Source organism: Schistocerca cancellata, chromosome 6 (genome assembly GCF_023864275.1).
Source record: "Schistocerca cancellata isolate TAMUIC-IGC-003103 chromosome 6, iqSchCanc2.1, whole genome shotgun sequence".
Taxonomy (NCBI): Eukaryota; Metazoa; Arthropoda; class Insecta; order Orthoptera; family Acrididae; genus Schistocerca; species Schistocerca cancellata.
Genome location: NC_064631.1, coordinates 488,545,383 through 488,833,740, shown reverse-complemented (window position 1 = coordinate 488,833,740; position 288,358 = coordinate 488,545,383). Strand labels below are relative to the sequence as shown.

Here is a 288,358-nt window from a genome sequence, read left to right as displayed (position 1 = left end):
TCCCGTAAGTTTAATCAACAGAACAGACACTGTTACCTGAGAACAGAGACTGTTACCTGAAATGCTCCTCCATGATACTGACAAGAGGGAGATTGAGTTAATAATTAAATCACTAAAGACCAAGAACTCTCATGGATATGACGGGGTATCTAGCAGAATACTGAAGTATTGTTCTATGTATGTTAGCCCAGTACTTAGCCATATCTGTAACTTTTCCTTTAGGAGTGGTCGGTTTCCTGACCGATTAAAGTACTCGGTAGTGAAGCCACTTTATAAAAAAGGAGACATTGATAATGTTGACAATTTTAGACCTATTTCTATGCCATCGGTGTTTGCTAAAGTTATCGAGAAGGTTGTATATACAAGGTTACTGGAGCATTTAAATTCACATAATTTGCTGTCAAATGCACAGTTTGGTTTTAGAAATGGTTTAACAACTGAAAATGCTATATTCTCTTTTCTCTGTGAGGTTTTGGACGGATTAAATAAAAGGTTGCGAACGCTAGGTGTTTTCTTTGATTTAACGAAGGCTTTTGACTGTGCTGACCACAAAATATTACTGCAGAAGTTGGACCATTATGGAGCAAGGGGAGTAGCTTACAATTGGTTCGCCTCTTACTTTAAGAACAGAAAGCAGAAGGTAGTTCTCCGCAATATTGAGAGTGGTAGTGATGTTCAGTCCCAATGGGGCACTGCTAAGTGGGGCGTTCCCCAAGAGTCGGTGCTGGGGCCACTGCTGTTTCTTATTTATATAAATGATATGCCTTCTAGTATTACAGGTGATTCAAAAATATTTCTGTTTGCTCATGACACCAGCTTGATAGTGAAGGATCTTGTGCGTAATATTGAAACAGTATCAAATAATGTAGTTCATGAAATAAGTTCGTGGCTTGTGGAAAATAATTTGATGCTAAATCACAATAAGACTCAGTTTTTACAGTTTCTAACTCACAATTCAACAAGAACCGATATTTTGATCAGACAGAATGGGCATATTATAAGCGAGACGGAACAGTTCAAGTTCCTAGGCGTTCGGATAGATAGTAAGCTGTTGTGCAAAGCCCATGTCCAGGATCTTGTTCAGAAACTAAATGCTGCTTTATTTACCATTAGAACAGTATCTGAAATAAGTGACACTTCAACACGAAAAGTAGTCTACTTCGCATATTTTCATACGCTTATGCCGTATGGTATTATTTTTTGGGGTAATTCTTCAGATTCAAAAAGGGTATTTTTGGCTCAAAAACGGGCTGTTCGAGCTATATGTGGTGTAAGTTCGAGAACCTCTTCTCGACACCTATTCAATAGTCTGGGAATTCTGACATTGCCCTCACAGTATATATTTTCTATAATGTCGTTTGTTGTTAGCAATATTAGCCTATTCCCAAGAGTTAGCAGCTTTCACTCAGTTAATACTAGGCAGAAATCCAATCTGCATGTGGAATGCACTTCCTTGACTCTTGTGCAGAAAGGAGTGCAGTATTCTACTGCATCCATTTTCAATAAGCTACCACAAGAACTCAAAAATCTTAGCAGTAGCCCAAACTCTTTTAAGTCTAAACTGAAGAGTTTCCTCATGGCTCACTCCTTCTATTCTGTCGAGGAGCTCCTGGAAGAGCTAAAAAATTAAGCAAATTCCAGTGTTACATTGTTGGTTTTCTTTATTTAAACTTACGACTTGTCACCTCTACATGTTTTTTTTATATTTCATTTTATCTGTTTCTAATATCGTGTTATGATTTCATGTACTGACTCGTTCCATGACCATGGAGACTTCTCCTTAATTTGGTCCCACGGAACAATAAATAAATAAATCACAGAGACTTTAGTCATCAGTGATATATTCTCCTTCACTTTTGACAACAGTCCGCCAACGCTAGGGCAACTTTTTGATTCGGCAGCTGTAGAAATCACGTAGTTTTGAGGCGAAGAACTCGTCGAGCCATGTTCGGGGCGTATTTTCATCCGGAAGGGAAGTTTCTTGAAGGTTGTTCAGTGGAGAGCGTAGAAGGTGAAAATGTAGGGTGCAAGATCAGGTGAATAAGATGGGTGTGGAATGACTTCCCAATCTAACTCCTGTATAGTGCTTTTTGTCAGTCTGGCAGAATGCAGACGGGTGGTATCGTGGAGCAACATCACTTTACGCAATCTTCCTGGTTATCATTCTTGGACTGCGTTTGCAATAAATGGTTGCACCTGCGGAAGGCAATTCGTAGAAACTGACGTAAAGTCATCGAGTAAAACAGAAGTGATTTCTGGCGTTCCCCAAGGTAGTGTTATATGCCCTTTGCTGTTCCTTATCTATATAAACGATTTTGGAGACTATCTGAGCTGCCGTCTGCATTTACATCTACATCTACATGACTACTCTGCAATTCACATTTAAGTGCTTGGCAGAGGGTTCATCGAACCACAATCATACTACCTGTCTACCATTCCACTCCCGAACAGCGCGCGGGAAAAACGAACACCTAAACCTTTCTGTTCGAGCTCTGATTTCTCTTATTTTATTTTGATGATCATTGCTACCTATGTAGGTTGGGCTCAACAAAATATTTTCGCATTCGGAAGAGAAAGTTGGTGACTGAAATTTCGTAAATAGATCTCGCCGCGACGAAAAACGTCTTTGCTTCAATGACTTCCATCCCAACTCGCGTATCATATCTGCCACACTCTCTCCCCTATTACGTGATAATACAAAAAACGAGCTGCCCTTTTTTGCACCCTTTCGATGTCCTCCGTCAATCCCACCTGGTAAGGATTCCACACCGCGCAGCAATATTCCAACAGAGGTCGAACGAGTGTAGTGTAAGCTGTCTCTTTAGTGGACTTGTTGCATCTTCTAAGTGTCCTGCCAATGAAACGAAACCTTTGGCTCGCCTTCCCCACAATATTATCTATGTGGTCTTTCCAACTGAAGTTGTTCGTGATTTTGACACCCAGGTACTTAGTTGACTTGACAGCCTTGAGAATTGTACTATTTATCGAGTAATCGAATTCCAACGGATTTCTTTTGGAACTCATGTCGATCACCTCACACTTTTCGTTATTTAGCGTCAACTACCACCTGCCACACCATATAGCAATCTTTTTTAAATCGCTTTGCAACTGATACTGGTCTTCGGATGACCTTACTAGACGGCAAATTACAGCATCATCTGCGAACAACCTAGGAGAACTGCTCAGATTGTCACCCAGGTCATTTATATAGATCAGGAACAGCAGAGGTCCCAGGACGCTTCCCTGGGGAACACCTGATATCACTTCAGTTTTACTCGATGATTTGCCGTCTATTACTACGAACTGCGACCTTCCTGACAGGAAATCACGAATCCAGTAGCACAACTGAGACGGTACCCCATAGCCCCGCAGCTTGATTAGAAGTCGCTTGTGAGGAACGGTGTCAAAAGCTTTCCGGAAATCCAGAAATACGGAATCAACCTGAGATCCCCTGTCGATAGCGGCCATTACTTCGTTCGAAAAAAGAGCTACCTGCGTTGCACAAGAACGATGTTTTCTGAAACCATGCTGATTACGTATCAATAGATCGTTCCCTTCGAGGTGATTCATAATGTTTGAATGCAGTATATGCTCCAAAACCCTACTGCAAACCGATGTCAATTATATAGGTCTGTAGTTCGATGGATTACTCCTACTACCCTTCTTAAACACAAGTGCGACCTGCGCAGTTTTCCAATCTGTAGGTACAGATCTATCGGTGAGCGAGCGGTTGTATATGATTGCTAAGTAGGGAGCTATTGTATCAGCTTAATCTGAAAGGAACCTAATCGGTATACAATCTGGACCTGAAGACTTGCCCGTATCAAGCGATTTGAGTTGCTTCGCAACTCCTAAGGTATCCACTTCTAAGAAACTCATGCTACCAGCTGTTCGTGTTTCAAATTCTGGAATATTCCATTCGTCTTCCCTGGTGAAGGAATTTCTGAAAACTGCGTTCAATAACTCCGCTTTAGCGGCACAGTCGTCGGTAACAGTACCATCGGCACTGTGCAGCGAAGGTATTGACTGCGTCTTGCCGCTTGTGTACTTTACATACGACCAGAATTTCTTCGGATTTTCTACCAAATTTCGAGACAATGTTTTGTTGTGGAACCTATTAAAGGCATCTCGCATTGAAGTCCGTGCCAAATTTCGCGCGTCTGTAAATTTTAGCCAATCTTCGGGATTTCGCATTCTTCTGAACTTCGCATGCTTTTTCCGTTGCCTCTGCAACAGCGTTCGGACCTGTTTTGTGTACCATGGGGGATCAGTTCCATCTCTTACCAATTTATGAGGTATGAATCTCTCAATTGCTGTTGCTACTATATCTTTGAATTTGAGCCACATCTCGTCTATATTTGCATAGTTAGTTCGGAAGGAATCGAGATTGTCTCTTAGGAAGGCTTCTAGTGACACTTTATCCGCTTTTTTAAATAAAATTATTTTCGTTTGTTTCTGGTGGATTTGGAAGAAACGGTATTGAGCCTAGCTACAACGACCTTGTGATCACTAATCCCTGTATCAGTCATGATGATGTCTATTAGCTCCGGATTGTTTGTGGCTAAGAGGTCAAGTGTGTTTTCGCAACCATTTACAATTCGCGTGTGTTCGTGGACTAACTGCTCGAAATAATTTTCGGAGAAAGCATTTAGGACAATCTCGGAAGATGTTTTCTGCTTACCACCGATTTTGAACAAGTATTTTTGCCAACATATCGAGGGAAGGTTGAAGTCCCCACCAACTATAACCGTATGAGTGGGGTATTTATTTGTAACGAGACTCAAATTTTCTCTGAACTGTTCAGCAACTATAGCATCGGAGTCTGGGGGTCGGTAGAAGGAGCCAATTATTAACTTAGTTCGGCTGTTAAGTATAACCTCCACTCATACCAGTTCGCACTGAGTATCTACTTCGACTTCACTACAAGATAAACCACTACTGACAGACACAAACACTCCACCACCAATTCTGCCTAATCTATCTTTCCTGAACACCGTCTGAGACTTCGTAAAAATTTCTGCAGAACTTATTTCAGGCTTTAGCCAGCTTTCTGTACCTATAACGATTTCAGCTTCTGTGCTTTCTATTAGCGCTTGTAGCTCAGGGACTTTCCCAGCACAACTACAACAATTTACAACTACAATTCCGACTGTTCCTTGATCCAAGCACGTCCTGTATTTACCATGCACCCTTTGAGATTGCAGTCCACCCCGTACTTTCCCGAGGCCTTCTAACCTTTGGTTATCTGCAGATGACGCTGTCGTTTATCGACTAATAAAGTCATCAGAAGATCAAAACAAACTGCAAAACGATTTAGAAAAGATATCTGAATGGTGCGAAAAGTGGTAGTTGACCCTGAATAACGAAAAGTGTGACGTCATCCACGAGTGGTAAAAGTAACTCGTTAAACTTCGGTTACACGATAAATCAGTCTAAATTAAAAGCCGTAAATTCAACTAAATACCTGGGTATTACAATTACGAACAACTTAAATTGGAAGGAACAGATAGAAAATGTTGAGTGGAAGGCTAACCAAAGACTGCGTTTTATTGGCAGGACACTTAGAAAATGTAACAGACCTACTAAGGAGACTGCCTACACTACGCTTGTCCGTCCTCCTTTAAAATACTGCTGCGCGATGTGGGATCCTTACCAGATAGGGCTGACGGAGTACATCGAAAAAGTTCAAAGAAAGGCAGCACGTTTGTATTATCGCGAAATATGGGAGAGAGTGTCACAGAAATGATACAGGATTTGGGCTGGAAATCATTAAAAGAAAGGCGTTTTTCGTTGCGACGGAATCTTCTCACGAAATTCCAATCACCAACTTCCTCCTCCGAATGCGAAAATATTTTGTTGACACCCACCTACATAGGGAGGAAAGATCACCACAATAAAATAAGGAAAATCAGAGCTCGTACAGAAAGATATAGGTGTTCCTTCTTTCCCCGCGCTATACGTGTTTGGAATAATAGAGAATTGTGAAGGTGGTTCGATGAACTCCCTGCCAGGCACTTGAATGTGGTTTTTCAGAGTATCCATGTAGATGTCATGTACCACACTGTCGCTGTTACACCAGATGCATAACTTTATCTTTTGTGGATGTACGCAGGTCTTTGTACAAAAGGACACAGCCGCTTTGTTTGGCCTCCCCAATTCCTTTATTTCCCTTATATTAGCATAAAGACACCATTTCTCGTCACTAGGGCCGATACAGGATAAGAATGGTCTGAGTTGTTCACGAGACAGTTGATGACGAGCAAGCAGAGATGCACATATGGCCGCCCACTGATTCGAACATTTACTGTATCCAGAAAGGGCCGTGCAGGACCTGCAACAAGCGGTCGTGCATTATCCTGCTGAAATGTAGGATTTCACAGGGATCGAATGAAGGGTAGAGCCATGGGTCGTAACACGCCTGAAATGTAATGTCCACTGTTCAAAGTGCCGTGTATGCGAACAAGAGGTGACCTAGACGTGTAACCAATGACACCCTATACCATCACGCCGGGTGATACGCCCAGTACGGCAATGACGGATACATGCTTCCAATGTGCATTCACCGCGATGTCGCCAAACACGGACGAGACCATCATGATGCTGTAAACAGAACCTGGATTCATCCGAAAAAATGACGTTTTGCCATTCGTGCACCCAGGTTCGTCTTTGAGTACACCATCGCAGGCGCTCCTGTCTGTGATGCAGCGTCAAGGGTAACCGCAGCCATGGTCTCCGAGCTGACTGTCCATGCTGCTGCAAACGTCGTCGAACTGTTCGTGCAAACGTCCCCATCTGTTGACTCAGGGATCGAAACGAGGCTGCACGATCCGTTACAGCCATGCAGATACGACGCCTGTCATCTCGACTGCTAGTGATACGAGGCCGTTGGGATCGAGCACGGCGTTCCGTATTACCCTCCTGAACCCACCGATTCCATATTCTGCTAACAGTCACTGGACCTCGACCAACGCGAGCAGCAATGTCGCGATACGATAAACCGCAATTGCGATAGGCTACAATCCGATCTTTATCAAAGTCGGAAACGTTGTGGTACGCATTTCTCCTCCTTGCCCACGAGGCATCCCAACAACGTTTCACCAGGCAACGCCGGTCAACTACTGTTTGTATAGGAGAAATCCGTTGGAAACTTTCCTCATGTCAGTATGTTGTAGGTGTCGCCACCGATGCCAACTTTGTGTGAATGGTCTGAAAAGCTAATCATTTGCATATCACAGCATCTTCTTCCTGTCGGTTAAATTTCGCGTCTGTAGCACGTCATCTTCGTGGTGTAGCAATTTTAATGGCCAGTAGTGTATTATTGTGTACCCGAAAATAACCAATAAATTAATTAAGTAGTTTTATTTTTTCTGCGTGATAAGTAAGACTGTGTGATTTCTTCTCGTATTTTGAATGCTCGTTTCCCATCTTTGAAGTGTTCCGCCCTCCTAACTGCTGAGAAGAGAGGAAGACGTGGCCCGTGTGTCCGCAGTGTAGTGACGGTGGACGCGTGGGCGCTGTGGGGGCGGCTGCCGGTGGCGATGGACGTGGTGTCCGGCGAGAGGGACTACCGCGCCTCGCTGCGCCTGTGCGAGACCCTGGACGGCGGCCTGCTGTGGGACGTGTGGCACGGCGGCCGCCGCGACCGCCCCCTGCACGCCGCCTTCCTGCGCCGCGCCAACCTCAGCCTCGGCGACGGCGACAAGCGGAACTGGGAGTGGGCCAAGGTACGCCCTGCACCCATCTGCCGATTACCTAGAGCACTCCAGCCGCATCCCCGAGCCACGCGCTCTTCACTCGGGTGCGGTACGAGACGGAGAAAGGGCAAATCAGCTTCGTGCAGGTCGGCAGAAGTTGCCCGAGATGCCGTGTACTACCTCGCCTCGGTGGGCTGTGAATAGTTTCCGACGTCAGTGTGTGGTAAACGCACTTGTGCAGCTGGGTGTATACGCCCCGAGAAAAGCACGAGAACTTTTTCACCTGGAAAAATCCTGGGAATTTTTTTAGACTTCCAGTAATTTTTCATTGTTTTAGTTTTCGTTTAAATTTTTGTAATTTTGTCTGCTAAGAGCTGATAAGGCCTATTCTAACAAACAATTTTACTTTACCCCGCTACTGCAGAAGAATATCACAGTCTAACGTAACAGTCGCGACACTCACTGCTGTAAAAGTTGTTACCGTTTGACAGATGGAGCGACACTAGCGCTCCAAGCGGCGAGTAAGGTGAACATTAGACGCTTCGTAAGCATAATGTTTGTTTTGCATCCATTTCCGACGTAATTTACGAAATATTTGAGTTATTTTCTTGCCTCCAAGGGTTTGTGTAGTATCAGAAGGCATAAATATTTTTAAAAATGATTCTAAAATAAGCGCAAGTATGGACAGAAACCATGAATCGAGTGGCAAGCTACAACACACTCGTGAAGAAATACTTGTGACGTTGGTTAGAATATCAGCTTACCTCGTTGATATCAAAAGAATATAAACACACGCTATTACATTACATTTCACACAGAACCAAATATTTGAATAATTTGCAAACAATCTGTCAGTGAACAAGGTGCTAACAAAACAATGTCATCACACGAAGGAAGGAAGGAAGGAAAATTAAGTGACTAAGAACAGAATTGAATTAAATAATACCAAACATTACGACTTTGTAAGACACGAATAACTGCACTTAATCTAACCACTTCATCGTCAAAGCAGATCTGTGTTGACGATCCACACGAATCTGGCACTGATACATCGAGAGCTGAACTGGCTGCTTAGGAAACCTAAAAAAAGAGAGCTGTGGAGTCTTTATCCTGTTGTTGCTGCAATTTATTGCGCTACAAACGCTCCCGCTTGTAAAAACCATTGTAGAAATCAAAATAAACAACCACTATTCGCTTTCACGATCGTGCCGAACTCACAGTTGAAGTTACTGGCCGCTTGGGGCGCTGCTAGCGCGGTAGGCAACAAAATCGAGGCGAAGTGTCGCGACTGTTATGTTAGACTGTGATAACACTGAAGCAATAAAACAAAAAACAGAGAATTGTACGAGTAAAAATTTAGTTACAAAGAAAATACGCCGTTTATAACAACAAAAACAGTGCATACACCAGAATAAACTGTGGCACACACAAGCGTCTGCCGATAGGAAAACGTGTCAAAGGCTTTTAGGACGGAGGTTATGCTGTTCTACATACCATAAAACTGCTTTCGATTAGCATGACGTCACAACTATTTCATTTCTAACAGAACGTGGGAAAATATTATGAATGGTGTTTTGAGAAACGTTACTTTCAAAGTAAATATCCTTTTACGCAAGTTGAATTATGTTACATGTGAAAATATGCGAAGAATTTCTTAAATCACGGACCGTTTGACTCTCATTCAAAACTTAATACTGAGCACCAGCCAGAAAAATTCTGCCATTAGTTAAAATTTTACTGGCTCGTTGGTATATGGTATTTCTTAAAGGATAACGCTAAAAAGACCAATATTATATGTGGCATCTTAGCTTTTCCTGTGGCTATGCTGCATGCATGTTAATTTAAACCATTAACTTTTCCTATTAGTGTGTCCACACTACTTAAGTTGTGCTCTGAATATGTGCTGCTACCGGTATTATCTAGCGAGGTCACTTGAGCTGTGATTGACTGGCAAAAGCGCATCACAATCACAATTCCAGTACTTCTTTTTTTGTCTCTCTCTGTCTCTCATTTCAACTGATCCGTAGTGAAGAGGTCCTCCAGGATGTAGAACATGTCAGAAAATTTCCATTTTGGGAAAGTGAAAATCTGGTTTACACTTGCCGTTTTGAGAACCTATGTGTTGGTCAAGCATGTCAGCTGTAGTCATCAATAGCCACTTGAGCATGATGCAGTCACATATGATCATGTCACAGTACATGCACTGTATGAGCAAAATGGATCATTTCTGGGTATTCAGCAACAGGATGGAAACCAGGTATACTGCACATCCTGTACTCATCAATTCATCGTTTCCTTCCAATGTGCTCTGCAGTTTATGTAGCTAACCACCATATTTCCTTAGCTACATGTTAGAGTCACACTCCTGTTGGCATTTTCTTGCCCATGTGAAAGTGCTTTTGGATACTGCTGTGTATTTGAAGTTGAGTCACGGGAAAAGTGAATGATGGGGAATGAGAATTACTCACACGGCCTTACCAAATTGATGTAGTGCTCTAGGTTAGACCACATCCTGCACAAGAGACAGTGTTCAGTTTGTGGATGTTTGATTTAATGGCTATTAGCTGCAGCATTGTGCAACATTCCTTGATGTGAGTAACAAACACCTGCTGCAAGCTGGTCAGCACACCGATAAAGGTGCCGAGAGAATTATTAGCATTGGTTAGGAAAGTTGACTGAAAAAGGAGGCTATACATGAATTATACCATTGGAGGCCCCATCACAGAATATTTCACTATTTACATCTAGAGCTTAAGAGACACCTATCAATATTCTTCAATCCACAAGAATGGCTACAAACACATTTGAATACCTGATAAGTGGTTAACAGCACCTTATTTTTTATGTGACCACAAACTTTCAGCTACCAATATGCACCGTACTTCTCTCTCTCTCTCTCTCTCTCTCTCTCTCTCTCTCTCTCTCCCTCTCTCTCTCTCTGCAATCTCAGCAGCGATATAATGGCTTCAGATGAGTGACCTATCATTAAAATTAATTTAAAGATGAGCTTAAAGGTTAAAACCTGACTTTCACCTCATTCAGGAATAACTTTGATAACAGTGCCAATACTTACAAAGAAACAAAGAAAATAAAGATAATACTTACCTGTGGGGGACACTGTATTTGTTGTACATTCAGGTCTGTACTGTTAAGGATACAGCAGGTTGCTTTAGATATGAGCCATTGTGAAGCCCAGTATTTTCAGTGAAGTACAATGCATCTGGTAATGGGCTAATTAGGATCCCAGTTGGGAATATTTGGAAGAGGACCTCAGTCCAGCATTTGCCTTACAACTGTAAGAAACTTCACAAAAACCTCAGTCAGGACCAAAGGAATCAGTAGACACCCTCAGAAAATTAAACCAATCTGCTAGAAATACTACCACATCAAAACAGTACGTAAAAGTTTACAGGATATCATATAAGAAAGTTAGGCGGGATTGGGGCACTCTGAACCACGGGGCACAATGAATCAGGTAGCATAATTTCAGTATAAGGTGGTAAATTATTCTTTCCTCTGTGCATATGTTGTCAGTACTGCTCTACCGACTGCCATTTGTTTTCTGCAGGAACTAGTTCCCACCATTAGTGCTGTACTGGTGATATGTTAGTTTCGCGACAGTGAAGTAATTTTTGGGGATGTAGATAGATTAAATTTTTTTCAGTTCTTTGTCACCAAATTTTAGAGAAAGTAAGTCATTGTAACAATATCAATACTGTATTTTAATGATATAGATCTCCAAATATTAACAGTGTTCATACATAACCTCACATGAGCCTTGTTTGAAATATGCACTGTTGGGGCACATTGAACCAAGCTCTCCTGGGGCACAATGAGCCATGGTTCATTGTGCCCCAGGGTGGTCCATTGTGCCACAGGAATCTTTTAATTGTCCAATAACAGCACTCTGTACTTTGTTTCCTTAGCATGGATAAAACCATATGTGTAGGTATTTGAGGCTTTTAAATTACAGACGTTCAGCAGTCCTGTTTTATATTATTAGGTTTGAAGATGGTTCATTAATACCACAGGAACATGGACAGAGGTAAAACTGACCATCATGTTATGCAGGAAGCTGTGCAGGATGTTCTTAATAAGGGCATGGCAGTTCTCCAAGCAGCTAAAACTTATTTAATACCTTACCATACTCTTCGTTGATATGTTCAAAACATTAAGTGTGGTTCCAGTGAAAGATTGATACCAAAGTATGACAATCGTAAGGTATTTTCTGTGGTTCAGGAGTAAGAATTAGTGGAGTATTAGTTGCATTCTTCTAAGATATGCTTTGGTGTTGTCACTAAAACATGCAGGCGCTTAGCAAGTGCGCTTGCTTTGAAAAATGGTCTGAAATGTCCTGAGAACTGGACGGAGGGAATGGCTGATGTAGACTGTTTCTGTGGGTTCATGAAACGAAATCCCAGTTTAAGTATCCGAGCCCCAGAGGGCTGCAGCTTACCAAGAGTAACGCCCTTTAATCGGTATACTGTTTCGAATTATTTTCAAAAACGTGGAAGGCCTTTACCGAAGATACCCTACTTTCACTGATGGTACAAGGGTTTTCAATCTGGATGAAAACAGTACCTCAACTGTACCAGATTGGATTCCAAAGGTAGTGGCACAAAAGGGAAGTAAACAGATTTCTCAAGCTACTAGTGGAGAACGTGGTATCTTAGTGACCACTTGTTGCATAATCAGTGCAAATGGTACTTTCCTGCCCCCAGCAATGGTTTTACCTCGAGTACATTTTAAACAATATATAATAAGTAATGCACCAACAGGCACCCTGGGGTTAGCAACAAAGACTGGCTGGATGAATAGCGAACTTTTTGTGTATGTCATGAAACATATCATCCACTAGTAGCAAAGACAATCCTGCGCTTCTAATTTTAGACAATCATGAAAACCATCTGTCAATTGAGGTAATAGATGCAGCAAAACCCAATGAGGTGGTTTGCTAACTATACCTCCACATACCTCAAACAAACTGCAGCCTCTAGACGTAGGAGTGTTCTCTTCATTCAAGGGAACTTATTACTCAGCATTAAATACAAAACTCCTACACAGGAAAGGCACTCCTCTCACTATTTATGATATAGCTGCATGTGTCAAAATTGCTCATGACAGATCAATGATCCCACTAACATATGTTCTGCTTTCAAGAAATGTGGAATATTTCCATTTAATGAAGACATCTTCACTGACGAAGACTTTATGGTCAGCAAAGTAACAGACAGGGTCATGGAGGCAAACAGAACAACTTCAGATGTTAATTCTCTCCATCATATCAAGGATGCACAATCTGCAGGACAAGCCTCAGTCGATGTCAGCCAGCCACAAGATCTGCAGCAAGCAGGACCATATGCAGTGCTTAACACCCAAACAGCTTTCCCTAATGGAGTTTCTTCTGAAATAATTCGAGGATATCCAAAACCAGAGAACAGAAAGAAGAGCAATAAATATAAGAGAGGACGAAGTTTAATTGCAACTGATACATCAGAGAAAGATCTGTTGCAAGCCACAAAACATCCCAATAAAAAGGTCAACTGGAAGCTTTATGAGCAGGAATCAGATGATGACATTAGTGAGGCGCATTATGAAGAGAGCGATGCCAATGTGGATGTGTCTGGTAAATCTGAATACAACTTTGAAGACTTGGACAAATTACCAGAAACGGATGATTTCGTTTTGACCGAATATGAACTGAAAAACAAAACACTGGTTTACTATATGGGGAAGATTTTGAAACTGAAGGATGACGCAGGAGACTGTCAGGTATCATTTTTGAGAAAAAGTGAAAAATGGGAGGGAACTTTCTTTTCCTCAGGTAAAGGATGAAGCAATCATACTTCGAATTTGGAATCAGCTTTGAGTTCATTGAAGTTTGGCAATTCCAAAATATGTAACATGATTGTGTGCCTACAGATTTAATTATATGATTCACACATGGAATATATGTAAACATTGTGTTTAAAGTATATTTACACTGACTTTGTATACTAAATAGGTTCTTTCGATGAACAAGTATAAGTGGTTCATTGTATCTCATGTGTGGGGCACAATGAACCATTTACGAAGTTTTCTTCAAAGGTATGCAGCTAAGAAACAATTAATGACAATGCAATCATATAATGCCATTTGATACTTGAATGATTAAGCTGTAACATCTGTAAATCACAACTCTGTAATAAAATTATTCGATGAGTAACATGGAGAAATATTTTTTATGGTTCAATGTGCCCCACTCTACCCTATTATAGCAACTATGGTACTTAATGACAACCTGTATGAGGTGTGACAATAAAGTAATGAGACTGATGGGAAAAAAATTTTGCTTACCGTTTTAGTCAAGTTTAGTGTTGTCTCCTTCAAACTAGTTCCCTTCTGATTGCACACACTTTTTCCAGCGCATATCTGTAACTCATCTTCTGTAATATCCTCCAAGACCCTTTTTGGACATCTTGTGTTGTTTGAAAATGGTGTCCCTTGACCACCGTTTTGACTCCTGGAAATAGAAAAAAGTCGCATGGAGCGATATCTGGTGAATAAGGTGGCTGTGGTATTACTGAAATTTGTTTTGAGGTTAAAAATTGCTGTACTGACAGAGCATTATGGGGTGGCACATTATTGTGATGCAGAATCCAATTATCAGCAATGTTGGCATGGACACAAAGAACGCTTTTACGAATTCTTTCTAAAATGTCTTTGTAGTAATATTAGTTAACTGTTGGTCCAGGAGGCACCCACTCTTTATGAACAATTCCCTTGGAATCAAAGAAGCACATAAGCATGCATTTCACTTTTGAATTTGACATGCGATTGGATTGTACTGAAAAAAACAACTTTCATCACCACTGATAACATGGCCCAACAATTCTGGATTGATTTCTGTTTGCTTTAACAGATCGGCTGCTACATTTTTCTGTATTTCTCGCTGTTGTGGTGTGAGATTTTTGGAGACCATTTTTGGACAAATCTTTCTCATACCAAGATCTTCAGTTATTGTTAGATGAGCCGTTTCTCAATTGATGTTCGATTCTTCTGCAATCATTTTCACAGATAATCTTCGATCAGATCGTATGAGTTCATGCACCCTGGCCAAGTTGACATCCATCCGTGAGGTTGATGGTCGTCCACTGCGGTCTTCATCTTCAACATTCGTTCTGCCTTCACTAAACATTTTATGCCAACAAAAAACTTGAGCTCTTGACATAACCTCCTCTCCAAAAGCCTTCTGAAGCTTACCATAATTTGTCATCGCATTTTCAACTAATTTAAAGTAAAATGAAATGGCGTACCTTTGCGTAATATTATGTGGTTCCACTTCTGTGCCGAGAGACACAAACACGTTTTAACTTATTACAGCACAACTCACACCTGAGCAGTTGCATCGATGTGCTGCTTCGGAATAGAAGCAGCTTATAAACCAAGGTCAAAGATATTGTGCCTACACAAGCCTGCAGGATTGCCACGTCTTGCAAAGTCTCATAACTTTATTGTTGCACATCATATATCAGGAAAGGTAACAATCAAATAATATTACTCTCTAGGCAGACAGACACAAACACACACACTCATGCAAATCAACTCACATACATAACTGCAGTCTCCGGCAGTTTGTCTTTCTGTTATGCCTATCTGCGATTCGGCATCTCCACTATATGGTGAGTAGCAACTTTCGTTTTCGTAATATTGTTACATTTCATCCTGGATTTTCCATTGTTTAAATAGGTCTATAGGTAAACAAAAAAGAAAAAAACAACAATTTATAATCGAAAGTTAATGGAAGACTGTTGAGGATCCACTGCAGATAGCTAACATTTTCAACAAACATTATATAAATACAGCAGCAAAATTAATTCAAAGAAAATGTAATTTCAGCTCAATGTTGCAGCTCCCCTTGAATGATAAAACCATGTTTCTGTATCATTTTACTGCATTAGAGGTATGAAATCTTATAAATATGTTAAAAAATAAAATGTGATATAGCAGGGTTGGGTTTCTAGACAAAGTAATAAAGCACAGTGCAAGATACATAAGATTCCCAACTTGCTGACATCGTTAATGTGTCATTCAACCCAGGAGTCTTCCCAGAGAAACTAAAATATTCTGTTGTCAAAACAACTACAAGAAGAGTGACCAGTCTGATGTCACCAATTACTGATCTATATCACTGTTATCAGGAGTTTCAAAAGTAATTGAAAGGGCATGCATGAATGAAAGACTTCCTCATTTTCTCAATAAAAGTCACATATTAGTTGACAGACAGAAATGTTTTTAGGAAAAACATATCAACTGACCCAGCAACCTATAACTTTTTAAAACTTATCATACATTCCATAGACAACAATGAATAAAATTGTGGTCTGTTTTTTATCTATGTCATAAACCATAATTTATTGCTCAGAAAACTACACTCCTGGAAATGGAAAAAAGAACACATTGACACCGGTGTGTCAGACCCACCATACTTGCTCCGGACACTGTGAGAGGGCTGTACAAGCAATGATCACACGCACGGCACAGCGGACACACCAGGAACTGCGGTGTTGGCCGTCGAATGGCGCTAGCTGCGCAGCATTTGTGCACCGCCGCCGTCAGTGTCAGCCAGTTTGCCATGGCATACGGAGCTCCATCGCAGTCTTTAACACTGGTAGCATGCCGCAACAGCGTGGACGTGAACCGTATGTGCAGTTGACGGACTTTGAGCAAGGGCGTATAGTGGGCATGCGGGAGGCTGGGTGGACGTACCGCCGAATTGCTCAACACGTGGGGCGTGAGGTCTCCACAGTACATCGATGTTGTCGCCAGTGGTCGGTGGAAGGTGCACGTGCCCGTCGACCTGGGACCGGACCGCAGCAACGCACGGATGCACGCCAAGACCGTAGGATCCTATGCAGTGCTGTAGGGGACCGCACCGCCACTTCCCAGCAAATTAGGGACACTGTTGCTCCTGGGGTATCGGCGAGGACCATTCGCAACCGTCTCCATGAAGCTGGGCTACGGTCCGCACACCGTTAGGCCGTCTTCCGCTCACGCCCCAACATCGTGCAGCCCGCCTCCAGTGGTGTCGCGACAGGCGTGAATGGAGGGACGAATGGAGACGTGTCGTCTTCAGCGATGAGAGTCGCTTCTGCCTTGGTGCCAATGATGGTCGTATGCGTGTTTGGCGCCGTGCAGGTGAGCGCCACAATCAGGACTGCATACGACCGAGGCACACAGGGCCAACACCCGGCATCATGGTGTGGGGAGCGATCTCCTGCACTGGCCGTACACCACTGGTGATCGTCGAGGGGACACTGAATAGTGCACGGTACATCCAAACCATCATCGAACCCATCGTTCTACCATTCCTAGACCGGCAAGGGAACTTGCTGTTCCAACAGGACAATGCACGTCCGCATGTATCCCGTGCCACCCAACGTGCTCTAGAAGGTGTAAGTCAACTACCCTGGCCAGCAAGATCTCTGGATCTGTCCCCCATTGAGCATGTTTGGGACTGGATGAAGCGTCGTCTCACGCGGTCTGCATGTCCAGCACGAACGCTGGTCCAACTGAGGCGCCAGGTGGAAATGGCATGGCAAGCCGTTCCACAGGACTACATCCAGCATCTCTACAATCGTCTCCATGGGAGAATAGCAGCCTGCATTGCTGCGAAAGGTGGATATTCACTGTACTAGTGCCGACATTGTGCATGCTCTGTTGCCTGTGTCTATGTGCCTGTGGTTCTGTCAGTGTGATCATGTGATGTATCTGACCCCAGGAATGTGTCAATAAAGTTTCCTCTTCCTGGGACAATCAATTCACGGTGTTCTTATTTCAATTTCCAGGAGTGTATATTGCTACAGGGTTCATGGAGCAACATATGATTGGTTCATATTATATCTTCCTAACAGATACCAATTGGTAGAGATACAACAAGTTTACCACTCATCTGTATACCAAAGAACTAAGCATGGGGTGCCACAGGATTCTATACTGGGGCCATTGCTATCCTTAATATTCCTAAATGGCATGCCAAACCATATATCAACAGCAGATACAGTGTTGTTTGCTGATGACATCAGTCTGTTTGTTAAAGCTATGTACAAAGCTGACCTACAGGAGAGAGACACAGCAGCTGCATAAGAAGCAGACATATGATTGATTGATTGATTGATCTGTTTCATAATTTTTGTACATAGTTACAAATAGATTTTGGACAGGTCTATTTTTTTTAAATTACCAGTACCAGTCATAAACATTGTCAACTATTGTATTATGTATTTATTTAGCGACATGTTCTGAGGGCTAAACCTCATCTTCAGGTTAATCAGCATTACAAAAACAACTTTACAATAAGGTCATACTGATGTTACATGGTCTTTTCGTAAATGCTGTGGTCATCCTGTGGAAAAAGAGAAAACCTAGTAAGAGGCGTTATCACTTTGGAGACTGGACTGAAGTTTGCACGAAAACGGTTTGTAATGGTCACTCACTTTGTTCTTCTGGTATGGCAGTCTCGTTGTGATACGCTATGGTGTTTCCGTTTCCGTGGCTCTCTTGTTCACTGTACACAAATTGTCACTAACATAGCAGTAACTTGGAAACACGATCACAAACAGTTCTGTAGTACAGTGGACAAGATGGCGGTCGAAATACAGTTGGTTTCGATTTGGCTATCGATTTGTCGATCTATGTGGTGTCAGATGTTTACATGTGTTCTGCACATCTTGTTATCGTATTACACATGTAGATTGACGAAATATATAACAATTTGAGCACCTGTTATAATGTTATTGAACACATCATGATATAAACTATTTATTTTACATATTTCAGAGCTATTGCTGGGGCTAAAGTCAAACAACCGTCATGTTATGTATCTATTATTCTAGGAGTACTGTAGTGAAATTGTAAAAGAAATGTAGCCCATAATGTGTTGGCATCCCTGCACACGTCTGTGTTTAATATATAACTGCTGGAAGTTTCATTGTTGTACATCTGTTTGTTATTGTTCAGTGCTATATTCAGTAGAATGTTGTGTCACAAAGTTTGCAAATTTCTATATGGCAGGCTTAGAGGAGCAATGCATCTGCATTAAATTTTGCTTGAAACTCATGAAAATCTTTACAGAGGCGCACCAAATGATGCAGGAAGTCTATGATGATGCCGTACTCAGTGTAACGAACAGTTCACACAATTTAAAAATGGCTGAACAGAAGTTAAAGATGTTTCTCGCTCATGGTGCTCTTCAATATGTACTGACGATACTCATGTCAGGAACATCAATGAAACTGTGGGTGCCAATTGAAAACTGACTGTCAAAGAGACTGCAGAAGAGTGTAACATTTCAGTTGGATCAGGTCATGAAATCCTGATACAGCATCTTGGAATGCATCATGTTGCTGCCAAGTTCACCCCATGGCTCATAAGTCAATACCAGAAAGACCTTCACCTCATACAATGTGAAGAGCTTTTGGATCACGCAAATAAGAAGATTATGTTTCTTAATACAATCATAACTGGTGATAAGCTTTCAGTCTATGGTTATGATGTTGAGACCAAGGTTTAAACTTCACAATAGATCAGGAAAGATTCTCCAAGACTAATGAAAGCTCACCAGGTCATGTCAAATGCCAAAGCCATGTCGATAGGTTTCTTTGACTGTGAAGGATTAGTTCATCATCATTTCATGCCACAGGGTTGAACTGTTAATTGATGGTACTGTCAGGACCTGTTGCAACACCTGCAAGGAAATGTGAGAAGGAAACGGCCTGAAATGTGGCGAGACAACTCATAGCTCTTGCATCACAATAGTACACCCACAACATCCCTGTTGGCGCATGACTATCGCACAAAAAACAAAATCACTGTGCTGCCTCACTCTCCGTACTCTGGAGACCTGGTACCTGCAGATTTTTTTTTATTTCCGAAGTTGAAAACCCCATTGAAAGGCTGAAAATTTGCAATGATAGATGAGATAAAAGAAAATTTGCAGATGGCACTTTGTGCAATCCAGCGAGAGAGATACCAAGACTCCTTCCACAAGTGGAAACAGTGTTGTGAGTGGTATACCAACTGAGGAGGAGAGTATTTCAAAGGATAGCATGCACAATAAATAAAAAGTAAGTGTAGAAAAATTTTGTGGACAAAGTTCTGGAATTTTTTGAACATATCTCATTTTTTTTTATCATTTGTTGTTTCATGCAGCCAGTAAGAATTTTCATGACTAGAATCACAGCTAACTCTATAAGTCTAATTGACAACATCTTCTTAGACAGCAGTAGAATTCTAAACACAACTGTAAAAAGTATATTGAATGGTCTCTCAGACCATCATGGTCAACTACTTTCAATTGATAATGTTAGCCCTCTTTGTAAGAACAATTCCTGCAGTAAAACTTTCAGAGTAATTAACATACAGTCTATCAGTAGCTTCTGTAATTCCATACAAGAAGTAGACAGGGACCAGATTGAGCTCTTTGACAATGTTAATGACAAGTACAATGCTTTTCTAAATGAATTTATCTGCCTATTCGAAGCGGCCTTTCCTAAGACGACTGTCAAATCCAAACGCGAGACCTACTCTAATAAAAACTGGCTAACTCTGGGCATTAAAACGTCTTGCGAGAATGAAAAGGAATCTGTATACCTCACTCAAATCCAGTTATAGTGTAGAAAAGGAAAAACATTACAAACTATACTGCTCTATCCTTAAAAAAGTTCTAAGAAAGACAAAGAGTATTTCTATAAAATCAGAAATTGATGTCTCTAATAACAAAATTAAAACCATATGGGGCATAATAAAAAGGGAAACAAGTAAAATCTCTGCTGCAGAAAACACAAAAGAAATTAAAACAAATGATACCACTCATGACACTGTTGAAATAATCACTGACATTTTTGACAAACACTTTCTGGCATCGTCCGCTGCTCGTGGTCTCGCGGTAGCGTTCTCGCTTCCCGAGCACGGGGTCCCGGGTTCGATTCCCGGCGAGGTCAGGGATTTTCACCTGCCTCGAGATGACTGGGTGTTTGTGTTGTCCTCATCATTTCATCATCATCCAGGAAAGTGGCGAAATTGGACTGAGCAAAGATTGGATAATTGTACGGGCGCTGATAACCACGCAGTTGAGCGCCCCACAAAACCAAACATCATCATCATCACTTTCTGGCATCAGCAGTACAAACTGGAAAAACATGTTCTGCTAATGAAGCCATGTTATCCCTTCAAAAAGCTGTTAATAAAAAAAAACAAGCAGATTAAAGTGACTCCTATCACAGTACATGAAATTGAGAATTTAATTAGAGAGATGAAGAGCAAGAATTCTGTTGGCATAGATGGTATCTCTTCAAGTTTACTGAATAAGTGCTATAAGCTGATAAGCAAAATACTGTGCCACATATTCAATGAATCCATCCAGCATGGGATTGTTCCTGAGAGACTAAAATATGCTATTGTCAAACCTCTCTTTAAAAAAGGTGATAAAGCTGACGTTACCAACTATCGGCCTATCTCCCTTTTAACAACCTTTTCTAAAATTCTTAAGAAATTGCTTCAGAAAAGACTTATTGAACACCTCGTGCATTATAAGGTATTAAACAGTAGCCAGTTCGGATTTCAACAGGGTGTATCAACAGAACAAGCTTTTTTTCCCTTCAGCCATCAAATCTTAGAGTCTTTTAATAATAAATTATCTCCTGTTTGTATCTTTCTAAGGCCTTTGATAGTGTTAATCATGAAATCCTCTTAGCAAAGGCTGAATATTATGGTATAAGTGGCTCAGCTGGCTCATGGATTAAATCCTACCTAGCTGGAAGAAAGCAGAAGGTCATGTTGAACGACTCTGAGGGGTACTCTGTGTCATCTAGCTGGGGCTCTATTGGCTGTGGTGTTCCTCAGGGCTCTGTACTTGGCCCCCTTCTCTTCCTCATCTTTATAAATGACCTTCCCTTGTATACTAGCTTTAAAACTCACTTTACTCTTTTTGCTGATGACAGCTCTATCCTCATCAACAAAACTCCCAACCTCAATCTTGAGGAATTGGCCAATATAGTCTTTAGTGAAGTATGTAATTGGTTTGTAAATAATGGGTTATCACTAAATGTTAATAAGACCCAGTTTGTGCATTTCCAAGTAAGGAAAGAAGTTGAGGATCAATGAAGTATTACATTGAATGGTAGTGAGTTACTACAAGTTGAGTCAACCAAGTTTCTGGGTGTATACATTCACACTAGTCTACAATGATCTGAACATACAGTATTTTGCACCTCCACAAAAAACTCAGCTCACCAACATTCACTGTTCGTATTATTTCCACTGTATATGACCGATACACCACAAAAACTGCTTATTTTAGTTATTTCCATGCATTATTGCTGTACGGCATAGTTTTGTGGGGTAATCAGCGACTATCCAAAAAAATATTCATTGCCCAAAAGAGAATTATTAGGATAATGAGCGGAGTCCAGCCTAGACATTCTTGTAGGAAACTTTTCAGAAAATTAGGGATACTGACAACTGCATACCAATATATCTACTCCCTGTTATGTTTCATAGGTAAAAATGGACAATCGTACAAAACCAATGATTCATATCATACCCACAATACCGGGAGGAAGATGGACCTCCATTATGAATCAAAAAACTTTACTATTGTACAGAAAGGAGTCCATTACATGAGCTGCAAGGTGTTCAATGCTCTCCTGCCATCACTGAAATTACTTATCCACGAGCTTCCCAAATTTAAACAACAGCTCAAACAGTATTTATTAGATAATTCCTTCTATTCGGTAGAAGAATATTTCACTAGAGTTACTGTGCCTTTCGTTTACCTATTAAGATCTACCATATTTTCCAACGTAATTTTTTCTATACCTATTAATGTGTATTTTGTCTTATACCAAATATCCTCTTGCAAGAGGTACTTTTATGTATTCCTTTTGTATTATTTGTAATAATTCTGACACGTCCTACATCCATGCGAATGCCTCAGAGTATTGGATTTATGGGATGTAAATAAATAAATAAATGCAGTAGCAGATGGTACTAAGTTTCTTATTGATGCTTACATGCTTATCCCATTTTAGGTTTTCTTGGATCCATTTCCAGAAATTTAGCGTTGTTCACAGTTTCTAATTGTTTGCAGATAATACTATGGTAGGGCTTGAAGGGTATATCTTTTGTGCACTATGTAAATTCATAGTTACTGTCTTTTCTGCATTTATGATAAAACTGTTTCTGGAGAACCGATCAGTTGTGTGTAACATGCATACTTTGATTTCAATCTCCAGTTCATCCACAGTCTTCCCTTTTATCAGAATGTTGGTGTTGTCTACAAATTTTATACATGTCTTCGAAGGAGTTGCTGACTTAAAGTCGTTTATAAACAGCAGAAACAAGAATGGAACTTTGGGACACACCATGTTTAACATTCCGTTTCTCTGACTAATACATATGTAAATTGTTTCCTTCTTGATATTTAAGTTTTACTATTTGTTGTCTGTTCTTCAGGTATGATTGTACCCATTTGTGTTCAAGACCCCTGACATAATGAGCGGAGAACACTGACATCTACATGTTCCAATTTTCAGAGTGGTAATTTATTGTTTATGACATCAAAAGCATTGATGATGTCCAAAAATATAGCAGATAAGTGCTGCTTATTGTCTGCTAAGGTCAGTGCTTCATTTACAAAATTAAAGATGGCAGGAAACCATGCTGTCATTTTAAGAACAGGTTATTTTCTTCTATAAAATGAACCAGCCTATTATAAAGTATTTTTTTCCAATATTTTAGAAAAGCCAGACAATAAAGAGAATTTTTTACCTCTGTCCCTTGATGCTTTTAAATAGTGGCCTCACTCTTGCTATTTTCAACTTTTCAGGAAAAAGCCCAGCAGCCAGCGAGGAATTATAAACGTTTGCAAAGGGTTTTGCTATTACTGTTGAGCATTTCTTTAAAATACCATCAGGGATGTTATCAATCCCAGATGAGAATTTTGATGTTAGCCCTCTAACAACTTTTGATACTTCTTTCTCATCCACTGTATATAAAAAAAGACACTTATTTAAACTTTTGGAACTTATTCTTTCCTAGCATTTGGTGAATGCATTTTGATAAGATTTTCTCCTACTTGTGTAAAGCAGGAGTTAAATTGCAACTTTTTTTTGAGTCTGATACTTTGGCTGAATTTTCAAGTAGGTCGGTATTGTGGTGCTCATGTTTCTTTTCTTACTATGTCCCATACAGTCTTCATTTTGTTTGGGACACTTTTTACAAAATTCTCATTTGTCAGTTTCTTAGACATTTTAATGACTTTGTTTAGGATATGCTTATATCTTGTAAAATAAGCATAAAAATCTGTCTGTTTTTATGTTTGTTTTGATAACATGTATAGAAATCTCTTTTTCTAAGTGATATCAGTATGGTCTTGGCCAATTACCTTTCTTATTTTTTTGCATTATTTTCTGTATTTTGGGCAGGGTGAGGGAACATAGTTGAAAGTAATAGCAGATGTTACTGAAACCATGAGACATTTCATTTGTGGAATGAGATTTTCACTCTGCAGTGGAGTGTGCGCTGATATGAAACTTCCTGGCAGATTAAAACTGTGTGCCCGACCAAGACTCGAACTCAGGACCTTTGCCTTTCGTGGGCAAGTGCTCTACCAGTGATCTCCCAGGAAGTTTCATATCAGTGCACACTCTGCTGCAGAGTGAAAATCTCGTTCTGGAAACATCCCCCCGGCTGTGGCTAAGCCATGTCTCCTCAATATCCTTTCTTTCAGGAGTGCTAGTTCTGCAAGGTTCACAGGAGAGCTTCTGTAAAGTTTGGAAGGTAGGAGATGAGGTACTGGCAGAAGTAAAGCTGTGAGTACCAGGTGTGAGTCGTGCTTCGGTAGCTCAGTTGGTAGAGCACTTGCCCGCGAAAGGCAAAGGTCCCGAGTTCGAGTCTTGGTCGGGCACACAGTTTTAATCTACCAGGAAGTTTCATTTCATTTGTGGCTGCAAAGTTGTAAATTTCTTGTCATTTTTCCATAGTTGAAAATACAGAAAGAAATTTATATTTTGTTCATTGTGGCTCCTAAAAGCAGTGATACTGACTGTTTCAAAAGCAGATAATGATATGTTAGTTGAACAGAAATTATTTATGTATTGTGATCCCCAGAGCCTATATTGAAAGTCTGTGTATTATATTTACATAATGTATTTGAAAATATTTGCTCAATGGTTGACACCGATGTTGCTGTTATCGGTGTTTCTGCTTCTATTTTATGCTTTAAATTAAAAATTAAAACAAGGTTCAAAAGATCAATTTTCTGTTTTGATTCTTTCTGAAAGTTAATATTAAAATCCCCACATATAATGAGATTTTTGCACATTTTTGTTAAGATGTGGAATTATGATTCAAAATTTCGTGACTGGTTAGGTACTCATTTATAGCATGTTGGAGCTCTATAAAAACAAATAATAGCAACATTTTCAGCTAACAATTCAACTCCAGGTATCTCTAAAACTCTTTCTTTAGGCATATCCTTTGGAAAAAGGATAGGTGCAAATTATATAGACACACACACACACACACACACACACACACACACACACACACACACACATGCGTACACACACACTACTTACATAGGTCTGTATAGTTCTACAGAAATAGTTGCCTAACACAAAATTTTGAAACTCAACATCTTAAAGCCAATGTTCTGTTATGCAAAGTATAGTAACAAATTTTAGTTCAGTCTCTAGAAGAACTTGAAATTCACTTACTCCATTTGTGAGTTACTGCATATTTTGATGTGCACTGAGAAATTTGCAAATAACTTTGGGATATGAAACTAACTTGTTACATAGTGTGATGGTTTTGCTTCTAGATTGATCATTTTCAAGTTACAGGAGGTGCCATGACCTTTTCTTGCATCTGTTAACTCCTTGTTTGGTTCAAATAGAGGTGGTGGAATGGTTTTCCTGGTGCTATTCTTAATGAAACGTTGCTCTGAACCTGATGGATGTGCTGCTCTTTTCCAGATAGTTGTCACTTATCTGTAAGTTTTTCAGCTGGTTTGTCCCAGTCTTTCCCCTTTCTTTGCTTTGGAGCAATAAAAAAAGCTTCATTAAATGATGTAGATGTGCCTTGCCTTTGGCTCCTCCTTAAGCTTAAGCAATGTTGTGCTGTTGCAACTGCTACTGCTGTTGCAAGTACTGGTGGTTTTGATCTGCAGCTCATAATGACAGAGCCTCTGCTGTGGGTGGCTGTTGTTGTTGTTGTTGTCATTGTTGATGTTATTGTTATGATCATCATTGTTGTTCTTATACTGTGATTCCAATGATGGTGGTTCTACGGTTTCAGATAATTCTTGTTATGGTGGAATTGAGATTGCAGTCTTCACTTTATGGATGGCTCATTTATAAATTTAATTATTTCAAAACTCATATTTTTTCCCTCTTATGTTCATGTGGGATAACAAATTAATCATGAATGACAAAAAACAGCTTGGATAAACTTCATACATGCAACAAACAAACTAGGACCCAAACTAACAGCAAAACATGGGCTGTGTAAGATGGAGTAAACCCCTGTACTAAATTTTTATGGGTATGGCTAGAAGAAAATTTAATGTGGGAGAAACATACAGCAATATTAAACAAAAAAATTGAGTCAGTTTTGTTATGTTCTTAGAATGTTAAAAATTTCCTGTAGTACTGATGCGTTATTATGATCATACTTTGCACTCATATGTAGCACAGTAAGATATGACACCATATTTTTGGTGGGATAACAGTGTGGGTAAACACACATTTATGCTTCAAAAGAGAGCGATGGGAGAGAATAATGAAAGGGGTGATGCATAGAGAAACACACAAATTTTTTCAACAAAGAAAAAAAATCATGACCCTACCATGTATCAGTGCTCATGAAAGTATATATTTTCTGAATACACATCAGGAATATTCTGTATTAAGCAATCAAGTACACAGCTAGAGAATGAGAAATAGAGACAATTTTCCTAGAGAAATTCGCCCAATATCCACATGTCAAAAAAGGGCTCTTTATCAGCCTAAAATCCTGTTTAGTGTACTACCTAAGGAATTTAAAAGAATATGAAAATTCCACATATTAAAAAAAGAACTAAAAATGGTAACTAGAAAGAGCTTTTAAAGTGTCAAGGAATACTTGAGTCATCAGCACTTAAAATAGAACAGCTTATTTCCTTAATCATAGAGACCCAAAATGCTGATTTGAAACATAAATTGTATTCATTTATTATTATGATTGCTGTTACATGTATGGTTTCATGTTACATCTAAGAATATTTTTTCTCCAACATAGAATTCTACATGTTTCATGTCATGTTATCTATCTAAGATCGCATAAGACATATCCTATATCATTCTATAATGATGAGGCACAAGAATGCTAAATAAATAAATATCATGCAGTTATAATTTTGTGCAAGTTGTAAGAATTTGCTGCTATTAAAGCTCTAAAATTAGTTGTGCTCCACACACACATCTTGAATTTCCATAAGAAAGCTTGTCAAATTATGCATTTCTATGTTTTTTCTGTAGCTTATGCTAAAACTAACTGTCAGCTTACAGAAACTGTGATGAAGGTTGCCCACATACTGAAGAACAATAAACAAATGCCTGTAGGGACTCAAATGTCAATCTCACGCCCCAACAACCACCACCACCACCCCAATCAAGAAACTAATAATAAAACATATTTTGAAAATCAGCCTAAAATGTGTTCAGACTCTGACCCCTCCAAAACCAAATACTACCTCTGCAACTGAATCTACTTCTTCATTTTCAATAGTTAAAAAGTGGAACAGGAGTGAGGGACCAAATAAAAATGTGAGGAGTATCCCAAATATGCAACCACAAACAAAAATGATATAGAGAGTCCATGATGTGGTTTTTAATAATCTGTGATTAGAGATGTGTGAATACCTGCTGCCTTAATGTATCAAAAGAAACAGTGTTGCACATCTTATATGAGAAAGCTGTTTGTAAGATGCCACACATGTTAGAAGCTGACCAAAATTGAGTGAAAATACAAAATTCTCATTAAAGTGACTCTGTTTTACAAATAGTCCAAAGTACATAATTTTGTTTGCCAATTTGTTACTGTGGATGCGAAGTATGTCAAACACTTCATGTGAGAAATAATATAGCAATCAAAAGCAAGGGTGGAAACATGTGGCTCTGAACCAAAAATTCTTCTGAAATTAATTTTCACTGATATGAATTCACCAGGAGTTTGCACACTGTGTGCCAGACTGGGACTCAAACTAAGGACCTTTGCCTTTTGGAGACAAGTATTCTACAAACTGAGCTAACCAAGTGTGACTCACAACTTTCCCTCACAGCTTCAATTCATCAGCACCTTCTCTCCTATCTTGGAGACTTGAAACTGTCCCTACACACCTTGTGGGACCAGCAGTCCTGAAAGAAATGATCTTTCCATCAGCCCACTAAAGGCAAAGATACTAGGGTCAAATCCCTGTTTGATACATAGCTTTAATCTGCTGGGTGGTTTCTATTTTATCTGTTAGAACATTCATATCCAGTATTCTCTGGAATGCAAGATGGATTCTTCTCAGTAATTATAGCACATTTTTTGCATGCAGTTGACACTCCCATTGTTCTATTCATTAATGACTTTTCTTGTGACATATCTGCAATTTATTCTGGAGTTATTACTAAACGCATTTAAATGCCTTGTGATCTGAAAAACCAGTGTTTATCACTGCAACATCATAATCATATATCTCTTTACCAATAAATATCTGGTATTCTGGTCAGCTGTTGTTTCGCTTCACTGACATCAGGTGGTCTCTTGGACTGTTGATGAATGGCTATAAGAGACTGATAAGGTCATCAGTTGTCCCTTTTTATACTTGTAGTTCTGAAGATTGTACCTAAGTCATCTAGCAAAACGTGCATATTGTCTGAATCTGAATTTCATTTCTAAGGACTTCCAGATTTTTTAAAAACAAAGAAAAATTACCCTTTGTTCATCTTTGTATAATATAATAATAGGCCCCTTTTCTGTTAGTACCAAAATGTAGTACACAAATTCTTTTTCAGTGCACTTCACGTGTTTCAGTTATACAATTTACAGCACTTACTAACACACACTCCACTGCATATTCAAGTTTTCCTGCAGAAGTAGCTTATCATTCCAAGATCTGTAATTGTAGCAGTGCATGTCTGTATTGCCCTCCATATCTGCCTTTTTTAGATTTATGTGGTGATTGGCAGTGCAGTCACTGAGTTACTGATTAGATAATTTTGATCTGCTTGTTGACTCTGCATAACATCAAAATTTCCTATGGAACTTGGTCACACCAGTTGGCAGACTATTTCTTTTGAATTTGTTAGATGCTTCTCAGAGTTATCTCCTAATCTCCATTTTGGCTTTGTTCAGCTTTTGTTTGTCAGTAAGATTTTGACATTGCTGAAGCCGGTGATGAAGATCTCTATACCTTTGTATCAGCTTTCTAACACAATTATTAAACTTTGGTGGGTCTTCCCTCCCCCTTCCCCCCTCCTTACAACTTTGCTTGTCCTATACTGAACTAAGGTGTATTGTACAGTTCCTTTGAGGTTAATCCACTTAAACTCTGTATCTTCATCCCCAGAGCTGAATATTTGATGTTAACTACTCAGTTACTCTACAGTTTGTTTCCTATCACTCTTTTCAAGCAAAACTAATTTCCTGTGTTTCATTTATTCCTTGTAACATCAGTACTCTTTGATTTTATGACAGCCATATGACTACTGATGCACTCCTCCAAATTAACTGATTCATGAAGTTCAGCTGGGTAAGTTACTGAGAGGTTTAAGACACTATCCTAATTAGTCTATTGTCTAACTAGCTGCTTCAAGTATTTTTCAGAAAAAAAGCTCATAACAGTTTCACATGAATTCCTTCTCTGGCAACAGCAATCCCCCATTCTGTACCAGCCAAGTTCAAGTCTCCCTCTATTACATAACATGATGTGGTAACATCCTTGCAGTGTTCCCCAAGTTTTATTGGAAGCACTCTTCCTCCACCACACCAGTAGCAGATGGTCTGTAAAAGCACCTGTTAACCACGTATGACCTTTCTTAGATTCCTGCTTCCATGTTTTCATATTCAGAAGCTGTAGTAACTTCTCTATACATTATCAAGTTGTTCATGGCTACAAATTTCCTTCCATGATGGGTGTCTATCCTTTGCTGCTGCTCACTTCCCATTTTGGACAGCTTTCTGTTCCTGAAGCTAGACATGTTTTATTACTCGTAATAAGTAAGACTAATGGTGGGAACTTAATGTGGATGCTCCTGCTGTTTGTTAGTGCCATTTAAATCCTTTGAGCTTGTCTGGCCTTCATAGTGAAATTGACCACTAGTCCAACAGGCAAGATGTCACATGCTACTTCATATGTATTATCAACACTGGTCAGCACCCCATACAGCTGCAAATGTATTAGCAGATAGCTGTGCTTCCTGGTACTGCATTCACCTTCTGTCTATAAATCCATCACTCACCATTGAGAAAGTACAAATCAGTCAGATATTGTGCACAGGAGGCTCAGTGACAGCAGGGTTTCCAGAGGATTCCAGTAGCATCAGATGTCTCACAGCTTTTGCCACAGGTGCCCCAGTATTGGTGCAGCTTAGCTTGAAACCATGTCATCCATGGCAAACACAGTCTCCCTTGATGATTCTGAAAAGCAGCTAACTCTCCTTATGACCACACACAACAAACCCAGTCCTTATCTATTTCCTACTGTGCAAAACTATATAATATAACAAAAATGTATTGGTCAGGAATACAGACATACTGATCACTTAGTAATGAAAGAAATAGGAAATGCAGGAAATCTCAGGTGAAATGGCTACATGAAAAATGAAGAAACTGAAAAAGAAAAAGAAATGACTCAGCACATGGAGAAACCAAAACAACCCTAGGTAAAGTTAATAGCAAGGGTGGTAACATTAAGAGTTCAGTGGAAATTCCACTGTTGAATGCAGAGGAGAGAGTGAATAGGTGGAAAGAGTACAGTTCTTGTGCAGAAAGGTGCACAGTATACTGCTGCATCCATTTTCAATAAGCTGACACAGGAATTCAAAAGTCTTAGCAATAATCCACATACTTTCAAATCAAAACTGAAGAGTTTCCTCATGAGTCACTCCTTCTATTCTACTGAGAAGTTCATTGAAAAATTAAGCTGATTTCTATGTTATATTGTTGATTGTGTCTACTTAAACTGATGGCTTGACTTTTTTTGGGTTCACAAACATTTTATTTTAAAAAGTAAATTGAGGGCCTTTATGAGAAGGACATATCTGATGACATGGTAGAGGAAGAAACAGGAGTTGATAGGAAGAGATATTGTATTTAGTATTAGAATTGGAATTTAGAAGAGCTTTGTAATTGTAATTGTAATTTTATGTATCCTGTAGATCATACATTGTGTGCAGAGAAGCACATGATGATATTGGGCAAGATTTGGATTTGGAAGACTTACAATCAAATAACGCTGAAGGGATGGATAACATTCCATCAGAATTTCTAAAACTAGTGGGGAAGTAGCAAAAAACAATTACACCATCAAAAAAAGTTTTGCATCACCTCGATTCTGAGATTTCCAGAACCTGTACAGAAAACTGGAATAGAGATCAACACAAACATCATTTCTGCCCTTTTTATTGCTCATGAAAATCACAAATATCATGTTGTACCACTATAGAGTGAGACCTTCAGAGGTGGTGGTCCAGATTGCTGTACACTCCGGTACCTCTAATACCCAGTAGTATGTCCTCTTGCATCGATGCATTCCTCTATTCATCATGGCATACTATCCACAAGTTCATCAAGGCACTGTTGGTGCAGATTGTCCCACTCCTTAACAGTGATTTGGCATAGGTCCCTCAGAGTGGTTGGCAGATCACATTGTCCATAAACAGCCCTTTTCAATCTATCCCAGGCATGTCCAATAGGGTTCATGTCTGGAGAACATACTGCCACTCTAGTCAAGCAATGTTGTTATTCTGAAGGAAGTCATTCACAAGATGCGCATGATGGGGGTATGAATTGTTGTCCATGGAGACGAATGCCTCGCCATTATGCTGCCAATGTGATTGCACTATCGGTTGGAGGATGGCATTCACATATCGTACAGCCTTTATGGTGCCTTCCATGATCACCAGTGGTGTACGTTGGCCCCATATAATGCCACTCCAAAACAGCAGGGAACCTCCACCTTGCTGAACTTACTGAACAGTGTGTCAAAGTCATTCAGCCTAACCGGGTTGCCTCCAGACACTTCTCCAAGGATTGTCTGGTTGAAGGCATATGCAACACTCATTGGTGAATAGAACATGATGCCAGTCCTGAACGTTCCATTCAGCATATTGTTGGACCCATCTGTACCGCTCCGCATGGTGTTATGGTTACAAAGATGGACCTCGCCATGGACGTTGGGAATGAAATTGTGCATCATGCAACCCATTGTGCAGTTTTAGTGATAACATGATGTCCTGTGGCTGCACAAAAAGCATTATTCAACATTGTATCAGGGTTCCTCTGAGCCATAATCCATAGGTAGAGGTCACCCACTGCAGTAGTAGCCCTTGTGTGGCCTGAGCGAGGCCTGTCATCAACAGTTCCTGTCTCACTGTATCTCCTACACGCTCGAACAACATTGCTATGTTTCACTCTGAGATGACTGGACACTTTCCTTGTTGAGAGCCCTTTCTGGCACAAAGGAACAATGTGGACATGATCAAACCACAGTATTGACCATCTAGACATGGTTGAACTACAGACAACACGAGCTGTGTACCTCCTTCCTGGTGGAATGACTGGAACTGATTTGCTGTCAGACCCCCTACGTCTACTAGGCACTGCCCATGCATAGTTGTATACATCTTTGAGCATGTTTAGTGACATCTCTGAACAGTCAAAGGGACTGTGTCTTTGATAAACATCCACAGTCAATGTCTACCTTTAGGATTTCTGGGAACTGTGGTGATGCCAAACTTTTTTTGATGTGTGCATTTACATTGGTCTGTAGAATGTATGACACTGGTGATATACCAGCAGACTTTTTGAGAAACATCATCCACACAATTCCCAAAGTCGCAAGACCTGACAAGTGTGAGAATTATTGCACAATCAGCTTGACAGTTCTCGCATCCAAGTTGCTGTCAAGGATAGTATACAGAAGAAAGGAAAAGAAAATTGAGGATCTGTTAGTTGATGATCAGTTTGGCTTAGTTAAGGTAAAGGAACCAAAAAGGCAATTCTGATGTTGTAGTTGATAACAGAAGCAAGACTGAAGAAAAATTAAGACTTTTCATATTTTCTGTCAACGTGGAGAAAGCGTTTAACAGTGTAAAATGGTGCAAGGTGTTTGAAATCCAGAGAAAAATAGGGGTAACTATAGGGGAAGATGGATAATACAATGTGGACAACAAAAAATAGGGATAAGCTATAGGTAAGGATGGATAATGCACAATTGTTAATGCGTCAGGATTGGCCAGGAGGGGAAAGTAGTAGACACCCATTGAGGTGAAAAATCAAACATATTTTTAACTGCATGGATTTTTAATGTCATAAAAAGGAAAGGCAGGCCTAGAGAAGGTGCTGAGATTGAATGGGCTGCCGCCCAAGAGAGCAGGAGAAGAAAACATCTGATCGGGCCGGAAGCTACCAGCAGAAGAGAGCGGACGCCGTGTCTGCTCCCGGCGGCTGGCCACGGTTCCATTCCCACATGACTGCCTCCAACCCTCCCTATTGGACAGCCAAGTTGTAGTTTGGTAGGGTTACCTCATCAGCAGCATGTGAGTTTAGCTGCTGATGGTTCGACACGTGAGTTTCAAAGTGGTTCTGTCTGGTTTTGTGCAATCTGACTGATATGCTGCAACTAGCCGCCAGGCAGAAGGCACTGGCGAACATCAAGTGAAAAATAAAAATCAAATTTTATATTATTAAATCCATTTAGCAATGACCCCCACTGTACACCCTTCTCCCCCCCCCCCCCTCAGGCGCAGGAGTGAAACATGGGGGAGGGGGGGGGGACAAAGTGACAGTTACTATGGGGCTCCTGCGAAGGATGGCCTTACATAATTTTAACAATAAATTTTGGATTTTTTTTTAATTTGCATTGAAAAATTGAGAATAATGTAGAAATGAAATCTTGCGTGACAAAATTTGGGCAACGGAGGATGGTGCGGTGGTGGTCTGAGGCGCTGTGAATGGCGGCGCAAGGTGCGGCAATCAGCTGTTGGTGCTGGCAGCAGCGAAGGTTGCTGGCCGTGGTGGGCACTGCAACTTCTGCTGGAGCATATAAGTGGGGTGTTCCAGAAGGGGCAATGCACAGATCACAAGGGGGTAAAGGGGTTTAACATTTTGCATCACTTCACACGCACAAGCACTGTATCACTTACTTCTAGAGGAGGGCCAGGCTCCCTTTTTTCTATTTTTTTTTTTTTTTTTTTTTGGTGGGGTTGGGGGAAGGGGGGGGATTTTAATTATATTTTAAGTATTTACCTTTTTCTACATTATGGGGCAACAATGAACATTCCTGATCCCATTACAAGACTTAAGTGTGATATTCCCCATGAGGTTGCTGTCCAGGGACAGCAGGAAGGGGCAACCAAAGTTGCACAGAAAGTCATTTTCTAAAGGCTACCCATAGGGATAAACCAATTAGGATAATTATTAAAGGGGTACATACAAAACTGGGAATAACTATATGACTGAGGTACTGGTGGTGGTGCCAATCTGTGATATGTGAGGTGGCAAGGGCTAGCATAATTTGCCCTGATTCTTTGTTTACCAGATCAGTTAAAGACTGGACCAGCTGGTAATGAGAGTGATTGGGGAGAGACGGCTAATTGTCAGGTGACAGTAGTACCATTGGTTGCTCTGGTAAATGCCACAGGAGAGGGGCTACCATTAAGTAACACACGGTAGGGCTGGGTTGCTCGAAAGTATTTGTAACACACGATAGTGGCTGTTACTGGGTGGGTTACGGTGTATAAAATACTGTTGCCTATAGCAATGAACTAATCTTGTAAGCTCCAGCTGGTAATTATGTTACAAATGGGAAGTATTACAGTGGATGAAAAAATAGTAAGTAATTACCTGAGGTGGTAGCGACAGATAAAAAGTCGATGGTTAACTTAAATGCCTAATGTGCACTATGTCACTGGGCAGTCCAAACTGGCAATTCCAAAGAACAGCAGGGGTATAAGTTAGTGGAGACAGCCTAGTGGGGGAAGGAGGAGGCTATGGTCGTGCTGAAAAGAGGCTTACTCATCATGAGTGCAGAAATGTGGGGTTGCATAAATCAATGCCTGCACTTGATGCGTAGGTGGAATTCATGGTATTTAGTGTTTTTGTAAGTGATTTGCTGAATTGAAAGCTTTAGTAATGGGTGTTGTGGTTTAGGCGGAAAAGGGATTTGGTCAACGGGAAAAATCATATTACGTTTAGCGCAGTTTTTTCTAGGTATATTCGTGGACAGCTGTCTGGAATCGCAACGCCAGGGTAGCCTATCATATTGACCATTTATGCCAAGTGGCCCAACTGCGGCAAATCGGAAGGGAGCTCATGTTAAAGAATAAGGAATTGGGTACATTCAGAAACAAGTTCAGGTAACGGGATTCAGAATAAGATTGATTTAGTGGTGATATATCCACTAATCGCAGGGTAGAGAGATATGAGATCGGACACACACGTCTACTGGGTGATCAGACACTTGCTCAGGAGACTAGCCAAGAAACAGGTTTTCCCCAATGGTAATACCTCAGAAAGTAGCTAATGGGCCACTCCAAGCATGGGAGGAGTGATGCCTCTATAAAATGGCTGGAAAAGCATGTCTAATATACAGTGTTATATTAGCTTTTGTGGTCCTGCTGGAAGGCAGTACTAAGTTACCCTTCCCTGACAAAAGAAAGGAAGAAAAACAGAATAGGGACATTGACCCAGCAGGAGGGTAAGAGAAAGAGGGGAGGACAAAAGAGAGTATCTGCAGCGACTGATACGACAGTAGGGCACACTGTCCACAGGGACTTCCACAGCAGAATCGGTCGCCTACCACCGGCCTAGCAGGAGAGTAAGGAACCGAGTCAACGAAATTTGGCCACTACTAAACTGAGTTGACCATGCGTCAAAACAGGTCTGGTCTTAGTTAACTGGCAGTGAATCAACTACATAGCACCTTGGGGGGGGGGGGGGGGGGTGATTTCCTTAGAAACAGAAACAAGATAGATGGGCACAGGTGTGAATCACTTGTGATGTAACCATCATATAGCAAATTTGCTCATAGGTTCAAGTAATTACTAATACTAAATGAAGATGGGTGGTGGAATTTTTGAGAAAACTTCTCTGGCAGCTTGTGAGTCATACAGTAAAATCAGTGACAAACCACGTGCTAGCTGGTTTGGAGGTGGGGCATCTCATTGCCCAAGACTATGAAAGTTGCATAGCCTTGACAGTAGGAAGTGTTAATATGGGAGGACAGTGACAAATACTCGGGGCTGCTAGTGTGTGAATGTATGTTTGTGTTGATGGTTGAAAAACTGCTCTGCTTAACTCCAATGCCAGGGAAAAGTAGAGGGAAGCAGTGCTGTAAAACAGCTCTGCTTAGCCCTCATGCCAGAGAAAAGTAGGGGGGGGGAAGGGGGGAAGGAAGCCATATTGCTGCAATTGTATCATCACTGAGCAAGTGTGTAACTAGATGGTACAGACAAGTTTCCATACAAGGGCCCTGGATTGGAATGGGTGGATAGCCTAAGGGCAGGCAGGGCGCAGGATGAGTGCTGCTAGAGGAGCCCAGTCACCAGCTGAAGTGATGACAACAGAGAGCTTCTGACTTTATTAGCCACATTGGAATATAAAAGGCATCCTTCCTCCTGCCTTTGGGGGGAGGGAGTGATGCATAGATAAAGAGATAGGTGGGCGATCGGTTTACAAAAGCAAAAACTGAAAGAATAAACCGATTAGCTGTGCACTCTGTGGGCACTAACCGCAACATGTAAGGCACATGGCCCTGGAGGAGGGAGGTACAAAGTAATGATTGAGGCTGGAACAAATAAACGAGTGACTCAAAGCAATGGTAGTAATCCAGTGCAATGCATGGGTGAGGAAGGCACTGTGCTCTGTCTCCATAGGGCAATTACGTCTCGTGGGAGTTAACTACTACAAAATTCCCAAAATCCCTGAAGTAACAGGGTGAGCTACAAAAAAGGGGGCGTGAACTACTGCGACATTTTACAATAAAGCTTTTATTGATTTGGGTGGAAATCTCTTGTTAACTAATTTTTCAACAAGATAACGCGTAACTGCTCTTCGGAGATTACATCACATCATGTGTGCTAATCATCAGCAATCTAGTGCTTATTTCAGTGGGTGCTTCAATCATATTATGTCATGGGTGTGTTTGTTTGAACAAACAAAGGAGTGTCTTTCACTTTCTAAACACACGTCGGGTCACGGTACCCGAATGCTACCAGTGTCGGTTTCTGTGCTCCCTCGTAACAGCTTCACTTCATCAATAAATTACTTTGTAAGAAGTAGGGTGAACAACAATGAAACCTGTATTCGTCTGGGTGAACTCTTAAATGTGCAACATGCACATGGAGTGCTAACTACTATTCTTCATTTACTTGGGTGAAACTTAATTACTTCTATTCTACCACAAAATCTGTCTCACTTACTGCTCTACAGTGAGAAGGTAGCACACTTCTTCTCAACTTCAGGGGTGCATTCACCTCTTCTCTATTGGGTATTTTATATAACTTGGGTGCTTCATTCTCTTCTAAACATACCAGTCCGGCTCTGAAAATGAACATGGTGCATAATAGGATTCCTGAATCGCTAACTCATTAAGTCATGTATCAAGACTGAAGGGGAATCTTACGTAATTTGAATGTAGCTGTAGTGCAAAATATCTACAATCCAGGGCTGTGGTGGGTCTTTACATACTGAAGTCATAAATATAAAATAAAAGTGCATATTATGCAACACCAATGACATACATTATAAAAATACATGCATGAAATAACATATATGATATAGCAAGGGCGTTACTGTGCAGAAAAATGACTATGAAATGCTTAAACCTAACATGAAACCATAAGGGGAGAAAAATACAAGTTACTGGGTATCAATTATTAATCAGCTAACAACTGGCAACTCATAGTGGGTCGGACATCGCTCAACACTTCTAATCATACAAAATGCACATAATACTGAGCCTCTGATATGTATCTGGGTGGGGAAGAAGAGGTTAGGTCTCTTATTGGTGGAGACGCACGTATGGTAAGTATTTTTAGGGTTCTGCCAAAACTGAGTGGTAAAACAATTTATCAAACCCAGTACATGGAGAAGCAGGTAGTGATATAAAACTGGTGAGTGACACAGGCAGATGTGCTGCAACAGAGGCAGGTTTCAAGTTAACGCTGAGGTTGTGGAGCAGTGGCACAGTGAGTGTAGCACTGAGAGAGCAGAACAGCTCTGGCGTGTTCTAAGTGAATGACTCCTTTGTGTGTTTGAATTAACCATTTACAAAATGCAGTTCACATAAATTAGTAATATTAGTGTGGATTTAGTGATTGTTGCAAATAGTATTCTAACTCCTTTCTCAAATAAATATATATATATGGGCTGAATAGGCTGTGATGGGCACATAATGGTGAAGCCATTTATGAATTTGGAAAAGGAGCAGGTAGTCGGTTCTTAAGATGCATCAAACTAGATGGAAGGTGGTAAGGTGGGACTATACTTCATAGGAGGCCACCAAACTAAATGATGGTGCACTGGAAGACACCCCATAATGGCGCACTTCATTATTGCAATGTTTTTTCCGCTTCTTGTCCATCAGCTGGAAGTCGCTTGCTTCCAAACTCCCCTCAGAGTTATAGTCTGGTCAGTAGACATGTTAAGGGCTTAGGTGTGCAAATAAGTCTGCATGTGGGATCTCAAGTTTTTGAAGTTAGCCAATTATTGAGATGGAAGGATGGAAGAAATCACGTTTGAAATAGGTATTACATAAGAAGATGGTAACTTTCTGTGATAAGTTGCTATTAATTGGTTGATAGCAGTGATAGTATGTTTTAATATGCATAAGATCCCTTTAAAGGTGGCAGACAGATGCGCGGTCAGTGCGCGGAGAGAGGGGCAGGGGGGAGGGGGGGGATCAGGCAGCGACAGCCGGCACGACTAGTGGGATGGTGCAGGTTGGGGAGGGGCGGAGAAGTAGCAGTAGTGTTAGGTGTTTGAATGATTCCGCCCTGCACAAAATGGCTGCTGTACGCACGACTCCCGGTTGACAACTGACTCTGACAGGCAGAGGGCATGTGTTTACCAGTATCAGCGTTCATACGGAAAAATTACTTAACACAATCACTTCTTTATACAATATTCTTATTTAGAATTAACTGTATTGGTACTGTCCGACCATTAGGTGGGTCATAACACATAAATAACATAAATAAAAATAACATAAGTAAAATACTGGTTAGAACTAGGAATTAATTAGGCTAGGCCAGCACTGCAGAACAGGCTGGGTGGGTAAATCTCTGATAATCTCTTTCAGAGAGGGAGGCTAGGATGACATCTTAGTTATGGGAGCATAAAATACATATTGTATGGCTAGAATGTTCATCTGCAAATGAAAATAATAAGGTGGTTACTTGAGCCTTGTTACTTTTTATTTTGGTTGATAAAACTGGTAATAAAATTATAAATAATGTAGCAACCAATCATGGAAACATAAGTTATTTATCTTGTTGCAAATTGATTTTGTCTGATATCAGTCATCATCGTTGCATTTTTCTAGCTGATACAAGCCATAAGTAGAAGTACTGTCCTTGGCAGATTTCTATCATGAACAGTGTTAAGATTCACTGATGGAAATGGAAATGAGCGTTTGGCATCATTGGCCAAGAGGCCCCTTGTGGGGCAGGTCCGGCCACCTTGGTGCAGGTCTTATTACATTTGACACCACATTGGGCAACCTGGATTAAATGATGGTGAAGACAGCACAACACCCAGTCCTGAGCAGAGAAAAACCCTGACCCAGATGGGAATCGAATCCGGGCCAGTAGGAATGCAATCTGTCATGCTGACCACACAGAAAAAAAAAAGTGCACATTCTCAAATGAGCATTAACTTCCTGAACACAAATGCAAAGCACACAGACAGACTAGAGCTCATAAGTGTTGTTTGTTGACACTATAATGAATGAAAACATTAACCTCATATGAGAATGCACTCCTTACATACTCTGTCAAGCTTTTGAATCAGCTCATGTTGTATATTTCCTCACAAATTTAGATTCAGCATCATTCTGAAAGGTTTTATTATTATTATTATTATTTTGCACCAGCTGCAATTTACCTTCTTTTATTTTTTTATTCACAAGATAAATAAATTAAATTGTAGCTACTTTGGAATACAAGATGTCTCTTTCCAAATTTATTAACCTCAACATAGAGAATTTATTCATTCTGATAACTGATGATTTTGACATAGACTGGTATCCTCTTTAACAAAAGAAATGAAATTTTGTAATGAAGTTAAACACATTACATTACTGTAAGTTTTTCTATGTGTTAGATTAATGTACTGTATGACTGAGATAGCAGTAACATCTTAGTTCTTCACATCTTCTGATTCTTATTAACAGCTAAGCAGAAATGAAAATTTATTTCATTACTATATTTCATTTTTTACAGGTTGAAGTACCATGCAATATGCCACTTAATACATTTATTTTAGTTGATGGCACTAGCAGTGAAGTAAAAGCATTTCCATTGTTGCATGAGACTGATACAAGATCTGAACTCTACAAACTATCTGCTGATGAACCAACTAGCCAGCAATTACCACATAATCTTATGGCTTACATCAGATGCCAGTGCTCAGATTTCCTTGTGCCTTTTTTCCCTTTGCCATATGTGAATGATTCATTTCATCCAGAAGCTTCAATTGGAGAAAATTTTCAGGAAGATATTCCTGCTATAACATACAGAATCATAGATTTCATCAAACTACAAGCTGGATTGCAAGAAACTTCAGGCATTCGAAGAAAGAAGCAGAGGTAAACCACACAATTCATTGCTCATAATGTACTGTACTTAAGTTATTGGTACTTTTTATAAAATTAGAGACATAGTTTATAAATGTGCTGCTAAAAGTGATACGACCTCTTAACAATCATGACCAAGTGAAACTCAGCTAAAACCAACACAGAACTGTTAAATGTGGACATCAGTGTTACCATGTCAAACTGAAGGTTTCTCTATCAAAATCTGAACAAAAGAGAAAAATAATAGAAAACAGGTCACTCAGAAAGATGGAAAAATAAGCCATAACTTTGATTGAATTTCTTTGTGGAGAGTAATTATTTTTAGTGTCAGTGTCTGGTCCCTAGTGCAAACATCATCTAAATACCACCACATTTCAGTTTTCAGTTCTTGCTTTCATGTCTTTTTATCTTTTAGTTCAAGTTCTTAATAGTACAGATTTGCACTGGGAACAATGTTTCTCATGACTACATCCCCTTTTAATGTTTTCTTGCCACATCAGATTAGAGTACAAGATTAATATTTCTACAGTAATCTCCACTGTCTTTATCAGGAACAACTGACTGCCACAACTGTTTCTTTGTTGGCATCACATAATGAATAAGCAGCCTATAGTCGGTTGACATACATCTTGCTGCAGGAGGCTGTTTCAGTGTCAGTGATGATTACTGCTCTCATTGGAACATAAAATGCTCATTGAATTTGTATGTGGTCTCTCAGTTTAGAAAGCCCACTTCCATGTCTTATTCAGATTAAAGCAGTTGTCCCAGTTGTAATTATTATTGTATCTTCTCATGATCACTTGCTCTCTGTGCTCAGCAGCTGCTGATTTTTCTGTATCTTAACTTTCTGTGTGCTCTTGGTGTTCGGTATAATATTCAGAAACTGTACAGAATGATTGATTGATATAATTTCTTGTACACTGACAAAGGTTGTTACAAATGCCAGGGACCCTAAGGCCAAGACTGTCTTTCATTTGCCACAACATCTCTCTTATTTTCATGGGTGGAAAATGGTGTCATACCATGGTTAGGTAGTTGGACATCGTAGACTTGAGTGTCGTTACTTAAATTTGTCTGCCTTTGTACAGTGCAGTAGTACATGTGGCTGTTTTGTCTGCCTTTGTACAGTGCAGTAGTACATGTGGCTGTGCCTGCTTAGAAGCTTGCATTTGTAGTTGTTTGGAAGAATCTCTATTGTTTATAGTTAATATTTTCATTGGTGTAGCTTTGCTCCACCTGCAGAAACTAAATCATGTAGTTCAACCTCTTGTTACAGTTGTATCCCTGTTGGCTCCAGTTCATCCCTATTGCTTCCGTTCTTACTTTTCTATTATTAGATAACTGTATTTGGCAAAAGATGGATGGGGGACAGTGCTACAATGCTTACTGTGTGTTTGTTGTAGTTGTTTTTGTTGTTGTTGTTGTGGTCTTCAGTCCTGAGACTGGTTTGATGCAGCTCTCCATGCTACTCTATCCTGTGCAAGCTTCTCCCAGTAACTATTGCAACCCACATCCTTCTGAATCTGTATAGTGTATTCATCTCTTGGTCTCCATCTAAGATTTTTACCCTCCACTCTGCCCTTGAGTATTAAATTGGTGATCCCTTGATGCCTCAGAACATGTCCTACCAACCGATCCCTTCTTCTAGTCAAGTTGTGCCACAAATTCCTCTTTTCCCCAATTCTGTTCTGAACCTCCTCCTTAGTTATGTGATCCACCCATCTAATCTTCAGCATTCTTCTGTAGCACCACATTAGGAAAGCTTCTTTCTCTTCTTGTCTAAACTATTTATCGTCCATGTTTCACTTCCATACATGGCTACACCCCATACAAATAGTTTAATAAATGACTTCCTGACACTTAAATCTATACTCGATGTTAACAAATTTATCTTCTTCAGAAACGCTTTCCTTTCCATTGCCAGTCTACATTTTATATCCTCTCTACTTTAACCATCATCAATTATTTTGCTCCCCAAATAGCAAAACTCCTTTACTACTTTAAGTGTCTCATTTCCTAATCTAATTCCCTCAGCATCACCCGACTTAATTTGACTACATTCCATTATCCTAGTTTTGCTTTTGTTGATGTTCATCTTTTATCCTCCTTTCAAGACGATGTCCATTCCGTTCAACTGCTCTTCCAAATCCTTTGCTGTCGCTGACGTAATTACAATGTCATCAGTGAACCTCAAAGTTTTTATTTCTTCTCCATGGATTTTAATACCTACTCCAAATTTTTCTTTTGTTTCCTTACTGCTTGCTCAATATACAGATTGAATAACATCGGGAATAGGCTACAAGCCTGTCTCACTCCCTTCCCAACCACTGCTTTCCTTTCATGCCCCTTGACTCTTATAACTGCCATCTGGTTTCTGTACAAATTGTAAATAGCCTTTCGCTCTCTGTATTTTACCCCTGCCCCCTTCAGAATTTGAAAGAGAGTATTCCAGTCAACATTGTCAAAAGCTTTCTCTAAGTCTACAAATGCTAGAAACATAGATTTACCTTTCCTTAATCCATTTTCTAAAATAAGTCTTATGGTCAGTATTGTCTCACGTGTTCCAACATTTCTACGGAATCCAAACTTATCTTCACCGAGGTCAGTTTCTACCAGTTTTTCCATTCATCTGTAAAGAATTCGTGTTAGTATTTTGCAGCTGTGACTTATTAAACTGATAGTTCGGTAATTTTCACATCTGTCAACACCTGCTTTCTTTGGGATTGGAATTATTATATTCTTCTTGAAGTCTGAGGGTATTTCGCCTGTCTCATACATCTTGTTCACCAGGTGCTAGGGTTTTGTCAGGACTGGCTCTCCCAAGGCTGTCAGTAGTTCTAATGGAATGTTGTCTACTCCCGGGGCCTTGTTTTGACTCAGGTCTTCCAGTGCTGTGTCAAACTCTTCACGCAGTATCATATCTCCCATTTCATCTTCATCTACATCCTCTTCCATTTCCGTTATACTGTCCTCAAGTATGTCACCCTTGTATAGACCCTCTATATACTCCTTCCACCTTTCTGCAATCCCTTCTTTGCTTAGAACTGGGTTCCCATCTGAGGTATTGATATTCATACAAGTGTTTCTCTTTTCTCCAAAGGTCTCTTCAATTTTCCTGTAAGCAGTTTCTATCTTACCCCCACTGAGATAAGCCTCTACATCCTTATATTTGTCCTCTAGCCATCCCTGCTTAGCCAGTTTGCACTTCCTGTCAATCTCATTTTTGAGACATTTGTATTTCTTTTTGCCTGCTTCATTTACTGCATTTTTATATTTTCTCCTTTCATCAATTAAATTCAATATTTCTTCTGTTACCCAAGGATTTCTACTAGCCCTCATCTTTTTACCTACTTGATCCTCTGCTGCCTTCACTACTTCATCCCCCAAAGCTACCCATTCTTTTTGTAGTGTATTTCTTTCCCCCATTCCTGTCAATTTTTCCCTTATGCTATCTCTGAAACTCTGTACAACCTCTGGTTTAGTCAGTTTATTCAGGTCCCACCTCCTTAAATTATCACCTTTTTGCACTTTCTTCAGTTTTAAGCTACAGTTCATAACCAATAGATTGTGGTCAGAGTCCACATCTGGCCCTGGAAATGTCTTACAATTTAAGACATGGTTCCTAAATATCTGTCTTATCATTATATAATCTATCTGATACCTTCTAGTATCTCCAGGCTTCTTTCATGTATACAACCTTCTTTCATGATTCTTGAACCAAGTGTTAGCTACGATTAAGTTATGATCTGTGCAAAATTCTACCAGGGGCCTTCCTCTTTCATTTCTTCCCCCCCCCCCCCCCCCCCCCAAACCATATTCACCTACTACATTTCCTTCTCTCCCTTTTCCTACTATCGAATTCCAGTCACACATGACTATTAAATTTTCGTCTCCCTTCACTATCTGAATAACTTCTTTTATCTCATCATACATTTCATCAATTTCTTCATCACCTGCAGAGCTAGTTGGCATATAAACTTGTACTACTGTAGTAGCCATGGGCTTCGTGTCTATCTTGGCCACAATAATGAGTTCACTATGCTGTCTGTAGTAGCTTACCTACACTCCTATTTTTTTATTCATTATTAAACCTACTCCTGCATTACCCCTATTTGATTTTGTATTTATAACCCTGTATTCACCTGATCAGAAGTCTTGTTCCTCCTGCCACCAAACTTCACTAATTCCCACTATAACTAACTTTAATGTATCCATTTCCCTTTTTAAATCTTCTAACCTACCTGCCCGATTAAGAGATCTGACATTCCACGCTCCAATCCATAGAAAACCAGTTTTCTTTCTCCTGATAACAACATCCTACTTAGTAGTCCCCACCTGGAGATCTAAATGGGGAACTATTTTACCCCCAGAATATTTTACTCAAGAGGACGCCATCATCACTTAACCATACAGTTCAGCTGCATGCCCTCGAGAAAAATTACGGCTGTAGATTCCCCTTGCTTTCAGCCGTTCGCAGTACCAGCACAGCAAGGCCATTTTGGCTAGTGTTACAAGGCCACATCAGTCAATCACCCAGACTGTTGTCCCTGCAACTACTGAAAAGGCTGCTGCCCCTCTTCAGGAACCACACGTTTGTCTGGCCTCTTGACAGATAACCCTCTGTTGTGGTTCCACCTATTGTACGGCTATCTGCATCGCTGAGGCATGCAAGCCTCCCCACCAACAGCATGGTCCATGGTTCATGGGAGGGACTGTGTGTTTATGCAGGAGAAATTGGGCACTGTCTGGAACAGCTATAAAAGCTGCATTGGCTATGGTCATGAATCTACAAACAGAAAACACATGTGAGTACTGGCTGCATGGCTGCCCCCTTGTACCTTAGCAACTGATACAATTTTTGCCCAATGATGATAATATATCTCAGCCAGCAAGTGATGCCTCTACTGTTGGTACAGTTGATGTTCTTCTGAAAAAACCAAACAAATGCAAGAAGAGTGTGTGCTGCTGATAATTGGGAGCTCCTGTATTAAGTGCTTAATAGACTTTCCAGGAAACAGCTTGCAGCCAAGAAAGTCAAGTTAGTTTGACTTCTTACTCAGTAATGTTGATACCATTCACATAGTACCAAAAACATTCCAGGACATTTTTGTTTCTATTGCTGTCGATCAAGTCACTGGTTTTATTTCCAGTATGTTAATTTCACTTATTTTTGATCTTATTACACTTGAATTTCAGACTTATTTTCAAAATTTTCCTATTTAGATCTTCTATTAGCTGTAGACATTTATCTGCACTAGAGGCAAACAGTACAGTGTCTTTAGCAAAATGCAGGTGGTTCAGATAGCTTCTGTTAGCACATATTCTTTCTTCCATATTCTATTTTGCAGCTTAAGGATCTGAAAATTTCCTTGGTGGCTGCTCAGAATAGTTTTGATGATAAAGCATTTCCTTGCATGATTGCCATCTGTTAATTTCTTGTTATGCTGGTGAAGTTTAATGGAAACTGTAGCACTGACGTAGGTATACTTCTGTAAACTAACGTAGTAGAATCAGTGCCTGTTTCCTAGTAGTAGTAGTAGCAGCAGTAATTTTATACATACATGAATCACTTTTACAGTCATATTGGACTTATTGAGCATTACAGTCTTAAGAACAGGAAACATAATTCACATACACCCCAGCACTCCTACAGAGGTATTTTTATACTTACAGCTCTATTTTTTATGGAACACATTGTCAGCCATGGCCTTACAGTAAGAAGCAACATTATGGTTTGAAACTTCCTGATAGTTTGAAACTTTTTGCTGAACCAGGACTCAAACCTAGGACCTTTGCATTTCATGGGCAAGTACTAACTAATTGACCTATCCAAGAATGACTCACAACCCACACTCACAACTCTACTTCTATCACTACCTCTTCTCCTACCTTTTGATCTTCACAGAAGTTTTCCTGCACACTTTGTAGGGTTAGCACTTCTTGGAGAAGAGAGTTGGTGGAAGAAGGAAGTTGGAAGGTAGGAGAAGAGGTATTGGTCAAAATGAAGATGTGAAGTTGGGTGTGGATTGTACTTACATTCCTCAGGTGATGAGCACTTACCCACAAAAGAGTTAGCCCAACACACATTTTTTAATCTGTTAGGAATTTCAAATCAGTGCACAGACTGCATAGAGTGAAACTTAATTTAGATTCCTACATTTTTGATTAATTTGGGGAAACCACAAAGAACCTATAACAGAATGGCAGGATGGAGAAAACAGCCTCCCTCCTCTTAAATATAAGGTCAGTCTGATTAAAGCACTGCAACTTCATTTGATTTATCCCTTATGTACAGTACTGTTTTATTTGGTCAGGAAGAGGATAATCTATTAGTATTATCCATTTCATAGTTTTGGTGTGAAGTTTTCCAAAAACAAAGAAATAGTAGTGTGAAATGACAAAAGCATTTTATTGTTATTTTCTTGTAATGCATTTTTTTTCCCAAACCCTGCTCCGTGTTCCCTAAGATATCATTCACTGTATATAATCCATCACTGTATTCAATGTACTGCTGAAAATGTACTTTTCAACTGCCTTTTCAAATAAGTTTGTTTTAGTATTTTCTTTAATGTCTTTATGCAGTTCATTGCATAATTTTGCTCCTTGGTAGAAATATTGTTTTCAGTTTGACATTCATTCTTTCTTTGGAAATGTAAATGAGTCTACATATTGGTCCATGGGCATATACAGAGATGTTTGTGCTGTAATTATCAAAGTTATTTTTATGTGCATTTTTGATTAGGTAATATACACAGAGGGGTGATAATTATTTCCATTGTTGGAGCAGATCTTAACAGTATGCTGGATTGCTATTTTTGGTTAATTTTCTTATGACCATTTGCTGTAGTTTAAAGACTGTGTTCATTATTTGTTTCCAAGGAAAAAAATCAATTGCAAAAAAACTGAGTGAATTTATGGATCATATAAAACTAAAATGCACTTGTTGTAACACACTGTAGACAGGACTATAAGGTCATAACATAATGATGTCATACTGTTTGCATGACCCTTATTGTAAACTTGTTTAAGGGTTTCATATCATTTTCGGCATGGAATTCAGTTGTTTTTTCAGTGACTGTAGTGCCATCATCGACAAAGAGAAATTTTTCCCCATGAGCTGTTTGTGGGCCATTTAGAGGAATCCTTTTTAGCCATCCAGAATCGCAAACTCTTCACTGGGCTCAGATCTTTATGATCTGAACTGAGGATGAGGATTCCCCATCCACATTTCTTCATAACCTCAAAGCTTTCTCACCCATTTGCTTCACTTTGTCTTCCTCAGCCCAACAAACCACCTTCCTCAGGATTGATCTCCATGTCATGGATGGCACCATGAGCATCCCTGCCTCATCAAACCTAAAAGGTGCCAACATTACCATCATTTTGATAGCTACCACCAATTCCATACCAAGAAGTTCCTTGCATACAGACTAGCCACCTGTAGTTGTGGCATCTGTAGTGATGAGCAGTCCCTCTCCAAATATGCCAAGGGTCTCACTAAGGCCTTTTCAGACTAAAGTTACCCTCCCAACTTAGTTCAGAAACAGATCTCCTATGCCTTGTTTACCAGTCATCTACCACCTCCCACATACCCACTGTCTTGCCACAAAGGAGCACTCCTTCTCATGATTCACTGCTACCAGGACTGAAGCAACTGAATCACATTCTCTGCCAAGATATTGACTACCTCTTGTCATGCCCTGAAATGATGAATATCTTAAGAACTATCCTCCCCACCCCTCCCACATTGGTATTGCATTGCCCACTGAGCCTAAGCAATATCTTTGTCGATCTCTACCCCAACCCTGCTCCTCACCAATTGTCCCATGACTCACATCCCTGTAAAAGACCTATATCAATCAATGGAAAATCTAGGCTGTAATAATGACAATACTACGGAAAGGATAGATCACTGCTCACAATATAGAGGAGATGATGTTCCTATCTGTGACTCAATATCTCCTCTAATATTAACTAGCAATCTGTCCTTTTCATAAAAGACCTATATTCATGAACTGTCCCACACATCCTCCCCCTACCATATACTCTAGCCCTGCCAGACATTTCCTACCCCACAAAAGGCAGGGCCACCTGTGAAAGCAGCCATGTGGTGTATTAAGTTAGCTGTAACCACTGTACAGCATTATATGTGGGCATGACCACTAATAAGTTGTCTGTCCACAAGAATGGCTAGTGTCAAACTGTGACTGAGTGATAGCTGGACTACCCAGTTGCTGAGTGAACTGCACAACATGGTAGGCTTGACTTCAACCACTGCTTCACTGGTCGGGTGGGAACTCTTCCTGCAACATATCCTTCGCTCCTGTCTCACTTTCAGCCCTTCACCAGTCTTTAACTTCTACCTGCCTCTGTGCCCTTCCCTGATCCCATCTCAGCCTCAAACGTGTCTTCTATCCCCTCCCTACAGGACTGCTGATAATGGTACATGCTGTAGTTCACCATCCTCCCTCCTCCCACCATGTTCTACACACACCCACAGAGAGCACTACAACATACTCTCCCACTACTACCCTGCTATCTATCACCCTTCCTGTGCCTCACCTCTTCTGTAGCCCACAACACATACCAGCCAAGATATCACATTTGGGAATCAGTGCCCATAGATACATTTTAGTCTTCTTTTAAACATGCCTGTCTGCTGCTCAACAGCCCCCCCCCCCCCCCTATGTGGTGAATAGCAATCTATTCTCATTCATATTGTTGTTATTCCATCTTTGATTTTTCATTGTTTGACTTTTGGGAAAGTCATTGATGAATATCAGGAACAGTACTAGACTAATGTGTTACATTGAGGAACTCTCAGTTCCAAGTATTTTGGTTCCACTGGGCATTTCTTGGGATTTGTGTCATCTCTACTGATTTTACCCTGCCTGCTTGATGTGACCAAACTAGTCATTAGCTAAAGCTTTCTTTCCTAATGATTGTTGCTAATTTAGTAGAATCTTATGGCCAGGGGTGTCAAAAGCCTCATACAGGTTTAACAAAATTCCTGCAACATAGTCACCCTTGTCAAGTTCATCATCTACTATTTTAGAAAATTCTTTTATGGCAGACTGTACTTTTACCTCTTTGGAATTCAAACTGTCATGGGAGATCTGAATGCACATGTACAGAGTGAAAGACAATGGTAAGAAAATGTACTGGGAGCAGCAAGATGGGGAAGTAGAAGTGAAGAAGGAAAGAGATTGCTGGAATTCTGTAAGAGAAATGGTTTTGTGATAAGTAACTCATGGTTTCAGAAGAAAGAGAGCCACAAAATAATGTGGTACAGCAGGAATCTAGTGCAGACATCTTTGGTGAGTTACTACATGTTCTATGATGGGGAACCAAAGAGTATTGTAACTGATATAAAGGCACTAACATTTGAGACATTGTATAGTGGCTACCAGCTACTGGTTATGAGCCTGAGAATCATGAAGGAATGGAAGAAGGCAGAGAACCAGGAAAGGAGTATTAGAGTAGGGATACTGAAGAAATGGAAGTCAAAGAAGAATATCAGGAGATTATAAGGGAAAGGTTACCAAAAAATGAACCAAAAACTGGGGAAGAGGAATGAGGACAATTTAAAAATGTTATGGTAGTAGTTATATGTCGAAGGACAAGTGGCAGATAATGGTGTAAGCAGACACTATGGTGGAATGAAAGAGTCTACAGGTAGTGCAAATGAAATAACAAGGCCTTCAGACCGTGGTTCTGAGAAAGGACCTAACTAGCAAGAGAAAAGTATAAGAAAAAGAAGACAGGCAAGCAAGAAAGACAAAAATGAGAATGATGTTAATGACAAAGACACACCAAAGATAGTGTGTAAGGAGTACCTTGAGCATTTGCTAAATCCAAACACACTTAGAGATGATGATAATAGGCCAAAGGAGGTACAGGGAAATAGGGTAGGAAAGTACTTGACATGGAAAAGAGTGGAAATGGTGTTGTACAGGATAAAAGGAGGAAGGGTGCCAGATATGGATGAACTCTTGTAACTACGTGTGGCCATCTTATGCAGCAGCTGTTAACATCTATTATTATAGGTTATCTGTCTTGAGCTGACTGCAATGTAATTAAAAAGAATTACACCAGACGCATTTTGCTTTTATTTACAAAGCATCTTCTGTGGTATACTGTAAACTGAATACACACGTTTGTACATTAATTTTTTGATCCTTTATGGAGTTGGCCTACAAGCTACTTACAGTGTTTCTTTACATAGTCTACACCTTCCCCTCTTGCTAGCAGTGGCTGGTGTCGACAGGCTTCATTTCACATCTGCAGTTTTTGGCAATCTGCATTATTTCCTGTGCTGCACTATTTATAATTGACTCTTAAGTGTTTGTGAGTGTTTCCAACCAATGAAACAATTTGTGTGTGTGTGTGTGTGTGTGTGTGTGTGTGTGTGTGTGTGTGTGTGTATGAGAGAGAGTGAAAGAGAGGTGAAACTGTCTTGTATGTAGATAGAAACATGAGAGGGGTGTTTGTTTTCCCTCCAAAGGAGGGGGGGGGGGGGAGGAGAACGACAGGGATGGCCTGGACAGTGAATATGGGACAGATCTGGGAGGAAATGGTAGTGGTAAATAGAGCCTGTGGTTATATTTGTACTTTTAATGTTATATTAAGTGGTCAGTTGGTTTGAAGTGTGTGCAGCTTGCCAAGTTGATCTGATCATTTATGAGTTGTTTCTTTTCTGTTATGGTTTTTTGGATGTGGTAGTTTTCTTGTAAGGTGAGTAGATTTTTTTTTTCGTTTATTATTATGATTTCCATGTCTGTGTCTCTGGTTGTAATTTTATGTTGGAGTTGGTGTAAGTGTTCTGCAAAAGTTGAATGATTTGTCCTACTTCCATGTTCTTACATGTTCTTTGTATCTGGTGTCAAATGTCCTCCTGGTTTGACCAATGTATCTTCCATCACATGTATTGCATTTTAGTTGGTGTATTCCTGATTTCTGATACAGATCAGTTTTTCCTATTGCTTTCGGGAAGTATTTCTGAATTGAGTTGTTAGTTTTTTTTTTTTATTTGTTTTTAAATATTGTATGGTGTTCTGTGTGTGTATTTGTAGTTGTATGTCATTGTGTACCATCTTTTACTTTCTGTTGTTTCTTTCACACTTTGTGTTGTTTCTATTCTTGTATTTTGTGCATTTGTTTGTGTGTGATTTTATCCTTGTGTTGGTGACAGTTGGGTGATTGTTCATTTCAGCTTCTTGATTTTCTTATTCAGCTTTGTTACTAAGTTTCCTTTGTATCCATTGTTTGTGGCTATTTGTATTACTATTCATTTCTTTTTTGTGTAATTATCTGTACCTAATGGCACTGTGTTTAGTCTGTGGAGCATGTATCTAAGTGCTGCCTGCTTTTGGGAATTTGGGTGTTGTGATGTCTCATATGTAATTGTGTCTGTTGTTGTCAGTTTTCGGTATATGGCAGATGTGTGTTGGTTGTTTTGAATATTTATGGTGATGCCCAAGAAGTTTGTCTATTTTGCTCATTCTCTATTGTAAAATGTATCTTATCATGAACAGAATTTATATCTGTGTGTAACTGGTCAATTTTATTGTTTGGTTCATCTATCACACACAAAATATCATATATCTAATCCAGTATAGGATGTTGTACCTATTTGGCACTATTTTGTTAAATATAATCTGTTCTACATGGTTCATACATATATTTGCTATGGTTCTAGACACTGGAGACCCCATTGGTAATCCTTCACTTTGTAAATAGAATTCATTATCGAACTGAAAATAATTCAGTTCTGTTATTAGCTCTAGAAGCCTGATTTTTTTTTTTTTTTATGTGGAAGTGTACTGAGTGTCTTAAGATTTTGTTCTATAATGTTTATTGTTTCAGTTATTGGTATATTGGAATACATATTCTCTACATCAAATTAGAGGAGGGTGTCTGTGTCTGGAAATTGTATGTCTTTTATGTACTGAATCAATTGTGTGGTGTTTCTTATAGTACTGTTTTCTTGTAATTTGTAGTTTTCTGATAAGATTTTGAACATGTATCTTGCTAGTGGGTAAGTGGGAGCGGTTCTATAATTCACAATAGCTCTGATGGGAAGATCTTTCTTGTGTAGCTTCCCTCTCTAGACTTTTCTCATCCCTTTCTATTTCTCTTTTCTTCTTTCCATCTCATCTACTAATCTTACCCTATTTTTTCTCACTCTTTGTCTGAGGAGTCAGCAACTTCATCTTCACACTGATTCCTTCTATACTGTTGTCATATGTTTCTGTTTGATGTGTCTACTCACATTTGACAAGAATAAAATGAGAAAATGGTTTGATGTTAATAAGATTGACTATTTCTTAAAAATCCACAACTTCATTACTATAGATTATTATTATTATTATTATTATTATTCTTTCTTTTCTCAGACGTTATGTCTGGTCAAAAATGGAAAGTGACACAGACCTTGATCACGCGTGACTTCCTTTTAACTGTATGGTATATGTTACATTGCATTTAGGAACTTTTGGGTAATTGAACATGTATCAATAATTACAGATTTCTATAGTTAAATATATAAGTTTAGATGTAGCTGTATTTCGTTGATGTACTGATGGATATTGTGTGGTATGACTCCTGTAGTTGATAGTATAATTTGTATAATGTCAACTTTATCCTGATGCCACATGTCCTTGACTTCCTCAGCCAGTTGGGTGTATTTTTCAATTTTTTCTCCTGCTTTCTTTTGTATAATTGTTGTATTGGGTAAGGATATTTCGATTAGTTGTGTTAATTTCTTCTTTTTATTGGTGAGTAAGATGTCATGTTTGTTATGTGGTGTTGTTTTATCTGTTATAATGGTTCTGTTTGAGTATAATTTGTATTCATCATACTCCAGTACATTTTGTGGTGCATACTTGTACGTGGGAACGTCTTGTTTTATAAGTTTATGTTGTAAGGCAAGCTGTTGATGTATTATTTTTGCTACATTGTCATGTCTTCTGGGGTATTCTGTATTTGCTAGTATTGTACATCCGCTTATGATGTGATCTACTGTTTCTATTTGTTGTTTGCAAAGTCTGCATTTATCTGTTGTGGTATTGGGATCTTTAATAATATGCTTGCTGTAATATCTGGTGTTTATTGTTTGATCCTGTATCCTGTATCCTGTATCCTGTATCCTTCCATCTCACTGTATATATAGCCTTTTCTTAGCCATGTGTTGGATGAGTCTTGATCGATGTGTGGCTGTGTTAGATGATACGGGTGCTTGCCATGTAGTGTTTTCTTTTTCCAATTTACTTTCTTCGTATCTGTTGATGTTATGTGATCTAGAGGGTTGTAGAAGTGGTTATGAAATTGCAGTGGTGTAGCCGATGTATTTATATGAGTGATTGCTTTGTGTATTTTGCTAGTTTCTGCTTGCTCTAGAAAGAATAATAATAATAATTATTATTATTATTTCTTTCTATTCTCAGACGTTATGTCTGGTCAAAAATAGACAGTGACGCGGACCTTGATCAAGCGTGACTTCCTTTTAACTGTACGGTATATGTTATATTGCATTTAGGAACTTTCGGGTCATTATTATTATTATTATTATTATTATTACTATTATTATTATAGTATATTGATTGTGTACAGATTGTAATGTTTATGTACAGAATAAGTCTCATTAGATGTAAAGGATGAGCTGAAGGCCTAAACTTTCCAGGTGAAATAAATGCATAAATAAATACAAGTAGAAGTAATCAAGGTTATACGTATATAATAGAAAGAAACATTCCACATGGGAAAAATATATTAAAAAAGATGCTGTGACTTACCAAATGGGAAAGCGCTGGTAGATAGACACAATAAAAAACACACAAACACACACACAAATATCAAGCTTTCGTAACCCATGGTTGCGTTGTCAGGAAAGAGGGAAGGAGAGGGAAAGACGAAAGGATGTGGGTTTTACGGGAGAGGATAAGGAGTCATTCCAATCCCACGAGCAGAAAGACTTACCTTAGGGGGAAAAAGGGACAGGTATACACTCGCGCACACACACACACACACACACACACACACACACACGCATATCTATCCGCACATATACAGACACAAGCAGACATATGTAAAGGCAAAGAGTTTGGGGATGTTGTTGAGTGACAAGTGATGTACGAGGGGCAACTTGAAATTAGCGCAGGTTGAGGCCAGGTGGGTAACGGGAAGGTTATATGTAGGCGTACATACTGCAAATTACAGAAATTACCAGTTTTGTATGTTGAAGTTCATGTATTCACTAGCTGAATAGAAATAGTGGTACTTTAGGTATTCTTTAATAGATTTTCAAAATGCATTTTTATTTAGTGTGTATTTTAAATCATGTGGAAACTTTTTTAAAGGATTTCATCTTGCTTTCAGCTTTAAAAAAAATTGTAGAAGCTGTAGACCCATATTACAAGAAAACAATCTTGAAACTTGTTGAAAAGTTTTACTCCCACATAGCACATGTCTTTGTATCACAAACTTGCATTAGCGGGGATTAAATTTAAGTTTCCTGTAATTCCAGGCTGCTTTGCTTCTTTCTCTTCATAGCATGTCATTAGATTGATTTAAAGACTTTCTCAATATATATGAAACCCAAAACAGCAGTTATTCATTCCCTTTGCCCCGTTCTATAATTTTGTTAGTGGCTCATTGATTGCACTGCATCTGCAGCTAATGCCGGTTTGCTGATTAAAATCCAAGGTTTTCTCATTTGAAATTGGCAATAATTTTAATGTATATCATGTAAATCACGGAAAGAAGCCTAATAAATTTATTTTTCCTCTCCTTTCAGTTGAGGTTGAATAATTCAGCATTGATTCAATCTGGGAATCATTTTCCTCCACAGCTGTCTTACAAACAAGTTAGCAAATTTCTCTCAATTGCTTTGCCATTTCTGTTTAAACATGATCATCTCTTATCACATTTATTTTTCTTACATATCAACTACCTGTATACATCACTTCTGGCACTTTCATCCAGAACTCCATTGTTATCTGAGTTTCTGTTTCATCTCATTAACATTATAAAGATTTATAGAAATCTTCATAGTTTTCTCTTCACTGTTAGTTACTAGAAAATGGTGTAGTCAGTTTTTTACATGCTTGTAAGTGGTTGCTAACAGTTTATCTATTTCCTGTTTTTAGTAGTGCTTTTTCAGTTCTCTTTTGTGTATTTATCTTTCTAGTAGTAATACAGTTTTATCTGGCTTTAAAGCATAGTTTCATAAAGTAAGTATCACAGCTATACAACTAAATTAAATTAGTTGCTATTGATAGTAGAATTCCAGTCCCATAACTGATTGTGGACAAGGGGCCACTAGCATTACCTGAGATCACTGATGTAGCACTTTCCAACACCTCTGACCAAGTTGGTTCAGCCTCACCTGAGGGTGAATGGCAAACAGTGATGGGCATGTGAATCTCTTTGCAGAAGATGGAAGTGGTCATTTGGAGCTCTAGTGTTAGGCAAGTGAGCCCATCAAAGATGCATAACTAGAAGGAAGGCCAGTGTCTGTTCAGTAAAGCCAGTGTCTGTTCAGTATGTTTGCCAAGGAGTTTCATAGAAGTTGTGAAGAAGATTCTGCTGGTTGCTAGTGGGGCATCTGGCCACAGCTGGCTGTAAATTCTGGCACATTTTGGCATGAGTGGCATCTGGTACTTGAGTTCAGAGGCCATTCATAGTTCCTACAGCTGACAGGCTGAACTGGTGAAGACAGTTAGCTTCACATGCAGGGTGGAAGCTGTACTAGCATTTTACAATGTTCATCCCAGAACAAGCAACACGGCTTAAACTGGTTGAATTGGTGAAAACAGTTAGCTTCACATGCAGGATGGAAGCTGTACTAGCATTTTATTTATTTATTTATTTATTCCATGTGATCTCATGGTACACAGTGTGTTGCAGATGTCGGAAAATATCAGTTAACATTGTTAACATATATTAACATAGGCCTATAGTATCCTAATGTATTATATTGCTCAATGTTTTCAATTTAACACAGATAACAAGATTACTGTTCTAAGTATTCATTTACAGAGTAAAAACAGTGACACAACAAATATGACTTTACGGCTTTGCTAAATTTTATGTTGTCTTTGATGGACTTAATACTAGTGGGAAGATTGTTGAACAGTTGGGGGCCCATGTGGAAAGCTCCCTTCTTACACAGTTGAGTGTTTGTACGTATAACATGTAGATTTGCGTTTTTCCTGGTGTTTTGTTCATGTATTTCATTATTTTTTATGACTCTGGGGTCAGTTGGCATTATGTGGTTTCGAGTAGAGGCAAGGCAGTGTAAGGATTTCCAACTTTCTGAAGATGCATTTGCAGGAGTCTCTGGGTTTGCTCCCAGTAATAATCCTCATTGCTCTCTTCTGGATTCTGAATGTGCTCAGAGCAGTTGGAGAATTTCCCCAGAATATTACACCATATTTTAAGTGGGCTTGTATGTAAGCATAGTATGGGCTGGTTAATGTTTTCAGGCTCGCACATGTTTTCAGTACACTCAATGCATAACAGCCAGTACAAATCCTGGCATTTACCTTTCCTGTATGTGTATTCCATTTCAGGTTATCTTGAACCCACAGACCCAGGAATTTGAAAACAGTGTCAGTATCTATTGGCTGGTTATTTACAGTGACAAATGGCTGAGAGGAAATTGCATTTTGTGTTGTGTGAAAGTTCATGGAAGCTGTCTTTTTGGTGTTGATAGTTAATCTGTTGATTTTAGCCCAGTTGCTGAGTTGTTCAGTGGCCACGTTCACAGCTTTTTGCACAGCCTCTGTATTCTCCCCTTTGAGGAGTACAGTTCTATCATCAGCAAATATTATTGTTTTGTGTGCATCAACATTCAGGCTCAAGTCATTAATATACAGGAGGAAAAGTAGGGGTCCCAATACTGAGCCCTGTGAAACACCTTGCTTTACAGTTTTATTACGTGATAGTATTTCAGTTATTGAGTTGCTTTGTCTATTAGTGTATTTCATGCTGACTCTCTGTGTTAAGTCCATCATTTTTTTGTACATTATTTTTTCAAAAACTTTAGAAAAGCAGGATGAGATTGAGATAGGCCTGTAGTTATTCATATCTTTATTATCACCTTTTTTGAAGACTGGAATTACTTTAGAAAGTTTCAGAGCTTCAGGGAAGATACCTGCCTGGAAATAACAGTCACAGAGGTGAGTTAATGGTTCAGCAATTGTGTGTTCGCAATTTTTTATTACAGCTGCTGGGATACCATCAATTCCAGCTGAATATGAATTTTTTAACGCTCTGAGGGCTTTTACAACATCGTTTTCAGTGACTTTGGTAATGAAAATTGATTCTGCACATGTGTGATATTTTTGGTTTGCTGGTTGGTAATTTGTGTTAGGATTATTTTTGACCAATTTTTCAGCTATTCCCATAAAGAAACTGTTGAAAGAGTTCATCACAACTTCGGGATTAGATATAGATTCATTGTTGAGTTTGATTTCTATGTTCATGTGTGAAGCTTTCATTTCCCCTCTTTCCCTTTTTATGATATTCCACATTGCTTTTACTTTATTGCTGGATTTGTCAATGTACTCATCATTTTGCATCCTTTTTGCTTGTCTTATCACTCTTCTTAGGATACATGTGTAGTTTTTATAATATTCTGTTAGTTGGGGGGAGTCACTACTTTGTTTACATAACATATGGAGTATTCTTTTATGTTTGCAAGAGATTTTTATAGCTGGTGTAATCTAACTCTTGTTTCTATTATTATTATTATTATTATTATTTATTCTTATTCGTTTTTGTGGAAAGGCCTCTTCAAAGTGGTGGATCACATTTTGCAATGTTCATCCCAGAACAAGCAACAGGGCTTAAACTGGAGGTTCAAATGATTATATGGTTATTTTGGATACAGAGTGCTTGACATACACTGCTGGTTGAGAGTAATATGACTTCCCTTACAGACAGGTGTAAAACATAGTAAATTGTTATGAGAGGGTCAGAGGTTGGCATAGTGAGTATTTCATGAACATATTACAGTTTTTAGTGTAGCTAAATGCCTACACAGACCCAAAAAGGAAAAAAAAATTCTTAGTTTTGAAAGCATAGAATATCAGCTTCATTAATGACAGATGGTATCATTCTTGATTAAAATGTTGATATATGAGGTGTTTTCAAATAGTAAATACTAAAAAAATATATTATTGTTGTGATCCTTGGTCTGAAGACTGGTTTTATGCAGCACTCCATGGTAAGCTATCCTGTTCAAGTTTCTCCATCTCTGCAATACCTATTGTAACTAACTGTTTGAACTTGTTTACATCCTCCATCCCATTACAGGTAGGCCCTCTCATCATGGGGTCTGAGTGAACTGCCCTTCCTTTCTAACCTTCCCCAACGCATCCCCCTCTCTTCCCTGAGGAAGGATCTAACAGTTCCAAAAGCTAGAATTGTGTTGTCACTTTTACTTTTGTATGTGCCTATTGGCAGTACTACATATTTTGCCTCCTGAACTAAGTATTTGCTTGCAGATCATTACATTCTTCTGGAAGTCTGATGGTATTTTGCTGGCCTCATATTCCTGCATACCTTTTGGAATGGTTTTCTCATAATTGGATCACGCAAAGATCTCAGTTCTGAGGGAATGTCTTCTACTCCCGGTTCCTTGTTTTGACTTATGTTTATCAATGTTCTGCCAAATTCCTCTTGTGGTGTCACATTGGCCATTTTATCTTTGTATGCCTCCTCTTATCTTTCCCTAATACTGTCTTCAAGTTCATGTCGTTTCTATAGCCATTCTACATATATTCTTTTCAGCTTATCCTTTGCTTCCTACTGGCTTGCCAACTGAGTTCTTGATAATCATACAGTTGCTTCTCTTTCCACAGAGTCTCCCCACCTCCATACATGCAGCGTCTTTCCCACAGTCATGCATGATTCTACAACTTTGTATTTCTACTCTAACCAGTTTTGCTTTGTTCCTTTTCTCATAATTTCTTTAATACCATGTCCCTTCAGTCTTCAAACATAAACACCATGTCCTTCAAAAGTTGCCACCACTTTTAAGCTACCTGCCCTTCAGACTTAGCAAATACAAGAAATCTATTCTACAGTAACATTAAAAGGATATATTGCTGCTCAACACATAGTGGAGACATTAAGTCACAGTAGTTGTGTAGTCTGCGACTCAATGCCTCCTCTATGTGGTTGGTAGCAATCTGTGTTTTTCACATTCTACATCTACAGTTACATCTATACTCTGCAAACCACTGTGAGGTGCATGGCACAGGGTGCATCCCATTGTACCAGTCACTAGGTTTTCTTCCTGTTTCATTCACATATGGAGTGCAGGAGAAATGATTGTTTGAATGGCTCTGTGTGTGCAGCAATTATTCTAATCTTATCCTGACAATCACTATGTGAGTGATACATTGGGAATTATTGTATTTTGCTGGAGTAATCATTTAAAGCCAGTTCTTGAAACCTTAGTAATAGACTTCCTTGGGAAATTTTATGTCTACCTTCAAGAGTCTTCCAGTTCAGTTTCTTCAGTACCTCTGTGACACTCTCCCACAGAGTAAACAAACCTGTGACCATTCATACTGCCCTTCTTAGTAAATGTTCAATATCCCCTGTCAGATCTATCTGGTACAGGGCCCACACACTTGATCAATATTTGAGAAATGGCCACATGAGTGATTTGTAAGCAATCTCCTCTATAGATTGATTGCACTTCCACAGTATTCTACCAATAAACCAAAGTCTAGCACCTGCTTTACTCATAACTGAATGTATGTGATCATTCCATTTCATATTCCTGCAGAGTGTTACACCCAGGTATTTGTTCGAGTTGGCTGATTCCATCAGTTATGCATTGATACTATAGTCAAAGGATACTGCATTTTTTTCATTTTGTGAATTGCAAAATTTTACATTTCTGAACATTTAAAGCAAGTTGCCAATCTCTGCACCACTTTGAAGTCTTATCAAGATCTGACTGAATATTTATACAGCTTCTTTCAGATAGTACTTCATTATAGATAACTGCATCATCTGCAAAAAGCCTGATTTTGCTACTAATATTGTCTGCAAGATTATTAACACACACCATGAACATCAAGAATCCAAAAATCCCTGGGGTGCAACTGAAGTTATTTCTACGTCTGATGATGACCCTCCATCCAAGATGATATGTTGCTTTCTTGCTACCAAAAAATCCTCAATCCAGCCACAAATATCACTTGATACCCCATATGATCATACTTTTGACAATATCTGTGGCTATAGGTGTGGTACAGAGTCAAATGCTTTTTGGAAATCAAGAAATACAGCATCTACCTGATTACCTTGAACCAAAGCTTTCATTATGTCATGTGAGACAAGTGTACGTTATGTTTCACGCAATCAATCTTTTTGAAATCCATGCTGGTTGGCATTGAGGAGGTTATTCTGTTCAAGATACCTCTTTGAGCTCAGAATACATTCTAAGATTCTACAACAAATTGATGTCAAGGATACTGAACGGTAATTTTGTGGATCACTTCTACTACCCTTCTAGTAGACGGATGTGATATATGCCTTTTTCCAAGAACAGGCCACAGTTTTGTGTTCAAAGGATCTGTGGTAGATTATAGTTAGAAGATGGGCCAACTCAGCCACAAATTCAGTAGAGAATCTGAAGAGATTCCTTTGGGCCCTGGATATTTGTTCAGTTTTAACCATTTCAACTGTTTCTCAACACCACCGACACTAATACTAATTTCATTTATCTTTTCAGTGATACAAGGATTAAATTAGGGCACTTCTGCTGGGTTTGCCATTGTAAAGGAACACTTTAAAATGGAGTTAAGCATTTCAGCTTTTGCTTTGCTGCCCTCAATTTCAGTACCTATCTCATTCACTAGGGCTGGACACTAACTTTGGTATCACTAATAGCTATTACATATGACCTTAATGTCTTTGGATTGACAATAATCTGCTATGGTAGACATTGAGGGCCTCATGTATTGCTCTCTTGACAGCCAAATGCATTTCATTCGTCATCTCTCTATCTCTAGCCCTATGCTTCATTTTACACCTCTGTTTCTTTAGAAGTTTCTTTACAGAGACTGTATACCATGGAGGTTCCCTCCCATTATGAACTGTTCTATTGGGTACATATCTATGCAATGTGTGGTCAACTATTCTTTTATAAACTTGAGCTGGAGTTCCTCTACATGCTCCTGCACTGTGCTAAAGTTTCAAGCACCTACTGATTTTTTATCTGGTTCACTGAACATGCAGGGTGTATCAGAAGTGATGGTCAATAATTCACACATGGAGGCTAAAAGTAGCTAAAAAGCTCCAATAAACATGAGTCCACAAATCAGTGATTGTCAAAATACATAACATTTTCTGTTGCGGTTCATCAGTGCCTAGGAACACATGGAATCTCTAAATGTTAAAGCAGGTGTTCAAAATGTTGTCCATGCATCTGAATGCAACACTGAACTCATCTCTGAAATGAATTGTGAATCCTCTCAGGCAGTCCTAGGGAATTCTGTAAATGCTGAAAGGCTGCTTCAATCCACAAGCATAATTCCTCAAGGGATCTGACCTCGGTAGCATAGACCATGTTTTTGACATGATCCCACACCCAGAAATCCATGGGGTTTAAATCTAGAGACTGTGGAGGCCATATCACATGGCCTCTCCTCTACCTATTCAATGTTGGCTACACACCTGAGTTAGAAGCTAGTGCACTCGTAAATGAAAATGTGCTGGAGCACCATCATGCATGAACCACATGTTCAAGTGTTGGTTCAGTGGGACATCATCATGTACATCTGGAAGTACAGCCCACAGAAACCGGATTTACTGCTGTCCAGTTAGTCCCTGTGTTAGGAAGTGTGGTCCAGTTATGTGGTCTCTGAGCAGTCCTGCCCAGATGTTCAATGAATAACATTGCCGATGTCATGATATGTGTGTGGCATTAGAATTGACATTGGCCCAAATGTGACTGTTATGTTAGTTAAAAATACTGTCATGGGTAAATCCAGCCTCATCCATGAACAAAATACTGCTTTCAAACAGGGGATTCAGGATACACTGTTGTTGCACCCATTGCCAGAAATTCTCTCTGGGAGGGAAGTCTGCATTGTTGAATCCTACTTTTATTTCTTTGGGTTCTGTGAAAAATCACTTCAGTATTCTGCTACAGTAGTCCTTGAGGTCCTCACACATTGCTCTCTTCACATCCAAATGAGTTTTATTCATCATCTCTCTGTCTCTAGTCCTATGCTTCATTTTACACCTATTATGCAGTACTTACTGATGTAAAATCCAACACTCACTGGTATGACTCAGGACACATTCTTGGATAGCAATCCTCCTTGCTGAAGTACTCGGACATTCATGTACAATGCATAACAACCTTTCCTTAACACTTAGTGTTATGGATCTGGGTCAACCTTCTCATACACAGGGTGCAAATCTCCTAGTTTCTCTAAGGTACTGATGTAACCAGCAAAATGTATGCCTGTCAGGCTGCTTGCAGAGAGGAAAAGCTTCTTCATACAATACTGCAGCTTCAAGGGCACTGCCATTCCCTTTGCCACACATGAAGTTCTTGTCACCATACTCTCTGCTGGTGTAACCTCTGTCCAAGGTGCATTAATGTTCATAACTGATTGAGAGGTCAGTGTGACACAGTGCATGGAGAGGGAAAGAGAAGTAGCTGCGCATGTGTAAACAAACAGATAGCCAATCCCAAACCTTACTCAAATTAATATGATACTTCAGCAACAGTTGATTTGCAGACCCATGTTTATTGGAGCTGCTTAGCTACTTTTGCCTGTACTTTCCAAGTGTGAATTATTGACCATCACTTCCAAAACACACTGTATATATCTTTCTGCTTGTTTTTGCTGTCCTTTGTACTTTGGTAACATTGTTGCCACAACCGTGTTATGATCACTGATACCAGTTTTGATGTGGACATCCTCAAAGAGGTCAGGTCTATTTGTTGCTGTTAGATCCAATACATTTCCATCTTGAGTGGGGTTCATAACTATCTGTTCTAGGTAGTTTTCAGAGAAGGCATACAATAACATTTCACAGGATGTCTTATCATGTCATGAAATGAGATCCATTGTCTCTGAAATTTTGCCCACCACACCTAGAATAGCTTTTTGTCACCCTCCTAATCTCTGCAATATTTTTGTCAGACCCAATGCTACTTTGGCTTTGGCTCCTACCTCTGTGATCATCCCCACTGCAAGACTTGCTCATGCACCCTCCTACCAACACCTATACCAGCCCTGTAACTGGAAAAACATGTAATATCAATGGGAGAACCATCTGTGAAATGACATGCGTCATGACTACCACCAAATTATCAATTAGGATGAACGGCCATAGGCAAAAGGTGTATCCCAGCAACCCGCGGTATCCTATTGCAGAGCATGCTCTACAACATGACAATCACGAACTTGGTGCCCATTTCACCACACACACCATCTGGGTTCTTCCCCCAGATACCAGTTTCTCAGAACTCAGCAGGTGGGAACTAGCACTGCAACATATCCTTGGTTCTCGCCACCCACATGGCATTAATTTACACTAATTTCTTCTCTCTCAGCATTTCTTCACAGTAACTACTCTTCTCTTCACACTGTTTTAGGTTTCTACATCTTTCATTGTCTTACTTGTCTATTTTTCAACGTCCCCCTCCCATCTGTATTATGTACAATGCACTTAGGTTTTCACTCTTATTAACTAATGCACCATGTTTAAGCAATAATCTCTGTCTTGTGTATTACCCTTTCTTGCATCCGTAAGCTCTCAGGTTTTCAAATCTCATCCAACATAGTCCCAATAGTCAGTCTTTCCTTCTCATCCTGCGCAATAAGTCTCCCCTAAACCCACAGTTTTGGGCAACTTTCCCAAAATCTACCTCTTTTCCTAGACCTCTTCAGTCCTTGTCCTTCACCCTTCTTCCTTCCCCTTCAGCCCTTCTGCCTGAAGAAGGAGCCACTGGCTCCAAAAGCTTGACTAGTTATAACCTACTTTTATCTGTGTGTTCAACGAGTAGATTTTTTTTACCTATCCTATTAAATTTTTTTAGGAAAAATTGACCATTTTCATTGTTATAATTTATTGCAAGATACTCAGATCCTTTATACATGTTTTCCAGTCTAAATTCTTAGCTTCATTTCAATCCATTAACTTAACAGAATCCATTTTTGCTCTGTCTTAATTTTTATGATGTTTTAGTTTTTAGCATTATGATTGTAAATTCTGATTTATTTGGGTTTTTACAATGTTCATGTTCAGCTCATTCAGCTGGAATGACATTGCTTGGCTACTGAGTGTTTTATAACTTGGTCATGAAACTTTTTCTATTAAGGTTTTCATTCATAGAGATTTATTAGCTTTATATAAAACCAGCATATGTTAACATCAAATGAAAACAGAATTAGTCCTACTACATAATTTTTGGAGAAACTTTGTTATTTATTGTCTCCTCTGTTGACACAGCCACCATATTGACTGTTGCAGTTTCATCCAATTCATTAGTATGCCTACCACTCTAGAGTACGTATTTGCATTAGCCACTTTTCTAAAGTACTGCTCTACAACAGGTAGATTCCTGTATTTCTCAGCTGTAACTGATCTTAAAACTGTGCTTAATTTTTGCAGAAAACACCGTTCCATACATTCAAAACAGGCATCAGAGGGCAGCACAGCGACATTGTTGGTACTGCTCTCTGAGCTGTTCAATGAAGTTGAAGAAGAATATTCCACAAAGGACTGCCCATGTAAAAGAAAAAGATTAATATGATAAGGAAAACTCCAGACAAGTAGTCTTTCTTGATTTTTTCCATTTGTGGTTTATTAACAAATTAAAAGAACAACAACAGAAATTAAAATTGTGCATGTCTCAACTTTTCTGTACATCAAACACAGCTTTATTTTGCCCAGCAGAAGTTCTGTTGGGTGAACTGAAATTGAAGTTTTTACTAAAAACTGTCTTTGTAACTGGCTTAACTAATATTTTAAGTAACATATGGAGTGAGCATGATATGTCAAACTTAAATTATTTGCAAATGAGCTGTGAAACAGTTGCACATCTGTTCAGCTATGATTTTAACATATGTCAGCTTGACATTTGTTGTGTTTAATACTCCTTTAAAGTCCTTTGCAGATTAATTACGTATTTTTTATACTTATTCAGCATTACAAGAGTAAGGCAATATGAACATAACTCAGCTGAATAAATGTAATTATTCATTTAACAACATCTACCTTAGTAGCAGGATAATATTAAAGGGTCATTTACGAATGTTAAAAGGGCCTGCAAATCCACTGCCAAACGTTGTTTGGCTTCAGTGCAACTTTATTGATGCCACATAGATGGTCATTCTGACCAACAGCTTTATGTAGTTAAGACTCAATTGATGAAAAAGGGATTACATTAGTGCCATAAAATTTGTCTTAGAAAAATTTCTTCTATTCTTTGTACAGAATCATTTACCAAAGTCAAACTGAGAGGAATTTAACAAGCTATACTGTGGAAAATAACTAATTGCATTTCTGTAGTCTCAAAAGCTTTTGAAAAGACTGTGAGGAAGGAAATCAGTCTGTAATAAAATCAATTTTATCATCTCCAATTTCATTTTCATAGATGGTTATTACTACTGCATATTTAATTTGTATTGAGTATTGGTTAATTAATAAGAGAAGTTGTGGATGTCCCATCAAGTTAGCATGAGATTTTAATATTGTGCTAGCAAAACCATCATAGAACTTTCTATAATTCTTCTTTGGAATGGTAGTTTCAAAAACTATGTCAGCTAGTGGTAGCGACGGCTCTACAAGAGTAAATTTAGGCCATCTGTATGGTTGCTTATTAGCAGGTGTAATGTTTGTTGCCATCGTGGGTAATCATTGAATGTGACGGCCAACAATTTCAAAGTTTCATCATTTCTTCAACAACTGTTTCCTGGGAAGTCAGTTTCATTTTTAAATTTTCTTTTGTGCTATTAGTTTATATAGGATTAATGGTCGTAAGTAATGGCATTATAACTGAATTGAAGCAAGGAAAATATACAATATGTAGATGATATTTTATAAAATTAATGAGGTCCTGTCTTTATTTTAGTTTCAAGTGTTGTAATGAGAACAGTTTTGTTTCAGCGCTAACAAGATTCCTTCAGCAAATTGTAAGGTGAATGGAAAATTAAAGAAGTGTCAGAATATATGAAAAATCGTATTTAGGATCCAAAGTAATCAGGTAATGTGTGGAGTCAGCAGCAATTTTTGTGGCAGCAGTAGTAAAGATTAGATTCAGTTTTCATTCCATATACCCAAAAAATGAGATGATCCTCATGGGTGTGGAACATGTCAGAAAGTATAACATAAAACATTGGAATATAATACTTACTACCCTGATCATTTGTCAGGAGATTGTCAAAATAGGTGAATACACTGCAGTAAACTGGAACAGCTAATATTTATAGAATTAACACGCTCTACCGTATCTTCATTCGCCGTCGGCGTTGTCGTTGTTACCGTGAGACACCGTTATACCAAGAGGAAAGGCGCGTCGATCTTAGAGCATGAGATATGATGACCTTAAGCCATTGTCAACACACAACGGTCACGGTAGCACCTGATTCCAGAATAGCTGCAGTAGTTAAGATCTACGAACTATCCCTTGTTGACCAGGTCCCCAAAACTTAACTCGTAACGAGATCCCTTCAAAGCAAATTGTCATAACGATCGTCTATAAAGGCTTCGTACAACGAGAAGAAATGTTACGGTTGATGGAATAATAACAGATACGACCAAACTGTCTTGTCTCTTCTGCTTTATTTAATATAACTTCGTTTACACTTTCATTTCACATTCACCACTCATTCACCGAAACCCTTTGATGAACAGTTTTGGTTGCTTAACACCAACAGTCAATGATAATGATACAGCTTTTCTCCTTTTTATAAATTGAAGCCCGCTCTCCGTGATATAATAAGAAAAAAACCGGTCTCAATACCGCGTCCCTCGTGAGATGCGAATAGACTTATCCCGGAATTGACCGCCCTGTAGGTGTACTCAGTTTAATGACCACACTTCGCTGTCCGCTATTTCGCGTAACTGAATGTCCATTTGTTAGTCTGATTATACACTGTAGCTATTTAAAATTCGCCCCTATATTTTTCACAACGCACAATTAGCACTTTGTTACTTATTTGTTTTTTTTTTTTTTCTAAGAGTAAACGGAAGAAAAGACGCTGTATCATGGGCTTAGTCGACATAAAGCAAATCACTTTAATATGCCCAATTTCACCTCTTCTTATAGGATCGGCTACCTTACTCATTAATTTACTACATATTGTTTCCAATAACGCTAAACAGGTATCGCCGTTATATTTTAATTGTATTCGAAAGCATGTTATTACTATTATGACCAAAGAAATCGTCACAAATCGCGCGGCGTGCGTTTTTAATGATAACTTTACGCTATTCAATTAAATCGCGCGGCGTGCGTTTTTAATGATTACTTTACGCTATTCAATTTCCGTTACAGCTATCTTGACTCGTAATGTTACACGGCCCCCCAGACTGTGATGTCTTGAAGAGGGTTCCAGACAGAACAGGCTTACTTTTTTGTGTACTGTGACAGGAGAGGGTATTTGTTTCGGCGAATACACTCACTCTCAGATTCACTCAACAAGTCAGTACACACATTCTACAATATTTAAGTTGAGTTAATGGGCCTAGACAAAATGCCCTTAACTAAATTCTACATTTGTTTATAGGTTGTCTTAGAAACACTTCGCACTAATCACTTCATATTCACACCACATTTTTTTTTCTTGGATGAAGCCCTCAGTTCTTCAACCGACTGTGCAAGGCAGGGATCACAGCCGGGTTCGACGATTGGCATCCTTGGCCAAAACCCTTATTAGGCCACTTGTTTAACCAGAGAGGTTTTGGTCCTTTTCTGTTCCTCTTAATTCTACTTTTAACTCATCCATCCTCGCTGTTCGGTGAGAGGATAAATCGTATTTCAGCGTCGACATTGTTGCTGATACCAAGAAGGTATCTCATGGAAATCGTCGGTACATTCTTTAATTTTCTTTGTAAGTTAGTATAAGTACGTATTTAGCCACTGGTGCTTTTATTTAGTCCACTGAGTGTAGTCTTGGTATCATTCAGTGTTTCTTGAATCTATATTTTGCTCCTTATTGATAATACTTCTTCAGGTCTATGTGCGGGAACAAGACTTTAATTGCATCAGTATCACAATCTGCCAGGAGGTAGCTCCCTTCATGAGGTATTTTCATTATTTTGTATGGACCTGTATATAAATATTGCCATTTCTTATTCAGTCTTTTCCTGGTTGATGCTTTTGGGTGATTTCTCAATAAAATTTCTTCCCCTACATCATATGTGACTACTTTCTTCACATTTTTATCAAAACGGGTTTTTCTCAATTGTGCTTGATGCTTCAGGTTTTCGTAGACCTTCTTCACCATATCTTCTTTCTTGGTAATCTTTTGTTCTATCGCAGGTAATTTCTTCATCCATTCTGGCACAATACTTTCACCAAATACTATTTGGTTAGGTGAATAACCAGTCGATAAGTGTGGTAAGTCATTATACACTTTCTCAAATTCATAAATCCAATCGATCCATTTATAATGTTGTTTGGGTATGTACGTCCGTAAAAATCGGTTAACTCTCGGAAGATTCTCTCAACCGGATTTCCACAAGGGTAAAATCTTGAGATGTAAATGTGCTGGATTCCTTGTTCTTTCATAGTGTCTCTCCATACTTTGCTTGTATAATAAGCAGCGTTGTCTGTCAAGACCATTATAGGTTTGCCAAGCTCAGTTATATAGTTGTTGATAAATTTGTGTAACATGGGTCGAACATGGAGATTTTTCAAAGGATATAATTTCACATATTTTGAAAAGAGATCATAGAAAGCCAATACATATTTGAACCGTCCACGTGTCATGGGACATGGTCCACAGACATCACATGACACCAACATTAAAGGTTGTTGTGGGATGATAGGATGTAATTCTATCTTCCGACAATAGTTTATGGGTTTCGCCTTCTGACATATTTTGCACTTCTTAAGAATATTTGTAGCTATACGTCCCAAATTTGGATGATAGCAGTATTGTGCTATTTTGGCTGTACATTTAGCGGCACCAAAATGACCCCAATTCAAGTGAGTGTACCATACTAGTGATTCTAAATATTTATTTGGAACACAAACTTTCCAAACATCTTCTTCATCCTTCTTTCGATACAATATTCCTGATTTTAATTGATACTGTTCTTGAGAGTGACTTAGCGTTTTGCTTTCAACAGCATGCCTAATGGCTTTCCACAACTTATCATCTTCTTGCACTGCCTCTCACAATATTGCCTTGATAAATTCATGACTTTAAAGTCAATAGTCTGTTCTTCACATTCGTCGTCATTCTTTCTTTTCGGTAGTCTTGAAAGAGCATCAGCTATGATGTTGTCTTTCCCTCTGATGTATTTGAGCGTAATATCATATTCTTGCAGTAGCAAGGCCCACCGGGTTAAACGTGAATGGAACATCCTTCCTGTTAAAATAAAAGATAAAGCTTTGTGGTCACAGAATACAATGATCTTCTTTCCATATACAAAATAGCGAAACTTTTTAAGGGACCAGACCACGGCCAGTACTTCCAATTCAGTAGTGCAATATGCACGTTCACAGCTAGAGAGTGTTCTGCTGGCAAACCCAATTATTTTTATGGTACTGATATCTTCTGGATTGCCCATCTGGAAAAGAGTGGCACCCAATCCTGTTTCAGAAGCATCCGCAGCAATATAAAAATCTTGATCAAGTCTCGGATGATGTAACAGTGGAGCATTAGTCAAAGCATTGTGGATGTTATCAAAAGCTTGCGTGCATTCGGAGTTCCATTCCCACATGACATTTTTTTTAACAGCCGTAACAAACAGTCTTGGCTTCCTAACTGATTGGGTAAAAATCGTCGAAAAAATGAAACTAAGCCGATAAATGACTTTAATTCTGTCCTGTTTTTTGGATAAGCACATCTGTTAATCGCATCCATCTTTTTAGGATTTGGTTTTATCCCTTCAGAGGTGATTATATGTCCAAGAAATTTCAATTGGTTATGAGCAAACTTGGATTTGCTCAAATTTACAGGAACTCCGTATTCCAAAAATTCCGCAAAAACTCTTCGTAATAAGTCCAAATGTTCCTCCCAAGTTTCAGAAGCAATTAGCAAATCATCCACATATAACGTAACTTCATTCAAAAGGTCTCTACCCAGTACGGTATCTAATGCCAATATGAAAACACCACCGCTTATTTTCAACCCAAATGGCATGATGGTAAACTAGTAACTTCGGCCCAGAAAAATGAATGCAGTATATTTTCTAGATTCTTTCGATATTCTAGTTTGCCAATATGAACTACGCATATCCAAAGAAGTTACGAAGCAGGCACCATAAAACTTTTGTACTAACTCTTCTAGGTTCTCCGGTCGCGTTTGTACAGGTATAATGATCTTATTGATCTCTCTGGCATCCAACACCAATCTGATGTCACCATTTGGTTTAATTACCGCCACAAGAGGGTTACAATATTCGGAATCTGAGGGCTCAATAATACCCCATTCTAACATTTTATTGATTTACTTTCTGACTACTTCTTTCTTTGTCCATGGGATAGAGTAGGAAGTACGACAAAAGGGTTTATGTGCATACGTCTTTATATGGAATTCAAAGTCTTTTATTATACCCAGACGTTTACTAAAAATCGACTGATATGCTTCCAACAAGTAGTACAGTTCGTCCCTTTGGATAACAGATAAATATTCTGATTCTAACACCTTTTCCTGCAATGACATTTTATCAATCATTTCTTCAGAACATTCAATAAGGCATATATCATACACATTTTCATCATCAATACTGACATATTTTACCATTAGATTCATACACAACTGATTTTGAATTACTCGGCCCTTTCTCAGGGTGGCTGTCAAAACATTACCATTGGAATTAAATATACATTCACCTTTCTCTAAATTAATGATTGCACCGGTCTCACATAAAAAATCCAAACCCCAGATACATGGTACTGTCATTTTAGGAACAACCAGGAATGTACTTTCTATTTGAGCCCCCCGTATTGTAACGTCGACACGTACCTGTTTCACAACTTTTTGCATTTTTGCGCTGAACGCGCCAGACACGGTACATCCTGTGATAGGAAAAGTGGGTATTTTCACCTCTCAGCTTATCTATTTTAAACAGTCCAGCGTCATGACACTAATAGTTGCTCCAGTATCAATTAATATTTCAACATCAACATTATTTATACTTGTTGGAATTATTGCCTGTAAAATTTGTCCACATTTATTGGAAACTTCAGGTTTTTCTTGAATTAATTCATTCCTTATATCCTGATCATTATTGTACCTTAATACTCTCAGTTCAAATTGATGCCTGCCTTCCTTCTCCTTTCCAGTCATCCTAGGAAGGCATTTGGTGACTGGTATTAGTTTAATCTATCTCGTTGAGTCATCGGTGGGGGTTCATGAACTTCCACAGTCCGTACAGTATGATCCGAGTTATGGTATTCACCCCGTCGCACATTGGAGGCATCTCAGATAAGAGTCCGATGCTGCTGCACGCGCTGCTGCACGCCGACTGAAGCCGGCTTAGACTGTTACTCCACACGTCTGCACTCACTGTTTATAAGGCCTTAGAAGATCTTGAGGTCAAAGTTGCTAACAAAGGAGCACAAGTTCTTTTGCAAGGACCATCTGTGTTTTGTGGGTGCATTATTAATTTTACACTTACCCAATTAGATACACATCAAGCTGGCAATGGTTGGATTACAGTTGCTGTTGTTCGTTATAATGGCAATACAGTGAATAAAGTTACTGGTTTGGAAGCATTTAATGCAAGAGATGTTATAGCCTATCGCACTTTTCATGTTGGAGTAGTTTTTAATAGAGACTTGGGCGTGTCTTACTTCATATCTAACCAGGCATTTTCGTTCAGAACAAGAAATCATCGTAAAATACGTGAACAAGAGAGTGTTTGTCTGTGGATGAAAGGTGCTGGAAGATGTGCTAAAGTACAAGTCACTGGAGATGTAACACATTATTACAGAAATTAAAATAAAAATTCTCTTATCCTTTCCCATAATCCTTTATTAAAAAAAAATTATAATTAAAAAATACTGATCGTGGAGGTACGCTCCACTAACCGGAGGCCATAGAGTGAGAACAGTTTTTTCTCGCGCAAAGCATGACATCATCACTCTGTGACATCACCAACGCTGGAGGTCAGCGTTGCGTCACCCTTGGCGCTGTGCCCAAGCGCAATCGCGGACGCGGGCGGTCTAGAGATCCTACCGCCCGCGTCCGGGATTCGCCACAGCCAGTTGCAGCCCAGCGCTCGGTGAGTGCAGACGTGTGGAGTAACAGTCTAAGCCGGCTTCAGTCGGCGTGCAGCAGCGCGTGCAGCAGCATCGTACTCTTATCTGAGATGCCTCCATATAGAAGAAGATATAGACGTTCGCGTCTAACTGTTTATAAGGCCTTAGAAGATCTTGAGGTCAAAGTTGCTAACAAAGGAGCACAAGTTCTTTTGCAAGGACCATCTGTGTTTTGTGGGTGCATTATTAATTTTACACTTACCCAATTAGATACACATCAAGCTGGCAATGGTTGGATTACAGTTGCTGTTGTTCGTTATAATGGCAATACAGTGAATAAAGTTACTGGTTTGGAAGCATTTAATGCAAGAGATGTTATAGCCTATCGCACTTTTCATGTTGGAGTAGTTTTTAATAGAGACTTAGGCGTGTCTTACTTCATATCTAACCAGGCATTTTCGTTCAGTATTTTTTAATTACTCCTTGTGCTGGATGAAGACTCGAGGCATTTGTTCCATCCTGCCGATGAACATTATGCTTCGAATTACCTTCCCAAGGTAGAAGACAATTGGGATCATCACTTGGGTACCTGTTACTCCTATTAATATCACTACTATGCACATTCGCGTCACCATATCGAGGTTTACCTCTAGCACAGTAAGTATCTCTTCTATATTTATTATAATCATTGTTTTTATTGCAACCATAAGATGAAGATTGTCCACGCTCCTGTGATGCGGGTTTGATCTGGTTTTCGGTATTATTATTATCATACATTAAATTATTATTATTATTATTATTATTATTATTCGTATTACTATGAGTGTGAGTCGACATTTGATTACCACTCATTTGTCTTGCGTCTTCCACAATCATATCTATAGAGTCAATCACCGACAAGAACTGTTCTACATCGAGGTCAGGAACATTTATTAACTTTTCACGTATATTTATGGGCAACCTTCCCTTCAAAATTCTGATCACTTCCTTGTGAGAAATTGGATCACTCCAATAACGTGTCTTATTTATGTACTTTTCAAAATATTGCCTTAAAGTACTCCTTTTACTGTTAAAATACTCAGGTTGGTAAACCTCTTTTCTTAATTTCTCTTGTTTACTCGACGACCAATATTTAGCCAAAAAAAGTTGTTCAAACTCAGCGCAAGTATGGCAACTTTCACTTACTTCAGCGGCCCATAATGCGGCTTCTCCGGTAATTTTGGATACTATAAATTGAAGTCGGTCGTGTTCTGACCAGCTACGTGGAAATATTCTTTTGAAATTATTGATAAAGATTTTCGGATGCAGGTTGTTCTTTTCAGTGGAGAATGTTGGGAATTGTCTACTTTTAAAAATGCTGTTCTCCACCTTTAAAGAAGACAAATATCCTCGCTGACCAAAAGAATCATCATCTTTACCAACCGAAACATCAACTTCCCAATGCAAATTTTCACCACAATTTTACTTCGTATTTTCACATGTTCGGTTGTTTTTCGACCTATTCTCCGAACGTTCGTCCTCTGTCAACAAATTTTGTGATGACTTTCGTTCTAACTCCGCCAATTTATGATTGGTTTCCTTTTGCCATTTAGGTAACTCATCAACTATTTTCTCTTTTATTTTCTGAATTTCGCTAGTGAAGAGCTTAATTAATTCATCATTTCTACTAAGGTGCTCATTGATATTTTCATTTGGCTGGGATCCAATAGTAGTCTTAACTTTGTCTACAATTTCATTTCCTTTTATTTCTGTCCATTCAGATAGATCTTCTTCAAGTCTTTTAGTTTGATCTCCTAAATACTTGTCAATCCCCTTACGAGCATCGGACTCAAACTCGACTATTTGTTTCGAAAGCTCTTCTATCTGTGCGCTAGCATTGAAACAGCTGCTTTCACACTTAACCATCCTATTGGACAGGCCATCATAACTCTTCGAAACTACCTCATATTTCTTTTCTACGTCATGAAGTTTTCCCATTAAATTATTATATTGGCTTTCTAAGGTGTTAGAAAACTCTACATCTAGTTCTCCAAATTTCGCATTTAATTGAGTCTCCCAGTCCGCCTTTAATTCTTTCTTAGTATTTTCCAGTTTATAATCAAAGGTGTTCAGTTTGCTTTCCAAAGAATCCATTTTAACTTCTAATGAACCAAATTTGGCCTCAAATTTTTCGTTTAACTTTTGATTGTCCTCTTTTAATTGCTTATTATCTTTTTCTAGTGAACCAAGTCTTCCATTCATTACACCCATTTGAGTATTTATTGATACCAGCATATCAAACATTTTTTGATTAATATTTCCATTTTGAGGATCAACTTGCTGATCTACTTCCGAAACCTCAAGATCTTTATGTTCTCCCATGCTGCTTACCTTACTTATCATTGTATTTGAATCTCCTAACGGCTCTAAATCAATAACTGTATTATTATCTGTACATGTCTCCTGTCCCAGATTGAGCTCATGGGATGCATCATCCATATCCTCTTCACTTTCCTCTCTCTCTCTACTCATTACTCTACTCAACTGCACATTATCATGTATTCTTTTCGTTCGTTTTGACATGATTATTCACTACCAAGACATACACTTATTTTCACTATGTATTTATATATATTTATCTACCGAAATCACAAATCTCAACTTCTTTTTTTTATAATTATACAGTTATTTTAATCATACCTGGTAGTATCGCTCACTTTTAGCGATTATTGAAGAATACCTCTTTCATTGGACAGACTCACTGGCTGCTACTATATTTTCCAACTCTAGGGTTCGTGAATCCGGATGACACTCGACTCGGTGCAGCAATCCTCCTCGATCGAGCCCCACGTTGTGGCGCCACTTCTACCGTATCTTCATTCGCCGTCGGCGTTGTCGTTGTTACCGTGAGACACCGTTATACCAAGAGGAAAGGCGCGTCGATCTTAGAGCATGAGATATGATGACCTTAAGCCATTGACAACACACAACGGTCACGGTAGCACCTGATTCCAGAATAGCTGCAGTAGTTAAGATCTACGAACTATCCCTTGTTGACCAGGTCCCCAAAACTTAACTCGTAACGAGATCCCTTCAAAGCAAACTGTCATAACGATCGTCTATAAAGGCTTCGTACAACGAGAAGAAATGTTACGGTTGATGGAATAATAACAGATACGACCAAACTGTCTTGTCTCTTCTGCTTTATTTAATATAACTTCGTTTACACTTTCATTTCACATTCACCACTCATTCACCGAAACCCTTTGATGAACAGTTTTGGTTGCTTAACACCAACAGTCAATGATAATGATACAGCTTTTCTCCTTTTTATAAATTGAAGCCCGCTCTCCGTGATATAATAAGAAAAAAACCGGTCTCAATACCGCGTCCCTCGTGAGATGCGAATAGACTTATCCCGGAATTGACCGCCCTGTAGGTGTACTCAGTTTAATGACCACACTTCGCTGTCCGCTATTTCGCGTAACTGAATGTCCATTTGTTAGTCTGATTATACACTGTAGCTATTTAAAATTCGCCCCTATATTTTTCACAACGCACAATTAGCACTTTGTTACTTATTTGTTTTTGTTTTTTTCTAAGAGTAAACGGAAGAAAAGACGCTGTATCATGGGCTTAGTCGACATAAAGCAAATCACTTTAATATGCCCAATTTCACCTCTTCTTATAGGATCGGCTACCTTACTCATTAATTTACTACATATTGTTTCCAATAACGCTAAACAGGTATCGCCGTTATATTTTAATTGTATTCGAAAGCATGTTACTACTATTATGACCAAACAAATCGTCACAAATCGCGCGGCGTGCGTTTTTAATGATAACTTTACGCTATTCAATTAAATCGCGCGGCGTGCGTTTTTAATGATAACTTTACGCTATTCAATTTCCGTTACAGCTATCTTGACTCGTAATGTTACAACGCTATCAAAATGAAACATTGTCATGCACTATTAATTAAACGATTTACTGCAGCAAAATAGCCATTATAGTTTTACATTAGATTACAATCATTTGAGAGTGAATTACAAGGATGTATTGAGTGTCTGCATAATTCTTAGTAGATTACATTCAGTTCAGGTATTATAACAGATTATCATTTGAACCATTTATTGCATATTCTCTAATTGATCTGGTCCTCTTGTTGCATGTTACTATATGGTATCTCTCACAAGACTGCCCACATAGTGTACACTTGCAAAGGTTTGACGGTTCGTGGTATGTTGTATTTGCACAAATTTCATGGTGGAATCCGTGTACTGCGAGTCTTCTAAGTACGTGTCTCATCTCAAAATTTGCTGCTGTCCAAGTGCGGTCGATCATGGCCCCGGATCCATAGAATTCCGTTGGTACTTCCTCTCTTTTCTTGAGCTGTGATCTTAGTAGGTTCTCCGATGCTGATGTGTTGGGAAGTAAGAACATTGTCCTTAAATCCTCGATGAGGAAAGATTCTCGGGCGAGAAGGTAGACTAATCTTGATCTTGTGGTTTTTGCTACCCCTAATGCTCATTTGATATAGGTTGCTTTTACTCTTTCCAATGTTTCTAAGTTCTTTTCATTTAGGTGTGTCCATATGATTTCTATCCCATAAGCCAGTATCGGTATTATTTTTGATTTGAAGAGTGCCATAGCTGTGTCTAGATTTAGTGTTCTGATGGAACTTATTTCGTTTATCGCTCTGATGGCCTGTGTCGCTTTCTCTGTTGTGTGTTTAGTGAAGCACTTTGCGGACGGCTGGAGTGTTATCCCTAGATATTTGTAATCTTTTGTGATAGATATTTGCTTTCCTTGTAGTGCAATTCTTGTCGTTTTTGGGATTTGCCCACCTGGTCTGAATACCATTATTTCCGTTTTGTCGGTGTTGATTACAAACTTGTGTTTTCTGCGCCATTTTTCCACGTCTTCTATAGTCTCCTGTAGTTTCTTTAAGTTTTTTGAGCCTATCACGATGTCATCCGCGTAGGCATATGCTTTGACATCTTCGTCATGAGCGATTTCCATAATGTACTTTGCTGCCAGAATGAACAGGAGCGGGCTTAGTGGGTCTCCTTGGAGTACTCCGTTTGTTTGTCTTATTGGTTCAGACAGGTCGAGGTTGTCCGAGATCCTTATCTCATTCCATTCATTTATGGAGTTTATAATCCTCGTCCAGACGCTGTCTCTTCCCAGAGTTTCGTCGAGCATCCTTTTTACTAATGATCAGTCGAGGATGTCGAAGGCCTTTGTGAAGTCTATGAATGCAGCATAATATTTTTGCTTCTTATCGATGGTTTCCCATATGTTTTTTAAAAGCAGCTCCACTGCTGTGATAGTGGATCTTTTTTCACTGAACCCGAATTGAGATTCTGGGAGGTGGTCTTCCAAAGTGTGTCTTATTCTTCCTGTGATTAGTTTTGTGAATGCCTTAAAAGGGTTGTTTTCCAAGGCTATTCCTCTGTATTTGTTTGTGTCCTTTGGGTCGCCCTTCCCTTTGTACATTACTCTTACTATTGATTTTCTCCACTGGCCTGGGATTTTTGCTGTTTCAATGCATTTCTTATAAAGTTTTGTCCAGGTTGGTGCTGGCAGATGGGCTGTGTCTTTAAGGTATTCGTTGTAAAGCATGTCCGGTCCCGCTGCTTTCTTCCTTTTTGTTGATTCAATGATGTTTCGGACCTCATTCGGAGTGAGTGGGGACCAGGCTGCCATCTCTTGCGGTGTGAGCTCTTGACTTGCTACCTGTGCTCCTTCTCAACCATCTTTGTTGAGAATGTCATTGAAATGTCTCGTCCATTCTTCCATGCTTATATAGTGTGACTGTGCCTGCTTTCGGGGGCGGATTGCATGAATGGGTCTCTTCTGGCTTCTTCAGCTAGTCTTCTTCCCTCTTCTTCCCTGTGTGCCATTCTCTTCTCCCTTGTTAGTGTTTTGTAGGATCTTCTTTTCTCAGCATATGTTTGTAGTAGTGAGTGATTATCTGTGTCCATTTTTAGTCGGTGTAAAACTTGGAGTACTTCTTTTCTTTGCTGATAACACTCTTGATCGAACCATGGTTTAGCTCTTCTCACTTTCCTGGGGGTAGCTGCTTGCTTTAAGAGTTTCTCCAGTTCAAGTGCTGCCTCCTCTACTTTTGAGTTGTCGATTAAGGACTCAATTTGTTCTATCTGATCGTGGTATTCTTCCACTTTCCTTGGATCCAGTCTCCTTGAGAGCAGTCTCTTCTCTTGGTTCTCTCTTGCCTTCCAATCACTTTGTATGACTATGTTCATTGGGATGAGTTTTCTTATAGCCGTGTGGTTTGCATTCCAAAGTGGGCTTATGTCCCCTTTTATGTTTCCTCTTATGAGGGCGATATCAATAGCACTTTTGCCATTATGGCAGAAGTACATAGGGACATTTGTGTCATTTAGCAGGATGAGGCCTTCTTCTTGTAGTGATTCGATTACTAATTTTGTTTTGTGATTCTGTACATCCAACCGACAGTTTAAATCCCCTGCGATAAGTAAAGGGATGTCTTTCTTGCTCCGTCGTATTTGTTGGCCCAGTTCATCGATTATGTCTACGGCCGATTCGCTTGGCTGGAAGTAGGTTGCTAATATTGTGATGTGTTTTACTTCTATTAGAATGGAGTGATTTAGTTCTGTTGTCGCTATAATTGGTGTTATCCACGGCTTCAATAGGTCTGTTATTCCCCCTTGGGGTCGCCCCCTTTCTCCTTGCTTTGCCAGCATGTTTATGCTATAGCATTTAGGGTGTTGCCAATGATCTGTGAGAAAAGTTTCTGTGAATATTGCTACGTCATAACCTTCGAGAAAGTCTGTTGGAGCTATGCATGCTGCGTTTTTCAGTCCTTCTACATTCCATAACATTATCTTCATGTTTTTTCTCCCTTCATTTTCTCCTGGTTTTGTCGTCTCCGGGTACATCTGGTTTTGACACTCTAGTACTGGTGTGCTTCTCCTATTGTCTGCTATGTTGTGGCATTATTCGTCTTGGGCCAGTGAAAATCCTGAGTTTCCTTCGATGACAGCCTCTTGTAGGTTGGCCGGTTTCCGGCTTCATTATATAGGAAGTCCTGATCCCTGATAGGTTTCTTTTTTCTTTCTCCCCTCCCATATCTTATCTGTCGGGTCTCTGATGACCTTACTTCTTTTCATGTTGTTTGCGTTATCTGTTCCTCTTTTGGGGGTGGGGGTAGTGGGTCCTCTTCTGTTGCTGATGATGTTGGTTCTTTTTCCTCTATCAGGCATGGTGAGGTTTGTGGGTCTGCTTCTGTTGGTGATGGGGTTGTTTCTTTTTCTTTTATGTGGCACAGTGGAGACTTTCCTGCCTCTTCCTTCATTGGTAGTATTATGGGTATGTGTGTCTGCCCTTGTAGTTTGTCAATATTTTTCCAAAATTTCTTTGCACAGAATAGTTTTTCCGCGGTTCTTTCTGTGTAAACCATGCCTTGTGAAATGCTCTCTTTGTGAGCTTGTTGCATTTATGAAAGTCACATTTGGGAAGCTGCTACATATCTTCCTAAATATCCTATTTGTTCTGGTAATTTCTTTATTTACGCAGGACTCGACCATCAAGTTGTGTCTTTGAGGAATGCTTAGCACATATACTTCAGAATGAATAGCTTTCCCTAGGGTTTCCCTCAGTACTCTTCTTGCATTGATACTTTCGTTTCTATAAATGTCGTTTCCTCCACCTATAATGACACATTTCGCACCTTTTGTTACAGATGTTTCCCAGGATTTCAACACTTCACTTAATGGCGCGCCTGGCTTGGTGCTTCCGCTTACTTTTAGTTTGTTTTGCATATTGGCCATTTTTTCTGCTAAGCCTCTTCCGTGGCTGTCTGAGAAGATGTATACGTCACTTTTATTTCTATTATTCTCACTTGTCTCATGCATATGATCCTTACTTTTAGTTCCCTGTTTGATCGAGTCTTCACTGGTGTCAGGAGGCTCAACTTTATTCGTTGTTTTCAGATCGTGATGACTTTTACACTGTTTCACACGCCAGGTTATTTTACGCCTAGTACTCTGCTCGATTTCCACTTCTTGTTTTTGTTTACGATCCCAATTTACCCCTTGTTTTACACGCCAGCTTATTATGGGACTAGCAAATGACTCATTTTCCACTTTTTGTTTTTGTTTTTGTTCCCTGATCGATTCTTCTAGGTTCTTTGTATACTCTTTAGCTTGCAGTAGATCCTGATCTAGAGTTTGTACGACGTTTTCTTCCTGCGTGTTTGCTTGTTTTAATAAACACATTGATCGTAAACAACAACTGATTGCTCCACAGTCACAAATCGTGCTTACCTTTTGAAGTACGCCCTGTTCTTGTGTATAGCCAGCGTTTCCTTCCTGTGCATTGTCTTGTTTTGATAAACACGTCGGTTGAAAACAACAGTAGCTAATTTCCCCCTTGTCACGTTTCATGTTTACTGCGACGAAACGTTTGGCACATTTTGTATGAATCCATTTTTGACTCGCTGAACACAGTCTTAATCCATTTAGAAGACTTTCACTGCATAGAATACATTTTATATCGATGAAAAATACGTTTTTCCCGGAGCCCCTTACTACTGCTTCTCTACTCGCCGCCATGTTTTTCCAATCCCATGCACTATTAATAAATTTATCATACACAAAATATCTAATCTTGACTGTTGTGACCAAGTGCTGTCAAAACTGAAATCTAACAGACATTTTTAACTTAAGCTGGCGTAACAGTCTCTGTTAAGATAGTCATCTATAGAGTAGGAGGAGTTGCCTATCAAAAAGTCTTTCAAACTCTGTTTAAACCGGCCTTTATCTGAAACCAAGCTTTTAATGGTTGCTGGCAATTTATTGAAAATGTGTGTTACTGAATATTGAACCCCTTTATGGACCCAGGTAAGTAATTTTAGGTCTTTACGTAGATTGTTCTCATTCCCAGTATTGATACTATGTGTTGAACTATTTGTTGGAAACAGAGATATATTACTTGCACCAAATTTCATTAAGGAATAAATATACTGAGAAGCAGGAGTTAGCATACAAAGTTCTTTGAACAGGTTTGTACATGATGTTATTGAATTTATGCCACAAATGGTTCTTATTACATGCTTTTGCACTCTAAAAACTTTTGCTTGGTTTGATGAGTTAACCCAGAATTTGATCCCATATGATGTAGTAGAATGAAAGTAAGTAAGTTTTTTTTATATCTATACCTCCTACATACAACACCATTCTCACTGCAAATACAGATTTGTTTAAGCACTTCAGCAATTCTGTGGTATGCCCTTCCCAACTGAATTTATTATTGAATTGATATGTTATCATACCCACTGGAATACTTGGATTTTAAGGATTTTATGATGGATGCTACTTCTGTGGTAGACATGAGTGTCATTTCCTGGTCTCAGATACACCATTGCACTGTTTGCCGAACGTGATAACCTCAAGCTGTCAGTTACAGAAATGAAGTACTTGCTTAAGAGGTTTGCAACGTGACATGCATTTGTTACCAGAGTCTCATTTATTTTTAGAGCTATCTGTTCCTCTTCCTTTTTGGCCCCACTTGTCTCTGTCTTCACTATATCCCATACAGTTTTTATTTTGTTGCCTGATGTTATTATCTTTTTCTCATAATAAAGCTGCTTCAATTTCTGGATTACTTGGTTCAATATTTTGCAGTATTCTTTGTAATGCATTACAATTCTAACATGAGAGCTGTTCCTAGATAGTAGATACAGTCTCCTTTTTGTCCCACATGATGTCTTTGTATCTTGTGTAAGCCACAGTTTACTTTTTGACTTCTGTGTGATTTGAATTACCTTTAGGGGAAAACAATTTTCAAAAGAGGAAGTAACTTTATTAATGAATGTTTTGTATTTTCCATTTGAGTCAGAAGTATTTGTAAACATCTATCCAGTTCATGTCTCTGAGCAATTTCCTGAATTTCTCAGTTTTTGACTTATTATTAGTCATGCAGGACTTGTTAAAGACCTTCTCTCCTTCTTCTGGTCCCTACAGTGGAAACACTTTCGTCAACAACCATACCAATCAGACTCAACTAATGAACAATGTTGAATCCTGCCTAACTCAGTACACTGCTCCATCAAACCGTGATTCACCCCCACTGTCCCCAAATAACCCCCTGTTAACATTCCAGAATTTCTTAACCTTGAACCTTGCCCCACCATCATTCCCAAAGTCCCTCAACATGCAAACTAACATTACATCTGCAGAAAGAAACACAATCCACCATCAAAAAAATCACCACAACTTTATAATCCTACTTACAGACAAAGGCTCCACCACTGTTGTTTTGAACTTCAAGGATTATCTGACAGAAGGACTTTGCCAGCTGTCAAATACATCCACCTACAAACATTGCCACAGTGACCCCATTCCAGAAATCCGGCAGTATCTCCAGTCACTCCTCCAATCCTTAGACCCGTCCTAGAACCTCTCCCCAGAGTCCATCTCTCTACTCACCCATACCATTCCCCGCACTCCTACCTTCTACAAGTTTCCTAAAGTCCATAAATCCTACCACCCAGAGCACCCCATTGTGACCAGTTACTGGGCCCCCACTGAGAGAATTTCTGCTCTTGTAGACCAACACCTTCAGCCTATTACCAAGAACTTACACTCCTATATGAAAGATACTAACCATTTCCTCCACTGACTCTCCACAGTTCCTGTCAGTTTACCACACAGTGCCCTGCTCATCACTATTGGTGCCACCTCCCATTACACTAAGACCCCTAATCCCATGGCCTTACCATTATTGAACACTGTGGTGTTTCTTTATGTATTGGTTTTTATGCATTATGAAAAGTTGAAGTTAATGTTATTGTGTCTGCTTCACAACTAAAAAAACATTTGCGTCAGTGACTCAGTTGTGGGCCTCTTGCAGCTAATTTGCCCGATATGGTGTTTTTATATTAAAAGATACCACCAACAAACAAAATTCCAGATATATGACTGTATTTGTTGTTAAAACTGATTTTTGTAAATTATTTTTACTTTGGTGAAAATGCAAGGCTAAGCAGCTTCTCGCAATTTCGTTAAGTGGGGCTCAAAAGAATTTTCTGAACTCAGGTTACTCAAATATGATTAAATATTGGAAATATTGATTAAATGTATTGTTGCAGAGGAAGAACCTCTAATCAAGAGAAATCTTCTACATTTACATTTATTTTTATTTGTCAGGATTAGTGAATATTAAGATATTTATTGCCACTCTGGGCCATTATTTAGAACGACGGCGCTGACAGCACCAATGTTCCCTTATAAAATTTGCATAAAGACAATTTTGCCGCTTCATGAATATAGGAGCTGGTACATATAAGATTTTACTACACTTAAGTAATATTTGATTATACTTGTAAATTATATATTGCAGCAATCAGTTGTTGTACTTAAATTTTATTGTGCAAATCTAGATTTTGGATAGAAGCTAGCCATTCTCAATGTTAAGAATATAGTAAGTATATAGTCAGATGATGTCATAAAAAGTTACAAGTAATGGCTTAACTCATACGGTTTGTATATTACAAAACACTATTATTTTATTTAAAAAATTCCACTGTCAAAAGATGAACAGAATAAGGAAATGGCAACAATAAGGCACATTGCAAAAGTAAATAACTATCCACATGACTTTGTAGGTACTATATGTAAGAACATAGCTAATAAATACAAAAATAGGATGATGCTTTACAATAATAATACGGCTTCTAAAGAACATATTGTTTTTACTGTACTACAGAAAAATCAGCACTAGGATTGCAACTATGCTTAGAAAGTACAATATGATAGTGTCTTTTGGCACCAAAAATAACTTAGGGTGTATTTTGCAACACTCTGTAGACATAAAAAACATGTTTCATGGTTCTGGAGTTTATGAAATTGATTGCCCAGACTGTAGGGTCTGTTACATTGGCCAAACAGGAAGGAGGCTGGAAATCAGGTTTGTGGAACACATGACATTGGGAAGAAAAGATGCCATGGAGAAATCGAGTATGGCTGCACATTTACTTACAACAAAACACAATGTGTTGACTTTGACATTCAATGAGAGGCTGCTGCATAAGTTTGAGAAGGGAAGGTTCCTCAACCTCCTAGAAGAGCTCGAGATCTTCTGCCATCACAAAAATACCGACAGCAACGTGCTTAATGATCAGGTAGTTACGAAAACTGCACATTTGTGGGAATTGTTCGAAGATTTATTGCTAGGACACGGTGCAGGGTTTGACCCAGGAGGAACGAGGTAACACCTTTTTTTTTTTTTTTCTTTTTTTTTTTTTACTTTATTGTCATTTTAATGCCTATACAATAAGCAGGCTGGCAGCAGCACACTACGCTGCTCTTCAGCCAAATGAGACATAAGCACAAAAAACAGGAGGAAAACAGAAAAGCCACAAAATGGTGGGCGATAAAATAGGAGACACAGAGAGACAAACACGGAGCCGTTCACACTTGACGATAAACCACACTGCAAACTGTTGAGACGACGCACAGACACTGAAGAAGACGATGGCACTGGTGAACAACGGAGCGTGACGGGAAACACTGAACACGAAACACGACGGCACACACAAGACACTGATGGCGGCGATCTCCGGCGCGCGAAAGTCCACGTAGCGTGTGCGAGTCGAGGTAACACCTGGTGTCTTGCCAATATGTAGCAGCCATTTGCATAGTACTGTACGAGTATGATGATTATAATTCTGAACCAACAGAACCACTTCCATGATACGTTAGAACAGATGCATATACAGTATTATTAACAGTAATTCAGCATATTCGTTGTTTTGCATTTACAAGGAAAATCAATTTTAACGGATAATGAGGTTAGTACCCTCTATATATATAGCAGAATAGCCAAATTGCACCAATCATGCATCTGACAGACGTTTGGTGCCATCTATGAACTATTTAGTAAAAATATGATGAACAATATACTTATTATGTTTTAATAAAGGGAGATGATACACTACTGGCCATTAAAATTGCTACACCACGAAGATGACATGTAACAGACGCGAAATTTAACCGACGGGAAGAAGATGCTGTGATATGCAAAAAATTAGCCTTTCAGAGCATTCACACAAGTTTGGCGCTGGTGGCAATACCTACAACGTGCTTACATGAGGAAAGTTTCCAACCGATTTCTCATACACAAACGTCAGTTGACCGGCGTTGCCTGGTGAAAAGTTGTTATGATGCCTCATGTAAGGAGGAGAAATGCGTACCATCATGTTTCCGACTTTGATAAAGATCAGATTGTAGCCTATCGCGATTGTGGTTTATCGTATCGCGACATTGCTGCTCGCGTTGGACGAGATCCACTGACTGTTAGCAGAATATGGAATCGGTGGGTTCAGGAGGGTAAAACGGAACGCCGTGCTGGATCACAACGGCCTCATATCGCTAGCAGTCGAGATGACAGGCATTTTATCCGCACGGCTGTAACGGATCATGCAGCCATGTCTCGATCCCTGAGTCAACAGATGGGGACGTTTGCAAGACAACAACCATCTGCATGAACAGTTCGACGACGTTTGCAGCAGCATGGACTATCAGCTCGGAGACCATGGCTGCAGTTACCCTTGACGCTTCATCACAGACAGGAGCACCTGCGATAGTGTACTCAATGACGAATCTGGGTGCACGAATGGCAAAACGTCATTTTTTCGGATGAATCCAGATTCTGTTTACAGCATCATGATGGCCACATATGTGTTTGGTGACATCGCAGTGAGCGCACACTGGAAGCGTGGATTCGTCACCACCATACTGGCGTATCACACGGCGTGATGGTATGGGGTGCCATAGGTTACGCGTCTCAGTCACCTTTTAACATTTTTTAAATGTTAAGGATAATAAGTTGCCGTCTCTTCATCTAAGAATAGATGATGAATACAGCTAGCCGCTCACTTTGTGTAATGTCTTGTCTGTATAGACGTGTATCTGTTGCCTTTAAGATCCCTTCACCTTCACACACAAATCTATACAGTAAAGTAAGGGCCTCCCATTTCTTGGCTGATCCGTGATAAGACAGGCGAAAAGTTAGACTAATTAAGGAATTTTTAGTATTATCTCTATTTTCATTCGTTCTCTCTCTTTCTCTCCTTTATCTATGTACAGTTTTTAATGTAATATTTCATTACGTGAAATCAGCCAAATAGAATCTTTGCTGGAGTCCTTCGTCTTGGTAATCAGCGGCTGGCTTGCTATAAGAGATCTTTACATTTGTTATTACTGTTAAACACTGCATCAGTCGGGAGAATCAATCGTGTGGACAATTTGTTCCTTTTACGAAAGATTGCGAATTCCAGATGTGTACGAAGCCTTTTTGGACGATTTAACACAGACTCAGTGATTGCAGGCTCTCTTCGACACAGCTGAAACTTCCCCACTAATTATAGGGCCAACGTGATCATCAAATGATTCAGAAAAATCTCATTCGTTCGTTCACTCCAGAACAAAAAAGTCACAAACTTTATTTATGAAGGAAATTGTGTATTACATCCATCTCCATTACATATCCAGATCTCCGGTGATTCCACGTCTTACTTATTTTCCGTTTACAGTCTCTTTCTCTTCAAACAAACCGCTAGCGGCACAAATGTTAATTAGCTCGCTTTAGCGAGAAGAAAAGCAGAATATGTATCTTTCAGAAACACGTCAATCCCTCAACAGATACTCCAGAAACTGTCCTAGTTACTACTCTAACAACCATGGAGAATGCATGTATGCATCTCTGTTATTTCAGAGAATAAACGCACTAGAAAATACTTTGGCTTCGTCGAGCTGTCGCCGCACATGTTACGAGAAAATCAGGTCAGATACTTTTCCAAAGTGAATGAATGTGGATGGTTTGATTGACAATGATTAATTGGTGCGTGGTAGAGGGTATTTTCTGTGGGGACATTACAACCTCTTGTTCGCATTGACGGAACTTTGAACAGTGGACCTTACATTTCAGATGTGTTACAACCCGTGGCTCTACCTTCTTTCGATCCCTGGAAAACCCTACATTTCAGCAGGATAATGCACGACTGCATGTTGCAGGTCCTGTACAGGCCTTTCTGGATACAGAAAATGTTCAACTGCTGCCCTGGCCAGTACATTCTCCAGGTCTCTCACCAACTGAAAACGTCTGGTAGACGAGCAAGTGGCTCGTCACAATACGCCAGTCACTACTCTTGATGAACTGTGGTATCGTGTTGAAGCTGCATGGGCAACTGTACCTGTACACGCCATCCAAGCTCTGTTTGACTCAATGTCCACGTGTATCAAAGCCGTTATTACGGCAGAGGTGGTTGTTCTGGGTACTGATTTCTCAGGATCTATACATCCAAATTGCATGAAAATGTGATCACATGTCAGTTCCAGTATAATATATTTGCCCAATGAATATCCATTTATCATCTGCATTTCTTCTTGGTGCAGCAATTTTAATGGCCAGTAGTGTATATAAAGATAAAAATATTATTAAAGCCATATTAACTAATAGGTTGTATACAGCACGTGTCTTCTTGTGTCTTATAAATTTTTTAAAAAAATTTAAACAGTTTTACCCATCTGACATAATTTAGATGTCTTAATAATAACAACGGACTCACAAGGAGTGAACATGGAAATTTTAATACTTGCCGGCAAATATGAAATAAGTCAAACTACAATGTAAAGAATTTTACTTATGTTTCATTTTATGTAATTCTGATGCAAATATGAAGTGCTTTACTTCCCTTGAATTTTATATATGTAGTTCATGTAGATGGCATCATGTAACCAACCAATGTGTTCTCCATACAGCCTACCTTCCGCAAGCAGTAGTATTCAATAAACTGTGGGTGAAGCCCGATCAACAGGAACTTACATCCACTGAGCAAGAAACGATAGTGGTATGGTATATACAAACCATATGAGTTAAGCCATTATTTGTAACTTTTTATGACATCATCTGACTATGTACTACTTGTATTCTTAGCATTCTAGATCTGCATAGTAAAATTTAAAAAGGATGACTGAGTGCTGCAATCTATAATTTACAAGTCAATATAACAGTCGCTGAGAGCAACCACTTTCTGAATGGAAGGTGACCTGATGAATATTTGATTATATTTAAGATTAATGTAACAGGAAACTTACACATTTTCATGCCCTGTCACAAAAAAAAATTGTAATTACATCCACAGATTATATCAGTTGATTACAGAGTGTTATTTTTCTGAGATACTATTTATGTTTCGTTAAAATGTCAGTTTTGGTATGTTTGCAAAGTTATTCAATATTATTGTTATTCAATATTATTTTTACCACGTTATGTGGCATATCGCCACAACACTACCTTTCCCAATGCCCTGCGGATTCCTAATCAACAACCTCCTTCCTAGTTGCCAAGACCAATTGTATCCTCGCTCACAATTACTTATCCTCTGAAGCCATTACCTACAAACAAACCTGAGGTATGGCTATGGGCAACCGCATGGCACCATTCTAGGCCAATCTATTCATGGGCCATCTAGAGGAATCCTTCCTATACATCCAGAATTCTAAACCCCTCATCTTGTTCACATTCACTGATGACATCTTTGCGATGTGGGTTGAGGGTGAGGACACCCTTTTCACATTTCTCCAGAACACAATAACTTCTCCCCCATTTCTTTCAACTGGTCCTACTCATCCAAACAGGCCAACTTCCTAGATGTTGACCTCCACCTCAAAGATGGTTACATCAGTACCTCCATCCATATCAAACCTACTGAACACCAACAATACCTCCACTTAAACAGCTGCCACCCATTCCATACCGAGAAGTCACTTCCATACAGCCTAGCCAACCATGGCCATCGCATCTGCAGTGACGAGCAGTCTCTCTCGAAATATACCGAGGTCTCAATGAGGCCTTCACAGACCATAATTATCCTCCCAACATTCTACAAAAACAAATCTCCCGTGCCTTATCTTTCCAGTCTCCCACCACCTCCCAAACTCCCACCATCTGACCACAGAGGAACATTCCCCTTGTAACTCAGTACCACCCAGAACTGGAGCAACTGAATTACATTCTCCACCAGGGCTTCACCTACCTCTCATTGTGCCCCAAAATGAGAAATGTCCTGTGCACTTTCTTCTCACCCCTCCCACAGTGATATTCCACTGTCCACCAAATCTACACAATATACTCGTCCATCCCTACGCAACCCCTACTTCCAATTCCTTACCTCATGGCTCATATGTCTGTAATAGACCTATATGCAAGACCTGTCCCATACATCCTCCTACCACCACCTACTGCAGTCCAATCATAAACATCACCTATCCTATGAAAGGCATGGCTACCTTTGAAACCAGTCATGTGATCTACAAGCTAAGCTGCAACCTGCTGCGCTACATTCTGTGTGGGCATGACAACTGACAAACTGTGGCCAAGAAACAAGTGGTCCACCCGGATGCTGAGCACACTGGCAAATGTGACATCCTTCATTTCAATGACTGCTTCACAGCCTGTGCCATATGGATCCTTCCCACCAACAACAGCTTTTCTGAACTGCCCAGATGGAAACTTTCGATGAAGTATATCCTACATTCCTGTAACCCTCCTGTCCTCAGTCTTTTAGTCATTATCCTTGTCCATCCAGTCTCCCTGTTCCCATTATTTTGTGAGAGTCTTTTTGTGACTATCTGTGACTCAGTATCTCTGCACATAGCAGACCACAGATTGAGGAAAGTTGTGTGGGAAAATCCTTGATAGCAATTATGAAATAGAATGGTCAAGTACTGATCCCTGTGGTACCTCTGTGTCTATTGTTTTCATTGGAGAATGTCTATTTCTCACTGAAACAAATTTTTTTCTTTGTGGCTTAAGTATGAAGCAATTATTTATACTGGTGTAGTTCGTACTCCATTAAAATTCAAGTTTCTCAAGCAATATTTTGTAAGGGATACAATCAAAGACTTTACATAGGTCACGTGAAACCAGTGAGGCTTTATCCCTATTTTCAAAAGCAGTGGTTATCTGGTTTACAATGTCAAGAACTCCTGAAGTATTTCTTTCCTCATCTGTAAACAAGCTGTTTGTTCGAAAGGTATTTTTTTTTTCAAAATAATAATTTACTTGATTCTATCTAAGAGTTTTAAATATCTTGGAAATTATAGGAACTATTGTCACTGATTGATAATTCTGGGGGATATTTTTGTCTCCTTTTTAAAAATTGGTATAACCATTGAAGTTTTTAATGATGCAGGGAAAATTCTGAACAGAAGAAATTTGTTAAAAATGAATTATTCACAGATAAAATGAATAGTTTTCTTGATAATCGAATTGGATAGCTAGTAATTATTCATAGTTTTAAAGTTGGAAAACTATTTTACAGCTTTTGTTACATAAATAGATGTGATTTTCCACTGAAAAGGTTGTTTCACTGGCAGTTACATAACAAGTAGTTCACTTGGAGATGAGTTTGTCAAGCTCATTCTGTTTCCAATTTCTTTCACTGCAGTTATAAAGAACTCATTCAGTTGATCTGGTTCAAGTGATACTTCCTGTTGTGGTTAGGGGAGTGTTCTCATGTGATAATCAGCCAAGCTACTTTGTACTTGTTTGGTGCAGTCTCTATAAACCTTTCAAACACTAATTTTTCCTCATTAAGGAGCTCAGTATTATAAAAAAATGTTTACTTCACATACTTCCTACAATGCGTATCAGCCTATTGAGTGTCACACTCAGTTTTTTTAAACATATTTCGCAATAATATTTGTTCCCTAATGTTTTCAAGTTGTTTAGTATACCAATTTACTAACTTTGTTTTAGGCTTACATTTAAACATATTTTTCTTAGTGGTGAACAAGTGTATCACAGCTCAATATATTTTCTAAAGAATCTGTCAAACACAGTTTCAACAATAGTTTGTCCAATCTGAGTTTCATACAGAAAGTCCCATTTTATATAACTTAGTCTATTGGCAACTAAGTTAACAAATTCATCTTTCTGACCTCTCATTCATTGTCAGAGAAACATCCACCTGCATGACTAACAGTAAAAATCTCACTAGAGAAGTTAATAACATTATCTAAGCAGGCTTCTCTACAAATGGCACTTTTATTTGTACAGAATAAAATATTCTTGATACTCGTTTGTTAGAGTTTGACATTTGTATATTGATGTCACCACACAAAACACTCAAAATTTTTCAAGAATACATCTACCACTCCATTCAGAGATCTATAGACACTTAAAACTTTCATATTCTTGTCTATCAGCTTTATGCAGCTTAACTCACATTCTGCTTCGGAACAAAACTGGCTAAAATCAACTTTCGTGAATTTCAGACTATCTTTGAGAAAAATTACAATTCCATTTTTTTCTCCCTTTTGAACACACAATGTTGGCCACAACAAACCCTTGGGAACAAAAATATCTATTTCAGATTCAGTTAACCAGAGCTTTGATAAATAATCAGCATCCACGTTTTTCCTTCTACAGTAATGTTCCTAATGCTGCACAATCTGAATTGTAGCATCGAGTTATTTATGTCTGTCAATACTTGGGCTTATTGAGCCTGATATTTCTTTCTTTGGAGAAAAGGGGCATTTCTTATAAAGATAATGACACTGATCATTTTAGGCTGATTGATGTAACTTACATGTGAACTGGATCTCATCTCATTCTTCCCCAATACCCTAAAAAATCCTCATCCTGTATTGTGGCTCTTCTTAGTCTCAGTTGCATTCTTGGTTGCTTACTTCTGTTGTTCCAGCGATAATTTTTCTATATTAGTTCTGGGTCTGGGGCACATTTTCTGAATACTGTTTGGTGTTCATTCTTCTATGGACCTTTTTGAGTTTAGACTGCTTTCTGCTGATGATTTTAGAAGACTCACTTACTCTTTAATAGATGCATTTTGTGTACACTCTTTCTTTGATTGATGGCTGTCAGTGGTGAAGTGTCCTCTTTATAATATTAGCATTAATTGCTTGTTGCAGCTTGTAAAAGTTGCTTCAGTTATAAATCTAAAAAAAAACACTACTGTGCAGTGTTTAAAAACAAGGAGAAGGCTGTAGACATGGATTTAGAGGTTGATGGAAAAAGGCTGGAAGAAGTAGAATGTGCTAGATTCTTAGGTATTCTTGTGGATAATGAACTGAAATGGGGGAAAAAAACAATAATGTCTGAAAGAAACTGAGCTCTGTCATATTCTTAATGATGCAACTATCACAGTATTCAGACAAGAACCTTCTGTGTACAGTGTATCATGGACTTTTTGAACCATACTTACGGTATGGAGTGACTGTGTGGGTAACTCAAACAAATGAGAAGATGAGTGTTCACATAACAAAATAAAGCAATTAGGACCATTTTAAGAAGAAAGACCTCTGAAATGTGCAGAAACTGTTTCAAGAAGTTAGGTATCTTAACTTTTTCATCATTGTATGTATGAGGACTGGATTACAAATGCTAGTGCACACACAATACAAGAAGGAAGAATTAAGTACAGAGCATACCCCACCAACTGCAGTACTAGAAAAAGGACCCCAGTACTCTGGTATCAGACTACTAAGAAGTCTGTCTAAAAACCTGCACGATAGTGTAGTTGACAATGACTTTCGAAAGAAACTTAAAGACTATCTCATTGAAAAAGAGTTTTCCAGTGTTGCACAATACTTATACCATTAAATTTGCATATATATTGATATTCATTATCAATGATGTAAAAATGTAAGCTAAAGGGGTAGAAAAGTAAGTGATAATGAATGTTACTACTTTGACATGTCTTATATTACACGTATATTCATTGTACATAATGTAATCTTACGGGATAAAATTCAGTTCAACAATTCATTTCAATTCAGTAATTATGGTCCTTGCTTTCGACTGTGTTTTCATCTCACTTCATTTTCTTGCTATTCCATTAGTAACTGGCAATTACTTACTTGCTGCTTTGTTTTTGCATGTGGTGTTTAGTTGCCCTACAGGCAGGAACTATTTTGGTTGCTATGAACTATTTTCATAGGCAGTTGAAGTGCAGTTCATGCTTTGTATGGAATCTTCATCCTAAACTGCTTATGTCTACAATTTGTACTTTTAAGGAAGTCTTACACATTTTTTATTTGCAGGTCTGTGCTGCACATTTCAGTGTTAACACATGACCATGGTTGTGGAATTTTTATGATTATCACATTTGTTTTAGGTTTTTGAGATTATATAGATAGCTGTGACAGGCATACACGATTGGCATGATTGGTTTCTGTATGTCATTTTAACCCCCTATCAACACAATAAAACTGTTCAAATTTAAACTGCTTGCTTCTGAGGAATAGTGTTTTATTCGTCTCATAACATACAATTTCTAATCATATGATTAGTGTACAGGAGACATCAAAAAAATGGATAACACAACTTAGGCCTAATTGGTACAAAGAATTTTTACATTAATATAAACTTTTATTTTTATTTCCTCCCTTTTGTGAAGGACAGCTACATTTACACACAAGACTATATGTAAATTTATACTTCTCAAATGCTCAGTTCATCCTTCAACAACTCCTCAACAGTGTAGTAGCAGCGTTTGGCAAGTATATCATATAGCTTTGTTTTCAGTGTCTCTAGGTTCATACTCAGAACATTCTTTCCTTTTAGCTTGTTATGAATTTTCATTGCCATATACTGAGGAGACTACGCATATAGGTTCAAGCGATGAGTGGGAAGCATAAAATTGTCTTTGTTTCTCATGTTATACGTGTGATTGAAACAGTTTTTCTCGAATAACTCTAAATTGCTGTGTAGAAAGATGATAATATCATAGAGGTATAACTCGTTTTTCAAATAGTGGGCGACATGATATGTCCTTGGATGGGCAGTACACGTTTCTTATTATTCTTTTCTGTAACTTTAGTATGCGCAATACATTGCTTGAATTTCCCCAAAAAATAATACCATACCTTACAACTGATTGAAAGTAGCTGTGGTATGCAATTTTCCTTGTATTCATGTCTGTTGCACCAGCTAATATTTGCATAGCAAATGCAAAGCTACATCATTTATTTAACAGGTAGTCAACATGCTTATTCCAATTTAAATTTTTATCTAGGTTTAACCCTAAAAACTTCACAGAATCCTCTGCTTCTATATCCTGATTTTTATGAGTTATTTTAATTTCTTGGGGCTTTGACTTTTGTTCTAAATTGGACCATGTGGGTTTTGGGGATGTTCAGTCTTAATCCATTCAGTTGGAACCATGTTTCTAGTTTGTTCATTGTGTTTATTATGTAGAGAGGGATGTTTTCTGGCTCCTGGTTTTCAATTAATACAGATGTGTCATCTGCAAATAAATATGATGGAGCATTTATATTGTTCAGTAAACCATTAACATAGAACAAAAACAAAATAGGTCCTACAATCGAGCCTTGAGGACACCTTGGGCTACTGTTTTCCATTTTCAATAGTAATTTGCTGCATTTGATGAGACAACCACTCTTTGTTTCCTATTTGATAAGTATGAAGGAAGCCAATTTAGAACATTACCCTTGTTCCCATACTTGTCAAGCTTATAGATGAGCAGTGCACGATTTACAGAGTCAAAGGCTTTTGTGAGATCACAAAAGATTCCTGCAACTTTATTAGGTTGTTTAATGACCTGCTGATCTTTTTTGGGCAACAGTTTTACTTCTGCATACTTCAGCACCTCTGAGAAGCTTCCTTGTTCAAAGGATTGGTTTATTATTTTAGATAGTGGGTATCCTATTATTTTACACACAAATTTAAAGACTTTTGCTGGTATTCCATTCCAACCTGCAGAACTTTTGTTTTATAGTTTTATATAATTTTTTCTGCATCTATTGTTGAAACTGTTTTGAATTGTGTGAGGCATTCAGAATTATGATTTAGTCCAAAGGGACATACATTGTTCTCAATCTGCAACATTAACCTCTGGTTTCACTACATTAATGAAGAACTCATTGAAACATTCTGAAATTTTAGCTGGATTTACAGTGATCTCATCTTCAAGCTTAATTGTACGAATTCCATGTCTAGAGTCTTTGACACCTAATTCGTGTTTTACAACTGACCACACTGCCTTTGATTTATTCTCATGTTTTAAGATTAATTTATTATTTGTCATTTGCTTTGCTGCTTTGACAACTTTCTTAAATGTACTTTTGTATCACTTAACATATTCAATGAATTCAATGTTTTAATATGCCTTAGTTCCTTATGTTGCTACCTTTTCTTAGCACTAGAGATTTTTATACCTTTAGTGATCCATTTTCATTTTGTCATTTTATTTTAATAAGTTTTTTGTGTAAACATTTCATTGAAAACACTTAGAATACCCCTTAGAAATGCTTCAAAATTAGCTATGCATGAAATATTTTTATCAAAGTGCCATTCTGTCTCCTTCAGCTTATCATGGAATAGAGTCAAAGTTTCTTGACTGAAGACCCTTTTTACATGGGACTTCTCTACCTGCTCTGGGTAGCTCAGTGAATAATGCTGAATGATCAGAAATTCCTAGATCTAGATCTAGACAAAATTTATATCCATCTTTAAATACGTAATTCGTTAAAATATTGTCAACGCATGTTGCCGACCGAGCATTTTTCTCTCTTGTAGATTCAGAAAAATTTAATTTGAAGCCATATTTGTTAATTAAGTCTGTAAATTCTGATACCTCACATGCTTCATTCAACACGCTGATGTTGATTTTTCCACCTCTTTTTCTTTACTGAGGTTTTCTAACAAACTGACATTTACGTAGGAAATGTTCAGTTGTCACCTTCCCTGGGATTCTATAAATCAATGTTATAACAACATTTAAGTCCTTTAACTCAACACAGCAACCCCCAAAAATACACTCTTCATTAAAACAATTGAGGTCACATCTTACATGGTAATCTAAATCAGAATGAACGAGTATGCATGAACCTCATCGTGACATATTTATCCTACAATAGCTGGTAGCTACCTTGAAGTTTTCAATTTTATTTAAGATTTTTATGGTATCACTACTAACCCAGTGTTCATTTAAACAAATTACTTTAACATTTAGAAATTCAGATAAACTTTTAGCTCATCTAACTTAGAGCTGTCACATTAGTATTCAGCACTTAACCATTTATATTACAGTGCATTATATAGTTTCTACCAAGATCATCAATTTTATTTTTTAAAGACCTAATATTTAATGATGAGCCATCCTCGCAAAAGGGTAGGTCTGGCTTCTTCTGTAGCAGCCCATCAGCTTGCTCACTTGGCTTGTACATTTCTTTGTCACTTTGATACTGTGTACTTACATCCATAGTTAAATTCTTGATGGCACTGGATCTGGACGGTGCTGAAGTGATTTCTCTGGTGCCAGCCATTAAAAAAAAAATCAGTTTCTCTCTGGAGCTTTCCTTGTTCTGAAAAACACACGTACAGCAGCTTGTTTGTCTTCCAGTATTTTTGTAGCTTGCAAAACTTGTGCTTCATTTCTTTTTGGCTTGAACCATTTCGTAATTTGAGTTTGTTTCCCAGCTAGAATGTTACTTTCTGGCCTATTGGTTTTAATCATTTCGTGATTTGACACTGATCGATGGCTACATTCTTCGCTGCATGAAAAGAACGCTTTGTTATTTACGATCGATTTCCACTTGTCCCGAGTACTTCATTGCACCGCAAAATACGAGTAAAAAATGTTTCCGTAAGTACTTCCTCTCCTAATGCATTCAAATCAAGACCGTGAAATGTACGGAGCCTTCGCGCCAAACTGTTTATGTCAATAACGTCTGCATTTACGAAGTGGGTACATATTTCACTGAAACTTGTTGGCGGCATGAAGTTCACTGTTGACACACGACCACCTCGGTAAATCGTGACGATGCGGGATATTTACAACGAGTACATTCGTGTGAAATAAATTATTGGGGCATTTTCTCAATTTTGTGCTGGCCTTTAACGACTCATTTCTATACACGTCATTTGATCCGCCCAGCAATACAACAAAGTCATCCTCACAGAAACTAGTTACTTCACGTAATTTTGTAAGGTCTTTCAGTTTACTTAATGAATCCCCAGGCTACACGAAAACGTTTGCCCTGTGATTGTATTTTTCCGTTAGCACTGCGGCTATTCCACGGCCGTAGCTATCGCCTAACACACATATTTTTCCGTATTTTACAATGTTAGCAGTCGGAAGTTCATCGAGCAACGGTTTGTTTACTTTTTGTGGTTCATTTCGTAACTTTTCGACTTCGACTGGCATGTTCATTGAATCTTCAGTAGTGAATACTCCCACAAGGTCGTTATACGTTCTAGTTTGTCAGTTTTGATGCATTAAAGTTTCACTGTTTATACACATTGAAGTTTCACTGCTGGTTTGAGATTGTACTTTCTGAGTGCAGTTTTCTCCCGTCATTGTTTGCCACTTGTTTGCAGAGGTCGAGACTTTTTGCTTCTTCAGCGACTCACGTTTTTCCGACGAAGTTTCTGCATGTCCAGCTTTAAAGCACCGATTATAATTTGTAAACTAGATATTCGTTCGTTTAGCTTCAAGATCTCGTGGTTACAACTTACACACGTATTCTTTTAACTAACGAAATTTACTTTTTTTCGCGGGGATACACGAATTACTTTTACACTCGCCGCCATCTTGCCATCTTTGTCATCTTCAATATTTCAGCTGATGTGGCACCAGGTTTAATAAAGCTGAAGGCATTTACACTAGAGTTTCTTCTAATGATTTTGGTTATACCATTGTGGCGGAACCGGTTTATAGTATTTCGTGACTCAGGTAGATCAAAAAATATATAAAACCAATTACCTATTGTCAGCGTAACAATTCGTTTGATCTCAAAAATGATTATCCCGGCTAATATTTGTCACTCTGCTAAAGAAATCTCCACTTGACATTGTGTAGAAATGTTGTCTGTAAAGTCTTGAGAGTGGCACTAAATTGCATATCATTTATCACGTTTTACACAACTGTTACTTAATGTGGAAGCTCCTTTCTCTAGGAAATGGAACACTTAGTCACAAAAAACTACCCGCAAGCAACACTGACTTATGACTCCTATTAAAATATTTCATGTAAATCGTCCGAAATAATTAGGCTTCATACATCAGCATGTAAGAAATTGATGTTATGAAACGTGCTGTGAGCACTATTTTTAAAGGCTTAATATGAATTGAATCTTATCTTAAAATAGATTCGGGACCACCGGTTAACATTTATTTCCATTCATTTATATCTAACAACATTTATGTTTGTTAAAATTCTCGATTCACAACTGCTGCAGAGATATGTTTGCTAAGATGGCGGCGGACAGACGATAGTCAATTTGTCTATTGTTGTCGATTTATTTTATATCAATGTAATATATTTAGATAAAATTCTTTAAGCCTTTTATCTCTATTCTTTAACATTTAAAATCATTTTCAATGATAAATACCGTCATTTTTTTATGCCAGCTACTAGTGACCTCCGCTGTGAGTTACAAGCAGTAACGGCTGCGATCCTTATTGCGGAGCTGAAAGTTAACACTTATAAACATTAATTAGATTGGATTACTATTGAAATAAATACAAATCCACATATAGACAATAGCTACTCTATTTTTCAAATAATAATTAACAGTATGTAGTTACAGGTTTTTTCTTTACAGACCTCTCACATCTCACGTCCGAACAGGAAGAACAACTGAACCACAATTATCACAGATAACAAAAAAGATTATAATTGTCGTTGTCTATGAATGTAGTTCTCTAATAATAGTTTTAATTCACCCAGAAAATAAATTTATTACAGAAATTATGAAATAATTATCGACATTTTTACACGATGTTGTATTTATACATAGTATCGATAATATTTGTTGAAGTTTGTGCACTTAGTTCATTTCAACTTCTTGTGGCTAGAACAGAGTGTCGTGGATATTACACGATGTCCATGATTGTCACCCAGAATAGTCACTGCCCCCTTCATTCCCGATTTTACTGGTATTTAATGCCATTCTTTTCACTTTCGAGTTTGTTTTGTCACTACAAACATTTAGTTTATTTGATCACAGGCTGATACAGTTGACTATATGAATGTTTCCTGTTTTGTTCTTTGCTTATAGTTATTTTTCTCATCATTGTATTGTTTTTCAATGGTGATGTTTCGAGTATTTACATACGGAAAACTCAGAGAGCACAAAGAACGAGTTATTAACTCTCTGAAAACTAAAGTACACAATTTAATATCGGAAATAGCACCAATAATGAGCTGATGTGACATGAAAAAAGAAATTGTGAAAAATGTGAAAATGAAAAAAACAATCTTAAAAGCTGTAACAGATTTGTAAACAAACGTAACAGTGAAAACTCACGAATGGACTACACCCAGTTTACAGAATCTTCTAGCTGAGATATATGTGTAGAAGATGAAAGTGAAACAAAAAAAAAAAAACTCCTTCCAATGCAGAAATAATGTAAGCAAACTTAGCGGTGAAAACTTGCAAAATGATGATATCCAGTTTACTGAAGCATTAAGTCCCACGGTTTGTGATGGTCATATTGAAACTGAAAATTCTATCAAAAGCAGGAAGGTGGTGTAAGCAATCTTACATCTACATTTATACTCCGCAAGCCACCCAACTGTGTGTGGCGGAGGGCACTTTACGTGCCACTGTCATTACCTCCTCCTGTTCCAGTCACGTATGGTTCGCATGAAGAACGACTGCTGGACAGCCTCCGTGCGCGCTCGAATCTCTCTAATTTTACATTCGTGATCTCCTCGGGAGGTATAAGTAGGGGGGAAGCAATAGATTCGATACCTCATCCATAAACGCATCCTCTCGAAACCTGGACAGCAAGCCACACCGCAATGCAGAACGCCTCTCTTGTAGAGAGTGACACTTGACTTTGCTAAACATCTCTGTAATGCTATCACGCTTTCCAAATAACCCTGTGACGAAACGTGCCTTAACAGTGAAATGATACCCATTTTTTCTGAACCTTTAATATCCACTGTTTGTGAAGAAGTGCAAAGTGAAAAAACATATCCAAGAAACAAATACCACTGCAACAACGTCACATATAAAAAAAATGACTTAGTCATCACAGTACTCAAAAGGAAAATCAAGAAGACTTTATTATTATAGGTGACTAGCTACTAAAAGGTGTTGATATCCCAAATTCAAGACTATACGTTCGCCCTGGTATCAAGATCCATCAATTAAATAATCTCTTGATCAATATTCGAAATTCAAATCAGGGACCTTCAGGCGAAGCCACAAGAATCTACAAAGGTGTTTACATTCATGTAGGAACAAATTCATTATGCAGCACCACTGAGGAAGAAATTGTCAGTTAAACTAGAAACATAATCCGATCAGCAAGAAACTTGTACAGGCCTTCAAGAATTGTAATCAGCGTAATAATCTACAGAAGGTCTGAGTGATACTTATATGGAGAGCATAAATTGTGATATTCGTGAGATCTGTAATAATCTAGGAGCAATATTTATTGATCCAAATAAGTTTTTAAGCAACAAATGTCTGTGGAAAGATAGTACTCAAACAGGTTAGGCTCCAATACGTTCACTGAGATGATTACTAACATATGCAACATTGTAAATAATAAGGGAAACTAATAAGCAGAAGAGGGGATGATCATGCACAAATGTACCTGAAGAAAGCAATATTTCTTTCCTACATTATAATGTAGAGGGATTAGGTAATAAGATAGTGGTCAAAAACAATCTTACAGATATTACACGCCACATACTAGTTGTCAGTGAACACCAAAAATCTACAGATAACATAGCCTTGTTTAAAATCCAAAATTATTTGTTAACTGATTTTTACTGTCGTTCTAACCATAAAGGTGGAGGAGTGGCTATCTACCTGAGAACAAATAACTTAGTAGAATCTTATGAAGATATCACTTGGGTAAAAAGATTATTCCCCCGATTTGCCCTGTGAAATTTTAGCAATTAAGTTAAAATTTCCATTTGGTGATCTACACAATGCTAAGATAAAGTATTATGTAAATTAATGTCCTAGCAAGAACATATAAATATAATTAGGGGATATTAATGTCAACATGTCACAAGATTCCAAAGAAAGCAAACACTTCAAAGACTGTATCCATTTTTATGGTGCAAAAGATCTGTTGGGAGACATACCCACTAGAATCACTCCAACTAGTGTAAGCTCTATAGACCATGTTAGTACTAATTGTGAAAATATTGCCACAGCTGCTGTTGTAAATGGTCACATCTCTGACCATTTAAGCCAACTACTACAAACAATATGAGTACCAGTTTCGCAAGCAAGTCGAAAGATTGAAGGCTGAAAAGATTAACTCTAAGATGCAAAACTCAGTTTGTATCTCCAAGATGTGCTGGTCAATAGTAAATGAAATAAGAGACAAAACTAAACTAAAAGGTATCAGCAGCATACAGATATCTAATAACAATATTGATGTCACCAATCCTCAAAAGATCAGTAAAATTTTTAGTTACTACTTCATAGAAATCTTAGACTCTGACTTTGGTACCACAGATAAAGTACCTGTTGAAAGGTACTGAACCAAATCAACTCCATAAACTTGAAATCAAGGATATTTTGTAGCTCATCAGAGAATGTAAAATCAAAAAAATCCGTTGGCTCAGATGAAATTTCACATCTCTGACCATCTGGCCAAATATTAGTGCTAAAGGGAGATCCTTGTCTAGCATATCCTTTGGTGCAACTAATAGTGTCTTAAAATGAGGTGTGTTCCCTGACAAATTAGCCATTGTTAAACCTCTCTACAAGAAAGGTGATAACTAGTAGAAAATTACAGACCACTCGCTTTAACTTCCATTTTTATCGAGTTAATTGAAAAAATAATTCTGAAATACATGTTAGAGCATTATAATAGGCACAACATCCTGGGAGATTTTCAGCATTGTTTCAGAAGTGGTCATAGTACCATGACTGCAGCACTTCAATTTATGCTGAAAGCTCTTGACAAAATTGAAGGAATGCAAGTAGCTGAAGTTTTCCTAGTCTTATCACAGGGTTTATCGTAAGGTAGTTTTGTCAAAACTAGCCAGAGATAACATAAGTGGAAAACTATTGCACCTCATCATATTTAAAAAACAGAGGACAGTATACCTCAAGCTCACATAATAATGGAGAAACATTAAAAAGTTATACGTCAAGTATCAGGAATATTAAATTTGGTATGCCTCAGGGACCAATAATTGGTCCCTTTCTTTTTATAGGTTAAGTTAAAGACTTCCCAAAGATAGTAAAAAAGTGATGCCTTCATTACAATGTATGCAGATGACACTTCAGGCCTTTGTTGGGGAAATGTTCTTAATCTTGGCATAGACGTAAAAAAAATTTGTAGATATTGCAAAGGAAAAGTTTGAAAATAATCCAAAAGTCAACTTACAAAACACAAATATAATCCCCGTCAATGTTGGTGATTTGTATAGTTTTATTGATTCTCAAGATAGTAATATTTTAGGGAAAACTGCAGTGACTAAATTCCTAGGTATATGCATAGATAGCAAACTACTATGGATAAAACAAACTGGCAATGTATGTGCAAGGCTATCATCTAGCCTATATGTTTTAAGAAGACTAGCTCCATACACCAATATCCAAACAATGAGGATGATTTATTTTAGTTTAATACATCCATTTCTAGCATGATTGCAATACTAAACAAGTACAAAATTTCCATATGATAAACAGAAGACTGAAAAAAAGAAAAAACCAGCAAACAGTCCATATATTAATCTAGAAAATACTTCAATGCACTGCCAAATAAATTGAAGGTAGTAACTGGAAAGACATTCAAAAAAAGTCTAAAATTGTGGCTCCTTGAGCAGTGTTGCTATAGCCTAATGTAGAAACCATAACCTGAAGTATTATTATGTCAAATAATTTCGACTACTTTCTTAAGTTCCTATTATAAAGTAAATTTAGATTGTATTCTGTTGTATTGTACTACCAGTTGCTATGCATGTAATTACATGTTTCACGCAAATAAATTACAAAATTCCTTCTTTATCCTCATACATATCCAGAATGTTGCACTTCTCACTGGTACCACATAATCCAAATTAGGCCTCATTCTTTCATGTATGTGAAAAGTCTCGTCAGTGCTTTTACTCTTTATTTGTACATTTTAATAGTTGTTCTGGTTCACTGACTTATTTGCCTTCCTTTCTACTCCTATGTAGTGAACCTATGACATCCCCCTTAAAATCAACACTTTTTTCAGATCAGTGATTTCATCAATTAACACTGATGATTTAGGTTATGCCGTCTTTCTTCATAAGCTTTTTGTCTAATTGAGAGTCACATTTTGTGTATACCTGTGTTTTCTGTTTTTGTTCAGCATTCACACAACTATAACAATGTGGTCAGTGATTTCATCAATTAACACTGATGATTTAGGTTATGCTGTCTTTCTTCATAGGCTTTTTGTCTAATTGAGAGTCACATTTTGTGTATACCTGTGTTTTCTGTTTTTGTTCAGCATTCACACAACTATAACAATGTGTCACTTTGCACTTACAACACAATTCTTTCCTTGAACATTTTCCACATGAACAAATGTTTTCTTTCAGAACACACAAGTAATTGTGGCAATAACTTCAGCAAGAAACGAAATACGAGTTGTTATTTTCAACTATTGACTTTCATTACACGAAGTGTTAACGAAGTTCATCTACCATCTGTGGACTGCAGTTTCTTTTATTCAATTCTATGTTGTGTGTGCACAGACAGAATTGTAACAGTTCTTTTATTATGGTGGTTATTCAACAATATTTTAGTTTTATGGCAGCACAAGGTGTCATTAGCCCAGTAAAGCGCCCTACACAAGCACCAACAGCTTTCTCTCAGCTTTTTTTGTGCCTTGTTACCTCTAAAACAACCAAGGCAAAAATCCCATGTTTTAGTGTAAAACTATACAGGATCTCGTAGAAAATAAACTCAACAAACTAATGATAAACAAATCACAAACAAGAGGGTAGTAATGTAATTGCTGAGTTCAGTTTTTGACAAGTGAAACTTTCAGCATTATCTCACAGCAATGTGGCAGGCTTGCCAACTGTTGGTATATAACTGTTCACTATTTATTCAATAATAAGACCTGCTGCAATAGACTTTGTAACATACCATGTAACATAATTTGTGAAAATGTCATAGTGCTACCACATACTTAACTACTCCTTTAGCCAATGGTGAAGATCTGCAATGTCAACTGCAATAACTTCAAGTGGTTTTCTTGGTATTTAGGGTGTAACATATCACAGCATTTATTTATGGGCTTTGCCTTTTGACACAAAAGGCATGTTTTTACAAGTGCTATATGTCTTCTCATGTTTGTAAAATATCAATAAGCTGCTGTTATTGAGAAACTTAGATGTGCCATAGTGATCCCATGCACTGTATGTGTACCAGATAAGGCATCCTCACATGCAACTGGAATACAAATGCCTAGTATGTGAGGTTAAGTATCCTGTCTATAAATAGAACAACATCCTCTAATTTGTAATGTTATTTTAGCTTATCGGTAAGATATACTGTAATGTAAGGACCTCAACTTTATTTTTGTAAAAACAAAGACCAATGTGCCAAGTGAAGATACAATAATGTGGAAGATGATAAACTCAATGCCTGATAATCACAATAAACCTCAAGTTCTTTCCATAAATATAATATTTAAAATTTTAAAATGCACATCTTACTGCTTGAGTTTCCAACTCTGGTTGATTAGGTGCATTCACACTCCAAAAATTTCCAACTTACAAAACCAATGAAACAAGTATCTATTTCCATATTCTTCACTTGCTTGAAATAAATGGGCTCCTACACCACAAAATGATGCATCAGTCACCAAGCAAAAATATTTGGACATGTCTGGATGGTATAGAACATTCAAGTTAATTAAATCATCTTTTGTAACATCAAAGTCTTGCTTGCAGGTGCTGGTCCACTCCCACATGGCATTTGTCTTCAATAGATGTAATAGAAGAGTACTAAATCTGATTTGACAAAAGTCAAAACAATTAATTTAACCTGAAAAATGCTTTAAGCTATTTTGTAATGTGATAAGGGAAATCCATAACTGCATCACTTTTGTCATGTATGATATGGTATCTGATATGATACCTGTAAGATGAAATTATGTTCCAAAGAAACTTAGTTTTGTCACTCACAAATTTCAATTTTTTTCAGGGTTACAGTCAGCCCTGCTTCAGAAAATTTCTATAAATTATTCTAGCAAATTGACTTGTTCTTCCCAGGTACATATGGCTATAAATATAACATCAATATGTAACTTAACACTTTACTAGTTCAGGCCCTGATGCAGTGTCTACGGCTGTTATGAACATGCCTGGATTCCCAGACCAAATGTTAGTACATAACACTGGTAACTTCTTCATTTGAATGTAAAGGCAGTATACTTTCTATATTTCTTACCGAGACTTACCTGCCAATAGGAACATCTTAAATTTAATGAGATATTTAACTCCATGGACCTCCTGTAATTTTTTTATCCAAGTTTTCGGGTCAGTTTCTTACAGGAAAACTACAGCAAGATGATGGGGAAGGTTCAGTTATTTTCCTTCCCAGCATTTGTTTTATCTCATTGGTGACTGCTACCATCTTGGCCCAAAGGATGGAAGCTGTGTTGTAACAATAGAGCTGGTGAGGACAAACTTCCATTTCATACTGGTACATGTTAATACCAGGCTTGTTTGCAAATACATGTATATACTTCAGAAAAACATCTCTTAATTCTGTTTGTTGCAGTGTAGTAACAATGAACTCCACAGTGGTGTCTTTCACCAGATTTTCAGTACTTCTACCTGACCACTGGGTGAAAGTGCTACTGATGTACAGTGTGTCTGTCTTAAGTAGTCTTACCCTTTAAGTCTGGCAGTATTTACCATGATCTTATTTTGTTTTTATTAAATCTACTACAACATTTTGGCTACACATGTCTGAAAAACATTTACCTGATAAGAAATTAATTATTGCATCCTCCTTTCATAGAAATTCAATGCCAAGAATGTTGGTTTTGGTCTTGTTTTGCTTTAGAGAACAGTAAACAACAGGGGTCATAAGTGCCCAAGTCAAAACTATAGACCATGAAGACAGAGAGGGGTTAAAAATGACTAGACATCAGCCCCAATTGACATAATAGATGCAGTGAAAACCAGGCACTTTAAGAAAGGGCTAAAAGAAACACCATACAGAAATGGGGGTCCAAAACTAAAAATTAAATGGCCTTCACCATATTGCTTTGGCAGATAAAAAGTAAAATGCAGTTGACAGCCCATGCATTATTTGCTAAAATGGCTGATAACTCCAACGGCAAACCCAAACAGGAATGTAAACAGTTAAAAAGTGGGCATTCCATCATCAGGAAGTGGTGGAGAGTTAAAACTTGGGCACAGTATGTACAAGGTGGGTGGGTGAGTGAGTGCAGGGTGCAGCATAGTGCCTCTTATCAAATGATTATGGCTAAAATGCAGTGCCCACTATGCAACCTAGTTAAGATCTTGTCCCAGTGGGAGGGCTGAGAGGAGACCATCCAAGCTGCTGGGAAAGGCTTAATAAGCTGGAGCTTTTTTCCGTGAAGGGATCACCATTGGTGATGCCAAAGGGACACCACCTTGTGACAGACAGCAACACAGAGATCATCTGAGGGAATATAGGAACTCATGGGCTGAGGTAAAAGGACTGCAGCCTTGGCAGCAGCATCAGCAGCCTTGTTTCCTGGCATATCGACATGACCAGGAAACCACAGAAACATCACAATGGCTCCACCAAGAGTGAGCAGGTGACAGTTTTCCTGGACCCACTGCACTAAGGGATGGGTGCTTTACAGCACTCAGATTTTGAAGGGCACTGAGTGAGTGAGCAGAGGACACAATTGAAAAGGCTGTGTCACCGGATGTACTCTGTGGCCTGATACAGGGTGAAGATCTCACTAAATACTGAGCAGTGTGCCGAAAGCCAATATCAAAAGACATGGGTGCCAATGACGAAGGCACACCTGACCCCATGGTCAGTCAGAACCATCAGTGTATATAAATGTACTATCACTAAGTTCCATGTGTAAGTCAAGAAACTGAAGGTGATAGACAGAGGCTGGATTAATGTCCTTAGGAAGCGAATGAAGGCCAAGGTGAACATGGGCTGCTTCATTAAGCCAAGGTGGTGAAGGATTCACACCCACAGGGAAATTTGCAGGTAGTGTGAAGTTAAGCTGCTGTACCAAGTGCTGAAAGCAAATTCCAGGAGGAAACAGAGGTGAGGGACACATCCCATACTGGTGATCAAAGGAATCATAAAATGAGGAATAGGATGGGTGGCCATGCATGGTACACAAACAGCATGCATACCTGCTGAGGAGAAAGTCACAGCGGTAAGGCAATAGTAGTTCAGCAGCTTCAGCATACGGTCTCTTAACCGGGCTAGTGTAAAAGGCGCCAGTCGTCGAACGGATGCCATGATGGTGGATGGTGTTGAGACAGCGTAAGAGGGATGGATGTGGAGACACAAACAAGGCACCCATAGTAGAGTTTCAAACGGACAAGGGACTGGTACTGACAGAGGAGGGTGGTTCGATCGGCACCACAGGAAGTACCATTGAGGACACGTAGGACACAGAGGAACTGCATATAGCGGTCTGCCAGGTAAGACACATGAGAGGACCAAGAGTGTTTCCTATCTAGCATAGGCCACAGGAATTTTGTAGTTTCAATGAATGGAAGGGCAACAGGCCCAAGATGTAAAGATGGTGGGGGAAACCATTTGTGCCACCAGAAATTCACGCAGACTGTTTTGTCAGTGGAAAAACGAAAGCCATTGTCAATGTTCCAGGAGTAAAGACAATCAAGAGATCGCTGAAGATGCTGCTCAGTGAGACAGGTCTCTGGAGAACTGCAATAGATGGCAAAATCGTCAACAAAAAGTGAGCCAGTGACGCCCGGCAGGAGATACGCCATTATAGGGTTAATGGCAATAGCAAAGAGGGCAACACTCAGCACGGAAACCTGAGGCACACTATTTTCCTGGATAAAGGTGTCTGACAAGGCAGAACGACACGTACCTTGAAAACCTGGTCTTTTAAAAATGATCTAAGAAACAGGGTAGTCGGACCTGGAAGCCCTATATGTAAAGAGTACGGAGGATACCAGTTCTCCAACAGGTGTCTTAGGCCTTCTCCAAATCGAGAAACATGGCCACAGTCTGGGATTGCTGCAGAAAACCATTCATGATATGGGTGGACAAAGTAATAAGATGGTCAACTGCAGAGCACTGGACTCTGAATTCACACTGTGCATTAGTCGGTAAACTGCGAGACTCAAGCCATCATACCAACCAGGCATGACTCATAGGTTCCATCACCTTGAAAATGCAGCTGGTAAGAAAGATGGGGTGGTACCTAGAGGGAAGGTTTCTGTCCTTACCGGGCTTAAGGTGACCTCACACCAGCATTCCGGGAATGTGCCCTCTGCCCAGATGTGGTTATAAATGTTTAGCAGAAAGTGCTTGCCCGCAAGAGAAAGGTGCTGCAACATCTGAATGTGGATGGCATCTGGCCCTGGGGCGGAGGATTGGGATGAACTCTGAGCATGATATAGCTCCCTCATAGTAAAGGTGGCATTGTAGCACTCACAATTTCGAGAAGAGAAGGGTATTGCCTGAGCCGCCTCTGCTCATTTCCGGTGGAGGAAGGCAGGGTAATAGTGGGAAGAGCTCAAAACTTCCACAAAATGGTGGCCCAAGGTGTTGGAGGTGGCAATAGGTTTCGCGATGACATTGTCTGCTACTGTATCTTGGTCCCAGAAAGCCATTTGAGGTTGGCCCATACAACAGAGGAACTGTGAAAAAAACTAGCCAATGAAAACCAGCTAGCTCTTTTGCTATCCCGAAGAACACAATAACACTTTGCACACATCTGTTTATAATGAATGCAGTTTGCCATCAAAGGGTGGCAGTTAAAAACCTGGAGAGCCCATCTCCATTTGCGAATTGCATCACGCCATGCCTCAGTCCACCAAGGGACTGGGACACAACATGGTAAATAGGAAGTGTGAGGAATGGAATGTTTTGCAGCAGTAAGGAAAACGTTGGTAAGATATTCCACTTTGTCACCACAACTGGGGAAATTTTGTTCTTCGAAGGTTGCTATGGAGGGGAAAAACTGCCAGTCAGCCTTAGTAAGCTGTCATTTGGGTGTGTACATGGATGTGGTAGGATTCAGCAAACGGAAAGCACATGGGAAATGGTCGCTCCAGTAGGTCTCAGAAGGAATGGACCACTCAAGATGACGGGCAAGCTGTGAAGTGCAGAAGGGTAGGTCCAAATGGGAATAGCTATGTGAAGGGTCTGAAAGGAAAGTGGATGCTCCAGTGTCAATACAGAAGAGGTTAAGTTGGTTAAGAAAGTCAGCCAAGAGTGCACCTCTTTGACAGGTCTTGGGAGATGCTACCTTGACACTGAGTGATTTCACAACCTCCGAGCTGAACTGGAGGTCGCATGCCTGCGTGACTATGTCCTTCATGGAGCAAGAGGTAACTAGGACAGAACTATAGGTGCCAGATGGAGGAATGCAGGCCTTTTGACTAGCCAGTAACTTGCAAGCAACTGGGTAAGACACATTTTCCTTTACCCAGATCCCTCTGACAGCCCACTTATCAAGATACATGGGGCAATTCCAAGTGGTGGTGGCTTGGCCACCATTGCGGTTGATACAGCATGGAAAAGGAGGAAGACAATCACCCTCGGGCACGTCCCTACTACAGGTTACACATTTGGCTGGGTGTTGGCAAGACCTGCTAGTGTGGTTGAAATGATGACACTGGTAGCAGAGCATCAGGTACAGAATGTATGGCCGGACTGTGATAATTTCATAGCCTACATTGATCTTTTACACAAGCACCACTATCAAAGATGAGAAATAGACTGTGGGTGGGCACTAAGGAGGAATCTACCTTAGTCATTACACAATGGACAGCAATGACACTCTGATCAGAGAGAGAACGATTTTGACCTCCTTTAGACCATCAAGCAGCCTGGTGTAAATTACACCATGTGAAGAATTCAAAGTTACACGGGCCTTGAACAGGGTAGCCGCAGAGAAGCAAGGCAACAAGCAGTAGTTGTGCTTGAGAATGAGAAGTGATCTCCAAAAGCAAAGTATCATTCTGTAAATGAGAGCAGGATTTCACAGGGCTGGCAATTGCATCAACAACTTTCTGAATAATATACGGATTTACTGTGGCAAAGGACTGACCATCTTCAGTATATAAGACCATGAGGAACTGCAGTGCAGCAGGAAGGGTCTTTGAGTCATTAGCCTCATTACATTTATGTTTCATAGACATTGAGTGGAAAGATAGTCAACTCACTGTGATAAAATCCCCATGATTGCCAGCATCTTCGATGGTGTGCTCCTTCCAACTGGGGGCCTCCCTTCACAAGGGGGCACACCCGCCTTAGGTGATTGTTCACACCTCAGGTCACACCTCCTGAACACCTAACACAGGGACCAATTGGCAGTTTAGGAAAGTTGCAGCTCAGGCAATTTTCCCTCCCTGAAGAGGAACCTCAAACGCCAAAGCGGAGGACAAGAGAAGATACAAGAGGAGGGGGAAACAAAGAAAGGAAACGGGGGTATAAAACAAAGGTGAGACTGATCTTACTTCAGCAACGGACAATGCAGAACATTCCCAGTAACACCCCAGACCTGTTTCCCAAGGGAGGGGGAAAGAATAGCAAGAGGACAGACATGCAGCATGGAAGGGAAAAAATTCTGCAAAGGCTGGAGCCCCATGGTAGCCAAGCATGAACCCACCGAAGAGTGGCAAGCCCCCTGGGGGAATGGCAAGAATGTGTTCTACTATCAGTCCATTTGTGTAACTTAGCATCCAGCACAGAAAGGGTTTCTGATCATTTTCAGGTGCATCAACTGATTTGTCCAGATCAAGTGGCAGCTTAGACCAATACACTAAGAATATCCCAATTAGATATGAACTCACTACAGTACCTAATTTTATTTAGGTATTTTTCAAAGTTCTTGCGGAGTCTACTTTGTCTGCTACTAAAGGGTCTCAGGATAAAGCCTTTTGGGAGTCTTTTCTGGATGCACCAAGACCACTACTTAGCTAAACACACTATCTTGTTGCTTATAATCTTGACAATTCTCTGCTATTTCTGTGGCTTAAAGGAAGGCTTCACCCTGTATTAAACCTATGATTAAGTGAATTCTTTGTTGGTCAGCCTATTACCTCACTAGTATACCCTTTTAAAAAAATTATGAAAACAATGCAGTGGCGACTTTTCTTATCTGGAGCAAAAACTTTGAACTGTGTTTTTGACAGACTTTCATGCAACTGGACACATGACAATTGAGGTGGTGCCCCATCCCAGATGGTGCAGTGCTGGGCGACATGCCTGTACTATTGTTCCCCTGTGACAATACCTCGTTAACGATCTGTTGAACACAACATAGCTTCCGAACAGACTCCAACTTTTAATTGTGTGTCAGAAAATATTCCCATTGTGTTGGGGTGGACCTTGTTATGCACCTTTCAATGTAGTGACCGTTACATTTTATTTTGAGTAAATTCACCTATTGTTTGCCAAAATAAATCTCTTCCATTACACAATTTCTTAGTAGCCATGTTCAAAGTCACGGCTGGGAGGAGAGAATCTTGGTGATGGTGGACAATGAGAATATTAAGTATAATGTGACAAAATGTTTTGAATTTAATAAAAAGGAAAAATGACGAGACTGTGTCAAGAAATTTAGAGTATAAGGTTTGACTTGTGTAGAATGCATGTCTGCAAATAATGATGTGCCGATGGCATCTAATTCGACATGTCACCCAACCAGTCACTTCCTAATACTTAAAAACAAAAGCAGAAAAGTTCTAGATTTATCAGTATTAACAGGATCAATATTTAATTACTATAAAATAAACTACATGAATGCAAATGAATGCCACACCACCACCACCACCACCACCACCACCACCACCACCACCACCACCACTATTATTATTATTATTATTATCATCATCAGTAGCATAAATAACAAGAAAATGTTTACTTACATGAAAGTAGAAGAAGAAACATGATATCCAGGAGGCTGTGTGTGTGTGTCTGGTATTTTTAAAATTGAATAACAAAAATCATAGCAACAATGGCTATAGAGTAATACATATGCTACATATAATTTTATCTTTGAAGTATAAAAACACATTAATTTATTACAAAACTAATATCAACAATTTGTCTACATTTGAATTGGCTTAGATCTGACATAATGCACTCTCAGCTACAAACAACACTATTTTTACCACAACTGACACTGTGTGTGTATTGACAACATTGCACAGGTGCTGTTGATGGTCAAATACAACAGCACAACCTGCAGGCTTGGCTAGCACCTGTGTTTATGTTCAAGTATGTATTTCTCTTAGTGTTTCCATATTTTGTCCAAGTCTGTATGTACAGATAAGTGACAATGTTTTATGTTTGTACTTGGTCTAATTTATATGTAATCAAATCTACATGCTAACACTATCCAGCACACACCTGCCCTAAAAAACTTCCACATATGGTATCATATCTTGTTAATTACTACATGGCATTTTAAACTTTGTACATTTGTGTTGGATTAAAAGTGTAGAAAATTTCAAAGAAATCTAAAAGTAGTAAAGTGAAGTGGGATCCAAAATGTACCTGAGGACTGACATCACAAAATAGGTCCACCTTTAAACATATTTCTAACAGTCTGTCTTGCGTTTGATAGAACACACTAAGACAATTTTTCTGACATAGGATTTACAGTAATTCTGGTCAACATTGATTATATAGGTCAAGAAAAGTACTGCTTACCTTAGACCTTAGCCAAATTATATGGCTTTCAAGTTCCGTAATGTCAAATTTGATGCCTATTCTAGAACACACTTCATGTTTTCTGCAGGCAAGAAACTACTGGAACAAATCTCCAGAAATAATGCATTCACCAGTTTCGAATGAGATTTATTCTAAACTTTTAACTGAAAGTTAATGAAGGAGCTGTGTTTGGCATGGAGTTATGTCTTGTTTGTCCTGATTCTTTGTCCTTCAAGCATGGTTACCATAACTATCTAGTTTTATTGTATTGTATTGTACCTGTACTTCCAGGCAACAAGGAATTTAATTGATGTTCCTGTCCTGAATTGTGCCAGGGAAATTTATTGACCATATAAGATTAAAAATAGCATAAAGTACTGTTTTTCTTTTTTGGAGGGAATTCATCAGCTACAACAGTGATAGAAAAATACTCAGTTGAACTAATATTCATAAAGGGGAGTGGGTGGGAATTCAAATATCAATCAAGCTTTCGATTTTTTCCTTCAACTGGGTCACTAATATGGATTACCATTACCCTATCCCCTACACCCAAGACTACTTATAACAAACAGCATAGTATGAAGTCACTGATTATATGCCACTATATTCTATCAACAGAAAATTCTTCTTTGTATTTGGCCTCCTACAGACACTAGGAGTTTTTATACAACAGATGGTAAATTTCAGAAGATTAACTTTTGTTATAAATTTTAAATGAACATAGTAGCAAGATAATTATTAATACAAGTGAGGAAACTTATCAGTACAACAATTTTTATTTGATCATCACATATAACTGGTATTTTTTACATAAATTAAGTTACTAATCATATGAAAATAGACATCATCACTGAACTCTCTATATACATTAGGAAACAAGGCATTCCATTAGTAACAGTCTTATCACATTGTTATACAATGTTATTTAGTACTAGTAATGACAGTATCCTATAGAGTTGTAAATTACTCTCCAAACTGTGTCTTGTGTAAATGGTACCTACACAGTAGGCAAGAAACTGGAGGATATTCACATAATATCTCATTACACATGACCATAAGCTTCTAATAATGCCTCACCATGATGAGTGATTACATAATCATGGTAATACATCATAATACATAATGGCTGCCCAAGTATTAGTGATGCCCAAACAATTATGTTACTCCACCTTGGACCAAATGTCTTTTCAACACTGCGACTGAGCATTGACAGTGGTACCTGAAAGAGAAAATAAAAGGATAAAGAAGAAATTATATATTAAGCTATAATAAGAACATGAACTAAAATTAGCCCATATTATCATTCCTTCTTATTTCTTGCTTTTACATCATTAATCTTTGTACCTACTTAAGACTTTTGTACTCAATAGCAGGAACTAGCATTGTTTTTAAGAACCTTGACTTTTGTGCACTTTTCTGACCTTCATTATGCTTTAAGTTATCAATTTTCAAGCATTATTTTAGTTGCAACTACCATAAACTGGTCTGGTGCTTCTGTTCTACACAGTTGTATGTTTAAAGGTAGCCTTGTGGACATTTCTTATTTAAATCATACAGTCAAGGATAATATTCCTGATGTAATCAGTCCTCAGATAAACCACCTCTTGAAAACCCAAGTACTCTCACTACTTCATAATAAATTTTACATGCCTCTGTACCATCTGCATATGCTTCTGAAGTTTCTTTATTTTTTTCTTTCCGAGAAGTGTTTGATCCTGTCTTTTTAAATCTCTTTTTTAAGAGGCGTACTAAACATTTTTATGAAGATCACTGTCTATGGACTGATACAGCTTCAAATTATCAAAATCAAACAGAAACTTAAGGGAGTTCAGTCCGTCCGAAGATATCTCACTCATTGTGTAATGAAACAACTAGGGATATTTTTACTTCCCCTCTTGATTTGCCACCTGCCTTCTTAAATTCGTTTTTTCACTTTTAAATGATTACCATTAACATACATGAATATAATCTGCATTTCCATAAAAGAGAAAGGTAGGCCCTCAGTTTTAAAGAACATAGCACCAGACCTAATTTTATGCTTAGTTTTTTATAGGTCTTTAAATATGTCTGCTTGTGTCTGTATATGTGTGGATGGATATGTGTGTGTGTGCGAGTGTATACCCGTCCTTTTTTCCCCCTAAGGTAAGTCTTTCCGCTCCCGGGACTGGAATGACTCCTTACCCTCTCCCTTAAAACCCACATCCTTTCGTCTTTCCCTCTCCTTCCCTCTTTCCTGATGAGGCAACAGTTTGTTGCGAAAGCTTGAATTTTGTGTGTATGTTTGTGTGTCTGTCGACCTGCCAGCACTTTCATTTGGTAAGTCACATCATCTTTGTTTTTAAGTATATTTTTCCTTCGTGGAATGTTTCCTTCTATTATAACTAATATATATATATATATATATATATATATATATATATATATATATATATATATATATATATATATATATATAGATGTTGTTGAATGCCTCTGCACTTCTGCCTCGACTGACATCTCTGCCCAAACTCTTTGTCTTTAAATATGTCTGCTTGTGTCTGTATATGTGTGGATGGATATGTGTGTGTGTGCGCGCGAGTGTGTACCCGTCCTTTTTTCCCCCTAAGGTAAGTCTTTCCGCTCCCGGGACTGGAATGACTCCTTACCCTCTCCCTTAAAACCCACATCCTTTCGTCTTTCCCTCTCCTTCCCTCTTTCCTGATGAGGCAACAGTTTGTTGCGAAAGCTTGAATTTTGTGTGTATGTTTGTGTTCGTTTGTGTGTCTGTCGACCTGCCAGCACTTTCATTTGGTAAGTCACATCATCTTTGTTTTTAGATATATTTTTCCTTCATGGAATGTTTCCTTCTATTATAACCATATCATTATATTATATATATATATATATATATATATATATATATATATATATATAGAGAGAGAAACATTCCACGTCGGAAAAATATATTTAAAAAGAAAGATGTGAGACTTACCAAACAAAAGCGCTGGCAGGTCGATAGACACACAAACAAACACAAACATACACACAAAATTCTAGCTTTCGCAACCAACGGTTGCCTCGTCAGGAAAGAGGGAAGGAGAAGGAAAGACAAAAGGATATGGGTTTTAAGGGAGAGGGTAAGGAGTCATTCCAATCCCGGGAGCGGAAAGACTTACCTTAGGGGGAAAAAAGGACAGGTATACACTCGCACACACACACACATATCCATCCGCATATACACAGACACAAGCACACATTTGTAAAGGCAAAACTTCAGAAGCACATATCTAAAAACAAAGATGATGAGACTTACCAAACAAAAGTGCTGGCAGGTCAATAGAAACACAAACATACACACAAAATTCTAGCTTTCGCAACCAACGGTTGCTTCGTCAGGAAAGAGAGAAGGAGAGGGAAAGACTAAGGGATGTGGGTATTAAGGGATGTGGGTAAGGAGTCATTCCAATACACACACACACACACACACACACACACACACACACACACACACACACATTTGTAAAGGCAAAGAGTTTGGCCCTGCAGCTGCTGCTAGACCATTGATGGCCACTAAAAAGAGAAAAGAGACAGACACTCAATACAGTGCCCTGTGGGACTCCATTCTCCTGGAAATGGTGAGGGGGAGGAGGGGGCTATGGGAGGCACCAACTTTGACACTGATTGTAGGAAGAAACAGGAAACTCTTGATGAAAGTCAGGAGCAGGCCTCTGAGACACCACTCATACAATGTGGCAAGGATATGTTGTTGCCAGGTCATGTCATATGCTTTTTGTAAATAAAAAAAGACAGCAACCATGTGTTGGGATCTAAAAAGCTGTTTGGATGGCAGACTAGGAACACAAGATTATCAGTGATAGAGTGACCCTGTTGGAAGCTGCCCTGACATGGAGTCTGTAGGCAACGTGACTCCAGGACCCAACCCAACCGCTGATACACCATACATTCCAGCAGTGTACAAAGAAGATTGGTAAGGCTGATGAGCCAATAGCTATCCTCATCAAGTGAGTTTTTACCAGGTTTGAGCATTGGAAGGATGGTGCTCTCCTGCCATTGCGATGAAAAGAAGCCATCGCAACAGAGCCGGTTGAAGATGACAAGGAGATGTCACTTGTATTCAGATGAGAGATGTTTCATCATCTGACTATGGATCTTATCTGGTCCAGGAGCTGTGTTGGGGCAATGTGAAAGGGCACTGAGGGGTTCACATTCTGTAAATGGGGTCTATAGGATTCACTGTGGCATGTAGAAAATGAGATAACTTTCTCTTCCAGCTGCTGTTTTAGAGTTCAAAAGGCTGGGGGGTAATTCTCCAACACAGAGGCTCGAGCATAGTGCTTAGCAAAGAGCTCAGCAGTCACGTTTGTGTCAGTACATAACTCGCCATTTATGGTAACACCAGGGACAGCTGTTGGGGCCTGGTACTTGGAAAGAGGTTTGATATTTGCCCAGACTTAGGAAGGTGATGTGTGGCACCCAATGTTAGAGACGTATCTCTCCCAATACTACTCCTGTTTGATAAGGTAGCGAACACGGGCACGGAGCCATTTAAAGGCTATGAGGTGCTCCAGCGAAGGATGCTGCTTATGCCACTGTGGAGTTCGCCAACGCTCCTTAATTGCTTCAGCGACTTCCGGCGACCACCAAGGGACTGCCTTACAACTTGGGCACTCTAAAGTGCGAGGGCTCATGTTTTCTGCCACAGAAACGATTGTTTTAGTCACTTACACAACCATCACATCAAGGTTCTCATATGGGGGAGATTCAATGGTGACTGCAGAGGTGAAAGTTTCCCAGTATGCCTCGTTCAGGGCCCATCTGGGCAGGCATCCATGGGCTTGATGCTGGGACAGTGGCAGGAAGATGGGGAATTGGTCACTACCACACAGGTTGTCAGGTGCTCCCCAGTGGATATATGGGAGAAGTCCTGGGCTGCAAATTGATAAATCAATGGCCGAGTAACTACCTCAAGCCACAATGAAATGTGTGACGACCCCAGTATTTAAGAGGCAGGGCAGAGTTCGAACTGAGGCACTGAAGTTTCGACATCTCTGCCTCGCCCAGTAAGCATGGTGCCACCCAATGAGGGGTTATGGGCGTTAAAATCTCCCAAAAGTAGGGAAGGTTTAGGGAGTATATCGATCAGTGCTGTTAATACACTCAGAGATACTACATCATCTGGAGGAAGATATACATTGCAGACAGTTATTTCCTGTGTCATCCTTATTCTGACAGCCACAGCTTCAAGGTGTTTGAAGGGGCACAGGTTCACTACAGACCAAGTTTAGGACATAAACACAAACTTCACTTGACACTCAATTACAGTAGTTACGTTTCCTGTAGTGTCCCTTATAGCTGCGGAGGGCGGGGGTCCGCATTGCTGGGAACCAGGCATGCAGAAAGCAGGTGTAAAGCTTAGCAGTTGCCATAGCCCAGCCAGGCAGTGGAAAAAACAGCTGCAATTCCATTGCAGGATGACATTGTGAGACTGGGAATGCATGGATCACTCAATGAGGCAGTTTATGCCTCAGGGTCACCTGCTGCCACCGACTTTTGGCCTGAGCAGTCTATATCCACTTTGTCTGAGGGTCCGGTGAGATCTAGGTCCTCAGCAAATGCCAAAATGTCCACCTCATCCACAGACAGAGCGTTAGTAGGTAGTGGTTGTGTGGGTGCCACCACAATTCCCTTGGTCTTGGGGACCATCTTTTTAGATTTCTCTCACTGTTCCTTGGGTTTCCCTGGCTGGGAGGACTTCACTGATACAGTTTCCAGGGATGAGGATGAGTGTGAAGCCCTGCGACCAGCTGCTTATGGGTTCTTCAGCCACTGGTGGGTGTCATCTTTCCTACTAGCAGAAACCTGGGAAGGGAGTGACCCAAGGGACCCCTTCCAACCAAGAGCAGCCAAAGGAGTTGTATGTTTCTCCAGCTTAGAAGTGGGGATGAACATCCCAGATGGTTGGGGGCGTGTTGCTCCTCAAGTAGGTGGTGCAGGAGCAACAGGGAGGGAAGTGCCCCCACCATCAAGGGGGCAGGTGTAGTCTTCTGAGTCAGAGATGACTGGGGTTGGTGGAGCTGATGAGGCTAGAACTGTTGTAGCAGTGGCATAAGATGTTGTCATGCATACAGGATGTAGGCGTTCAAATTTCCTATTGGCCTCAGTGTAGGTCAATTGGTCCAGGGTCTTTTACTCCATGATCTTCCTTCCTTTCTTTCTGGAGAATCCTGCAGTCTGGCAAGCAAGGCAAATGGTGCCCTCCACAGTTGACACAGATGGGAGGCATGGCACATGGAAAATTGTGATGCTGGAAGTACAACGGGAAGACATATGACCAAATTTCCAACATTTAAAGCATTGCATTTGGGAAGGGATATAGGGTTTTACATCATGTTTGTAGACCATCACCTTGACCTTCTAGGGTAATGTATTACCCTCAACTGCAAAGATGAAAGCAGTGGTGGCAACCTCATTATCCCTCAGACCCCAATGGACACACTGACCAAAATTTACTCCTCACCATTCTAAATAGGCATGCAGCTGATCATTGGACTGCAAAAGAAAGTCCCTGTGAAATATGATACCCTGGACCATATTTAAGCTCTTATGGGGGGTGATTGTTACAGAAACATCCCCCAGCTTGTCACAAGTGAGTAATGCCTGTGACTGGGCAGAGGATGCCTTTTGATCAAGACTGACCCTGATCTCATTTTGGATAAGCCTTCCACTTCCCCAAACTTGTCCTCTAAATGCTCAACAAAAAACTGAACCTTCATTGGCATGAAAGACTCCCCATCAGCTGTCTAACATACAAGGTACCAGGATGAATAAGAGCCACCACCATCCTTAGTCTGACGTTCCTCTTATGGTGTGGCCAGGGAGGGGAACAATTTGAGGTTTTACTTCTGTGCATTGAACTGAGCCTGTGAATGCTTAGAGAGTGATGGTGTTTGACTATCAGCAACAGATGATGTACTACGCTTCATCACGTGTCATCCCCCCCTGATGCCATCCAGTCCAACCAGGGGCCTTCCCCACAGGCGCCACCCAGCTGCAGGATGGCCATTGCCAGGAGTCCAGATACACCAGGGGGATGGGCATCTGCCCCTTGGCATACGTGGGGAGTTAATGTCGCAGGCATCAGCAGAGCAATCCCTGTGTGGTCAGGGGGCTACAACCAAAAGGGTACATGGTGGCCCCACTGTGCAGGATGTCAGGTTGATGTATCAACAAATATGAAGTCTGTACTAATTGTAAACATTTGGAAAGAAATTAATAGTTTTCTTGAAGGATCTATTTGGCTCCATTCGAAAAAATGTTAGCAAAGCCAGCCCTTAATTCCAAAGTAATTAACAGTTTTGTCAAAAGTATTGTTAGCATAACTATGTATGTTAATTTCGTGATTTAAACAAGTAATTTGGCATAACTCTTGTTGTAGAAGAAACTGTTAAAAAAAAACAAAGATTTCAATGTATTCAGTTAATTTAAGGAGTTCAGTTTTAATTGTAATTTCTGAAAATTAAATTTTGAACAATGTGTAGTTCCAGAACCTATTATTGTGGTGATATGTAAGGGCCCGATTTTTGGTCACGAGACAGTCAGTCGACGGCCATGTTTCAGACGAGGAACCTGTGTTGGTTAGAATGACAGTGCATCAACTTAACAGTGAAGTAAGTGTTACACAAATAGACTGTGTGTTAAAGCAATGACAGTGTCTGTTCCATACTTATCTGATTATTCCAAAAGAACTGTGAATTACGTGGTTATGTTTTTACTATTAATGAGGCTTATGGGTAGTTAGAACCATAGTACACAGCCATATATAACTGTGTATTATTGGGAGGTTGTGAAAAGTGAAAGTAAAAGACTGAAACACAATTGTGCATTGTTGGCTACATCATTTACAGTAGACAGTACTGCACACCCAACACCTATTTTTTCAGCCAGTACATCAACAGAAGACAACAAATGAAGAAATGAAGTAAGCCAACTGCTAAAATTTCAAGATGCAAGGTAGAACTAGAGTGACTGTGACATAGGGAGGAGCCGAAGAATACTTTCTGCAGCAGTACTGCCACATGCTGTACAGGTCATCAGTTTGTGTCCCACTTTTTGCAGTAGTTTATGATTTGACAAGTCTGTTTTCTGGAAGGTTGAGACACACTTTCACAATATTTTAATTCACTATAACATTATATGTATGCACAAACAAAAACACTCACCACCAAGGCGCACACACACAGTGTATACTTTGTATACATTACATAAACTTGCTTCTGTTGATGTTCCTGCTCTCTTAATTGGCACCTTATTGAATTTTTATCTGACAATAAAACAGAATGCTCAATCTTGAAAATTCACCAGTTATGATTCCTTTGAAGTATCTTTTTTTGGTAACTTCTCACCTGAAGTCTTTTTCACATACTGTGGTATAATATGACAAGTTTCTTACCTGCCCCATCATTCCCATGAAAGCCCAAGTCTTGAATGTTCGTAATGGTACACTCACTAAGTACTCATGGAAGAAAGCACTTACAAAGAATACCATCAAACTTGCTACTGTCCTTCCATAACCCATCTCAACCAATGGTAAATACAAGTGCCTGTAAAACAAAATTAACAACAACAATAATAATAAACACACAAAATAAATCCTTTTACAGTGCTTTAATCTTTACTTTGTTATATAAGACAGTATCTTAAGTAAAGCTTTAAGTGTACAATTTAACAGCAGTCTTGTACTTTTGTACTGTGTTCAGAAAATCTTACAAAATCCTTGATGCTTTTGTCTTTTGTCCGTGGACCTCAACCTTTGCTTATCATACCAGCACTGTGAAGCTGTGAAAAGCATCTCATTTTCACATTACTGTGTAATAACAAAACTTACCTTACAGCCCAGCGATGCACAGGCATGTTCCATGTTCTCCAGAATATATCTATGTTATTTGCATTCCACCAATCGCAGTAAAAATTTCTGTCAGCGAAGTGCAGGAGCTCACCCACCAAATTTAAGAATGAATGAAATAATAAATAAAAGCCGATCAGCCACAGTAAATGGTTTGGTATCTGAAAAGATGGAGGGAAAAAACAAAATAAAGGTAAGTGATGAAATATTTCAGTCGCGGTATATAAATGCATCAATATGAGCAAAATTACTTACAGCAAGTTTTAGGAGACGTTCAGTTGCCTTTGCTACATCCATATTCTGTAAAGATATTGAGGCTTAAATAGACCACAAACACACAACAAAATTAAAGTTTTGTTGCTCTATTTCTCAAATTTTTTGTACATGGGGAGGGGGGGGAGCAGGATTTCTAATATACTCACTGAAAATGGTATGAGTGAATTTTTGACAGATGGTATGATCCACTGCTGACACAATGACATCATTACTTGGAAACCAACTAGAACTTCCAATATCCTCTTCAACAAAAACCTGGAACAAGCAATGTGCAGTTTTGCTCATTTTTCAGTGTCGTCTTAGATTATTAGACTACAGAAATTGTCACTTTTATTCACAAATCTCTAACAAAAACCTTAGGAAACGAAAAGGAGAAATAAAGGATAAAGGAAATAATAAAAAACATGAATTCTTTAAATGCAATTGTAGAGCAACAGAGAAAGAATCTTGATATATGTGTAGTACATAGCTTTCACATCTTGTTATGATTACAGAAGAGAATTTCACAAAAATATCTTAACTTGTATGTAAAATGAAGTGGCAACCATTCATCTATTGTGGACTAATGTTTGAAGCAGAGAAACATTTAACATGAAACAGTATTAACACTAGCTTTCAACTCACGCCCGCGTGCACCACTTTCATGCAGGAAATTATGAAGTAGGTCAACCATTCACAAATTGTTCATCAATATTAGAGACAATGAGTACTGAAGTCTATAGTTAGCATGGAGAACCAAAAGGATAGGGCATTTTACCAAGGTATGAGCCAATATCTTTAAGGCTGCACAATCACAATTTGGACGTGGCTCATTAAACACAACTGGATTAACCTGGTATGACTGATGCATAAATGACGTAAGACTGGATTCCTTCGAGCAAAAGGAAGAGTGTCATGACACAGTCTCCCTGATTGTGCAGAGTATGTTAAATAGTGCAGTAGCCCACCAGATGACATTCCATTTCTGAGTGAGCAGAAATATCATGTGCACCTGCAAACCTACAGCTAGGATCAGCAAAGCTGACAGGGAGCAAGTAACTGCTCCACTAGACAAACTTTGGCTGGTTTGTTCTCCAGGACACCCACATTACATGGGACCCAGAGAAAAGAACTACAGGCAGCACAAAGGAAGGTCAGCAAGGTGGTCATGAATAGTAGAGACCACAGTGCAGCAAGAACAGCAACACTCAATAGCCCAGAGACTGCTCATTGGGACAGTATGATTTAGAATATGATCAACGGAAGGAAGTTTAATAAAACACAGGGCTGTGCTAATGGCTGTCACCTCTGCTGTAAATATAGTACATGGTCCCAGCAGTGAATGGCAGCCCACACTATCAGAAAATTTAGAAGTGTATCCTGTCTGAGGCATAGTTGTAGAGCTGTCAGTAAAAGATACTATAGCATCCTGGAACTCTAAGAAATGGATGTAATAGATGCCAAAGTAGTCTGCATGACACTTTGGCTTTAGCGTCTTGGAAGATATCAGTCCCAACCCACAGTCTGGACACCATAAAAGAGGGAGTGCATGAGAAAGCAGAGTGCATGAGAAAACATCTTAGCAGATGGAAGCAAGGCAAATTACAACTGGTAATCCCACCAAAGTGCAGTTATCATCACAATGACACCCCTCATATGAAAAGAGAAATGGATACATGAGCTGATCAGGGAGTTGTTGAATGGCAATTGCATAGGAGACCAAGAATTGGTACTGTCCAATTTTAACAGGGAAGATCCCCAATTTGCAATGGGGCTATCTACGAGACCAGTCCAGAAGGTACCAATGGCCACATGCATGCCACAATTGTGGACCAAGTCTAACAGTTTTAGAGCTGAAAGAGCTACCGAGACAAACCTGGCAACTATAGGCCAGCTGGGAAAAAAGAAGAGCCTGGTAAATACAGGTAACAGTAGCATTATCTGCACCTCGAGATTATGCACAAGGAAGCTTAGAGTGTTAAACCTCCACACACAGCTAGCCTTCAGGTGATAAATATGTGGAGACCCTGTCAGCTTTTTATCAGAAAGGAGCCGCAAGAAATGGGACTGTGCTACAACATCAAGGGGCTGGATACTAAAGTTGAGTTCTGGGTCAGGATATACCTTGGTGTGATGGCAGAAATATATGACCCTTGCATTTGTAAGAGAATTGGAAATCATGGGAAAGAGCCCATGCAGATGCCTGCCTGATACCATTTGAGCAATGGCTACAGAGTGGGAGCTGTACCAAATGTAAAAAAATTGACGACATACAAGACATGTCATCAGTGGCCCAGCAGCGGTCACTAGCCCACTGATTGTGATGAGTGATTCTCAACACACAGCCCTGTGGGACACCGTTTTCTTGGACCTGTGGGAAGCTGAACTAAGTGCAGGTTGGATGATTGGTTTAAAAGAGGGGGGGGAGAGGGGCAGGGACCAAGCTGCTAGGTCATCGGTCCCTTGTTCTGAATAAAACAATACCACAAGAGTGAGAATAAAACAAATGAGACTTACAACACAAAACTGAAAGAAAAAAACCACAAGAACAATGGAAGGGCAACAAACACTTAAAGGGACAAAAGGGGACAAGAAAACCACAGACATAAGAAACAGGTAGAAGAGATTAAAATGAGAAAGCAGATTACCATGACTGGCTGACCACGAGAATAGAAAGGAGAAGCTAGCCACAAGCAACATATTAAAACCTCCTTCCTAGAAGTACTAGGGTGAAGGACACATGTTAAAACTTACATAGAAGTATAAAACCCACTCTCACGGTTAAAACTAAATCAGCCTATGAGGTGTTATCGGATAAAATTAGCAGCAACAAGTGGGGTAACCGAAGATTTTGTCGCAGGGCAGTCAAAGTAGGACAGTGCATCAGAATATAGGCCACTGTCAACTGGGCACTGCACCGACACAGATAAGTCTTCACAGTGCATGAGGTAGGCATGGGCCGCCCAAGCATGGTCAATGTGGAGCATAAGGGGAACCACAGAGTCCCTGCGAAACACCTACATGGAAGACTTCCACACATTCATAGTCTCCTTAATGATAAGCAGTTTGTTGTATGTACTGTTATGCCATTCCATCTCCCAAGGTTGAAAAACCTTGTGGCATAATTTTGAACATATGTCAGTTTCAGAGATGCTCATCTCCAGAAGCAGTTTTTGTGTCATCTGTTTGGCCAGCCTGTCAGCTAGTTCATTTCCTGGGATTCCGACATGTCCTGGGGTCCAGACAAACACCATTGAATGATTGGACCATTCCAGGGCATAGATGGACTCCTGGATGGTCACTACCAAAGGATGGTGAAGTAGCACTGGCAATATCTTGTAGGCAGCTCAAGGAGTCAGTGCACAGAAGAAATGACTCACCCAGGCATGAGCAGATGTGCTCTAGGCATGAGACATGGCCACCAGCTCTGCAGTGGAAACACTGCAGCCATCTGGCAAGTAGGGCTGTTCAATATTTCCTTCATGATCATACATTAAGCTTATGTGACTATCAGCCATCAAGCTGTCAGTGTACACTACTTCATGGCCCTGATACATGTTGAGGACCAAGAGAAAATAAGAACAAAGAGCTGCAGGGTTAACTGAGTCCTGAGGGCCATGTGAAAGGTCCAGGCAAAGCTCCAGCCTCTGTTTACACCATGGAAGTGTGTGTGTATGTGTATGGACCTAGAGGAGAGGTTGTAAAGGAAAGGACTCCAGTTCAGACAGAAGGGATTGGATGCGAACTGCAGTCATGAGCTCTGACCTGGGTTGCTGATGCAGGAGATTAACCACTATGGTTGAGAAAAGGAGACTGTAATTAGGATGCTCAGGAGAGCTACAAATGTGTGCAATGTAACTGACCAGCAGTTGTGCACGTCTGATCTCCAACGGAGGGACTACAGCCTCCATCAGTACACTGGTCACTGGACTCAACCTAAAAGCTCTTGTCACTAGTTTACCTCCACAGTGGTGCACTGGGTCAAGTAAATGCAACACTGAGGGCGCCGCTAAACCATAAATCACACTCCCATAGTCATGGCTGGATTGAACAAGGGCTCTGTAGAGCTGCAGCAGCATGGAGTGATATGCACCCCAGTTGGTGTTGCTCAGGCAGCAGAGGGCATTGAGGTGCTGCCAACACTTCCACTTAAGCTGACAAAGTTGAGGAAGCCAAGTCAATCAGGCATCGAAAACCAGTCCTAAGAATCGTTATGTCTCCACTACAGCTAGTGGATCATCAATCAAATAAAGTTCTGGTTCCGGATGAATGGTATGATGCCGACAGAAGTGTATGACACGACTTTGAGGCTGAAAACTGGAAGCCGTGGGCTAGAGCCCATTGACTGTGCCTCGAGGATGGCTCCCAGTAGGCACCACTCAGAAATACCAGTACTGCAGGAGCAGTACAAAACACTTAAATCATCTGCATATGGAGAAGGTGCTGTGGCCACTAAAAATAGAGATACACTCAATACAGAGCCCTGTGAGACCCCTTTCCCCTGGATGGCGTGGCACTATGGGAGGCACCAACTTTGACAATGAAAGTATGGAGAGACAGGAAATTTTGGATAAAAAACTGGGAGCGGGGCCCAGGAGACCCACTCATAAAACATGGCAGGTATATGATGTTGCCAGGTCGTGTCTTGTTCGTAAATCAAAAGAGACAGCAACCAGGTGTTGGGATCCGGAAAAGTCTGTTCGGATGGCAGACTGAAGGGACACAAGATTATCAGTGGTAGAGCAACTCTGGTTGAAACCTCCCTGGCATGCAGCCAGTAGGCCATGTAACTCCAGGACCCAACCCAACCGCCGACACACCATACATTCTAGCAGCTTAGAAAGAACATTGGTGAGGCTGATGGGCCAATAGCTATCCACATCAAGCTGGTTTTTACCAAGTTTGAGCACAGGAATGATGGTGCTCTCCCACCATTGTGATGGAAAGATGTCATTGCGCCAGATCCAGTTGAAGATGACAAGGAGGTGTCACTTGTAGTCAGACAACAGATGTTTAATCATCTCACTGTGGATCCGATCTGGTCCAGGAGCTGTGCTGGGGCAAAGTGCAAGGGTGCTGAGGAGCTCCTACTCTGTAAATGGGGCGTTATAAGGCTCACTGTGATGTGTAGTGAACGAGAGGACCTTCCCTTCCATCCACCATTTGAGGGTGCGGAAGAATGGGGGCTAATTTGGTGACACAGATGCTCTGGCATAGTGCTTTGAAATCTCATTTGCATTGTTAGGTAACATGCAAATTGATGTTAATGCCAGGGACACCTGTTGGGGTCTAGTACCCAAAAACAGGTCTGATCTTCATCCAGACTTGGGGAGGTGATTAATGGCACCTAATGGTTGAGACATATCTCTCCCAACAGTCCTGTTTCCATCTTTTTGTAAGCTGGAAAACACGGGCATCAAGCCGTTTCAAATCTATTAGGTGCTTCAGGGAAGTGTGCCACATATGTAGCTGTAGATACCATCTACGGTCTTTAATTGCCTGAGCAATTTCCAGTGAACACCAAGGTACTATCTTTAGGTTTAGGTTGGGGGGGGGGGGGGGGGGGGGGGGAAGGCACCTCGAACACAGGATCGCATTTACCACCACAGAAACAATCTTTTGAGTGACCTGCTCAACCACCACATTGATGGTACCATGTGGGCGAGATTCAGTGGTGACAGCAGAGGCGAAAGCTCATCACTATCTTGTTTAAAGCCCATCTGGGCAGGCGTCCATGGGCATGTTGCTGGGGGAGTGACAGGAAGATGGGGAAGTGGTTACTACCACACAAGACACTGTGGGCTCTCCAGTGGACAGATGGGAGAAGCCCTGAGCTGCAAAGTGATAAATCAATGGCCGGTAAACTACCGTGAGCCACAATGAAATGTATTGGGGCCCAGTATTTACAAGGCAGAGGTTGAGCTGAGACATTAAAGTTTCCACATCTCTACCTTGGCCAGTGCACGGTGCCACCCCAAAAGGGGTTATAGGTGTTAAAATCTCCCAAAAGTAGGAAAGGTTTAGTGAGTTGTTGAATCAGTGCAGCCAAGACCAGGGGTGAGACACCATCTGGAGGAAGATAAATGTTGCAGGCAGTTATTTCCTGCATTGTCCTTATCCTGGCAGCAACAGTTCAAGAGGAGTTTGAAGGGATACAGGTTCACTACATACAGAGTTCAGGACAGATGCAAACTCCGCCTGACACACTATTATATTCACTATGGTTCTTGTAATATCCCCTATAGCTGTGGAGGACAGGGGTGTGCATTGCTGGGAACCATGTTTCCTGGAGGGTAATGCAGGAAGCAGGTGTAAAGTTTAACAGTTGCCGTAGCTCAGACAGGTGATTGAAAACACCGCAGCAATTACACTGGAGGTCGACGTTATCATGAGGCAGGGAAGGCATGAAACACTCAATGAGGCAGTTCATGCCCAAGGGTCACTTGCTGCCACTGACAGTTCCTGAGCAGTCTATATCCATTGTGTTTGAGGGTTTGGCAAGGTCTAGGTCCTCAGCGGATGCCAGTATCTCCACCTCATCCTCAAACACAGATGCAGACACAGATGCAGACACAGACGCAGACGTTGTAGGTTGTGGTGGTGTGGGTGGTGCCACAGTTTCCTTGTTCTGGGAGGGGGGAGGGGGTCTTTTTGGATTTCTCTAGCTGCTCTTTTGATTTCTCTGGCTGGGAAGGCTTCTTTGATTCTGTCTCCGGGACTGAGGAGGTTCGTGAAGCCCTATGACCAGTTACATGTGTTTGCATCAGCCACTGGTGGGTGTCTGGTTTGCCACTGGTATGAACCTGGGAAGGGAGTGACCCAAGGCACCCCTTCCTAGTGAGAGGAGCCACAGATGTCTTACACTTCTCCAGCTTAGAAGTGGGGACTGATGTCCCCAATGGTTGGGGGAGGGGGGTGTTGCTCCCAAAGTAGGCGGTGCAGGAGCAACAGGGGTAGAAGTGCCCCACACCATCAAGAGGGCAGGTGGAGTCTTACGACACTGGGAGCCAACTGTAAGTAGTGGAACAGATGGGGCTGGAACAGTAGTTATAGCAGCAGTATAAGATTATGTCATGCACACGGGATGGAGCCTTTCAAATTTCCTCTTAGCCTCAGTGTAGGTCAGTCAGTCCACAATCTTTAATTCCATAATTTTCCTTTCTTTTTGTAGAATCGTGCAGTATGTTGAGCAAGGCAAATGGTGCTTTCTGCTGTTGACACAGATAGGAGGCGGGGCACATTGAGTATTGGGATGTGAAGGACGTCCACAATCCCAACAGGTGATGCTCGAAGTACAGTGGGAATACACATGCCTGAACTTTCAGCACTTAAAGCACCACATCAGGGGAGGGATACATGGCCTTACATCACGGCGGTAGACCATCACCTTGACCACCTTTGGTGATGTGTCACCCTCAAAGGTGAAGATGAAGGCACCGGTGGCAACGCGATTATCCCTCTGACCCCAGTGGACACGCCAGACGAAATGAACTCCTCACCGTTCTAAATTGGCGTGCAACTCATCAGACTGCAAAAGAAAGCCCCTGTAAAATATGATACCCTGGACCATATTTAAGCTCTTGTGGGTGTGTTGGTATCAGAAACATCCCCGGCTTGTCAAAGGTGAGTAGTGCCTGTGACTGGGCAGAGAATGCCGTTTTGATCAACACTGACTCAGATCACATTTTGCATGATCCCTCCACCTCCCAAAACTTGTCCTCTAAATACTCAACAAAAAACTGTGGCTGCATTGACATGAAGGATTCCCATCAGCTCTCTAACATAAAAGGTACCGGAATGAATAAAATTTGCTGCCATCCTTAGCCTGGCATTCCTCCCATGGTGTAGTCAGGGAGGGGAACGATTTGGGATCACATTTCTGCACATTAAATTGAGCACTTGAACACTTAGAGACTGTTGGTGGTTGACCACCAGCAGGAGATGACATACTATGATTCACGGCGTGTCATCCGCCCTCATGCCGCCCACTCTGACCAGGGGCCCTTCCCACGGGTGTCACCCAGCCTCAGCAAGGGCCACCTGGCAGGATGACCCTTAACATAGACAAATGTAATGTATTTCGAATACATAGAAAGAAGGATCCTTTATTATATGATTATATGATAGCGGAACAAACAATGGCAGCAGTTACTTCTGTAAAATACCTGGGAGTGTGCATATGGAACGATTTGAAATGGAATGATCTTATAAAATTAATTGTTGGTAAGGCGGGTGCCAGGTTTAGATTCATTGGGAGAGTCCTTAGAAAATTTAGTCCATCAACAAAGGAGGTGGCTTACAAAACACTTGTTCGACCTATACTTGAGTATTGCTCATCAGTGTGGGATCCGTACCAGGTCGGGTTGGGGTGGAGGAGATAGAGAAGATCCAAAGAAGAGCAGTGCATTTCGTCACAGGGTTATTTGGTAAGCATGATAGCGTTACGGAGATGTTTAGCGAACTCAAGTGGCAGATTCTGCAAGAGAGGCGCTCTGCATCGCAGTGTAGCTTGCTGGCCAGGTTTCAGAGGGTGCGTTTCTGGATGAGGTATCTAATATATTGCTTCCCCCTAGTTATACCTCCTGAGGAGATCACGAATGTAAAATTAGAGAGAGATTCGAGCACGCACAGAGGCTTTCCAGCAGTCTTTCTTCCCACGAATCTTACGCGACTGGAACAGGAAAGGGAGGTAATGATAGTGGCACGTAAAGCGTCCTCCAACACACACCATTGGGTGGCTTGCGGAGTATAAATGTAGATGTAGATGGCCATTGCCGGGAGTCCCAATGCCCCAGGGAGGCTGTCATTTACTCCTTGGCATATGTGGGGTGTTAACAGTGCAGACATCAGCAGAGTGGTCCCTGTATAATCGTCAGGGGGCTACAGCCAACAGGGTACTTGGCAGCCCCACCACAATGGACTGGTTACCGTGCTGAATATCAGATGCGAACAATCAAACAAGTCCATTACCATCATTGGTGCAGAAAACGATACTGTGCGACGGATGGAGGAAAAAAACACCCAGTAGGGTGACCTCACCCAGCAGCTGGATAATGAGTGGAAGTGCAGATCCACATCGACAAATGATGGAGTGGGGGGGGGGGGGACAAAGTGCAGACTAACCTGGAACAACTGGTGGGATAAAACTGATGAATAAAAAATCAGTAGTCAGCTCAGAAGCCCGAATCATGGAGGGTAACTATAATGTGATAAAGCAGTACCTTACACCTTATGCAGATCAAAAGAGACTGCAGTAAGGTACTGGACTTTAGAGTGAGCCTGTCAGATTGCTGCTTCAAACCTAAGCAGACTGGTGGTTGTGAATCATCCATCTCAGGAACCACACTGATGGAGGCATGAAAAACCTCGAGAGTTCAGAAACTAGCAGAATCTGTTGGCAACCATCCTTTCAAGCAGGTTACAGAGTACAATGGTCAGGCTAATCAGCTGGTAAGTGTCAACAGATATAGGGCTCTGGCCTGGATTAAGGATTAGGACTACTATGCTATCTTGCCATTTTGAGGCAAAGGCACCTTGCAGTGAAATACAGTTGAAGATCCTAAGGAGATGTTGCCTTTGGGGAACTTTCAGGTGTCTGATCATCTGACTGAATTTAATAAGGACCTGGGGCTGTGCTGTGTGATTAGGCAAGAACCTGAAGTAGTTTTGAGTCAGTCGAGTTCTTCATAGGATTCAGTTTGGTGGGCAGTGAAACATAAGAGGATCTCTTCAACTTGTCATTCTGCAGTAGAAAGGTAGTAGGATAGGAAGAGGACACCAATGCTGTTGCAAAGTAGGTTATCTGGCGTTCTGCAAGAACTGTTGAATTGATACAAGACCCAGAACAGCTTCTGATCATAGACCATGGTGCTTGGCCCTTCCAGCATTCCTTCTTACTGAGTGATTACATAATTAGCCTTAACACACAGTAGCTTAAAAGTGATAAGATGGGTTTGCAAAGAAGGATGTTAGAATAAGTGTACGGCTCAACAGGTAGCACTGAAGTGGATACAAGAACCATCATTGGGGAAGCACATATGGTCTGTGAGAAGCTGATCAATGAGAAGCCCTATTAGGTAAAGTCATGCACATTTAAGACCCCCTTTAGGAGAAAATGGGGGAAGGGGGGGTGGGGGACATGTTTGATTGATGTTGTCAATTCAACATACATAAGTCACCTGGAGGTAAGCAAACATTGCAAATGTTAATCACTGAGGTCATCGGCACCCACACTGCTATTGCCGCCAATGAAATTTGAAGGGGAAGCCATTTACTGATGACATCTGTACAAATCAATGTACAAACCCCTCCAGATACCCTCTTGAGACCAACACAGTTCTGACAGGGGGCACAGTAAGCATGGAGCATTGGAGAGTGGTCATCAGTGAATTGTGTTTCTTGAAGAGCAATGCAAACCACTGAAGAAGAGGAAATAAAGTGTTATAGAGTTCTGGCAGGTTATAGTAGTATCCATCTTATTTACACTGAATGATCACATGACTAGTGGCCAGGTCAGTCATGAATGGGCCAGGAGGACTGGTCACACTACAGGATCACTGCCTGTCACCAATGAGAATGAGACCACATCAACAAACATCAGTTCAGGACCCAACTGTGTGAAACAGTTTGACACTCACAGGGGCAGCAGAGAAGGCTTGTCCCAATTGTTATTACAGTTCTTTTCCCACATAACCTTTGATGGGCAAGGTTTGTTCAAAGGGCTCTCTGCATTGAGCATTGGGACAGAACAAGATTGGTTGGTTGGTTGGATGGATGGATGGTTTAGGAAGTAAAGAGACCAGACTAGTGTCATCAGTCCCTTTTTCCACATTCAAACAGGTCTCAGGTTAAAAGCATTCCCAGAAGGAGTCGAGAAAAGTAAAAAGCATTAAACTAGCTTTGAACCACACTGAAAGACAAAACGGAAGTTGCTAACAAAAAGGGGAATATTTACACAAAAAGGAAACAGTAGTGGAAAGCATTAAAATAATATAGCAGATGGCCTGGGCTGGCTGACTGCAAAAATAAAAAGGATGAGCCAGCCACTCTGCAGTGCACTGAAACCTCCATCCTAAATGACAAGGCTAGAGGCAGCTCAGGCATCAGCAGTGCAATCCCTGTGTAGTCAGGGGGCTACCACCATAAGGGTACATGATGACCCCACCATAACGGGCTGGCTACCATGCTGGATGTCGGATGTCTAATATCCATTTATACTGTGAGGGTGAAGATGGGAGTGCACAGTGGAGGGAATGTATGCTACCCATAACACACTGCAGCTGATGTGGCCGGAAGCCCGGTGTAAGTCCAACTCCATGACAATATCGAGTGTGCCAGATCTTAGGGCAAGATGGATTTATGATGCAACACATAAGGCGTCCTTCCCCAGATGGTACACACTAACAGAAAATTTTGAAGAGAGCGGTCAACCCCTTAGGGGATCATCACATTAAGGCCGAAACATTGGAGACTCCTTTTCGTCACCTCTTACGACGGGCAGGAATACCGAGGGCCTATTCTTACCCCCGAACCCGCGGGGGGATGGGAACTATTAATAAGGCTTATTGAAAATTAAACAATAATGCACTGGCCATATTAATGTGGATATGGGGGGTTTTGAAAAGTGAAATTAAAGTACTGTGAAATGCAGCTGAGCATTTGTTGGCTACATCGTTTAAAATAGTCCATGTTTGACTTCCAAACCCCATTTTTCAGCCAGTATGTCAATCCCAAGGACAACAAACGGAGAAAGTAAAGCAGGCGGAACCACTACAAAATTTTTCACACCCAGACATTTCTTATTTCTCTTTCCTCTCTGCATTATAATGATCTTTCCCACCTGAAGAGATTGCGGTGGCCTTTCAGCCACCAGCAGAAGAAAGATTAATTCACTTGATGTGCAAATCTTTCACCATGGTACTGCGCTCACAAAATGAAGGCTCTCCCCACAGGCACCACCCTGCCACACTAATAGTTACCTGGCCAGCAAACCATTTCTCAGAAATTCCTTTGGCTTGCGTGTGTGTGGAGTTTCCAGCTTGGGCACCAACAGTGCAAGCCCTGTGTAGTAGTTGGGGGCTACCACCACACAAGTACCTTATGACCATGCTGCCCGCCACCACTCTGCCCCCCACCCTCCACAATGGAATGGCTACTGTGCTCAGTTTTGGGCACAATACCTTTACAAGAGAAGAAGGGTGCAAAGAATGAAAGGACCAAAAACGAGGAATCTACACTGCACTGGGTGACCTTTTCTGCACAATTTGTATATCTGTAAAATTTGGAAAAGAGTATTAAGTCAAACCCAACAAGGGGGCCCTATAGTTAAGATTAAAAAGTTGTAGGATGACAGAAAGAAAACAAGTGTCCTAGATGATGCACAGATCCAAGCACAATCAGCACCAGGGAGACCTTCCCATGGAAGGGGTGAAAGGAAAAAAAAAGAAGCAGAGACTTGCAGCTTGGAAAGGGAAGTAGCTCTCCAAGGGCTGGAGCTCTGTGGTGTGTGAGGGGAGTCCCACAACTACAAAGAGATGGCTGGGGGGAGGGGGGGGGCCTCATTGCAAAGTAAAAGAAGAGTCAACCTAGTATGGCCAATATGAAGATAGCAGAGTCCCACTGGGAGAGGCAGAGGTAAGAATGCCCCATGGTAGAGGTCTCCTTGATTGTAAAAAGTTTATTAGAGAGTGGAGTAGCCTGTAAGAGCTGGCCCACAATTGAGGAAAAAAAAGATTTGATGTAAAGCCTCAAATTTGCCCCTGGAGGGGTCATGGAGAGTGGGTGGTGGGACACCTACACGTTCATTCCAATGTGAACAAAACACTGATTTTCGATTAGATGACAATTAGCTCTAGCTGCACTTGCTCTTCAGATTACAAAAAAGCCCAATCCTAAGTGGAATAGAAATTGTGATTGTATAAGTATGACATCTTATTACACCTGGTAGTGCATGTGTCATTACCACCCCACCAAAATGTAAGAGACTAACATTAGAAAGCGCTCTCTTTTATGAAGATATTCATCAATGCTCTGAGTATTTAAACTTTTTCAGACTGTCTGGGTGAAGTAGGTTTTGGAAGTTTAATTAGGATTTTGAGAAGTGCTAGACAATGTGAATTTTATTTTACAGTCTTGTGTCAAGCCTCACTCAACAAGATTTTTTGTAGCTCTCAATGCTCCATTCACATATCCGACTGTTCTAGTCATCAATACTGCATAGCACTGCTATCCAGGGAAGCAGTTCTGTTGAGAGGGGGGGGGGGGGGGGGTTACCTTCAAGTTAGTAAGTGTGAAATGGCTAGTACTTCGCATGCAGTCCTTTCTGAGAAAGGATTGTAGAGTTTTTAAAGGAATGTCTAAGAAAAATGGACAGTGACAATGATTAAAATGTCAATGATTTTGATGACAGTGATTCATTTGTAACCAATTCAAGTGATGGAAATAGTCCATCCTAAAGAGTTCCAAAAAAACTTCACACAATGGGAAAGTTTTGTATTGTAATGTTTATGTAACTATATTTGAATTAAATTACACTTTGTTTTATAGTAGATCTTAATTGTTGATCAGCTGCCTCATTTTTCCATGAAGAGATTTGTGCAATTCTCTTTTCTGCACTCACTGCTCAGGCAGCAGTGACTTAAATAAGAGCATACAGAGATGCCAGAGTCTACATTACATAGCACAAATGGTTAATATCATAGGAAATTTTGAATTTTAAGTGAAATTAAATATGGGAAACCATATCACTGGAAGTAAATCTAGATGCATTATATATAGTTTTCAGTTCACTAAACTGAAAATAAAAAGTAACTTATATTAACTGAACAGATCTTAATCTCCCCCATTCCGATCATGAAATTTTACTTTTTGCCTCTGGTGCCAGTAAACAGGAACAGATTAAAGAACTTGGAAAGGGCAAGTGTGAAAATATACTTTAAAAGGATAATGTGTGGCCATAACATGAAAAGCGCAAGTTAACAATGAACAGTTACAATCATTTGATGATTTTTGTATTTGGGGTTAACTAATGATTGTGACTGAATGGACATACAACAAAATGATCAAAGCAAATGCTCTGCAGTTGTTTTGGTAAGCTAAATAAATTTCTTGAAAGTAAATTATGGTTTGTCTGGAAAGCATACTTTACTATCAGTTTACCAGTCATCAGTTTGTGGTGGTCAGACACAAACTTCTAATACAAAACCATTGAAAGGCAGAGTTGTTCAGTGAACAATGAAGACTTACTTTTTCATTTATTTATTCATGTTGAGAATTCTTAGAAGAGACTAGAATGACCTAATGAATCAATCATCAAACTGAAATGGAAGACATGATTATGACAAATCAAAGTTACATGGTGTTGTATACAGGTGATTGAAAGAGAAATACTAAGGATGTTGTTTGTTTGATTTCAGTAGTAAGAAGATTGAGATGATGACAGAAGGAATGCAGATGACATTAGGAAATATGTAAAAGGATTCTGGAGAAACATAGCTAAAGAACATAATAGAGAGAAAAGTTTAGAAGAGATCTTTTCGGCAGAGGATGCTTAACAGCTGAAGATTATGCATTTAATTGTAGGGTCCCCTTAAATGTGCCAGGTGTGCACTACATATCAGAAGCAGCTACTCTGATAGCCCACTGTGTGTGGGGTAAACAAAAGTTTTTTTTAGATTAGGCAACTCTCCTAATCCAGATCATGACAGCTGTAGGAAACCAAGAGGTATCAGCATGGATCAAAAGAGATGCCTCCCGTAGGTGAGTGTATTAAAATCCTAATACTAAAGTACCAAAGCATTCACAACAAAGTGCCAGAGTTTGAAGCACTCAACAAATGGAGTGAAGCTCACATAATACTAAGTACAGAAATCTGGTTCAAACCTGAAATTGATAGTGAGATTTTTGAGGAAAATTTAAATGTATATTGAAAGGATAGGCAAATGGGAAACAGAGGTGGTGTATTTGTTGCAGTAGACAAGAAACTCAAATCTACAAAGGTAGAAATTGAAGCTGCTTGTGAGATTGTTTGAGCAAGACTCAATATCACGTGTGGACATAAAATGATAATTGGATCCTATCTCGCACCAGACTCATCTCCTGATGTAACAGAAAACCTTAGAGAAAACCTTAGTTAACCTGTACATAGGTTCCCCAATCACACTGTAATCACCAGTGGATACTTAAATTATCCAACAGTTACTTGGAAAAATTACAGGGCAACAAATAGACCTGACCTCTTCTGGGATGTCCACATCAAAACTGGTACCAGTGATCATGACATGGTTGTGGCAACAATGATTACCAAAGTAAAAGGACAACTAAAACAGAAATATATATGTTCAGTAAAGCAGATAAAAGAATGAATGGCATCATATGCCAATGAGGAACTTTAAACGTTCAGCACAGAGCAGGAACATGTAGAGGAACTATGGCTAAAATTTAGAAGAATAACTGATCATGCACTGGAAAGATGTACCCAGTAGAACAGTTCATAATGAGAGGGATCCTCCATTGTATACAGTCACTGTAAAGAAACTTCTAAAAGAAACAGACTACTGCATAATAGGTGTAAACAGAGCGTAAGACTATAGACAGATGCTGAATGAAATGTCATTAGCTGTGAAGAGAGCAATATGGGATGTCTCCAATGACTACCGCATCAGAATATTGTGAAATGGTACTTCACAAAATCCGAATAAATTTTGGTTGTACATAAAGGCTGTTGGTAGCACCAAAGTATGTGTACAGTCCCTAACAAATGAGACAGGAACTGAAACAGTAGCAAAGCAAAAGCTGAAATGCTTAAACCCATTTTCAAATATTCCTTTGCTAAGGAAAATTCATGAGAACTGACTCAGTTTAACCTTCATACCATTTAAAACATGAATGAAGTAAGTTAAGTATTAGTGTCAGTGGTGTTGAGAAGCAGCTGAAATCATTGAAATTGTACAAAGCTCCATAACCAGCTGGAATCCCTGTCAGATACTATACTGAATTTCCAGCTGAGTTTGCCCATCTTTTAACTATAATCTAGCACAGATCCCTTGAGCAAAGAACAGTGCACAGGTCTTGGAGAAAAAAAGCACAGGTCACACCTGTCTGCAAGCAGGTGGTAGAAGCAATTCATAAGAAAAAGTGATGTGGAACCCAACTCGCACTTTTCTCATGTGACATACTGAAAGCTTTGTATCAAAGCATTCAGGTAAATGTTTTATTTCTTGATGTCTCTGAAGCATTTGACTCAATACCAGACCTACACTTATTGTTGAAAGCATGATCATACAAGGGTACCAAGCGAACTTTATGACATGATTGTGGACATTTTGGTAGCGAAGGCACAACATGTTATCTCTGATGGAGAGTCATTGTCAGATGTAGAACTAACTCCTGGCATGCCCCAGTGAAGTGTGTTGGGATTCTTGCTGTTCATGTTTAATATTGATGACCTTGCAAACAATATTAATAGCAACCTCAGAGTTTTTGCAGATGTTGCAGTTATCTATAATGACATACTATCTGAAAGAAGCTGCATTAATATTCTGTCAGATCTTGATAAGATTTGAAAGTGGTGCAGAGAATGGCAACTGCTTTAAATATTCTCAAAATGAGAGAATTTTGCACTTCACAAAATCAAAAAACATACCATCCCATGACTTAAGTGGGAATGAGTCACTGTTGGAATCTGCCAACTTGTACCAATACCTAGGGGCAACACTTTGTAGGAATGTTAATTGGAATGATTATGTAAGGGCAGTTGTGGGTAAAGCAGGTGGTAGACTTCGGTTTATTGGTAAAATACTGGGGAAGTGCAATCGGTCTACAAAGGAGATTGCTTAGAAATCAGTCCTGTGAATGGTTCTAGAATACTGCTGAAGCATGTGGGACACATACCAAATAGAACTAAAAGGGGATATTTGATGTATACAGAGAAGAGCAGCACAAATGGTCACAGGTTTGATTAATCTGAGGGAGTTTGTCAACAGAGATACTTAAGAAACTGAACTGGAAGACTCTTTAGGGTAGAAGTAAACTATCCCAAGAAATTCTACTCAGAGTTTCATGAACTGGCTTTAAATTATGACTCTAGGAATACACTGCAACACCCTATGTATTGCTCACAAAGGGATTGTGATGATAACATTATAAAAATTACTGCACACACAGATGCATTCAAACAATCATTCTTCTCACTCCACATGTGAATGTAACAGGAAGAAGAAACCCTAATAACTGGTACAATCTGATGCACCCCCCTGCCATGCACCTACAGTGGTACACAGAATATGCATGTAGATGCAGATAATACTAATTGTGCTCATGAGTATTACTGAAGTGAGTGAAAGTAGCCTGACACAAAACACTCAAGCCAACCATTCACTTAAGAACTACACCAACCAGAGCAATTTAACCTACGCTTATCTCTGAAGTATCCTAAAATTGCGCTTTAAAATTTTGCTAGCTTGATATTTAATTGAACATTTACATCAGGTAGTATGGGTTAAACCCTAGATTATGTAACTGAAGACCATTTGTCACAAAATAATCACAGATTTTCCTACTGCGGAAAGTGAGATATCTATTAACTTTCATTTTAACAATTTGTTTACTTTAGTTCAGTTAAAAATAATAATGTACCTTTTCCGTATCCTTGTTGTTCTTGGGAAATTAAGTTCATAGCATAGAGTAGGTGCTAATATGTAGTAATACAAATCTTTTATATTTAAATTTTCAGGATACTGAACTAGATCAGGATGAGGACTTTTGTCTTTGAAGTGAATGGTTCCATTTTTCACACCAAGCGATTCTGTAAAGATACCATTTGTTAATATTTAATATTTCCCACTGCTATTCAGTATTTTACAAGAGGCAAGCACAGTGCTACAGTAATTCAAGTTGTGAAAAAAGCTGTTTACCAAAGTTCTGGAGGGACAGAGACTGCCTTCTGAGAGTGTTTCTTTGATTTGCTCTGCTACTGCGGCACCACAAGTTCACTTGTACATATGACCACAGCTTCAAAAACAATATAGAATATAGCATACAGACAGCTGTTGCACCAACTGCGAAAAAAGTTATTTTTATAGTAACATTATATTCAATCACAGTATGTAGGAAACAATTTATTGTGTTGGTCAATTGTCAAGTAAAATTATAACTTTAATCCCTTAAGAAAATCATTTGGGCTACAATAGTGTACTTCAAATATGTGATCAAAAGTATCTGAACACCTCCAAAACCTTCCTTTTTTCATATTAGGTGCATTTTGCTACCACCTACTGCCAAGTACTCCACATCAGCGACCTCAGTAGTCATTAGACATAGTGAAAGCAGAATGGGGTGCTCCGCAGAACTCATGGACTTTGAATGTCATCAGGTGATTTGGTGTCATGTGAGATTTCCACATTCCTAAACATCACTAGGTCCACTGTTTCCAACGTGATAGTGAAGTGGAAATGTGAAGGGACACATACAGCACAAAAGCATACAGGCCGACCTCGTCTGTTGACTGACAGACCGCTAACAGTTGAAGACGGTCGTAATGTGTAATAAGCAGACAGCTATCCACACCACCACACAGGAATTCCAAACTGTATCAGGATTCACTGCAAGTACTATGACAGTTAGGCGGAAGGTCAGAAAACTTTGATTTCATGGCTGCTCATAAGCCAAACATCATGCTGGTAAATGCCAAACAACACCTCATTTGGTGTAAGAAGCATTGGACAGTGATAAAACTGTGTGGAGTGATGAATCATGGTACACAATGTGGCGATCTGATGGCAGGGTGTGGGTACAGCGAATGCCCGGTGAACGTCACCTGCCAGCATGAGTAGTGCCAACAGTAAAATTCAGAGGCAGAAGTATTATGATGTGCTCGAGTTTTTCATGCAGGGGGGGGGGGGGGGAGGGAGGACGCTTGACCCCTTGTTTTGCATTACACTATCACAGCACAGGCCTATATTGATGTTTTAGGCACCTTCTTGCTTCCCATTCTTGAAGAGCATTTCAGGGATGGCAATTGCATCTTTCAACACAATGGAGCACCTGTTCATAATGCATGGCCTATGGTGGAATGGATACATGGCAATAATGTCCCTGTAATGGACTGGCCTGCACAGAGTCCTGACCTAAATCCTACAGAACACCTTCGGGATGTTTTGGAACACTGACTTCGTGCCAGGCCCCACCGACCAACATCGATACCTCTCCTGAGTGCAACAATCCATGAAGAACAGGCTGCCATTCCCACAGAAACATTCCAACACATGACTGAACATATGCCTGTGAGAGTGGAAGCTGTCATCAAGGCTAAGGGTGGGCCAACACCATATTGAATTCCAGTATTACCGATGGAGGGCGCCACGAACTTAAGTAATTTTCAGCCAGGTGTCCGGATACTTTTGACCACGTAGTGTATACAGGGTGTTACAAAAAGGTACGGCCAAACTTTCCTGAAACATTCCTCACACGCAAAGAAAGAAAATATGTTATGTGGACATGTGTCCGGAAACGCTTAATTTCCATGTTAGAGCTCATTTTATTACTTCTCTTCAAATCACATTAATCATGTAATGGAAACTCACAGCAACAGAACGTACCAGCGTGACTTCAAACACTGTTACAGGAAATGTTCAAAATGTCCTCCGTTAGCGAGGATACATGCATCCACGCTCCGTCGCGTGGAATTCCTGATGCGCTGATGCAGCCCTGGAGAATGCCGTATTGCATCACAGCCGTCCACAATACGAGCACGAAGAGTCTCTACATTTGGTACCGGGGTTGCGTAGACAAGAGCTTTCAAATGCCCCCATAAATGAAAGTCAAGAGGGTTGAGGTCAGGAGAGTGTGGAGGCCATGGAATTGGTCCACCTCTACCAATCCATCGGTCACCGAATCTGCTGTTGAGAAGCGTAGGAACACTTCGACTGAAATGTGCAGGAGATCCATCGTGCATGAACCACATGTTATGTCGTACTTGTAAAGGCACATGTTCTAGCAGCCCAGGTAGAGTATCCCGTATGAAATCATGGTGGTGAATCGAGGAAGTACTGTACATACTGACGAAACTAAAATGAGCTCTAACATGGAAATTAAGCGTTTCCGGACACATGTCCACATAACGTATTTTCTTTATTTGTGCGTGAGGAATGTTTCCTAAAAGTTTGGCCATACCTTTTTGTAACACCCTGTATATTAAGTCTTAACAAAGAAGTAAAATAACATGAAAGACTTACCTAAGCTAAATGCTCCTGATTTAACATTGATTGTTACCATTGGAATCAGCACCAACACCACAAGGTTGACCACATGTATGAACATCCCAAAAGCATTTGGAATAATTTCCTTCAAAAAAATAAATTACAATAATTATTTACTGCAGATTACATCAGTTATATTTTTATGCCTTCTAAATTTATAGAGTAGTATCTTAATGCTTTAAGTATTACTTAGTTCTGGATTGTAAACATGAGCATCTGAAAAATAAGCAATTGTCCCTCATGGTGAACAAGGGAAAATCCAACATTTATGGACAGAGTATTTTCTTTTTTTAGTGATGTCAGCTGTTTTTAAACTTAAAAGTAGCTCAGTTTGTAACCAATTAGCGTTTTTAATTAGTTTTCCTCAATAAGATGCACCATCCCAGAAATGAGCCTCACAAATAACCTACAAAACTGATCCTTTTTTCTCTTCCATGGTACACACAACTAACAGTACCTTCCATTTAGGCAATAAATGGAACTCATCATGCCCATTCTGTATTGCAAAAAACAAAAAACAAAAAAACAAAAAAAAAGAAAACAACAAAGTGAGTAATATTCAGTACAGGAAACTGAATGTCAACTAATTTGCAAAGTCTCAAAATCTAACATGAAAACAAAACATAATAATTCACAAAGTTTGTATTTTTCCAGTGTTGCAGTGAGGTTCTCAAAGGCAGATGCAACAGCAGCTAAAATAATGGAGTCTGCAAGATGTACATGTCACCCACCAGATCAAGACATCAGACAGTATCATTAACAGTCATCAGGACTGAATGAAGTGACTTGTTAAAGAATCACTGATTTGTCCAAAAGTTTCTGTAACTTGCTAAAAAATTAGTCACCATCTGAAGTACTTCAGAAGAGCAAAGAAAAGTAACAATGGAAATGTAAAATACAGGCCAGTAACATCCATCATCTAAAAGTTAAGTCAGTTAAAAAAAGAAAAAATTCTAATTTAGTGAAACCTTCACAATGAGCAACAGCTTGATTAACAAAGTGACATTTGTATGCAACCAACAAATACGGAGTTCATATTCCTTTCACTTTATGAACATTTTTAGATTACTGTCATATGCATCTATGAAGTATCTTTTACGATGCAGCACAGTGCGTAGTGTTCTTGAAACTTTGCAGCGTTAAGGCAGTTACCTGAACTGGAACTCAAACTGAGACCTTTGTCTTTTGTGAGCAATATTCTTGCTGACTAACCTATCTAGCCACCCATCATTACCCTATCTTCAGCATCAAGTCAATTAGTACACTTATCATTCATTCCTAAATCTACAGAAGCTCTCCTGTATACATTACTCATTTAAGGAGGAAGAATTTTAAATAAAACACCTATCCATCCAAACACATTAACCTTCACTATCTGGTCAGAAGTATTTGGACAGCCATTGGCAAACAATGTGGGTTATGTCCACCCTACTCCTGTATGACAACTTTAACTCTACTGGGGAATGTCAGTCACATGTCCAGGTCTGGAGGAATGGCAGCAATTTCTTACTCATGATCCAAAACCAGATAAGGTAGTGTTGTTTGACACTGGGATCAATACCACAGTCAGTATTCAAAGACACCCCAAAAGTGTGTTCCACTGGATACAGGTCAAGACTCTGGGCTGGCCAGATCATTTCAGTAATGTTGTTGTCCACAAACCACTGACTTACAGATGCTGCTTTATGACAGGGTGCATTGTCATCCTGATACAATCTCTCATGTCCTAGCTGTCTCCTAACTTTTCTTACTGTACATAGTACACAGTAATGTAAAATATGTTCATATTCTTTAGCATTTAGCATTCTTTTAAGAGCAATAAGAATACCACATACTAACCATGAAGAAAACACACATACCATAACATTATCTTGCCTGTACTTCACTGTTGGCACTATTTGTGTAGGCAGGTAACGTTCTCCAGACAGCCAACAAACCTAAGCGCTTCCATCACACTGCCAGAACACACACTATTATTTATCATTAGAATTCACTTATTTACAGCCATCCACTGTCCAGCAGCATCACTCCTTACAAACCCGAAGTGTCACTGTTTTTTTTGCAACTTTTTATAATCACCCTCAGCTACGCTATGTGACCTGTCTGCAAGTACAGCTCAAGAGAGCAACAATGTGATATCAATTTGGATAGAGATATGCCTTCCACAGTTTCAGAAGGAAGATCAGGGTAGCCTCAACCCATGGGCCAGGGAAGTGTGTATCTTTATTTGCTTATGGCAACTATCACAAAAGCATTTCAAATGCAATTATGTTACTGGTTTCAGGCAGCCAGTGATCATCACTAGACTATTTAAAAGCTCATGCTGCAACCAGTGACATAAGGTTATCACTTCACTGTCATAAATATACATAATGTTTCTGTGATTGTTATAAAGAAATGGAAGAAGATAATTGTTCAGTCCCATTTTCAATAGAAAGACAACTTTTATGTCTCAGTGATGTGTTATAAGATGGTGAAATGGTAACAGTGGATTTAAAAAAAAATTGCTGTGCCCACCATCGATGGGCTACAGTAGGAAATGATTTCCTTGAATTCAAATACTGCAAGCTTTTTGGACACAAGAACTTAGTATGTTTGTTAAGTACTATGGGCACTTCTCTAAATTTGTGGATGTACTGATATTTTTATGTATTTGTTAATATATTGTGAACCAAGCAGATGGTCAGACAGTAAGATTTTGAATGGATAAATAACAGGGTTACACAACCAAAGGAAATCAAAACACAGTCATGAACTGGAAGATTAAAAGAATGGCAATGGGACCCATCTGTCAGGAGGGAGGTTGTCTGTTGCGAATTAGTTTGGAGATTGTGAGAGCCATGGTTCTGGATGACCAAACTTTTCCACTAAAATTGTGCTTTGGAAGTTTTGACAAATAGTACACTTTGCAATTTATATCACAGTCAAAGTTTGTCATCCACAATGGATATACTGAAAATAGTACAATGCCTACAGCTAAGAAGTGGCCAAACAAAGTACAAGCCTGTGTAAATTCAGTACCACTGGAACAACATTGTTACCAAACAAATAAGTGGTATGATAAAAAGATAGCGAGTCCGTAGCACCAACTAAATGCCACTACAAACAGGCACTGGCTTGTAAGCAGTCAATGTCTGATGAAGTGTTAGTATGAACAGCAAGTAACTGTACTACAAATATCCTATTGAAAACTGCTTACATTTTCTAAGGTATCAATCTCAAATTATCCAATGTCCAGTGTGAAATTACACCTTACTGTAAAACAAGAAAATGCCACACTAAAAAGGTGAATTTTCTAGTGTGATAAAATATCAGAACTTAGCTAAACATGAAGAGGAGCCATCTTAAGATGATTAAAGAGCTCCACTTCAATACATACCATATTGTGAAGCACTATTGCTCCAATAAATAAACTGCGCAGTTTTACTTAACACCACATAAAAAGTAAAAAATGAGTGTTACCAATACCTGACAGAAGATCAGCAAATATTATATACTTAATCAGAGGTAATGAACAAAATTATAACCACTTCTTAAGATCCATAGCTTTGTCACTCTTCCACTTTTGCACCATAAGAGGAAAAGATATGCAAAGGAAACAAAAATTAGTTTTGTTGACTTTGAGCTAATCCGAGATTATGAAATTCAAACAAAATAAGGAAGTATGAGATATAAAACTGATGATATGTTTAAGCCATTCCGAACTCTAGACCAGGAGAAATTTAAGTTGTGAGAAAGGATTCAACATCTGTAATGCACTGATAACCTATCTTAATTCCAGATTACAAATGGCAAAGTGCTATTTGTAATTTATAGACTAACGAGGGAAGCTTAAAATGAAATAATAGATTGCAAATTTCTCTGAAGAAATAAAAGGAAAGATGAACAAAGCATTTATTAACTTTATTAGTACTGCCTGCATATTTTTGTGGCTTATCCTTCGTGATACTTATTTACTGATATTGCCCGGCAGCCAGCTATATTTATTTTCATACAGTCAATCTCCTGAGATTCAGCGCACACACACACACGATCACAGCAAAACTTGCATTTCTTTTAAATGTGTGTGCTAGCCTGGCTCCATTTGTTCTTTTCTTAACCCATAGTAACTAGAAGCCCATCTACTGTTATATTTATAAATATTTTTGCTGCAAAGTTACACTAAAAATGCAATCAAAATTGCAGAATATACTTACAACAGAAAGTGACTTCTCTACCAAAAGGCAGACAACAACAGGTACAACAGAATCTAAACAGAAGAAACAAATGACTAATTACATTAACAAAGCATCACTTAATTAAGTGTAACTCTCTTAAATTTAATATTGGGAAATTCTTATTAAAATAGGAAGCTTAACATAATTATATTACTAGTCACTAGGGTGAACATTTACTTTTTGCTATTATATATGCACAACAACAGAAGTAAATTCCAAATTAACTGAAAAATAAGGTGGAGTAGGAAGAAGATTTATTTACTCAGTTGGAATGTTTTTAGTAAGTGATCAACAAATGTAAAAGAGGAAATTAAAATCTCTAAAAATAAAAATCTTAATTTGAAGTATGTCTTATTAGCCTGTTTAGAAAATTAAGTTTGAAAACTTTATTTAGTCTACGTTTAATCATCTTAAGCTTCTGATGTGTTGACAATGGAAATTTTACAGTAAGTATCTGTTTCAGTTTTGATTTATGACATTTAAGCAAGCCACTGAAGTGCATGGCAGAGGGGTACATCCCACTGCACCACCTATTAAAGCTTTCTCCCATTCCTTTTACATATGAATCACAGGAAGAATTATTGTGTGTGTGTGTGTGTGTGTGTGTGTGTGTGTGTGCGTGCGTGCGTGCGTGCGTGCGTGCGCACATGCTGTAAATACTCAGTCTTTACTTTACATTCCCTATGTGAGCAATATGTAGGGAAATCTTAATATATTTTTAGAATCATCACCTGAAGTTGGTTCTAGAAGCAAGTTTTCACAGGATAGTTTGCACCTATCTTTAAGCATCTTCCAGTTCATTTCTTTCAGTATATTTGTGACACACACATGCACACAGGTTGAACAAACCTGTGACCATTCATGTTGCCCTGATTTGTTTCCATTCAATATCCCCTGTTAATCCTACTTGGTGTAGGTCTCTCAGGTCTCTCACATTTGAGTGTTGTTCTGGGATGGGCTGTATGACTATTCTGTGTGCAGTCTCCTTTATAGACTGATTGCATTTTCATAGTATTCTGCCAAAATGAACCACAGTTTGCCACCTGCTTTCCCTATGGCTAATCCTATGTGATCATTTCATATCCCTACAAATCTCTACACCTGAGTATTTGTACTATTTTCATGATTCCAACTGTGAATGACTGCTATTATAATTTTAGGATGCTTTTTCCAGTTTCATTTTGTAAAATGCACAATTTTACATTTCTAAACATTTCAAGCAGTTGCCAATCTTTGTACCACTTATAAATCTTATGAAGATTTGACTGAATACTTGCATATCTTCCATCAAACAGTACTTCATTATAAATAACAGCATCTTCTGTGATAAGTCTGATGTTGCTATTAATATGTTTGCAAGGTTATTAGTACGCTACATGGATAGCAAGAGTGCCAATAGAGTTCCCTGGGGGTACATCCAAAGTTACTTTTAGATCTCTCAATAGTTCTCCATCCAAGATGACACACTGAATCCTCCCTATGAAAAAAAAAAAAAAAAAAAAAAAAATCCTCAGTCCCGTCACAAATTTTACTTAATACCCTTATATTATGATTCTTTTGATAATTAGTATTAATGTGATATCAAGTCAAATGTTTTTTTTGGAAATCAATGATTACTGCAACTGCTTGACTGTCTTGATCCATGGATTTTAGTGTGTCATGTGTGAGGAAAGTGCAAGTTGGGATTCACATGATCCCTGTTTTTGGAATCCATGCTTGTTGGCATGGAGGGGGTCATTCTGTTCAAGATATTCCATTACATTTGAGGTAAGCATATGTTCCCAGTTTCTACAGCAATTGGTTGTTGAGGATGCTGGATGGCAGTTTTGCAAGTAAATCATTCCTCTATTCTTTTAGAGAGGTGTGATCTGTGCTTTCTTCCAACTAATGGGCACAGTTTTTGTCTAGGGGATCTATTGCAAATTATAGTTAACAGAGTGGCTGACTCAGTTGCAAATTTCCACTTTTTTTGAATGCCACTGAAACTAACATCTGTTTCATTCTTCTTTTCAGCAGTGCAAAGAAAAACTGGGGCAGTACTTCTTGGTTCTCCTGTGTGAAAGGACATTTGAAAATGGAATAAAACTCTCCTGCTTTTGCTTTGCTACTCTCAATTTTAGTTCCTGTCTTGTCCACGAGTGACTGGACACCACTTTGATCAGTAACCAGTATGTTGGGCAGTATCTGCAAATGTCAAAAGGAAGAAAGTGTAAGGAAATGAGTTACACCCATTGCATGGGCATACTCCACCTTGAGCTAGGTTGAAGTCTAGTAAGAGACTTTTATAGTTGGCACTAAATACATCATCCAAGAAAGCTAGAGAAAGACTTGGCAGGTAAAAGATGTCATCTTCAAGCAGAGGTAAAGACAGCACACTGCTTGCCATGTGGACTACTTGGACTATAACACATTGAGACTGCAGCAACATTATGCAGAATGAGTGCTCACAGAAGAGATTTGCAGAATGACTGATGCAAACCCCACCATGTCATGATTTAGACACACAAATCCAGCTTTGTGGCTTCCACTGGTGGAGACCATTTTTTTATAGTCTGGAATTTCGGCAGATGCTACCAAGTTTGCACTGGCAGTAAGGCAAGTAGATCATCAATGCACTACTGAAGTGCAAGATATAATTACCGCATGACCAGAGGCTAATTTCTATTACTGGCTTAAAGCAGAATTGATTTGGTGAGTTTCAGCATTGCAGGAAGAGTGAATCTGTAAAGCCCTCACTTGGGAAGATTTTAGAAATAAGGCATTCACAATATTTGTGGCACCTAAGAAGCAAAGTATTCAATTGAATCTCTTTATTCATCCATTAACAATATACATTGTATGTATGTAGTCCACTACAATATAATTTCTTATATTTAATTTGTTACAAAAACTTGGATAATAAATATAAATATTTCATATCAGTATACATAAATAATATTACTTTTCCATGTTCAGATATACTTCAATGTTATAAAAACTATGTGTTAGTAAAAATTGTTTAAGATCTACCTTGAATTTATGAAATTCTTTAATTTTCTTAACTGTAAAAGGCAATGCACTAAAAAAGTATTTTGGGTTGGTAGTTTACACTTTTTCGGTAAAGTGCTCCTTTGTGGATGTGTGTGTGAAAAATTCTCTGTTCTATGTTTAATGGTTATGAACCAATTATTTAATGTCGATAATTCATGGTGTGTTTACAGAAAGCAGACACATTCATAGATGTATAAGCTAGGAGGAGTCATTTTAAATTCTTTAAATATTTCCCTGCATGATACACTACAGGGAACCCCTTTCATTATTCTAATAGACCTTTTTTTGACGTTTGAAAGCTTTTTTTCCTTACCTATATTTCCCCAAAATATCACACCATATCTAAGCAAACTGTTCATATAAGCATAATAGGCACACAGCAATGATTCAGTGTTGCAACATTTCCAAACCGTTCTTAGCACATAGCATCATTTGCCTAGTTCTTTACTCAAAACTTCTAGACGCTTTTCCCATCTCAAGTGCTCATCCACCCATATACCTAGGAATTTTGTGTATGGAGCTTGTGCAATAACAGTTTCCTAACTCAGCTTTTACTCTTCATCTAGCTTTACTTTCAATACTACTGAAATTCATCAATACTGTTTTATTCTTATTTATGATCAAAGCATTATCACTAAACCATTTTCCCATCCATTTACTGTTCTAGAGACACTCTGCTGTAGATTATCCTCAGTGTATCCTTTTATAAAAATGCTAGTGTTGTCAGCAAACATCACCATTTCTGAAACTGTCAGATGCTTTGGCAAATCGTTTATATACACCAAGAACCACAGAGGGCATAACACAGAACCCTGAGGCACTCCATAGCTAGGTTTTTGAAGTCAAAGTTACTCTTTACCTTAATGACATATTTGTACTTTCTGTTGTCTATCAGATAGACAAGACTTTAACCCTTTGAAGGCAAGTCCCCAGACCCCATAAAATTCTAATTTCACAAGCAGTAAGTCATGGCTGATTAGATCAAATATTTTAGATAAATTTAAAAATATCCCACAGCTTCGTTCTTGTCCAAGGCATTTAGAACCATTTTCATGAATTGGAAGACTGCCATTTCTGTGGATCTGTTCTTTCTAAACCCATTTTGAGCATTAGTCAGTATTTTATTTTTATTCAGAAAGTCAGCTAACCTTTCATAATTACTCTTTCAATTAGACATGGGAACCATTCTGGACAGCTTATTATGCACAATATGGAGCAGTCATTTGTCACAGCCCATTAAAGAAATTATAGCATCGCAGTCTGACATATCTTTGGATGTAATAGTGGAGTTGGGAGATAAGATCCAAGATGCTATGACACTGGCTACTGTCAGCGCAATCACTGCGCAGTGTGCTAGTGTGACGCAAAGTGTTTCAAGTGTAGATTATGATGCCTTGGCAGCCAAGCTAGATTTATTGATGAAGCAGTTCAGTGAACGTAACTCTACAATCTGAACAATGACAGAAGCATGAGTAATACTGCCAACACTTGCGCAGCAGGTCACTGATGACCTTTTCAACAACCAAACCTGAGCAGCAAGATATCTTCTGGTATCACCAGAAACTTGGTGAGCAAGTGCACACATGCATAACCCCTACAGTTACCCAAAAGGCAATGGCGTTCAGAATAGGTGCCTCCTCTGATTTCCAGTCAGTGCCTGAGTGTGTGTGAGAGAGATCAGTGGCCAGAAATATTTAATAGACTCTAGATCCAATTTGTCCATTTAAGTGTCGTCGTAACTGCCGTCTGCTTCACGTCTGCTGTGCAGCGAGCTACCTTAATTTAAGTATTAACTGTATTTTTCTTACTTGTCACTTCTTCCGTGTGTTTTTGCTTTTAGGAAGATTTAATTGTCGAGTGCTATTAATAGTTCCATAGATTTCGTGTTTGTTTTGAATACAGTCAGAGAGAGTCCCTTTAGTCAACCATAGTGCCAGTAGTGCTAGTGTTTGTTTTCAATACAGTCCAGAGACAGGTAGTGCTATTTTCATTGTTTTCTACAAGAAGTGGCTAGCAACCACAGTTTAGTCAATAAACAGCCGCCTTTAGTGAGTTAGCAGTCTAGTTAAAGGTTGATTAACTCTCTTCAGTAAATTGATTCCTTAGGATAGATAGGATGTGTGACTGCTGTGTACGGATGCAGGAGGAGGTGGCAACTGTTCGCGAACAGCTGAGCGTGTTGATGGCCGTTGTCAGCCATCTTCAGGCTGCTGCCTCAGAGTGTAGCGGCAGTGGGGAGTCTGGTGCATCGCAAGGTACACCCCAGGTGTTACATGCTTCACCCACTGTCCCTGGTGTCAAGACATTTTCGCGGGTACCGGGCGCGGTTGGGCTACCCTCTCCCCAAGGGGAGTGGCGGGTTCAGCGGCGTTCACGGCGTACGAGGCGGAGGGTCAATGTGGAGGCTGGCCGTGTGGCATCGCCCGCTCTGCTTGTGAGTGGACATGTTGCTGCTCCTTCAGCAAGGTCCAAGCAGGCACACGGGGGGGAGGGATTTATTAGTTATTGGAAGCTCCAACGTTAGGCGGGTGATGGAGCCCCTTAGGGAAATAGCGGGAAGGTCGGGGAAGAAGGCCAGTGTTCACTCTGTCTGCTTGCCGGGGGCTCTCATCCGAGATGTGGAGGAGGCCCTACCAGCGGCGATAGAGAGAACTGGGTGCACCCGACTGCAAATTGTTGCCCATGTCGGCACCAATGACTCCTGCCGTCTGGGTTCAGAGGTCATCCTCAGTTCGTACAGGCGGTTGGCGGAATTGGTGAAGGCGGAAAGCCTCGCTTGAGGGGTGGAATCAGAGCTAACTATTTGTAGTATCGTTCCCAGAACCGATCATGGTCCTCTGGTTTGGAGCCGAGTGGAAGACTTAAACCAGAGGCTCAGACGATTCTGCGGAGATCTGGGGTGCAAATTTCTCGACCTCCGCTATTGGGTGGAGAAATGTAGGGTCCCCCTGAATAGGTCAGGCGTGCACTACACGCCTGAAGTGGCTACAAGGGTAGCGGAGTACATGTGGAGTGCACATGGGGTTTTTAGGTTAGAGAATACCCTCACTAGGCCTGACAAGACGCCTCCTGAGACGCGGCAAGGTAGGAGTAGGCGAAATGCAACAGGGAATAACAATATTAATGTGCTAATAGTAAACTGCAGGAGCGTCTATAGAAAGGTCCCAGAACTGCTCTCATTAATAAACTGTCACAACGACCATATAGTACTAGGGACAGAAAGTTGGCTGAAACCAGACGTAAACAGTAATGAAATCCTAAACTCAGATTGGAATGTATACCGCAGAGACAGGCTGGACAGTGAAGGGGGAGGCGTGTTTATAGCGATAAGAAGTGCAATAGTATCGAAGGAAATTGACGGAGATCCGAAATGTGAAATGATTTGGGTGAAGGTCACGGTTAAAGCAGGCTCAGACATGGTAATTGGATGTGTCTATAGGCCCCCTGGCTCAGCAGCTGTTGTGGCTGAGCACCTGAAGGATAATTTGGAAAATATTTCGAGTAGATTTCCCCACCATGTCCCCCTGAATAGGTCAGGCGTGCACTACACGCCTGAAGTGGCTACAAGGGTAGCGGAGTACATGTGGAGTGCACATGGGGTTTTTAGGTTAGAGAATACCCTCCTCTGGGTGGAGATTTTAATTTGCCGGATATAGACTGGGAGACTCAAATGTTCATAACAGGTGACAGGGACAAAGAATCCAGTGAAATTTTTTAAAGTGCTTTATCTGAAAACTACCTTGAGCAGTTAAACAGAGAACCGACTCGTGGCGATAACATATTAGACCTTCTGGTGACAAACAGACCCGAACTATTTGAAAAAGTTAACGCAGAACAGGGAATCAGCGATCATAAAGCGGTTACTGCATCGATGATTTCAGCCGTAAATAGAAATATTAAAAAGGGTAGGAAGATTTTTCTGTTTAGAAAAAGTGACAAAAAGCAGATTTCAGAGTACCTGATGGCTCAACACATAAGTTTTGTCTCAAGTACAGATAGTGTTGAGGATCAGTGGACAAAGTTCAAAACCATCATACAATATGCGTTAGATGAGTATGTGCCAAGCAAGATCATAAGAGATGGAGAAGAGCCACCGTGGTACAACAACCGAGTTAGAAAACTGCTGCGGAAGCAAAGGGAACTTCACAGCAAACAAACATAGCTAAAGCCTTGCAGACAAACAAAAATTAGGCGAAGTGAAATGTAGTGTGAGGAGGGCTATGCGAGAGGCGTTCAATGAATTTGAAAGTAAAGTTCTATGTACTGACTTGGCAGAAAATCCTAAGAAATTTTGGTCTTATGTCAAAGCGGTAGGTGGATCAAAACAAAATGTCCAGACACACTGTGACCAAAATGGCACTGAAACAGAGGATGACAGACTAAAGGCCGAAATACTAAATGTCTTTTTCCAAAGTTGTTTCACAGAGGAAGACTGTACTGTAGTTCCTTCTCTAGACTGTCGCACAGATGACAAAATGGTAGATATCTAAATAGACGACAGAGGGATAGAGAAACAATTAAAATCACTCAAAAGAGGAAAGGCCTCTGGACCTGATGGGATACCAGTTCGATTTTACACAGAGTATGTGAAGGAACTTGCCCCCCCTTCTTGCAGCGGTGTACCGTAGGTCTCTAGAAGAGCGTAGCATTCCAAAGGATTGGAATAGGGCACAGGTCATCCCCATTTTCAAGAAGGGACGCCGAACAGATGTGCAGAACTATAGACCTATATCTCTAACGTAGATCAGTTGCAGAATTTTGGAACACGTATTGTGTTCGAGTATAATGACTTTTCTGGAGACTAGAAATCTACTCTGTAGGAATCAGCATGGGTTTCGAAAAAGACGGTCATGTGAAACCCAGCTCGCACTATTCGTCCACGAGACTCAGAGGGCCATAGACACGGGTTCACAGGTAGATGCCGTGTTTCTTGACTTCCGCAAGGCGTTCGATACAGTTCCCCACAGTCGTTTATTGAACAAAGTAAGAGCATATGGACTATCAGACCAATTGTGTGATTGGATTGAGGAGTTCCTAGATAACAGGATGCAGCATGTCATTCTCAATGGAGAGAAGTCTTCCGAAGTAAGAGTGATTTCAGGTGTGCCAAAGGGGAGTGTCATAGGACTGTTGCTATTCACAATATACATAAATGACCTTGTGGATGACATCCGAAGTTCACTGAGGCTTTTTGCAGATGATGCTGTGGTGTATCGAGAGGTTGTAACAATGGAAAATTGTACTGAAATGCAGGAGGATCTGCAGCGAATTGACGCATGGTGCAAGGAATAGCAATTGAATCTCAATGTAGACAAGTGTAATGTGCTGCAAATACACAGAAAGATGGATCCTTTATCATTTAGCTACAAAATAGCAGGTCAGCAACTGGAAGCAGTTAATACCATAAATTATCTGAGAGTACGCATTAGGAGTGATTTAAAATGGAATGATCATATAATGTTGATCGTCGGTAAAGCAGATGCCAGACAGATTCATTGGAAGAATCCTAAGGAAATGCAATCCGAAAACGCAGGAAGTAGGTTACAGTACACTTGTTCGCCCACTGCTTGAATACTGCTCAGCAGTGTGGGATCCGTACCAGTTGGGGTGATAGAAGAGATAGAGAAGATCCAACGGAGAGCAGCGCGCTTTGTTACAGGATCATTTACTAATCGCGAGAGCTTTACGGAGATGATAGATAAACTCCAGTGGAAGACTCTGCAGGAGAGACGCTCAGTAGCTCGGTACGGGCTTTTGTTAAAGTTTCGAGAACATACCTTCACCGAAGAGTCAAGCAGTATATTGCTCCCTCCTACGTGTATCTCGCGAAGAGACCATGAGGATAAAATCAGAGAGATTAGAGCCCACACAGAGGCATACCGACAATCCTCCTTTCCACGAACAATACGAGACTGGAATAGAAGGGAGAACCGATAGAGGTACTCAAGGTACCCTCCGCCACACACCGTCAGGTGGCTTGCGGAGTATGGATGTAGATGTAGAACTATGGACTATGTTGCACGGAAAGCAACCACCCACATTATTCTCCCTGAATGCAGAATGCAACTGTCATGACAATGTACAGTGCTCTGTGTTTGTGACTAGACCTGGATTTATGATGAGCCTAACCTACCATCAGAACAGACTACCTCACTCATTATAATCTACTGCTGGACATGAAATACTCATGTCTACATGACAACACCACCACAGGCTTAAAAGTGTCAGGATTTTAATAAAATCCAGCTGTTGATATTGCCAAAGTAATACAGATAGTGGACAGTGAGTAAGTGGAGCTGCTGAAGGGACTTCCAGCTCTGATACGACCACGTGGAGCTCCTAAGCTAGTGAGGCATGACACTGTCCACTACATGGAGACAACTGATGGTCCCTCATGTCTCGCAGGCCACTACATTTGGCTTCAGATCATCTTAAAATTGTGAAAGCAGAATTTGACAGTATGATTCCTGAAGGTGTAATGTGGCCTTCCAACAGCTGCTGGTCTTTGTCACTACATTTGGTCCCAAAAAAAGGATGGTGCATGGTGGCCTTGTAACTACAGAGCCCTGAATGCCTGAACAATACAAGATAGATACCCAGTACCATTGTTACTGGAAGATATGTTGAGTGGTGCACTTATTTTTAGCATCCTGGACTGTGCAAAAGCATACTCACAGATCTCTGTAGCCGACTGATACATTCCCAAGACAGCAATAATCATTCCGTTTGGCCTATTAGATACCAGATTTATTACATTTGGACTTTGAAATGCTGCTCAAACCTGGCAATGCTTCATTGACTCATTGCTAAAACACACAACTTTTGCTACTGTTTAACGTGGATGATATTTTAGTTTTTTGTCATTGGCAAAGCAAAGTTGGCAGCAATTAACAGAAGTGTTTCAGCAGTTGGAACACTATGGCATTGTCCTGAACTTTGCCAAATTTGTCTTTGGCCAGCCCCAACTGGATTTATTGGGGCATAAGATAACAGCAGCAGGACCACTTCCACTGCCTTATAAGTGAAAGCCATCTTACAGGTTTCATGCCCAAATACAACTGAGGAATTGCATTGACTCCTTGGCACATTAAATTTTTATCGCCATCATGTGCCACACACTGTAGAGTTACAGTAACGATTAACTGCAGTGCTCACTGGCCCAAAGAACAAGGGTAACCCACCTATAACATGGACTGATAGTATTTTTGTGGCATTTCATGTGGTCAAAAAGAGCATTCAAGATGCTGCACTACTGATGCACCCTGAGCCTGCTGCACCTTTGACACTAGTGGTCGACACTAACCAAATGGAAATCAGTGCAATGCTGGAACAACAAAGTAGTGACACACACAACCACTCATTTTTCAGAAACAACCTATCAACTTCACAAAAGCTGTGGAGCACCTATGACAGAACTTCTGGCCATATATGAGTTTGTTGTCAGTAACCATAATGCCTTATAAATGAGAATATACTAAGTGATACAGACAACTGTACCCTAAAAATCGTAGGCTCATCTATGGAATACTTCCATTGTCAGTAAAGAGATTGGTGTGTGCTTTACTTCATCTTTGTACACACAGAGTTTCTGGCAATGAAGATATGACACCACCACCACCACCACTGCTATAATTTTTCTTCTTGAATGTGACAGTTCACTTTTTCAGCACACCATGCACATTGTTTACTTATTAAACTTGGAAATTTGAGCTCTAAGTACAAAATGGAAACAGTATGAGGAAAGTTAGTACATAAAATGAAATGTCATCTGGATAGGGCCTCCCATCATGTAGACAGGTCACCTGGTGCAAGACTTTTTAGTTGAAACCATTGAGGTGACTTGTGTTGTTGAGGATGATACAATATATAATGATGACAACACAACACCCAGTCTACATGCATAGAAAATTCCTGACCCAGCTGGGAATCCAACTCGGTCCCCTTGCAAGGCGTTCTGCCACACTGACCACTTAGTTATCAAGGTGGACAGATAGATGAAGCTGTATGTGGGCCTTTTACTAAAATTTCACAATGCTTAAGACTGACAATATTTGCTTTCCTCTACTGTTCATTAATATTGCTTCCCAACTGATTTGTTTCTTTGGTCACCAAGTGCATTTTTTTTCTTTTTACCAGGAATCATGAAATTATTCATGAAAGATGATTATAATAATTATAACAACTTACACATCAAGAGCACAACAGATGGATGTTCTGCTGTCCCCTCTTGTTGTCCGCTAAGGAATATTATCCACTGTCTCGGGTCAACGCGTATTCCATATCTGAAGAGAGAAAGAGAAGAACAAGAAACTTTTCATACATGTTGTTTATGTTCCATATAATACAATCACTTACTCTGATGCTTAATGAAAGTGAGCAAAATATTAAAAAAATGTAATGCACATTACCTTTAAAGTGAAGTTCCAGCAATCCTATGGAAGTAAAGGGTGCATAAAATGTAGACCTTTTCTTCTGATAATTTAGTTCATAGTTATCAGAATCAACATAAAACCAACACAAACAGTATACAGGCCAATGTCGCAAGCAGAAAATGAAGAGGTAGATGAAGTATATAATGTTATTGAACAGGTAATTCAGTATGTGAAGGAAAATGAAAATTTAATACTCACAAATGACTGTAATGCAGTAGTAGGGTAAGAACTAGTAAAAAGAGTTACAAGAGAATTTAGACTGTAGTAAGAATGAAAGAAGAGAAGAGTAATTGGATTCTGCAATAAATTTAAGCTAGTAATAGCAAATACACTATTCATAAATCAGAAAGGAGATGGTATAGTTGGAAAATAGCCAGCAACATGGTATAATTCCAACAGGATTACATCTAGGTTGGATGGAGTCTGAATTCAAATGTTGAATTGTGGGGCATACCCAGGAGCAGATACACACTCAAATCACAATTTAATAGTGATGAAGAGAGGCTGGAGTATAAGAACTGTCTGTAAGAACCAATGTGGAAAGAACTGGTGTGCTGAAATACCAAGAGATAATGATAGGCATTTTGAGTTCTCTAAGGCTATAGATACTGCAATAATGACCAATACAGTTCAGTGGAAGAGGAATGGACATGTCTAAAAAAGGCCAATCACAAAAGCTGGACAAACATAGGAACTAGGCAAGCACCTGCTAAGAAACTTTTGGTAATACTTAAACTGATTAATGAAAGAAGGAAACAAATATTCAGGGACAGACAAGGATACAGCAATATAAATAAAACTAGAATGGAGTAAATATGAAGTGCAAGGAAGTGAAGATAGAATGGCTGTTAGGGAAACGTGAAGAAATAAGTCATACGAAGGTGTTAGCATGAGAAAAGTGAACACATTCAGTGAAATCAAAAGCATGGGGGACAATATTAAGTATGGAGTGGGAATTCCACTAGAAGAGAAAGCAGATATCTGGAAAGATTACATTGAGGGCCTCTACAAGGATGAGGAATGATGATGAAAGAAGAAATGAGAGTTGATATGCAAGACATAGGGACACAAGTATTGAAGTCAGAATTCAACACAGATCAGGAAGACTTGGGATCAAATGAAGCAGACGTGATATATTCCTTTGGAATTTCTAAAATCAATGGGGGAAATGCCAACCAAACTAGTTTGGCTCTAAGAAAGGTAAAAGCACACAAGAGGCAGTTCTGACTGCAGTTCATACTGGAAGCAAGATTTAAGAAAAATCAACACACTTTCAAAAGATTTTTTAATGTAAAAAATTTATTTAGAATAATAAAATGGTGCAATATGTTCAGTATTCCAAAGAAAGTAGATGTAAACTGTAGATGATAATGGGTATCTAAAATACTTAGAAGAACCAAAGTGGAATAGTATGACTAAGACCAAGAACACAGTGCTTGGATTAAAAAGGGCCCTCCTGCTAAATCTATACACAGGAAAAGCAATGATGGAAATAAAAGAAAGGTGCAGGAGTGAGATTAAAATTCTGGGTGAAAAAATGCCAATGGTAAGATTCACTGATGACACTGCTATCCTAAATTAGAGTGAAGAAGATCTACAGAATCAACTGGATTGAATGAACAATCTAAATGAGGTGTAGCAGAAATGAGAATAGCAATCAACTTATCAAAATTAATTAAAATACTCATTTAAAAAAATGTAATTTGAGACATAAAAATTCTCCTCACTAAGTGGCAGCAAGAGAATCAGTCTTCCTTTCTCATCCCATCTGGTAAGTCTCCACCGACCTGGGATTCTAGGCAACTTTCCCAAGCTCTCCCCATTTCCTAAACCTCACCAGCCCCTTTTCTTTGCCCCTCTTCCTTCCCCTTCAACTCTTCTGGAGTGGAGTGGAATCATTATGGATGAGTACATGCTCGAAAAATGGTGAAGACAGCAGTTGTCTTATCTAATGGGTTAATCTGGAATTTTAAATTATTTAAGGTAATGATGATAGCAAGAGGACAGTTTAAACCTCCAACTGTAGTGATTATCTGATTGTTCTCTATAAAATTGCAGACCAATTTTATTTGATAGTTAAATTAATTTTAAGGATGGTATTAGAGCTATGTAACAAGAAAATGGAAAACTAAATTTAGAAAAGATTTTTATTTGACATTTAATGTAGATAATGTGGGGAGGGGTGGTGGTGGTGGTGGTGGTGGTGAGAGATTAAATTAAGGAGATGGGACATTAACGGATTGAAAGAACCAGAATTTGTTTAGAATATAATTTAAATGGACAGATAGGTTGTTGAAATTTTCAAAGGGAAAGGAATACAGTAAAAGACAATGGATAGCTTAAAAGAAAAAACGGTGAATGCAGCAGAGGATCAAATAAATAAAAGACAAGGGTTGATAGAAATTCTTGGATAACACAGGAGATATTGCATTTATTTCATGAAAGCATTAAATGAAGCAGGTTAAAGGAATACAAGAATCCAAAAAAAATAGTGACAGGAAGTGCAGAATGGCTGTAAGGCATATTTGAAGGACTTAGAAGCATATTTCATTAAGGGAAAAAAAAAGAGATACCACCTACAGGAAAATTTAAGACATTTCTGAGAAAAGAGAAGAGCTCAGATTGAAAACCAGTGCTAAGCAAAGAAGAGAAAGCTGAAATGTGGAAGAAGTACTAGAGGTGTACAAGGGAGCTGAACTTGCAGGCAATATTATAAAAACAGAAGAGAATGTAGATGAAGGTGAAATGGAAGATACGATGCTGTGAGAAGAATTTGACAGAGCACTGAAAGACCCAGAAGTAAACTATGTCCTGACTAGTAAATTTTAAGAGTGTGAGTGTGCACGCACCAGTTACCTCTGAAAATGGATATTATCCTAAAGCTTAGCATGTTTTCCATTTTGTTTACATGTCTACTGATCACTGAGCAATTCAACTGTGTGAAATTTTTGCTTTTATTTCTTCCATTAATTATGTCCCAGTATTCTCTTTTCAAATTCCCTGAAACAATTCACTTCTTAAAACCATCAGCTTAGTCAGTGGATAACTTACTTTATTAGATTCTCCAGAAGCAATCTCATTCCACCAATAGCAAGCAGCAGGAATGCCCAGTTAACAAATCCGACAAAGTTGTCAAATCCTGATGACCATGAAAATAGTGAATCCCTGGGTCTATGACATCTGAAACAAAGTTACATTAGATTAGGTGAGAGTAATTGATAGAATAAGGGTAAAAAGGATACTGTGCAGCTCCAAGGAATGACTGATTTGTTTACCCTCTCATTCATTATATTTAGTAAGTTGTATGAGCACTCAACTGAAATTACAATTTCATACAAAAGGCACTATATACAATATAAAGTAAATATATCTTCAAATTGCCCAAAATAGACAATTTAAATTTATCAGTAACAGTGCCTTTGTATTTATCAGCAACTTCTCATATGTTATCTAAACTTCAAAAAATATTTTATGGCAGTTTTTTTGTATTTGTTTGAAAGGAAAACCTTAAAATAACCAAGTCAAAACTGTTAAAACATTTGCTATTTGTGTGATAGTTTGTTTACAATCCATATTTAAATGCAGCTACCATATGTCTGAAGTTATCCAGGTGGAAAGAGAGTGGCCACTTTTGTGAAAATGCCTTTTTAAACCATAATTATAAAGCTACATCTACACCTACATAATACTCTGTGAGTAACCACAAGATGATGATTGTGGAGTGCATCTTTTAACACTACTAGTTATTTGCTTTCCTGTCCCATTCACAAATATAGCAAGGGAATAACCACTGTCTATAATCCTCCATACGAGCCCTAATTTCTCTTATCTTTGCAGTCATTATATGACGTATGTTGGCGGCAGTAAAATCATCTTACAGTCAGCTGCAAACCCTAGTCCTCTGAATTTTCTGAATAATGTGTCACAAAAAGAGTGTGGTCTTCCCTCCAGAGATTCCCATTTGAGTTCACAAAGCGTCTCTCTAATATATGTATGCTGAGTGACCTTACTAGTAACAAATCTAGCAGCCCACCTCTGAACTGCTTTGATGTCTTTCTTTAATCTGACCCAGAGGGTATCCCAATCCCTCTATCAGTACTGAAAAATGGGTCACACTAGCATTCTACACACAGTCTCTTTTACAGCTGAACCAAATTTTCCTAAAAGTCTCCTAACCAATCAAAGTCTACCATTCATCCCCATCATTGTCATCACAAGCTTGTTACATTCCATATTGCTTTCCAGCATTACATCTAGATATTTAACCAATATGGCTGTGTCAAGCAGCCAACTACTGCCACTGGACATTACTAAATTATTTTTCCTTATCTGCATTAAATTCTATTTTTCTTCATTTAGAGCAAGCTATCACTCATCACATCAATGAGACATTTTGTTTAAGTCTTCTCTTATTCCACTACAGTCAGTTATGATACCTTCCCATACACAACAGCATAATCATCCAATAGCTGTGGATTGCTGCCCACCCTGTCCATCAGATCACTTATGTGCACAGATAAGAGCAGCCTCATCTCTCTTCCCTGGGGCACTATGACAATACCCTTGTCTCTGATGAATGTTTGCTGTTGAGGGTAACATATTGGATTGTAGGATATAATTTCCAACTGTTGTCGAGAGTGAGCTGATACGAAACTTCCTACCAGATTAAAACTGTGTTCCAGGCCAAGACTAAATTGAGACCTTTGCCTTTCGCAGGCATGCGCTCTACTGACAGTTACCCAAGCACAACTCATGATTGGTTGTCACTGCTTTACATCCACCAGTGCATAATCTATCTTCCGAACTTCACAGAAGCCCTCCTGAACAACTTGTGAGCCTAGCGCTCTAGGAGTAGTACATTTAGCAACACTTGACAGAACTGAATTTACTAAATTTTATATTGGAACTTCAACATTGTTCTAAAGACATGGAATAATTTCAGTTAACCAGTTTTTGTATGAACTCTTTCTGTAAACTAGGCTAGTATCAGAGTCACAATGTGTCTTGGGATTTGCTACAAACAAACAAACAAACAAACAAACAAACAAACAAACAAACAAACAAACAAACAAACAAACAAACAAACAAACAAACAAACAAACAAACAAACAAACAAACAAACAAACAAACAAACAAACAAACAAACAAACAAACAAACAAACAAACAAACAAACAAACAAACAAACAAACAAACAAACAAACAAACAAACAAACAAACAAACAAACAAACAAACAAACAAACAAACAAACAAACAAACAAACAAACAAACAAACAAACAAACAAACAAACAAAACATGTACCCTACAGAAGCCCAATGAAAGCACCAGATTCAACTGTCATCTTTTGAACTCCGCTGCATATGACAGACAAAATGGACACACTGATTTTCCATGACTGCAAGAACTTTTTGCCTGCCCACAATGTATTTAAGTTGCAATTGAAAATTTCACCACAGACAACATGGGGCCTTCTGTGGACAGTAATGGTGACTAATCTCTCATGGTAGATCACCATAACATTGCTCTATTTGAGGTATGGTCAAAATATACACACATTAATATTTTATTCATTTGTGAGTTCAGTGTTACATGTCTATTATCCAGTAACAGAAGGCTAAAGTAACAAACCAAGCCTTAGGGACCTTATAATGTTTTAGAAAATGAGGTAACTAATCTCTACTGCATCTATAACTATTCTCGGCAAATCACCATGAGGTGTATGGCAAAGGATACATCCCATTGTATCAATTATTAGTGTTTCTTCCCATTCCATTCATGTGTGGTGCACAGGAAGACTGATGTGTGACCATTCACACTGCCTTTGTCTGCAGACGTTCAATTATCCCCCGTTAGACCTATTTTGTATGGATACCTCACACTTTAACAATATTTTAGAACTGGTTGCACAACTGATATTTAAGCAAACTGATTTGTAGACACATTGCACTTTCCCAATATTCTACCAATAAGTGGACATCTACCACCTGCTTTACCCACAACTGAGCCTATGTAATCATCCTACCTCATTTCCATAGAAAGAGGTACACCCTGGTATTCATACAAGTTGGCCAATTTAAACAGAGAACCTTTGATATTTCAGTCACAGGATACTACATTTTATTTTTTAGTTTTTTAATTTTTATTTTTTTTCTTCATTGGAGGAAGTGCACAGTTTTACATTTCTGAATATTTCAAGCAAGTTGCCAATCTTTGCACCACTTCAAAATCTTACCCAGCTCTGACTATGTTTATGCAGCTTCTTTCGTACAGTACTTCATCACAGATCAGGTAACTGATCTGTCTTCAAACCATCTGAGATTACTGTTAATATTTTCTGCAAGATCATTGATATACAACATGAACAGCAAGGGGCCCAGAATTCTTCCGTAGGGCACACCTGAAGTTACTTTCACATCTGATGACTTTCCATCCACAGTAACATGCTGTGTCATCCCTACCAAAAAGTCCCCAATCCAGTTATGAATTTCATTTTATAGACCATATGATCATGCTTTTCACAACAAATGTAGGTGTGGCACTTTGTCAAATGCTTTTCAGAAATCAAGGAATACTGCATCTACCTGACTGCCTTGATCCAAAGTTTTCAGTATGTCACATGAGAAATGTGCAAGTCGGGTTTCACATGATCCATGTTTTTGCAATCCATTCTGGTTGGCATTGAGGAGATCAATCTGTTCATGATACCTCATTATGTTTGAGTTCAGAATATATTCTAAGATTCTAAAACACGTCAGTGTCAAGGATACTGGATAGTAGTATTATGGATCACGTCTACTACACTTCTTGTAGATGGGTGTGACCTGTGTTTTTTTTCTCCAAGAAATGGAAATGGGTTTTTGTTCAAGGGATCTACAATACACTGTAGTTAGAACCACAAATCTGGTACAAAATCTGCTGAGGATTCCATTAGGACCTAGAGCTTTGTTCAGTTTTAACAATTTCAGCTTTTTCTCAACACCTCTGGCAATAATACTTATTTTATTCATCTTTTCATTGATATGAGGATTAAATGGGGCCTGTTCTCCAAGGTTTTTCTTTGCAATGGAACGTTTGAAAATGGAGTTAAGTATTTCATCTTGTTTTGCTACCCTCAATTTCAGTTTCTGTCTCATTTGCTAGAAACTTGACACTAACATAAGTCTCTTTATCACATGACAGATATGTGAACTGTCATGAGGTCCTGTAGTGGGCAGGTGTTGTGGCAACAGTAATACACCTTCTCACCTGTATCTGCACCCATACTCTGCAAATTACTGAAATCCATGGCAGAGGGTGCTTCCTACGGTATCATTAAGCTCCCTCCTGTTCCATTCGCATTTGGAGTGTGGAAGGAATGACTACTATAACATCTTTATGCAGCCATAATTCGACTAATTATGTCTTTTAAGCCTGTTTGGGTGTGACCTAGTAGTACTCATTGTATGTTTAAAACCTGGTAGATGAATAAAAATGAGGCGATTTTCAGAAGAATCAGCACTGAAAATAATATGTGATGAAACTGAGAAGAAGCAGGGACGGACAATAAACCATGTTTTAAGACATCAGGGGATAACTTCTATGGTACTAGAGGCAGTTACAGGCTAAAAACTGTAAGTGAAGACATATGGGAAAAAAAATTTAACTGGGAAATTTGTGTATAAATTATACCACAATAAGAGAGTGGCACAGGAGAGGAATTCATTTGGAGCTGCATCAAACTGATCAGAATAATGACACTTTTTTTTAAGTTATTGCCAGTTCAACCACATTGTTTGATCTTTCACCAAATGATGCTAACACTGACACTCACAAAGATTGTGCCACATCGATGAAGTCAGCTAGAAACCCAACAGCCTTAAACAGCTTTCAAGATACCACAAGCAGTTACCCAAAGCAATGTCTTGACACAGACACTGGAGACTGACACATCAAAGGGAAGGAGTGTGTCACTGTATATGGATTCAACCAAGTTGTGAAGGAACAGACAAAAGTTTTGTTCTGTGGCACGGTGTAAGTAGACCACCAACGTATAGAAGTGCTTCAGAAAGAGACATGATTTCTGCACACTGATAAGAGCTTTCTATGTACAAAATTTCTTGAAACCAATTCTGTAGGCAATATGAAGGAAGATTATCCATGCCTTCCATGTGTGGTGAAGTCTAAACAGAAATATTCAGTAGAAAGAACAGTCAAACTTCATGGACATTTGGATTGATATCAGTACTTTCATCACTAGTCAGAATGTTTCTGCAAGCAAGTTTCTTAATATGGTCCATTGTTCACAGAACTTATGTCTCATGGCAGATTGCAATAGAAGAAATTGGCATCATCAATGAATTATAGGAGTTTAAGTAGGATCATACTGAGTGACAAATTATACTATACACTGTTGTGATCAATTTGACACTCGCTGACTTTGATGGATGTCAATCTTTACTCACTAAAATGTTTTGTGGGCATGGGCAGATGAGGCTCCACAGTACCATCAAATTAGTTTGCTTTGGTCCATGGTCCATCAGTAAAAATTCCAGAAAAAAAATTACTGGTTGGTTGATGATTTTGGGACCAGACAGTGAAGTCAGTCTTTCAGTCAAGTGGATGGAGTTAGTAATGTCCACCAGAAATTTAATTTAATTATGAAAGTATCTAGGAGCAGTAAACTTTAGGCACTGAAAGCAATATTGATGCCAAAGCTGAGAAGGAATTCAAGAAGAAGTAGAAGTACATGGATCAAGCCAATGCATGGGTCGGAGCAGACAAATAGTCTTCCAGGGCACATCAGTGGTGAGAGAAAACCTCACCCATACCTGAATCCTTCCAATTCAATTACGAATGTTGTTTTCTTTTAGGGCACAGAAAGTGACTGGTCATACACTCATATCAGAACCATAGAACATGAAGACAAAAAATGAGTTAAAAGTGATTATACATTAAGCCCAATTGATGGAATGAAAGATCACTAAAAATCGTGACTGAGAAAGGTCCATAAAATACACCATAGGGACAATGGAGGTCCTGAACTAAAACTTAAATGCCCTTCACCAAATTGCTACAATGGATAAAAAGTGAAACATATTTGACAGCCCCCGTGTCATTCACCTAAACTGCCGATAACTCAGATGGCAAACATAAATGAGAACATAAGTGGTTAAGGAAGGGCATTCTATCAGGAAATGACAAACCACCAAAGGTTGAGGTCAATGTGAAAGTGTTGGGGGAGCACCACTTAACAAATGGCGACAGCTAGAAAGACAGTGCCCAAGATACAACCTAGCTAAAATGATTTCATGGCGAGGGGGTTGAGTGGAGGTCTGCCAAGCCACTGAGAGGAGGTTTAATTCCCAAGAGCTTCCCAGCAGATTAACACTGTGTGCCAGATAGACTCCAACTCGGGACCTTTGCCTTTGGTGAGCAAGTGCTCTGCCATCTGACCTACCCAAGCACGACTCACAATCCGCTCTCACAGCTTCAATTCTGCCAATACCCCATCTCCTACCTTCCGAACTTCACAGAAGCTCTTCTGCAAACATTGCAGCACTCCTGGAAGAAAGAAAGCTGTGAGGATGGGTTGAGAGTCTTGCTTGGGTAGCTTAGATGGTAGAGCAGTTGCCCACAAAAGGCAAAGGTCCCGAGTGTGTCTCAATCTGGCACACTGTTTTAATCTGCTAGGAAGTTTCACTGTTTTCAGCAGTTATGAACAAATGGGGAGGGGTCTGTGGAGAGTGGAAGGGGTTATGTGGTGACAGCACATTCTGAAGTTCATTTCTAAAATGATTTTGCTTGAAGTCATCCAAACCCCCTGTCCCCAGTATCCCTCCCTCAGTCTTTCATCCAAAGTCTATTTACACTCTTGTTATAAGGCCTACTATAATAACTGAAGCCAGCAATTCCAAACATAAATCTTAAAACACCCACATATGAAATGACTGAAAATGCAAAATTAAAAAAGAAAAGAAAATCAAGCAATGTCAGAATTCAGTATTTTGTAGTGATGCATTTTATTTTATTTTGAAACAATGTACAACTACTAGTTTTCAAATTCTGCACTGACTGTGTAGCTGTGTGTGTTCAGCCGCCAAGCTAGCAGTCCCTAGATTCAGGAGGCAAGGTGGTTTGACTCCATCCACTGGCAACCTCAAAAATGATTTTCTGCGGTTTTCCATTTTCAATTTAGGCAAATACTGGGGTTGGTCCCTTACCATAGGCCACCTTTTTTTCCTGACATACTCCAGTTCCCTTAAAGATACAGCCCCTCTACTTAAATGAAAATAGTTGCATTTAAGGCAAACCAAGCATCTCTTCACAGATCTTGGCACTAAAAGCCATACGATAAATAAATAATATCCTAAATTCTTCTCATTTAGGCTCATGTATTTCTCTGACAGGACATTCCTTAATCCGTAAAATGAGCTTTACATTGCACAAAGTGATACACGCATACTTAAATGTCAAAATCTCTGAAGTGTGAGGAGGAATAATTCCAAATCATTTGTACTTTTGCCACCAAAAATTATTGTAGCTTCCCAGCTGAACAGTGCTCTTTATTCCAAAACCATTGTCAGTAATAAACCCAGTGTCACAAAATATTTGTGCTCATACATTCTCCATCGCTTCCTCAGCTTAAATCCAGACTGAAAGAAGAAGAGTAAAATGACCTTGGAGGGTGAAGGGAGAGTGGAGCGTAACAGCTGTTTAGTGGTTTGCTGAAATACAATACTCCTAAGTAATGAGACTACTCCACTAGAGTTTTCATCAAGATCATTTTTGGATAAAATGATTTATTGTCCTCTATGGAAATTCAGAATTAATGAAAAAGTTGAGTCTTTTTAAGATCCTCAAACAAATTGGATCCTCCCCCTCCACCCTCCCCTTGATAAAATCCTGGTCATGTCCTTAGTAGGGGTGATTTAAAGACTGATATTTTTTTCTTGTATAAATCAAAGCACAGCTTCTAGCAAAAATGTTTCTCGGTACATTAAACTACGTTACATTTTCTACAAAAAAGGTCATATTCATTTTGGCTTTAACAGTTTCCACATTCATTCACAGGTCAGTAAAAACTAACATTACCCTTAAATGAAGTGGGTTAAAATAAATATTCAATGCATGTGCCACATATAAGTTCAGTAGAACTGTATTAATAGGTAAACTGTGTTCCAGGGGTGCAACACAGTGGAGGGGAGGAGGCATGTGTGGGGTAGAAGGGCGAGGGAAGTTAGGTCACCGAACTGTTTTCATGCACTTCCCTCTTTCATAGCTCTTCAGAGTAAAGATTAACCAGGCAATTAGTCTACCTACTCAGTTATGTCACAAGAAGCAACTACAGGCAGTTTCATTATCTTCTATCAACCATCCACATTGTGTCTTAATCACTGGCGACATGATGTGCAGAAATGCCCAACCGTGTTTATTTGCCACAAAATGCATTAACACTACATAGAATGCAAAGATGAGTTACTAATAATACCAATTCAAGGAATGCACACCATTCTATATTGCCAGAAGGGGAATTTGTTCTTAGTCATCCTTTATGGCAGTTCTAGTGTCTTCCGGAAAACAGCATTTCTGTCCAATTTCCTTATGAGAATAGAACAAGCAACTTCATTGAGCACATCTTTATATGTAGTAGTGTTATTTTCACAATGACCAAGAAGTGTAATTTGTAAGTTCTGTTGCTGCTTTAAAGCACAAAACAACTAAGGCCATAAGCAGCCATGTCATAACTTAAAACAATCATTAGAACAAGGTGAATACAGCATAGCTGAACAAATGTAGTGCACTCAGTACACATAGACAAAGTGAATCGAAGATCCTCGGATCCAAAGATATGGTGCTTTACACCAGCAGCACCACAGTTATTGAATTTTGTTGGCACATCAGACCGAACCGAAGGGGACTGCTTAGCTGAGGGGTGAAACACAATGTCCTTCACATGATCATCATTCACAATGTCACTAAGTGGCATGCTCTGTGTGTAGCATGCTGTTTCTGCATAGCTGCACTTGACTGTGGCCATGTCAGGATGGTCATGGTTAAGTGGCCACCGGCATGGCTGGGCTCAGGTAATTTCTCACTTTTAACCAAATGCACATTAGGTACACTAGTAAAGACACAAGCACAGTTAACAGGGTTCGAGGCACTAGCACAGAAGGACACTGGTAGAGCCATTGTTCCAAATACAGTGTGGACCAGCACATGAAGTCCATTAATGATGAAACAAAGCACAAAATAATTCCTGAACACATGACAACTATATTGGAGTCACCATTGTGGATATTACGTGTCTTAGATCAGTAATAACACACTTTAGCTGTCGAACATTTATTTAAGCACAGAACAGGGAGAATACAACACGGCTGTATAAACGTAGTGCACTCAGTACACATAGTTAAAGTGAATCAAAGCTTCTCGGTCAAAAGATATGGCACTTTATGCCAGTGGCGCCACAAACTAAACTAACACTTCCCCTTTGAGGAGGTTGCTCAAACAGTTGAAAATTCAGTTTCCTTGACCATATTACGACAAATGAAAAGCAGAACATGATCCTCAGCTCACCCTGTTACATGCTAAAGTATCTTTTAATTCTGATGGCAAACATACTTTAAGTAGTAAATGGTTATAAAATCAGCATTGGGTCAGAAAATGGTGCACTACAGTAAGCACAGTGGTGCTGGGTCTCCACTTAAGTGGTGGTGACAAACAACGATGCCCAATACACAGCTAGCTAAAAATGTCTCCTCACGATGAGAGGGGGAGGTGTTTAATTTCCCAGAGTTTGCCCCCATATAGAAAAGACTAGTGGTCATGCCAGAATGAGAATGTTCCTACAAGCAGCAACACAGGCATCTGTAGAGACAGAATAACTAAAATGCCTAGGTAGTCTGATTCTAGCCTTGGCAACAGCAGCAGAAACTTCATTTCCCAACACTCCAACGTCACATGGGACCCACATAAACATGTTTGATCCATCATCAGTGAGTGAGTGAGTTGACACATTCTTGGATACATTATACTAAGGGATGGTATGTGAATAGCATATAGAAACTCTGGAGCGCAATAAGTAAATCTGAAATTAATACACAACAGAAGTGTGTCATCAGATGTACTAGGTGGCCTGATAGAGGGCGGAGAGCTCTGCAAAAAAAAAAGAAAATCTGGCACTTTACTAGAAGCCAGTATCTAAAATGTATGTTGCCAATGAAAAAGGTGCATCTGGCATCACAGTTGGTTTTACAGCCATCAGTGTAGAGGAAGGTGCTATCTCCAAGCTGCTTGCAAAGTTCAAGGAACTTACAGCGATAGGTTAAGTCTAGAGTAGTGTCCTTGGGAAGCAAACTAAGACCAAGATGAATGTGGACATCTGCATGAAGCCAAGGCATTTCAAGGCTCTCACCCCTCGATGATATGGCAGGTAACTTAAGGTTATGCTTCTGAAGCAGTATACAAAAGCAAACTCTGGAAGGCAACGAGAAAGTTGCACTTACCCCATAATGGTTATCAAGGGAGTTATCAAAAAAGGACACATAAGATGGATGGTTGGGCATAGAGGACAGATGAGATGTGTATCTGCTGAGGAGATGATGATGCTGGTATTACAGTGGAACTTCGGAAGCATCTGCATGAACACTTCACTTCACTGGGCTAGTCTAGAACGCTCCTGTGGCCAAATGTATGCCTTGATGGTGGATTGTGTTCAGATGGCACATAAAATAGATGATTGTGCAGCTCAGTATAGGAGAAACACAGTCTATTTTTAATAGATAAGGGATCAGTATAACCAGAGGATGATTTTCTGATCTGCTCCCCATGAAGTATCATTTAATACACATTTGATATTTAGAGATCAGGTACAGTGTGCTGCCAGATAAGCTATGTGGGAGAACCAACAGTTTCCTATTATGTGTGAGACCCAAGAATTTCGTGGTTTTGACAAAAACAAGAGCAACAGGACCGAGATTTTTTTTTTGTTTGGGGTTTAAGGGCGCTCAACTACTGAGGTCATTAGTACCCAGTCACAATTGTCAGAGCACATAGAATCTAGTAAAACTAAAGGGGGGGGGGGGGGGGGGGGGCGCACCAGAAAGGTCTTACAAAGAGGCAGATAAAATAAGTGAAAGAGTTCGATGTCTTCGGACAATCCAGTCAAAGTAATGAAACGAAGAACACTAGCAGCTGCTTGAGCGTCATCCGTTAAAATATCCTGTAAAGTAGATGGCAGAGACAGGACAACACAAGATTGACTAAAACGGAGACACGACAATAAAACATGGTGCACTGTTAATGCATGACCACAAGGGCACTGTGGGGGTGGGTCACCGGAGAGCAGGTAGCGGTGGCTAAACCGGCAATGCCCAATCCGCAACCTGGTCAGAAGGACCTCTTCTCGCCGAGATGGTTGGGATGAGGTTGTCCAAGCAGTTGGGAACGGTTTTACTGCCCGGAGCTTGTTTCCTTGAAGTGAGGACCAAGTATCCCACCACAAGGACACAAGCCTCTTACAAACAACCCCACTAATGTCAGATGATGGGACACAATGGGAGGCTGGCCGAGGGAGGAGGACTGCAGCCTTGGCTGCAGCATCAGCAGCCTCATTCCCAAGCACTCCTACATGGCCGGGAACCCACAGAAAGCTGACAGGAGAGCCACCCTCAGCGAAAGAATGGAGGGACTGCTGGATCCGTTGCACCAAGGGATGGACCGGATATGGAGCTCCAAGGCTCTGAAGAGCACTGAGTGAATCAGAGCAGAGTACATACAATGAATGGCGGTGGTGGCGGGCATACTGAACGGCCTGATAGAGAGCAAAAAGCTCGGCCGTAAAGCTGGAACATTGGTCGAGGAGCCGGTATTTAAAGGTGACGGCCCCGATGACAAAGGCACAGCCGACAACATCATCAGTTTTGGAGCCATCAGTGTAAATAAAGGTGTGACTGGCAAGTCGCGCACGAAGTTCGACAAACCATGAACAATACACTGCAGCCAGAATACCCTCCTTCGGGAGCGAGCTGAGGTCGAGATAAACATGAACCGGAGCCTGGAGCCAAGGTGGTGTTGGGCTCTCACCCTCTCTGAAAGTGGTAGGGAGGGCAAAATCCAATTGTCGAAGCAGGCGACGAAAGCGGACTCCAGGGGGCAGCAGGGCAGACACATACAACCCATACTGACAGTCGAGAGAATCGGCGAAGAAGGACTGATAAGAGGGGTGGTCGGGCATTGACAACAGCCGGCAGGCATACCGACAAAGCAGTACGTCACGCCGGTAGGTCAATGGTAATTCGGCAGCTTCAGCATAAAGACTCTCGACGGGTCTAGTGTAGAAAGCTCTGGTCGCAAGACGTAACCCCCTATGGTGGATGGAGTTGAGACAGCGTAAGAGGGATGGGCAAGTAGACGAGGCTCCCATAATCCAACTTTGATCGGACTATGGACCGATACAAGCGAAGCAGGACAGTGCAATCTGCTCCCCAAGATGAACCAACAAGAATTCCGAGGACATTAAGGGAACGTGTACAACGAGCAGCCAAATAAGAGACGTGCGGAGACCAACAAAGTTTCCTGTCCAGTGTGAGCCCTAGAAACTTAGTTGTTTCCACGAATGGGAGAACAACGTGACCGAGATGTAAGGATGGCGGAAGGAACGCTTTATATCGCCAAAAGTTGATGCAAACCGTCTTCTCTTCAGAGAACCGGAAGCCATTTGCCACACTCCATGAGTATAGGCTGTCTAGACAACGCTGGAGGCAGCGCTCCAGGAGGCATGTTCGCTGGGCACTGCAGTAGATCGCAAAGTCATTGACAAAAAGAGAGCCTGAGACATTAGGTGGAATGCAATCCGTAATTGGATCGATTGCTATGGCAAAAAGGGCTACGCTCAAGACAGAACCCTGAGGCACTCTGTTCTCCTGGAGGAAGACGTCTAACAATACGGAACCCACGCGTACCTTAAACTTTCGATCTGTTAAAAAGGAATCAATAAAAAGGAGCAGGCGACCGCGTAGACCCCACCTGTGCATAGTGCGGAGGATACCTCCTCTCCAACAGGTATCATAAGCCTTCTCCAAATCGAAGAAAACGGCGACCGTTTGGCGCTTTCGCAAAAAGTTGTTCATGATGAATGTCGACAAGGTCACAAGGTGGTCAACAGCGGAGCGGCGGCGACGAAAGCCGCATTGAACATTGGTAAGTAGCCGTCGAGATTCAAGAATCCAAACTAACCGAGCGTTAACCACGCGCTCCATCACCTTACAGACACAGCTTGTAAGAGAAATGGGGCGGTAACTAGAAGGAAGGTGTCTATCCTTCCCGGGTTTGGGTATAGGAACAACGACGGCATCACGCCAACGCATGCTGGAGAAAGGTGTGCCAGCATCTGAACGTGAACGGCATCTGGCCCCGGAGCAGAGGACCGGGACAGTGCAAGTGCACGTTCGAGTTCCCGCATAGTAAAGGGGGCATTATAATTTTCCAGATTCAGTGAGTGGAAGGAATGTCGCCGAGCCTCTTCTGCCTCTTTCCTGGGAAGGAAGGCAGGGTGGTAATGGGCAGAGCTTGAAACCTCCGCGAAAAAGTGGCCAAAGGCGTTGGAGATATCCACAGGATCAACAAGGACCTCATCACCTGAAATCAGGCCAGGTACCGAGGAGTGGGCCTTAATGCCCGACAGCCGGCGCAGGCCACCCCAGACGACAGAAGAGGGAGTAAAACTGTTAAAGGAGCTGGTGAAAGAGGCCCAACAAGCTTTTTTGCTGTCTTTGATGACTCTACGGCATTGCGCTCTAAGTCGTTTGTATCCAATACAATTCGCCAATGTAGGATGGCGGCAAAAGGTGCGTAAAGCACGTCGTCGAGCACGAGCAAGGATAGCATCTCGACAAGCCTCATTCCACCAGGGGACAGAAACGCGATGTGAAGAAGAGAGAGTACGAGGAATGGAATGGTCAGCAGCATTGATGATAACAGCCGTGAGGTATTCGACCTGACTGTCACAACTGAGAAAATCATGGTCCGGAAAGATCGCCAGGGAGGAGTAAAGTCCCCAGTCAGCCTTCGGTATGTTCCAGCTCGAAGGATGTGGGGATGGGGTGTGGTGCAGGAGAGACACGACACAGGGGAAGTGGTCGCTCGAATAGGTGTCAGAAAGGACATACCACTCGAACCGACGGGCAAGAGTGGTAGAACAGACCGAGAGGTCCAAGTGGGAGTAGGTATGAGTAGAGTTCGAGAGGAAAGTCGGGGCGCCAGTATTGAGGCAGACGAGATTGAGATGGTTGAAGACATCCGCGAAGAGGGAGCCTCTCTGACAGGATGCAGGAGAGCCCCAAAGGTGATGATGGGCATTGAAGTCGCCAAGCAATAAAAACGGTGGAGGAAGCTGAACAATCAGGTGCATCATGTCAGCCCGACTAACTGCGGATGACGATGGAGTGTAGACGGTACAAACAGAAAAAGTAAAGGCAGAAAGAGTAATACGGACAGCTATTGCTTGGAGTGGGGTGGTCAATGGGAGGGGATGGTAATAGACATCGTCCCGAACGAGCAACATGACCCCATCATGAGCTGGAATACCGTCCACATGGGGGAGGTCGGACCGCTCCGAGATATAGTCGGTAAAAGCAATACGGTCAGTTGGGCGCAACTTGGTTTCCTGGAGACCAAGGACAAGCGGACAGTGCAGGCGGAGGAGCAGTTTTAATTCCTCCCGATTAGATCGAATACCTCTTATGTTCCAATGTAACAAAGCCATCGCTAGTCAGAAAAGAGGGGGAACGAAACGGGTGAAGAGCTGATCACCTCGACGGCCGCGGAGGGCCAGGTGTCTAAACAACGCTACAACCGGCAGGAGGCGGATCCTGTTCCATCGAGTCGTCACCAGCGGCGGCCGCTTTCCCGGGTTGTGTAGGAGGGGCAGCATCATTCGCCGACGAGAGGCCAGCTGAGCGCCTGGCAGCAGAGCGTCCCGGCGAAACTGAGGACGGCGAGGAGCAGCGACTCACAGATGGAGCGTCAGACGAAATGCGCCGGGGTGGAGAGGGGGATAAAGATTTCTTCTTGGAGGCCTTCTGGGAAGTCCTATGAGGCACAGGGATGGTGGGTGACCCCGAAGAAGGTCCTCACGCGCGGGGTCCGTTTTGGAAAGCCGGACCTCGGAAGCTGGGGTCCGGAACGTTTCCCCGATGGACGCCTGAGAAGAGGATCGCTCCTCAGGCGGCGGAGGGGGAGGAGGAGGAAGGGTGGCCCCCAGGGCAGAGGGGGCAGGGGCCGCGAGGGAGGAGGATTTGGAAGGGAGGAGGATTTGGAAGGGAGGGATTTGGGAGGTGGAGGCATAGACCCCGGATGGGGTGAGGAGGTGGAGGGGGGACAGGATAGGGGTGAGGATACTGTGGAAGGAGTGGACATGACTGAGGCAAACGAAATTGTCAACGTCACAGGATGGAGGCGGTCATACTTCTTCCTGTCCTCAGAATAAGAGAGACGATTCAAAGTTTTTAATTCTTGAATCTTCTTCTCCTTCTGATACGCGGGGCAGTCTAAAGATCTAGGCGAGTGGATGCCAGGACAATTGACGCACCACGGTAGTGGGGTGCATGTATGTTCCTCATGAAGAGGACGTCCGCAATCGCCACAAAGGGGCTCAGCCTCACACCATGACGACATGTGCCCAAAGCGCAAACACCGAAAGCAGCACATAGGAGGCGGGACGTAAGGTCGCACATTGCACCGGTAGCACATCACCTTTACCTTCTCTGGGAGAACGTCCCCCTCGAAGGCGAGGATAAAGGCTCCAGTGTCGATGCGACGGTCTTTGGGGCCGCGCTGAACTAGCCAGACGAAATGCATGTCTCGGCGCTCCAGGTTGGCCCTGAGCTCCTCATCAGTGCAGCAGGAGGTCCCGATGAAAAATAACCCCCTGCGCCCTATTCAGTGCCAGATGCGGGACAATGGACACTGGGATGTCCCCTAGTCAGTTGCACGCCTGGAGCACCGCTGACTGTGTGGCAGAGGCGGTCTTTATAAGAACGGACCCCGAACGCATTTTACTGAGAGCCTCGATTTCCCCAAAGATGTCCTCGATGTGCTGGACAAAGAACGTTGGCTTGGAGATGGCGAACGTCCCCCCCATCAGTCTGAGAACAGACTAAATAGCGGGGGAAGTACTTCACCCCAAGCTGGCGGGTCTGTCCTTCCAGGGAGTGGCCAAGGGGGAAAAGGCAGGAGAACCAGAACCAGAGACAGAGACATTACCTTTATTTTTAAAAGACTCTGCCACAGAGCGACCTGATTCATGTTGACGTTTCATCTGCGAAACGTCCGCCCCGATACCACCCACTCCGACCAGGGGCTCTCCCCATGGGCGCCACCCAGCCTCAGCAAGGGCCACCTGGCAGGATGACCGTTGCCGGGAGTCCCGATGCCCCAAGGAGACGGGCATCTACTCCTTGGCCGACATGGGGAGGGTGCAGCTCAGGTATCGGCAGTATGATCCCTGTGTTGTCAGGTGGCTACAACCTAGAGGGTAAATGACAACCCCACCACAACGGGCTGGCTACCGTGCTGGATTTCGGGGGCCATGGAAAGTCCATCATGATCGTAGGTGCAGATGGGGATGCACTATGGGCGTAACTTGTGCAACCCATCAGGCGTTTAGGCCCAATTTGAGGAATAATGGGTGTGGTTGCAACGCCGTTACAATGCTGAGTGCCAAGGTCTTGGTGCACTGAGGACCAGTGATACACCATGTAAGGCGTCCTTCCCCAAGAGGCTCTTACTTCTGTAGAATTTTGAAAAAAGGAGGTCAAACCCCAAGGGGGACCATCACATGGAAGGCCGAAACGGTTGAAACTCCTTTTAGTCGCCTCTTACGATAGGCAGGAATACCTCAGGCCTATTCTTACCCCGGACCCGCAAGGGGACGACAGATGTAAGGACAGTGGAAGAAACTCGTTGTTGTTGTCTTCAGTCCTGAGACTGGTTTGATGCAGCTGTCCATGAGACTATCCTGTGCAAGCTGCTTCATCTCCCAATACCTACTGCAACCTACATCCTTATGAATCTGCTTAGTGTATTCATCTCGTGGTCTCCCACTACGATATTTACCCTCCACGCTGCCCTCCAATACTAAATTGGTGATCCCTTGATGCCTCAGAACATGTCCTACCAACCGATCCCTTCTTCTGGTCAAGTTGTGCCACAAACTTCTCTTCTCCCCAATCCTATTCAACACCTCATTAGTTATGTGATCTACCCATCTAATCTTCAGCATTCTTCTGTAGCACCACATTTCGAAAGCTTCTATTCCCTTCTCTTCTTGTCCAAACTATTTACCATCCATGTTTCACTTCCATACATGGCTACACTCCATACAAATACTTTCAGAAATGACTTCCTGACACTTAAAACTATACTTGATGTTAACAAATTTCTCCTCTTCAGAAACGCTTCCCTTGCCATGCCAGTCTACATTTTATTTCCCCTCTACTTCGACCATCATCAGTTATTTTGCTCCCCAAATAGCAAAACTCCTTTACTACTTTAAGTGTCTCATTTCCTAATCTAATACCCTCAACATCACCCAACTTAATTTGACTACATTCCATTATCCTCATTTACTTTTGTCGATGTTCATCTTATATCCTCCTTTCAAGACACTATCCATTCCGTTCAGCTGCTCTGACAGAATTACAATGTCATCAGCGAACCTCAAAGTTTTTATTTCTTCTCCATGGATTTTAATACCTACTCCGAATTTTTCTTTTTTTCCTTTACTGCTTGCTCTATATACAGATTGAGTAACATCGGGGAGAGGCTACAACCCTGTCTCACTCCCTTCCCAACCACTGCTTCCCTTTCATGCCCCTCGACTCATAACTGTCATCTGGTTTCTGTACAAATTGTAAATAGCCTTTCGCTCCCTGTATTTTACACCCGCCACCTTTAGAATTTGAAATAGAGTATTCCAGTCAACATTGTCAAAAGCTTTCTCTAAGTCTACAAATGCTAGAAACGTAGGTTCGCCTTTCCTTAATCTTTCTTCTAAGATAAGTCGTAAGGTCAGTATTGCCTCACGTGTTCCAGTACTTCTACGGAATCCAAACTTATCTTCCCCAAGGTCGGCTTCTGCTAGTTTTTCAATTCATCTGTAAAGAATTCGTGTTAGTATTTTGCAGCTGTGGCTTATTAAACTGATAGTTCGGTAATTTTCACATCTGTCAACGCCTGCTTTCTTTGGGATTGGAATTATTATATTCTTCTTGAAATCTGAGGGTATTTCGCCTGTTTCATACATCTTGCTCACCAGATGGTAGAGTTTTGTCAGGACTGGCTCTCCCAAGGCCGTCAGTAGTTCCAATGGAATGTTGTCTACTCCGGGGGCCTTGTTTCGACTCAGGTCTTTGAGTGCTCTGTCAAACTCTTCACGCAGTATCGTATCTCTCTTTTCATCTTCATTTACATCCTCTTCCATTTCCATAATATTGACCTCAAGTACATCGAACTTATATAGACCCTCTATATACTCCTTCCACCTTTCTGCTTTCCCTTCTTTGCTTAGAACTGGGTTTCCATCTGAGCTCTTGATGTTCATACAAGTGGTTCTCTTATCTCCAAAGGTCTCTCTAATTTTCCTGTAAGCAGTATCTATCTTACCCCTAGTGAGAAGCCTCTACATCCTTACATTTGTCCTCTAGCCATCCCTGCTTAGCCATTTTGCACTTCCTGTCTATCTCATTTTTGATACGTTTGTATTTCTTTTTGCCTGCTTCATTTACTGCATTTTTATATTTTCTCCTTTCATCAATTAAATTCAATATTTCTTCTGTTACCCAATGATTTCTACTACCCCTCGTCTTTTTACCTACTTGATCCTCTGCTGCCTTCACTACTTCATCTCTCAAAGCTACCCATTCTTCTTCTACTGTATTTCTTTCCCCCATTCCTGTCAATTGTTCCCTTATGCTCTCCCTGAAACTCTGTACAACCTCTGGTTCTTTCAGTTTATCCACGTCCCATCTCCTTAAATTCCCACCTTTTTGCAGTTTCTTCAGTTTTAATCTACAGGTCATAACCAATAGATTGTGGTCAGAGTCCACATCTGCCCCTGGAAATGTCTTACAATTTAAAACCTGATTCCTAAATCTCTGTCTTACCATTATATAATCTATCTGATACCTTTTAGTATCTCCAGGGTTCTTCTATGTATACAACCTTCTATCATGATTCTTGAACCAAGTGTTAGCTATGATTAAGTTGTGCTCTGTGCAAAATTCTACCAGGCAGCTTCCTCTCATTTCTTAGCCCCAATCCATATTCACCAAGTACGTTTCCTTCTCTCCCTTTTCCTACACTCGAATTCCAGTCACCCAAGACTATTAAATTTTCGTCTCCCTTCACTATCTGAATAATTTCTTTTATTTCATCATACATTTCTTCAATTTCTTCGTCATCTGCAGAGCTAGTTGGCATATAAACTTGTACTACTGTAGTAGGTGTGGGCTTCGTATCTATCTTGGCCACAATAATGCGTTCACTATGCTGTTTGTAGTAGCTTACCCGCATTCCTATTTTCCTGTTCATTATTAAACCTACTCCTGCATTACCCCTATTTGACGTTGTGTTTATAACCCTGTAGTCACCTGACCAAATGTCTTGTTCCTTCTGCCACCAAACTTCACTAATTCCCACTATATCTAACTTTAACCTATCCATTTCCCTTTTTAAATTTTCTGATCTACCTGCCTGATTAAGGGATCTGACATTCCACACTCTGATCCGTAGAACGCCAGTTTTCTTTCTCCTGATAAAGACATCCTCTTGCGTAGTCCTCGCCCGGAGATCCGAATGGGGGACTATTTTACCTCCGGAATATTTTACCCAAGAGGACGCCATCATTTAATCATACAATAAAGCTGCATGCCCTCGGGAAAAGTTACGGCCGTAGTTTCCCCTTGCTTTCAGCCGTTCGCAGTAACAGCACAGCAAGGCCGTTTTGGTTATTGTTACAAGGCCAGATCAGTCAATCATCCAGACTATTGCCCTTGCAACTACTGAAAAGGCTGCTGCCCTCTTCAGGAACCACACGTTTGTCTGGCCTCTCAGCAGATACCCCCCATTGTGGTTGTACCTACGGTACGGCTATCTGTATCGCTGAGGCACGCAAGCCTCCCCACCAACGGCAAGGTCCATGGTTCATGGGGAGGAGAAACTCCCTATGCCACAAAAAGTTCAGCCGGACAGTTTTTACAACTGAAAAGTTAAAGCGTTTGTCGATTCTCCATGAATAAAGATGGTCGAGACATCACTGAACTCATCACTCAACTAAATACGTCAATTGACAGCTGCAGCAGATCACAAAGTCATCCACAAAGAGAGAGCCTGAGATGCCTGGCAGGGAACAGTCCATGACAGGGGTACCGGCAATTGCTATGGAAAATACGGCTACACTCAACAGAGCCCTGAGGCACTCCGTTCGCCTGAATGAAAGTATTCAACAAATATGAACACTTTGAAAACCTGTAATTTTAAAAGCTCCTGAATAAAATCTGGCAAGAGGCCTCTGTAGTCCCATGCATGCATTGTGCAGTGGATGCCTTCCTCCAGCAGGTACCTTAAGCCTTCTCCAAACAAAAAACCACAGCTGCAGTTTAGTATTTGCACAGAAAATTGTTCATTATATGGGTTGACAGGGTGACAAGATGATCAAAAGCAGAGTGGTGCTTATGAAATCCACATTGTGGATTTGTTAGCAAATTTTGAGACGAGTCACCATACCAGTTGACCATTGATCATGCAATCCATCACCTTGCAGACACTGTTGGTGAGGGAAACTGGGCAGTAGCTGGTTGGAAGATGTTTGTCCTTACCTGGCTTAGGTATGGGGATTACAGTCGTTTCACACTGATAATTTGTAAGTGTGGTGCTGTCATTGACCTATGTAGTGTTGGTGTTAAAGGGCTGGATTGATAAATGTGGCACCTTACAATCAAACCATTGACATCATACTGTAAAATCATGAAATTGTGTTTTATTCAATTGGTGAATTAATTAATGACCAAAAAGTGGTTGCATTTCTCTCACTGTTCACTGTGTTACTGGTATACTGCTCGAGAATATTTTTCATTCAGGAATTGAAAGCTAATATGTCTGATGGATTAACACTGATCACATTCAAGTGTAAACCAGTAATCTCATGTAATGTGTTGGTTCACTTAGTTACAATAGATCTAGTTCTGTAATACCTGGGTGACACACTTCTGGTGTAGGACAGTGCAATTTAAGCCTCTGGCACTTCATATATTAGGAGAGCTGAGGCTGAGATGAAGCACCTGGTACCCTTCATGCTGTTCAAAGTATTCCAGACAGTGATAGTGAAGATAATTAAATCAACATTGTCAGATACATATTGACATCATGTTACACTTGGACAAGCTCTTCAGTGTGGTAGACAGACGATAGCTCCAACTCTTTAGCTCTTTTACATAACTACTTAACAACTTCAAGGAATTCTCATTCAGACTTAAAATTACTCCACTTTATGAATATAATCTCAGTGAAGTAATTCTGTCTACTCATGGAAGAGGATGGTAAATGCTGGGGAGTTCTAGTCAGTCTGGACTGAAAAGTGAGCACTGCTCGTCGTGGGGAAAGCCTCTTGCCTCTCCTGGAAGAACAGTGCAGGAACTGTACAGGAGGACTAAGCATCACTTTCTCTTCTATATGCAGTGATTTACACAGATTTGGTCCATAAGGATTTCTAATGTCAGTGTTATTAGTAACTCATCTGTGTTCCATGTAGTGTTAGCACACCTCATGGAAAATTATCACCTCCAGCCATGCCTGCACAATGCATCAAAATCCGTAAGGTGTGCTGTGGGGTGAAACATTGTAGTTGTTCCCTGTTAAGTAGTTTGGTAGATAGAGTGGGGAATCAGCTGCTTGATCTTCAATCTGTAGACCTATGACATAAGTCCACGACCACAATCTGTCAACCTACCTTCCCTCACACTTCTAACCACGGCCCTCCCCCCCCCCCCCCCCTCCTCTCCACCATGTTACACTTCTGGAACATAATTTAACCATTATATAGATCTAATGCACTTCATTGGTAATCCATGGTGTTTGATCTTGCAGCCTTTCTTGTCTCTAATTTGAGAAATGCTACATTAAAATGGTATTTAATTGCTGAAATATATGCATCATATTTTTCCATTTACACTCTTGGCCTGTAGGGTTCCATTACACTTACAAGATCGGCCGTTTCGTTACGTAAACGGCCATGACATGTCCACGGAAAGTCATCGCTGACGAATTTTAGATTAACTTTCGGGCACTTTTCGTGTAACCAGTAGTTGCATTTGATACACAGAATACCCTTCATCACACATGCTTCACATTCTCTACACGAAAAACTGTTCATTTTTGCCTTTTTAACGAGAGAGAAGCGTCACTACACTTTTCTATCGGCGCCATCGTATGTCACAGCTCAAAGGCTGTTGGGAAATCAACTGGTTATAAATCTAAAAAAAAAGACTATGTATGCTGTGTTTAAAAACAAGGAGAAGGCTGTAGACATGGATTTAGAGGTTGATGGAACAAGGCTGGAAGAAGTAGAATCTGCTAGATTCTTAGGTATTCTTGTGGATAATGAACTGAAATGGAAAAAACAATGTCTGTAAGAAACTTAACTGTCATATTCTTAATGATGCAGCTATCACAGTATTCAGACAAAAACCTTTTGTGTACAGTGCATCATGGACTTTTCGAACCATACTTACAGTATGGAGTGACTGTGTGTGTGGAAACGTAAACAAACAAGAGAAAACGAGTGTTCACATTACAATAAAAGCAATTAGGAACATTTTAAGAAGAAAGACCTCAAATGTGCAGAAACTGTTTCAAGAAGTTAGGTATCTTAACTTTTTCATCGTTATATATGTACAATAACGTACATCATAAAAGGTAGTGATGACTAGATTACAAACGCTAGTGCCCACACTCACAATACAAGAAGGAAGAATGACGTACGGAGCATACCCCACCGACTGGCAATGCTAGAAAAAGGACCCCAGTACTCAGATATCAGACTACTAAGAAGTCTTCCTAAAAACCTGCAAGGTAGTGTACTTGGCAAGATGGCGTGCTTGACAATGACTTTCCAAAGAAACTTAAAGACTATCTCATTGAAAAAGTTTTACAGTGCTGCAGAATATTAATGCCATTAAATTTTCATACATTGTTATTCATTATCAATTATGTAAAAATTTAAGCTTAACGGGTAGAAAAATAAGTGATAATGAATATTACGACTTTGACATGTCTTATATTACACGTAAATTTACTGTACACAATGTAATCTTACAGGATCAAATAAAATTCAATTCAACAAGTGAAACACACATTGAATATTTATTTTTAACTCACTTCATTGAAGATAAACAATATTTCAACTATCTGCAGTTCTTCCAACCCTTGCAAAATTGAAACTGTTAGTGCTAGAGGAAAAATTTAATAGGCCTTTATATGTAGGAAATTTAATGCAGTTCAATTTTGCACTGGGAAACAATTTCGCAAAAGCAGCGGTTTTTGAGCTATCAAACAACAACATTGGAAGTGACCTTTAAATCATCCCCTATGTCAATGCTCACACTTCACCTGTAAAAATTTTTAGTATGGTGTTCATGGCATTCCCTTTTATCATTGTGCAAAAATTTAACTATTCGAATTTCCCCTACCACCCCCCATCTACCTTCTCTGGTCTTCATTGACTGTTCTAAGAACTCCACTGAAAAGCATAAGCTGACTGTATAAGTGGCAGCTGTTAAGGGTACCCATGTCCAACAGCAAGGGGGTGGCCATGAACACACGACCTAGCTGTAGTCAAACTGAAAGGTATTTTAATTTTCAATCATGTGACGAGAAAGGGTTACGCACTGTCGGTAGTAAACAAGGCACTCGATCGTTTTAAATTATGGATATACCGATAGCAGTAACAGCCATCGCCCACCCATGCGTTAGCCAAGACCAGCTACTGCCCGTTGTTGGCCGCACTCGAGCGCAGTTTTGTTAATTAGATCAGTTCTCACTTACAGTTAAATTTAACGGAAGTGCTATCGTTTATTGTTTTTGTTCTGTGTACTGCTGTGATGTTTCTAAACACAGGTAAATGTGTAACCAGAAAGAATAGGAAAACTAATTTCGATTCGTCCACTCGTGTTATGGCGAGTTAAAAGTATGTACACACTACTATAATAGCCTTAATACCTAACTACAGCAGTTTACTGCTAGCATTGAAGTCGTCATTTGGAGACTGGGAGAACTTTGAAGTTGCGATAATTCAGTATTCGACAAGGCAGTGGAGCGGTAAACATAACAACAAATAATATTAAAGTCAGTGTATAAAAATACACTGATTTGCCCATGTCGCCCAAAAATCGCTTTTATAAACGAAAGTATCTCCCAGAAAGGGATGTTGCATTTCTTTATAAACTTTGCTCAAAATTACATCATTAGTTGGCCAAATGGCAAAATATTTCCCAATCCGGTCACCTGGGCAGTACTCAGTTATGAAAACTGAGATGCATTATGGAACGATGGGGTTTGTGGAGAAGGGAAGGGGTATATGATGACAGCACATTCAGTAGTTCTTTCGTTTCTAACAGTTCAGTAGTTCTTTCGTTTCTAACAGTTTTTTTTAATTTTTACAACGGGCCGCTTGAATTTGTCCGAACTAACTGCACCCTGCACCCCACCCCCTTACCCTTTCGTCCCTAATCTATTTACAGTCTTACTACTATAATAAATGAATCGTTTTCAGATGTTACACGAATATATTTAAACTATGTTTTAAGTTTCAGAAACAATTCTATAAAAAGTAATGTTTACGTTATTTTTGTAACAGTACTTCTATTTATTTGGGGAATAATTATGTATTTCTCGGCAGTCAGTATTTAATTTTAACGTGTTTTGCGTAAGATTTTGACAATATTTGTAGTTCGGCGATATTTATAGCGTCATTTTTTTTGTGGTTTTAGGGCGCACAACTTCAATGGTCATTAGCGCCCTGACTACTCTAAGAATGCATCGCGAGGCACAAGTTGACAACAACAACTAAAAGGGAAAACACGATAAAAGACAGACTGACAGGCATAGGATTAAAAAACAGCATCATCAAATGTCCTTAGAGAGGTTTGTCAAATTGTAAAAAACGAAGAACACGAGCAGCTGCTCGTGGGTCATCCGCTAAAATGGCATCGAAAGTACTTGGCAGGTTAAGATCTAGGTGCAGTGTGTTAAAATCTGGACAGGACATTAAAATGTGTCGAACCGTCAGCAAGTGCCCACATGGGCAGAACGGCGCCGGCGCAGCCGTCAGCAGATGGCGATGGCTGAACCGGCAGTGTCCAATTCTTAACCGGGCCAAAACTACCTCCTCCCGCCGAGAAGGGCGTGATGAGGACGTCCAAGCCACGGGAAGAGGTTTTAAGGCCCGAAGCTTGTTGTCTGTAAGTGCAGCCCAATCGGCATGCCACAGCGATAAAATGCGCCGACAAATGACCCTGCTAAAATCGGACGAAGGGACACCACAAGAAGCTGTCCGAGGCTGGAGGACCGCAGCCTTGGCCGCGGCATCTGCAGCTTCGTTCCCAGGGATACCGACATGGCCAGGAACCCACATAAAGCTAACCGGAGAACCGACGTCCACCAGCTGCTGAAGAGAGCGTTGGATCCGGTGTACGAAAGGGTGAACCGGGTACGGATCACTGAGGCTCTGGATGGCGCTCAGGGAATCGGAGCAGATGTCATAAGCAGAATGTCGGTGGCGGCAGATGTAAAGAACAGCCTGGTAGAGGGCAATGAGCTCAGCTGTGAAGACCGAACAATGGCCATGGAGCCGGTATTTGAAACTTTGTGCCCCGACAATAAAGGAACACCCGACCCCGTCATTGGTCTTAGAGCCATCTGTATAAATGAAAGTCATGTTGATGAACTTCGAACGAAGTTCCAAAAAACGGGAGTGGTAGACCGAACCGGGGGTAACCTCTTTTGGGAGCGAGCTGAGGTCAAGGTGAACGCGGACCTGAGCATGGAGCCAAGGTGGCGTGTGGCTCTCGCCCACTCGAAAGGTTGCAGGGAGTGAAAAATTAAGGTGTTGAAGGAGGTGACGAAAGCGAACTCCAGGGGGTAGCAGGGCAGAGACATACAACCCGTATTGACGGTCGAGAGAGTCGTCAAAAAAGGAACGATAAGACGGATGGTCGGGCATTGACAGTAGCCGACAGGCATACCGACAAAGCAGTATATCGCGCCGGTAGGTGAGTGGCAATTCGCCAGCGTCAGCATGAAGACTCTCTACGGGACTAGTATAAAATGCTCCGATCGCAAGTCGTAAACCCCGATGTTGTATGGAGTTGAGGCGGCGTAAGATGGATGGCCGTGCAGAGGAGTAGACGAAGCTCCCATAATCCAGCTTGGAGCGGACGATCGACCGATATAGACGAAGTAGGACGGTTCGATCCGCTCCCCACGACATACCACTGAGAACACGGAGGACATTTAAAGAACGGGTACAATGGGCGGCCAAATATGACATGTGGAGACCAGCTAAGTTTCCTGTCAAATGTAAGGCCTAAAATTTTGGTTGTCTCCACGATTGGGAGAGCAACGGGATCGAGTCGTAAGGACGGTGGGAGAAACTCTTTGTAGCGCCAGAAGTTAATACAGACCGTCTTCTCGGCAGAAAAACGGAAGCCATTGGCGACACTCCAGGAGTAAAGACGGTCAAGAGAACGCTGAGGACAGCGCTCCAGGACGCGTGTACATTGCGCGCTGCAATAGATGGTAAAATCGTCCACGAAAAGGGAGCCTGATACATCAGCTGGGAGGCAATCCATTATTGGATTGATCGCGATGGCAAAGAGAGCGACGCTCAAAACTGAGCCCTGTGGCACCCCATTCTCCTGGCGAAAGGTGTCCGACAGGACAGAACACACATGTACCCTGAACTGTCGATCCATTAAAAAGGAACGAATAAAAAGAGGGAGGCGACCGCGAAGGCCCCATGTATGCATGGTGCGGAGAATGCCCGCCCTCCAACAGGTGTCGTAAGCCTTCTCCAAATCAAAGAACACAGCCGCGGTCGGGCGCTTCCGCAAGAAGTTATTCATAATGAAGGTCGACAAGGTAAGCAGATGGTCAACAGCAGAGCGGCGCCTACGAAATCCACATTGTACATTGGTAAGTAGGCGTCGAGACTCTGGCAGCCAAACCAATCGAGAGTTAACCATTCGCTCCATCACTTTACAGAGACAGCTGGTAAGCGAGATAGGTCGATAACTGGAAGCCAAGTGCTTGTCCTTCCCCGGCTTAGGAATCGGGACAATAGACTCGCGCCAGCATGCGGGAACATGTCCCTCAATCCAGATGCGATTGTATGTACGAAGAAGAAAACCTTTACCCGCAGGAGAAAGGTTCTTCAGCATCTGAATATGAATAGAATCAGGCCCTGGAGCGGAGGACCGTGATCGGCCAAGTGCGTGTTCGAGTTCCCGCATGGTGAATGGGGCATTATAACTTTCACGATTCGAGGAGCGGAAGTTAGGTGGCCTAGCCTCCTCTGCCTGTTTGCGGGGGAGGAAGGCAGGGTGGTAATGAGCGGAGCTCGAAACCTCTGCGAAAAAGCGGCCGAAGGCATTGGAGACAGCCTCAGGGGCCACAAGGACGTCATTCGCGACCTTCAAGCCAGAAACTGGTGAGAGGACCTTAGTGCCAGATAGCCGGCGCAGGCTACCCCAGACAACAGAAGGAGTAAAACTGTTGAAGGTGCTTGTGAAAACAGCCCAGCTGGCTTTCTTGCTTTCTTTAATAATACGACGACACTGAGCACGTAATCGTTCATAATTGATACAATTTGCCACTGTAGGGTGGCGTTTAAAGGTGCGTAAAGCACGTCGACGAGCACGTAAAGCGTCTCTACATGCTGCGGTCCACCAGGGGACCGGTACGCGACGTGGAGAAGAAGTAGGGTGACGGATGGAATATTCAGCAGCAGCGAGAATGACTTCCGTGAGGTGTGCGACCTGACGATCGCAGCTTGTGAAGGTTTGATCCTGAAAGGTCGCCCTGGAAGAGAAGAGCCCCCAGTCTGCCTTGGAGAAGGTCCAACTGGAGGAGCACGGAGAGGGGGTATGCTGCAGGAGATGGATAACACACGGGAAGTGGTCGCTCGAATATGTATCAGAAAGTGCATACCACTCAAACCGGCGTGCAAGTTGGGGAGTACATATAGAGAGGTCTAAATGGGAATAGGTGTGAGATGTGTCCGAAAGAATAGTAGGGGCGCCAGTATTGAGGCAGACAAGATTGAGCTGGTTGAAAAGGTCTGCTAACAAGGAGCCCCTCGGGCAGGATGCTGGAGAGCCCCAAAGGGGATGGTTGGCATTGAAGTCTCCAGTTAACAAAAAGGGTGCAGGTAGCTGAGCAATAAGTTGCATCATGTCTGCCCTGGTAACGGCAGATGACGATGGAGTGTAAACGGTACAAAAGGAAAACGTAAAAGTGGGGAGAGTAATGCGGATGGCAACTGCCTGCAGGCCGGTGTGCAACGTGATGGGATCGTAGTAAATATCATCCCGGACCAGCAACATAACCCCTCCATGAGCTGGGATACCTACCACAGGGGGTAGGTCAAAACGCACAGAGGTGTAGTGTGCCAAGGCAATTTGATCGCATGGGCGTAGCTTCGTTTCCTGGAGGGCTACGACGAGCGGACGGTGCAAGCGGAGCAGCAACTTCAAGTCCTCTCGGTTGGAGCGAATGCTGCGAATATTCCAGTGAATAAGTGCCATCGTAAGAAAAGGAACATGAAAGAAGGGGTCACCTCGAAGGCCGCTGAGGGCCTGGCTTCGAGCGAGCACTGCCGCCGCTATCAGTAGGCGGACAGTCATCGTCCATTGGGTCTATAGGTTCATCGGCCATCTCGGGAGGATGGCCGGGAGGGGGAGCTTCCTCCGCCGGTGAACGGCCAGATGTACGGCTACCAGCGGTGCGGCCAGGCGAAACGGATGACGGCCTGGGGCGGCAACCGCTGGGTGGCGCAAGAGAAGAAATGCGCCGTGGCGGAGAAGGAGAACTGTGCTTCCTATGAGCCTTTTTGGAAGGACGTTTGGTGGAAGTACCGGTCGAAGGCTGGGAGGTCGAGGTACGTATGAAGTCTGCACGGGATGGTTCCTTCTTGAAGGCCCGTGCATCTGACTTCGGGGTCTTCGTCTTAGCAGAAGCTGATGAAGGGGCTGGTGTTTGTGGGGTGATGGGAGGAAGAGGAGACGTCGACCGCGCGATCTTAGCACTGGCCGAACGGACGACCGTGGTGCTGAAGGTCAGATCGCATGTCTGGGTGGCTACCTCCCTGGTAGTCCGAGGAGAGGCGAGGACAGTATTGTATTTCCCCGCTGGGAGCAGCGCGGGCTTCATACTAGCCAATAGCTTGCGAGCAGCCGAGGTGGACACTTTCTCTTTGACCCGAATTTCTTGGATACAGCGTTCTTCCTTATAGACAGGACAGTCGCGGGAGGATGCGGCATGGTCACCCTGACAGTTCACACAACGAGGAGACGGAGGTGGACAGTCACCCTCATGGGCATAGACTGTCGAGTGTGATTGAAACGCTGACACTGATAGCAGTGCGTAGGTGTCGGGACATAGGGGCGAACAGAAATAACCTCGTAGCCCGCCTTGATGCGCGATGGCAGCTTAACACTATCGAAGGTCAAGAAAAGTGTCCGGGTTGGTACAAGGTCATTGTTGACCTTTTTCATGACCCTATGGACAGCCGTCGCGCCCTGCTCAGCGAGGAAAGATTGAATCTCCTCGTTAGTCAATCCGTCGAGTGAGCTAGTATAGACTACACCACGAGACGAATTCAAAGTTCGGTGGGCCTCCACCCGGACAGGGAACGTGTACAGAAGTGTGGCCCAAAGCAGTTTTTGTGCCTGAAAGGCGCTCTCAGTTTCTAGTAATAAGGTACCGTTACGCAACCTGGTACAAGATTTGACAGATCCGGCTATGGCATCTATGCCCTTCTGGATAACGAAAGGGTTGACAGAGGAAAAATCCTTTCCGTCCTCAGATCGAGAAACGACGAGGAACTGTGGGGCAGGCGGTAGTACTTTTGTCACTGGTGGCTGGTCACGTTTCCGTTTTTGGGCAGAAGTCGAGAGAGATGGAGTAGAATCCATTGCGAAGGAATCCCCAATGATTGCCAGCGTCTCCGATGGCGCGCTCCTTCCTTGTGGGGACCCTCTCAGAGGGCACTCCCGCCTTAGGTGAATGTTTACACCTCAGGTCACACCTCCCGAGAAAGAGACGGAGGGACCAATCGGCATGGTCAGAAGGTATCAGCTCAGGCAATCACCCCTCCCCGGGCCTGGCCTTTACCAGGGGGTACGCGCGTGCCTTACATGTCTACCCAGGGCGGGGAATTACGCGTTACCCCGTCACCAGCTACGCGTGCGAACGCGTGGGTCGGCCTTCAGGCACGCACAGGGAGGAAGGAAGAAGAGGAAAAAGAAGAGAGAGAGGGAGAAAGAGGACAGACTGTCTCAAACGCCGAGGCGGAGACCAGAGAAGGCAAGGAGAAGAAGGCAATGAGAAGGCAAGGAGAAGAAGGCAATGAGAAGGCAAGGAGAAGAAGGCAATGAGAAGGCAAGGAGAAGAAGGCAATGAGAAGGCAAGGAGAAGAAGGCAATGAGAAGGCAAGGAGAAGAAGGCAAGGAGAAGAAGGCAATGAGAAGAAGGCAATGAGAAGAAGGCAAGGAGAAGAAGGCAATGAGAAGGCAAGGAGAAGAAGGCAATGAGAAGGCAAGGAGAAGAAGGCAATGAGAAGGCAAGGAGAAGAAGGCAATGAGAAGGCAAGGAGAAGAAGGCAATGAGAAGGCAAGGAGAAGAAGGCAATGAGAAGGCAAGGAGAAGAAGGCAATGAGAAGCAAGGAGAAGAAGGCAATGAGAAGCAAGGAGAAGAAGGCAATGAGAAGCAAGGAGAAGAAGGCAATGAGAAGCAAGGAGAAGAAGGCAATGAGAAGCAAGGAGAAGAAGCCAATGAGAAGCAAGGAGAAGAAGCCAATGAGAAGCAAGGAGAAGAAGGCAATGAGAAGCAAGGAGATGAAGGCAATGAGAAGGCAAGGAGATGAAGGCAATGAGAAGGCAAGGAGATGAAGGCAATGAGAAGGCAAGAAGATGAAGGCAATGAGAAGGCAAGGAGATGAAGGCAATGAGAAGGCAAGGAGATGAAGGCAATGAGAAGGCAAGGAGATGAAGGCAATGAGAAGGCATGGAGATGAAGGCAATGAGAAGGCAAGGAGATGAAGGCAATGAGAAGGCAAGGAGATGAAGGCAATGAGAAGGCAAGGAGATGAAGGCAATGAGAAGGCAAGGAGATGAAGGCAATGAGAAGGCAAGGAGATGAAGGCAATGAGAAGGCAAGGAGATGAAGGCAATGAGAAGGCAAGGAGATGAAGGCAATGAGAAGGCAAGGAGATGAAGGCAATGAGAAGGCAAGGAGATGAAGGCAATGAGAAGGCAAGGAGATGAAGGCAATGAGAAGGCAAGGAGATGAAGGCAATGAGAAGGCAAGGAGATGAAGGCAATGAGAAGGCAAGGAGATGAAGGCAATGAGAAGGCAAGGAGATGAAGGCAATGAGAAGGCAAGGAGATGAAGGCAATGAGAAGGCAAGGAGATGAAGGCAATGAGAAGGCAAGGAGATGAAGGCAATGAGAAGGCAAGGAGAATAAGGCAATGAGAAGGCAAGGAGAATAAGGCAATGAGAAGGCAAGGAGAATAAGGCAATGAGAAGGCAAGGAGAATAAGGCAATGAGAAGGCAAGGAGAATAAGGCAATGAGAAGGCAAGGAGAAGTCAAGAGAAAGAGTAAGGAAGACAGTGAGGTGGAGAAGAGCAAAGAAAGGAACCAACGAAAGGAAGGAAGAAACGAGAAGTGAAAAACCAAAAAGGACCACAATTATAGGTCGTGGAACCGTCCGTCTCCGGACGCAGGCGCTAACTACCCCCGTGAGGGGGATGGACTCCTTTTAGTCGCCTCTTACGACAGGCAGGAATACCTCGGGCCTATTCTAATCCCCGGACCCGCAGGGGGGAGCGTCATTTTGTATTATGTATATGTGCCTAAAGATGGCTCGCTTGTGGAACGGCGATGTATCATGTCTTCCAGCTTTACTGCATGAAGGATCTACTGTGAAACGTCATTCGTAATATCCTTGGAACAGTGAGTCCTACCGTCGCAACTCTAAAGTATTTAAAAATAAACATCACAAACGAGAACGTATGTTGTACATCACAGACGACGATGTTTATCATCGAAGACTGAGTAACCATATTACTATCGATAAATGAGAGGCTACTGGCATTTTCTGTGACCTGTCAGAAGCCTCTGACTGTGTGAACCACAGCATTCTAGTATGTAAATTAGAATATTATGCTGTCACCAGCAATGCTGCGAAATGGTTTGAGTCTTATCGAACAGGAAACAAAGGGTGTAGTTGCGAAATACCTGTGCAGCAAGTAGACTTCATCTGACTGGGAATTAATTACATGTAGTGTTGCTCAAGGTTCCATCTTGGGTCCATTGCCGTTCGTGTGTACATTAATGACCTCTCATCTGTTACATTGCCAGAGGCTAATTTTGTTTTGTTTGCAAATGATACAAACATTGCAATAAGTATCAAGTAAAGTAGAGATTTAGAAATGGCCACTAATCAAATTGTCACTGACATTAATAAGTGGTTTAAAGCTAATTCACTGTCATTAAACTTTGAGAAGACCCACTGTATACAGTTCAAAACCTGTAAGAGATTTCCTTCCAGCATGTGTATAACATATGAAGACATGCAGATCGAAGAGGTTGACAGTGTTAGATTTCTGGAATTACAACTCGATAAGAATTTTGGTTGGGAAGGGCATACCACAGACCTGCTTAAGCGCCTAAACAAGACTGTATTTGCCGTGAGAATGATGTGAGATGGAGATATAAATATAAAAGAACTTGCATACTTTCATTCTATTATGTCATATGGGATCATATTCTGGGGCAACACATCAAACCAGGCAAGTTTTTAGGGCGCAAAAGCGTGTGATAATCATTTGTGGTGTAAATTCAAGAACTTCATGCAGATACTTGTCAAGGAACTTTGTATTCTAACCACTGCTTCTCAGCATATGTTTTCCTTAATGAAATTTGTTGCAAGTAATACATCTCTATTTCCAACCAATAGCTCAATGCATAGTATCAATACTAGGAATAATAACAATCTACATAAAGACCTACAATCACTTACCTTGATCCAAAAAGGTTTCCAATATTTAGGATCGCACATTTTCAATAAATGCCAGCAACCATTAAAAACTTCGTTTCAGATATAGCACAGTTTAAACAGAGTTTGAAAGAGTTTTTGATATTCGTCTATGGAGTAGGAGATGCCTATCTTAACACAAACTGTTAAGCCAGCTTAAGTGAGAATGTGTGTTAGATTTCAGTTTTGACAGCACTTTGTCACAACAGTCAAGATTAGGCATTCTGTGTATGATGAATTTATAGTACATAACAATGTTTCATTCTGACAGCATGTTAATTCTGTAAATATTAGCCGTTTCAGTTTACTGCACTGTATTCACCTATTTCGAAAATCTCGTGACAAATGGAGGTAATAAGTGTTATTTCCAATGTTTTATGTTATACTTAAATGTTCCATGTGCACGAAAATTCGCATTTTTTTGGGTCTTTAGAACGAAAACTGAAGACAATCCGATACATTACATATCTAGTGGAAATCAGTGGGTGAATCTATGTCAAGATTCCGTAAGTGTAGCTCATAGTACGATGTTTATCATCGAAGACTGAGTAACCATATTACTATCGATAAATGAGAGGCTACTGGCATTTTCTGTGACCTGTCAGAAGCCTCTGACTGTGTGAACCACAGCATTCTAGTATGTAAATTAGAATATTATGCTGTCACCAGCAATGCTGCGAAATGGTTTGAGTCTTATCGAACAGGAAACAAAGGGTGTAGTTGCGAAATACCTGTGCAGCAAGTAGACTTCATCTGACTGGGAATTAATTACATGTAGTGTTGCTCAAGGTTCCATCTTGGGTCCATTGCCGTTCGTGTGTACATTAATGACCTCTCATCTGTTACATTGCCAGAGGCTAATTTTGTTTTGTTTGCAAATGATACAAACATTGCAATAAGTATCAAGTAAAGTAGAGATTTAGAAATGGCCACTAATCAAATTGTCACTGACATTAATAAGTGGTTTAAAGCTAATTCACTGTCATTAAACTTTGAGAAGACCCACTGTATACAGTTCAAAACCTGTAAGAGATTTCCTTCCAGCATGTGTATAACATATGAAGACATGCAGATCGAAGAGGTTGACAGTGTTAGATTTCTGGAATTACAACTCGATAAGAATTTTGGTTGGGAAGGGCATACCACAGACCTGCTTAAGCGCCTAAACAAGACTGTATTTGCCGTGAGAATGATGTGAGATGGAGATATAAATATAAAAGAACTTGCATACTTTCATTCTATTATGTCATATGGGATCATATTCTGGGGCAACACATCAAACCAGGCAAGTTTTTAGGGCGCAAAAGCGTGTGATAATCATTTGTGGTGTAAATTCAAGAACTTCATGCAGATACTTGTCAAGGAACTTTGTATTCTAACCACTGCTTCTCAGCATATGTTTTCCTTAATGAAATTTGTTGCAAGTAATACATCTCTATTTCCAACCAATAGCTCAATGCATAGTATCAATACTAGGAATAATAACAATCTACATAAAGACCTACAATCACTTACCTTGATCCAAAAAGGTTTCCAATATTTAGGATCGCACATTTTCAATAAATGCCAGCAACCATTAAAAACTTCGTTTCAGATATAGCACAGTTTAAACAGAGTTTGAAAGAGTTTTTGATATTCGTCTATGGAGTAGGAGATGCCTATCTTAACACAAACTGTTAAGCCAGCTTAAGTGAGAATGTGTGTTAGATTTCAGTTTTGACAGCACTTTGTCACAACAGTCAAGATTAGGCATTCTGTGTATGATGAATTTATAGTACATAACAATGTTTCATTCTGACAGCATGTTAATTCTGTAAATATTAGCCGTTTCAGTTTACTGCACTGTATTCACCTATTTCGAAAATCTCGTGACAAATGGAGGTAATAAGTGTTATTTCCAATGTTTTATGTTATACTTAAATGTTCCATGTGCACGAAAATTCGCATTTTTTTGGGTCTTTAGAACGAAAACTGAAGACAATCCGATACATTACATATCTAGTGGAAATCAGTGGGTGAATCTATGTCAAGATTCCGTAAGTGTAGCTCATAGTATTCATATTTTAGAAATTTAGTTGCTACGGTTTCACGTTGACACTTTAAGTAATCATATAAAAATAAGTTCTTTATCACTAAAGGAAATTGAATTTTCATGAAATGAAAGAAATTGAAGTGACTTGCTTGGGATGTTTTGATGTGCTGAAAGAATTCTGGCTTCGTTTCAGGTAAGTCGGGAGTAGTTACATATTGTTGGAATATATGTATTATGCTTAATTTTTCTCTTCTTTATTTTGTTACCATTTGTATGAAGACCTCCCGAAAGAAAGTTATGTACATAAAGTAAAAATAAATGTTTTCAGAATAAATACATGATAGTTTTCAAGGACCTCTAACAAATCTAAACCCCTTTTGATATCCTGGCTGCGTCCTTTAACCAGGCACGGAGCTAGAGATTAAATGACTGGCGTCGTAGCTGCCGCGACGTCTCCATCTGTGGCTGGCAGGAAATGCTCGTCCGGGCAGCTGTTCTCGACAAGCACGACAACCCGTCTTCTGACGTAGCTGTCTATCTGCAGGAACTGGGTTCCTCGGCTTGGTGCCAGCTGATCGCTTATTTTTAGCCCCAGACTTCTTAAACGCGGAAACCCTTCCATGTGCTTCGGCATGCAGAGCTGCATTTCCCAAAACAAATGCAGGTAGCACCAAACCGCGTTTCCTAACTCCCTCAGCTGGAATACAAATAGCTAACTTGCGACAGCAATAACAACTAAATCGGACAATTTAGGTGAATTGCTTCACTATCACGTTCAATTAACTGATAAAATTTATGAAGTATGTACGATCACATACTTCATAAATTTTATCAGAAAAAATGTCAGTCTTTCTGTAGCACTGTTCCAGTGTGCCTCAAATTATTGTACATGCAACTACACTGAAGCATTTCTTAAGCTCCTACAAAGGAGATACAAGGCCAGCTTCAACTAAAGTGAATCTACTTCCATCTAGTTTGTTTAGATATTGATTGATACGTTTCTGAGAGGTGGCCAGCAGCCAGTGTACAAAACCTGTGAACTCTGATAAGTACCAAGACAGTGTGAGGACATCTCTCCCTGGCAAAATGGCTTTCGAAAGCGACTAGATTGTTTACAGAGTTACAACGCTTTAGAAGTTGGGTGAGAAATATCAGAAGCGAATAATCGAGAAGAGCCGGCCGGCGTGGCCGTGCGGTTCTAGGCGCTAGTCTGGAACCGAGCGACCGCTACGGTCGCAGGCTCGAATCCTGCCTCGGGCATAGATGTGTGTGATGTCCTTAGGTTAGTTAGGTTTAATTAGTTCTAAGTTCTAGGCGACTGATTACCTCAGAAATTAAGTCGCATAGTGCTCAGAGCCATTTGAACCATTTTCATCGAGAAGAATTAAAATAACACAAAGAAAGCTAGCCGTTTTATTTGCAGCTGAATGTAAGTAGTCGCTAAAAAGAATCAGTAACCTTAGTAGTTGGTATACGATGGAATAGTCGCTGTGGAGAAGGAAACTTCTGTGTTGCTGGATCTACACCTACACTCTGCAAACCACCGTAAGGTGCATGGCAGAGGGTACGCCCCATTGCATCAGTTATTAGGGTTTCTTCCTGTTCCATTCACGTATGGAGCGCGGGAAGAATGATTGTTTGAATGCCTCTGTGCGTACAGTAATTATTCTAATCTTATACTCGCGATCCCTATGTGAACGATATATATGGGGGTTGTAATACATTCCAAGAGTAATCATTTAAAGCCGGTTCTTGAAACCTGGTTAACAGACTTTCTCGAGGTGGGTATAAAGTATCTTTAAGAGTCTGCCAGTTCACTTCCTTCAGTATCTTTGACTCTCCCACGGATTAAACAAACCTGTGACCATTCGTGCTGCCCATTTCCGTATACCTTCAATATCCGCTGTTAGTCCTATCCGGTACGGATCCCACACACTTGAGCAATATTCCAGAACTCGTAGCACGAGTGGTTTGCAAGCAATCTTCCTTTTAGTTCGATTGTGCTTCCCAGTAAACATAGGTGTATCACCTGCTTTACCCACGACTGAACCTGTGTGATTATTTCATAACCCTACGAATTGTTACAGCCAGGTATGAGTTGGCCTATTCGAAAATTGATTCATTGATATTAGTCATAGGATACTTCATTTTTCCTTTTGTGAAGTGCACAATTTTACATTTCTGAACATTTGGAGCAAGTTGCCAGTCTCTGCACCATGTTGAAATCTTATTAAGATCTGACTGAATATTTATGCAACTTCTTTCAGCTAGCAGAATGAGATTTTCACTCTGCAGCGGAGTGTACGGTGATATGAAACTTCGAATTCCCGAGTTTGAGTCTCGCTCCGGCACACAGTTTTTAATCTGTCAGCAAGTTTTTTTTTTTTCAGATAGTTCTTCGTTGTACAAGGTGTACAACTTTGTTTCCACCCTTTTTTCCAAACATTTGAGGCTTTAATGACACAAATATATTACACATGTATCATTCGAAGTATTTTCCATCGCTGGCCACTTTCTCCCATCTTCCGCGCAGTGTACGAATCAAGCGTTGAAAAAGTTTGTCATCTTTTGAAGCGGTCCACGAATCGATCCAATTTGTGACTACTTCATTAGATCGGAAGTGTTAGTCAGGCCATTGATCTAAACTGGTGATGGAGTAATGTCTCGAGAATATGGCGAGTGGGGTAGGACTTCCCATGGTTGGTTGGTTGGTTGGTTGTTTGAGGTGAAAGGGACCAAACAGCAAGGTCATCAGTCCCTTGTTTCAAATAGACTCCATTCTGCTAACGGGACATCTCAGAAAAGGCAGAACAATAAAACGGAAAAAGGGGAAACGTAAAAGGGCAGTCACGTTGTCATTAGTAAAAACAAACGAGGGAAGTTGGCAAGAGAACGAACCCAACACTATGCTGAAGCAGCATAGGCAAGACCACCTGTGACTGAAAAGGGACAACCGCTATAATGCAGAAAGTACGTATGGGAATAGAAAAACTAACCAAGCCTTAAAAAGAAGTGGTAAAAACAGAGTAAAAGGGAAAGAAAAGAGGATTCCAGGCAGGGAGGTGAATCGGGAATCTCTGAACACCGCCTACAGTGGGAGACACCCAAACACTCACCGCCCTGCCCCAACACCAGAGGGAGATTAAAAACTTTAAAACTGAGAATAAAAACCACTCTCCCGGAGGAAACCTAGAACCAGAGAGACCATCCGGGAATCGTCAGCCAACATCAAAGGTAAAGTGTGGGGGAGTCTGTACTTCGCACGCAGAGCCAAAAGAAGGGGGCATTCAACCAAAATGTGGGCCACTGACTGGAAGGCTCCACAACCACATAGCGGGGGTGGCTCATCACGCAAAAGGAAACCATGGGTCAGCCTGGTATGGCCAATGCGGAGACGACACAGTGTGGTCGAGTCCTTGCGGGAGAGGCGAAAGGAAGAACGCCATGGGCCTGGATTCACCTTAATGGCACGAAGTTTATTAGACAGTGGAGTAGCCTCCCAAGAACTGGCCCATGACTGTGCAAAGTGGGATTTGATGTGAAGCCGTAAGTCCGCTGCAGGAGGGGTTACAGAAAACGGGGGGTAAGTAACTGCTCCCCCAGCCAAACGATCAGCGAGCTCATTACCCGGGATACCCACATGGCCCGGGACCCATAGGAAGTCAATGGAACAAGCAGCACGGTGAAGATCAGCGAGATGGTCATGGATGGCAGAGACCAAGGGATGGCGCGAAAAACACCGGTCAATAGCAAGAAGGCCACTCATCGAGTCCGTACATAACAAAACGCGGTTGTGTTGGGATTGTTTAATAAAGGTAAGGGCCCGGGAAATGGCCATCAATTCCGCAGTAAACACCCCACATGAGGGTGGCAGCAGATGATTTTCCGTTCCAACAAAGGACGTGAAGGCATACCCAACATGATCAGCAGATTTAGAGCCATCAGTGTAAAAAACAACAGCATCCCGAAACTCCCATAAAATTTGGCGGAAAAAGGAACGGAACACCACCGGGGAGATGGAATCTTTCGGACCGCGGCGGAGATCCATCCGAATTCGAGGCCGAGGAACTAACCAAGGAGGGGTGGAGGGGAGGGAGCGAGGAAGACAGGACAAAGAAGGAAGCCGAAAATCACGGTTAAGAGACGCAAGGCGCAGCCCAACCGGTAAACCCGCCCGAGGGCGGGAGTCAGGCGGGCGACGTCCATGGTCTGGGAATAGGATAGAATAGGAAGGATGAGCGGGAGAAGAACGGATAGTAAGGGCATAAGACACCAGAAGCTGGGACCGCCGAACAGAAAGGGGGGGATCCCAGCTTCAACCAGGAGACTATCAACAGGGCTAGTAGGGAAGGCACCGGTGGCCAAACGGATACCACAATGGTGGACTGGATCCAGCACGTGCAGCGTGGAAGGAGCAGCTGAACCATAAACTTGACAACCATAGTCCAAACGTGACAGAACTAGAGCACGATAAAGACGGAGGAGGAGGGAACGGTCCGCACCCCAAGAGGAGTGGGCAAGGAAGCGAAGGACATTGAGTTTACGGAAACATCCTACCTTCAGGAGTCTGATATGTGGCAGCCAAGTGAGCTTGTTGTCGAAAAGAAGACCTAGGAAACGAAACTGTGGAACCACAGGCAATCTTTGTGCAGCGAGATAGAGCTCTGGATCAGGGTGGACCGTAGTACGGCGACAGAAGTGGACCACCCGCGATTTTAAAGGAGAGAATTGAAACCCGTGTGAGAGGGTCCATGCAGAGGCACGTCGTATAGCCACCTGGAGCTGCCGTTCTGCAGATGGCATCGAGGAGGAACTAACCCAAATGCAGAAATCATCCACATACAGGGCAGGGGCGACCAAGGGACCGACAGAGGCCACAAGTCCATCGATAGCAATGAGGAAAAGAAGGACACTCAAGACAGAACCCTGTGGGATGCCCGTCTCCAGGGTCCGTGGAGAACTAAAAGCAGTACCAACTCTAACTCTGAATGACCGATGGATCAGGAACTGGCGGATAAAAATCGGGAGTGGGCCCCGAAGACCCCACTGATGAAGGGTTAGTAAGATGTGATGGCGCCAGGCCGTGTCATAGGCCTTGCGAAGGTCAAAAAACACTGCAACCAAATGGCGGCGCTGGGAAAAAGCCTGCCGAACTGCGGATTCCAAGCGAAGTAAATGATCGATTGGAGATCGTCCCTCTCTAAAGCCACACTGGTAAGGGGACAATAGATCCCGAGATTCGAGGACCCAAGTGAGCCGACGGGCTACCAGCCGTTCAAGTAACTTACAACCAACATTGGTCAAACTAATTGGCCGATAGCTGTCAACAGATAGGGGGTTCTGACCAGGCTTAAGGACAGGAACCACAATGCTATCCCTCCACTGAGAAGGGAAGTCACCCTGGAGCCAGATACGGTTAAACACCCGAAGAAGATGGTGCCGTTGTGGAGCACTGAGATGTTGAAGCAGCTGGTTATGAATGGAATCGGGGCCAGGGGCCGTATCATGAGAAGAAGATAGAGCAGAAAGAAATTCCCATTCAGTGAAAGGTTCGTTGTAAGATTCTGACTCACAAGTGGTGAAACATAAGGCGACAGCTTCAGCCTGCTGTTTTTGATGAAGGAAAGCAGCTGGATAGGAGGCCGACGCTGATGCCACTGCAAAATGGGTCGCAAGATGTTCTGCGAGAACTAATGGGTCCGTACAAATGCCATCTGGGAGGTGAAGGCCTGGGAGGGTGGACTGCCGATGGAAACCTTGGAGAGAGCGAAGTGTAGCCCATACCCGCAACAGAGGGACAGTGGAACCAAGGGAAGAAACGAATCGTTCCCAACATATCCGCTTGCTCTGTTTGATTAAATAACGGGCTTTAGCGCGAAGGCGCTTAAAGGTAGAAAGGCTGGCTACAGATGGGTGCCTCTTGAAGTGTTGCAAAGCTCGACGGCGATCACGGATGGCAATGGCAATGGCCGTACTCCACCACGGGACTTGCCGACGACGAAATTGTCCAGATGAGCGCGGGACAGCAAGGGTAGCAGCGCGAACAATCGCGTCAGACACGTCACGTAGGACGTCATCAATACAACCTGACAAAGAGGGAGAAAACTCGACCTGGGCAGTGTATAGAGGCCAATCGGCGCGGTGGAAAGACCAACGAGGTAACCTGTCCATCGGGGAGCGGGAAGGGAGCGTGATAATCAACGGGAAATGGTCACTATCACAAAGGTCGTCGTGTGGCGACCAGTGTAATGAAGGGAGGAGAGAGGGAGAAGAAAGAGAAAGATCAATGGCAGAAAAGGTACCATGACCAGCACTGAAATGAGTAGGGGAGCCATCATTAAGAAGGCACAGGTCGTGGTCTGCAATAAATTGGTCGATAAGAAGACCTCGTCTAGATGAAAAGGCACTGCCCCACAAAGGATGATGAGCATTAAAATCCCCAAGGAGGAGGAAGGGAGGAGGAAGTTGCTGAAGAAGGGTGGTTAAGGCAGCAGGTGTAAAATTCCTGTCAGGAGGGAGATAAAGATTGCATACTGTGACTGCAGAGTCTAAGTGGACCCTAACAGCAACCGCTTCCAATGTAGTTTGGAGAAGAATCCACGTGCTAGCAATGTCTGTACGGACCAACGTACAAACGCCATCAGAAGCCCGCAAGGGTCCGACCCGATTTCGACAGAAAACACGGAACCCACGGAGGGTCGGTGAGTGAGCATCAGTAAAATGAGATTCCTGGAGAACCACACAAGCTGCTGAGTAGGACGAAAGAAGGGATTTCAATTCCGGAAGGTGACGATAATAGCCATTACAATTCCATTGGAGAACCACAGAACGATGGTTTAAATGAGGGCTGAACACGCTAAATCCAGTCATACCGCCGGGTCCCCACCAGTCACCGACAAGGAGGGGGCGACATCCATAAAAGACAGGTCAGAATCCGGTTGCGAAGTCGGGGAAGGGACCTCCGGTGATACCAGAGGCTCTTTGTCCCGGGACTTATGTTTCTTCTTCTTTTCAGGCTGAGATCGAGGAGGGCTGTGTGGCATAATGGAGCCAGCTGCAGCAAGATCAGGAACAGAAAGAGACCGGGCGACCTGGGGGCCGATAGACCGCGGCTCTCGCGGTCGCCGCGCTGCAGCAGACCTCTGACCTGGAAGGTGCCGGGAAGGGGCATCCCGGGAGAGGCGCCCTTGACCGGCAGACGCCGAAGGAGTGGGACACTTCTGCGGCTGGGGAGGGGGAGCAGCGCCCAGAGGAGAGGGTGTGGGAGCCGCAGGGGAGGGGGGAAGGAGAGGGGTCCGGGATGGGGTAAGGAAGGGGGAGGAAGGGATGAAGATGTAACCAAGGCGTAACTAGATGTCATGGACACAGGGTGCAATCGTGCATATTTCTTACGGGCCTCTGTGTAGCTTAAACGATCAAGGGACTTATACTCCTGTATCTTTTTTTCTTTCTTATAGACTGGGCAATCTGCTGAACGTGGAGAATGACTACCATGACAATTTACACATACAGGAGGGGGAACACAGGGACTCCCCTCATGGAGTGGACGTCCACAGTCACCACAGAGAGGGTCCTGGGAACAGCGAGAAGACATGTGGCCAAAACGCAAGCACTTAAAACACCGCATAGGAGGTGGGATGTACGGCTTCACATCACAGCGATAGACCATAATCTTAACTTTCTCAGGAAGGGTATCCCCTTCAAAGGCCAGGATAAAGGCACCAGTATCAATACGATTATCCTTAGGACCCTTCTGAACACGCCGAACAAAGTGAACACCCCGCCGTCCGAGATTGTCCCGAAGTTCCTCATCAGTTTGAAGGATGAGGTCTCTGTGAAAAATCACACCTTGTACCATATTTAGAGACTGGTGAGGGGTAATGGACACGGGAATTGTGCCAAGATGGGTACAGGCACGAAGGGCCGCAGATTGGGCAGCCGAAGCAGTTTTTATCAGCAACGAACCCGACCGCATCTTGCTCAGGGAGTCCACTTCGCCGAACTTGTCTTCAATGTGTTCCACAAAGAATAAAGGTTTGACACTGGTGAAAGTATCTCCATCAGTCCTAGTGCAAACTAGATAACGGGGGAAAGGTTTTGCCCCTAGACGACGGGCCTGACCCTCCTCCCAGGGGGTAGCCACGGAAGGGAAGGCCGAAGGAGCAAGAGAAGCAGCACTTGAGGAATCAGTACCACGCAGAGAGACGGCCGCAGAAGAGCGGCCAGAGTTTTGGACCCGTATGCGTTTCATCTGCATAGCGCCCGCCCTGATACCACCCACTCCGATCAGGGGCTCTCCTCACGGGCGCCACCCAGCCACAGCAAGGGCCGTCTGGCACGGCGGCCATTGCCGGGAGTTCCGATGCTCCAGGATGACGAGCAACCACTCCAAGGCATGCATGAGGAGGTCACAGCTCAGGTATCAGAAGTGTGATCCCTGTGTGTTCAGGGGGCTCAACCAAAAGGGTACATAGCGACCCCACCATACGGGCTGGCTACCGTGCTGGCTATGCACCCTAGCATCAGACAACGACGTAAATGAAAAGGTGGAATGTACTAGGAGGGCGCACGTCGGAGACACTAGGTAAGGTGCTCTTCCCCAAATGGCTCACACTACGGAAGAGAAATTTTGGAATGGAGGTCAAACCCCAGAGGGGGACCAAGGAATGCCAAAAGAAGGAGATGAGTACGCAGCAAAGCTGGAGTGTAAAACCAACAAAACCAGGAGGATAGCGGGGGCCAACATAAGCAAGGACACCAAGAGAGGGAGAGGAGAGGGCGAGGGGAAAGGGGTATGGAGGGGAAAGGAGGGGAAGGGAAAGGAAATGCAGCCCGGGAGAGAAAGAAGGCTGCAATGGCTCGGGGCCCCGTGCTCGCCACGCACGTGTCCACAAAAGAGTTGTGGACCCCTTGGGGGGTAGGACTTCCCATTTTAACGTTTCCAAGTAATCGACTAATGTTCGAATGAGGCTATGTTGAGCGAGGTCCTAGCTAACTGCCTGACGTCTGTGATCTGTTTCTTTCGACCACTACTTACCGTTGTCGCCACCTATCGGCAAACGGCGGAAGCAAAGTTGTACACCTTGTAGATAACTGCATCATCTGCAAAACGCCCGATTTTACTATTAATATCGTCTGCTACGTCATAAATATACAACATGAACAGCAAAGGCCCTAGCACACTTCCCTGGAACACACCCAAAGTTACTTCTACATCTGACGATGACTCTCCATCCAAGATAACACTATGTCCTCCATACCAAAAGCAATCCATTCACAAATTTCACTTCCTAGCCCGTATGACCGTACTTTTGACAATAAGCGTATGTGTCGCACCGACTCAGAAGCTTTTCTGAAACAAAGGAATACTGCACCTACCTGATTGTCTTGACCCACAGATTTCAGTGTGCCAAGCGAGGAAAGTTAGAGTAGGATTCCACATAATCAGTGTTTTCGAAATCCATGCTGTTCGGTAATGAGGACATCATTCTTTTCAAGATGCTTTATTACGTTTGAGCTCAGAACATGTTATAAGAGTCTACAACAAATCTATATCAAGGAAGTTGAACAGTAGTTTTGCGGATCACTTCTACTACCCTTATTGTAGATGGGTGTGACCTGTGCCTTTTTACAAGTACTAGGCATGGTTTTTTGTTCGAGGGATCTACAATAGACTAAAGTTAGATGTGATAACTCAGCTGCAAATTCCGTATAGAATCTGATGGATGCCATCAGGCCCTGGAGCTTTTTTCAGTTTTAACGATCTCAGTTGTTTCCCAACACCACTAATACTTCAGTCAACTTTTCAATGGTATTGGGACAGTTCTCCTGGGTTTACCTTTGTGAAGGGGCATTTGAAAACGGAGCTAAAATTCTTAGCTTTTCCTTTGCTACCCTCTCATTCACTATGGGCTCAACACTAACTTATGGTGCCACTAACAGCATTTACATATGGCCACAATTTCTTAGGGTTCTGTCAAAGGTCACTTGTCAATATTCTCCTGCAGTAGTCATTTAAGGCATAACGCATTGTTCTCTTGACAGCCAAACGAGTTTCATTTAGCATCTCTCCATCTATAGCCATACACTTCGTTTTACAGCTATTACGCAGTAATGTTTCCTTTGAAGTTTCTTTACAGTGACTATACCATGGAGGTCCCGTCCGATTATGAACTATTCTATTGAGTACATGTATTCTTTTAAACATTAGCTAGAGTTCCTCTACATACTGCTGCCGTGTGCTGAAAGTTACAGGTTCCTCACTGAGGTATAACACTGATTTTATATCTAGTTTACTGGACATACATAGGTATCTTTCTGCTTGGTTTAGTTGCCCTATATACTTAGGTAATCTTTGTTGCCACAACTGCGTCATGGTCAGTGACTTAAGCTTGCCTATCCAATTTCCGAAGCACAGCCGTCTCTTGTGAATAGAATGTCCGAGTTTAACTGAGTCATGCTCTTGAGCTCTTACTATTCTACTCAGCATAAACGAAAAAGCGTCGCTCGACAGATTTCGTCTGAACTTCCAATAAATGAATTTGTAGCCATCTGCAGCCTCAGGACTGATTGAAAACGACAAAGAAGCGACTTTTAACTGTTGCCCACTGCAGTGGACAAGTGCACAATAGTGTCAAGGACTGATGCAAAGGAATTAGCAAAAACCGGAGATTGCATAGCTTTGAAAGCTTTTAGCTTCACTATACGGTAGAAAGCTCTTTACTTTCAACTCCTGAAATTTTTCTTTCCTCGTCATTAACCTCACACTTTCTGCTCCACAATGGGTGATCCCAGAGCAGTTTACCCATTTCGGAGCAAGTGTACAAGTATTGCCCAGTTCTTGAGCTGAGCCTCCAGAATTGCCACACGTTGGTATGGCCACATCTTTGATATCTAAAGCATCGCACTGGGTTAGGAACAAACAGGCGAACATTAGAACAGATATAGCCTGTAAGGATAGGTTCACGTAATTCTGGAGAACAAATTTATTCTAATTTGCTGATTTCTCCAATTTTCCATTGACTCTCCTCATATAGTTCTGCACTTCCATTGCGTCCATATTTTTTTCATTCTTCACGCAACTCCACAGGCTCCATCTCCATTATATCGGAGCAGGCAACCACGCTTAAAAAAAAATTAAAGAGTGTTATGCAACTCAGCTTGGACTGGGTAGTCACTTAAGGCCTCATAGCCCACAAGCTTGGATACTTTGTTTGAATTAGCAGTTTCAACTAGAAGTGTTCCATTACGATGTCGTTTGACACTTTTTTTTAGGAACCCAGAAGTACCTTCCTATGTCTTGTGAATATAGAAAGATGAGATCTTCTCAAAGGTTCCCCCTGTTCTCTTGATCACAATGAGTGTTACGGCAGACTAATGCCTTATTACTATGATTATGAGACTTCTCTTTGGGAGGACTGACCAAGTGAGCTCCCTGATGAGTGGGTGTAGGCACTGCCTGACTGTACATCCTTCCCGTCAGTAGTAGTTTCGTAAGATCGTTCCATAGCGATCCCACGAGACACTAGGAAAACAACCGTCGACCCAGGCAGAGCCCTGCGTGCCTCAGCAAGCCTTATAGAACTGGGGGGCGGCGGGTGCCCCGAGTTTGCCCGCTAGTGACCGTTTTACCTCAACAGCCATTCACCTCATCAGCATGTAGCACACCTTGAGGTTGAGGGTTCTTTTGTAGAGATGTGTACCAACTTCCCCGCGGTCCAAGCGGTGTTTTGGTTTTGTTTTGCTTTAGGGCGCAAGAAACATCTGGGGTCTTACGCACCCAAGTCAAAACTATACAACACGAAGAGAGGAGTTAAAAATCGACCATACATCAGTCCCAATTGCCCTAAGAGAAGGCTGCTATAAACGGGCGCGTGGAGAAAGGACTAAAAGACACAGCATACTGAAACGGAGACTCTCAACCGTGTTCGTGTAAAAGGCACCAGTGGCCAAACGGATGCCACGATGGTGGATGGTGTTTAGACAGCGTAAGAGGGATGGACGTGCAGACGCACAAACAAAGCACCCATAGTCGAGTTTCGAACGGACAAGGGACCAACACAGACGGAGAAGAGTAGTTCCATCAGTACTGCAGGAAGTACCACTGAGGACATGTAGGACATTGAGGAACCACATGCAGCGGGCTGCGAGGTAAGACACATGGGGGAATCAAGAGTTTTCTGTCGAGCATGAGCCCCGGGAATTTTGTAGTTTCAACAAACGGTAGGGCAACAGGACCAAGATGTAAAGATGGTGGGAGAAACCATTTGCGCCACCAAAAATTCATGCAGAAGGTTTTATCAGCGGAAAAACGAAAGCTATTGTCAATGCTCCAGGAGTAAGGACGATTAAGAGATCGCTGAAGACGCCGCTCAGTGAGACAGGTCCGTGGAGAACTGCAATAGATGGCAAAATCGTCATCAAAATGGAGCGAGAGATGCCCGGCAGGAGACAGGGCCATTATAGGGTTAGTGGCGACAGGAAAGGGGACAACGTTCGGGACGGAACCCTGAGGCACACCGTTTTCCTGGATAAAGGTGTCGGATAATGCAGAACCCACACACGCCTTGAAAACTCAGTCATTTAGAAATTCCTAAGAGAAACATGGCAGGCGGCAATGGAAGCCCCACGTATAAATAGTACGGAGGATACCAGTTCTCCAGCTGGTGTCTTAGGTCTTCTACAAATCGAAAAACACGGCCACAGTATGGTGTTTCAGCACAAAATCCTTCATGACATGGGTGGACAAGGTAACGAGATGGTCAACTGCAGAACGCCGTGCTTGAAATCCACACTGTGAATTCGTCAGTAAACTGCGAGACACGAGCCACCATACCAGCCAGGCATGAGTCATACATTCCATCACCTGGCAAACGCAGCTGGTAAGAGAAATGGGGCAGTAGACAGAAGGAAGTTTTTGTCCTTACCAGGCTTAGGTATGGGTATGACAGTGGCTCCACGCCAACGTCTGGGAAATGTATCCTCTGCCCAGTGCGGTTGTACATGTCATGCATAGAGTGCATACCTGCAAGAGAAAGGTGCTGCAACATCTGAATGTCGACAGAGTCTGGCCCTGGGGCGGTGGATCGGGATGAACTGAGAGCAAGATTTAGCTCGTTCATAATTAAAAATCAAACAGTGGGAAACCCAGGATAGATTGTTACATTCCCTCATAATAAAGGCGGCATTGTAGTGCTCACGATTCAGAGAAGAGAAGGGTACCGCCCGAGCCCCCTCCGTTCATTTCCAATGGAGGAAGGCACGGAGATGGTGGAAAGAGCTCGAAATGTCCGCAGATGGTGGCCCTAGGTGTTGGAGATAGCAATAGGGCCCACGATGATATCGTCTGCTACTGTCAGGCCAGTAACTGGGGAATGGATCTTGGTCCCAGAGAGCCATCGGAGGTTGGCCCACACGACAGAGGAAGGGGAAGAACTGTTAAAAGAACTAGTGAATGAAACCCAGCTAGCTCTTTTGCTACCCCGAAGAACGCGAGGACACTTTGCACACACGTGTTTATAATGAATGCAGTTTGCCATCGTACGGTGACTTAAAAACGCGGAGAGCATGTCTCCATGCGCGAATTGCATCATTACTTGCCTTAGTCCCCCAAGCGACTGGGGCACGACGTGGTAAAGAGGTAGTGTGAGGAATGGAACGTCCTACAGTAGTAAGGATAACATGGTCATCACAACTGGAGAAATTTTGTTCTTCGAAGGTCGCCAGGGAGAAGTAAAGCTGTCAGTCACCTTAGTAAGCAGCCATTTGGTTTTTTTTGTGGTTTTAGGGCGCACAACTTCAATGGTCATTAGCGCCCTGACTACGTTAAGAATGCACCGCGAGGCACAAGTTTAAAACAACAACTAAAAGGGAAAACACGATAAAAGACAGACTGACAGGCATAGGATTAAAAAACAGCATCATCAAATGTCCTTAGTGAGGTTTGTCAAATTGATAAAACGAAGAACACGAGCAGCTGCTCGTGGGTCATCCGCTAAAACGGCATCTAAAGTACATGGCAGGTTAAGATCGAGACGCAGTGCGTTAAAATCCGGGCAGGACATTAAAATGTGGCGGACCGTCAGCAAGTGCCCACATGGGCAGAACGGCGCCGGCGCAGCCGTCAGCAGATGGCGATGGCTGAACCGGCAGTGTCCAATTCTTAACCGGGCCAAAACTACCTCCTCCCGCCGAGAAGGGCGTGAGGAGGACGTCCAAGCCACGTGAAGAGGTTTCAAGGCCCGAAGCTTGTTGTCTGTAAGTGCAGCCCAATCGGCATGCCACAGCGAGAAAATGCGCCGACAAATAACCCTGCTAAAATCTGACGAAGGGACACCACAAGAAGCTGTCCGAGGCTGGAGGACCGCAGCCTTGGCCGCGGCATCTGCAGCTTCGTTCCCAGAGATACAGACATGGCCAGGGACCCACATAAAGCTAACCGGAGAACCGACGTCCACCAGCTGCCGAAGAGAGCGTTGGATCCGGTGCACGAAAGGGTGAACCGGATACGGATCACTGAGGCTCTGGATGGCGCTCAGGGAATCGGAGCAGATGACATAAGCAGAATGTCGGTGGCGGCAGATGTAAAGAACAGCCTGGTAGAGGGCAATGAGCTCAGCTGTGAAGACCGAACAATGGCCATGGAGCCGGTATTTGAAACTTTGTGCCCCGACAATAAAGGAACACCCGACCCCGTCATTGGTCTTAGAGCCGTCTGTATAAATGAAAGTCATATGGATGAACTTCGAACGAAGTTCCAAAAAACGGGAGTGGTAGACCGAACCGGGGGTAACCTCTTTTGGGAGCGAGCTGAGGTCAAGATGAACGCGGACGTGAGCCTGGAGCCAAGGTGGCGTGTGACTCTCTCCCACTCGAAAGGTTGCAGGGAGTGAAAAATTAAGGTGTTGAAGGAGGCGACGAAAGCGAACTCCAGGGGGTAGCAGGGCAGAGACATACAACCCGTATTGACGGTCGAGAGAGTCGTCAAAAAAGGAACGATAAGACGGATGGTCGGGCATTGACAGTAGCCGACAGGCATACCGACAAAGCAGTATATCGCGCCGGTAGGTGAGTGGCAATTCGCCAGCGTCAGCATGAAGACTCTCTACGGGACTAGTATAAAATGCTCCGATCGCAAGTCGTAAACCCCGATGTTGTATGGAGTTGAGGCGGCGTAAGATGGATGGCCGTGCAGAGGAGTAGACGAAGCTCCCATAATCCAGCTTGGAGCGGACGATCGACCGATATAGACGAAGTAGGACGGTTCAATCCGCTTCCCACGACATACCACTGAGAACACGGAGGACATTTAAAGAACGGGTACAACGGGCGGCCAAATATGACATGTGGAGACCAGCTAAGTTTCCTGTCAAATGTAAGGCCTAAAAATTTGGTTGTCTCCATGATTGGGAGAGCAACGGGACCGAGTCGTAAGGACGGTGGGAGAAACTCTTTGTAGCGCCAGAAGTTAATACAGACCGTCTTCTCGGCAGAAAAACGGAAGCCATTGGCGACACTCCAGGAGTAAAGACGGTCAAGAGAACGCTGAGGACAGCGCTCCAGGACGCGTGTACATTGCGCGCTGCAATAGATGGTAAAATCGTCCACGAAAAGGGAGCCTGATACATCAGCTGGGAGGCAATCCATTATTGGATTGATCGCGATGGCAAAGAGAGCGACGCTCAAAACTGAGCCCTGTGGCACCCCATTCTCCTGGCGAAAGGTGTCCGACAGGACAGAACACACATGTACCCTGAACTGTCGATCCATTAAAAAGGAACGAATAAAAAGAGGGAGGCGACCGCGAAGGCCCCATGTATACATGGTGCGGAGAATGCCCGCCCTCCAACAGGTGTCGTAAGCCTTTTACAAATCAAAGAACACAGCCGCGGTCGGGCGCTTCCGCAAGAAGTTATTCATAATGAAGGTCGACAAGGTAAGCAGATGGTCAACAGCAGAGCGGCGCCTACGAAATCCACATTGTACATTGGTAAGTAGGCGTCGAGACTCGAGCAGCCAAACCAATCGAGAGTTAACCATTCGCTCCATCACTTTACAGACACAGCTGGTAAGCGAGATAGGTCGATAACTGGAAGCCAAGTGCTTGTCCTTCCCCGGCTTAGGAATCGGGACAATAGACTCGCGCCAGCATGCGGGAACATGTCCCTCAATCCAGATGCGATTGTATGTACGAAGAAGAAAACCTTTACCCGCAGGAGAAAGGCTCTTCAGCATCTGAATATGAATAGAATCAGGCCCTGGAGCGGAGGACCGTGATCGGCCAAGTGCGTGTTCGAGTTCCCGCATGGTGAATGGGGCATTATAACTTTCACGATTCGAGGAGCGGAAGTTAGGTGGCCTAGCCTCCTCTGCCTGTTTGCGGGGGAGGAAGGCAGGGTGGTAATGAGCGGAGCTCGAAACCTCTGCGAAAAAGCGGCCGAAGGCATTGGAGACAGCCTCAGGGGCCACAAGGACGTCATTCGCGACCTTCAAGCCAGAAACTGGTGAGAGGACCTTAGTGCCAGATAGCCGGCGCAGGCTACCCCAGACAACAGAAGGAGTAAAACTGTTGAAGGTGCTTGTGAAAGCAGCCCAGCTGGCTTTCTTGCTTTCTTTAATAATACGACGACACTGAGCACGTAATCGTTCATAATTGATACAATTTGCCACTGTAGGGTGGCGTTTAAAGGTGCGTAAAGCACGTCGACGAGCACGTAAAGCGTCTCTACATGCTGCGGTCCACCAGGGGACCGGTACGCGACGTGGAGAAGTAGTAGGGTGAGGGATGGAATATTCAGCAGCAGCGAGAATGACTTCCGTGAGGTGTGCGACCTGACGATCGCAGCTTGTGAAGGTTTGATCCTGAAAGGTCGCCCTGGAAGAGAAGAGCCCCCAGTCTGCCTTGGAGAAGGTCCAACTGGAGGAGCACGGAGAGGGGGTATGCTGCAGGAGATGGATAACACATGGGAAGTGGTCGCTCGAATATGTATCAGAAAGTGCATACCACTCAAACCGGCGTGCAAGTTGGGGAGTACATATAGAGAGGTCTAAATGGGAATAGGTGTGAGATGTGTCCGAAAGAATAGTAGGGGCGCCAGTATTGAGGCAGACAAGATTGAGCTGGTTGAAAAGGTCTGCTAACAAGGAGCCCCTCGGGCAGGATGCTGGAGAGCCCCAAAGGGGATGGTTGGCATTGAAGTCTCCAGTTAACAAAAAGGGTGCAGGTAGCTGAGCAATAAGTTGCATCATGTCTGCCCTGGTAACGGCAGATGACGATGGAGTGTAAACGGTACAAAAGGAAAACGTAAAAGTGGGGAGAGTAATGCGGATGGCAACTGCCTGCAGGCCGGTGTGCAACGTGATGGGATCGTAGTAAATATCATCCCGGACCAGTAACATAACCCCTCCATGAGCTGGGACACCTACCACAGGGGGTAGGTCAAAACGCACAGAGGTGTAGTGTGCCAAGGCAATTTGATCGCATGGGCGTAGCTTCGTTTCCTGGAGGGCTACGACGAGCGGACGGTGCAAGCGGAGCAGCAACTTCAAGTCCTCTCGGTTGGAGCGAATGCTGCGAATATTCCAGTGAATAAGTGCCATCGTAAGAAAAGGAACATGAAAGAAGGGGTCACCTCGAAGGCCGCTGAGGGCCTGGCTTCGAGCGAGCACTGCCGCCGCTATCAGTAGGCGGACAGTCATCGTCCATTGGGTGTATTGGTTCATAGGCCATCTCGGGAGGATGGCCGGGAGGGGGAGCTTCCTCCGCCGGTGAACGGCCAGATGTTCGGCTACCGGCGGTGCGGCCAGGCGAAACGGATGACGGCCTGCGGCGGCAACCGCTGGGTGGCGCAGGAGAAGAAATGCGCCGTGGCGGAGAAGGAGAACTGTGCTTCCTATGAGCCTTCTTGGAAGGACGTTTGGTGGAAGTACCGGTCGAAGGCTGGGAGGTCGAGGTACATAGGAAGTCTGCACGGGATGGTTCCTTCTTGAAGGCCCGTGCATCTGACTTCTGGGTCTTCATCTTAGCAGAAGCTGATGAAGGGGCTGGTGTTTGTGGGGCGATGGGAGGAAGAGGAGACGTCGACCGCGCGATCTTAGCACTGGCCGAACGGACGACCGTGGTGCTGAAGGTCAGATCACAGGTCTGGGTTGCCACCTCCCGGGTAGTCCGAGGAGAGGCGAGGACAGTACTGTATTTCCCCGCTGGGAGCAGCGTGGGCTTCCTACTAGCCAATAGCTTGCGAGCAGCCGAGGTGGACACTTTCTCTTTGACCCGAATTTCTTGGATACAGCGTTCTTCCTTATAGACAGGACAGTCGCGGGAGGATGCGGCATGGTCACCCTGACAGTTCACACAACGAGGAGACGGAGGTGGACAGTCACCCTCATGGGCATCCCTGCCACAAGTGACATTTAGCCGCATTGGAAGAAGACTGTCGAGTGTGATTGAAACGCTGACACTGGTAGCAGCGCGTAGGTGTCGGGACATAGGGGTGAACAGAAATAACCTCGTAGCCCGCCTTGATGCGCGATGGCAGCTTAACACTATCTAAGGTCAAGAAAAGTGTCCGGGTCGGTACAAGGTCATTGTTGACCTTTTTCATGACCCTATTGACAGCCGTCACGCCCTGCTCAGCGAGGAAAGATTGAATCTCCTCGTCAGTCAATCCGTCGAGGGAGCTAGTATAGACTACACCACGAGACGAATTCAAAGTTCGGTGGGCCTCCACTCGGACAGGGAACGTGTACAGAAGTGTGGCCCAAAGCAGTTTTTGTGCCTGAAAGGCGCTCTCAGTTTCTAGTAATAAGGTACCGTTACGCAACCTGGTACAAGATTTGACAGATCCGGCTATGGCATCTACGCCCTTCTGGATAACGAAAGGGTTGACAGAGGAAAAATCCTTTCCGTCCTCAGATCGAGAAACGACGAGGAACTGTGGGGCAGGCGGTAGTACTTTTGTCACTGGTGGCTGGTCACGTTTCCGTTTTTGGGCAGAAGTCGAAAGCGATGGAGTAGAATCCATTGCGGAGGAATCCCCCATGATTGCCAGCGTTTCCGATGGCGCGCTCCTTCCTTGTGGGGACCCTCTCAGAGGGCACTCCCGCCTTAGGTGAATGTTTACACCTCAGGTCACACCTCCCGAGAAACAGACGGAGGGACCAATCGGCATGGTCAGAAGGTATCAGCTCAGGCAATCACCCCTCCCCGGGCCTGGCCTTTACCAGGGGGTACGCGCGTGCCTTACATGTCTACCCAGGGCGGGGAATTACGCGTTACCCCGTCACCGGCTACGCGTGCGAACGCGTGGGTCGGCCTTCAGGCACGCACAGGGAGGAAGGAAGAAGAGGAAAAAGAAGAGAGAGGGAGAAAGAGGACAGACCGTCTCAAACGCCGAGGCGGAGACCAGAGAAGGCAAGGAGAAGAAGGCAATGAGAAGGCAAGGAGAAGAAGGCAATGAGAAGAAGGCAATGAGAAGGCAAGGAGAAGAAGGCAATGAGAAGGCAAGGAGAAGAAGGCAATGAGAAGGCAAGGAGAAGAAGGCAATGAGAAGGCAAGGAGAAGAAGGCAATGAGAAGGCAAGGAGAAGAAGGCAATGAGAAGGCAAGGAGAAGAAGGCAATGAGAAGGCAAGGAGAAGAAGGCAATGAGAAGGCAAGGAGATGAAGGCAATGAGAAGGCAAGGAGAATAAGGCAATGAGAAGGCAAGGAGAAGCCAAGAGAAAGAGTAAGGAAGACAGTGAGGTGGAGAAGAACAAAGAAAGGAACCAACAAAAGGAAGGAAGAAACGAGAAGTGAAAAACCAAAAAGACCACAAGTATGGGTCGTGGAACCGTCCGTCTCCGGACGCAGGCGCTAACTACCCCCGTGAGGGGGATGGACTTTTTTTAGTCGCCTCTTACGACGGGCAGGAATACCTCAGGCCTATTCTAATCCCCGGACCCACAGGGGGGAGCCATTTGGGTGTTCACACAGATGGGGTAGGAGTCAGCAAACGGATAGCACATGGGACATGGTCACTCGAGTAGGTGTCAGAACGGACTGCTCAAGACGATGGGCAAGCTGGGCAGTGCAGGAGGATAGGTCCAAATGGGAAAAGGTGTGCGAGGAGTCAAAGGAAAGTGTGTGTGCCAGTGTTAAGGCAGAAGAGGTTAGGTTGGTTAAGAAGGTCAGTGTAGAAGGCATCTCTGTGACACGTCCTGGACAACCCCAAAGGGGATGATGCGCATTAAAGTGTCCAAGAAGCAAAAATTGGGGAGGTAGCTGCTCAATAAGCTGATGGAAGACTGCTCTGGTGACATCAAATGATGGAGGGACATAAACGGTACAGAGAGACAAAGTCAGGGAGGGAAAGGCGAACTGCAACAGCTTGAAGGTGGGAGATGGGTTGACTAACAATGTCATCCCGTATGTGCAGCATGACGCCTCCATTAGGTAGAATGCCGACCTCATGGGGAAGGCCAAACGAACAGGTAAGAAATGTGAAAGCCCAAAGCGGTGGTAAGGGTGCAATTTCGTTTCCTGAAGGCAGAGTACATGGGGACACTGCAATGCTAAAAGCAACCATAAATCCTCTTTGTGGGACCAAAGGCCGAAAATGCTCCATTGGAGGAGAGAGATGTAGGGTGTCACTACTACAGGAAGAGTCACTACTATAGGACACAGAAGCAGGAGGATCCTGCTCCATGGCGTCCACAGAAGCATCGGCTTGCATGTTCGGTCGGTCTGTGGAGTCCAATGCTGAAAAACGGTCCAGGCAGTGAAGCCAAGGCCCCTGTTCTCTGATACGTCATTACACCGCTGCGCCGCACGGAGCTTATAGTAACTGAAGATTAATGGCACTTACCCGTCACATTTCACAAGAACGATATTTTCTGAATGCGTGCCAACTCTGTGTCAATAGATCATTCTCTGCAAGCTAATTCATTATGTTCGAATAAGGTGTATGTTCCAAAATCCTACTGGAAATCTACGTCATTGATATGGATCTGTAAGTCGGAGTATTTCGTTTTTTTGTGTATTGGTGTGACCTGTGGCTCTTCCTATTCATTAGGTACGAATCTTTCGTCGAGCGAGCGGCGGTGTATGATGGCTAAACATGGTGCAATTACAGAAGCAAACTCCAAAATGAACGTAACTGTTATGCAATCACTGTCCGTTTCCGTCAAAAAGTAAGACCTGTGGCTAGCTTACTTAACCTGGACTGCAGTCCAGACGCCATCTAGGTAGTATTCAACATCGACTCGTCAGTGAATCAGGTGACGAACAACAGTGTCTCCAACGAATTAGAGTTCACTTCATAGCACCAGGTCCAGAGTCACAGAGGAAGTTGACAATACAGCACTCAATTTAACACCACACACCTACGTCAGATATAAGAGGTCATTTTGCAGAAATATCTGCAACTTACACCTCTTCTATGAATGAAGTGCCTACGGAAAAAATGTGTTAGTCACATTTTGTACATTTTTCGGGAAAGGAAATTTAAACGTTCAAAATCAAGTGAACCAATATAACTGACGCCAAATTTAATAATTGCGGAGGGTTTACTTTAGAAAAAAATAGCAATTTAAATTATATGATACTGAAAATGCATGCAAAGAAAGTACTTCTTTACCGCAAAAGAACTTTTTGGTAGGCCTTCGTGGTTTTTAGCTTTGGGAGTTCCTTTTTGTTGGTCTTGGATTTTGGTTCTTTATGTGGTAGATTGGAATAGAAATTTCATGCGTCTTGATCACAAAACTTTATGTTCTTTAAGGTCTGTACCTCTTCCATAAGTTAATGGCAGAAGCTCTCAAAACATACCCAAGAATTTGGAAAGCAATCTTTATTTACCTTACAAGAGGTCTTACATTACAAGGCACCAGTGCTTTCACAGAATTCGTCAGGTCCCCGCGGTCGACACTCAGGCTCTATGCCTACCTCTAGACCGCCAGTGTGTTCCAAATCTACTAATGTCTAGTCCATTGTAAGTAATCCTGTATTTGAACAGAGCTGCTCTGAGCGCGTCATGTCTTCAAAAAGAAAAAAGCAGTTCGTTTTGAAACATGGTTTTAAAAGGTTCGTCCAATCTCTAACAATTTCTTGTTTAACAGGAATGATTTTTTAAGGCCTTGATTCACTCTTGCGGTTTCAAAAATACGAATAATGTCTTTTGGAAACAGTGTAAAAGCTTTCTTTATCAACCCAAAGTTTTTACCATGTTCAATGTAAGAGTGTCCTTAGTGGAAATACTATATTGACTAATCTCTTAATGGTGTAAATGACAGTGAATGTATAGGAACAATGCATAGTTCTTATTCCGTTCTGGGCAAGACTCACAAAATTACAAGAACTCGTACTTTTGGATCAAGGATTACAGTCATGTAATTGAGCAAAAAGCGAACAACTACATTCGTTCTTAATCCATACGTCTTCAGTATAACGCCTGTAATAAGCATTAGTGCAGACCCTGGGCAAGGATAGGATTTTTGGCTACTCCGTGCACATTGCTTCGTTTTCCAACATATTTTTGCTTTACCATGTCTTCCACACTAAGCACTTCATTTGTAATTACTAACTTTTCTTTTTCAGAGGTATTTTGTGCAAGCACTGCATTCAGACATTATAATTCTGCTTGAAATTTGTCACATGTTGAGCAGGTATCCGTACGTGGGGACCCAACTAAGTTGATTTGACGTTAAATATTTTCTGGTATCTCTCATACAGAACAAAGTTCATGGTATTTTCTTTATGTAACTCGTGGCATTTTTTATCGATAATTTTGAAAAAAATGGTTCAAATGGCTCTGACAAGGGAACCTCTCCATCGCAGCCCCCTCAGATTTAGTTATAAGTTGGCACAGTGGATAGGCCTTGAAAAACTGAACACTGATCAATCGAGAAAACAGGAGGAAGTTGTGTGGAACTATGAAAAAAATAAGCAAAATATACAAACTGAGTAGTCCATGTGCAAGATAGGCAACATCAAGGACAGTGTGAGCTCAGGAGCGCCGTGGTCCCGTGGTTAGCGTGAGCAGCTGTGGAACGAGAGGGCCTTGGTTCAAGTCTTCCCTTGAGTGAAAAGTTTAATTTTTTATTTTCATACAATTATTATCTGTCCGTCCGTCCGATGCGAGGTAATTGCGCCGTAGTATGGGGACGCTACACCTAAACACTTCTTTGGGAGTGATCATCACATCCACAATAAAACCAAGGTAGAAGAATCTTTTTACCCATTCGCCAAGTGTACAAGTTAGGTGGGTCGACAACATATTCCTGTCGTGTGACGCACATGCCGTCACCAGTGTCTTACAGAATATATCAGACGTGTTTTCCTGTGGAGGAATCGGTTGACCTATGACCTTGCGATCAAATGTTTTCGGTTCCCATTGGAGAGGCACGTCCTTTCATCTACTAATCGCACGGTTTTGCGGTGCGGTCTCAAAACACAGACACTAAACTTAACCACAGTGAACAGAGACGTCAATGAACGAACGGACAGATAATAAATTTGCGCAAATAAAGAAAGTAAACCTTTCACTCGACGGAAGACTTGAACCAAGGACCTCTCGTTCCGCAGCTGCTCACGCTAACCACGGGACCATGGCGCTCCTGAGCTCATATCATCCTTAATGTTGCATATCTTGCGCATGGATTACTCAGTTTGTATATTTTGCTTATTTTTTTCAGTCTCTCACAATTTCTTCCTGTTTTCTCGATTGATCTGTGTTCAGTTTTTCAAGGCCTATCCACTGTGCCAACTTATAACTAAATCTGAGGGGGGTTCGATGGGGAGGTTCTCTTGTGAGCACTATGGGACTTAACATCTGAGGTCATCAGTCCCCTAGAACTTAGAACTACTTAAACCTAACTAACCTAAGGACATCACACACATCCATGCCCGAAGCAGGATTCGAACCTGCGACCGTAGCGGTCGCGCGGTTCCAGACTGTAGCGCCTAGAACCGCTCGGCTACCTCGGCCGGCGATAATTTTGAAAGGTAAATTCTGTCTTTCCCTTGCCATAGTGCCTCTTTCTTCCCTCAAATGCACTTGTGTTTTATAACGGCTGCCTCCTTTTCTTTGGATAATTTCCAAGGTTGATTAACATGCATACCTCTTGTTTTTTGGAGATATTCCAGTATCCTTCCCACACGATTGCGGAGTCTGCGCTTTGTTATTTCATACACAGCAATGAAGGTCTTTTGGCAAGCAGGAATTTCACTCATGACATCACTTCATTTGATCGTAAGAGTGTATCGGAAAGAAGTGTCTAGCATTAGGATCATCGTGCCTAGGCCATGAACATGGAAATAATGTCACAGAAATTGAGATGTTTAAATAGGACGTCTGATCATTCTACAGTTGGAGTAACGAAAGATGGCGGTCGAGTTTAGGTCTGTTCTACGCATTACGTCACGCATTCTCCGACAGCCAATGACCTCTCAGTAGTGTTCTCACCGCTCTGCTGTGAATGTCTCAGCCAATGCGAGCAGTGAACGTAATCTTAGCGAGTTATTCAGTGAATTTTTTCTATTTGCTGCGAGCTGTCACGGCTGATGGTGGCAGTAAACAACAAATTCTGCTCAAGCAAGCGAGAGATCTAATTTCTTCAAGCGCAGAGCACGTGTACACGCTTACCGAACCGTCGCTTGGAACCAGTAACAATGAAATCCCTGTCCGAGTTTCGAGCTGCGGTAACCGCCATCGTTCGTGGATCGGACCATAGTCACCTAACAAATCAAAATTTTGATAAGCTGTTCTCTTTCGTGGTGTTTGATTTGTTTCAAACAATAACATTTGCAGTCCCTGCCTAACTCATGAGACATTGCCTAAGGTCTCTACATACATTACTCATTCTGACGGAACCTGTTTTTAGCTGTTAAGCTAAAAAGGGAAATTCATAGGTTAAAGTTCGATATAGTGGGAATTAGTGAAGTTCGGTGGCAGGAGTAACAAGACTTCTTGTCAGATGAATACAGGGTTATAAATACAAAATCAAGTAGGGGTAATGCAAGAGTAGGTTTAATGATGAATAAAAAAATAGGAGAGCGCGTCAGCTACTACGAACAGCTTAGCGAACACATTATTGTAGCCAAGATAGACACGAAGCCCACGCCTACCACAGTAGTGCTAGTTTATATGCCAACTAGATTGAACTGTATGATGGGATAAAAAATTATTCAGACAGTGAACAGAGACGAAAATTTAATAGTCATGGGAAAGTTGAATTTGATAGTAGGAAAAGGAAGAGAAGGAAAAGTAGTGGCTGAATATGAAATAGGGGTAAGGAATGAAAGAGGAAGAAGCCTGGTAGAATTCTGCACAGAGCATAACTTAATCATAGCTAACACTTGGTTTAACAATCGTGAAAGAACGTTGTATACGTTGAAGAGACCTGCGGACACTGGTAGGCTTCAGATTATATAATGGTAAGACAGATTTAGATACTTTTAAACTGTAAGACATTTCCAGAGTCAGATATGGACTGACCACAATCTATTGGCTATGAACTGTGCATTAAAACAGCCGAGACTGCAAAAAGTGTGGAATTTAAGGAGGTGGCACCTGGATGAACTGAAAGAACCAGATGGTAGAGCGTTTCAGAGAGCATTAGAGAACGATTTACAAGAACAGGGTAAATAAATACAGTAGAAAAAGAATGGATAGCTTTGAGAGATGAAATCGTGAAAGGAGTAGAGGATGAAGTAGTTAAAACGACGAGGGCTAGTAGAAGTCCTTGGGTAACAAGAGATATCGAAATTAACTGATGAAAGGAGAAAATATAAAATGCAGCAAATGAATCAGGCAAAAAGTAATACAAACGTCTCAAAAATGAGATCAACAGGAAGTGCAAAATGGCTAAGCAGGGATGGCTAGAGGATAAATGTAAGGATGTAGAGGCACATATCACCATGGTTTAGATAGATACCGCCTACAGGAAAATTAAAGAGCCATTTGGACAAGAGAACCACTTTTATGAATATCAAGAGCTCAGATGGAAAACCAGTTCCAAGCAAAGAAGGGAAAGCAGAAAGGCGGAAGGAGTATATAGAGGGTCTATACAAGGGCGATGTACTTGAGGGCAATATTATGGAAATGGAAGAGGACGTAGGTGAAGAAGAAATGGGCGATATGTTACTGCGTGAAGAATTTGACAGAGCACTGAAAGACTTAAGTCGAAATAAGGCACCAGGAGTAGACAACTTCCCATTAGAACTGCTGATAGCCTTGGTAGAGCCAGCCCTGACAGAACTCCATCTGGTGAGTAAAATTTATGAGACAGGTGAAACACCCTCACACTTCAAGAAAAATATAATAATTCCAATAACAAAGAAAGCAGGTGCTGACAGGTGTCAAAATTACCGAGCTATCAGCTTAATAAGTCACGGCTGCAAAATACTGACACGAATTCTTTACAGACTAATGGAAAAAACTGATAGAAGCCGACTTTGGGGAAAATCCGTTTGTATTCCGTAGAAATGTTCGAACACGTAAGGCATTACTGACCCTACGGCTTATCTTAGAAGATAAATTAAGGAAAGGCAAACCTACGTTTCTAGCATTTGTAGACTAAGAGAAAGATTTTGACAATGTTGACTGGAATACTCTCTTTCAAATTCTGAAGGTGGCAGGGGTAAAATACAGGGATAGAAAGGTCATTTACAATTTGTACAGGAATCAGATGGCAGTTATACGAGTCGAGGGACATGAAAGGGAAACAGTGGTTGGAAAGGGTTGTAGCTAATCCCCGATGTTATTCAATATGGATATTTAACAAAGCAGTAAAGGAAACAAAATAAAAATTTGGAGTAGGAATTAAAACCCATGGAGAATAAATAAAAATGTTGAGGTTTGCCGGTGTCTGTAATTTGGCAGACAGCAAAGGACGTGGGAGAGCAGTTTAACAGAATGGATAGTGTCTTGAAAGGAGGATATAAGGTGAACATCAAGAGTAAAACGACGATAATGGAATGTAGTCGAATTATGTCGGGTGATGCTGAGGGAATTAGATTATGAAATGAAACACAAAGCAGATGAGTTGCTATTTGGGGAGCAAAATAACTGATGCTCGCTGAAGAAGAGAGGATATAAAATGTAGACTGTCAATGGCAAGGAAAGCGTTTTTGAAGAAGAGAAATTTGTTAACATTGAGTATAGATTTAAGTGCCAGGAAGTCATTTCTGAAAGTATTTGTATGGAAGTGAAACGTGGATGATGAGTAGTTTATACAAGAAGAGAATAGAAGCTTTCGAAATGTGGTGCTACAGAAGAATGCTGGCGATTGGATGGGTAGATCACATCACTAATGAGGAGGTATTGAATGGAATTGGGTAGAAGAGGAATTTGTGGCACAACTTGTGTAGAAGAAAGGATCGGTTGGTAGGACTGTTCTGAGGCAGCAAGGGATCAGCAATTTAGTATTGGATGGCAGCGTGGAGGGTAAAAATCGCAGAGGGAGACAAAGAGATGAATACACTAAGCAGATACAGAAGGATATATGGTGCAGTAGTTACTTTGAGATGAAGCTTGCACAGGATAGAGTAGCATGGAGAGCTGCATCAAACTAGTCTCTGGACTGAAGACTACGACAACTATCCCGAGAGGACCATGCTTCTGTGACACTTCAAAATTAACACTTACTTTAAGGAAACAGTAAAAAACTCGATCACGTCTGCAGTCTGAATGCAACAGACCTAACAAGTGTAATGTAAACAGTGGAAGCAAACCTAGGATTTATCCCATTCTTGCCATGACTAGGACGACTTTGAATGTTCGTTACGTTACTAATGAAAGTGAAACTTTTTGTATCTTGCTAATTTGTCTCGTCATTTGAACTGTCTTGCAGTAACGATGGGTAATGTTATTGGCACTGAACACTTTTTGAAATATCACGCCTTACTGTGCTCTGATTCGACGGATACCAAATAATGTACACTTTACAGTTTCACAATTAGATACCTATAACATTTGAGATATGACCTAGAAGGTAGCACTGTCACTTAAATCTGTGCGTACTATTTTGTGTGAACAAACTTCCAGATGTATCAGTTTTAAGTGTCTGCAAAAAGCTATACTTAATAACAAGGGCCAAAAGAAGGGGACATTCCACCGATATATGGAATACTGTCAGTTTGGCTCCGCAACCACGTTGTAGGGGTGGCTCGTTATGCAAGAGAAAACGATGGGTGAGCCTAGTATGGCTGATGTGTAGACAGTATAAGACAGTGGAATACTGAGAGGAGCAGAAGGAAGAGCACTGAACTGCAGTAGTCTACTGGATCGTGCAGAGTTTATTACTGAGAGCAGTAGCGCACCAGATGTCACTCCACTTTTGGGCAGAGAGTGATTTGATGTGTATCCGCAAATCAGCACCTAGAATCGTTAAAGGGAATTGTGAGGAGGGGGGGGGGGGCGCAAGTATCTGCCCCTCTAGCCAAACTGTCAGCCAGTTCATTCCCAGAGAACGATAACTGAGCAGGCAGCATGGCCAAGAGCAGAAAGAAGGTCATGGATAGGGGAGACCAACAGGTGATAGGAGTGGCATCGATTTATATAGCCTGCAGGCTGCTCATTAAGTCGGTATACATTAAAACACTGTATATATTAAAACACTGTGGAGGAAGGCCTGAGTAACAAAATGGAGGGCCCCATTAATGGCTAGCAGTTCTGCTGAGAACACACTACATGATCCCATCAATAAATCGTGTCCAATGCCAGTAGGAAACATAGAAGTGTGTCCCACCTTATCTATCGTTTTAGAACCATCAGTGTAGAAGGTAGTACCATATAACTCTTCAAGGGTAGAACATAAAAGACACCTGAATACCATAGAGGCGACAGAGACCTTAGGATCCTGGAATGGGTCAGTGCTAATCTATGGTCGAGGCACCATCTGAGGGGGGGAGGGGGTTATGCACGAGGAAATACATGGGGAACATTCCAATGAGTGGAGATAGACATCCGACAGAGGGAAGTAAGATGCATTCCAATGGGCTATACCACCCTAAGGCGGGAATCAAGTGGGATATGCCCCTCGTTTGTGAGGATGAGAGGGTACACAGGATGAATAGGGTCAATTAGCTTCAGAGTGGAAGGAGCTGCCAAACATACATCTGACAACCGTAAGCTAGTCTGGACAAACTCAGAATGATAAGATTGAGAAGAGTAGCACAGTCTCTCACCCCCAGATGTATCAGCCAGGAGGTGGAGACCATTAAACTTCCACATGCAGGCAGTCTTCGGGTGGCGAATATGGGGCAGCCATATCAGCTTTTTATCTAAAAGAAACGGGACTGTGCTACAACATCCAGGCGCTGGTCGCCTAAATAAAGTTCTGGATCGAGATGTACTGTGGGTCAACAGCAAAAAATGCATGACCCGCTTTTTGGAGGGGGGAAAACTGGAAGCCATGGGAGGAGCCCACACAGAGGCCCCGTCAGGTTTCATCTTGGAGCTGGAGTTCAGCAGATGCTACTGCGTGGGAGCGGCACCAGATGCAAAATAGTCGACACACAACGCCAGGTAACCACAGGCTCAAAGGAGCTTACAAGCTTATTGATGGCTATGAGCAAAAGTGTGACACTTAATACACAACCCTGTGGGATATCGTTCTCCTGGATCAGAGGGGGTGCTGAATGAAGTGCCAACTGCAACCTGGAAGAGCCAGTGGGATGAAAACTCGAGGATAAAGATCGAAAGGGGGCTGCAAAATCCCCAGGCACAAAGAGTAACTGAAATGTTGCGCCAAGCTGTGTCATATGGCTTATGTAGGTTAAAGACGACCATGGCAAGCTTCCAGCAGTTAGCAAAAGCCTGTCAGATTGCTGTTTCCAGTGTGAGTAAATGGTCAGTTTTAGATCGTTCTTCCCAGAAGCCACACTGATATGGGGACAAAAGACCCTGAGATTTGAGTTCCCAACATAATCTGAAGCTAACCATCCTCTCCAACAGTTTAAAAGAAAAACTGGTCAGCCGAATTGGGCGGTAACTGTCTAGAGTCATTGGGTTCTTCCCAAGCTTTAGGATGAGTTAGCTAAATGTAGTTGAAGACACCGAGTAGATGTTGCCTCTGTTTAACATCCAAGTGATGGATCATCTGGTTGTGGAAGGAATCTGTGCCTGGGACTGTGTCATATGAAGAGGTAAGAGCCTGCAAGAATTCCCATTCAGTGAATGGTTCATTACAGAATCCGTCTTGATGGGGGTTGTAACATAGAGTATCTTCTACTATTCGTTCCCGTCTGAGGAAGGTAGCAGGATAGGAAGAGGACGCCGATGCTGTTGCATAGTGTTTTGCATGGACCAACTGGATCAGTACACACAGCGCCCCGTACAGCAAGACCCTGGAAGGTTGATTGTCGCTGGCAGTCCAGAAGGCTTCAGAGCTTGGACCAAACCAGTGATGAAGTGGCATACTTCATCAAGGAGGGAAACGTAGTGCTCAAGCATTCCTTTTTCCTCTGCTTAATAGGGCAGCGATCCTTAGCATGGAATCACTTTAAAGCGATAAGGTTTGTCTCTGAAGGGTATTGTTGAAATCGTTGCAGCGCCCGTCGGCAGTTCTGGATAGTAACTGGTACATTCTTGGTCCACCACGGTACTGGTCGACGATGGAGACCAGTGGTTAGGGGGATAGCAGTGCCAGAGACTCTCTCTTTGCATGACTGCATCAATGCAACCCGAGAGAGAGTTGTCAAATTGCAGACCAAATATATATATTGGGGGGGGGGGGGGGAGGGGGGGCTCGTGGCAGCAGGGGAACGATAGAACCATCGGAAAGTGGTCACTCTTACTAAGGTTACAATTGGATGAACAATGTAGTGAAAGCCATGATAGCAGCGGAGGAAGTAATGAGATTGATAGCAGGAAAGATACCACGAGTGGCACAGAAGTGGGTAGGGGAAAAGTATGTAGCAAGTCTGTCAATGAGAAGACCTCCTCCACTGAAGTTGGAAATTTTGTTAATAACTGAGTTTTCAAAATACTAAAGCTTAAATCATATCTGGTGGAACGCTAAATTGCCCGAGTCTTCTTTTTAATAGTTAATTCACTAGGGAGACGATATTTCAATACGCCTCTGACGAAAGATAATGATTTTAAGATAGGTAACCTTAAGTCATAGCCTTTACATCATCTTCAAATGACCAGTTAGTACAGCGTCCTTTCATGCCCATTTGTTGACAGAGAAAGAGCCCTCAATCACTTTTTGAACATGTTTTAATTTAAATAACTCAGCGCTATATCGAGAGAGACGATCCTGTAACTCTGCATTCTTTTGCCAAAGGTCTTTCATTTCTGTTTCCATAATTTCTTTGATGACTTAAGGACGCATTGTCGGATTCACAGCAATGTTAGTTTACACGACTAAAGTTTCGTCTAGTAGTAATTTCTTCATTAGCTGGTAATATATTTACCCGTGAAATATTCTTTACTTGTTTACGGTAGCTTCGTTTTTGTGCAGTAATATTTGTCTCATTAAGCTCATTGCTACGTCCTAAGTCAGCGCCGGAGGATGGCATATTTAAACCTGGAACAGCATTAGTTTTTAGCTTACGTTCCGAGGGAATGTTAAACAGTTCACCTTTCAAATCCCTTTCATAATTCGAATCAGTAAAATGTGCTGAGTAGGCACGAGAATTTTCAGCTGAAAACGAATCTGTACATTTAAAAGCATTTATCCAATTTCGTTTTGTCTCACTGTGTTTAGGAAATCTGAATTCCTAACTTAAAATCAAACAATGAAAAATCCAGGACTGACTGACTAACAATATTATGAAATGGATTGTTTCTACTCACCATATAGCAGAGATGCTGCTGAGTCGACGATAGCCAATCTGGCTTCAGCAGCCAGAGACTGTGCGTGTTCGATTTCCGACCTGTTGTGCCTATCTGCGACTGTCTCCGCTATATGGTCAGTAGCATCTATCCTTTCCACAATATCGTTAATTCCTAACTTACTTGACCGAGCGAGGTGGCGCAGTGGTTAGAACACTGGACTCGCATTCGGGAGGACGACGGTTCAAACCCGTGTCCGGCCATCCTGATGTAGGTTTTCCGTGATTTCCCTAAATCGCATCAGGCGAATGCCGGGATGGTTCTTGTCAAAGGCCACAGCCGACTTCCTTCCCTATTCCAAAGGGACTGATGACCTTACTGTTTGGTCCCCTCCCCCAGACCAACCAACCAATCTTAGCTTGCTTTGTTTTCTGCTGTATTTGGTACAACTGCCGATCGCTCAGCACACCATTATTTTTTACTTTTAAACTTACTCGAAAATATCCCACAATATACTGAGTATTAGGGCGTAACTCTCAACACAATCGCCGGTTACCATTAAAATTTGACACTGCCTTAAGCAACCTTATTCTCGCTCGTGAACAAAATTACAATACATTACGGCAATAGCGGGCTCTGAGCGCTGGTTGGGTTCACTATGACGTCAGTGGCGTGACTTACTGCTGCGTCTACACCTCGTGATACCTACCGTGCGTTCTAGTATCCGTGGTTAGTATCATAATCCAGATGAAACGTCAAAATATAGCTTATCTGCGCGAATGATAAAAATAAAGGATGAGTAACACTTATTAATATTTAAGAGAATGGTGATAATATTCGCTTTTCGCAGATAACAGAGACTTGGACCCAAATTAGACAAATTAATATTTCAAATATTTTCAGAGAAGCACGTGTAAAACCTGAACTGCTTTTGGTCTCCAAAATAAAGTAGGAGCCTGTAGCATCTGAACTGTAAATTTGTTGACAGTCACATGTTCAATTAAACATATCTAAATTTGCTTTATACACTATGCGCAGTAGTGATGAGCATATACCTCGTCAGCTACTCACGAAAGAAACTTGAGTAACATAATGAACTGAGGGCAACCACTGCACACGCGATGTTCGTAAACCTGGAGAATGCTTTAGACTTAAAATAGAATAACACTTTGGAAGTTTTGTAGAAAGTAGGAGCAAAATATAAATACAAAGTAATTTATGGTATTTTCATAGGGCTGGGTGCTACGAAAAACTATTCGAAACTAAGCACACGTATGGACACGAGTTTACCTAAAAATTTCTGGAACTCGAAATTGCTGTCTGTGGAAACAATATTTTAGTTAAAACACATTTGACTTGAGCATAAACAGGATAAAATTAATGACGATATTGAAATACCGGTAATTTACTTAAATTTGGCATACGGAAAGGAACAGTCTAAATAAATACAGAATTATATAATACAGCAGAAGCCAGAAAATGGATACTAGAAGAAAAAGTAAAAAACAAATCAGCTCTCTCAAACAATTTTTAATCACACAAATATTTCTGAAGGCACACATCTGGAGCCTTTTACTGCATAGATGTATGCCTTGCCAGAAGAAAATACTACACGAAACAGGAATATTTTTAAATGGCGTTAGAGCGGAAACTAAGAAGCTGCATGGATGAAGTGCGACAGGAAAGAGCTTTGAATAGACCACAGAAATATTCTTTGAAAAACGAGTAGTAAAAGAAGTAAGTTAACGGCAAATACCTAAATGCGTACACAAGAAGATTGGGCATAGTGTAAAAAGAGAAACGCAGCCCAAAAATCCGGATGGAAATGGTTTACTACTGGGAACGTCAAACTTCCTTTTCAAATTCATATTTACGATAGTTTCAGAGTGAATAATAGTGTATGAAGAATAGTCACAAATTGAGAAAAAATTTATTGAGGAGCTATAAACGTAAATGGTTGTTTACATCTTTGTGTCCGACGAACCTTCGTTTCACCTCACTTGCTCACTGCATCAAACAGGACGAATAAAACAAGTAAATGGCGTGACGTAAGCGTCTGCATTGCATAACGCGCAGTTGTAATCTGCAGTAGTATTGACGCTGAAGTTAAAGACACAGGCCATAGTTCTGAAATAATAGTATGTGACACCTTTCTGTGAACGTTTTTACTTAAGTGCAAGTGCCATACGATGACACTACAAGACTCGTCACTGTAGTCTATTACTCCAAATAACGCATCCATAAGACATCAGTAAACGAACGATAAGCCACCTTCTGCACACATCAGAGCTGACAGCACGCACTTCAAACAGTAAAACAACGAACATAACACTGCAACATCTGGCTTCTGTTTTATTTGGAAAAACTTGTGATTGTGACAAAGGTAGCGACATATTAGTTAATTAGATTAGATTCAGTTTTCGTTCCATAGACCCAACAAATGATATGATTCTCTTGGGTGTGGAACATGTCAGAATGTACAACATAAAAACGTAAAGCATTTGAATATAACTTACTACCCTGATCATTTGCTAGTATATTGTCGAAATAGGTGAACTGCAACAGCTAATATTTACTGAATTAACGCGCTGTCAGAATGAAACATTGTTATGCACTATTAATAAATTTATCATACACGAGATATCTTGACTGTTGTGACCAACTGCTGTCAAAACTGAAATCTAAGGGATATGTTTTATTTGCACCTACTATCTCACTTCGTGAACGTTGTTATGCCGATACTATCTGCGCATACACTCTTGTTACCACTAGCGCATGCTAATCCTGAGATCCGTAACGTTAGGTCCCTTTGTCAGGGCTTAACTGTATACACCTTTACTGTATTGCCTATTTTCGTCTTTGTAATTTCGCTGTCAACTCGTTTGTTCAGTAGGCTGGTGTCGTGAAAAGGACAGCTTTTCTGGTACATGGTGTGGTTTCTACAGATCTTGGAACCCAGTACATAGTGCACTTTGTCCATGGCCACAGTTGTGTATTTATACTGCCGACGTTACAATATTACCCAACGTACTTTTTACACAAAATATTCCGCTTGACATGAAAGAGTGTCCTGTTAACACTGTATCCGTCCACAGAATTTATGCTGACTAATCGGCAAGGCACGGATTCTGATCTCAGAAGATTGGCCTCATGCGCTTCCCCGCGGTTTTGCCATTTTTGGAACGGGAGAGTGATGTGTTTGCATTGAAGAAATTAGCGTTTTATTCATGTAACGAAAGATTCGTCTGCAGTGACGACACACTAGCAGATTTTACCCGAATCTCATTGGGAGTTCCAGATTTTGTTGAGAAAAAGCCACATCCGCTTCAGATGAAGTGTCAACGTGTACTGTGCATGTCCAGAACATAATTAAGGATAAGTTTAACGTCTTTGCTGATATCTTAGACTGTCATACATCTGTCAATTGTTGGTCGTCCCTTGGGAGGTCAGTATTACATTTGCTGTTCCGGGCCTGTAACAGCTTACGGTCGCCCTTGGTGAATGCTGTCTTGGTTCTGCTCCTGGGCCTGTTTGAATTCGTCTTCATACATTTCCACTGCCACACAGGATGGTGCATATGTGTCACTACCGTGTTTCGTGTGCCTAATTTTCGGTCACTCCTTTTCTGAGCACGTAACGAATTACTGCTGGTTGGAATCTTTGAATTTCCTCGTTGCTTCCACTACCGTAAATTAGTTGCAGCTCTCACAGCCAAGATAGCTGCCTTCTAGCATTTGCTAGGTTTTGGAATGCATATAAAACTCATTGTCCAAAGTTCCTAAGAACGATTTAGAAGATACAGCATAATGCATTCATTTTGACTTGCCTGAAACTAACTAATTAATCTTTATATTAATGAAACAATGTTCGGAAGAGTTTATGAAGCAGCGTTACTTATTTGTGTGCCTAAATTTAAAATGTTTGAAGATGTTTTTCTTGTGAGTATGCACGTGCTCGTCCACAAACGCCATTGAATTGTCTGACACCAATTTCTTTCAATATCACGAAACTTAAAAATCAAAGTGGCCTTTGGTAACATCAAATCACGCTGCTCCATCAGAAAATGAAGAAAGTATTGTTTTCCAGTTCGTAAATGTCTAACTCAGTGCCTATGCTTTTCTATTGGCAGTAGTATCTGATTAAAAATTACTTTAACCACAGGTAACGTAGTAAATACTTGTCTGTTTTGCGAAGTAAATTGAATCAGGCTTTTCAGAATGTAGAATTTATTTTACTACCATGTTATTTGGGTACATCAATTACAGTAGTTAGTCTATCGAAACCCCGAAGAAGATTCACACTTCAAGTAGAGAAAAATACATTCGAGGTGAATTCGGATTTGCACGTACTGTTAGTGTTCGCCAGAGGAAATCCTTCACATTAAATACTAAATGTAAGTCAGAATTTCGAATTCTGATGTGAGATTTCTCTTTGGATTGAGTGCGAACTTCCTAAAATAGTCCTAGTTCGGAGTTAATATAGCACTGACTATAACAAAGCACAGTTTGTTGTTTCCTATGTCCATTATAATTATGTTAACATTGTTTCTGCCCGGCTGTTTGGCAGAAACTTGATGATATAGCGGTTGCTGGTGACGAAATATTTGTAGAGAAACTGAATCACTGTACTTTTCTGTCTTGACTTTTACAAGCTGTCCTTTCACCGACCAGGCGTACTGCAGTTTATCAGTGCCTTATCGTAGTCAGCGCACCGCACGACAATCAGTAACTCTGCAGTTTGGTTGAAACATCGGTTGGACTATGAGCCAATGAAAACTGGAAAGGAAGAAGACACACTAAGAGCAAAACATGTATAGCTACAAGATAACTTCATGTAATAGCATAGCATAAGTAGGATTAAGGATGTTTGTGTAATACAAAACGGGACATAAATCAGTTCTTTTTAAATGATCTAACTAGGGGAGTAGACTAGGTTATCAGTTGAGGTGGATGACTTTTATTGAGATCAACATTGCCAATGAAGATTCAGCGTACAGAAATCCCCTAATTTCTCTGCGTTATAATTTTTTACAACATTCAGTGTTGGACTCAATCATTGGGCATTGGTTGGAGGGTGATGGCTGATCTGCTGAAGTCTTATTTCCGTAGCTTTGTGACTGTTCTTGCCACTTGTGGCTTTAATTTTCATTAAGATTTTGGGTCCACACTTGTCCTTTTAGCTTGGGAGAAAATGTTCTAGGTAGTAGACAGACACTCTTTAAGAAAGAATTCGCACACAGTGTCCAGAAGCTAGAAACACTTCGCCGTTATCTTCAGATGTTTCTCGCGTGTGCTTTTTTTATCAACAGTACCAATTACTAGCTGCGAAATAGTATTACTGACATTTGCTTAAGTAAATTTACAAAATAAACCTGACTTTGCAGTAGAATGTGCTCTGTTTTTCAATTAGGGGGCAGACAAACTTTGCCGGATCAGAACTCTAAACCGGAACCCTGACTTGGTCGAATCATTTTCTTAGCACTGGAGTTGTACATCCGCTACTCAGAACTCGCCCTCACAGCTTCATGTTTGTATCAACTTTCTGCCAGAAAATGTCAGAACATTGTACACATCGCTGGGGAGTGAAAGATTCATGCTGAAAACAATCCCCTAGGTGATGGCGAAGCCATTTCTTCTCAGAATTCTTTCTTCAAATACTGTTGGCCCGGCAAGATGTGCAGCAGAAACTCTGATGCTTTTACGTATGAGGGAGAGAGGTGAGGGCGGATCGTGGGGCGTGCCTTTGTAGCTAAGGTAAGGGCATTGCTCAGGAAAAGCCAAGTTCCGGATTGGAGTCCTGGTCCGCATACAATTTTTATCTGCTGTAAAGTTTCAGAACTTCACAAATTGATCTTTACTCCGCCATTAGAGTCTGAGCACAAGGTGGAATAGAGGATGGTAGAGGAAACTGTTCACGTTCGCCTTACAGAAATTATCTCAGCATTCTTCTCAATCGTTTTTGGGAAGCAATTAGCGATCTGAACTGCACACAATTGCAAGCCTCGTGCGTTAGCTACAGTCCCAACTCAGTAAGAGGACAGTAGGAGACTGGACAAACTACCAAAAGTGTCCACAGAGTGGAATCCTGTGCGCAGTCCATCAGATAAAATGTTAGGAATTACTGCAAACGAAACTAACTCCTCGAAGGACTGCACTACTCAGCTTATGTAGTTCTGACAGGATAGGTATAATCTGTATTTAAAAAGAAAACACGTAGCGAAAGGCTGAATGAAATATTTAATGAATACTACAACATTAACCACCGTACTGGAGCTCTTTTAGCTACATAAGAGACTCCAACAAAGTTTCTTTTACTGGACACCTTCTGAAACAATTAGAACTGCTGTAGACTGTATGTGGTATTAGATTGTTAGGGACTGTATACTTCCAACTTTTATCTGACGGTCATGTCGCCCCTTTGAAGTGACTTAGATGGACAGTAACTGCCGTATGAAGACGAAGAACACATTCCGTATAGTTTGGACGACGATCACGTCAAAGTTATTGTGATGGAACTCATGCCTCCTGTTTTGAACAGAGGAGCAAATTGGAAACAATATACGATATTAACAAACGTGTGCTTTTGCTACACGCGGCTCTCCGTTCGGCAGATGCTAGACCCAATCGTTCAAAGCTTGTCGCATATTATCGATAACTGTCAGTGGCACAAGCTTAGAAATTACTTCCAGTGCTACAACAGTTTTCTATTACACTACTGTTTTTGCATCCTGAGTACTTATATAAGACATGTTTAATGGGTTTTTATCAATTATGACTTCGAAAATAATTACAAAATGTTTATTTTCGTTGTTTCATGTTGAACGAGCGTTGATCAGAACAAGGCTTCGTTTACTTGTTTGGGAGCCGACTATCACCGACGGCCCGGTATCGCCGTTTTGTTCTCATTGCTTTTGATTATTCCTTAAACACTGCAGCTGTAAAAGAAAAAACCTATAAAACTGTACGAATTTATCTGTTTTAGTAAACAGTTCCATATTGTGCCTAGCACTGAAAGATTTTCTAACAAAAGATCTGACTTTAAATAAGAGCGTAACAATATTATGTGATTTACAAAAGTGCAGGAGATAATCATTTTAACAGTGGAGATAATTTCGTCGTTTGAATAAGTTTATTTGCCGACGTGTTCTTATTTCAACTAAGTTTAAAAACGACAATAAATGGCCTTAGGACAGCATTTTTCAATTTACGAAATATTTCATTGTAACACCCCACCCGTCACTTATCTGGTTTTGGTGTGTGTTCACCCCAGGTAATTGACCAACAGATCAACAGAGAGAGCAAAACTGCCGCAATATCGGATAACGCAAAGAAAGTAATAAGGCCCTGTGACTCCTGATTCAACTGTGGTGGCAGTTTTGAGATTAATTGATTCAGAATTGATCCCTTTCAATTAAAAAGGGGTGCACATTGATGATATATTCAGATATTGAACACCAGATGCAAATGTTGAACATAAAATTAAGAAAGTGACTTGGGATTTCAACTACTTGATTGAAAACAGATGCAGTCGATTAGCACAGATTTATTTTAACTCACGACCTTCAATCATCACATTACATGACTCTCCTAACAGGCAGTGGTAATAAATTGCTTTTGCGTGGAGTAAAGCGCGATAAATCAAAAGTAATTCCTATCGACTGACCCAGGCGTAATGCGAAGTGCGAGAAGAATTCTACATTACACGGCCCGTGAAACCCTCGTCGAAACTTTGCCGACGTGATCCAACAAATTAATCAGTGGCCGGAGCGGGCGCAATATCACCGAATTCGGCGTGGTGTGGCAGCGTCGTTATGCGGACGTCGGCCGACCTCGTGGTGCTGCAAGGCTGCGCTCGTCTATTCACTTCTAGCTATCTTGCTCAGTACATAGCTGAACGAAAACTTTCTATCTCCAAGCTCAATCGTTCTGTTTGCTTAAGTCCTAAACTGCAGAGATGCTCACTCTCTCTCAGTCAAGCTGAGTAAAGAACGCCATGTCCGCACTCTAGGCGAGCTGGGAATGGAAGACCTCAACGGGGACTTCTCCCAGTCCACTCTTCGCCTCGGTTTCCCCTCCAGTAAAATCACTTACGCCAATTGCAGCGCAAGTCGCGTTAATTATGTGTCACTTCCCAGAGCCGACCAATGCCTGCTCTGGGAAGTGAACAAATTCCCACAAAATTTCCCTTCCTCTCAACTTCTGCTATTTAGCTCCTCCCAGGCCACCATCAAGGTTAGCGTCTGCACAAACACCAAGTTTTCCGGAATTCTGACTCCCAGGAGAGTACTTCAAATTCCTTGGTCCTACGTTCCCATTGGAGGCCGGCGTATTTCATTCTGCCGCTCTTCACCTGATGTACTTCAGACTCTGCAGACTGTGAATTCAGCATGAAGTTGCTATAGTCACAAACATGCATATTTTGGCCTCTGTTTACCGCTCCACCGTAGCTTTGCGCGGCTTTCTCGCATGTTTCACTGAAAACGGAATGGCTGACATTTATCAACAGGTGTACAAGTTCTCCATCTGCTTCCTGGTACACCACCATGGGGTCAACCCCCCCTCACTGTCATCTTAAGGCAGCTGGAGGCTGCACCCCGTTACCACTTTCTCAAGAGTTTGAGCTGCCCTAAGCTGCCTATTGTCTCTTCCCTTCGCCGCTCCCCAGCCCTGCGCCATGGTCAACTCTAATACTTCCCTGGGGGTAAACTAGCCTCCAGTAGATCGACGCATTTCCACAAATTTTTCATGTTGTGTGAATTACTTCAAAACCATCACCCGACAATTATTCCAATACATCCATACTATACCCTCTACAAGATGCATTGTGCCTTGTCAGTCATTTTTGTTCAGCCCTACTGTTCGCTCAACGTGAGTTAGGTGATCTTAAATGACTTCATGTAAGGGGCATAGTTCTTGCCATCTTACATCATTAGCTAAGATTGTATTGCGGTACTAGTCATCTAACATGAAAGATTTACCGCCAAGAATGGTAATTTTCTGGAAAACTTAGTTTATTCACAAATGAGAACTTAGATATATTAGTACGACATATTAGTAACTACAATTTAATTAACAGATTTCTGAATTTCAGAATTCTCTGCAGCTTCTAGTTAAGTATTTGCTTAACGCTCTAGCAACGTGGCACACCAAGTGTTACACATAAAGTGAAGTTACTCTGTTTCCTCAACTTTGAGGATCATTAATTTATTAGTTGTGTTGGTATCCAACAGAATTTTCTCAGTATTTGGCTATTTTATCTTAGATTTTTAATTTTCTGTGACAGTAACTTTTAGGAATAGGATTAATTTTTTTATTAATATTTTCTCTACACTTCATAACTCTTAACACCCTCGATTTGATGATTAAGCATACGAGTAATTTCAGATTATTGACTCAATAAAGTGGCATACACATATGAAGAGGTGTTTGCACATGCTAATTAAATGGATAGAAGTAGTCTACCTTAAACTCGCCCCCTTCTTAAACTTCTGTGTACACATATGTAATGGATATTGTCTAGAAGCAGGTGCTTCTAGAGCCATTTGTCGTGAAACGGCTGAACGATTTCGTGGCCCAATGCGAAACTTACACGAGTTACACCTGCAGCCCTTCAAGTGCAGGCACCCTTTTCACACCCTTAACTGTGCCCTTCCTCAAACAATTCTGCTGCCGTGTCACATCGTCCCGCTGACAACGCCAAAGGACGCATAAGAAGCGCCCAGACACAGATATAGAGACTAGGCTCCAAACACTTATTGAAAGCCGCAAGAAAAGCTCTTTAGATGATACAGAAACCTAGAAGAAGCTGGGATACTGGCGCATGGTGGTTCCCTGCGTGCACACAAATTGATCAAGGACGACGCCGCTGTCGCAATAACCAACTTTGAGTGTTTGGTGTACTTGATAAGATTGCCAAGCGTTAGTGTGTCCGCATCTTCGTGCAATTGTATTCCCCTATAAGAGACTGAACTGGCCTATTTTCGGGTTGTTACAACTTAAGGCGATACCACCTTTAATATAAATGCACTGCAGTGTTCAGACTAGAGTTTCGGCCTCTACATTCTTGTTTTATTTATATTTCAAACTTAAACTGTTATTTTGAAAAGTATTTTTTGTAAATGTTTTAGATAAAAGAAAATTGCAAAAGATGAAACACGAAAATTGTAAGATGTAGACCTGTTTTAAAACAGCAGGTAACAGGTATATTATTTGGCAATAAATAAATTCTTGGCTTCATCTCAATTTTACGCCAAGAGCTGTCAGGTTTAGTTCTTTATTATGTATCGTACCTACAACCATCAACAGTTTTTAAGCATTGCAAGTTTACGACTCTAAGCAAAATATCGGCGGTTTCTGCTCCCGTTAAACATGAATACGCGCTTTCCGTTTCTTCCCCCCTTTACATAGCGCAATTTCTCCTCGTTTCGCTAAGTCAAAGTACCGGAGGGAGGGAGGGAGGGTAGATAACACGATACAGCCCGCCATCTTTAACAATTGGCGCTATCACTATACTTCAGCTCTAAGGAACTACTGTGGCGTCTATGACGTCAGTCACGCGCATACTTTAACTATCAAAACAAGCTTATCCTTGGGACAATAAGGGGTTTTGCGCGGAGACAACTACGCCTTCAATCTTGTTAAAACCTCAAATCAAGCCACAATGGGCTCTTCAACACTGATGTATACACTGAAAATTGGTAGTTTTCTAGTGTATAGCGTGTAATTCGCATTATCAGATGTATACACCGTCGATACTTCAAATAAATTATTTCTTACAAACTGACGTTCCTGAACACGGTAGTTTTTGTCATCTTTCGCTGAACAGATAGCCTGAGTTGCAGACTTAGTGCTGAAATCGTTCTTCCTGATATGCGCCAGAGCTGCAGTACTTCAACTGCCACATTCTTAATTCGGGAATAGAAATTCATTTGCGTGCGAGCGGACACTGAAGAGGTTTATCACTAAACGCGCTAATGAATAAACAATGGTAAGTGGAAATAATTACGTGTGATATAGTCTCGCATTTGCAGAAATTCATTTTCTGAATAATAGAAGTCTTACGCGAAATCTTATCTGGGGAATACATGGGCCAGGTTAGGATTATGGTAAAAGAGCGTAGCTCGACAGACTTCGTAAAAGATTTTGTCGCGGACAGGATGCGCTGATGCTTTCTCAAGCCGGGAAGAAACCGTTTCCGACGCGACCTTTCAAATCGCCGGTCAAATTCCTGCCAGATAAGATTAAACCGGCCACCACACTGTGTACCGAAGGACTTTGATCCGTGACAACCAGTTCGCAGAAAAACTCCCCGATCTGCAAGTCACTAGGCACGTGGGCCGCACTACAAAGTAGTACGGGTTTGCTGTCGGTGACTACGGCGGGTTCTGTCCCTTACTGGGAACTCTCGAGTTGCGGTGCAGATTCTGTGCCAAGGCAAGATGAATCATTTCCGACGGACAAGCAAGAAAAGATAAGTTACGGGTATGTTACTGTAACGAAAGTTTCTTCAACCTGTCCGGCGCAGGTGAGGCCCAACACTTGTTGGCCGAGTCAAAGCAAACCGTCTTCCAAATATTGGAAGGCTTGGCTATAATTTGTCAGCCATTTTACGTCAGAACCAGAAGATACGTCGTTATGTGTTTGCAAGACCTAATTTGTGAGGGGGACGGGGGTACAGAAAAATTGCTCAATGGCAATTTCACTTGCCGTTCACATTTGCGAAGGATATGTACGTGCTGATACTTCCATGTTACGTTGCGATTGCGAAGGAAGGAGGCAACATTGGGTGGTCATTAACCCTAGATTACTAAATCATCATAAAATCTGCGGCTGCATTAGGGCATAAAACAAGACATATTTCTTATGTAACATACCATTGGAGATCTGTTCTTGGTAGACCATTATAATATGTGTTGGAAGATGGCCTTTTAAGCCGAAAACCGGTTAACACAAAAGTAATACTGTAGAAGAAAAGTAAACTGGTGCTTTTCATTTATCATAATCTATCATTTACAATCTATAAATTATGCCTTCCTTTCAAATAAAATGTGGAGCAATAAACTTGAGTATCGTTTAGTAGCAATTTAACATGTCTTCCCGTCCTCCCCCCCTTTCAGTGTTCCAGGGTTAAGGACTTCGCATTAGCTTAGTTGGGCAAACCTGGGAGAGAAATCAGTCAATCTTGTTACAGAAAGAATCTGAAAAACATGCGAAAGCTAGATAAACGAACGGATGGATGAAAGTACGTATTGGAATTTGAACTCTCGACACTAAGAATCCAGTTGTAAAATTGTGGTTGGACATACAACAGAAACACACTAGGCTACTTGAACGGAAATGGTAGTAGTAAATAGCTATTACGAGCAAGAAAAATTTGGATACCAATATTTTCATGTAACCATTTTTTTTACCGCATAGAAATTCTTTCCCAATTGTATTTGTAAGAATTCATTAAATCGGCAACATACACCAGTAACAGTCACGCTAGCCTGTCTTTCACTGACAATATTCATTGCGCACAAGTTGCCCCCAGTGATCTGTTTTGAAACAGAACGATGGTTCGTCAGTATTGCGGCAACGAACCGTAGAAACCAGGTCACCTCCTAGCAAGCGATAAGTTCAGAGGAAAGTTTTGGCCGTGAAAGAGGTATTTGGAACGCCCCCTCAGGAAGGAAGATTAGGGCTTAACGTTCGGTCAACAACGATGTGACTAAGAGACGGTACGGAACTGGACATCACAAAGGTTACAGATGTTTACAGTCAATCAGGAGAGATACAGCACTAATTAACGGCTCTCGTAGCACGGACGTGAAATGCAATGGTGCGTGCTCGGATTAGTTCATCTCCGCACGTGACTGCGCGGCGTGAAAGTAGTTGCGGCGCAGCGTCGCTGGCGCACGCGGTCAGCTGTATTGTAAACAGCCGCTGCTAGGCTAGAGGGTAGCGTAGCGACACTTACGGCCTGTCGGGCTGCGACTTCCTGGCCTTGGCCTCCTCGTGCTGTATTTCCTCGGCCCTGGTGACGCTCTTGGTGCGCCTGTAGCGCACGCGCGTTGCTGCCTCGCCCGTCGCCGTCGTCGCCATAGCTAGCCTAGCACTGTAGCGCCCGCCGCTGCTGCTCGGCCACACTGGTCTCCCTAGCAGGCGGCTACCGCGGCGCCGCGCCTGTCACAGCCGTATCAACAGCGCCCCCCACCACCTGTATTCCTGCTTCCTCCCCTCCCCCCCCCCCCTTCAACGTCCCGCTAGCCGGCAGACAGCACACTTTTCCCCGCGAAGGCGGCCTGACGCAACGGCCACGCAACACAAACATACGTGGCCCGGCCAACGTTGCACCCGCGGGCGCTTTACGTTTTCCAGAAGCCAGCTTCGGTTCACCACGTTATCGGAAAACCCGATAGTGCCCCCCCCCCCCCCCACCCAAGTCCTTCCATTCTTTACGACAAATTGTACCGTGTGAAGCGCTGTCGTCCCAACCGCCCGACAGAAGTTCGTCTTTCGTCACTGCGAGAGGGATTACATGCTGTTCTAATGTGAGGGGCTTATTTCAATAGTAGTAAAGTCCATTTTTGTTCATTCTGAAATAGAGTGCCCTAAAGTTAAATAAACGCTGATAAATCTGCAGTTAAGATGCCAGAAATATTCACGTATATATACTTGAAAAATCTGCAGTTGAGATACCAGAAATATCAACTGCAGATTTTTCAGCGCTCATTTAACTTTAGGACTCTGTACCTCAGAATGAACAAAAATGGACTTGTAGTACTATTGAAATAAGCCCTTCATATACATAGGAAGATACGAGGCGGACGAACCTTTAATTTCTGGAGAAATTTAAAGGCTGGAAATGTTTGTGGGACACGTCGTACGAGAGATATAGCAATGTAGATGCAAGAAATGAAGCACCCTTTTCTTTTCTTTTTTTTAGGTTTTATTTCCGATACTTCAATATACTTTTAAACGTAAAAACGTAACTATCAACATTTAATGGACATTAATTCATTAAGGACACTTGCATCATTAGTATAGGTGTTAAAAAAGTCCAGTCTATACCCGCTTCATTAGTAAAGTGTTAAAAGAAGTCCAGTCTATATCCAAGCCCTCTGCTTCGAAGAGCAAAGTGAGACATTTTTATTACAGTTCTAACAGCTGCTAAATGTATCATGTCTTAACTGTCTGCTGTTTATTTATTAGATGATGTGCGCCATCACTATGTGTAGTCTTTCTTCTTCGAATTTGAAATGAGTTTCTTAAGGCTTTGTTACCTCTAAAACACCGAAGACAAATGCACATTTCTGTTCCTGTGTTAAACCAACATAAACACTGAACTTAAGATAAACAAATCACAACAGGGCGACGCTGTAGTAACTGGATGCAATCGGTTGGGACGTACGCTGCCAGAAAATTGGTCGTTCGGCTGATAAGTTGGAGCGAGGTAGGGGCCTTATGCCAACCACCATGAATTCTGAAACATGAGATGCTGTGACAGACAACTCGCATTTTTTTGATATGACATCATGAAAGCCGTACATCAAAGCTGTGGTCATATAGGTACAGTATTTCTTGAATTTCAATCAGTTTTTTAATCGGTATCACAGTAGCACTTAATAACAAAAATACGATAATATGCGGTATCAAACGAAATTGGTGACTGCATAAAGGTTTCTTGATAGGGGGGACGCAGATGTTGAAGTAAATTTAGCCGTAGCCCAGGAAAGTATGATTGTGTTGTTCATTAATGAACTAGCATAAGCCGGCCGCAGTGGCCGAGCTGTTCTAGGCGCTACAGTCTGGAACTGCGCGACCGCTAGGGTCGCAGATTCGAATCCTGCCTCGGGCATGGATGTGTGTGATGTCCTTAGGTTAGTTAGGTTTAAGTGGTTCTAAGTTCTAGAGGACTGATGACCTCAGAAGTTAAGTCCCACAGTGCTCAGAGCCATTTGAACCAACTAGCATAAAATGTTAATGGTAACGGAAGACATTTGGCAGCTGATGCAATTATTTGTAATGAGGTACCATCTGAGAAAAGCTGCACGAATATTCAGTCAGATAAGATGTCAAAGAGGTGCAAAAGTAGGGCAACTTTATTCAGATTTATAGAAAACTAAAATTGTGCACTCCACAACACTTGCAGTATCCTACGCTTTAATATCAGTGCGTCACAACTAGAAACTAAGTCATATAAATAACTTGGGGAAACAATTTGTAGGGATATGAAATGGAACTATAACATAGGCTCAGTAGTAGATACATCAGATGGCAGACTTCGATTTATTAGTAATATACGGTGGGAAAGTGCGAACACTCTAAAAGAAGATACGTACGAAACATCGTACAACCCGTCCTCGAAGATTACCCCAAGTGTGATAGTACGTCTATTGTTTTCTACTCACATAGCCTAAATGATCTGGCGGACAAGGTGGTGCTGGCCGCTGTGGCCGAGCGGTTCTAGGCGCTTCAGTCCGGAACAGCGCTGCTGCTACGGTCGAAGGTTCGAATCCTGCCTCGGGCTTGGATGTGTGTGATGTCCTTAGGTTAGTTAGGTTTAAGCAGTTCTACGTCTAGGGGACTGATGACCTCAGATGTTAAGTCCAACAGTGCTCAGAGCAATTTGAGCCATTTGACAAGGTGGCCAGCAATCTGCTGCTGTTTGCCAATGATGCTGTGGTGAACGGGAAGGTGTTGAAGTTGATGATAAAAGATTACTTAGACGAAACATCTAGTTGGTGTGGTGGATGGAAGCTCGCTCTAAATGTAGAAAAATTAAAATCAGTGCCGGGAAAAACATACAGCATTAGTAGTATCCTGCATGCGCCTAAGCCGTTTAAATATTAGGGTGTAACGTTGCAAAGCGATATGAAATGAAACGAGCATGTGAGGATTGTGGTACAGAAGGCGATTGGTCGATTACGGTTTATAGGTAGAATTTTGGGAAAGTGTGGTTCATCTGTAAAGGAGACTGCATATACAGGTGACACAGAAAAATGGGAACATGTCCACAATACAATAAAACTAGAAGTGATGGACAGAAATTAAATTCATAGTAACTGAAACTTTAACAACTTGATGGCATTTATCATTTTTTAAAAATTACGTCCTTTATAGTCGTGTAGACTTCGCTCTTGAGGTAGCCCGACAAGAAAAAATCACAAACGGATAAATTTGGCGATCTGGGGGGCCAGAGAATGCTACCAAATCGTGAGATTAGACGGTTGCCAAACAATTCTCTCACATATGCTATTGATAGCCGTGCAGTGTGTGATATCGCTCCGTCCTGTTGAAACCAGGCTTCTTGGACGTTTGGAAAGTTGTTCAATGCAGGTGTAAAGAAAGTAACGATCAGCATTGACAGTTTTTGTGTTTCCCTGTTCATTTACGGAAAAAATACGGTCCGATAACCCCAAGTGATGAAACACCACTCCATATTGTCACTTTACTAGCATGTAAAAGGCGCTCATGAACGTCATTCGTATTTGTGTTTGCCCAGTAACGAACCAAATGTTCCAATGTGAGTGAATTCTTAAGGGACCAAACTGCTGAGATCATCGGTCCCTAGACTTACACACTTCTTCAACTAACTGAAACTAACTTATACTAAGAACAACACACACCCATGCCCGAGGAAGGACTCGAACCTCCGGCGGGAGGGGCCGCACAGCCCGCTACAAGGCGCCTCAAACCTCGCGGCCACTCTGCGCGGCTGCCCAGTAACGGTAGTTCTGTTTATTCACATAACCTGTGAGACGAAAATATGCCTCATCTGACATCCACAATTTGTTCAGAAATTCATCGTCATTGTTTATTTTTGTTATCATTTGTTGACAGAATCTTAATCGTAACTCGCGTACAATATCATTGTTCGCTGGAGAAGGCACACTTCTTGGTCGTCCTGTTGGTTTCTTCTTGAGGGCAGATCCGGTTTCTTCAAAGTTATTAATCCAACATTTTATCGCGTGTTTCGACGGAACGGCATCATGACGACCTAAATTATAAAAAGGTCGAAGCTCCCTCTGCGCCGCTACCAAACTATCATTGTTTTTACAAAACATTTTTATGGCTAACGCACGATGTTGTACGTTCAACTGATTCAAGATTACTGAAATGGCGGACTGTTTACTCACTAACTGTCGCGAACCCGCATTGCAGCCCATGGCTGCCATTACTAATTTCAAACATTCCCATTGTTCTGTGTCACCCTGTAGGACCCTGGTGCGACCTATTCTTGAGTACTGGTATAGTGTTTGGGATTCGCACAAGGTCGGATTAAGGGAAGACAATGAAGCAATTCACAGATGGGCTGCTAAATTTGTTACCGGTAGGTTCGAAGAACACGCTACTATTACGGAGATGCAACTCAAATGGGAATCCCTGGAGGAAAGGCGATGCTCATTTCAGGAAACAGTATTGAGAACGTTTAGAGAACTGGGATTTAAGCTGATTGTTCAAAAGTTCAAATGTGTGTGAAATCTTATGGGACTTAACTGCTAAGGTCATCAGTCCCTAAGCTTACACACTACTTAACCTAAATTATCCTAAGGACAAACACACACACCCATGCCCAAGGGAGGACTCGAACCTCCGCCGGGACCTTCCGCACAGTCCATGACTGCAGCGCCTAGACCGCTCGGTTAATCCCGCGCAGCTTAAGCTGATTACGGAATGATTTAGCTGGCGCAAACATACATTCAACGCAAGGGTCACGAAGATAAGATACGATAAATTAGGGCTTATGTGGAGGCGACAGTCTTTTTTCTCTCGCTCTTTTTGCGCATTGAACAGGAATGGAAATGACTAATAGTGGTGGAGAGTACCCTCCGCTACACACCTTACGGTAGCTTGCCGATTATGTATGTAGATATAGATGCAGTTGTGTGACACCCATACAAAGTAATATTAAAGAGACATATTGAACGTATACAAAGGAGGGCACAACAATGGCCACATGCTTGTTCGATCCAAGGGACAGCATCATGAAGATGCTGATAAATCTGATTTGGTGGACGCTTGAAAATATACTCCAAACTATACCGCATAGTTTCAAAAAGGAGAATTAAGCGGGGAATATAGGTATATACTACAATACCTTAGGTATCACTCCCATAGGGCGGCGCACATAAGATTAGGCTAACTACAGCACACACAGACACTTTTAAGCAGTTTGTCCTCCCGCGCTTCTTACAAGAATGGACTTTGAAGAAACCCTAATATGTGATACAATGGGGAACGCCCTACGTCACTCATTTCAGTATGGTCTGCAGCGCATATGAGGTGTCGATCACTGTCCACTTGCGACCTAATGTGGTTTTCGAAAGTCAAATGAACACTAATTTCGTGAACACCTGTCGCGTGAAACCAAAACTTAGAGTTCATTTGTGTTCGTATGATAAAGAGCCCGTATGCGAACAAGGATTCTAGCAACCAAATCGATTTATTCGCCGATGACACCCGCTTTCAAGAAGGGACGTCGAACAGATGTGCAGAACTATAGACCTATATCTCTAACGTCGATCAGTTGTAGAATTTTGGAACAAGTATTATGTTCGAGTATAATGACTTCTCTGGAGATTAGAAATACACTCTGTAGGAATCAGCATGGGTTTCGAAAAAGACGATCGTGTGAAACCCAGCTCGCGCTATTCGTCCACGAGACTCAGAGGACCATAGACACGGGTTCACAGGTAGATGACGTGTTTCTTGACTTCCGCAAGGCGTTTGATACAGTTTCCCACAGTCGTTTAATGAACAAAGTAAGAGTATATGGACTATCAGACCGATTGTGTGATTGGATTGAAGAGTTCTAGATAACAGAACACAAGATGTCATTCTCAATGGAGAGAAGTCTTCCGAAGTAAGAGTGATTTCAGGTGTGCAGCAGGGGAGTGTCATAGGACCGTTGCTATTCACAATATACATAAATGACTCAGAATACTCGGAAGTTCACTGAGGCTTTTTGCGGATAATGCTGTAATATATCGAGAGGTTGCAACAATGGAAAATTGTACTGAAATGCAGGAGGATCTGCAACAAATTGATGCATGGTGCAGGGAATGGCAATTGAATCGCAATGTAGACAGGCGTAATGCGCTGCGAATACATAGAAAGAAAGATCCTTTATCATTTAGATACAATATGGTTGGTCAGCAACTGGAAGCAGTTAATTCCATAAATTATCTGGGAGTAGGCATTAGGAGTGATTTAAAATGGAATGATCATATAAAGTTGATCGTCGGTAAAGCAGGTGCCAGACTGAGATTCATTTGAAGAATCCTAAGGAAATACAATCCGCAAACAAAGGAAGTAGGTTACAGTACACTTGTTTGCCCACTGCTTGAATACTGCTCACCGTTGTGGGATCCGTACCAGATAGGGTTGATAGAAGAGGTAGAGAAGATCCAATGGAGAGCAGCGCGCTTCGTTACATGATCATTTAGTAATTGCGAAAGCGTTACGAAGATGATAGATAAAACTCCAGTGGAAGACTCTGCAGGAGAGACGCTCAGTAGCTCGGTACGGGCTTTTGTTGAAGTTTCGAGAACATACCTTCACAGAGGAGTCAAGAAGTATATTACTCCCTCCTACGTATACCTCGCGAAGAGACCATGAGGATAAAATCAGAGAGATTAGAGCACACACAGAGGCATACCGTCAATCTTTCTTTCCACGAACAATACGAGACTGGAATAGAAAGGAGAACCGATAGAGGTACTCAAGGTAACCTCCGGCACACACCGTCAGGTGGCTTGCGGAGCATGGATGTAGATGTAGATGTAGATGTAGATGTAGGCAGCAGATGAGAGAGTCCTGGTTGCTGCTGTGCTTGTTGAATTTCGGAAAGATTTCGATGCATTTCCATGTCATCGTATGGTAAGAACGATACTCGCTTTCGGAATGCCTGGACAAGTATGCGATTATATCGAAAACCTTCTAGCAAACAGAACGCAGTAAGTCTTAAGGAGGTGGTCCTCGTTGAACGCATGAAACATACGAAGTCTGTTCACAAAATTCCGGAACGTTGTCCACAAAATTTTTCTATGTTTACCTTTTACTTATTATGCACGGTCTCCTTCGAAATATTCTCCTCCACGATTGATACACCGCTCGCAACGCCGTTTCCATTTCCGGAAGCAGTTTTTGTACGCCTCTTACTGGACAGCGCGAAGCGCAGTCTGCGAATTTTCACTTATCTCATCTATAGTTACAAATCTTCGTTCTCTCAATGGTGTTTTCAGCTCCGGAAATAAAAAGAGTCCTCAGGGGTCAGGTGTAGAGAGTACGGAGGCAGAGGCTGCACAGTGTTTTGCTTTTTTGTTCAAGCCTCACAACAACAGGGATGAATGTCAGGGTTCGTTTCGTTATGCAAGAGCCATGAATTGTCTTGCCACATTTCAAGCCCTTTCTTTCTCACATTTTCCTGCAGGAGTCGCAATACGTTCCGATAGTACCATAGATTAACATTTTGACCCTGTGACATGCATTCAAGATGAACTACACCTTCATAGTCAAAGAAAACTATCAGCATGGCTTTGACATTTGGCGTGACCTGACAAGCTTTTTTGGTCATGGAGAACCTTTCTCTACCCATTGTGAAGACTGAACCTTGGTCTCAACATCATAACCGTAGACCCACGTCTCGTCACCAGTTATGATTCTCTTAAGCAACATCTCGTTCTCATTTCATGATCCAAAAGCTGTTCACAGATTGCGAGTCGACGGTCTTTCTGGTCTTGACTCATGAGCCGTGGGACGAACTTGGCGGCAACAGGATGCTGTGTCAGGATTTCATGACATGATGCAACTGAAATGTTATATTCTTCTGCAATCTCTCAGACAATCAGTCTTTCGTTGACGTTCCTGACATGAGCGTCGTCGGTAGACGTAGAAGGGCGTTCTGAGCGCGAAGGTCGTCTTTAACTTCCGTCCGGCCATTTTTGTGTGTGTGAAATCTTATGGGACTTAACTGCTAAGGTCATCAGTCCCTAAGCTTACACACTACTTAACCTAAATTATCCTAAGGACAAACACACACACCCATGCCGGAGGGAGGACTCGAACCTCCGCCGGGACCAGCCGCACCCGGCCATTTTTAAACCATGTGAACTATTCGTAACAGTGAGTATGGCGTGGAGCACTCATCACCGTAGACTTCCTGCATCATTTGGTGTGTCTCTGTGAAGGTTTGCTTGACTTTCACGCAAAATTTAATGCAGAAGCGTTGTTCGTCTAACTCTACCATCTCGAAGTTCGCAAACTGTGTGACACTATGATCGACTTTATACAACACTGAACAATAACAACAGACATAACAGTGAAACTTCCGGCAGCTACACGTTTAGCACAGGCATGTTCAGGGATGCCAGCCGCATTTCACTCCAACGCACCATTGGCGCGAAACTACGAATGTTCAGGAATTTTTTGAACAGACCTCGTAAATGATTGTCCTGAGCCGGCCGCGGTGGCCGTGCGGTTCTGGCGCTGCAGTCCGGAACCGCGGGACTGCTACGGTCGCAGGTTCGAATCCTGCCTCGGGCATGGGTGTGTGTGATGTCCTTAGGTTAGTTAGGTTTAAGTAGTTCTAAGTTCTAGGGGACTTATGACCTAAGATGTTGAGTCCCATAGTGCTCAGAGCCATTCGAACCATTCGATTGTCCTGATTTTTTTTTTCAAGTAAAATAAAAAGTAATGCTACATCTGCTGATGAAGTTTAATTCTTTACACTTTTTTCTTTAATAAATCATTTTCGTGTCCACTTCGGATGCTCCGTCTAACCGCTGCACCAGGTAAAAGGACCCTTTATAGCCCGAACATTGATCATTGGCGGGAATTCCCGAAGCACTTCTATTGGGTCTGCGCTAAAATATTTTTTGTAAGTTATTTTCAGTATATTTTCTATCAGCATATATATATAATGAATGAAAAATATTAATTTCTAACTAGATGATGATGTGTTGAAAAAATGTAACGTTTCTCGCCCAACAATCAAGACAAATGCTGTGCCTGGTGTTCATCGTTTCGGCGGTTTGAATCCTCGTACCCGTCCGCCCTAAGGCGAACTTGGCGCTTGCTTGCATTCGCCTCTACGTTGTCGGCGAAGCGCCCTCTATGAGGAGCGAGCAGTGCTTGGGGGAAGCAAATAGCGGCAGTTGGCTCTGGGATTTATTTAACGTAATATCTGTTTCTGAGCTGACGATGTGGTGTACAGTAGTCGTAGCAGAGAGTGTTAATTGTTAATACTTTAGTGGGATCAGTGTTGGCTGGCAATAGTGAACTGAGGATTTCACTTAGCTCTTTGAACTATCCGTCTAAAGCAATTGTGCCGGCCGCAGTGGCCGTGCGGTTCTAGGCGCTGCAGTCTGGAACCGCGAGACTGCTACGGTCGCAGGTTCGAATCTTGCCTCGGGCATGGATGTGTGTGATGTCCTTAGGTTAGTTAGCTTTAACTAGTTCTAAGTTCTAGGGGACTAATGACCTCAGAAGTTGAGTCCCACAGTGCTCAGAGCCATTTGAACCATTTTTTTAAAGCAATTGTTTTATGTTGCCTGTGGTACTAATTATGCAAGAGCGGACATTACGTACTGAAGTTATTTTTTTGTTTTAAGTTTGTAGATGACTGGTGATTTATACTGTTTGTCAGTGAGAGTTCCAAACGTCGTTGTAACAGTCTGTCGGTTTTGTCCAGGCACGCCTTCTAAGGTGATATTGGGTGATGTGTACAGATGCATTAGCTACATTATGATCCGTTGCCAAAGACTTTAGTTTCACTGTGTTTCCGAGAGTTCATTTTTGATGCAGAATCGGGATCGCTAGTGCAAGGTGGTCTGATTCTGTTACCATCAGTCAACGTTGAGAATTGCGTAAACTGCTGGATAGTCGGCACTGATGAGGAAATACTGCTGGGTGCTACGGGTTTTATGCAGCATAGATCGGCGCGGAACAAGACTAGTGTTGTTTGAGTCTGATGCGGAGTGCTATCGCGAAGTGTGACCCCTTTAGCTGCTCCGTCGTTGTCTTGTCACTTGCTGCTACTGGTCTGGTTTGCCGAAGTTAGGCAAATTTGCGTTTTGTTAATTTTTTCCTATTTTGCACACTGCGGTAATGGCCGGCAGTGTTGCTTAACACCCTATAATGGGAATGTGGTTACACACATCTTCGACCGAGCGAGGTGGCGCAGTGGTTAGCACACTGAACTCGCTTTCCGGAGGACGATGTTTCAATCCCGCGTCCGACAATCCTGATTTAGGTTTTCCGTGATTTCCCTAAATCGCTCCAGGCAAATGCCGGGATGGCTTCTTTGAAAGGGCACGGCCGACTTCCTTCCCCGCCCTTCCCTAAACCCTTCCTGTTTGGTCTCTTCCCCCAAACAACCCAACCCCAGCACACTTCTCCTCAATGTGTGTAGTCTGTGCAAACGGCTATCTAATTTCACAAAATTATTTAAGAGTTTGCGTCTTGTCTCAAGTGGGCGATGCAGTGGGAGTTTTAAATGTAATCATAACATTGATTAAGGTGTTATATGCCATAAGGACTAAAGGGATTAAACATTAAATGTGTGTATGTGGTGTCCCGCATGAATCTAAGTAAAACCGAGGCGTTAAGGCGCGGTGTCCCAGCATGCTGGGTCCCTGTTGGTCAGTGTTTAGAAGAAAAATCGCTGGTGCATCTAAGGGCTACCTCCTTAATCTTAGAAGTAGTGCACCACGGTAGTTTAAGTTATTGCCTTTGCCTTTCTTGGTTCAAGATAAGCAAGAATTCGTCAGCATAACTTTATCTTAAGCGGCACTCAGCCATCTGATACCTCTGCGCAATTTCTTTGGGTTGTGGTGTTCGGGCAGTAACGAGTTAAAGTGCATGATAAATTAGTGCAGCGGGCATTAGTAATTGCGTTGTACATGTGTGGTTTGTAGTGGTTATGTTCAAATTGTATATGCCCGTCGTGTGTGGTTTACATACATTGATTGTTGTGCACGGGGCCACAGTAATTAAAATCAGATTTTATTTCTGATCAGTTTCATTATTTGTTTTATTGAGTAATACTTTTATTAATGAATGGATATACTTAAAGATAGTAATTTCAATGAGTCTGTCAGCATAGATGTCTTAAAATTTGTCCTAGTTATTGAGAGTAACTGCAACCAAGACTGTTTTCAACCAATAAAATTAAAGGAAATATAATTGCTTTTGTTACTTGTGTTATGTATGAGGCGGAATAAGGGCCTCATGGAAAAAGGGTAACCGGGTTGAGTCACGCAATTTGACTCTCAGTCTGATCACGAGGTGTGGCCATTAATTGAACGCGTTGATCACGTAGGCTGACGTGAGGATCAATGAACTATACTTGACGGGATGTATCTGGAACATCTTAGGTGATTAGAAAATTAGTAGACAGGAATACAATTAAATACTTAGCTTTAATCCAGCATCAGCGGTGAACGTCGATCTTGAATTTGTACAATAATATTTACAAGTGTAGTTATAGAATGGACTGCGAATACTTCTTTACAATTCTGATTGTTTCACACATGTAGATCAATTGTCAATGCTTAAACTGTATGTGGCGCCTGGCTAGGTCGTAGCTACTGACTTAGCTGAAGGCTGTGCTAACTAGCGTCTCTGCAAATGAGGTCTCTGAAGCTATAACAAGTGAACCATCCTATTAAAGTCGGCTGTAGAACTGGCCAGTGCGCTAGCTTGTCTCCTAAGACCAGCCGAGTGGCGGCGCTCGGTCTGCTAGCGTCGACAGTGGCGACTCGCGGGCCCGATGTGTACTGACGGACCACGACCGATTTAAAGCCTACAACCTAGCAAGTGCGGTGCCTTGCGGTGACACCACAACTTGAATGCAGTTTCAGCTATCCGCAGTACTTTCATAGTCTGCCCGTATCATTGTTGGATTAACTACCATTCATTGTGGTTAAAGGTTCTGGGAACATTGTAAGTGGGCCAGTCTGTTACACATTGAGATCGGTGCTCATGAAAGGAGAAACGGTGGTACCCAGCTTGTCCCCCTGAGCTGATGGTCCCACAACCGCGAGGACGGCAGCCCTGCAGCCGGCCAGGAGTACCAGGTTCACCTAAGGGATGCTTTTGTTAATGTTAGTCAGTTCCGTCTCACCAGTTAATTACCACAGCCCTCCACTCCCAACCGTGAAAAAATCCTGCACGAAACGTGCACCGAAAATACTCTTAAGGATATCACAGAACGGTTACGTTTGCTGATAGAGAATTCAATGTAGAAAGCCGGCACCAAATTAGTCAAAATTGTATGAACCGTTCCAAAGTCGTTTCCCACCAATTTGAAAAATGGTTTCGAGAAAAATGCGTTCAAAGTTTTGAATTATATTTCGTGTAGTTACGTTAAACGTACATCTGGTCAGCGATCTGTGCACCATACGCCAGTTCTTCGAGATCCAAAAGGAGGCCCTCCTCCATCTTCTTCGTGGCCGTGGTGGTCCTGTGGGCATCTTTGGCAGCTTCTGTTATCCGTTGCTCTTCTCGCTCGATACGCTTTTCGTCCGCTTTTATGCAGATGTTGTAACAGGCGAGTCCGATCCAACGTTTGAGCACTATCATATTTTCCATAATGCCTATTAGATAGTCGTTGAAATTACAAGCTGCCACATTTGTCGCAATGTGGACCTTTTTTTTCGGCTGTGAATTGTTTTCGGAGACATTTTTTCCCAAATCGACATGTAACTGGCTAACGGAGTTTCTAGCGAACTAAGGATGAACACAACAATAAAGCAGACATCCCAGACAACATTTAAAGCAAAAATAATTTTTTTAAGTTTTCAAAGAGGACTACACTGTAAAGGGGAAGAAATTGTCAGAAGCGTAAGTAGCGTCAAGAATATGCTGAGAAAGTATGACTGGACGATTCTGAAAAACGTACCCAAGGATCTGAGCTGGAGGAGTGGAGCTCATTAATTTCGTGGAAAGGTGAGGCGTGAAATAATCGAAGCGCAATTTCTTAAAAAATTACTCCCAAAACTATGTTCATTAATCACCAGACTTACAAATACTACCGCTTCATAATAGGTACCTACTACTGAGCGAGAGTAATTTGTGAGATATTTGTATATACAGGCTGGAGAAAAGTGACCCGGAGAACAGTTTCAGGGTACAAAGAAAGCCAGCAGAGAAAAGGAAATACAGTATTAACCTAACTAAACAGGTGTTGAAAGTGGCCACCACTTCTCTTGGCGCTTTTGGGCCCTGTTCAGCTAGTTGCAGAAGGCGAATCGAAGCTGGCCTGCTGAAATATCTTCAGTCTCGTCCGAAAATTCTGCTGCAGTTCTTGAAGATTGAGCGTTATGATACACCTTATACTCGAGGGCTCCCCGTACAATGTAATCGCACACTGACAGAGTAGCTGACCCGGGGCCAGCTAGTGTAAGCAGGCTGTTTAGGTTCTTATATTGGTAACGCCACCGCCACGTAGCGCTCTGTATGAAAATCACTGGCTGTGCTGCGTGCAGTTTGTGGCTGGTTTGCATTGTTGTTGGCTATTGTAGTGTTGGGCTGTTGGCTGTTAACAGCGCGTAGCGTTGCGCAGTTGGAGGTGAGCCGCCAGCAGTGGTGGATGTGGGGAGAGAGATGGCGGAATTTTGAGAGCGGATGATCTGGACAGAGACAGTAAATTTGAAAGACTGGATGTCATGAACTGAACTTTTGAACAATGTTAAGGTAAATACATTGTTTGTTCTCTATCAAAATCTGTCATTTGCTAACTAAGCCTATCAGTAGTTAGTGCCTTCAGTAGTTTGAATTTTTTATTTAGCTGGCAGTAGTGGCGCTCGCCGTATTGCAGTAGTTCGAGTAACGAAGATTTTTGTGAGGTAAGTTATTTGTGAAAGGTATAGGTTAATGTTAGTCAGGGCCATTCTTTTGTAGGGATTATTGAAAGTCAGATTCCGTTGCGCTAAAAATATTGTGTGTCAGTTTAAACACAGTCATGTGTAATTTTTCTAAGGGGACGTTTCACTAGGACCGCGACGAAACAGACGTCTGCTAACAACTCTTTCAGGCATGAAGATTGTGTAATGTGCTCCAAGGTTCATCCAGCTGTATGGGCAGTTGCTCCATCCTGTTGCTTTTCCTTCTCCGTTATTGCTGCCATTTAACTCCAGTCGCATCCACTCGTCCAGGCCACTTTTATTTGGCCCACCGTGTATTTCGAGGAGCGTTCAGTAAGTAATGCAACACTTTTTCCTCTGCCAATTTCGGCTAAAAAAATGCGGAATTTGTTGTGGGACATCGTAGAATATTCCCGCTTTAGCATCTGTAGTTTTATGAAGTTCCGATGGGTGGCGGCGCTATAAGTAGCTACAAACCAGAGCATCGCAGGTGTTCATAGGCTCTTGAAGAATAACTACGGAGACGTGGCAGTGAACAAAAGCACGGTGAATCGTTGGGAAAGGCGTCTGTCATCATGGTTAACAAGGACGCTGCACAACTGGACGTCTCTGTTGGTAGTGGGGTCCCCAAAGGTGTGTGCCCGCTAGGGTTCTCTTCGTCTAACAGAAGATGATAAAGAGCACAAAGGACCATCTGTGTGTAACTGCTTGTGCGTTACGAAGCTGATCATGATAATTATTTGTCGAACAAGGGCTCATCATTTCGAACCAGAAACTAAACTCCAATCCATGGAGGCACAACACACCACTTCTCCTCCGAAGAAAATGTTCCAGTCGCACCCTCAGCTGGGGAGGTCATTGCGATGGTCTCCTGGGGCTCTGGATAGGTTATTCTGTTTGATGTCCTCCCTTCATGGTGCAACGATCATCTCTGACGTGTTATACTATACTCAGGAAATTGAAGAAACGAATTCAGGGTTTGTCGCCATAAAAATGCAAGTGAAATTCTCCATGACAACGCAGGGCCGAAAGGCGCTCACGAAACTTCATTGGACTGTTCTCCCTCAACCTGCCCCACAGCCTGGATTTCGCAGCTTCAGGCTTCCATCTGTTTGACACATGAAGGATGCACCCCAAGGGAAGCAGTAGATGGATGATGGGGAGGTTATTGATGCAGCAGGACGTTGGTTGCGACGTCGACCGTTAGAGTTGCACTGTAAGGGCATACAGGCTCTCCCAGTAAGGTGGCGTAATGCCATCGCACTGAATGGATATTATCTAAAAGAAATAGGGTTTCATACCCAAAAACATGAATAATATGCTGTATTGGAAACCTGAATAAAAACTACCTTCTTTCAGAAGAAAAATTGTTACATTACTTACTGAATGCTTCTCGTATTATATTGTCAGGCAGGTTATGTTTAAGTATATGCGAATAGTTTTTATATTCACATTTTAATAGTTTTTGACACCGGTCGGTAAAACGACAGTTAGCACGAACTGAACTTAAAATGTTACTGCAACCTTTAAATTCCCAGCAAGAGCTATCAGGCATTTTCAGTTGCAAGGCAATACAGGCGAACGACGAAATAATTTCTCAACATACGGCTGTGGGTGTACCCGCTACTGTCCAGTATCCATTAAATGATCTGACTTTCATAAAGCTAGTACTGAATTCACACATCCGTCTGCGCGACCTGGCAGATTGGGGATTACGGTTTGATAAGATAACATTTTATACAGGGTTTAGGCCGGGGAAGATGCCCTCCCGTGTGCTCTGATGTTTATGCCCATGACGGCTATTGTTCACCATAGTTTTTTACGTTCTGAGTTCGTACGCGGAAGTCGCAGTTGAGTAGTGGAAGGTGGAGTCGTTAGCAGATTATTAGGAAAAACAAACTTGCAGCTAACCCTACACCCTGATAAATGTAATGATGTGTGAAAATTTGTGCCATATAGGGACTCTGTATATATAAGTCGCGATCCTTCATCATATCAGTTCCTCCGATGATCCCATCCCGGCGTAGAGAACAACATATGTTTGCACTTAAGTAATAGTAGGAAACATTAGTGACGCTAAAAGTTTGAGCCAGACCTGAAAACGTACTCAGATAGCCTAATGATTAATGTGACTTCTCGCAAAAAGCAGGTATTCAGAGTTCGAATCCCGGTGCACAAATTACTTCACTGATATCACTTGTTATTTCCTTCAGTTCATCCTGACGATTTGATATCATTGAAGTCGTTTCAGTGACATAAATATAACTTCAAGATTAAAGTAGAAGTTAATATTCGATTTCAGACTCCTATAGAATCGGTAATCAGCTATTGAAGTATCTGGGAAACAACCACATGAATCTAGCTGTTGGGAAGACTGATGCTAGACTGAATTTTATCTGTCAATTAATTATTGAGCAAAATTTGTCTATCTTTTGCAGTTCGCTGTAAATAAAGATAAAGTTCAAAATGATAGGGTCATGGCAAACAGTTATCGTCACTATGGCAAATGATTGATACTAGTTTCATTCGTATGTTTAGATCATTTGCAAAACTTACTAAATGAAGAATAGGGTGAATATTCCTAGAAGAAATGCTTATTCAGCAGGAGACAGTCACGTAAATACTCAACGAACTCTAATGGAAATGTTACAAATAAGGCATTGTATTTTTTCGTACCACTTCTACCAACATTAGGTTTCACTTCAGAACCAAGAAAATAAAATTAGAGAAATTCAGAGTTAGGTAGAGGAGCATCCACGACGGCGAGATGTTAAACTGAAAGCCGGCCGAAGTGGCCGTGCGGTTCTAGGCGCTGCAGTCTGGAACCGCGAGACTGCTACGGTCGCAGGTTCGAATCCTGCCTCGGGCATGGATGTGTGTGATGTCTTTAGGTTAGTTAGGTTTAAATAGTTCTAAGTTCTAGGGGACTAATGACCTGAGAAGTTGAGTCCCATAGTGCTCAGAGCCATTTGAACCATTTTTTTTTTTTTTGTTAAACTGAAACCTTTCTTTATCGGTGTCACACTGCTGTTGGAAACTGCAACTACATTTGCAGCTTGCTGGATACATTATGGTGTTAGGCACTGACGGGAGATTTAAAAATCGAAGATGGCACTGGTGTGAAGTTTAAAAAATTGCAAGATGGCGATGGAGGGAAAATTTAAAACCTGTAAATTGTTATTGGTGGGAAATTTAAAAACTGCAAGATGGTGTTGAAAAGAAATTAAAAAATTTGCTGAAAGCATTGACAGGAAAGTAAAATGAAACAGCCTGGGGTGAGAACACTTTTGCACATTGGATAAAATGAAACACCTAATTTTTCTATACCGAAAATGCAACAGGTCAATCAGTATGTGCAGCCTGCCATGTTCAAACGTATTCATTTATACCACAGTATTTCTACCTGAATTGCATATTGCTGTCCTTCGTCATCCCCCACCCCATACACACGTGACATGCAAACAAACTATTCTCTCTAACTGTATTTCGAATGTCAAAAAAATATATACAATCTCATAAAAATAAATCTGCGTCATCAGTTTTATACTCCATTAAAATGTTTGTCAAACACTCTAGATATCAATTTTATTATATTTATTTAACCACTTTCAAAAATAAATCATGTTTAAAGTTTTCTATTTTACATTTTCACACATACATTAAAACCACAGCGAAATTTGTCTTGCTGCACAAATCATTTGACATCTAATGCTGTCATAAAGTGGAATCATACAAATTTCTCACTATCTGCTCCCAAAATCCAAAGCGTGCTGTTCAGTCACGAAATCCCAGGCGTTGATTATGTGGACTGTTTCAAAATATTTTGAATTTATGAAATACAACTTTTGTGGATATCTTTCAACTGACAGATTATTCTTACACGCAACTTTCCAATCTTCAATTGAGTCATTTACTTTATTATTTTTGACAGCCATCGTAACCTCCAAGCAATAATCGATTCTTCACTAAGTTCCTGTACACTAGATAGTATTTCATTATCATGCCAGTTATCGCCAACTGCTTTCAAACCTAGCGAGAAAAATAATCACTCTACCAATTCATTCAGGCATTCCGATGAGTAAACTATTGTATGTTGGCTATTTGTTGAACAGCATCTTCTATTTGTGAATATCATCATCATCATCGTCATCATCATAACCATCCTTCTTTACCTTCCTCGTCATAATCATCCCCTTATTCTACTTCTACATATTCCTATCCATAATATTCCCGGCGGGGTCAGGGATTTTCACCTGCCTCGAGATGACTGGGTGTTTGTGTTGTCCTCATCATTTCATCATCATCCAGGAAAGTGGCGAAATTGGACTGAGCAAAGATTGGGTAATTGTACGGGCGCTGATAACCACGCAGTTGAGCGCCCCACAAACCAAACATCATCATCATCATCATCATCCTATCCATAATGGTCCTTTTCTTCTTTTTCTTATTTTCCTCCAATATATCCACCTTAATTCAAAAATACATTATTTTCTTTGGCGTTATTGTCTTTCACTTCCTTGTCTTGGTCTGTTTTCTCCTCTAAGAATTACTGCCACAGTCTCTGCAGCAGCTAAGAAATGGAGGAGACAGAGAGTAGAAGTTTACATTTCATGAATCCCATCTTCTGCTCTAACAAAACCTGTAAGGTTTTCTGTATCCAGTATCAGGCATAGCTGCATTAGGGTCAGAATTTGCGAAAAGTATAATATCACATTGTATTTACATTAAGTAACAGCAAAAGACCACATAGATATTTACCGTCCTTTTACATATGACTCAATGTGCTTAATGTTGGTGAGAGCAGTAAATCCAGATATTAGTTCCTATCGATACGTATTTACTCAATTACTTCTTAGCTAATTAAACTTTAGAATTATATGTATGTACAAAATTTATTGCCAGTATAGTCTATTTTAATTTTTGGACAGAATCGCAGTAGCCTCATGATAGTTTTCATATTTATTAGCAGCTTTCCTCTTTGAAGAACCAACTATAACTTTTTTATCACAATGTAGTAAGCTGTTTGTGGTGCTGTGACTCTATTTCTCTTCTTTGTGTAATTTAACTTGTTGCATTCACAAGGAAAATGCAAAATAAAAACTTCACATGACAGTGGACAGGTTGTTACATTTCAACAATTTGTAAAAAAAAAAAAAAAAAAGTAAGTAACAAGTTGCGCTTACAACACCTTTTTACATTCTGTTACGGACAAGCATCCAACGAAACTGAAACAAATTAGCCTCAGAAGTCGCCACTGTTACAGTGAGATTGTAACAGATTGCCCCTTCCTGCAGCAAAAGTGTAACTAATTACCCATTTTACAGCGAAATTGTAGCAAATCGCCCTACATTTTCTGATAAAAAGTATCTGGGCGCTGATTAGTGGATATTCGCATGGCTTGAACTCGGCTGGAGACGCTTTCAACAGGCGTCTGAAAGTCTGTAAGAATGGCAACCTCAAGAGCCAGTGTTTGGCACTGTGGCCTAGAACGAAGTCGATATTCTAAATCAGTCCAGAGGTTTTGTATTGGATACAGGTTGGGACTCTGGGCAGGCCAGTCCGTTTCAAGAATGTTATTGTGCACAAACCATTGCCTCTCAGATGCTATTTTGACAAGGAGCATTGTCACACTAAAACAATCATCGTCTCTGAACTGTTCCTATAGTACATGCAGTACACAGTGTGTTCATATCCCTGTGCATTTAGCATTTTCATAAGCACAATAACATCTCACTTGTCTCGCATTTCACTGTGCACACTAAACATGACGGCAGGTAACATTCTACATGGGACATGCCGTAGCACGGATATAGCTTTTTTTTTTTTTTCAAATCACTCGTTTCTAATCATCACAATAGGTTTGTTTATAAATAACTCATCTGCTACTAGTCACGATTTTCTTTATATTATTTTTCGCACGACGCGTTTCGGAAAATGATTCCCCTTTTCAAGTGGGTTTTTTGTGTTTGTTATGCCATTTATAAGTGATGTCGATGTGTGAGAGTCTGCTTCATTTCTTTGACTTTACTGAAATATATAGGAAAATACGCGATTTTTAGTTGGTTGTCGATCTTTTTGTGAAGCTAGTGGCGAAATTAAGAAATTTGTACTTACAGTTTCCTTATGGCCCATTTCTGCAGAGTCTCACATACACTAAACATCACACACAACTTGTACACTTTTAAACATCGAAAACATTTTACATAAACAAAACAGACACACAGATGTTCCTACAAGTAGTCAACGGGCTGACACAGGTCTTCCACAGAGTATGATATGCTTTTTGACAGAGGTTATCTACCTTAATAGTTTGGATCATAATTTACTTATATCTATTTTACAATTGTGACCTGTTTGCTGCCTGTTTATGCATGTTTGAGTGACATGAGGTTGCAGAGATTGTGGTGTCAGTCATTGTGTTTTTCCTATGAATTTTGAATGTGTATGTGTTGTTGTGTCTTGTAATATTTAGGTCCAGAAAGTTGATGCTTTTATTTTGCTCATGTTCCATTGTAAATCTGATTTTCTCATGTAGATTATTGAAGTAATTTAGAATGGCTGTGATGTCTTTGGTATCCCGTTCCAAACACACGCACATTCAAAATTCAGAGGAAAAACTCAATGATTGACACCACAATCTCTGCAACCCCATGTCACCCAAATATCCACAAACAGGCAGCATACAGGTCAATTCTACATAGGGCAACTAAAATACCATTGAACCAAGAAAACATGCAACAAGAAATAAATACAGTGAAAAAGACTGCATCTGCCAATATTTACAACGCTTCCATGCTTGACACAGTTCTAGAAAAAGTGAAGAAAGACCCAAGTTCAAACTGCACCACAAAAGAAAAAGAGAAAAACAAATGTATATCTAGTATCCCATACATTAGCAATGTATCATAGAAGATTGCAAATATTTTCAAAAGTTCGAAGTAAAAATTGGGTTTTCTACATCTAATAAACTACAACAGAAACTAATACATAAATAAAGTGTAAGCATGATCCATACTCAGACTCCGGAGTATTCCACGAATGCTCCATGTTCTACCAAGCACAAACAGGCCGAAATTTCAACACCAGGTACAAAGAGCACATAAAAGCCGGCACACACAACAGACACACTACATCAGCCGTAGCAACACTTATACAAAATACAGTACATCCATTTGGAAAAATAGAGCAAAATGTCAAAGTACTCCACCAACTAAATAGAGGACATAATATGGATTTTCTAGAAGAACTGGAGATACATTCACATTACAGAAAATATGAAAATAAAATATTAAACGAAAAACATGAAAGTGAATCAGTGAAATTCTTCAGATGTTTCGACAGTATACTTAAATAAAAAGAGTAACACATAGAAATAAGCACAATTGTAAAATAGATATAAGTAAATTATGATCAAAACTATTAAGGTAAATAACCTCTGTTAAAAAGCATATCGCACTCTGTGGAAGACCTATGTCATCGCGTTGACTACTTGTAGGGACATCTGTGTGGCTGTTTTGTTTACGTAAAATGTTTTCGATGTTTAAAAGTGTACAACAAGTTGTGTGTGATGTTTAGCATGTGTGAGACTCTGCGCAAATAGACCATAAGGAAACTGTAAGTACAAATTTCTAAATTTCGTCACTAGCTACACAAAAAGATCGACAACCAACTAAAAATCGAGTATTTTCCTATATACTTCAGTAAAGTCAAAGAAACGAAGCAGACTCTCACACATCGACATCACTTAGAAATGGCATAACAAACACAAAAAAACACTTGAAAATGAGAATAATTTCCCGAAACACGTCGTGAGAAAAATAAAGAAAATCGTGACTAGTAGCAGGTGAGTTATTTATAAACAAATCTATTGTTTTCACAGTCGCAGGCTTATAATGGATCAAATCAGATCTCATCGTCACCGTCAATTGATGTCACTTTTTCACCTCCCTAAGTGCTCCTTTGCACTGACAACACTGATTTCTCCTGGCCAACTCATTCTGCTGTTATTGCTTCACTCTCGACAATACAGCTCTTTCCACTTCTTTTATACTGGTGGGTTCACTTCTCACGACATCTACTGGCCACTTTCGCATTACACAGGGGTATTTAGATAATGTTGATCAGACAGTATAAGTCACAGCAAAATTGTAAGAAATTATCCTTCATATTACAGCAAAACTGTAACAAATTCTTCATGTTACAACAAAACAATAACGGACTACAACAAAACTGTACCTAACAAATGGCTCTCTGTGTTACAGCAAAACTGTATCAAATTTCCTATATTACAGCAGAACTGGAATAAATTGCCGTCCATGTTATAGAGGAACAAATTGCCCTCCACGTTGGTATCGTCTTTTCTTTACTTGCAGGCACAACCATAAGATTAACTAATGAAGCTGGGGTATGCCATGTTGCTATCATAATCAAATTGGTTCAAATGGCTCTGTGCACTATGAGACTTAACATCTGAGGTCATTAGTCGCCTAGACTTAGAACTACTTAAACCTAACTAACCTAAGGACATCACACACATCCATGCCCGAGGCAGGATTCGAACCTGCGACCGTAACAGCAGCGCGCTTCCGGGCTGAAGCGTCTAGAACCGCTTGGCCACAACGGCCGGCTATCATAATCAGTGGCGGCAGTTTGCGTACTGCAGTGTTGTACGTGGGTAACCACGATTTGTAAATAGTGATTATAACTTATATATAAATAGCAAATTTGCTGCATGTCTTAGTTTGTTTCATTTTAGAGGACATTTTCACTATGACATACTAGGAAGTAAGTTGCGACGTCACTACATCAAAGTTATCATTGAGACTCAGCGGTATGATCAAGTGTAGTACAACACCCCAAGAATACTAACCACTCTCTTTTCTTACGCTATAACGTAAGAAACAGATGTATCTGAGTTGTGATACTTGACACAAACAGTCGTAATGCACTAACGTTTCCTTAAAAAGAAATACACTGCTGCTTCATCTAATAAAGATTTATATATACTTTTTTTGCATCTACCCGTGAAAGACTGCTGCGTAAGACACTTGCCCAGCAGTGGCTCTCAAGAGAGAGCTGATAGATGCGCATCTCAGGTTAAGCGCAGTGATACACTGTGAGGTATACTTGCATCGGAAGACTGCCGCATCACCACGGACAGGCTTACAAGCAGTGGCACTGCCTGCTGTTTTCAAAAGTATCCCAAATGACCTGAACTTTGTATCACGTTCAAAAGTGTTCAAATAATGTGAAGTACATGCGAATTGGTATTGTGTTCAAATGTATAAAATCAGGTTTTTGGATATGTTAATAATGCCCTATTTTATTATAATCAATAAATAGACTGCTTATGTCAGGGATTTAGGCTACTTACATAGCTGATGGATAGCTGATGGTTGACAAAATAATGCTGGATGTTTCTATAAACCATTTTGAAATTTATTAGAAATTTCTTTAAGCAGCTCACGGTTCTCGCCAATGAAATTGACTTGGATTGACGTAATATGACACCCATGCTGATTACTTTCGAAAAGCAGGCAGGCATCGGCAAGTCTGAAGCTGCTGACAAAGCGTTTTTGCTTGTTGGAATAAGCAGTTGATTGTAGTGGCTTGTCTGGGAAAACTATGCATACATTTTCGTCGAGTTGTCAATATGTGACGTGCTGGAAGATTGCAAAATTGTTGACTCACCGAGTAATTAAAAGGACAGTTAACAAAGTGAGACTGGTACTAGCAGAGATAAGTCATTTGATGCAGCTTACCTTTGTGAAAGTGTCATTGATTTATTCTGCACCTCAGAATACTACAACATCTCCATTTTTCAATCTGTTGGCGAGGAAGAGGACTGCTACAGACACTTCAGTAGTCTAAATTATGAGTAAGTAATGGATGAGCACTCTATAAAGCATGTTAAAATCAATGATATTCTAGAATGAGTTAGTGCAGATTCGCACTTAAAAATCAAATATGTGCTGCTGTAATAGTCAGTCGTGATAGGTTTGATTAACATAATGTAAAACAATTAATTATAACATCAAAATTCAATGTCTATTGCCAATTATCATCATTAGTTAACTCTTTAACATACATCTGATTCACACTCTTTACTCTGTACACTACAGCCCAGATTCAGTCTCGAGAGCATACATTTTGGTCCATAGGCTTACAAAATCAGTAATAAGTTCACCACTCAACTCATCATTCAATAATCCAATCTTCTTACAGGAGCAATGTTATATCTGATATTTGCAGGGAAATCTAAGGTATCAAGCCACTTGATACATTTATGACACAGTTTTACAAGCTTTGCTGGAAACTTAGTCGGTATATGTTGTTGTAGTCTTCAGTCCAGAGACTGGTTTGATAGATTTCTCCATGCTACTCCACCTTGTGCAAGCCTCCTCATTTCCAAGTAACTACTGCACCCTACATCCTTCTGAATCTGCTTAGTTAATTCATCTACGCCTCAGAACATGTACTTCCAACCGATCCCTTCTTCTAGACAAGTTGTGTCACAAATTCCTCTTCTCCCAATTCTCTTCAGGACCTCATCAGTTACGTGATCTACCCATCTAATCTCCAGCAGTCTTCTGTAGCACCAAATTTCGAAAGCTTCAATTCTCTCGTTGTCTAAACTATTTAGCGTCCACGTTTCACATCTATACATGACTGCAGTCGATACAAATACTTTGAGAAAAGACTTTATGACACTTGTATCTATACTCGATGTTAACAAATTTCTGTTCTTCAGAAACGCTTTTCTTGCCATTGCCAGTCTACATTTTATATCCTCTCTACTTCGACCATCAACATTTATTTTGCTCCCCAAATAGCAAAACTCGTCTACTACTTTAACTGTCTCATTTCCTAACCTAATTCCTTCAGTTGTTGTTGTTGTGGTCTTCAGTCCTGAGACTGGTTTGATGCAGCTCTCCATGCTACTCTATCCTGTGCAAGCTTCTTCATCTCCCAGTACCTACTGCAACCTACATCCTTCTGAATCTGCTTAGTGTATTCATCTCTGGGTCTCCCCCTACGATTTTTACCCTCCACGCTGCCCTCCAATACTAAATTGGTGATCCCTTGATGCCTCAGAACATGTCCTACCAACCGATCCCTTCTTCTGGGCAAGTTGTGCCACAAACTTCTCTTCTCCCCAATCCTATTCAATACTTCCTCATTAGTTATGTGATCTACTCATCTAATCTTCAGCATTCTTCTGTAACACCACATTTCAAAAGCTTCTATTCTCTTCTTGTCCAAACTATTTACCGTCCATGTTTCACTTCCATACATGGCTACACTCCATACAAATACTTTCAGAAATGACTTCCTGACACTTAAATCTATACTCGATGTTAACAAATTTCTCTTCTTCAGAAACGCTTTCCTTGCCATTGCCAGTCTACATTTTATATCCTCTCTACTTCGACCATCATCAGTTATTTTGCTCCCCAAATAGCAAAACTCCTTTACTACTTTAAGTGTCTCATTTCCTAATCTAATACCCTCAACATCACCCGACTTAATTCGACTACATTCCATTATTCTCGTTTTGTTTTTGTTGATGTTCATCTTATATCCTCCCTTCAAGACACCATCCATTCCGTTCAACTGCTCTTCCAAGTCCTTTGCTGTCTCTGACAGAATTACAATGTCATCGGCGAACCTCAAAGTTTTTATTTCTTCTCCATGGATTTTAATACCTACCCCGAATTTTTCTTTTGTTTCCTTTACTGCTTGCTCAATATACAGATTGAATAACATCGGGGAGAGGCTATAACCCTGTCTTACTCCCTTCCCAACCACTGCTTCCCTTTCATGTCCCTCGACTCTTATAACTGCCATCTGGTTTCTGTACAAATTGTAAATAGCCTTTCGCTCCCTGTATTTTACCCCTGCCACCTTTAGAATTTGAAAGAGAGTATTCCAGTCAACATTGTCAAAAGCTTTCTCTAAGTCTACAAATGCTAGAAACGTAGGTTTGCCTTTCCTTAATCTTTCTTCTAAGATAAGTCGTAAGGTCAGTATTGCCTCACGTGTTCCAGTATTTCTACGGAATCCAAACTGATCTTCCCCGAGGGTCGCTTCTACTAGTTTTTCCATTCGTCTGTAAAGAATTCGTGTTAGTATTTTGCAGCTGTGGCTTATTAAACTGATTGTTCGGTAATTTTCACATCTGTCAACACCTGCTTTCTTTGGGATTGGAATTATTATATTCTTCTTGAAGTCTGAGGGTATTTCGCCTGTTTCATACATCTTGCTCACCAGATGGTGATTCCTTCAGTATCAACTGATTTAATTAGACTACATACCGTTATCCTCGTTTTGCTTTCGTTGATGTTCACCTTATGGCCTCCTTTCGGTACACTGACCATTCCGTTCAACTTCTCTTCCAGGTCCTTTGCTATCTCTGACAGACTTACAATGTCATCAGCAAACCTCAAAGTTTTTATTTCTTCTCCATGAATTTTAATACCTACTCCAAATTTTTCTTTTGTTTCCTTTACTGCTTGCTCAATGTATAGACTGAATAACATAGGGAATAAGTTACAACCCTGTCTCACTCCCGTCCGAACCACTGCTTCCCTTTAATGCCCCACGACTCTTATAACTGCCATCTGGTTTCTGTACAAATTGTAAATAGCCTTTCATTCAAAATTTGAAAGAGTATACCAGTCAATGTTGTCAAAAGCTTTCTCTAAGTCTACAAATACTAGAAACGTAGGTTTGCCTTTCCTTAATCTATCTCCTAAGATAAGTCCTAGTGTCAGTATTGCCTCACGTGTTCCAACATTTCTACGTAATCGGAACTGATCTTCCCCAAGATCGGCTTCTACCAGATTTTCAATTCGTCTATAAAGAATTCGTGTTAGTATTTTGCAGCCGTGGCTTATTAAACTGATAGTTCGGTAATTTTCACATCTGTCAACACTTGCTTTCTTTGGGATTGGAATTATTATATTCTTCTTGAAGTCTTAGGGTACTTTCCCTGTCTCATACATCTTGCTCACCAGATGGTAGAGTCTTGTCATGGTTGGCTCTCCCAAGGCTATCAGTAGTTCTAATGAAATGTTGTCTACTCCCAGGGCCTTGTTTCGACTTAGGTCTTCCATTGCTCTTTCAAATTCCTGATGCAGTGTTGTATTTCCCATTTCATCTTCCCCTACGTCCTCTTCCATTTCCATAATATTGGCCTCAAGTACATCGCCCTTGTATAGACCCTCTGTATACTCCTTCCACCTTTCTGTTTTCCCTTCCTTGCGTAGAGCTGGTTTCCCATCTGAGCTCTTGATATTCACACGAGTGATTCTCTTTTCTCCAAAGGTCTCTTTGGCTTTCCTGTAGGCAGTAGCTATCTTACCCCAAGTTATATATGCCTCTACATCCTTACATTTGTCCTCTAGCCATCCCTGCTTAGCCATTTTGCACTTCCTGTCGATCTCATTTTTGAGACGTTTGTATTCCTTTTTGCCTGTTTCATTTACAGCATTTTTATATTTTCTCCTTTCATCAATTAAATTTTTATCCCTTCTATTACCCAAGCATTTCTATAAGCTCTCGTCTTTTTACGTAGTTGATCCTCTGCAGCCTTCACTATTTCAACTCTCGAAGCTAACCATTCTTCTTCTACTGTATTTCTTTCCCCTATTTTTGTCAATCGTTCCCTAATGCTCTCTCTGAAACTCTCTACAACCCCCGTTTCTTTCAGTTTATCCAGGCCCCATCTTCTTAAATTCCCACATTTTTGTAGTTTCTTCAGTTTTGATCTACAGTTCGTAACCAATAGATTGTGGTCAGAATCACATCTGTCCCTGGAAATGTCTTACAATTTAAAACCTGGTTACTAAATCTCTGTCTTACCATTATATAATCTATCTGGAACCTTCCAGTGTCTCCAGGCCTCTTCCACGTATACAACCTTCTTTCATTATTCTTAAGCCAAGGTTAGCTATGATTAAGTTAAGCTCTGTGCAAAATTCTACCAGGCGGCTTTCTCGTTCATTCTTTACCTCCATTGCGTATTCACCTACTACTTTTCCTTCTCTTTCTTTTCCTACTGTCGAATTCCAGTCCCCTATGACTATTAAATTTTTGTCTGCCTTCACTATCTGAATAATTTCTTTTATCCCATCATACATTTCTTCAATCTCTTCGTCATTTGCGTAGCTAGTTGGCATATAAACTTCTACTACTGCGATAGGCGTGTCTATCTTGGCTACAATAATGCGTTAACCATGCTGTTCGTAGTAGCTTACCTACGCTCCTATTTTTATTCATTATTAAGCCTACTCCTGCATTACCCCCATGTGATTTTGTATTTATAACCCTGTATTCACCTGAGCAGAAGTCTTGTTCCTTCTGCCACCGAACACTTATTCCCAATATATCTGACTTTTACCCATCTATTTCCCTTTTTAAATTTTCTAACGTACCTGCTCGATTAAGGGATCTGACATTCCACGCTCCGATCCGTAGACCGTTTCTCCTGATAACGACGTCCTCCTGAGTAGTCCCCACCCGGAGATCTGGATGGAGCAATCCGGTATATATCCATAACGAAAGTCTATAAGGTGGATTCTTCAAATATCGAAGATAGCCATTCATACTGCTGTTGGCATATCAAACAGTCCATTAAACCTGTTCACTTCAATACCATCTACATTTTCTGAAAAAATTACCCTCCTTTATAAAGTTGGTTTTGCAATCAATTCATCTGCTCCATATCTACCTTAGCACAATGTCAGTTTTATGTCACTTATCTTTCACATATTTTCCATAGTTTTTCGAAACACATTGATAGTTTCCGTTAGATGAAATATTGAGCACTGTTGTGACTTCATCTAGGAGTAGAATACTGCAAGGCAAAAACAAGTTTACATGCTACAATACACATTTGTGCTCTATAAAATTTCTTTTCTGTACAACGTCTTTTTCATTTCATTAAACCACTCTGACATGTTGTATATGCACCGACGTTATTCATTGCAACTGCCATATAGTTTCTATAGTTGAACAGTGCAAGCCATGTTTATCAGTACAAATGATGAACGTTTGATGCTTCGAGATAAAGTGAATACCTTAGCTTGGGGTCACTACCACCTGAAAAATGATGCCCGGTTTTATTGTGTATGAATTAAAATGTAATTTCTACTGCAGGAAAAAGTTAACTGTGAATCTTATGTCTGTGTGAAAGAGTAAAAGCATTAAATGTCATTTGTAACTGATTTACTGTGTGAAATATAGAACAAAACACATGAAACATCGATTTTATTTATTTCATCTTAAAATTTCTTCATTTTAATATGAGTGTTGACCTTAATCTGACACATGTTGATCATTCTGAAAAACTTGAGCGAACCTGTGTAAAATACGTCTGAATGTATTTGCGTGAGAAAATCCATGATTACAAACATATCAAACGAAATTTAGAAGGCAGAAAACCTCATTTTTACTGTATCCTTAGTAACTTGTTCTATTTCTAAGTGTCAAATATCGTCGTAAACTATTTTCCTCGGTGAACAGAGCTGACGTTTACTGTTGAAATAATTTTCACTGAAAGTACTTGTATTTACGTTCTTATTTATGCGCAGTGCAGGCTATTTCTTTGTCCAGGTACTGTAAAACCTAAATATCTTTCTGCTTTCAGATATTTCGTTTCCCTTGTGGTATTACACTAGTAGAAATAATAGCAGGCTATCGAAAAACCTTCGGAACGTGCCGCGAAAACAAAGCAAAAAACAAAATAAAAATTAGAGTTAGTGCTTTCATCGCTAGGTAGTATATGGGAAACGAGTTTCCTGCAATGGACTCGATCAATTACCAAGTTTTCTTCTATCTCCCAGCTCATGTCCACGCACTGAAGATCCTCCGCAAAAGTTCACTTCCAGGTGTTCTGAGATATTCTTCTACTTCTGTCTTCAGTCTTCGTTCAGAAAAGATTTTATTATATAGTTTATTATATAGACTGCATCCACATCTACATGGATACTCTGCAAATCGCACTTAAGTGTCTGTCAGAGGGTTCATCGAACCACCATCACGATAATTCTCTATTATTCCACACACTAACAGCGCACGGAAAGAACAACCACTTACATCTTTCCGTGCGAACTCTGATTTCCCTTATTTTATTATGATGATCGTTTCTTCCTAAATAGGGCGGTGTCAACAAAATATTTTGACTTTCGGAGGAGAAAGTTGGTGATTAAAGTTTCGTAAGAAGATTCCGCCTAAACGAAAAACACCTTTGTTTTGATTATGTCCATCCCAAATCCTGTATCATATCCGTGACACTTTCTCCCCTACTTCTCGATAAAAAAAAAGTGCTGCCCTTCTTTGAACTTTCTCGATGTATTCCATTAATCATATCTGGTAAGGATCCAACAGCGCGCGGCAGTACTCCGAAAGAGGACGGACAGGCGTGGTTAGTGAAGGCAGTAGATCTGTTGCATCTCCAAAGTTTTCTGCCAATAAAACGCAGTCTTTGGTTCATCTTCCCCACAATATTTTCTATGTTTTCTTTCCAATTTAAGTTGTTCGTAATTGTAATTCCTATGTATTTAGTTGTAGTTACGGCCTTCAGGTTTGATTTATTCATCGTGTAAACGAAGTTTAACGGATTCTTTTTAGCACTCATGTGGATGACCTTACAGGGTCAACTGCCAATTTTCGTACCATACAGATATCTTGGCTAAATCGTTTTGCAATTCGTTTTGATCTTCTGATGACTGTACTAGACGATAAACGACAGCAATATTTTCAAACAACCAACGACAGCTGCTCAGATTGTCTCCTAAATCGTTTACATACGTAAGGAAGAGCAGAGGGCCCCTAACATTATCTTGGGGAACGACAGAAATCTCTTCCGTTTTACTTGATGACTTGCCGTCAGTTACTACGAACTGTGATCTCACTAACAAGAAATCACGATTCCAGTCGCATACCTGTGACGATATTCTATAAGCACGCAATTTGATTACTAGCCACCTGTGAGGTACAATTTCCGAAGTCTTCTGGAAACCTATAAACACGGAATCAATATGGAATCCGTTGTCGGTGGCACTCAAGACTTCGTGTGAGATACGAGCTAGCTGTGTTTCACAAGAACGATGTTTTCTAAATCCGCGTTGACTGTGTGTCAATATACTGTTGTCTTTGAGGTAATTCATAATGTTCGAATACAGAGTATGTTTCAAAGTCCTGCTGCATATCGACATCAATGACAAGTGCCTGTAATTTGCTGGGTTAATCCTATTGCCTTTCTTGGATTTTGGTGTGACATGTGCAACTTTCCAGTATTTGGGTACGGATCTTTTGACGAGCGAGCGGCTTTTTATGACCGTTAAGTATGGAACTATTGTATCAGCATACTCTGAAAGGCACCTAGTTGGTATACAATCTGGACTGGAAGACTTGCTTTCATTAAGGGATTTAAGTTGCTTCACTACTCCGAGAATATGTACTTCTAAATCACTTATGTTGGCAGCTGTTCTTGATTCGAATTATGGAATATTTACTTGGTCTTCTGCGGTGAAGGAATTTCGGAATGCCTTGACTGAACATTCGAAGCCTTTTGTTTTGAATTACGCGTCAAGTTGGTCAGTGTTTCACAGTATCGTACGGCATTGAAGGTTTCAGCTTGGGAAGGAACTCAACAAGCAGTTCTATACCAGAACACAATGCACATGATTCTTTGTGTTTACAAAGTTATTTTTGATTTTTTTTGGGGTGGGGGGTGGGGAGTGGGGAGTGCGGGGGGGGGGGGGGGGAGATCGTAACTTAAGTGCCTTTACTTCATCGACTGTTGGTTTGATTCTGGAGTGACATGACAAACCCAAGTTTCGTCAGCGGCCACAATTCTGTTTAAGAATTCATCTTTCTCATCACTACTCGTATAACGGGTTAGAAATGTCAAAACGCTGGCAAGTTGCTTCGTTTTGTGGAAATTCGCTAGCATTTTCGGAGCACAGCAGGTATGTAATTTGCGATTTGTGAGAGTCTCACGCAAAACTGCTTTTGCAATTTGTAGAAACTCATCACAAAGCATTCTTATCGTGAAGCGTATATTTTCACGCATTTTCACATTTATTTTCCCAGCCAAACCATCATTGACAACAAAAAGCCACCTACTCCGTCCTTCTTCGCAAACATTGCTTTCGTCCATTATTGATTGCATCAGTCATTTTACCATAAATCTCTACAAGTTGACGATGAGTTTCAACTGGCTTAATATTCTTTGCGTTCAAAAACCGTATTACAGGAGGGACTTCACAGTCGGTGTGCTTAGAGATCGTCTTAAACATTTTGAACGATCACTAAACCCAATCCGGCTCGAGGCCCACGAGAAACACAGGCCGTGGGGCGTACGTCACGGCATCTGACACTGCATATTTTAGTTGAGTTTAATAATTCTTGACTACGCACTTAAATGCATGCGATTGTGTAGTGTTTTCCAGTGGGGCCTGCACGGACCCGAGTGTTCGCAGTGTGCTGGGCAAGCCGGCTAGTGTGACTTTGCAAGGTCGTTGCGCGGCCTGTATTTCTCGTGAACCACGATCCGATTCTAATGGCGTCAGTGGAAAGACAATGAACCAAAGAGAATAGTGCGAATGTGCGGGACTGCGATGGGCACGCCTGTTATTTGATAGAAGTTTATCGCTGTGGGTTGAGAAATGATGCTGGAACTTGTTAGGGCAAGTCCATCAATAAGCTCCTGTCAACTTGCCTATGAAGTGCACATTTCGAAAAGTACAGTGTCGAGATTGCAGGTAGAGCAACAGTTATATCTCTATCAGAACACGATGTGTTCAGGTAATAGAGCTAAAAGGCACTGAATCCAGAATTCTATTCTGTCAAAGGATTATTGCTGTTCACCGATGAGACCTCTTTCACTTGTGATAGTCCTTTCAAACGCCGCTCCTGCCATGTCTGGAACGATGAAAATTAATATGCCACTCCTGCCTCAAATCACCAAGAAGATCCTCTAGAAACTTATATGGTGGATTAATACAACTATTATTTGACTTTTTTTTTTAGTACCGTCGGTGCACAATGCGCGTACTTCATTCGAGGTGTGCTGCCACATTAGCTGCAAATTATACCTCTTGTTGCCCGCGAAGGGATATGTTTACAACACGATGGTGCACTGTTCCGCTTCGACATTAATGTCCGTGAAGATCTGAACAATAGATATTTCCATCGTTCAATTAGAAGGGTTGTTCCTGCCCTACGGTCAGCGTGCGCACAGAGACTCGATTCTGTCGATTTTTTCCTCTGGGGTTACTGAAAGTCTTTAGAGTATGCATATATACATTAATACATGTTCCATAGATCATGAATACCACATTTTGTAATGATGTGTGGAACGTGTCACTTTGACGTAAGTTTTCTTTAAACAAAATAATTAATTTTTTACAGTTACTACTTCATATCTAAAAATTCATCTATCGAGTAGAAGGAGTTTCCGTTTAGAAATTCTTTTAATTAATTAAAAACAAATTAAAAGCATCGGTCAGACTTTTAAGGTTATTTGGAAAGTGGCCAAAGATTTATGTGGTAGCATAATTCACCCTTTTCTATGCCAAAGTCAGATTTAACCCAAAATCGTGAAGATCATCCTTTCTTCTAGTGTTGTAGCTATGAACTTCGCTGTTATTTTTGAATTGGGATGGGTTATTAATAACAAATTTTGTAAGTGAATATATGTGTTGTGAAGGTACAGTGAATATCCCGAATTCCTCAAATTAATGTCTGCAAGGTGATCTTGTGTGGGCTCCAGCTATTATTCTGACTACACGCTTTTGTGTAATGAATAATTTTTCTCTTACTGATGAATTACCGCAAAATATGATGTCATATGAAAGCAATGAATGAAAATAGGCATAGTAGGCTAATTTACTGATACGTTTAGCACCAAAATTTGCAATAACCCTAATAACATAAGTTGCTGAACCTAACCATTTCAGCAGATCATCGATATGTTTCTTCCAATTCAATTTCTCATCAATGCACGCACCCAGAAATTTTGAATATTCTGCCTTATCAACAGACTGCTGTTCAGTGTCTACATTTATTAATGTTCTTGTACCATTTACTGTACAGAATTGTATATATTGTGTTTTCTCAAAATTTAGTGAGTCTGTTTGCAGAGAACCATTCAATAATTTTCTGAAAGACGATATTTTCAATTTTCTCAGCTGATAATTGTTTGTTGGCTGTGATTACTATATTTGTATCATCAGCAAAAAGAACTAGCTTTGCATCTTCATGTTATAGAGTGGCAGGTCATTAATATATATTAAGAATAATAAGGGACCCAAGACTGAACCCTGTGGAACACCATTAATGATACCTCCCCAGTAAGAGGAACCTATTGATTTTTGAAGGCTATCTGTACTGCTGATATCAACTTTCTTCATTTTTCAGTTAAATATGAATTAAACCATTTGTGTTCTTCCCAATCATACTACAATACTTAAGCTTATCTAGAATAATTTCATGATTCACATGATCAAAAGCCTTTGAGAGATCACAAAAAATCCCAATGAGTGATGTTCGGTTATTCAACGCATTTAATATTCGATCAGGGAAGCATATGTAGTATTTTCTGATGAAAAGCCTTTCTGAAAACCAAATTGACATTTTGTTAGTCCTTCATTTTTCAAATATGTGATGCTACTCTTGAATACATTACTTTTTCAAGAATTTTGAATAAAGCTGTCGGAAGTGAGATTGGGCAGTAGTTGACAACATCAGACCTATTCCCATTTTTATGCAATGGTTTAACAATAGCGTATTTCAATCTATCTGGAAAAATGACCTTTTTCAGTGAGCTACTACATATGTGGCCAAGAACCCTACTTGTCTGTTGGGAACAAGCGTTTGGTGCTCTGTTAGAAATCCCACCAAATCCATGTGAGCTTTTACTTTTAAGTGAATTTATTATTTTCCTAATTCAAGAAGGAGAGGTGGGTTGAATTTCAATTTTATTGCATAGGCATTGCCTCTTCCATATACTGCCTTGCATTTCCTAATGAATAGCTGGGTCCTATTTTCTCTACAACACTTAAAAAAAGATGATGACTAACTGAAAACCTCAGCTGCTGACAGGTGTTGTTCATCATTTATTCAAGGGAAAAGCTGCACGATCATCAACAGTAACTGTTCTTTCGAGGACAAGTTACTGTCTTCGTATACATACTTAAAAAAAGATTATTAATAATGTTTTCTACTTCTGACTTCTTGTTAACATACTTTTCATTGAGTTTGATAGAAATACAGTCTTCCTGTGCTCTCGATTGCCCTGTTTCCCTTTTAACAATATTCAAATTGTTTTAAATTTATCAGATGTGCTAATCTTAGACATAATGCACATACTTCTGGACTTTTTAATATCTTTTCTTAATACAGTGCAGTAGCCTTTATGATGTTTCACTGTTTCTGGATCATTACTCTTCCTAGCTATGAAATACATTTTCCTTTTCTGTTTACTAGATATTTTTATCCCATTAGTAAGCGATGTCTTTTTAGTTGATTTCTTACAATTATATTTCACTATTTTCTTAGGGAAACTGTTTTCAAATATACTCACGAAGGTATCATGAAATACGTTAAATTTTAAATTAGCATCAGGTTCCATGTACACATCATCCCAGCTTTCCCTAAAATTTTCAGCTGTTAAATCATTAACTGAATGCACTATTTTAGAGGACTGTCTTGCATTACTGTACGGAGCTACGTCATATACTGTAATTAGATGTGCATCATAGTCAGCCAGACCATTCTTAACAAGAAAAGTTATTATTTGATTTAACTGATCTTTGTCTACAAAACAGTATCTATCAGTGTGCTGCTTTCCTCTATCACTCGAGTAGGAAAATCAAAAACTGACGTCAAATTGAAAGAACGAAGTAATACTTCAAGGTCAAGCTTTCTATCTGACTCTTTCAGAAAACCTACATTGAAATTCACACAGCCGGCCGGTGTGGCCGAGCAGTTCGAGGCACTTCAGTCTGGAACCGCGCGACCGCTACGGTCGCAGGTTCGAATCCTGCCTCGGGCATCGATGTGTGTGATGTCCTTAGGTTAGTTAGGTTTAAGTAGGTTAAGTCCCATAGTGCTCAGAGCCATTTGCACCATTTTTTGAAATTCACACAAACAATAATTTGCTTCCTTCTGTCTGACAAATAGCGCAACAAAGAATCCAAGTTTTTCAAAAATAGCTGAAAATTTCCCAGTGGGGACATACACAGCTACAGTTATAGAAGTACCATTATTTAGTTTAAGCTCACAAGCACATGCTTCTGTAGTTTGCTATACAAAAAATTTTTTAGTTTCCAAATTTTTCACACTATGACAGATGTTAACATGTATGTCACCTCCTCCTCTGTCTGTAGTGTCTCTACTAACGTGTGCTGAAAGCTTATATCCACCTACATTTACTGTTTCCATACCTATGACTATATGATGTTCAGACAGGCATAGAACATCTATTCCACCCTCAGTTTCTAAATCTTCTAGGCAATTAAGAAGCTCATCTACTTTGTTTTTTAATCCCCTAATATTTTGATGCAATATAGTAACATTATTTTTCACTGTGCCTTTATGAGAATCTTGTGACATGCTAACATTATTTTTCACTGTACTGTTATGAGAATCTTGTGATATTTTAACATCTCTAGTGCCTTCCTGTCTAAGCTTCTCATTAACCTTAATTTCAATCAATAGAAACTATAGAGGAATTGGTTTGTAATATCCTAGCTATATATCCCGCCATACAGCAGATAACAGGGACGTCTGAAAGAGTGACGCAAGATTTTATCCGCTGTTGTTTCGCGAGCATTAATAGTGTCAGCTGTCACTTTGAATTGTTGCTATGAACTTAGATTGTTGCTACAAAACGTAAGTTGTTTATGGCAATCAAAAATCAGAGAAAGAATACTGTCACGACATAGTTTAAATCTGTTAACAACTTTCATTCCAGTGCGCTCTACAGTAATTTATAAAGAGAAAGCTCGCTCTCGTTCTTAGAAGGACTACGTCATTAGTGACGATCCTGTTCAGCGAAATCACTAGATTCCACTGCTGGCCTGATGTCTAATGGATATTGCAAGCACCATCCTGTCGCTGGCTACCGACCTGCAGTGTCGCCTTACTGACCGCTGGAATGTCGCCTTGGACTCTGAACATCACACTTTCCAAGATTACGGGAAGGCGGCCAGGATACAGTAGCACCGAAGAACATCATTTCCTCCTTGAATTTCTAGCAAACGGTTAGTACTAATCCTATCTGGCGCTCTCGGTACAACACTGCTCGTTATTAATGCAACAGTTTTGAGTTGAGTCTGTATAACGCTGCCATTTGGAATCATTACGACGAAGACAAGTGTCTTCCTTAGGGCTCCAAAATAACACTGAAACACAACTGTTGTGTAGTTATCCAGCCTCTTGCAGACCCATAATATTACCTCGGTGAAATTCAGTTGATTACATAAAATGTGTTCGTCACGAACGCTCTATTACCCAGCACGATATTCACACAACAGACAACTGTTTCAGCGAATCAAATACAGCTGTTAGTATGCCAACCTTATCGTGTTCAATACGTGGGTCCTACTCCTTCCACAATTTAGTTGTGTGAATCATTGGCTTTTTCGTCTTCAGTATATCAAGCTGATGCGGTGTTCCTATAACATTTCTTAGGGGTTTCTGGAGTACTCTCTTAGTAATACCTGAATACTGCAACTAAGTCAGTCATCGAAATGTTACGTGCAAAATTGAAAAACTCATGTCGGCTAGAATCCTGAAAATATATAATCGGGTTAATAGCTCAGTACATAAAAACCAGCTGTATTGTAGAAACAGTGCTTAAAATTGTATCCCCGAGCATTCGTAAATTCTATGTCATCTCCTCAACTATGGTGCGTCACGTAATCTCCCGGCTCTCAAAGTGATAATTTATTTTACCATTAACATAAAATTGTCTAACGTATATCTTAGATTTATGCCTTCTCGTTCTAAGTCTGATTTCAGCGCAATAATATGACAGAGCTTTCAGATCTGTTTTCCATCTCTGGAGCTGCTTAACTGTGTCTAAATACTCCTTTCCCGCCCAGCTCCCCCCCCCCCCCCTCCTTCCACCCTTAATCCTCTGTTTTCCCGCAGATTTTTCGAGAGTTTTTCGTTGAGCTTATAGAAAAATGCCTATTGCCTCAGTTACAGTGTTTGTAAAGCGGCTACATAATCTGAGGCGCCCCACCAAGGCTAACCAGTTCATAAACGTTGCAAGCTGCACTCTCGTCTTCTCGTCTGCGTCCTGTCTCGTGTCTAAGTCTCCACTGCACTGTTCAAAACATGGAGAAGGAAATGATCCACGTGACAGATGCCGAACACTGGGATGAAACACAGCATAATTATCTGCTCCCTAGAAACTGGTCTTCGTTGTTATTCGAAACTGAAAACGAAACAGAGACGCTTGAGATTAGTTGACCTGATCTATAAGAAAACCAATAGCATTTCTTCAGTTGTGCCTATCTGTTCCGCGTATTAAATGTCACTTTTTGTCAATATTGCAACTGCTAGTAAATATTGTTCGTGGAGATACACCAGGATACAGCGTTTCTGAACTGTTCCCGTTGTAGATTCGGGAAATCATCTTGCGAGTAGTATTTCCTACTCGGAAGAGACTGGCGCATGAGACGAAATGTTACCCTCCCTTGTTTCAAGGTCCCGTATAATTTATACTAAAAGAAGTTTATAATAGCTGGCCATTAAAATTGCTACACCACCAAGATGGCGTGCTACAGACGCCAAATTTAACCGACAGGAAGAAGATGCAGTGATATGCAAATGATCAGCTTTTCAGAGCATTCACACAAGGTTGGCCCCGGTGGCGACACCTACAACGTGCTGACATGAGGAAAGTTTCCAACCGATTTCTCATACACAAACAGCAGTTGACCGGCCTTGCTGGTGAAACTCTTTCAGAGTTTCTCTTCAAAATACAATATTTATGACATCTGTACAATGTTTAGTTCTTGTGCAATAAATAACTTAAAGTGTTTCCTGACTTAATGTACACCCACAGTGAGAAATGAATGCTTCAACGTAAATGTAGATGCTAACCGATCCTACCGGTTGCGCTGTTACATTTGACCACGAACGACACCTGTGCAGTGCCCACAATTCTTTGTAATTGTCACTAGTGGTCAGAACAGTGTTCTGTGTAGGTGGAATTGCATTATATCGCAACTAAGTGAATACGAATGTGGGCAAATTGTTGGTGCTTGTATGTTTGGTGCTTACGTAACCAAGGTAGCCGAAGTGGTCGGTGTCTCTAGAGACACCGAAAGGATTTATACCGCCTATTAGGGAACAGCAGAAATATCATTCGCTAAGTCGCAATGCGAACGATGTGTGTTGAGTGATCGTGGCGGACAGTTATTGAAGAGCATTGTGACGAAAAATAAAAGGGCGACAGGTGCAAAAGTCACTGCAGAACTGAATATCGCACTTGCGAATCCTGTCAGCGCCAAAACAAGACGAAGTAAGCTCCAGAAGCAGGGAACCGAAGGGCGAACTGGAATTTCAAAACTACACTCCTGGAAATGGAAAAAAGAACACATTGACACCGGTGTGTCAGACCCACCATACTTGCTCCGGACACTGCGAGAGGGCTGTACAAGCAATGATCACACGCACGGCACAGCGGACACACCAGGAACCGCGGTGTTGGCCGTCGAATGGCGCTAGCTGCGCAGCATTTGTGCACCGCCGCCGTCTGTGTCAGCCAGTTTGCCGCGGCATACGGAGCTCCATCGCAGTCTTTAACACTGGTAGCATGCCGCGACAGCGTGGATGTGAACCGTATGTGCAGTTGACGGACTTTGAGCGAGGGCGTATAGTGGGCATGCGGGAGGCCGGGTGGACGTACCGCCGAATTGCTCAACACGTGGGGCGTGAGGTCTCCACAGTACATCGATGTTGTCGCCAGTGGTCGGCGGAAGGTGCACGTGCCCGTCGACCTGGGACCGGACCGCAGCGACGCACGGATGCACGCCAAGACCGTAGGATCCTACGCAGTGCCGTAGGGGACCGCACCGCCACTTCCCAGCAAATTAGGGACACTGTTGCTCCTGGGGTATCGGCGAGGACCATTCGCAACCGTCTCCATGAAGCTGGGCTACGGTCCTGCACACCGTTAGGCCGTCTTCCGCTCACGCCCCAACATCGTGCAGCCCGCCTCCAGTGGTGTCGCGACAGGCGTGAATGGAGGGACGAATGGAGACGTGTCGTCTTCAGCGATGAGAGTCGCTTCTGCCTTGGTGCCAATGATGGTCGTATGCGTGTTTGGCGCCGTGCAGGTGAGCGCCACAATCAGGACTGCATACGACCGAGGCACACAGGGCCAACACCCGGCATCATGGTGTGGGGAGCGATCTCCTACACTGGCCGTACACCACTGGTGATCGTCGAGGGGACACTGAATAGTGCACGGTACATCCAAACCGTCATCGAACCCATCGTTCTACCATTCCTAGACCGGCAAGGGAACTTGCTGCTCCAACAGGACAATGCACGTCCGCATGTATCCCGTGCCACCCAACGTGCTCTAGAAGGTGTAAGTCAACTACCCTGGCCAGCAAGATCTCCGGATCTGTCCCCCATTGAGCATGTTTGGGACTGGATGAAGCGTCGTCTCACGCGGTCTGCACGTCCAGCACGAACGCTGGTCCAACTGAGGCGCCAGGTGGAAATGGCATGGCAAGCCGTTCCACAGGACTACATCCAGCATCTCTACGATCGTCTCCATGGGAGAATAGCAGCCTGCATTGCAGCGAAAGGTGGATATACACTGTACTAGTGCCGACATTGTGCATGCTCTGTTGCCTGTGTCTATGTGCCTGTGGTTCTGTCAGTGTGATCATGTGATTTATCTGACCCCAGGAATGTGTCAATAAAGTTTCCCCTTCCTGGGACAATGAATTCACGGTGTTCTTATTTCAATTTCCAGGAGTGTATTTTCCATTGATACAAATGGCCCTAACAAGGAAACGCTGTGCCGAGGACATAAAACCTGGACTACGGAGCAATGGAAGAAAGACGTTTGGTCGGATGAGTCTTGTTTCACACCCTTTCCAACTTCTGATAGAGTTTACGTCCCAAGAGCGAAACATTTCAGGAGTTCGGTTAGGATTTGGGTAGCCATCTCGTGGTATTCCGTGGGCCCCATGGTTATTCCGCAAGGCTGCGTTACTGCCACGGATTTATGTGACCAGTTAGGCTGATATGGTCCATCCCATGGTACAATGGTTCTTCCCCAGTAGTGATGCTGCGTTCCAAGACGGCAGGGTTGTAAGTAGGCTGTTTAGGTTTTTATGTAGGTAACGCCACGTAGAGCTCTATATGAAAATCACTGACTGTGCTGTGTGAAGTCTGTGGCTTGTCTGCATTGTTGGAATATTTGCTATTGTAGTGTTGGGCAGTTGGATGTGAACAGCGCGTAGCGTTGCACAGTTGGAGGTGAGCCGCCAGCAGTGGTGGATGTGGGGAGAGAGATGGCAGAGTTCTGAGATGTTAATATGAGCGGACGATCCGGTCGTGTGTCCATCAGAAAGAGTAAATTTGTAATACTGGATATCGTGAACTGACATATATATGATGACTTTTCAACATTATTAAGGTAAACACATTGTTTGTTCTCTATCAAAATCTTTCATTTGCTAACTGTGCCTATCAGTAGTTAGTGCCTTCAGTAGTTAGAATCTTTTGTTTAGCTGGCAGTATTGGCGCTCGCTGTATTGCAGTAGTTCGAGTAACGAAGATTTTTGTGAGGTAAGTGATTTATGAAAGGTATAGGTTATTGTTAGTCAAAGCCATTCTTTTATAGGGATTATTGAAAGTCAGATTACGTTGCGCTAAAAAAATATTGTGTGTCAGTTTAGTGAATAAGTAAAGAGAGAAACGTCTGAGTATGTTCAGTTTTGCTCAGCTGTTTGAAAATCAAATAACGTAAGAGGTTTATCAGCACAGTAATTCATTAAATATTCAAAGGGGATGTTTCAGGGCCCCTGTTTACACAGATTTACATCGTTCAGAAGTGGTTCTGTGAGAATGTAGATGAATTGTCGAGTCTCCCCTGGCCACCACAGTCGACAGTTCTCTGTATTACTGACTCTTCGTGGTCTGGTATGGAGAGAAGCGTACGTGATCGCTATCCACCTCCATCATCCTTACCTGAACTTGCAGCCATTTTGCGCGAAGAATGAGATTCTCTCGAAAACTATACAGGATCGGTACTCATCCATTGCGAGAGGATTGGAAGCTGTTTTGAATGCCAACGGTTTTCCTACAACGTATTGGGTATGGTAAGGTGTTATATTTTTGGATTTTCCATATTTTTGTCCAGCCCACTCACCTTCTCCTCCCACTTCAATGAAAACAATTTTCTTTATAATTCTCCATATTTCCACCATTATTGTCAAGTGAAAGATACACTGACAGAAAAAAATAGCAACACCAAGAGGAAATTGTGCGAGATAAACGAAAGCTGGTACGCATGTTCCTGCATCTGGAAGATGTCTCGTCGAATTTCGCGCCAGTCACATAACAGCGGCGCTAGTAGCACCGTTATCAGACTGAAAATCACGTTTGCTTAAAATATGCGTGGTTACGGGCATGAGCGTTATACTCACATCCACGAACGATGGCGGTTCGCGCAGGTTGAGACAAGAAAGGGGCCTGCAGTGTTGTCAGTTCCAAGCGACAGCAGAGGTACGCGCATACGCTTGCTTTGCGCCTGATAAGAGCCTGTATCTCCCAAATTATGTCTCTCGCCTGCTTGTTTAGAATTTTTAGCTCGCCACCACCACCAGCCATAATAAGCTGCAACAAATGGAATACAAATTCGCTGAACAACTGCTACGATCGCGGTATAGTGCTCGCATTGCATACAACATTCACAGCAAAGCCGTGGAACACTTCTGAACTCTAAGTGGCTGTCGGAGAACGCGTGGCGTAGATGTGTAGAACAAGTGTAAACTCTTCAGGTTTTGGCGGCGCAAAGACTGTTCCATTAAGTTTCTGGTGTGCAGCCGCAAGAAATCCCCTTCTTCTTTTAATATTTCGGCTGTAAAACGTTCAGCCATCTTCAGAGTGAGCCGCAAGACTGCCGCTCCAGTGCTTGCTTCGTCCCTTTATACTGTTGTACCGCGCGGTACAACAGTATACGAAGGGACGAAACAAGCACTGGAGCGACAGTCTTGCGGCTCACTCTGAAGATAGCTGAACGTTTTACAGCCGAAATATTAGAAGAAGAAGGAGATTTCTTGCGGCTGCACACCCGAAACTTAATGGAACAAGTGTAAACTAGACTGCCATCGTTCATGACTCCAACTATAGTTACCTTTGAGATTGGATTTAGTGAGTTGATGTTAGTCAAGAATACCTATCCGGCAACAGAGCCACCATTACCAACAGCTCACTTAGTTTGAAGGTGGTTGTGTAATAGTAATGCACGGAGACTTGACAGCAGGGGTGATTCTAGAAGTCGGTCAAGGGGGGGGGGCTAATAGGGAGGGGAGGGGGTATGGAATATGGCTTAACAAAGGAGAGTTGGGGTCCTCTTTCGACAAACTAGTAAAACTTGGTGTTGCTTAAAGTAGTTTTTGGTAATTATTTTGGAGTTCAGGGCAAAAAATGTGTATTAATAAACAATAAGACGCCTATTTTGAGTTAAATGATATTTATTGGTTTAGGTAGTAAGCTATTTGCCGCTCTTATGCTTTTCTTAAAATGTGTTTGGAATACATTGCAACCTATATTGCTACATAATTATTAAAAAAAATCATTGAATCTGTTGGAGTAATACACTACTGGCCATTAAAATTGCTACACCACGAAGATGACGTGCTACAGACGTGAAATTTAACCGACAGGAAGAAGATGCTGTGATATGCAAATGGTTAGCTTTTCAGAGCATTCACATACGGTTGGCACCAGTGGCTACACCTACAACGTGCTGACATGAGGAAAGTTTCCAACCGATTTCTCATACACAAACAGAAGTTGACCGGCGTTGCCTGGTGAAACGTTGTTGTGATGCCTCGTGTAAGGAAGAGAAATACGTACCATCACATTTCCGACTTTGATAAAGGTCGGATTGTAGACTATCGCGATTGCGGTTCATCGTATCGCGGCATTGCTGCTCGCGTTGGTCGAGATCCAATGACTGTTAGCAGAATATGGAATCGGTGGGCTCAGGAGGGTAATACGGAACGCCGTGCTGGATCCCAACAGCCTCGTATCACTAGCAGTCGAGATTGAAGGCACCTTATCCGCATGGCTGTAACGGATCATGCAGCCATGTCTCGATCCCTGAGTCAACAGATTGGGACGTTTGCAAGACAACAACCATCTGCACCAACAGTTCGACGACGATTGCAGCAGCATGGACTATCAGCTCGGAGACCATGGCTGCGGTTAACCTTGACGCTGCATTACAGACAGAAGCGCCTGCGATGGTGTACTTAACGACTAACCTGGGTGCACGAATGGCAAAACGTCATATTTTCGGATGAATCCAGGTTCTGTTTACAGCATCATGATGGTCGTATCCGTGTTTGGTGACATCGCGGTGAACGCACATTGGAAGCGTGTATTCGTCATCGCCATACTGGCGTATCACCCGACGTGATGGTATGGCGTGCCATTGGTTACACGTCTCGGTCACGTCTTGTTCGCATTGACGGCACTTTGAACAGTGGACGACACATTTCAGATGGTTTACGACCCGTGGCTCTACCCTTCATTCGATCCCTGCGAAACCCTACATTTCAGCAGGATAATGCACGACCGCATGTTGCAGGTCCTGTACGGGCCTTCCTGGATACAGAAAACGTTCAACTGCTGCCCTGGCCAGCACATTCTCCAGATCTCTCACCAACTGAAAACGTCTGGTCAATGGTGGCCGAGCAACTGGCTCGTCACAATACACCAGTCACTACTCTTGATGAACTGCGGTATCCTGTTGAAGCTGCATCGGCAGCTGTACCTGTACACGCCATCCAAGCTCTGTTTGACTCGATGCCCAGGCGTATCAAGGCCGTTATTACGGCCAGGGGTGGTTGTTCTGGGTACTGATTTCTCAGGATGTATGCTCCCAAATTGCGTGAAAATGTAATCACATTTCAGTTCTAGTATAATATATTTGTCCAATGAATACCCTCTTATCATCTGCATTTCTTCTTGGTGTAGCAATTTTAATGGCCAGTAGTGTATATTCGCTGATTTCTGAAGTAATTTTATCCAGTGTAATATATACTCCATGGTGGTGGTGGTGGGGGGGGGGGTGCTATAGCCCACATAGCCCCCCCCCCCACCTTGCCACAGCCCCTGCTTGACAGGAATGTAGCAACTGTGCATCATTACTGGCAGCGGAGTTCACGAGCAGGTATGGATGCAAGAAGACCGGGCTCCGGACGGCCACTTGGTACTTCAGAAAGGGAACACCGTCGTCTTCGACATGTGGCTATGGGGCAACTGCAGCAGCAATTCGATTTTTCAGCGATGGCTGTCTGTTGGTTAGAAGGAGGCGAGGTGAGCGACTACAACCAGCCTGCCTGCGGCCTAGACACACTGAACCTGCGCGCCGAGTTAAGGTCTGGGGCACGATTCTGTATGGCGATTATCTCACGTGCCCTACGTCAGATTTGCACGTCGGTCTGGTGATTCGATCTTTTGTGCTGCCGTTCATTAACAGCATTTCAGGAATTGTTTTCCAACAGAATAACGCTCGTCCACATATCGCTGTTGTATGCCAACGTGTTCTACCGAGTGTCGATATGTTGCTTTGGTGTGCTCAATCACCAGATCCGTCTCCAATCGAGCACGTACGAGAACTAATCGGACGAACTCCAGCGTCATCCATAACCAGCATTAACCGTCCCTGTATTGACCGACCCAGTGCAACAGGCATGGAACTCCATCACACAAACTGTCTCCACCACCTGTACGACACACTGCATTTACGTTTGAATGCTTACATTAATCATTCTGGTGTTACAGCCGTTATTAATGTACTAGCATTTCACGTTTGCAGCGGCTCTTCCCGCGCCTAGCTTAATCAGTGGCCTTCCAACTTTAATCGCTTAAATATGTTACATAGACAGATGTATTCCAGAAATTTCATTACATGACATTAGTTAATTCTTGGTGT

General features: G+C 41.3%; 1 protein-coding gene across 1 annotated transcript; it reads right to left on the bottom strand.

Annotated features, from left to right (window-relative positions):
• Nucleotides 1–114,826: 114,826 nt before the first annotated feature.
• On the bottom strand, nucleotides 114,827–242,432 carry LOC126191425 (diacylglycerol O-acyltransferase 1). Its single transcript, XM_049932302.1, has 12 exons — nucleotides 242,253–242,432; nucleotides 162,212–162,340; nucleotides 158,916–159,010; nucleotides 147,678–147,730; nucleotides 143,458–143,566; nucleotides 141,139–141,282; nucleotides 140,861–141,029; nucleotides 123,394–123,502; nucleotides 123,227–123,271; nucleotides 122,954–123,132; nucleotides 122,519–122,669; nucleotides 114,827–115,288 (listed from the first exon to the last, which is right to left on the bottom strand). Exons 1-12 carry the CDS (start codon nucleotides 242,375–242,377, stop codon nucleotides 115,112–115,114), a joined length of 1,485 nt encoding a protein of 494 aa, XP_049788259.1. The 5' UTR covers nucleotides 242,378–242,432; the 3' UTR covers nucleotides 114,827–115,111.
• Between the last annotated feature and the right edge of the window lie 45,926 nt (nucleotides 242,433–288,358).

Excerpts from the sequence above, each read along its gene's own strand:
- LOC126191425 (XM_049932302.1), bottom strand. The coding sequence starts at position 242,377 with ATGGCGACGACGGCGACGGGCGAGGCAGCAACGCGCGTGCGCTACAGG. Across the intron at positions 143,567-147,677 it reads TAGAGAAGTCACTTTCTGTT|GAAATTATTCCAAATGCTTT; the intron begins GTAAGTATATTC and ends ATTTTTTTGAAG. Across the intron at positions 115,289-122,518 it reads TCATGGGAATGATGGGGCAG|GTACCACTGTCAATGCTCAG; the intron begins GTAAGAAACTTG and ends TTTCTCTTTCAG.